The sequence below is a fragment of the Amblyomma americanum genome, chromosome 2, assembly GCF_052857255.1.
Source record: "Amblyomma americanum isolate KBUSLIRL-KWMA chromosome 2, ASM5285725v1, whole genome shotgun sequence".
NCBI classification, from domain to species: Eukaryota; Metazoa; Arthropoda; class Arachnida; order Ixodida; family Ixodidae; genus Amblyomma; species Amblyomma americanum.
In genome coordinates, this window is record NC_135498.1 from 163,403,568 (window position 1) to 163,691,925 (window position 288,358).

Genomic DNA, 288,358 nt, shown 5'->3' on the forward strand with positions numbered 1-288,358 from the left:
ACCTCCGCAGGCCGGCAGCTCAAAGCGTCTAGGCGTCGAATCGCCGGAGAAGAAGAAGAGGTCCCCTGTGCCATCCTCAGTATAGAGAACGCTCCTCTCTTTGGAGCCACTGGCTCTCAAGCCTCCTCTCTCGAAACTCACAACTCTACCCTTGATCATGGCGGGCGCCCCTAGAAATAGGAAGCATCCGCGCAGCAATTCGATCCCTATTCAAATTGTACAGTGGAACTGTCGCGGATTCAAGGCACGCCCAAAGCGAGCCGATCTACGCCTTTTCCTTACAACGTTCCCAGAATTACCTGCGGTGGTGGCCCTTCAGGAGCCAGGAAATGGCGCCACCCTTGCCAGTTACACGGTGTACCAGCAGGATGCGCATAGCTGCCTCTGCGTACATAAAAATTACACGGCCTCCCAGGTTGACCTGGATCTTAGCGCTACTTTCTCCTATGTAATGGTGACGATCCTTCCGCTACGCAAACAGGACCCCCCATTGCACATACTCAACATTTACTGTCCCCCCAAGCTACCAAATGTTACATTCGCAGATATCTTCAGCCGGGCTTTGAAGGTCGCGAATCGGGATCCCCTCATAATCGTTGGGGACTTTAATGCTCCCAGCACCTTATGGGGGTACACACGTGAAGAGAAACGCGGACGCAAGTTGGCGGAGCTTGTTTCCACACTGGGCCTCACTCTTCACACGGATCCCGCGCAACCCACTCGTATAGGTAACTCCGTTACACGCGATACGTGTCCGGACCTCACCTTTACGAAAAATATTCGCTATGCAGATTGGAGGAACACCGAGGAATCCCTCGGTAGTGACCACTGCATAATTACCACTACAATCCATACCAAGCCACTCACAAGACCACAGTCCAATGCAAAACTACCCGACTGGACCAAATTTAGGAACAGTTACACCAATCCTCAATCGATAATGGCCCAAGGATACTCAATGTGGTCCCAACACCTAGTATCCCACTTGAAATCAGTCGAGCAAAATGTTCAACTCTCAGAGGCGAGCCCGGTGGTGGATAACCACCTCCTCCACCTCTGGGAGGCACAACACAGCCTAGTCCGCCGCTGGCGTCGTCAAAAACACAATCGGAAGCTCAAAATTCGAATTGCGGATATCACCCAACAGGCGGCACAATACGCGGCCCAACTCGCCGACTCCAATTGGGTGCACCGATGCAACACTGCAGCTCGGCAAATGTCGAGTCGGAGTACGTGGCGCCTCTTCCGCGCTCTTATTGATCCGGCACAAACCCGTACTGAGACACAAAAACAGCTTCAAAGGGCTATACATAACTTCACTGGAGACACGGCCAAACTGGCCGATGCGCTCCGCGACCAATATTTGAGTATACACCAGGATCCCCGTGGTCAGGCGTACTCGTATGCAGGTTCCGAGAACGCGGATTTGGATCAACCGTTCCAGCTCCATGACCTAAAAGCGGCCCTGGCTAAAATGAAGCGAGGTACAGCACCAGGCCGGGACAAGGTGACGGTAAAGCTTATTGCCAACCTCCCAGATCCCGCCTACGAAACTCTCCTCGATTACTTCAACACTATCTGGATTGGAGGCACACCACTCCCCATAGATTGGAAAACGGCACTAGTAACTTTCATTCCCAAGCCAGGTAAAGCCATTAACACCGACAACCTCCGGCCCATCTCCCTCACTTCGTGTGTGGGGAAGCTGATGGAGACTATGGTCCGCGACAGATTGTCGGCTTTCCTGGAACAACAAAACATTTTCGCAGACACCATGTACGGTTTCCGCCCACACCGGTCCGCACAAGATGTCCTGTTGCAACTTCACAAGGAGATTCTCGACCCCGTCGAGCACCCCAGCAATGATAAAGTAGTCGTCGCACTTGACCTGCGGGGGGTTTTCGACAATGTGACCCACGAGATCATCCTATCCCACTTGTCGCAAACACATTGTGGGCGCAATACTTTCAATTATATCAAACAATTCCTTACAGATCGCCAATCCTATATCCGGCTACAAGACACAGAATATGGCCCATATCAACTTGGTACACGAGGGACCCCACAGGGAGCTGTCCTCTCGCCATTACTATTTAATCTGGCCATGATGAAGCTCCCTACCCAGCTGGCGGAGGTCGCCGGTGTGCAGCACGCTCTGTAGGCGGACGACATCACCCTCTGGGCAACACAACAATCGGTTGGAGACATCGAGACCAACCTGCAACAAGCGGCAGCTATAGTGGACGAATACGCTCGTCGCTCTGGTCTTGAATGCTCCCCGAGCAAATCTGAATTTGTGCACATACGCCCCAACTCAAAGTGCACAACCAAAATTGCCCTTTCCCTACTTAGCGGACCGATACCTGAACACGCGGAGATCCGGGTACTGGGGCTTTTCATTCATCATAGGCGCAAGATAGACACTACCCTAAACAAGTTACGTAAGGTGGGGGACCAGGTGGGTCGGATGCTCCGCCGGGTGTCCAATAAAAGGGGGGGACTACGATGCAAAGATGCCCTGCGGCTGGCCAATGCATTCGTGACCAGCCGGATTTTATATTCGGCTCCCTACCTCCACCTACGCAAATGCGATGAGAATGCCTTAGAGGTAGTTCTCCGCAAGATTTATAAGAGAGCGCTCGACCTCCCCATAACGACGTCCAACAAGCGTCTCCTCGGTCTGGGGATGACCAACACCTTTGGGGAGTTACGAGAAGCTCATCTTAACAATCAATACTTGCGCCTAAGCAAAACACCTACGGGGAGCCGCCTTCTAACCCGCTTACACATTTCCTACGCAACACATACAGAAGAACGGGTCCGCATCCCTGAAGCCTGGCGCTTTGCACTCCAGGTGCGACCCCTTCCGAAGAACATGACTGCAGACACCCATGATGGTCGCCGTCTCGCGCGGGCGGAGGCTATTTCTCAACAATATGGCCACAAGCCAGGTGTCTTCTATGTGGATGCGGCCGGCCCGCACCATGGGGGTTGGTACACGGCGGCCGTCATCCACCAAAACACTACAGTTCAGGGCCTTACTTTCCGTGCCCCAAACATTACATTTGCGGAAGAGATCGCCATTGCACTGGCCGCCGCAGATCCAGAGTCCCGAGTCATTATTACGGACTCCAGGGGCGCCTGCCGCAATATTGAGCAAGGGTACATTCCAGACCGTGCTTTCAAAATTCTCCACGCATGCGATTACACAGGGTTTCCGACCCATCGTACCATCGTGTGGGCTCCGGCTCATGCGGGTCTTGAGGGGAACGAGGCAGCCGACGCTGCCGCCCGCGCGCTTACTCACCGGGCGTCGCCTCATCCGCAGCCTGATCCAGAATTCAATTTCAATCCGGCCATCACCTTTAAAGAGATCACCTCTCTTTATCAAAATTTTCATGGTCTCTATCCCCCTCCCTGTAAAGGCCTCACCAGGGTGGAGGAGCGCTGGCTTCTCCGCCTCTATACCAATACTGTACTGTGCCCGGCAGTACTTAAGCACTTCAATTCTTCTTTCTCGGGCGCGTGCCCACACTGTGAGGAGGCGTTTTCGGACACCTACCACATGGTGTGGGCATGCCCTTCCAATCCTGCCTACCCACCCCACCTCCACCTCACTCGAGAGGCCTGGGAAGCTGCCCTGCGCGGCTGCTCCGAACTCCATGCCCAACAGGCAATGGTAGCTAGAGCCCGAGCCGCTGCGGAAGCTACAGGGATCCCGGACTAGGGCTCCCTCCTAGTGTTTGTAAGGGACGGGCCCTTCCGGCTCGCCCCATCGACCTCTCACTGTAAATAGAAATAAAAGTTTTCCTCCTCCTCCTCCACCGTTCTCTTGCATTTTGCACCAACTCGCCCAACAATATGTTATTGTAATGGCTTAAATGACGACCGCAAAAATGATCATTTACCGGTACTCATTAAGGTATTCTGTTAAACACGCTGCATCTAAATGGTATCATACATCCGGAAGATATTGCTCGCCGATTGGTCGCTGTTTACAGGAAAGGGCAGAATAAATTGTGAATGCTGAGAGGAGCAAGATAAGAGATGTGAAACGAAAGGCTTATAATTTGTATAGTCTCTGCTACAATGCTAGCTATCCCTGGCATGTCAAGTTTCGTACGGTAGGAGCACAAGCTATGATGGACAAAAAAAGTTCTTTGGCGAATAATCAGCGAGCCAAAGCGTGGGGCGTCTTCAGAAGTACCCCAAAGCACACAAGGCGCTGACTTTTAGAAGGGCTATAGCCACGGTACGATATGTGCGCCGAAATGTTGAGGAACTTTCACGGTAAAATTATTTTTAGTGAAATAACTCGACGTCATCAAACAAAATGTGACAAGAGGTACAAAATTTAAATTAATCATTTTCCTTCATTTTTTATTCTAGTCAACACATAGGTACTCAAGCAGCCTTATAATAGCATGACATCTTATCAGGGGGTTATTTCGCTTCAGTTTCGAGTTTCTCCAACTATACATGTTCTCTTGCAACAAAATTAGCTCAGCAGAAACTCAAAACGTCCCTCAGCAGCAGGTGATATTGAAAACAACAGCCAAACTGCACAAGGAGAAATACACAATGTCCTGCCAGCCGGTCTACAGGCAGTAACAAGAGCAGATAAAATGCATTTCGCAATGATTGCGCACCTCGCCGTGGCAGCCGTAAGGGCGCTCCTAAAATTCATTACTAAGATTTGGCTGCAAGGAAAAATATCTGAAGCAGGGACAAAATTCTTAATAGTGCCCTTCCTAAAATTGGAAAACGACCATAAAGTCCTAATTGCTACAGGGCAATATCACATACTACTGCTTTGCAAAATATCTTCAAGTATTCTAAATATCCGCCTAATGTAATTTTCTAAATCTCGCCCACATGAGTATTGTTTTTAAAAAGCATCCTCGGCAACAGGACGTCTACTTGCGTTGAAATTATGGTCCGGAAGGCATACTAAACCGCCTGAAGGTTCGACGTACTATCCCGGCTGGAACTATAAAACGCTTAAATGGCTTTCTGAGCAGGCGTTCAGAGTATGGCTAGTAGCGAAAAAATCCTGTGTTCATTATGTATTTAAATCTCTGTAGATGTCTTCCAAACTGTATTGATATCTTCCAGCGCATAAACATGCGAGAGAGATACAGATGACTATAAATAAACTGGCTAAACGGACACATACTGGCGGATTTTTTTTTTAACAGCTCTAGCTCGGAACAGGATTACGCAGCTTCTTCACACCGCACCTACATAACCCCAGAGCGGCCGCGAAAGCTCAGTGGTTATGGCGCTTGGCTGCTGATCTGAAAGACGTGGGCTTGAATCCGCCCACGGCGGTTGAATTTCGATGGAGGAGAAAAGCTAGAGGCCCACGTGCGGTTCGATCTCAGTGCACGCTGAAAACCCCAGGTGGTCGAGATTTCTGGAGCCCTCCACTACGGCGTCCCCTCATAGCCTGAGTCCCTTTGGCACGCTGAACCCCCATAAACCATAAACTAAGCCTGTAATATGAGTGAAAGGCAAACACAGATTTTTAAGCGTAAGCTTTCACAGGAAACTCGCAATCGTCCGCCACATATACGAGAGCTGCCTGCACTGACCCCGCATTATTGCAGTCATCGTTACTGTTGAGCGAACTGCCCTATTATTGTGAATAAAAGGACTCCTTAAGCGTATGGAAATGGTACTCGCAAGATAAGTTTTGAAAAGCCCGAGCTTGGCAGCGCGATCAATGTTTTCTTTAAAAAGCTTCCTTGAGAACTGCGAACTTAAGTGCCATATGGCTAAGTTATACTACCAATATAATATGTTTAAATCAATAAATAGACATAAAATAGTTGCATAAAATTAGAAGGTATTTGCATGGAAAAACGTTATTAGCAAAAAAATTGTTGAGCTGGAAAGAATCGATCTGCAGATACAAACACTTTTGTATTAGAATGTTACGATACCAGAAAAAGATTGCGTTTATAAACATGGTCCTAATAAAAAATGCGGTTGTACAGATTTTCTGGATAAGAGAAACTCTTCCGGTGATGGTGGCTGAGCGCGCTTTCCATGGCGGTTTAACGGCGCTGCGTGGTGCTTGCGAGTGGGTCTCCTAAAAGCGGCGCCTTCAAAGAATGGCATAAAGAGCGTCCAAGATGTGCACAACTGAGCCCGTCGTGCAAGCCTTAAATTGGAACTATTGCCTTTGTCTTTCCGCTACAAATGGGTCCGTGTTCATCCAACAGGGGTTTTTACTAGGCTTAGCGTTCTATAACAAATACGTCATAAAATATGTCCACAACGTAAGCAGCTGCTGCACTCATCACAAAGCTATGATATTAATTTTGCTCTACAAGCCACTTACAGCACCGAGCGTCAATGATACTGGAGATCTGACACAGAACGGGAGGCCAAGTGTGGAAGGGAGTCAAGTAGAAAAGTGTGCAAGCAGAAAACTAGAAGCATGCACGTGTAAATAAATGCAAAGAAGGATGAACGTGAATTGAAGTTGGACGAAAGAAATGTATGTGAAGTGTTGGGTCATGTAAAGGAGATTAGAACTCTCATGCTGCGCACTTCTGCCGGATCAGCGGATCGATCGCCTGTCAATTTCTTTTTCTACTATAAATGTTTGGCAGGCAAGCTAAACGTCCACAGCTTCACTGATGTTGCAAATAATAGCCATTTTTCATAGCTTATGTTGAAAACGCTCTCATGATTTCGTGGTTTATTCTTAACTTTGCCCGTAAACTTGCCCGTAAATTTGCTCGTAAAAGGTTATTCCCTATAGCTCCTGCACAACGGACGAAATTTTTGGTAACATGCCTAAGCTCTTCGAACAATCTTCCTGCTCATTCACTCCTAGTTATTTTTTTTCCTTTTTTGATTGCTAGTTTGACTTTTATGTATTGGTGTCATTTTTTTTTGCACGCGCGTTTTGCGAGGGCGCGTTTCGTACTAACTGCTGGGACGTGTGCGGCGTTCATTTAGTCACAAGTGTAGCGCCCGCCCTGTCATGGCGTTCATTATATGATGTCTCAACGTTACGTTCTTGGCTCAAAGAGTTTATTAAGAAGCTTTGCTTGTTTTAAACACATAAAAACGGAAGCACCCACAGGTTCATTACATGCTTAGAGTAAAATGGAGTGAAGAGATGAATTTTGTAGAAATCCGCGGTGATTGTTTCTTCCTTACTTTTTGGAGATATGCTCTTGGATAAAGTCTCATTTATGGCGAGTGCTTCTCCGCCCAACTCGCATCTTGAGTGCTCTCCTTTTGTAAAAGAAAAATAAATGTGTGTAATGTATGTAACCTGTACGTGCCCAATGCGAGGGCAGCAAAAAATCTCGGCAGTGAAACATTCTTGAGGCGTACATGACATCTATCCTTCTATGGTGAGCTCGGCAAGGTGCATCTTATAATATCCTACCAAAAATCCACTTAGTGCTTTATACTGATTTCATCTTTTCTTTGACGGGCATTGTCAGCCATATGATTTCCTTACTTCCACCTCCAGCTGCCCGGAAATATGCTCTCTCATTTACACTGATGCCGTCGTGGCTCGGAGCGAAGTAAAATTTTCTTCTTGTGCCCGTGTGTTTTAGCTGTATTTATGTTGTTTTTAATGTCACCGTGTAACTGCGCCGCTATATTTCTAGAGTAAAGTGCAGAGAGTGCATGTATAGAACGTTTTTAAATGACGCTATTTTTGATGCTTCAGTTTATACTTTTCTCTGCAGCTATGCAAAGAGCACATTTTCCAGTATGAATTGACACGCACTGCTGAAATCGCTATATTTTACTTTTTATGCTACACTTCCTACATGTATTTCATTTTCAGTGCCGTTTTTGTTAAGTTAATTGCAACAGCGTGTTTAGTTTAATGAAAAGTATTACAGAAATATCTTCTCGCCCGGAGTGTGTATACTTCTTGTGAACGCGCGTAATATGAGATCACATAAAGAGTGTTACCTGTACCAAGGTGACCGTGGATCTCGTCTGAGGGTGAAATCGGGCGGCGTGTGCAGTGTGCGTAATTGTTGGCATTTCTCATGAAATCGAAGAATAATGGGTGTAATTCTTCCCGGTTTGTTGCTGAAAGGCGTTCTGGATCTCCGTAAGAGAAGGCAGCGGAGTTGTTTCGACGCTGAACAGTGTTTTAAAACGTATGCTCATGTGACCATGATTCTTTCTGCATAGAAAGTTTCGGTCAGTGTACTTAGACGTTATGGACGATGTTCTGCATACCCTTAAAGTTTACACACCGGAGTTGTGAAATGTGTCTGGTCGTTTTAAAAATGACGGTTTTGCTGCAACGTACTTAGTTCATTCTTAATCCAAGCAGGAACATGCTAGAGAGTGCTAAGAAAACAGAAGATTTAACTAACCGAGCCCCACCATTTTCATAAAAACACCTTCAGGACGTTTACCAAACGAGAAGCTTGCTGCCACTTAAGCGACCAATAACAGTTTTCTGTGAAAGACTGCACCTAAAAATTTACGTTCTTGTTTTACTAGAACGACAGTTTCTTTCAAACACACTATTAAAATGCAGTGTGATACTCTACTGAGAGGGACTGCAATACTACTGAGTTGTGCTGAAATGTTGAGTCAGTTTCAATCTGCCCAATTTTCCAGTTTTTTCATGGTACTCGTAGTTGTCACTCGCATGTTAATACACGTGAGGACGCACATAGAATTTAGAGGACATCTACAGAAAAAATGCATAAAAAGCTTGGCAGCTATCTTCGATTCTGGATCCATTTTTTTCTTTCCAGAGCGCTGCCCTTACAATTCCACGTTCAGTGCGCTATTCTTCAAGACGAAATTCGTATGTAGGACCGTACCTAGCCGCACTTGTCCTAAACTCTCAATAAGAATGCCATTTAGGTGGTTCAATAATTCCTGCCGGGAAGACTTAGGCCTCCTAGGCCTCCAAGCATGCCTAACCCACACGTCTTGTTGTGCTCCTTTGCGAGATCGAAGATATCAAGAGAGGGCTATTTATGTATGAACTCCTCTCCTGCCAGACAATACTTTCAAGGCAAAATAGATGACCTATTGTCAAGTGCTCTTGTTAAAATTTCACTGACGTATTTCGAGGAGCTCACAAGACTAAAAATACATTAAGCCTATATTTATAACGCTTTCAAATGATTTCCCTGCATAGTTCGAAATCATTCCGGTCATTTGGCTAATAAGACATTCAGGCGGTTTTTAAAAAGTTTATAAAAGGCACTGATAAGACCTTTCTTGATGCTTCAGGTATTTCTACTGAGACCGCATGTTTTAAAAAGAATTTTAGGTGTGACTCTGCTGTTGCCTCGGAAAGGAGCGCTAACTTGAGTATTGAATATTAGCTGCTCCTGGCGCTGTCTGCGTACTGGCAGACGCAAATTTATGTAGCTTTCGCAGTGCGAGTTGGCCTTTGTATTCTTCATTATCACCTGCTCCTGAGGGAAGTTTTCTGCTTTTGCCATGGTTTTCTTGTGTTGGAAGAAAAAATATAACGCGAAATGGTCGCCTGACAAGATGGTATGCTCTTATAAGGCTGTGCATTCTATTTTCAAGTATAGGTTGGTTTCCCTTAACAAAACATGACGTTTGAGAGGCAGCTGCCATTTCTACAGAGACAATAGAGTTAAAGACCGTTAGATTAATACCTCTCCGTACTAGTTTCAGAATCTTTAACGAATGTGGCAGTTACTCTAAACAGCGACCAATCAGCGAGCTGTATCTCAAATAGGCGCAGTGTCGTTTGGATGAAAGGCACCGGAGATTTTGCCTTGATGCGTACAGGTGCGTGAACAATTCCGGTAAGTTGATTTAAAACGTCGCACTTAAAATATATAAAGGATGTTCGCGATGCGAAAGCTAAATGGAGGCAGCGCATGTTTCTCAAGCTTGAATGCGTGCATTTATTTGCCTGTGTTCAGTAAGCCTGAATGAAAGGTCTGAAGGCAAATCTTCATATTTTCACATCTTTGAAATATTCAAAACGATACCATTTAAAAGAACTCTATAATACGACGGTGTTGCTTATACAAACAACAAAAAACTCGTGGAACAGGCACTTTTCCAACCTTAGGAAATCTTTATACTCTAATTTAAAGCTTCAGCTATTTTGAGGACGAGAGTTTAATGGCTGCCATTGTTTTTGCTATGTCTCCCCTTCTTCTGACTGAATAAAGCAAGAATTGAGGAGATAAGCGCGTGAATAAGAGTGTACGTTCGTTTTTGAGTGTCTCACGACAAACCCGTGGGATCAAAAACAATATGCACCGAACAGTTCTCGCTTAACTAAAAAGCGCTTTCTGAATTTTTGTTCTGACTAAAACTTTGCACACTACGAAAAGCCATGTTCTGAACTCAGAGCATACCGAAGGAGGGGTTTACAGAGATATAAGTAGGCAAAATATAAAAACCAAAGGAAGTAACCTTCATCCCGCAGAGCTAATCGGAGCGGCTGGTGGGCGCTGTCGCAATTCCTTCCATCGGGCAGAAGAGGAGTGCATGACAGAAACCGCTTCCAGAAAACGCTAGTGCAGATGAACCGGAGATGGGATTATGTATCGATCTATTTATACAAAACTGAAGATGGAGACGTAAAGGGTTATCTACAAAATAATTCATGAGTTTGACTCCAGTCGTTTTCCTAAGTTTTCTGCGATTGCGGAACAAACGTAATTTTACATAGTTAGCTAGCATCTCTTGCGCAAACCTAAATTTGTCAAGAAGTTTTAACTTAAGCGCTTCTGCATATTGAAGATTTTGGTCGTTTCATGTTAACTGATAGAAAGAAGTTCATCTTCATAAAATATCAAGTTCCTGCATTTCCAGGCAGTGGTCGTGATGTTCGTAAATAGGTTTCATGTCTTTATCTGCACCACTCTTCTGTCAGTCGGTAATCCAGCTTTAAAGCGCCTGAATACATTAAAAGCAAACTCAAAAGCACCTCATTAGATAGGCCACAGAGGACTCGAGAACTGCTGAGGCAGGCAGCACGTGAATGCCTAATTTCAGTGCACCAAAGAGTATTTATAGAAAGATACTACACCTGAATACGTTTGTGTACGTTTTGACAAACCTGCGCTTAAGAACGCAAAAGAGCTACAACTGGGGCTAGTTGGAAATGCATCCTTGAAGCTATTGGTGAGCGCTACCAAAATACGGGAAGGGACGAACACACAAGACAAGCGTTTGTCTTGTGTGTTCGTCCCTTTCCGTATTTTGGTAGCGCTCACCAATACCTTTAAGAACGCAATTTGCAGCGGATAAATTACGGCACAGGATGAGAGATGTGTATATGGTACAATAAAGAATAGAAGATAAAAAACGCTCACTTTTTTCTTTTGCATAAAATTTTGCCACATGGAGAGAGCGTAGATTCTAGATCTGGCGCGACAAGTAGATCGCGATGCGAATTTTTGAGATTAGGTTAATATATTATTGCACAAAAGCTATTCAATGAACAACTCTATGTAAAACCCTCTGTCTGATATAGGGCTCAAAATTTGCTACTTTATACTGTTTGAAGTTTCGTGTAGGATTTGGGATGAAACGTTTGGCGCAAAGTTTCACAAATAAACAGGACAGGAAGCATAATATACCTCATGGTCAGAGTACACTTCTGTCTTCAGCAAAAAAGGCATTTCATTGTGACACCCTTGGAACAAAGGGCCGCTGCGTCATCTCACAAACAGTCCGCAAAGAAAGTTTCAACCAAAAATCCACATATTAATGCTTTATCCCGTCGAGCGGTGCATTTTTCCTCCAAATAATTTTATCTACTCCTAATGAATACATTGTTCTAGACCGGCACAAAGGGAAAAAAAATTCAAGGAGCTGGTCTTCCTGAGCGAGCGGTCGGCACAGGTTCATCAAATAGTGGACCCACAGGTAAGCAGTGCTTACTAATGCGGCACTTTCATCTAGTCTGTCTTTAAGTATTGTACTTCTTCCTCAACAATCTCAGCGAAAGAAGGAGAACAAGAGATGTTGTTCTATGCACGAAGGACGGTCATGCCTGGGGGAAGGCATTTCAGCGAACTATGTTAATAAATGCTCCTCAGGCGCTTGTGTTCAAATCATGCTCATGTAGAATTTACAATTCAAGGGACAGAAGTCTTCTGCAAACCAGACCTGACGGCATGAATATTTTCCTTGCGTGATCAAGGGTTTTACTAAGCATCGACATCGTGGAGCGACTTACTATCGGAGTAATAAAATAGAAACAATTTCGGCGACAATGCAGACAACTGTGTCCCGCCTTCTGAACACTGTTTTCTGAAAGTTTTCGCGTCGCTATTGAAAACAATAAACTTGCTCCGCTGACATATCCGCACCAATGATGGTATTGTGAGACTGGAAGAAGCGAGCTTTTATTCCCATTCGCAAGTATGGCGGCCACTCCTCCGAAGACGAAGATGCGTGATGATGATTATTTACTGATGAAGAGGAGGGTCGCGCAATGTACTTACACTTGCTCCCGCTACGGACGAAAGCGACCGGCTCATGATAATCTTGCTTATGTCAGTTACCTTACGCTTGTTGATTACCGCCGATAGCTCTCCCATTTCTATTCCATCTGTACGGATAGAGGCCGTCATTCTTTAGCTTTTCTTAATCCTAGCTTTGGTCTCATGAGTGCGCTCTCCGCTACCCTGCCTAAGCATCCTACCGCCTACTTGTACAGCGCACTCCGTGATGATAGCTGTGATTTTTGTGTTCGTTTGTTGAACATAACTGCTTCGTCCTCTAATCAATCAGGATATATTTTCTGCGACGAGCGCCAGAATTCCAGTACTGTGTCCATTATCGCTAATTCGCTGATGGGCTTCCGCATCACGAGTTTCTCCCGTTCCTCTTTATGCCTGAAGTGGAAACTGAGAATTAGATGGAGAACTGGGATTATATAAAAACAGAGCGTAAAACTCCGTTCACTTGATCATGTGGCAGAAATATATGCAAAAGTTCGTGTACCTTGCGCGGCTACAAAATATTTGGTGAAAAATACTGTGTCTGAAAACAGCATCCTATAAATTCTGCCGATGAGCAGAATCATTATGATATGTTTCAGTCGTCCGTAAGGTAATCTGGTTTTAACCAGTTTTGTGCACAAGCTTCCAGCTCGTTCTTTATGTAAAAGTGTGTGTTTTGTGCAGATGTAATGAAAAAAACACAACAACAGTTTGTGTCCTCAATCTAAATATAAAGTTCTGAGCTCCTCGAAAAGATTTCATCACGTTATGAAGATTTTATTAGCACCACATTTTGTTTTCACCTGAAGAAAAGTCGATGGGAAACTGCCAAGTAGCATCAGAGGAGTGACATGGCGACAAGAGAATCTTAATATGTGCACTTACTAAAGCACCGTCAAGTGGCAAGAATACTGCATGCATTGCGATTGTGCTGGGGATTGTGCTGGGGGAAGAGCATATGCACATAGTACTGCCCTGAATACATTGATACAGGCGTAAGCTGGGAACATCCCATCTGAAGGATTTCATGTAGTCTTTAAATACCTATTCAGAGCATAACCATTGAGAAGACTACATTCTTTCTTTAAGGATGCGCAATTGGAAAGTTGAACAAACTGGGGAGTGTGCTGACTCCTGAAATTGATCGCTATGGCTGCTTTCATAATGATGCATCTTCTATATCCAGAACAGTATCGGAAAGCATGATACGGGTCTCTGAGAGCCAACATGAACTTTTGGGCAAGTTGGTCAGAAGTGGTTCTTGTAAACCAGCACAACTGCTCGAAAACAAATAAGGAAGGGACTGTGGTGTGTTTGATCCCTTCAGCGCTGTGTTTTGTCCCTTGCTTGTTTGGCTTCGAGCCACTGCGCTGGTTTACAAGAACCATCTCTGAGAACGCTGTATATTATATATAGAGGCTTCAGTGCAGGATATTTTCAAAAAGACATCTGATTTCATTACCCATGCGAGAAAATATTCTGAAGCATTTTTTGAATTGGCAGAATTCGATGAATGAGTTTTTATCGGCTTAAAAAATGCAACTTTCACACCCCTATTGGAAAGTGCAGAATATGCCACCTGGTCAGAACACATTTCTTTGGCGGCCGATTCGCTTCATTATCCTCTGTGAAAAATTATTTTTCTCTATTACGCATTGATGGAAAGAGCGCTGCTTGATATTTTCAAACAGTTCGAAAAATCAAAAACTGAAATACGTTGATAAAGGTGTTGTGGTCTCGAGCAAGGCATACTTGCTTTTAGTAATTTCATCTCTTTATATTAACTAATTTGTTCTACCGCAGAAGGTATAGGCTAAGCACAAGAGTCTAGTCGGGCTGAGCGATCAATGAGTGGCACTACAGAAATGTGTGTAGGGGTAGGTACTGATATTGGTGCTAGATACTCATCTACAGTTTTTCTTTAAATATTTTATTTTTCTCTAAGCAAGGTTTTTTGCCAGCACCGGAAGTTTAACTACTATTTGATGCACAAAGGACAGAATGCTCCAAGGAAAGACTTCAGCGAGCTTTGTCAAGAAGCGCCGCTTAGTAGCCTGTATACAAATGATATTCAAGTAGAACGGAATTTTAAAGAGGGATCCCCTTCTGCGTGAAACCAGAATTAGACAACATGAACATTTTGCTGCGGATCTGCCTTTCCACAAGCACTGACTTCATAGGGGGTTTCGCATGAGACCAATTAAACGCTAATGGAGATTTTGAAACAAGGACGGGTTGTGTCGCTCTGCAGACTCTAGGTTTTCACGAGGTTACGTAAAAAATATCCAGCTAATATATTAGAGAGTTTGTACGATCTACAGGAAAAACGGTGGACAAGTGGGCCACATATCAGGCTATGTGGGTCATCAGAATACTTTGGTTCAGCGAGACATATGTCACGCAGAAATCTGTGTTACGTGCATTTAGCATCAAGCAAGAAACTATAGCGCAGAGTTGACAGGACACAGAAGAAACGAACAACACCAGCGCTAACTTCCAACAAATTTTATTTCACACATGCAACATATATATACATCAAAGACACGTCATCACCTGTGCTAACAGTACCGTTGCCTCAGAAACAAGAGTTCTTTATCACATAGAAAGATAGAGAGAGTGCTTACGCATGTCTCACTCGAAGAATTTATCCTTTCAGCTTCAATTAATAATCGTGTGGTCATTTCGCTACTTTTTTCTAGCACAGCAGTTTTTTCAAAAATTGGTTTGCATGTTGTAGATTCGCATCAACGAATGTGGTCAACAAGTGATTTCTCTTTCCCGTTCTTGACGTCGCGTGCGTGTTCCATCAATCGCTGATTGAGGCACCTCCCCGTCTGGGCGATGTAATGGCCCCCGCATGATAACGGTATTTTGTATACGACACCTTCAAAGCATGTCAGATACGGCTTCTGATGACGAGTTGTGCATCCACGTGTTCTGTTGTTGCTGGTTTTTCTAATCTTACACAATGAGGCAAGTTTCTTTGGTGCCGAAAATACGACAGTTGTGTTTGCGCGCTGTCAAATTCTTTTCAGATTGTGAGAAATCTGATGCGAATATGGCAAAACAACAAAGCGCTTCCTTTCACCGAGCGTCGAGGTCGGTTGGCATTGATCTTCGTTCAGTTTTCTTAGAAGCTTCTTGGCAATAGACACCTGAACATCGTCGGGGTACCCAGCATCAGTCAGCCTTTTGGTCTGCTCCTTAAAACTTTCATACATTCTGTGAGCACATGATTTTCATTGCGCAAGATTGGAAAAACCAACAACAACAGAACACGAGGATGCACGACTCGTCATCACAAGCCGTATGTGACATGCTTTGAAGGTGTCGTATACAAAATACCGTTATCGTGCGGGGGCCATTACATCGGCCAGACGGGGAGGTGCCTCAATCAGCGATTGATGGAACACGCACGCGACGTCAAGAACGGGAAACAGAAATCACTTGTTGACCACATTCGTTCATGCGCATCTAAAACGTGCAAACCAATTTTTGAAAAAACTGCTGTGCTAGCATAAAGTAGCGACATGTCCACACGATTAATAATTGAAGCTGAAAGGATTAATGCTTCGGGTGAGACATGTGTAAGCACTCCCTCTATATTTCTATGTGATAAAGAACTCTTGTTTCTGAGGCAACGATACTGTTAGCACTGGTGATGACGTGTCTTTGATTTATATATATGCTGCATGTGTGAAATAAAATTTGTTGGAAGTTAGCGCTCGTGTTGTTCGTTTCTTCTGTGTCCTCTCTACTCTGCGCTATAGTCTCTTGCTTGAACATGCACCAACAAGCCCAAAAAGCCGCGCTTTTGAACTGCATTTAGCATGTTTACTAAACAATTCTATCTACACGGTAAACAGATAATGCACAAAAATATAGAACATGCCACGTGGGTCGTGGTCATAGGGGAGATGGTAAGGGACTGTGTTAGAGCATTTTGCGCCACTGCAAGGTGTCCGATAGAACGTAGTTCTTAAAAGCAGGATCATGTAAATTTCGACGATCAGTCCAGCAATTTAATATGTGTTTGAGATGCCCAGCAGTGTATCAAGGTTTGCGTCAGTTTCTCCGTGGATTTTCGTATAGATCAACGAACAAAGTTCCAATGCGATAGCAATAAATGACATAACGGCTGAAAAGTGTGTCACCGGTCTTAAAATTCGCCCACTGGTCCTAGGAATTGATATGATAAGAAAGAATGATTCCCTTTGGGTGGGGGGATGTGGTGTTACCAGACAGGTAGCGGCGTCACTTCTCATAAATGATAATGATGTTTGTGCCTCTTTCTTTGCAGCGGGCGATAGACGACATTTCTCAATATGCCGAAATGTGTAAAAAAACATTAAAATAAACAGCAAAACTCTAGATCGGCCCAATTAGCGGCCCTGAGGCGTGTTGGATTCCACTCGGGTGCGCCACCAGTGTTCCAGCCCTCAATGACTTCTGCCTTCCAGTGGGAGTGCTCATTTTCCCCACGTAAAGACATCGCTATCGCGAGCTCATCACAGGCCGCCATGGCGTCGGTAGCGTCAGTGATGCTTGCATTGCCTCTGCAAGTCGTGTGGGACTTTCGGGGGGGGAGGGGGGCACAGGTGGGGGCAATGCAGCGTGATGTGTCGTACAGACTCCTCGGCCATGTGACAGGATTGACAGGTTGGGTCGAGAGCAGCAGTGAAGTTTGCGCGCACAAGGTTTGTTCGCAGTACACTGCGGGCCTCCCATAGGAGCCCACTGCCCCGGTCGATGTCACATCAACTCCCTTTAGACTGCGGTCTTGTGCGTGCAGCACAGTGCCGGTTTCCCCTGGCTGACCGCGGCCATGTCTGTAGTTCTAGGCCTGCCAACTGGTCTCGGCCGTTTCGTCGCTGGTTAGACCAAGATATCGCTGAGAGACGGACGGCCTCCACATCATATCGGTCCGCGAGCTTCTTAGTGCGCGCGACCCATTTCGTGTTCAAGCACAGGTAGTGGACGTACTTGAACATCCTCTTGGGCCAGCGTCCTTCTGGCACTTGGGAGATGCATCTCGTACACGAGCTTCGCAACCGCTTCCCGTGCCTCGAATGACGAATAGCCAAGCTCTCCCTATATGGCCCCGTTTGGGCTGTGAAGATGTACTCCCAGGACGGTACGTTCAGATTCCCGTTGCCTCGTCTCGAGGACCCGCCTCGTCCCCGCTGACCACATTGGCGTATGTCAGGGCTGGCACGACAACCGTTTTCCACAAACACCGGACGACTTCCAAGCGGCTGAAGGCCTACAGCGCGCTCGAACCCAGGACCGATCGCCGCGCTGTAGGCTTCATTCTGTGCTGCTCGTCGTATCACCGGATGTAGATTGGCTGTACCGCATTTTCTACCACCACATATTGGTAGCTCTCAGCCCATTCAGTGCAACTTCCCTGGACGCAGAGTGGAGAATTCTATGTCATCGCTTCGTTGGGGAAGTGTTGGGCTGCCGCTTTCTTTGCATTAAAACCCAGTCTCAGAGCAGCTGCCTCTTCTGCACATAGGTCCAGCAAGGACTGGAGCTCATCTGGGCCTCTCGCCCGCAGCACAATATCATCTGCATAGAAGAGCACTGGAAGATGGCGCATTACGTTGATGCCTCCCTCTATGTGGCTGAGTTCAAAACCCAGCCAACTGTACTTCGCCGTTCCATCACACACACATATATTATGAAAAGAATTGGGGACATCGGACAGCCTTGGCGCCATTCCCCAAAAACAAATGGATGATGGCTTGCGTGTCCGCATAGAGAGCTTGCAGCCGCCGCAGCAGCTCCCCTGCTATGCCCATAGCCTCGAGGACAGGCCGCCGTCCTGCATTTTCCACGGGGTGGTATGCCTCCGTCATGTTTAAACAAGCAAGAGAGTGATGGCGTTTTTATTTGCCGAAATTTATTTTCACTTCAGTGATCACGAAGAGGTGGTCTTCCAGACAGCGCTTTCGGCGGCTGCTATTCTGGACCTCTCCTAGGATTTATTTACTCTCATCACAGGTGTACAGGCGTGCCTGCAGAACGTGGCTAAACAGCCAGTGCATGGAAGACATCACCGGGATGAGGGGTAACTTTCTGGAAAACGTTTGCCAGTCCTCTTTTTCCAGATGAGCCGGATCCGGGAGCATCACCAGCTGGGAGGTACTTTCTCTGCTTTCACGACATCATTTAGGGCTTCCACCTTATGTGTCGTGTATCATTTCCCACTCGCTTTAACAGTACTGGAGAGATACCATCCAGACCAGCCGCCGTCGTCCCCAACAAGTGTTGGATGGCTCGCTCTAGCTCCCTGATCGTGGCTATTTCACAGGTTGCTGGCGCTACCCGTAAGCATGATGCATGCTCCTCCTGGGCTGTTGGGGTCCGTGAACGCAGTTTACATGCCATAAAATCTTCCAAATACAGAAAGTCAGCGGCCTCTTCATGCTCTTCTCCGGTGGATGCATTTTTTAGCTTGGCAGATTCCGGTGTTGATTTGAGGTGCCAGAATATTTTCCAGCATCTCTCCCTGCAATTTCGTATAATTTATGAACAATTTTGGTACAAGCACGGCTATGTTGTTTTTAGCTTGTTGGTACCCTCCAGAGCCTGCAAACTTCCACTTCACCTGCTCCCTGCAAAGCCTAACCGTGCTCCCTGCGGGCCTGTTTATGTACCGGCAAGGCCTGGGCAAACTCTCTATCCCACCAGGTTTTCCTTGATAGAATAGGGAGGCATCAACGGGTTCCTAGTGTTGTGTCTCCGCCAAGACATAAGATAATTAGATGCCCCTGTGATTTTTTTGCTGATCGGAAAAGGTAGAAGCACCGAAATATTATGTCACCGCGATATCTATCTCAATTTCTGCAATTCTGTGGAAGATGTTTTGGCTAATACGACGATGGCGATGACAATACATACATTTCAAAAACAAAACAAGGCAGAAAATACAGGAGTAACATGAGCGAGAAGCCTTGGCGACGACATCGATTAATATATCGCCTGAATAAAACGGAACCAACTGTCGAATACGCTGAGATTAGGCAAGTACTGGGGGAAAGTGATTAAAAAACATGCGGCAACAAGTTCTTCTTTAAAAAAGCTTTTTTCTTGCAACGCTAAGCTGTAAAAGTGTATCATGCCTAACTCTATATGTGCCTGATATACTCATCTGCCCCGGCGCCATGGTTCAGTGGTTAGGGCTGTCCGCTGCTGATCTGAGAGATCCAGGTCGAGACCCAGGTCTTGCAGCCTCATTTCGATAGAGACGAAACGCAGTGCGCCCGTGTATTGTTCAAAACCAGTGTACGTCATATAAACACAGAAACATTATTCTAAACCCTCTTTTTGGCGTCCCTCACAGCCCGAGTCACTTTGGGACGTCAAACCAAATGAACCAAACCGAACCACAACAATCGAGGCCTTCACGCGGGGAGGGTGTGAATTATCAAGAAAGATAATATCAGGTGGTTCCTAAACAACTGATCTAACATTAAATCTTCAGAACAAGACTCGAAATCTCATTTCGGGGACGAAATTCAAAACCGCAGTGAAATGGAGAAGCCGTATCTCCTGAAACTGTTACTAAGGCTCATTTCTGTGCAATCTTTATTCTATTTCAGGAAGAAAATTGAGGTCCATAATGCAGATGATGTTCGTAGCAATACATTTAGCAAGGTTGTGGCGGAAGGCTTTGTCACAAAAAGAGAGTATTCCACAGGATTCTAGTAGAGATATGAGAGGATGGGTTCCCATTGCGCTGCTCTTTAAATATGGCATTTCAGTTTTGAATGCTACAAAAAATATTGGTTGTTCCTCTGCATAAAAAGGCTTGTAGGAAAAAGACGAAAAGTAAAAAGACTACCTTTACATGTTGCCGTCTTGCGTCGGGCGTATTTGCCTGTGATACATTTGCGTCTGTAATATCAAACCTTTATATTATTGCGAAGTGGCACGGATAACTCTTGGTAAGGATAGGGCTCAGTAATACCTTGGCAGAGATGATTCCCTGGGTGTAGGTAAGTTCTGTGTGAATGGAGCTGGTCTGGTCCACAATTTTGATTTGTATACTATTCGGCTTTTCTCAGATCAGCGATATGCCAAATCAACAAATCTGCGAACAGGCAGGGGTCAATTGTGCCAAAGAAAGGGAGCAGTCAGCTGCTGAGAGAAGAAGGAGCAATCGCTGTTCTGCTTGAAAATTACTTAGAGAAGACGGAATTATTCAGCTGCTTCGGGTAAAGTCTTTTTATGTAAACAGAACGACTCTTGCTGTTAAGTCAAATAAGATGTGTCTTGCCTATAATCAACCAGAAGGCTTACAACATACCAAGATATGCAGTATACTCTTAAAAGTTATAACAGGACGGCGCAGCTCCAGTCGTATTTCGCATATCTTTCCCTTTAGAATATAGATTACGGCTCTAAACGTATATAGTGTCCAGACCTTTCTTAAATAATTTTTTCCAGGAAACCACAATCCTCGACAATAGCCAACCCAGCTGTATCTTCAAGAAGAGTTATGACTGTAAAAGAAGCTGTAAATGCCTTGTTTGTAGTTGGAACATATCGCGAATAAACACTAATAAAGGGAGATTTTTACTGCATCCAGAATGAAGACATGTGGAGCTCCCCATTTATGCAGACTAAAAGTATGTTTCGCACATTTTCTCTAATTAGAGCACTTACTAGCCAAAATCTGTGGTTTACAATGTCAGTATTATTTAGATGCAAAAATTGTCTGATTAAATTACACAGCCGCTAGCGAAGGCTAATGTGCCTTCATTACAATGTTAACGAAATATCAACGCTCGGATATTGGTGCAATTGTTGAAAGACTCTTATTTGCGGTTCCTAACACGTTGAATGAGTAGACTGTCATGACCGCAAAATGCTTTGAAAGAATGTTTGGATAGATTTTTTTGAAACCTGTTGCTTGATTTGATACTGGGCTTGCTTTGAACAGCGTCATGTCGCTCATCAGAAATAGTCGCGAAATTTCCAGACCAGCGCCAGATATACATCCTAAATCAATGAAATTTACTTATGATTAAAATATCAGCACTTTGCTTTCTCTATGATCGGTCCTCTGTCACGCCGGACTAAAAGAGAAGCCTAATTTATTCTGGAAAAACAACGCCGCCATAAATGTTCACTTCGCATGTTAGCACTGTAGCCGGATCATATATACTCTTAAGTGCTAAGAAAATGAGCAAATTCTGAGTAGAAAGAACAGAATCCAAGGAAATGTATAATTTATATAAAAATGCAATCGATAATCAATGTATTAAGAGTTCAAGCGTTCTAACTTTCCTTATATCACTGTGTGAACTCAGTACCTAGTTAACTGCAGGAGTTCGCGAGCAAATTATTCTTGATGTCGACAAGACCAAGCGTACAGTGAAATCAAGAATGCTAACTGGAGAATATGGGAAAAAGTAATCATTGGAAGTCTACTGAGAGTGCAAAGAAGAAAATCGCGAATGAAGTGCTCTATGGTAATTCCAAAGGCAGTGCACATCTGTTTGAGGCTAGATCAGAATGCTCGAGCGCCGGGGAATATAGAAGCAAGTAGCAACGAGGAAAATATATTTTTGTGGTATGGATTAGCAGTGTAGAAAGCATCATACATGTTCTGGTACAGGGTACTGATGTACATCTAGAGAAAAAAGAAGGCACGGTTAGCCTTCCCGAAGTTCTTGGTTTTACGAATGGTGAAATAAAAATAAGCGCATCAGCAGTAGAGACGACGAAAATAAGAAAGGAGTACAGGCCGCATATCAGCCGAATTGAAGGAACTATGCAAAAATAAAAATAGCTTAGACTAGGGGACAAAAATGAACGCAATGGGCTGTAAAAAAAAAATAAAGGGCCAAGCAGAAAATAAATATGTCAGCTGTCGAGAAATCCGCTATAAAAAGACATTCAGTTCTCATTCTAATGCCCAGCTGGAGGTCAATGTACTTTGGATTGCCTAGGCATAATGTGCAAGTCAACATCTTTATCAGCAGCAGCCTGACTATGCCCATTGCAGGACAAAGGTCTCTCACGATATATTCAATAACCCTGTATTGTGTCGCCTGCAGCCGTCTTATCCCTGAAAATCTTGCGCAAGTAGGCGTAAGTAGTACCAACTCCACCATGCACCAAAAATCGTCCACCAAAACTACCTCCACGAAGCTCCACACTATTCCTTGCTCGCGAAGGTGCGGATTTGTACAAGGCACACATTTGTGTGTTTGTAAAACTTTTTACTGAACTAGGTTCCGAAAACTACTGAGCACGGCTTCATCAGTTGTAAAGACGGAGTACCGTACCAGGATGTTCTACCGGGGACCTTGAAGAAGTAGAAAAGTTTCTCTTCTCATCCAGTACGATCTCTTACTGGTCTTCAATTCGATGATGAACCCCAGGGCTTATTGTTTTTACTGCATTCGACAACGCATGGAAAACAATGTGATAGAAAATACTTTAGGGACCCTGAAGTTCCGCCTTTAAGGGTATGAGGCGATAGAATTTGTGGATGCTGCAAGACTCCACTGGTCTCATTACCATATCAGCCGATCACGTTCACTACTAAAGCCAGCAGATCACATGACACGCCAATGTCACGAGACTTAAGCATACAGTCGTTCGGGTGCACTCACCGACAAGGACCTTCTGCGCGCTTAATCACCGCTCCCTTAATTAGTGCCTCTCTAATCACACATATAGTCATTAGTATGCAGTGGTAATCTACCGCATTACGTGAAAAGCCACACGACATGCATATAACGCCCCGCTTTACTCAAGTCGTTCGGACATGCCGCCGTGTTCTAGGGGCAACGTGTCTGAGTCGCAATCGATTTGTCATGGGTTCGATGCCGCATTAGTTACCTCAGTTTTCTTTTAAATGCATTTTATTACTATGTATAGTTATAATGAGTTATATTTAGGTTTGCGTCAAGTTCCGGGCTTGGAATCATGACCTATGTGTTGTTTGATTTACCAATCGATTCTCCCGCTCCGCGTGTGACCTTAATCTTTTCCTACCATTCCGGTGCTACGCAACACAACAACGCCCAAAGCCGACGACATGGCGCCGCATTTTCCGCTGAATTCGAGCTTAAAGCTACCGGTTTGAAACAGGGAGTTATGAATCTGTTGTTTGAGCACAATGATATTTTCCCAAAACATTTGTTTACCAGATGGAAGTGTACGAACAGACACATTTCGAACCAGACTGTCACCCTCTTTTTTGGCCCGCTCAGCACTGATTGATTTGAGTGCTGCGTTGTCTAGATTTGGTTTGCATTAAGATTTTGCATCGATACTACTTACTGGGGACTGTGGAAAGAGTTCATTATCACAGGACATAATTGCACTACATTAATCACCATCAGATTGAAGGGGACGCTCGTGACTTAATCCGCACAAATCACTTCAAGTATCAGAAAGCTCCGGTGCAGTGGCTACAATTTTCACAAGGCTCCGCTTCTTCAATAATTGTTTGCGTTTCGTGCAGTATTTCCATGAGGTACTTAAAAATTTTGACCAGCAGTCATACAACACATTCTTTGTGAAAACGTTTGCGTTCAATGCATGCACGATATCCACGGTAAGGTAGTAGCGAGAAAGGAGGCAGGACTAACTGATGGACGTCTGACTAATTTGTAAGCGCGCAAAACGCGTTTCAAAACTGAGGCAGAAGGGCCTCTCTTTCCTCCTTCTGTGATTGCACCGAGCTACTGTAGACGTCAAGCACGAGTTCTATCTTTATTCAGAAAAGCAGGTGCATCTCGTTTTGTACTGGTTGTTTTTGTAAAGGAGGGCAAAAGGTATATAAGCAGAAAGTGCCGCTCGTGAACACCGCACGGCTCGCACTGTCTACAGCTTCCTGAACGTTTTTTTCAAGATAGGGATGACAGAGAGGGCGAAATGAGGAAATGGGAGAGGGGTGTTTTAGTGAAGAGCTTCTGAGGTACCTCGACCCCTTTAGATTTTCAACGTGCACCGACTTCCAGCCGTGCTGATTTACGCAAGTTCTTAGGAAGATTGCCTCAAAGAGCGGTTTAAACTTTCTCAGTATGCCTTCACAAAACGCGGCTACCGCGGCTGGGATTGAATCCCGCCACTTTTTTATTGCCAGCCGAGCAGCGCTACCACTGCGCCACTGCTATGCGTGTTTTACATGTCACAAACACTCGTGACAATCAGTAATAGCCAAGGTAAGCCTGAGCTCTGAGATCATTGTTTGCAGGGTGCAGAAGCTGTTATGAACCAGCTGTACCGCGCTGGTCGATTCAAATTCCGTGCTTTCAAGCAACGTCCCGAAACATGCCTCCTCGTGGCCAAACGAACTTTCGAATGCTACTTCGTGAGTCCCCAAAAAGGACGGGCGTATAATACCCTTAGACACCGCTTGACGATGATTTTGAAGCTTGTCTTAATTATTACTGAGTCACCAAAATCAGCGAAACTGTTATGCTCCCTCATGCCTGCCAACGCTGTTTCCATGACTTTGAACCGATTCTGGCTCAAAGAAAAGTCGGGATAATGATTTTGTTCTCAAATCCGTCCGGAGTGAGGGAAGGACGTCTTTTTAACCGCCGTCGTCGACTCCGAACGGCTAGTAGCCTGCTTTGCGGGCCCTTACTTAACGGCTCCGCTTTTCCTGTAGGCGGAACACTGACCCGACCGGGCAAACTAAGCAGTCAGCTTTTCACGTCCTCCTCTCCGCCTTCCTTTTCCTATCCTTTTTCTCAAACTTTCTAACCTTCTCAATTTTTGCCTCTTTCGTTATTCATGGCGGCCTATTGTTAGCCTTGTGAAGGTAACTAAATATTCTCAGTTATGCCAAAGAACAGCAGTAGTGCACACTTGACTTGGAAAACACTTATCTTTAATTTCGTGTGCAGGAATAGCCACATATTTCCAAACTATGAGGAGAGCTTTTGTAAATGTCGCGAAAACTTCCCTATACCTGCTGCTTACCGCGGGTGGGACACTTACGTCCCATTCACTGCCTCAATAGCTTCGTTCTTTGCAGCAATGTTCTCGGCAAACTACAGTATCTCGTGGCGAAGCCGCAATTTCCGAGTGCGAACAAACCACTTTGACTCCTTTGTGCCCGAAAACGCAGTTTCCATGACTCTCTGCAGTCTTTGACTCAGCATAAACTCGATGGAAGGGATGCTCTCTTCTATCTTCTTTATATAGTAAAATCTGCAGGTAGTTTCCGCTGAGATCTCTCTATGAAAGAAACTTGTCTTTGCCCTGCTGTTCCAGCGTGACATTGATTTGAAAGGGTTTACAGAACGTTCTTTGTCACCGAAACAGCCTTGTCACCAAAATAGCGCAGGGTGTACTAACGTTAGGGCTGCAAATGACTGGATGGAATGATCACGTAATTTTCAATATATACTAGGTTAATAAAATATTGTCCTGTTAGGAGGCTGTGTCAACGAGAAAAGTGCGTTTGACACTTAGAATGAGGCAATTGTTCCTCAGAGACGCCAAAAGGGTCTAATACTAATAAACTCTGTTAAGTTGACAGATCGAGCTTTTAATGACCTTCAGATTATTTTATTTTAGAGAGAAGGTTCCCCTAACCTCAGAAGTCGCGATGCCAAACTGGGACCGGAACCTTTTACAAACAGCTAATAGCACGTGAACAAGACTCTGCGGTCGCTTCACAACCGTGCTGCCTTTCCTCAATCCGTTCGTCTCCTATTCAGTCGACTGGCATCGCAGGTCAGTTAAGCAGAAAACTTCAAGCAATGAATTTTTAGGTCGCACAGTTGGTTTGCGAACGTTTGGGATTTCATTAGTCACAGCACACTCAGAAAATCAAATCCCGCTCGTTGGTTTCAGAAGTCCTGATTTCGCTGCGCAGTGCGGCGTAGCTAGGGAAAAGGTTAAAATGCTGCATGCTGCTTACTGAACGTTAAAGCAAATCTTCAGTGCGTATATGAAGCCAACAAATTACTCGTAATTCTCACACTCTTCAATTGTCTCAGGTGATACGTGACGTTTGTCTTAAAATGACGCTAAGGTAAAGGTGGTATTATCATATATATACAATCTACAGAGTTTTACTTACGCGGTCAACACGTTTAGCAAAAATGAAGCTCTTACGAGCTAGAGAAGGTGAAAAAATGACTACAGCTCTAGCCATCGTTAGTCATTTTGGGAGGAAACCAACGATGCACCAAGAGTAATACGCGGATCCCGGAGCCATGTCTACAATGTCATAAGCTTCCGATTGGCACTCACGGAGTCCATTCCTCTCGTGACGTTACTAGAGTCAATACACTGTCGGGAAAGTTCTGAAATTCAACTGCCTTCTAAACGTCAGTATTTTGCCGTGGCACAAGCACCAAAGTCACCAGACACAACAAGGGAATCAAATTATACACCAACAAAAGTTGGATGGAGTTAGCCTGAGAGTCCCTTTCAGACGCGGAGTAGCAACAAACTCTCTTGGGAACCTTGTTTATAAAAGCAATGCGGCTTTATTATAACCGGTATGCTACCCGTACGACTGACGTACAAACTAAGTTATTATGCGATCAAGAAAACTTAAATAAAGCGCAGAATGCCAATCTTGTAACACGTGACGACGAGCCAAATTTGTTGGAGTGAGCAATAAAACTGAAGGACTCACTTCAACTCTGCATTAAGGATATGACACGATAGCGTTAATACCGGTATATGCAGTATTGTTCACTCTCCATTTACATTCATCGATTCCTGGGAGTCGGCATAACAATAGTAGAATGGATAGTTGGTCTAGTTGGTATGTGTTCATTTTGGGTAGAAAACAGTGCGAAATTACGAAAGAAAGAGAACAGATATAGAGACCGAGAGCGTCTGTGTGTTCCTTGTTGTCTGTCGTTTGTCATTTCGCTCTGTTTTTACCCATAATGATCCTCATACCAATCGTGGTACATTGTTGCAGCGTTTAATTAAGCGAAACGTCATTGCCCTGCGAAGGCACGTGCTGTCACTGGTAGGGCTAGAGCTACCCAGGTTTTTCTTCCCAAAGCAAACTCACGCGAACAATCATAAATTTACCTGCTACCTGAGTGGCAACAAAGTTATCCCAGGTGGCCAACCTGCGCCGGCCCATTTTTCGCTAACAACGCCGGAAAGTCTTCTATCCACTAGAAGCACCATGCATCAACCACCTCCACACCCCAGCCCACCCACAAAGCTGGGCAAGCAGCCCAGCTTTCTGCCTTAAATGCCTAACCAGCTCTACCCTCTAGTTAGAGCGCTGCCCACCCACTCGCCGCCACCCTCGACCCTCTGGTACAAACCTTCAACCTGCAGATAACCTCGGTTGCTTGTGTGAAGCTTCGGCTTAGAGTATAAGAAAAATGTATAATCGATCGTAAATTCACCGACTTCCTCAAAATTATCGCATTAGGTCTTTGATCACTCCGTACTTTTTTTGTAACTGAGACTCAAGGGGTAGATAGTTTCGGGGGTGCCTCTGAGTGATTTTATTGACCTTAAGTGTACATAGAAAGGACGCGTTTCAAGCTTCATTAGTAATCGAATGCACCCCGACTACTTCGCTGCAATCTATAAGAAATATTGCAGCACGACGTATCTATGGCACTCAATAGTGTAAAAGACGGACGCCGGAATGTTCAAAAACTTTGAATAATGTATCAAGTATCCTCGTGATTTGATTCGATGAAGAAGTGAAATGATGCACTTTCCGAATTTTTTTGAAATAAACCGAATGCAAGTATCCGAATACCTTTTCGAATAATGACACCAAATTCGAAGCGAGAATGCCGTAGTTATCTTCAACTGCTGTTTCAAAAGCAGGGCCTTTCCGACGCTGTGCAGAGTGATGTCCCGACTAGTCTGCTAGTTTAACGCCGCATTGCATTGAGTTCTTCTGGAGCTCGTAGCTATGCTCTCGTACATATGTCTCCAAGATCGGACAACGCGGCACGGTCCAGGCAGGCTTAGCAAGGCGTCTTTGTAAGTAGCAAAAAGTAATTCTCCTATGAAAGTAACATGAAGGTTACGGAATTAATAGGCTGGCTTCGAGCTGTATTCACACGACTAGAGACCAATGTTGAGCCTTTCAGCAGCTACAGCTTTATTTCTCTTATAGCGGCTTGACTTCAGCTTCGTTGTTTTTTTCTTATGAGTATTCGTTTTTTGCTATTATTCGGAGATGGTGCGAATAATCATAGAAAGAAATTACTCGACTTCAATTTAGTCCCTTCACGGTTCGATTCGTATTCGATTAAGTTTTCAACTACACTATTCATGCTACATTCGGTACCAAAGCGAGACGAGTCTTACTCGATTTGGTTTAAAGAAAGCACTTCTTGCTCACCGTTACTTAAAAGGAACAATTCAGCATTACTTCCTGTGCTGAAAACCTGACGAATACTAACAAGCGGCAAAGTCAATTTAGATTGATGAGGGCTGTGATGCCGTATGCGGTAAATAAGATATTACATTGAGTTGAGTACAAAAGTGCAGAAGTTGATCTCTGTCAAACACCAGTCGTGCTTCGTTAATGTGGACAATCTGATTGCCGTGCAAAAGTTTCCATAGAGCGAGTCGTCCGTAACTAAGAATATCCGAGAAAAATTGTTTAAAAAAGCACGCTGTGTTTATGGTCTGCTTGTGTACAGAGTGATTGTCCGTGAAATAGAAATTAGACACAATTTTGGGAGCCTGTCGGCCATTATGCTTGAAAAAATGCATGCGGCTTCATGCGCCTAATGGTCTACTTGTGATACGCTTTATAGCTTATCATGACTAGATGACCTAACTCCTATCAAACTATTCACTTCCCACGAACCGACGACTCAGTCTCCTGGCAACTGCAGAACAAGCTTTTTATGAAGGACAAACTGCCGGGAGTTCTCTTGGCACCCATTTATGCCTTAGGGCAAGATGTAAGGGGCGTCGACTGGGAAACGTTGCACTCTGAAGCTTAAATACCTGTTAAAAAAAGTACCCCAAGCAAAAAATTTAAAATTTTCAACTGTATTTCACTGGTGTCCTGCACTCAAAATGTAAAAACTGAGACATCCCTTTAGGATAGTAGACTGTTTTCTTATTGTTATCCTTATTAACGCGGCACAAATTTATGGGCCCCGATAAGCTATTTGCATATTTTCTCTGTCATTGTCCGGAAACGAGTTTTCATATTAACTAGAGCCCCGCCGCGGTGGCTCAGTGGTTAAGGCGCTCGACTACTGATCCGGAGTTCCCGGGTTCGAACCCGACCGCGGCGGCTGCGTTTTTATGGAGGAAAAACGCTAAGGCACCCGTGTGCTGTGCGATGTCAGCGCACGTTAAAGATCCCCAGGTGGTCGAAATTATTCTGGAGCCCTCCACTACGGCACCTATTCTTCCTTTCTTCTTTCGCTCCCCCCTTTATCCCTTCCCTTACGGCGTGGTTCAGGTGTCCAAAGATATATGAGACAGGTACTGCGCCATTTCCTTTCCCCCCCCAAAAAAACAATTATTATTAACTAGGCTTAAATGCACTGAAAAACACAGAAAAGTTGTCCATAATTCGAGTAGTCCATGTTACCGGCGGCCGTCGTAATAACCAGGCTCGACTGTACATTGATTTTAAAGAGGAAGCAGAATATATTATGCAAAATAATGCAGCAAAACTTGGTTGAGGCAACGGAGGTCACTCTCGAAAAAGTATTTCGCTTACAAAATTCTAAAAGAAAAGCTTAGGTGTTCTGTTTCTAGAACGCAGCACACTAGATGTCTCTAGACAGCTCAGAAAAGAGTCAAGGTCAGCCGTGAATGGGCACTGTGTTTTATTCTGCAGTCAGTGTATGTACACTTTTATCAGTGCCAACTTTACCCGCGACTGCTTTGATTGAGTGCACCTTCCGATGCTGACACATTATTTCAAGGCTGTCAAGCTTGGACGGGAGTAACGACGCGCGACGTTCCTGTAGCGACAAATCTAGCGACCATTGCCTCATTTGCGTGCAGTGACAAAGGGTGCTTTGGTGAACTTTCACGAAGATATCTTTGTTTAATTTTCCTATTTCACGCCTTTATTTTTTTAATCAGTCTATGATATGCAGGTGAAACATGCTTCTCTCCAATGAGATTTATTTCCCCATCTGTGCTGCGCTTTTTGAGCGCGCCAGTCCTGCCGAACGTTCATATTAAACATCCACTGAAAGGCTTCCTTCAGAGAACTATGCGTGAATTGGCAACCGACGCCCATTTTTGGTCATTGAAAAATATACTAATTTATTCCTTTCACTGGCGCACCACATAAGTCTTTACTCCCGCTGAAAAATTGACAAGCGTAATGGACCCTTGGTATCAGCAAACCCCTCATGGCCATGGCGATGCTTTTAGTCCCCTCCATCCACCCAGTTGCGCTGTAGACAACACGCGCAGTAAGGATAAGAAGACAACCAAATTAAACACGTATAGCACATGCTTTGATCGCTTTTTCCTGTATTATTTGCGCCTGTGCGAAAATCTGTTGTGTAAGGCTCGAGTTCTGGACATGACTCAAAAACGCTACGCAGTTTCCGGCGCAGCAAGGCAGCCCTTTGGAGGTTGGCGAAACAGATCGTAAACCTGCAGAGCAGCTGTGTTACGTTACATGGTCGTTCCGCACTGTTCCTGCCCGCCAGCAACTGTTGGCTTTGCCTCGGAGGATCGTAGCAGTCGCTGCTATCGTGTGCTATCAAGCGCGCCTTGCACATCGTACGACGAGTACAAGGGCCGGCTACAGCTGGCGTAAAGATATGTCCAACGAAGTTTTACAGTATGACACCTAGATTTTCACAGGTGACAAGAAAGCAAGCCTTAGGCGAAAAAATGCGCACCTGCGCTTGATATAACAACAGGCTCTGTGTGTACACTTCTTACACAGGACATCACCTTTGCTAGGGGTTTAATCAGTGACGGTGGGAAGGCCATCATTGCAAAAACGGACGCAAAATGGTAAGCTCTGCAAGAATCCTCGTGTCTTGCAATTTTTTCTGCTTTCCATATTTTTATAGGTGAGTAGAGGTAGGCAATCGCTCCAGAGTGACTCGTGACGAACACCTCTAAACCAATTGAATTTCATGTGCAACGGTAGCGCCTGCAGTGCCGGTTTTGTTCTCCATCTGCACGTGTGGGCGCTCCATCGTCATGGCGCCTTCTCATCCAAAGGCAAATGCACCGATGGCGTACCCTCAGGACTGTTGCTGGACCATACCCATTGCAGTGATGTTCGCGTCTTTCCTCTTCTGCATGGCGCAGTCAAGCATGGGCTATTTGTATGTGCTTTTTATGGACAAGTTCAGCATCAACACCGAGATGGCTTCTTGGCCAGAAAGCATCATCATATTAACGCAGAATCTCGGTGGTAAGTTATTTTCTTCTTTTTTCTTCCTCGCAATGCCTCTGTTTTAGTTTTTAGTTGTTTTCAGTGTCGCGGTGAATTTTTCTTGTCGAATGAGTTGGAAACATTCGCAATCTTTGCAGTACCGAGGTGCGTGCTATCGTAGTTGCCTTTTAATTTGAGCATGTGGCGTGTAGCCTTGTCACTGTAACACTAACCTGTTTGCCGGTGTATTCCCGTCCGCTGCTACATGGTTTCGCATTAGGTGCGGATGTGAATGCATCGCAGAAAAATTCCGGTGGTACTGTGACAGGGAGAGATAAGATGCATTAGCAGTGAAAAATATATACGGTAGCCAATGGGCAGTGTATTGTGAAAGATTTAGGTGTTTCCAGCTATTTTTAACCGCTAAATTTGTTTCAACAGCAAAGAGACACCTTCACCGAAAAGCCAAAAAAGTATTTCATATAAGACGATGGACCGGCATGCGTGAGTAAACCGCCCTTGATGGGACGGGTAAAGTTTTTCTTAAGCATTTGCTCAACTTTTGGTCGCATGCCTCGAAACTGTTGAGCGATTCATAAGGTTTTGTCTTTTCTGTTTCCAGCCTTCTAGCAGCTTTTTAGTTTCTTTTGCGTCGTCGGTCATAATTGAGCAAAATTTTACAATAAACTGCAATGGTAACCAGCATGTATTTCCTTGGCATAAATTCAACGTTTATAAGTTCGAAAATTGATTACGAAATGTGAAGCATACTCGCGATGGCCCAAGAATTAAAAGTGTACAATGGTCCTCGAAATTTTTGTCGTTACTCATCACCGCTACCGCTTTTCCAGCTATATCAAAGCCTGCGTCAGTAGGCAATTACTCGTAACAATATTTTGCATCGGGGCGTTAGGGCTGTAGGCGTGTTGGCAACAACATAATTGGCAGCAGTTAGAGAAATGCTTTCGCACAACTGCCCGTGAGCAGACTTAAGTGCACCCCTGGAATTTTAAGCAGTAAATGTTACCCGGTCCAGACGGTCAAGAGTCGCAGTGACAGGTGAAGAGAAAAAAAATTATGAACAGTGCCACATCTACTAACAGGTCTCTTAATGATCGTATGCCTGCTTGCACCACGCGCTTTAATCAACGGAAAGATATTTTAAGCACAGGAACAAAGGTCTGCCATCTACTTGACTTACCTTTGTATTCACCATTTCAAACAATACTCGCACAGCGCACCCGCCTATATTTTTCGCAACAGTGAGCTATCAGAAAAAAAGTATGTGCTTCTAGCATTTTAGTTTAATCTTTGTAAGCCACCCTTCCATTTCACGCAAAGGATGCCCAGGAAAATAGCCTCTTTTGGGCGGCATTTTTTTAACGTTTTTCTCACCGTAAAACGAAAACAAGCTTAACTGGCAGCGCTGCAGGTGTCTTTTTTTTCATACACTAGGCGATTCGCTCTGAGGGTTCACCATGACTTTGCTCCAACTTGACTGGCTTTTCTTCGAGTTGGTCGCCTTAAATATCCCTCATGCGCCAATCGTCCCGGTAATTCTATCCCTGGGAAGAAAAAAGTGTGCTTAGGTGCCAATTTAAAAAATTTCGTTTGGATTTCTATATCTTTAAGATGCACTTTGTACCTGACGCAATCCGGACATGACTTCACTAGAAGTGTTTCGGACTGACAGAGGATATGGCTGATTGTGAAGTTACCGTGTTTGGCTTGTTTCTGTATCAAAAAAGTTGAAGAGATCTGTGAAAACTGCTTCCCTAAATCATACTCACAAATCTCGCTGAATTATAAACCAATACATTCTTTCTTTCTAGTATTATAACAATCCCGTTGGCACTCAGAATTACCCTTTCTTTATTAAGGGTTTCTGAGGACAGTCTGCTGATCAATAGAATTGCTCATTTGCGTCCTGTGTTTGAAGCCATGGCTGTCTCTGGTGGTTATAGCAACGTGGAGAGCAGGGCCCAAAATACAGTGTTATTTCTTGGTCGCAATTCAAGCACAAACATAGAACGCACACGCTTAGGTGCAGGTTGTATCCTCAGCCCAATGCGCACACTTCAGTTTTTTTTTAGCTCGGTGACTAATTCAAAATTTCAGTTGTTTACCACTAGTAGCACGTGTGGTTTCAGCATCCCTTGTGTGCGGTAACATTTTTTGAAGATTACTGGGCAACCGTTCCATCTTAAAAATTCCTGGAATCTCGTACACTTTGTTTGGCTGAAAATAACACAGTATTCAGTGCGAATTCTAGAGCCATGCTTATGAGTAAGGGAATGCTGCCGTACATTTCCCCAAGTTGTGAGGCCGTGACCTTCTCAAGAGACCTATGAAAAAAACTAAAAAATGAATCGGTTTCTTGAGGGACTATACACAAAACACCTGCTTGCTATAACGTAGCCAGAGCGTTGAAAGAGGTCATTTAAATGTACTAACACTCAGATACGTTTTTCGGAAATTTGTGAGTGTGTACGCAGGATTCCTGGTAACCGCTCTTCAAACAAGAATTGTTGTCTACTACGTGGTGGTTCTCTCGGCCTCTCTCTGTGGGATTGGTCTTTCGGGCGCTGCGTTCTCACCAAATATCAAGTGGGTCAGCAGCGCATTTGGTGGAATTTATGGTAAGCACCCTTCTTACAACTAAATCTAAACTGAAATGCATGGAGGAGACTGCTCGAAATCTAATAGCAACCACAGAACATCCCATGAATTATCATTGACATCGGATCAAGAACTATGAGTTTACAAAATCAGATTTCTCAAAGCAAGGAATAAGCCTTCGCATTTTAACTACGCAGAGCTTTGTACACAATCAGGTCAGGTTTCAGGAGGCAACAAAAAAGGCCATTGAATTGAAATATTGAATAGCGAAACGAATGAACAGTAGGGCACACAAAGATCATTTTTATACTTTTGCAATTTACCTGCTTTTGAAGCCTTGAAATTTTGGCATAAGCTTAATGATGAGACAGTATCAGATTTTTTGCACAGAATATACGAATGTTCATGATAACTTTGGGAAAAAATTTTTTGCGCCAAAAATTTATTAAAAGCGCTGTTTTCTGCAATGAGTGAAGGCACCGACAATATATAGACACGAATTCATTTTTTTTACAATAACTGAATCCAATCAGCAGTTCGTACGAGAGCCTTTTGAGTCCATCGCTGCTTGCACTGTCGAGGCACGGAGTACACGAATCTGTCAGTTAAAGTCTAGTCTACGCCTCCCCATCCCAGCCAGGACTCAATTAATTTCTCCTGGGCAGTGCTGGCTTTTTTGTTCTTTGGACGACGCACGAAGTCTATTCAAATGTGTTCAAATAAATTAATGCCAGCAGACCGGCTTCGCCACTTCATAAGGTCCGCTGTCTTCGCCTCACACCACTTTTTCACATGCGCAGTGAGTGCCTCGAATAGTCGTCATGCTCGAACACATATCCGGAGCAAAACCTTTTGCTTGTCTAAAGACACTTAACCTCGTCGAAAATTTCTGATGAACCTGTATGGTAATCGTAACATTAATTCGGAGAAGGAGACCGACTCCACGAGCGTAAAATCAGCCCCGCAGCATTGTGCTCCCGTTTTTATGGCGTAACGCGGGAAGATAACAAGATCGATATCAAGTGTATTTCAGGGAGAGCACATAAAGAATGCTATCATTACCACAGAACAAGAAACTTCATGGACCTAACGAAATAACTCTTTGCATTACTCACTCGTCCATACCAGGATTGTATTACAAATATAGTATGAAAACAGTATTCTCACATACAGAGTAGTACTCGCTGAACTATCAAAGTTGCTCCAGAAGTGAATGGTTACCGGTATAAGGAAGTTCCACATGGAGAGAATCGAGGATGCTCTAGCCAACTGATGTCGCCTTAAAGCGCAGAAGGGGAAACTAGGCGTAGGGAAAGATCAGGTGCATGCGTCAAGGGCCAAAGAGCGCAATGTCATTTGCAGTATGGATAAAGTAGTTAAAGCAAGGGGACAGTTCTACAAAAATCTAAGCAGTAGCGAATGTAATCAGGACGTTAATGAGAGGCAGTAGCGACAGCAATTGGAAATCTTCCCAGTAACTAAAGAGGAAGCAACAAAAGATTTAGGGGCAATCCACAGGATTGAAGCAGTTGTTGGGGATTAGTTAACGGGAGATCTGTTGAATGCCGGTGAGTAGACTGTGCAAGAAAACTAGCCATCCTGTATACGCAGTGCCTTATGACCTCAAGCGTACGAGAAAATTGGAAGAGTGCTGACATCATTCGAAATTATAACGAACGAGAAAACGAGGCCTTGAAGAATTACATACAGATAAGCCTAATGTCTTTGCCTATCAGGTATTTTATGAGGTAATTGCTGATAAATTCAGAACCACCTTCGAATTCAGTGAACGATATGGTAAGGCAGGCTATTGTAGTCGTGTCGCGAATTGGTAGCGCGTCCCTGACTTTCCGAAGGGGAGCTCTATCGCGTGCAGGTTCGAACAAGAGAACCAAGAGATCAAACAAAACAAAACAAAGACGTATTTATAATTTAAAGGAAAATGGGGCCAATAAGAAACGGACACGAAAACAAGAAAACACCCACTCCACACGCGTACAGCACTACAGAATAAAAGGCAAGGGTTCACCAGATACTGAGCATCCCTGGTAAAGCGGGGATGTCTTGTAGACAGGACGGAACGCGGGTTAATGAAATGCGACATGTCGCTGGCGTTGCGTCGACGGAAGCGGCGAAAGAGAGCCAGTTGGTATAAGGAGCGGAGAAAACTGCAGGAAGACGCCGATGGTTTCCAGTCAACAGCCCGCAGAACTGGGCTGTGGCAGGAAACACGTAGCCAAGTCTCGTCGACGGCGTCACGAAACGCCGGAGGCTAAAAGCAGGCTATCTAAGAGTGCCTTTCGGCAGCACGGACCCTCAGTTGATTGGCTGCCACCTCCACGCTTGCAAGGAACGCAGTAGGCTTGCCTCGGTGATCCAAGGCAGGTCACGGCTTCACGGACCCAATCTCCTACGGCTGCCACCTCAACGCTTGAATGTCCCGATCTCCGCTGCCCTGTATTCTTTTACACCTCAGTTTTCTGACACGTCAGCCCCCCGCTCCTCGTGCTCGTCACGCTCTTTGTCGCCGTCCCTTCGCGCACACCCTTCGCACGCGCACACGCACAACGCTGGGCTTGCACGCGCTGCGCTCCGCTGCCCGACGCGCCACTGTCGACGCAGCGCGTTCAAAAATCCTCCGAGGATTTTTTGTGCACTTCACAAGGAGCTACTTGACAATAGATCATGTTCACGCTATCAATAAAGTGATAGAGAAATGCACATAATATAACCAGTCGCTGTAAATAACATTCAAAAGTCATGACAAACCATTTGAGGCTTTCGAAGTTTCAGTAGTCATTAAGGCATAACAGAATCAGCGTGTAGAAGAACTTTATGTAAATATACTGGAAAACATCTGCCTGCGCAGCCAGCATAGTGCTCCATAAAATCCGCTATAAAATTCCAACAAGGAATGGCGTCATGCAGGAAGAGACGATCTCGCGAATAGTATTCACTGCCTGCTTACAGGCGGTATTCCGAGGCCTGAATTGGGGAACAGTTGGGGATAAGAGTAAACGGAGAATACCTAAATAATCGGCGATTCGCTGACGACATTGCCTTGCTGAGTCAATCAGGAGATCAACTGCAAAGCATGATAGCGTTAGAGCAGTACTGAAAATTATCACGAAAAAATCCAGAATAATGTCCAACAGTCTCAGAAGAGAACAGGAGATTACAATTGATAGCGAGGCGTTGGAAGTGGTAAGAGAAATCTTCTACATATGGCAGATAGTGGCTGCTGATCCGGGTCATGAGACGGACGCAACTATAAGAACGACAATGAGGTGGAGCGCACATGGCAGGTTCTCAAAGATCATGAATGGCAGTTTACTAATATACCGCCAAGTGTAAAGAGCACCGAAGCCATATTAAGTGTACTCACCAGTGGGGCAGAATCGTGGAGGTAAACGAAAAAGGTTCTAATTAAGTTAAAGAGAAAGCAGAGAGCTACGGAAAAAAAATGATAAGTGTAAATTAGGAGACACGAAGTGGGCACAGTGGGTCAGGGAACAGACGAAAATTAATGAATGCCTAGCCAAAATGAATAGGAAGAAGTGTGTCTGGGCAGGGGAGACAGTGCGAAGACAAGATAGCCGATTTTCGTTAATGGTAACGAACTGGATTCCAAGAGAAAACAAGGATATCAAGAGGCGGGAGTAAATTAGTTGTGCGGCTGGATAAGAATATAGATTTTGCAGGGATAGTTTTCTTTCGAGTCATCTTAAGGACTGCCGTTAGTTGGCCCGAACATATGGATCATATCCGTGCAAAGTCATTCTCATCTGTTAGACCTATATTAAGGCTGAAATATTTTTGGTGCCGCATGCTAGAAAGCGATTATATTATTATTTTACCATATTTCACCAGATTTTGTGGCATCTAGAGAGGGCACTTGTCGCATCTTAGAATTTGAACGCCTTTCTTAACTGCAAAAAACAGCCATACCGAGGGTATCTTCAAATCGATCCTTATCTAAACACTCCCTGTAAAACACACTATGTAGGAGATAATTTCTAAAGCTCCACAGCGTTTCCTTCGATATTGTCATTGTTCGGGAAGCTAAATATAATGGGGTTTGTCAAGCAAATGTTGAAAATGAAGGTAGAATTAAACCTACGCACTATCCCTCTACTGGGAGCAAGACCAAGATCTGACTACGGCATAGAGCTGCTGACACTCAAATACTTTCCCTTTGTAATGCGCACAAATCCATAGGTAGTCTCGCCAAAAATACAACCATTTCTTGCTTTCAAACAGAAGTAAAACACGATCTCCTGCTTTCTTCAAAACAAAAATAACTTCGAAAAGATGCATAGTCTTTCTAGATTTATTTATTAATTAGTTAGCCATCGGAAGTACTATATTTTGCTTTGCTTGCGCAGTTTTTTAATAATGAATGGTTACATTCTCTTCATGGTCTTCTGTGTTCTTGAATTCTTGTAATCTTCCAATGTTTATATTTATGTCAACCGCTTGTACGTCAATGAGTGCAAATAATATTATACTTGTCTACATGAAATGTCCTAGTTATATCTCTGTGTAAGCCTGTCTGTGTACCTTCGTAAGTTCAAAGGAAGTCCTTCTTTGCAAATATGAATCTCATTTTGCTTCACACCGCAAAGTAAATGATTTATTTTGTAATTGAGCTAGAAAAAATTGAATTCAATTTAACGTGAATTAAAAATGGGAACCCTTGCGAGTAGAGTAGAGAAACAGACACAAGCGATGGAGTGTTGAAAATGCAGGTCGTGCTAAGCTGCAAGAATATTTTGGATCGCAGAAAAAACAAACGACAAATAAGCCAAAAATATCAACGTGAGCCATGCAACGTTTGGTGGTGTCAAGGAAAACACACTTTGACGATGCCCAAAATTACTTTTTGTGATTGATGTCATTGCGGTCTTCACTCCATGTACGCGCTGGAGTGTAATAAGACGGCGGTAGGTCTTGCAATTATAATTTCTTTGTCGTGATAATTTAAACGTGAATATAAATAGTGCGAGGGGCCTGAGAAAATTGTTTGATAATGCGGTGTTTACTATTTCAGATATTTTCAGCGTGTATGCCATTGGTGTTTGCATTGTGCGACGTTGTCGGCAAAGTAGTCTCTGAGTCACTGACTAATTTCTGAGAAAGTTACGAATGTGACGCTTCTGTCGGTGAATAATATGGCGGTAGTTTTGTTTGGAAGTATAGTTCGAAGTTTCTAGCAATAGCACAATTAACTGTGGACAAGCGCTAAAGTATTATTTAAATCCCTAAGCCATATAATTTTCTACACTTTAATAAATTATAACGAACAAAAGTTAATTTCAAACAAACGTAGATGTGTTGTGCTTTCCACTGCATAATTGACTGAAACCAGACGTTGAGATTTTTGCGGTGGGAAACACGAAGCTGGCTCGTGCCTTTCAGTATTAGGGTCAAGTGGCCACAATTAGTGGTCTTTCGTGCTAAACAAAACACGGTGCCCTTCATTTTCCTATATTTACAGAGAGCCGATTATTTTTAGACTAATTATTAATTTGGACTTTCGTTCTTCCAGTGTACCGCCTGTGAAATATAAAGGAGCATCATCAGTGTATACTAGAGTTTACGACTTCATTGCTGACAGCAGGTCATTAATGTACAAAGCAAAAAGAGTGCTCCGAGTACAGAACCATCCGCAACAACTAGTGACTACTGGATGGCAATGAATTAGAATTCCGAGTAAAAAAGCTTTATTTCCGTCGTAAAGAGTTTGCCGTTAAAACCTTAAGCTTCCTTTTTTTTCAGCAGTAATGTGCAATCAACCCTGCCCAAAGCTTTTCAGATGTATAAGCAGGCTGGTGCGGGTAGTAGGTTATGTAACCCGGTAATTGTTAGTTACGTAAAAATCATGACTACAGTAGATATGGACCTTTGCAGATCAAGCACATACTGAGTGGGACAGGTATTGTTCTACTTACTTGAAAAAATTGTTTATTTATTTGTAAGGCATTTTTTTCAATGAGGGTTTTAACACTTGACACCGACATCGGCCTGCAATTAGATATTGCGGATCGCTCAGTGGTTTTAGAAGCGGGCACGGAGGTCAAAACCATGCCTAAAACAACCCAATGGTGGGCTCCGCATCTCACAAAGCCGACTCAACCAGGAAGGCAAAAAAAATTACGATAAAATCCTATGCGCTTAACTGCACGTACGCATATCCAGACCATTTTGAACCAAATGTTATCGCTAAGTATCGCGTGCGCAGCCCGAATACACCCAGAACACGTTCTACACAAGCGTTTTCCCCTCTTTGCGAAATCCCTATTTTGATTTCGTCAGAATACACTCAAGTTTGCAGCGAATATTTGAATTAATGAAGAGATGTGTTCCTATATATTCAGCTACAACAACATGCCAACAATGTTTCTCACTATATTTAAAGTTATTGTATTTATTCCTTCCACTTTCGCAACTAGGGGCTTTACACTACCGTTGTCATGTCTTCCATTTCGATGTTAGGCACTGTAAAAGTATTACTCAAATCCTCCTGTATCTTTAACGAGTCTGCGCGAGTATAAACCTTCGTAGTCATTTGTTATTCCGTAGGAGTGAACTGAGCACTGAATAATACAGGAGTACCTTTTCCAACTGATTCGTGTAACACAGCCGTACTTGACCGCATTTTTATAGATTTATTTACTATGCCCGGAATTTTTGTCGTACTTAAATGCGCTTGCTTGACAAGTGAAGACTAGTATTCCTTTTTTCTTTCTTTTACCAGACAATATTTTTCTGCCAGCAATTAAAGTGACTTATGTAAAATTCATTTTGTAGCAGTTTTCATTTATTGTGAAATTTGTCCTTTCCTTTTAGCTAGTTTAAAATTTTTTGTCATCATTCATTCACTCGTCACCCATGGTCAGGGGCAAGTGACAAAGTGGTTGGCCGATGACCACTTCGCCAGGTCTGGTAGGAAGACTCCCTGGGATCAATGAATAGAGAGAATGACCAATTCGGTATATATGGACGTTAGCCCATTATTGCAATCAAAACAACTGCCATCCATGAAAACTGGACCTAAACACCGGAACTGAAGGAAAAACCGAACTGCTAGCTCACCAAATTCGCCTTTGGCTTAACTACGCAAATCAATCAACATATTTAGGTGTTTATTTATAATTCTATATTCTAGGTACTTACTTTACGCATTTCGCTCTCAGATAATTGCACTTGTAGAGGCAAATTATTTCTAATTAGAGCAAATATCAGCGAATGGTACGCCGTCAACTCAGCACAAGTACTTGCCCGCACAACTCGGCCATTGTTGCTTAGGGCGCGATCCATAAGAGGCTTGATGTGCTCGTGACTTAGGTTAGTTCTGTGATCACGTTATGCAAAAGAAAAAGATTCAAGAGGTAGCATATAATTATTCGGCGGCTTTGGCGCTAAGCCAGCATTACCATCAGTGAAAGTGACAACATTAGTGCAGTGCCCACGAAAGAGTGCTGAAATAGCGTCATCGTAACTTTGGTTCAGTGTATGATGCACCATCAGTCTTTCCAGACTGTCTATATAAAGCGATTCAATAAAATTATTCCAGATTTACGCTACAGACAGCATTTGGTAAGGAACTTTATTTTTGATAAACAGAGCAACGCCTCCCCGTGGACGTTGAACCTCGACGTTGTGTTTGCGACAAAAATTTAGAGCCGAAAAGAAGCCGGTTACATTACGTTTGAGCCACGTTTCGCTCACAAACTCCCTGAGGTCACATTGATGTTTTGAAAGCGGCTCTACAGCTACGGTTGTAGACACATGCACTCATGCTCGTCTCATGTCTAAGCTGCGAAAAGGAAGTGGCGTTTGCTGATAATAAGTCCCTATTAGGAAGCCTTGCACAATCGCCAAGAGTCTATTTCCTCGGCGTGATACGTGGGGACCGTTAGAATATCCAACAGCGCTCTGTATTGTTCTCGCCATGTTAGGCGGCAGCCGCGATCACCAATAACCGTTCATTGCAGTTGCGCGCTTCATAGACGGCGGTGCATCACCTGGCATAATATTTATTACTCGTGCGAGCATATGACGCTTCAGACCTCTTTATATCCCAAGGTCTCTGTGTACCCTTGTTCATGTCTCCGTAGAACTGCGTGTCAGTGAAATATGCGATACTCGCTGAATCGCCCTTGTTCTCAAGGCTGCTGGAGAGCACACCTTCCAATGAACGCGGTGGCTAACTACCGATACTACAAGATGTCGTAAAGGCAACGCTAGGCCTGCCTGAAATTCTTCCCTTCTCGAGGTGTACAGAAGCACGTTGTAGCAGCACGCTAGCACGCACTACGCATAATTCTTCATAGTCTTTGGTATTTGCACTATTGTGCGTATTTTTCTACCCTTTTAGACACATTGAAATACGGCAACCTAGTGTCCGAACAAGGCAATTACTGCTTACAAATTGAAAACAGATTGGAACATCAGGACGATAGGTAGACAGTAAATAATCGCATTATAAAGGCGCCATTCGTTCCGCAGTCTTTTTCCAAAATATTTGGAAACAGCGGAAAAGCTCGAAGGACCATTAGCTCCAGTTCAAAAAATTCTTTGTCAAAACTAAGTCAAAGTACGCATTCGTCTTCCGATCCCACCGTCGCTGGTGCTGGTCTATTCCTGTACTGCCGCAGCACGTTTACCTTCAAGGGCAAGAGAAAAGGATCATAGTGACCATTTTCTACTTCTTTGAAACTTATTATTCCCCTCAGTTGTATAAAAAGACACTTAAAAATTCATGCAATCCACTTTCTTGAGCGCTAGCAACATGGCGAACCTAATTGCAGCCTTCGGAGACTATGCCTCAAGGAGGTAGCACATGCCAACCACTGGTTACCAATGCCTTAGCCCCAAATGCTCCCTTACCCGAGGTATTATTACACGAACAAACAGAGCCATTAGGCAACGTCCCGAAGTAAACAAGAAACATGGCACTTAGAAACGTAATTGATTCTCTAACCACTTATGGCGCTGAATCCGTCTCTCAATAATCCTTCACTGCGTTTCTAAATAAGATTGATGACCGAGCCTCCCACGGAGACTGCACACTGTGCAAAAAATTTCTGACAGTGGTTATAAGAAGCAATGACAGTGGTTTTTCATCTAAACATCTCAACAATGACAAAAAGGGAGTGGCTCTTGCTTCCAGCGTAATGATGCATTCTAGTACGCGCTAGTTAAGAGGCAAGGGGCCGGTATGCAAAATGTCGCGTCCTAGAACCATTTCCCTTGAGTTCCACACCAAAGAGACTAGGAGCAGCCTGGGGAGATTATGCATTGATTAGAAACCGGTAGGTAACCTGCGACTTTGAGGACCGGACAAAGGACCTAAAATGTGCGGAGGATTCTCGACCACGAGGCCTAGGTAGCACCTACAATCCGAGATGATCAGCCGGATGGCCGATGTGTTAGCCTTCTTTTGCCGGTTGGGTACTGGGCAGATAAACCAGAGGTAGGATGTGGGACGACTGGCACGGCTCAAGGTTGCTACTCGTGAAATGGTAGCCGCTTTTGTGTCTGAGAGAATTGCTTGGCTTATGATGGCACTGACTGTTCTCTCATTGGCTGCGACGTCGTTTGTGCAACTCAAGGTTAGAAGTTCAGTCTTGGCAGGCACTAGGCATGCTGCTGTATGTTAGCGCGGAGGACAGGCTCTATGGCGGTACTTGTGAGCTGGCTGCGAATCTCTGTTTCCTATTCGCGGTCAAGGCCCTATGATATGAAAGAAACAAAAACCCTATCAGCGAAGGGGGCAGCTTTCTGCTGGCCGCAGTGTAGAAGCACGTTGCGGTTGTCTTGCGGCACTCTCAGCTTTTTGGCCAGGATCACTTGAGTGACGCCGGCTGAGGAGGGTGTGTTAACATGTGTACCTTCGAAGCTGTGAGGGAATTCCAGGCGATCAAACGCCAACGCCAAATAGACAACACAATTAATTCTTAAAGGTCGTCAGAGGGCAACGTAAAAAGTACGCGCAATTAACAGCGGTCAGAAAAAGAACCCAAACATAGGAGAAAATCGCAGGCAAGAATAATTTTACTTCATGAAGTTTGTGCATTATTCAACGCTTGTTTACAACAGGCATTCAGACAATTAACTTGGATGAGTTCGAGATAAATTTTAAGGATTAATGCCTTATGAGTCTCAGATTTGCTGATTGCATTGCCTCTCTCAGTAAATCAGCGTACTGACAGCAAAGCATGGCCTAAGACCTAGACAGGAAAAACAGAACGGTGGGTATTAAATCTTTATGCAGAAAACTAAATTAGTGGTCAATAGTCATGACAGCGAACTACCGTTTATAATACATAGCGCAAGATTAGAATTGGTAAAAGAATACTGCCACTCAGGACATTCAATGGGTGCATATCCGCACTACATCAGTGAAATCACTAGGAGGATAAGAATAAAATCTATTTGGAATAAATTTCATTCTAGAATGAAATCTATTTGGCAGGTAGTCAGGCAACATACGAAACGGGCGAAATCCAGTTGGCAGGGAGTCTAGGAACATTAAAGGCAGTTTGTCAGAAACTGGCAAGAGGAAAATATATAACAGCCGCCCCTTTCCAGTAGCAAAATCTTGGTCAGAAGCCTTCTTTATATTGACAAAAACAGATGAACTTAGAATGATGAAAAGAGTTGAAAGCAACGTAGCGGGCTAAGGAAAATAAAATGAGAGATGTAATGTTAGTACACAGAAGAGAGCGGAGTAGGCAGTGAAAAAAGCGCATGCAATTCACATAACATCGAAAATGAAGAAGAAATGGGCATAGCCAAGGCATGCAACTCGAATGAATTATGAACGATCGTCGCTAAGGTTAATGTGCTGCATTCCAGGAGAACAAGAGCAAGCGGTGCAGAGTGAGGAAGGGTGTGAAGTGGCTGGCTGAGATGAGGAAGTCTGCGGCGGATTAAGGGTCTGCAGGTGGCTCAGTAGAGGGTTGCTTGGAGGGATACATTGGACAGGCCTTGGTCTTGAAGGGAACGTAGTTAAAGACTCCGATTATGACGATAAATTTATATCTCCAGTAACTACGCTGTGTTCCATATTTTCACTCATGGTTACTCCACTGAACTTTTGCAATTGCTACTGGTTGCGTCTGAAATTATTTCCGTTGAGATGTTCATAGCATACTCTCCTTCTTAGGTGATCTGACGCCGGCTATGCTATAATGGGCCTATATAACGTAGGGTAATGTTATTTCTATGAAGCAAATACCAAATAAAGTACACAGCCAAATAGACTTGTTATTCGGCTTGCATTCTCTCTCATATATTCTTACTTCCATTTTACAGGTACAGGGTGCGGAGCTTCGATTATATCGAACACCGTGTAAACCATGCTGTACTTTGACAAGTACAGGGTCACTGAAAAGCCTTCAAATACATCGACTTGTTAGCTTCGGGACTCGCGGGTCCTCTGATTTTTTCTGCCCTTGAAGAACATTATGGTCTAGGAGGAGCTCTGCTCTTCGGAGCAGGAATCACAATACATAGAGTACCAATCGCACCGAGCTTTAGGTATCCACAGCCACTGAGATTGAAGTTTGCGGATGGCTGTTTTAAGAAACAAGCGGCCGAAGATGTAGAACACCGAGTTGAAAACGACAGCAGCGACATGGAAACTCACACAACTAAGGAAGTATTAGAGGCCACAAAGACGACTGGGCCTTTTACGAGTGAGTCTCGAGCAAAAGCACAAATAAGGACACAGAAATGTTCAGCTGCAGAAACGTACCTGGATGCTAAAAGCCTCAGTTACGCGGAATGCGAGAAGGAAACGTTTTAAGCGCAATTACCACCGCTTGCCGAGAAGAGAAGCACATCCATTTCTATTCCCATTGGAGAAATAAAAGTTATGTGCAGCGGGAATAAGAAAAACATCGATGGTTTCGCTACATCAACTGCACCCCATGTACAGGGAGCATGCAGCCAACCGCAGTCCATTGAAGCGAGTAGGCATACCTTGCGACAGCTTTCCATATTCTGCGAGCTCTCCTTTTACGTGCTACTGGTTGTCTACGCCCTGTGCGACTGCAGCATCTCAATGCAGACGACCACCGTTGTGGACTACTGCACGGACAAGGGATCCGCACTGGACAAGGCGAAACTTGTGCTCACTTATAACGCCGCAGGACAGTTCGCCGGGCGGACAACGTTGCCCACAGTCGGTGTCCTCTGGCTGTCACGTGCTTCGCCTGTGCTAGTGCGTTGTTGCTGGCTGTATGGCCTTGAAATCGTTCCCTGCTGTTGTGGGGTTGAACATTGTCGTAGGAGTGCCGCAGGGGTTTGTGACGCGCATCCGAAGCGTTGTTGTGAATGACTACCTCGGAGTCGATCGGTTTCCCAGGTTCTTTGGAATCCCCGGCTTGGCGCTGGTTTTATTATCGTTTACTAGGCCCACTGTGACAGATGAGAAGAGTTCGCACTTACTTCACACCCTGATGAAGGATACTTAACCATCAAGTACAAATGTGCCGTTTAAAAAACAAGAATACTTTTCATAATATATCAGCTCATGCACACTCCGAAGCCTGCTGCTTAAACGCACGATGAGGACGACAATAAGAAATTATTATTACCAGTAAAATAATTGTTTCTCTACTTCATGCTGTATATCTCAACGTTTGTCCGGCAGAGAAAAAAACCTTGTCAGGAGAACCGGCGGCACCCAGAGTAGATTGCGGAGTATTGGGTTTTAGGCATGTATTCAAACCGAGCACCAAACTCTGTAAGAGCTACATCAAGGAATAACAAGCACCGACAGTTTTAGGTGTCGAATAGACACATTTCAGTCCGCCTCTTGCACTGCCTGCAATAGCACTGACTTCGTTTCCGGCGAGCGCCGACCAAATTTTTGCGCTTGGGGCTTTACAAACGGTTAATTGCTGACTAAATTAAATGAAAAATTGTCCCGCCGCCTAATTTAAACTCATGATGTGCACATCAATAAGGGCTGGCTGCCGATTTGAACTGAATGGCCGTATAGCATAGCCTGCTGTATTCGCACCAAAACTTCGATGTCGACGCCCGCAGTTTCTTTGCTAATTGGCCATTGATAGCGACACATGAATTTCGCTTTTATTCCTTTCTAGATCTTTATATCTTCATTTCGGTGAGAGTGGCGTGTTTGTCGTCAGAATACTGTAATCTGTCGATAGAGGCTGACTTCAATTCGTCCTGTGTCCCTTCGAGCTGCGGCTGTGTAGTAGTGTGCAGTATTGTACTGCATGGCAGTTGGCGTGCTGTCAACCTAAATGAAATAATATGCATTGGATTGTTTCTGGAAATAAACGAAACGCTGGTGTGCTAAAACGAATTAAATGGATACTCAATGGGAACGGAAAATTTTATTACGGAAGCACTACTTCTCGAGGTCGAACCAGCTCAACGGCTTTTGTGAATCGTTATGGTGATCGTTGGCAAATCATATATATATATATATATATATATATATATATATATATATATATATATATATATATATATATATATATATATATATATATATATAAGATTGCCACGACTAAGATTCTACCCCGTGATGGCGCGAACAGCTCAGCTTCGGTGGCCACTGCGCAAAAACACTAGGCGATCGCCGCAGCCGAGCAGACATCGTGTTGTTTTTGTTTTTGTTGCCTGAAAGATGATGGCACATACCCAGAGTGGGGGATTGGCCAGAGTTTGGTGCAGATCAGAACAGGAAGAGTCTAATCCAAGTTTATCTCAAGGGTCTTATCAGTTAAGATTTTTGTGAGTGAAAAAGGAAATAATTAATTTAGATAGAGCTTGAGGAAATTGGATTGGAAATCAACGAGACAAAGCGGTGCGAGTAGAATTACTAAATTTTGAGAATTTATGAGAAAGAAAATAATTTTGAGAGAGAAGAAAAGGTATCGAGAAGTTAACACAAAAATCTCCCGGTTTCAATGATATACTTGTGGAGTAGCTGACACACCTGCCTAATGACATGCCCTTTGGCGGTTGCACCGAATGAGAGGAGGACGGGAAGAGTAAACGGCAGACCTAATTGATCGAGAGGATTCACCAAAAACTGAATTCTCTGTCGTGCAAACCGCCGGCAGTAGAGGATAAAATTATCTATTGATTCAACGTCCCCACATGACGCACATAGATTCGACGGCGTGAACACAGAACGGCATAAATATAGATTAAAGCGAGGAATCCTACAACGCAGCAGCGTCATAGAAACCTCACATTGTCTTGATGCGCAGTAACGTATGTTCCATGGGAAGTTCAAATGTTAGAAATCCGCTGTACCAAGGATGGGCTCATGGCTCAGGTAATGGTGTATTATGTAACGTTCATAACGGGACGTGGTCAGAAGTGTGAGGTTTGGAACGCCCCGGGCAACAGAGCCATTGATGACAGATTTCGCTAAGAAATCGGCCAACGAATTTGAAGCAATGCCACAGTGCCCTGGGATCCACTGAAAGCGCACCTCTAGGACATGACGTGGCACAAAGTACAGTAGGGATCGCTGCAGGAGAGTGGTTTGCGAGCTTTCTAGTGCAGCCAAGACTGAGCGGCAGTCCAGGAGAATGATGACTTGAGAAAATATTGCTGGGAACGTTTTGAAGGGCCAAACCAATAGCGAGAAATTCAGCAGTGAAAATTGGTCTATAATCAGGGACCCAGAGAGAATAATTCTAATCTAGTGTTTGTGAATAAACACCTACTGCTGCCTTTTCGGCTTGTTGAGAGGCATCTGTGAAAATTGCAGCATGGCTCGGATACTGCAATAGATACTCCTCCAGGAGACCGTTTAGCACGTAGGCAGATAAGTGCTTTGCGTAAAGCGGCAGCATATGGTCGAAGCAAAAAGCTGGTGCAGCCTGCAAATCCCTGACGCATTGCACAGACCTAAGCGAGACTGCAGTTCGAAACAAAAGGTGCTCGGTAAACACAAATTGAGGCAGTTTGTAAATCGGCCAATGTTTACATAGAAAGAAAGCTCGGTTTGTAATAAAAATTGGAGGAGCCACTCCAGGCATTGGCTCAAGTCCCCGTAAGGAGGTGCGCACTGTGAGAAGCTGGAAGCGAGATTTCAAGTCCCGTATGCGAGCTTCCAGAAAGAGGACACAATTCGCCACTGATTTTGGTAATCCCGGGCATAGCCGTAGAGCGCGCCTCTCAAAAAGAGCTAGCAGTTGAATTTTATATCTGGGGCAACCGGAGAAAATAACGCAACCGAACTCCAAAATTGGTCTTATGTAAGTCTTATAGAGAAATAAGAGAGTGTCTCTGCGCATACTATATTTCCTATTTCTGATTCGCATAAGGCGACCGAGAGCTCGCTCACCATTTAAGACTATACTTTTGATATGAGGTCGCCAGTCGAGGTGAGGGTCGTAAATTACACCTAGGCACTTTAAGGACTATACTTGCGGGACTTGGGCGCCACAATGCTGTAGACTTATATAAAGAGGGGACGCTGGAGGAAAAATGAGAACTGAAGATTAGTTCACGTTAAGAGTTCAGTGTAACTTGCCAGCCATACATCTAGTGCATTGAGGTAAGTCTGCAAAAGCTGGGAAAGTGAGTGAATGTGTCTAGCAGAAGCGAAGAAGACGATGTCGTCCGCATACACAAACTCTGACGTCACCGTGAATTGGTATATCTCGCACAACTGCAGCACACTCTCGCGGGAAGTACTGCACATTGTCTTCTTCATCTACTAATACTACAATTAGACTGATATTCGCGCTTTGAGCTGTGTGGTGGTAATGACAGAAAGATGTGTGCTGCATGCCTTGGCATAGACAAAGTTTTGGCGGAAACAGGTCACTAGCGCAGTACACGTTCGCGCTGGCAACACTGCTGCAGAATCGCGGCACTCGAGCATAGGCCACCCGCGTACAATTGGTAAAATCACTGTCGATGAAAAATTTAAGGATGCGTATACCTGGCCCCCTGGGTCACTGCACACCTCAATCATGCTTTCAGGTGCATGGCGGTGGGTTCCACCTGCAAAAGACTGCATTTATGCACTATATTCTGTACTTAGCAGTGACCAAAAGCCAGTACGGCTTTGTAGGGGGCCAGTCGGTCCTGCATACTGAGAATGGGGAGCGCTGTATTCAAGACAAAATGTGGTGTTGTCTGTCCCTTTGTCTTGAATATAGCGCTCTCCAGTCTCAGGACGGCAAGGCAATTTTTACTCTGCCGCCACGGTGGCTCAGTTGTTATGGTGCTCGGCTCCTGACCCGAAAACGCCGGTTCGATCCGGGCCGCGGCGGTGCAATTTTGATGGAGGCCAAATTCTAGAGGTCCGTGTACTGTGCGAGGTTAGTGCATGTTAAAGAACCCCAAGTAGTTGAAATTCGGGAGCCCTTCACTACAGTGTTTCTTATAGTCCAATTTGCTCTGGGACATTGAACCGCCATAAACCCAAAAAAATGTTTACTCTTTCGCTGGCATCCTCAGTCTCGTAGTTTTTGGCGAAAGCTGATGTACGCAAAATTAATTATTGTCGACTGTGTGTTCCTTAACATGCGCGTATTGCATGCTCTTAAAGAGTGCAACATTCTTCACGCATGTCGATGCTTCAACTCAGTCTTAAAAGGAAACGCAAAACATTGCTTTCTTGTATTGTTCAGCGGTAGCAGCGTGCCACTTGTATAAGTGCCTCGTGCGAATTTTTTTGTTGTCAGCGTTGCTATCAAAGAAGGCATTTTCTCCAATGATAAATCCTGTTTCTCTTATTTCACATTCATGTACGGCATCCTAAGATTCTTCGTTTTATTTTACAAGCAATCGACCTCTTATCTGAGCCGCACATTTAGTTTCAGTATCTTGTGTGTATATAATAAAAATTAAAATAGTTCATGTGCTACTATCATATAGTAGCACTAACGAATGTGAATGAGCGCGCAGGCGACTCGCAAGGATAAAAATAAATTTTGTAATTCAGCACAGAATATGACCTGTACAACTATCCTGCCCAGCAGATCAATGAAAGGCTGTGGGCGCTGAAAACCGTAAGCAGCTACTTACCATGACTACGCAAGGAACCCAAACATGATTCCGCGCTCTTTTCAGCTGTCGGCGAGGACTGTCAATCATCTCGCTCGAGCACCTCGTGGTGCCTCTTAAAGCATCAGGAAGAGCTACAGGCAGATGCAACCGCGCGCCCAACTTCCTATGGCGTGCTAAAGACGTACATGAATGTTGCCAACTTATCCTCAAAGTTTTACTCGTCATGTCTTTGTCGAAAATGCACGGAAATTGTGAATAGGTGATCACATTTAGTTACAATAATGAAGTGCTGTTATACAGTAAATTATCACTACAACTCTCTTGACAATATTAGGTTAGATTCAGTGTAGTCTTTAGTTTAAATTACACATCCAACTTCCACTGTCATGTACGACACTGTCACAGTGTACAGATATAGCAAGCTCTCTAGATACCCATTGAGCGCTGAAGTTTTGTGCAGCTCTGGGAAAACAAAATGTCGCGGCATTTAATTTTTTTTCATTAGTCCACCTTTCCAATAAGCTCTAGCCTCTCTTCCTGAGACTGAACTTTAAATCAACGTTTTAGAAAAGTGGGTTGCATTAGAAATGGATAAAAAGAAGGCAACAATGCCATATACCGACAATATTCAGTGTTTTTAGACCTTTATAGCAGTGCCAAATATACGCTTTAAAGATGCACACATTAAACGCAGGATTCTTCCGGGACGCGCATGGGTCTACCAGCTGCTTGGCGGCGTCAATTTGTGCATCGCTGCGTTTCTCTTCGTCCTGGTGTGGCGGGACAAAAGAAGACGAAAAGTCTGGACTTTCCTGCTGCAACGGCCACCAGAACCGGTGAAGACCGGTGGCAGCTCAGATGTCTGAGATGTGGATCCCCTGCGTAAAGAATCAAACCCAGATCAATACGGGCGGCCGGGTGCGAAGACAGAAATACTATGACCCCAGTGAAAGCCTGAAGAAGAGCAGTGCAGTGCTGCAGAGGCGAACCCTAGGTCGATATTGAACATAAAAACTTCTTGTCTGTAATTCATTGCTGAAGTCATCGGCTCAAAACCGACAGCATAAATGGGCAACTCTGAGCGCATCAATCCGTGAAATCGTTTTCATTTCGCGACAAAGAAAACGTAAGATACGAAAAATTCTATACAAACACAGCATAACTGAGCCCGCCTTTCCTAAGGCAACAGTGAAGAAGATATATTTTATAACAGTCATAGAGACAACAATATACACGCGCACCTGTATAATTGTAACAGGGGTACTTTGTTACAAACAGAAACAAAATGAGACACGAACAAACCGTTCATGCATTACAATTATGTATAGCGCAACGACTTGGACACATCGAACACTACATATTGTACCTAGGCGTTGCAAAAGGTTTGGAAAAATATTTATTTTTGAGAGGTATTATATATGCGGCCCAGAAAAAGAAATCATTAAGCATAATAGGCAATGTGTGTGAAAGGCTTGATTTTTGACCATATTCCCTGCTCGTATATAGAATCCTCCAGAGCACATGATGGTTATGAGAATGAAAGAGATGTTCTCTGCAAATCCGCGGTATTTATTACGGGATCTTGAGCGTTTCATTAATATACGCACACTTAAGAGTAGCCTTTGTGATTTGCTTGTTATAAAATGGTGGCTCTGTGCGTTCTGCAAAAAAAATGGCTATATATGCTTTCTTCACCAGAACCATGAGCTTAAAAAAGTTATGTTCAGCCGTGTTTTCTCAGACCAGTGTGCAGTATTTGAGGCATGAATCAAATAAGAAATTGTAAAGGAGCGCTTTTATATCGAAGGAAAAGAGATCGTAGAATTTAATATGCTAACGGCTTTTCGCGCTTCTGGACGAACTAATTTATCACGTTCTCTCCAGGACAGGTATGCCGAAAATATTGCCCCCACAGATTTAAATAATTTCAGTCTTGAAATTTGAAAGCGACTTACCGTAACGTTGTCTCCAATCATAAAAACTGTCGCACCAGTAATAAACTGCACATTTTCGTTTAGATTGGTTCAGTAGGAGGCAGTTCTGCAGGGACCATTCATGAATCGCACAGTATGCTGAGCATGCATCATGAAGTATGCGTGTCGTTCCCGCGCCAGAGTTGAATAGAGTACAGTTGTCTGCATAGACAACAAAATCACACGCGCATGTAGTCAGAGGAAAGATATAGGTCAAATATTACTGCAGTTTGGCACACCGGTTTTAATCTGGTGAGAAATTTATGCTTATTAATTTCTAGAACGAATTATTGTCCCCCTATTTAATTGATAGGGGGAAAAGAATTGATAATATAAGCAGATAAGAAGCACTTTAGAAACAGTATGTTTCTGATTTATTCAGTAGCAATTCCTTCGTTACGCAGTGAAATGCTTTGCTGAAATGTGAATAGATTCCTAGGGTGAATAGATTATTTTCCGAAATTTCTACTATCATTCCCTAGTCGGCGAGCACTCCGCATTTTGACGAGAGCTTTTTTTCTTAACGAACTAGCATTGCGTTAAACAGTTGTATTTACGGGAAAAGTTACCTAGCTCTTACGTCAAACATTCTTCAAGGCATTTAGGAGACAAAGGCAGGATTGATATTGGTCGGTAGTTATTTGGGTTCTTATTTCCAGCTCTATCATTCACTTTGACTATTTGCATGCTATGTGGAACGACAATTGTCGATAAGGGGATTTTAAAGATTTCCTACGCCTCCTCGCGGTGGGCGTCTTGGAGACATTATTGGCCCAAAGCACCGTGTCACAGGTGAACGAAAAAATTATTATTCTATGTGCAAGTTATGTTTCCCATAAAACCTGACCCCCTGCTACGACTGTATCAGCGCTAAAAAGTCCCATCTGTTCTATTAACACTCTCTGGCCACGCTTACGTCCCCCAGTAACTACTGCAGTGGTCTGCATTCTGTTAGCCTTTTAGCCCCTTGCAAATAAGCGAGTGCGACGTCATGATTTGGTTATGAACATTTATTCAAAACATTTTACCACGACAGTGTTAAGGCTCCCGTTCTGCCGAATATCCGGCGTTGGCGTCGTTGGTGCCTTTGGCGTAGTCGGTGTAGTCGGCGTTCACAGAGAAGCAACCTACGCTAGCTACCTAGACCCCGTAAACCTCGAAGCCTCATCACGACCTGTCCACCGGATTGTGAGCAGACAAGAGTGGCAGGCGGCAGTTAAATAATGATTAGTCGCTCGGCAAGAGCAGCCTTTGCCACACAGGCCCCACCGGTGGCAGCACATGCCATTGCAAGGGAATGCCAGATTGCCTGACGGCTGCACCACTGCGCCAGGAGTTGTAAGAATCACTCCCTGCGATCTAAGGACGTAAAGTCTTAAATGAACTATTCAAGGTATATTGGGAATAACCAACCCATTATTTAAACAAGGTGACTAACATATAGTTTTTGATTACAGTTGAATAGCTTACACATGCACATGCTGTAAATTACTTGAGCATGTAATTGAAAAGCATATTGCCGTTTTTATAAAAAGTCACTCAGTTTTTTCAGCAGCGCAACACGGTTTCAGACATGGCTTCACCATGACTCAGTTCGTAGGAACAGTGCATGATTTTGTCTCAGCTGAAAAGAAACGCAAAAAAAGAAATTTTTTTGGACTTCGCGAAAACTATCGATAAGATTTCTCACTCCAAACATATGGTTAAATTTCGAATACTGGGAAAAACAAGCAACTCTCTAATTCGAAAGAATCATACGTAAGGTCCCGTGACGAGTGTGTTGTTTGTAATGAAAAAGCCTTCGAATATATCACCTGTCTTTTTTTGTTCCACAAGGTTCTGTTTCGGGCCCCTTTTGTTCCTATTTTCATGAATGATATTGTACATAAACATAATGAAAAAATTAGGCTTAGTGTGACGATTTCATATTGTACCATGTAGTCAATTCCAAAACTCGTCAGCTAAAACCAAATACAGAACTATATCGTCTGATTCAAAGGTGCAAAGCATTGCAGATGACAGTGAGCTACCTGAAACGTGGGCTCTCTGTAGCACACAAGAAGCAATGCCTCATGTTTGACTACACCATGAGTAGAACACTATTGACACGTCCTTTTGAATGTAAGCGTCTTAGTGTGCATATGAATGAAAACGTTCACTGGTACCGCAACGTTTTTACAAGATCCAACAACGTGGTTGTAAAATAATTGCACTACCTCAAGAGGACGCTTCAGAATGGCTCCAGTAGCACGAGCGTACTGGCATTTGAAGCATTTACACAGCCCATCCTTGATTACGCCAATGTCATCTGGGACGCATACAGTGTTAAGATTCAAAGTTGACAGGGGTAGAGAAGAACGCCGTTTGCCTTATTTTAACAATTATGGGAAAGCATCTATTTCTGACATCATTTTAAAAGGAGGATTAAGTCGAATTTCTGAAAAAAACTAGAACTTGTCGCGTAAGCTTTCTGTTTAAAATAATTAAAGGCTAAAATATATTTGACAGTTCAGAGTGCATCACTTTTTCGTCCGGCTAAGCTACAAGAAGCCGGAACGCTTTCACTCTGCTCCCTTTTCATTCCAGAATAAATGCTTTTAAATGCTCTTTCTTTCCTCGCTCAGGAGTTCATTGGAACAGAAAAATTGGTCATACATATTCGAACAAAACGAACATAAAAAATTCTTATCTCTGGTTCCGGTGTAACCCTTTGGTTTTTCGATAGTCTTGGCTTGCATAGCTTCTGCAATACGTTTCTTATCGCTTGGTTTAGAAAATAGTGCATTGTGAATTTTTGCATTTTTCAAATTTTTGTACATTTGTCATTGTCATGGCATTTTACACCCTGCAACAGCCCTTCTGATGGGTTAGCAGTATTCCAAATCATTAGACAAATAAATGAATTAACGCAATCGCGTCATCGTTCTAAGGCGAAGCTTCTCAATTCAATTCAATTTAATTTCACTTATTTCCCAGAAAATTCGGGCTGGCTGCCTGGACTAAAAGCTGAACGTATACAGCTTGACGGGGCCCACGCAGCCGTTACAAAGAAGAGGGGCAGACTCAGTTCAACATTGTTGCATGCACGCAAAAATAGAAGCAAATTCAGTTGAAAATCTTTACATACACAAAATAAAAAAGCGAACACATATTCAGGTTACAGTTTTCACAAAAACAAGAGACAAAAGCACAAAATCATCATTATTTAAAATACGGAAGTGCAAAAAAACAAATTTGCAAAAACAAACAAGGGAGCAGCGGTACTTCGGCGATAAGGAGAAGTCAGAAATTATTTCTGAAGAAAGAAATCACACAATGCTTTCTTAGTAGTGTTATTTATATCTTTGTATATATTTAAAATTATTGAAAGATTGTGCTGCAATGCTTGGAACTGTAGTAAATGCGAAAATGGGGAATTATCCTAGTGTCTGTGTTGCGAGTATGAACTGTGTGGTCGTTCTGTTTCAATAACTCAGTGCCTTCTATCATTGACCTAAAGAATAGCGACCGATGAAATGAAAGCAATACAAGGAATTCATACATACTTTGAATTCTTAACACACTGAACGTTTCAAAAGCCTGCCGTGTGTGGCTTAGGTTTTCAAGATTGGCAATGTAATGTATGGCTTTCATTTGAAGAAGGTAATTTTTTCTAGGTTGGTTTTAGTAGTTGTCAACCAGACTGATGAGCAATAACTTATATGTGATACAAATAGTGCATTATATATTTCAAGTTTTATTTTAGCTGGAAGGAATGCACGGCAACGAGCAATTGCACATGTCACCAACGAGATGTTTTTTGTAAACTTCTCTACATGCGAATTTCATGTAAGATGTGAAGAAAATCTTACTCATAGTATGGTGTGTTCGCGTACAATTTCAATTTCTTCACCACTACAAGTGATGTTTTTTCTAGGCGAAATTTTTTGTTTCTTGCACAAAAGTAACATAACTTTCGTTTTAGCATCAGACCATTTATGCATCAGAAATGAGATGATTCTTCTCAAAGATTCGATTAAAACGATAGTGCAATTAAATATTTGTTATTGTCCTCTCCATTATTTTTTCAGCTTCACTAGAGCTTCAGCGGAACATCTTTAGTTTGGTGCCTGTCGAAGCACACTCTCGGGTGGAGGCCAGGCATCCTCTCATACGTCTAAAAAAATTGTGTCTCCCTTCTGCCGCCTTTTGCCGCTCTGTGATTGCAGCCAGCGCAATAATTTTTGAAGGAGGCATGTAGTTGTCTTCGTCACTAAACTCATCTTCGAGTTCTACTGACTTATTAGACAACTTTGTGGAGAATACGCCGTCCAGAATGAAAGTCATACCGCGGTTTTATTTAGCGCGAATTCATGCTCTCAAATAACATGATTAAAACATAAATATTCATCACCATGCTGCCGTTGTCCCTCGGGACGAAAGCCGAATAGACGACTTGGAGGCTAGAGCTCCAACCAGATGGTGCCATTTTTCCTTCACAAATAGGAGGCAAAAACGTTGTATCGGGGTGCCAAGAACGGCAACTGATTGGACGGACATATTTCCGTTATCTGGTGATGCCCCAGAGATTATCGGAAAGGGCTGAATAATTCCGAACCACTGTATGTTCCATTAGTCCTAAATCCGGCATCCGTCGTTGTCCATTACATGAAATTCGGATGATGTCAGAAAACCAGTGTACGAGTCCACAACAAATGTATGCCAATATATGTAGTCACGAATCAAGAAACGTACCATATGAAAGTCTTGATTCATGACTGATAGTTACTTTTCAAAGAAGGGGGACTCAGAACTTGATAACTAATGTACTGTGCGGTGTATAGATGTCATAACTGCGATGTACGAGGTCAAAACACATGTAAGCGGACAAGTGTAGTGAAAAATGATAAAAGCAATCTATGAAAGTCATGACTCACTATTAATAGTCAATATTTAATGTAGCATGACTCTTTTCCTAATGAGGAATTTAATTATGAGCCCTCCACTAACCCGTGCCTCATAGCGTTAATGCCATTTGGACAGCTTAACCATTTAATTTAGAGTATTTAGTTTGGATACATGCATACCTAGGATTCCATCCTTTCAAAGTTCACGACTTCATGAGGCCAATAAAAACTTGCACATTGGTTTATTCGCGACATTTTCTTTATAACTCGGTGTGCCAAATGTGACGATTCATTTCACCTCTATAATGATCTTTTTACACTTTCTGATATTATTACTCAAATCCATTATCCTTGCAGCATCAGATACAGTTATATTATGAGACCAATGCAAGAAATTTAGGGCCTTGAAGCGAACAAAGTGAGCCAAACAAACAGCATGCTGAATTTTTACTTCCACAGTTCCTGGAGGTGACCTTGCTCCATACGCCATTCTCAGGAACGGTATTTGGGTTTCACGAAGTTGTATGCTTCCCCAATGTGACCTTAAACATCGGTGTCCCATTAGTTTCTCTAAGAGCGTCGGATGTGGCGACTAGTTATGGCGGCTGGATAAAACCGTGGTGATATTTACACATTAGATTTCTAATATAAAGTGTAGAACTTACTCTTTCAGTACAGCGCTTTGTGTCAGTCAAACGGTGCGATATTTAAACGATCCACTACATGAGCACAAATGTTCCCAAAAAAGCGCTGTCAGTAGCTGTCTATCTATGCAGGGCCGCGACCACACAGCTCAGTCATTTCTTCGCTCTTCAGTCATCGTACCCGCGAAATCATCGAAGCCAGCACCATAAACCCCCTACGGAATATTTTTTTCCTAAGAAATCGCGCGAAAGTGGCCGTTTATTTCACATGTGCTGCATGTCGACAAATCAAAATCTTTTTGGACGAGCCCTACTCGACTTAAACAGGATACAGAGTGCCAGAAAACACGTCATAACATGCGCAGCGATGACAGTCTGCTTATAACGAGCTATGCTTGCACAAGTCAGTTGCGGGTTAACCAGAAAAGCAATGCCTGAGTGAGTGGCCCACTTACCGCCATTTGTGACAAAGAAATTCGACAAATCTGCGTATTCTTTACGCTTGTTTGCAAGTTTTCATTTACATTTGAACATTTCTGCTGTCGACATGTATTGTAGCCTTTCTTCATTTTATTGTATAGAACACATACTTTTTCTCGTGATCATCGCTGAGCAGGTTTCTGCAAAAACAGATAATGGTTTTTTGGACCTCAGAGTGATTTCGAAAAAGGCCTCTTCTTGCTCCTATTGCACAAAACAGGAACCGCCGCGGTGGCTTAGTGGTTATAGCACTCGGCTGCTGACCCGATAGACGAGGGTTCCATCCCGGCCGCGGCACTCGAATTTTAATGGAGGCGAAACCCTAGATGCCCGTGTACTGTGCGATGTTACTGAACTGTAAATAACCGCAAGTGGTCGAAATTTCCCCAGGCCTTCACTGCGGCGCCCTCATAGCATGAGACTCTTTGGGACCATAGACCACCCTAAACCATACCAGAACATTGCGCAAAACAAAGATAGTAATTGCTTATATTGGTCTGCTTATTTAAATGCACGTAAAAGAAGCTAAGCTGTGCATGAACAATGCCCTCTCAACAAGTCGCGCATTTATGTCTTCTAAAACGGCATATAACCAAAAACTGAGCTGCCTATCTGATTCTGGTTAGCAGAAGCGTCTGCTTGCGTCGCGAGCTGAGCGTTTCGTTATGAAAATGAAGTGTCGTCACGAAAGAGATATAAAACACTAGAAATTGCTGAACAGCGAAGGAAAGACACTTTCCCACGGCAAGAAGAAAATTGCAGTTCGAGCAAACGTATACATAGCGCTCACACATGAGCTAGTTGGTACCGCATTTTCAAAAACAACAAAACGAACCGACAGAAGCCGAAGGAAGAAATTGCAACCACAATTTTTTCTGCATATTGTGTGCTAGCGCTGTACAGAAAAAGAAAGTCGTAAACTATATTTTAAATAGCTAATATCAATGTATAAAGCACTTTTCTATCCAGCCGCCTTACCTATTCGCCACAACTTACGCTCTAAAAAAAATATTTTGGCATCGATTTTTAGGAGACATTGGGGGAGCATCCATTTGTTTGTAGCCCGAACAGGATTTTTAGACAAGCCGTATGGTGCAAGATCACCTCCAGGAAGTGTGAAGTTAAAATTCAGTATGCTGTATTTTTGGCTCGCTTTGCTCGCTTCAAGGTCCTGCGATTCTTGCATTCGTCTCATAATATAAGCGTATCGAATGCTCCAAGAATATAGAATTTGAATATTAGCGCGAGAAAATTTAGCAAGGTTAATTATAGAGGTCAGATGAATTATCGCAATTGGCACACCGCATTATAAATGAAATGTCGCGAAAAACTTCATGTGCATCTTTTTATTGGTGTCATAAAGTCGTGAACATTGAACGGATGCGGTCCTAGATATGCATGTAACCAAATCAACTAATCTAAATTGCAGGACTAAGCTGTCAAAATGACATTCGCGGTTTGAGGGACGCGTTAGTGGAGGGCTCAGAATTAAATTGCTCATTAAGAGCTGAGTCATGCTATATTGAAGAATGACTATGGATACACAAGTCCACTTACATGTGTTTTGACCTCGTACACCACAGTTCGGACATCTATAGACCTTAAATTACGCTACATATCAAGTGATGAGTCAGGCTTCTTTCCAACATTACTATAACTCATGAGTCAAGACTTTCATACGATACGGTTCTTCATTCTTGACTACATATATTGCCAGACATGAGCTGTGAACTCGTCACCTGCGCTCTGACATCATCCTAATTTCATGCCATGGACGGCCACGGGTGCCGCATTTTTAGCTAATGGGATATATAGTTGTTTGGAATTAATTAACCCTTTCCGATAATCTATGGGGCATACCCAATAGCGGCAATATGTGCGTCCGATCAGTTGCCACTCATGGCCAGTCACAACTTTTTTGCCTCGTATTTGTGAAGAAAAATGGCGCACCATCTGGTTAGACTTGTAGCCTCCAAATCGGCTATTCTTCTCTTCTCCCGAGGGATAACGGCAGTATGATGTCGCATATTTATGTTTTAATCATGTTAATTTGAGAACATGAAGTGGCGCTAAACAAACCGCGGCATGACTTCCATTCTGGCCGGCGTATTCTCTGAAAAGTTGTCTAATAAGTGAGTAGAACTCGAAGATGAGTTCAGTGACAAAGACAACTATATTCGTCCTTCGACAATTATTGCGCTGTCTGCAGTGACAGAGCGAGAAAAGGTGGCCGAATGGAGACACAATTTTTTTACAAACCATGTGAGAGGAAGCCTGGCCTCCACCCAACAGAGTGCTTCGAGAGGTACCGCACTCAAAAGATTTGCCGCTGAAGCCCTAGCGAAGGTGCAAAAAAATTAGAAGGGACAATTAAACTCCGCCTTAAAAACATGAAGTGATTGCGTTTTTTTATTATTATTTGGATACTGGTAACCACTCAGAAGGGCTGTTGCAGGTTGAAAAATGCAATGACAATGAGAAATATACACAAATCTTAAGAATACAAAAATTGACAATACACAAATTTCTAAGACAAGCGACGAGAAACGTAATGCAGAAGCTATGCAAGCCACGACTACAGAAAATTAGATGGGTTACGCCGGAACCAGAGATAAGGATTTTTTAGTTTCGTTTTTTATCGAATATGTATGGTCACCTTGCTTGCTCCAATCAGCTCCTGAGCGAGGAAAGAAAGAGCATTTAAAACCATTGATTCTGGCATGAAATTGGAGCAGAGTGATAGCGTGGCCGCTTCTTGTAGCATAGCGGAAGAAAAAGTGGTGCACTCTGAACTACCAAAATCAATTAGCCTTTAATTACCTTAAACAGGAAGCTTAAGCGTCGAATTGTATCTGTTTCAGATATTCGACTTAATCCTGCTTTTAAAATGAAGTCAGAAGAACATTCTTTCTCAAATTTGTTAAAAATAAGCCTAAAGATGTTCTTATGCACGCTGTCCACTTTGTGAACATTAACAGCTGTGCATGGCTCCCAGATGACATAACGTAATCAAGGATGGGCTGAGTAAATGTTTGAAATGGCAGTATCTTCGTGCTGCTGGAGGCATTCCAATGCGTCCACTTGACGTAGTGTAGTTATTTTACAACCGCGTTGTTGGATCTTGGAAAAACGTGGTTGCCCAATGAAGATTTTCAAAGATATGCAGGCTAATGCACTTACATTCAGAAACACGTGTCAATTGTTTTCCCTTTGCGTTGTAGTCAAACATGATGCATATTTTTGTTGTTTGTTGGAGAGTACACTTCTTGGAATTTGGCAGTCTTCTGCCATATTTTGAACCGCTGCATATGGACTGCCTTGTTCAGTATTTAATTTCAACTTTAGTTTCGGCAAGTGCATTGAAAGTTCATGCATCCCTTAGCCCAAAGTCTTTAGGCCGTATGGATTGAGTTTGGGGCGTGCGTATAGTGCAGTACGTACTTACCTCCGACGATCACGTATTAAAAACTGAGGGATAGCTCTCCTTATCCTACGAAGATTTTGGACTTAGCAATTGCAACACGCCCTTCGTGGCATAGCTAAAAAAGCAAACGAGAGAGCCTGAAAACGTTTCAACCAAGCTGTACATGGCGCGCAAAAGCGCAGCTTCTCCACAAAGAGGAAAGGTGTATATTCTGAAGAATTTTATAACAAAAGGCTAGACACATAAACTAGAAGAATTGATACGTGCAAGGAAGAAACTAGGTCTCTCTAGCACGAGCCCCATGTTGACAGTCTTCTACACAACAAAAAATGGAACAGAGTCCAGGGGAAATGACCCCAAGATTAAACGTAGTTCATATGTTGAATTGAGCACACTCGCTACAAAAGTACTATCACTGCTTTCGCCTGCTTCCTGCAAGAACGCGCTAAAGACTGAGTTGTAGCTCCCTTCCGACGTTCCCTCAAATGCCTTGAGAGCTCCCACACGGCGACCACATGAGGAATGCCCGCTTTGACCACAAGGCCACGCAAGGCGCACATGGTAGACAGGTCCTCTGCCTAATTCCACACAAAGCTAAAGCCATGAGCATGCAGGTAAGCATGAGGCTGTTCGATCGTGACCTGCGTCCCCATCGCCGACGTACACTACCGCGAAAAAACGCCACCGTACTGCTATTACTGAAAGGTGTGGAGCTGTGCGAGGCGTCTGCGACACCAAAAATTCAGTCGTCTTTTATACGGAAGTTTGTTATTGATTAAATAATCAGGCTGCCCCGTGAGAGAAAAGCCAGGCAAAGGAATTGTTTATATTGATATCAGCTCTTTTTGAATAAGGGTGTTTTATTTTGAAGCGAAAGCTGCATCGGCCACGAACTCGCAGTTTCGCGGTGCTCGCAGTACCACCGTGGTCGCACCGTACCACGTAACCAACCACCTGACGAACCACAGGACCAGACAGGGCACCAACTTCTCGCAATCAAAATTAACCAAGGCTAACCAAGCTATGCATTAGCTATCGCTACGTATATTCTGGCATAGCCGTGCTAAGCCGCTGCCATTTTTTTATGATGCGCTCGCCAGTACAAAGCTCAGCCTAAAGTCAAGAATATTGCTCAACGATGAGAACATCAGAATAGACAGAATGAGCTTTGACGAACAAGAGAAATTTATTGTAGGCTTTAAGTATTAGTGTTTTGCACAGTGCGGTCAAGTTTTCGTGCATATTCAATTACCGAACATAGGGTAGCACTTTTGTGTAGGTCTATCGGAGTTTATCAGCAGTGTTTTCGTTTCATTCCCGCCACAGACTAAAGGCGCCAAATTGGTCACAGAACATATAACCTGCCCAGTACACCAGCGTCTCTGTGCCTCTGAAATCATGGAACTATTCGCAGAACCTTCATGCTTTATGACAGCAGATCTGTCTGCCAGATTCGGTAACGTTTCGCTAGACATTTAGACTCAGTGTGCAGCAGTGGTTGCTCAGTTCGCTACAGATCCTTGCTCGGAACTACAGCGTCGAAGGGTCGCTTCCAACCTCCGAAACCCTTCTCCAGTTCCGCGGCCACTGTGAGACATAGTCTGTCCATGTTAGGAGCGGCCATGACTTGCACTCCGAGAGGTCTTCCGTTGGGCGTCATCCCTATGGGAATGGCTGTGCTTGGACAACCGGCGATGTTGGCAAGAGCCGTGAGCGAACTCTGGCCTGGCCTCAGGACATGTTCGTTGTGAAATGGCGCCGGTCCTAAAGCCGCCGGGTAGATTAGCACTGCATCATCACGCAGAGTGGAGAGAAGGTGCTCTTTGAAATTCCCCACCATGGTCATGTAGTAGCGTGTAGAATCGGAGTCAGTCTTGAACATAGAGTGGCGCTCCAATAACGTGACCAGGACAGCAGGAAAGGTGTGCGTGGAGCTAGAAAACGAAAGAAATTTTGTTCAGAAAGCGCCGATATTGAGCAAAGCAATTTATTTTTTTCTTGCTTGAGTGATTTCCCCATTACATTGTGATCGAATGGCCGAGACCACGACTCTGCGGCACTTCTTTGGTCGCTATCTTAAATGGCTCTCACATTGATTATTATTCACCTTAGAGTATAGTGCTGTAAGTTAAAAATTACGGTTAACAAAATAAGATTCAGCGTGATATTTCTCAATGTTCCGGGTCTCCGTTGTGCCTCAAAAGTTTAGATATTTTTACGAGTTAAAACATCTGTGTCTACTGTATAAGTTGTGTTGAGATGTGTGTCCTCAAGATGGCACACTGCAAGTAGTTCTCAGTAGGTTCCCTCACGAAACTACCTACTTCTGTCGTCAATTAAGTCATGGGTTTACGGATTCCAGGCATGTTATCCGAAGAGTCATGTAGATGGTATTTCATGGCAACTTATTTTGCCACCTGCAAAGATCCCTTTGCTGTCAGACACTGCGGCTCATTTCGATGAATTATATCCGTAGTAGTTATACTTTCTTTTCACTTGCGCTTTTGATTTCATTGCGGAAAAATCTCATAATTTTTTTTAAAAAATTGTCTTTACTGCCACAAACCAGTGCCGAATGGCCATTAATTAATCATTACGCGATGATGCTCTTCTCTATTAGGATTGTATCTCTTGTTTTTCTGATGAAGAAAGTGGCCGTTTTTGTTGGTAGTGAATTTTATATGCCATTCCGCTTACTATTTAAAATTTTTGGTCAAATGCATGCTGAAAGTCAACAAATTGAAGTGAAAATTAGCGCTACAGGTTTGGGCACAACTCTGGATAGTCCTATGCACTTCTTTGGGAAAATAAGTTTTTTGGGCCTAGAACAAATATCTTCCAACAAATAATTTAATTTCACTAAAGTAAGTAACTGGCTCACCTCATATTAAATACATTGGCTACTGAACTTTACTTCTCGAAAATTACCGTTTTCTCTAGATTTTAGCTATTTACACGCGAGTGGCTTAATACACTAGGTGAACAACGCACAAGCTGTCCAACCAAACAGTTATACAATTCTAGCCATCTAAGTTTGTCAACCTAAAAACGAGCCAACGGTTACTGTGTTAAAATGCGTGCTGTCGATGCAGGAAAGTGCTTCCAGCCGCGTGATGTATTGAGAAAAGACGACATCGAAAATGAATTAGTGCGGATACCTGCAAAGTTTTGTGATAGTGGCCGGGGCACGTGGACTGGATACGTAAGGTGGCGCTGAGATGAACTCGCGTGCTAAGTAGGATGACGGAAAACATGATTAAAGAAACATAGGTGAATAAGGACTTTTGTCTTGGGCTAATGGGTGCCTAGCATAGCACTCGTCCTTTATTCTGTATTCCCACTTTTACTCGTCCTTTTCGCAGTGTGGTTTCCTTCATTTAAGCATGGGTGAAGTGTTATTTCCCGGAAACCTGGGTTAGGCAAATTTAGGTCCCATTTGACTAATGTTGATCCTCGACTTGGACACATCAAACTGTATGATGGTGTCAGAAGTGAAATGTCGATTTCCACATCCCAAGGCTGCACTTGGAGCAGTGACATGGAGAGCTTTAGTCTAATTTTACTACATGGGGTTCTTTAGGTTACACCTACCTCAGCACATTGGACAGCGTTTAATGCACGTACGTCACAAGGCGCCCGACATGCAAACTGGTCCTCAGGATTAAAAAAAGTCGCACCTGCTAAACGGCTGCGATTGGATTTTGGTTGTCTGATTTCGTCCACGCGACGTGCTTACACCGCCAGCACGACAACGCTTCATATATGGCTCAGAACGGACAGTATTAGCTTTTCTTTCGCGTGACCGCTAGAGACGTAATATGTAAACCTGTATTAAAATTCGCTCAGGGGAGCCCGCATCTTCGTTAATTACCAAAATATGATGACAGGAACGGTTTATTAGGCACCTGAAGGCACGGTTGCCTTTAAACTTTCGACACTTTGTGAAAATTGGAGTAGAAACGGTTGCTCTATGATAGCCGGGTACACTCTAGCTGGGATTTCATCCAAAACTGTGTAGTGTGTCGAACTACAGGCGTGCATAATAAGTGAACCCTATCATTGAGATAAAGTACGAGAGCACTAGAAGTACGCCATGAACTTCTCAGATTAGTTTAATATTAAACAGTTCAAAAGATACACGGTTCAGCTGCAGTCGTCGCGTCGAAATTAGTCTTGCATACTGCGCATCATGACTATATACGGCACACACGGACGCTTAATAGACATCACCATGACTTCTTTTACTTCAAAAGAAAAGATGATTACGGTTAGCAACGTCAAAAACATTTCGTCCTTATGCTCTTCTGTAGATCTGGTCGAACTGTTGATGTCCTCAGCATCCCTTCCGCATACAAACATACACAGATGCGCTCAAATACCTATTTAAAACGTGTTGTGCAAAACTGCCACTTACTTTCCGCACAAAATCTTGATGAACTCTAGCCAAGGGTTGATAGGACGGCCGTCGTCGTCGGTGAAGAAGCGCGAGATGGGCTCGCACTTGCTCGCGGTGAACAGAGCGGCCCACATCTTGCTGGTCAATGAAACCTCCTCGAGCCGGATGCGCTCCACGGGGCTGCCAAACTCTCTCCCCAGATAAGAGCATACCTGGGAGGATTGAGAAAAATTGTTGGCGGTCCTGCCAATTTCGAGCACCAGCTGGTCCATGCCGTTGTTATGCAATCGTTTCGTTTCCTTTCCATGCGGCTGCTATGCATGAGTATATGACGATTGTTTCTGTTTTCAGGGAGTTACAACGACTGCTTGATGTTTTGAGAAATGGGTTGGTATGGACATGAAAATGTATTCCTACAGAGCATTGCAGAGCTGCGTATCGAGAGCATCAATTTTCGCTAGACACACCGCACGCTTGGGGTTCTGCTCTTGTGCACACGCGCAGCGTTCAGAGCAGGACGCCCCGACTCAGCTCCATCGCCAAATCGCTGCTGGAGGCTTCATAACACCTGCGACGCCTGCTTTCTGCTCCAATGCAAAGATATTTTCACAAGAGTCGTTTCAAAGCATTTCACGGCATCTCGATTCCACCCCGCCCGCAGAAGCGGATAGAGCGAGGGGCGGGCAATGCGCAGGAGGAGGTCGAGTCTTCGCACACACTGAGGCCTCACCGAGCCCCCTAAGCATGGAGGCTGGCTAACGTCACTTTGCCAGCAAGAGCTGTAATGAAAGGCCAGCACTGCACCCGTGACCGATGTTCTGGAGGACATTCCACGCATAACTTCACCCCCGCGCTTTAACGCTTATCGGTGCGTAGGCATTTTATTGCGACAGTTGTTTCGTATACTGACAACCTCTTGGTCTAAGTCTTACTCCCGTTTTCGCGCTACGCCCTTTCTAAGCTCGCCGCTCGTATGATCGCATTTAGATTACGGCAGTACTGGAAACATTTTTCTCCTCGCGACAATGTTGGATTTCCTTGGTGTGTGAGTTGCATCGTCATTGCTGACTACGACATGCGTTCAGCGACGATGACGCGCAAGCAGCTCAAGCTTATCGCCGTAGCATTTCGGACAACAACATAGTAGCTTGGAATTACAAATGTATCCTCGAATTTATTTAGTTACAAATGTCATTAGGGCTCAAACATAATTGATGAAGAACTTCTTTAGAGTGCACAAATACTCGCCTGACCTTCAGACAATTGTACCCAAATGAAGTAAACAAGGTTGCCCTTATGTTATTGATTAAACACCTCGCGACAGCGTACGTTTTAGGGTTGCTGCTGCAGAAAAACTCATATTGAGACTAGCTTCGTCTACTGCAGGAATTGTCCTCCAGCTCATCCGCCCACCAGACCCTCTTGCGCCCCTTGCTACGCTTTCCTTCTCTCAGTATCTACTTCATCAGCATAGTGTGACGCGGCTTTCAGCAAAAAACAATTTTTTCTTGATGTATTTACGTCAGGTCTTTTGAGAATATTGCAAATAACTTTATGACTGTAATCACGAAATATCACTGAAGTATGTCCAGACAAGTTTTTAATATGTGCATTTTTCCGAATGTTGTGAAAAAGCTGCAGAGGAAAGGGATTAGGGACAAAGGTTGGTTGTGAACTCATTGCTGTAAGAGTGGCGTGCTCCACGTGAAAACATTGTTAGATTCATCACAAATTTTTGATGTTTTGCAGTGCTGTGTCAGTTTAAAATATCAAGAGTGTGAAGAATGTCGTATAAAGCAAGAGAAAATTCATATATGTGAAAAAAAAATTTTACATGCATTATTGCCCTAACACTTCAACGAAACAAACAGGCATAAAATAGATAAAACAAATAGGCATAAAATAGATAAAACAAAAACAAACAGGCATAAAGTAGATAAAACAGTGCGGAAGAAATCTCTGTCACAAGGTTAGTATCTAAGCAAGAATCAGAATCGAAGCAAAACGCCCATTCTTCGAGAGTTTCCCGGAATGCACAGTTGTCGTGCTTCAGCAAACAATTCTGTATAGTGTTTCCCGGTCGATTTTAGCGATGAAAAATCAGGACAGCACCAAACACGCGGGATACAAGCAGATATGACATATTGAAAATTCATTGTTTTCATGCTTCTCAATATCAGCTACAATAACATTTATTGACATCTTTCCATGGCCCTCTATACTCTCTCCCTATGGACACATCGCTCCTCTCTGAGGTTTTGATCCTCGGCTCTTTGCCAGATAGTTTTAGAACTGTAAAGGCAACGCGAGCGCTTTCACGCTTTTTGAGCGACACGGACCTTGTCTCGCGTTTGTGATGTCAAAATGTGTGCCTTGTTTTTTTAATTTTTTGTCTTTTTTAAAGTAGTTTTTCGTCTGCCTCCTCCCATCATCATCGTCCCCCATCGTGACCTTCTTTTATCTCCTCTTCCCGTCCCCCAGAGCAGAGTAGCAGGCCAGATATATATTTTTCAGGCCAACCTCTCTGCCTCTCTCTCGCTCTCTCTCTCCCTGTCTTATAATGTAGTCTAATTTTCCTTTCCACTGCCTCCTGCTCTATTCGAAATTTAATTTCATGCTTTTTCTTGAGCTTGCTAGTTTCAGCATCATATAACTCCAGATATAAGAATATTTTCTTATTGCTCAGCTACTCGTCCATCCCTGACAGTAGCTGCCAAATGTAGGTCACCTCGTCTTTACACTCTTAGCTCTGTCATTCTCGTGGACAGAATCTCCGGTTAACTGCTCTAAGGAGATCTATTCCTTTATAATTTTAAACTGTCGGTGCTTACCGCAATATGGTACTGCTTTCCGAGACTGTAGAGCACTACTTAAGTTTCCTTCATTGTCTATCTTAGACGCGCCATTCTGCTTTCCTTTTTTAGCTTGCAAAATCATGTTCTGGAGTTAATCCACTCAGTTTCTTCGCGAAGCACTGATATCTGCAAATATATTATAACTGAGGTGTTTTGCACTAGATTTTATCCCGAACAATTCAGAGTCCAAATGTTTAAATGTCTCATGTAAATATAAGACCATAAGACCCAATCTTGTAAACAGAGTACGTGTTTCCCTGCATGACACAATTCCTTACTTAATTTTGTCACCTTCATTCTCGAGAATTATGGTCGATGTGCAGCTGCTATTGATGTATTCCATCATCATTACATACGCCTGTCTACATCCCAGCCACGAGGTGTCTACATGACTACTGATCTTAGCGGTTAATCAAATGCTAACGGCACTTTATGAATTCTGTATAGAGAGGTTTGTTACAGTCTGCACATTTCGTTAGCACTTTTTTATGGTGCAGATATGGTCCTTTGCCGAATACCCGTGGAGTCAGCCTGGTCCTTCATGACTAGAGCACCGAAATATGCAGGATCGCCCACTCATACTGAGAGCACGTGGCCGCATGCTTTAGAGGGCCACTGCGTGCGACACAGTCGCTGACCGCCGCAATGTGTCTTAGGAGAAGAAGGACCTGGGCATTGAGATCAGCCATTTAACTCCCGTGTGTGGCCGTGTTGGACGCAGCGGCCCCCTAAAGAGCACGGCCCTGAGCTAGGAAGTTCGCATTAAGAGTGGACGGCCCTTTGCAATGCAAAGTTCCTCGGGCCAGAACCAGTCTTTCACGACATTCTTCCGGAGCGAGGGTCGCATGTGATAGACATGACCAAAACATCACGCTTCGGCGTCGCCGTGCAGTAGCTCCAGAATTTTTAATCGGCGTGTGCGACATCAGTGCTCCGGAGCACGTTTCTGCTTGTACATCGCGTCGTGTACATCATGCCGTACACAGAGTTGTGCAATACCGGTATCATTTGGTTTTCAGTCGAAGCAGAATTTTCGGTGCAAGTTAGGTCCCCAAAAGTATATAATTGGTTCCAGATAGTATTCGGTTTTCCGAGGTCTGCACCTTGGGTCTTCTGTATAAGGAACAGGACTCTGGTCTGTACCACGCCGAGTAGCGGATAAGGAACTACGCCGTCTTGTGAACAAATGCACGCCTAGGACTCACTAAAGAATCCATGTTTCCCTTAGCTCAGTATGAGGTGGTAGTCTGTACTACGTCATTGTAATTCTCCAGGAAACCTCGAGTCAATTTATTAAGCTGGTCATGTGCTTGCCGAGCTGCCACCGTCCCCAAGAAGCCTTCTAACCAAGCGTCATCGCGTTGTGTCCGAGTTGTCGTTCATGAAGACAAGCCGTGGGAAATATCATATGTATGGGACAGGGCAATGCCAAAAAGGTAAACTCAGAAAAATTATATTAATATCATTAGTCCAAGGTGACCAAATGATCAGTTAAGTTTTCACTAAATCGTGAAGGAACCGATTGGGCAATAAATATAATACGCCAAAAAGACCAATCACATAACATTTAGCTACGAAAACCACAATGCTACGCAAAAGATAAATAAACAGTATTTCGGTACAGTTGTAAGCTTCTTACGAGTACTACTAGCTCGAAACTTCCGACAGCACTGAACTTATTTCGTGCCCTGGTGTTATTAAAAGTAGGGAAGTGAGTTCAGCGGAGCACTCACCTTACGTACAGCTTCTGTGATGTCTGGGTGTATTCGGCTGAAGAATTTGCAGCCTTCGTCGTCCGCGTAGAAGATCCTCAACTTGCTCAGGTCGACCTGAGAATAGATGCATGCTTGGGATCAAAACGAATTTGGCTATCTTAGCTTTTTGGTCGGCAGTCTTAAGTTGCAAAGGGTGCAACTTCTGTTCTTCCACAAATATATTTCAATGCACGGGTATACATTAGACATCAACGTGTGAGCTTCACTTCGTGCTTCATGAAAAAAAAGCTAACAGTCACTGAAACCTGGCTCCGATTAAGTATACGTTTTAATCGGCAGACTAATGTTCTACTAAAGGTAACACTTCTTGTGTCTTTTCAAATGTGCCTTCAGGATGCCAACAACATAATCTGGTACACTACACAACGGATGAGTTAAACATTTGGCCAGAGATGTCGTTGAACCAAAATCTCAGGTGGAGGCGGCGGCGACTTAGCAGAGGTGCTTCCCACACTCGAACTACTACACGGCCTTCTTAACATGAACCTCGTCCGAGACTGTAGTTCAAGGTCCGCCTTATTTGGAGAAGCTGTGGTGCGTGCGTGCGTGCGTGCGTGCGCGTGCGTGTGTGTGTGTGTGTGTGTGTGTGTGTGTGTGTGTGTGTGTGTGTGTGTGTGTGTGTGTGTGTGTGTGTGTGTGTGTGTGTGTGTGTGTGTGTGTGTGTGCGTGTGCGTGTGCGTGTGTGTGTGTGTCCTCTAAATTTTCAGGAACCCTCCCGGCCGTGAATGTACTCTCTCCGGAACATTCTGGTTTATTGCACCTCCGAACACCAGGCAAATTCCATGGACCTGATCGCGATGATGAAAAAAGACGCACGTTTCGCCAGCTCAACTTGGCAAGCATTCGGCACGCGCAGAGTTTTCATGAGTGGAGGCCATGCATCCCACTCTATATTGCAAGGGCTTAAATTAAAAGTATATGCCATTCTCGACGAGAGCTTCTCTGGAAAAGGTGAGAAAACTACAGAGAAGGAGCATCCTAACTCTGCCACTCGGCTAGTAGTTTGGCCGCAGAACTGCCGCCTAGGAAAAAGGTGCTGATGGGTTGCTTCGCTCAGCCGTTGGTATGCTGACGGCGTCTATGGAAGCTTCGTAAACCACACCTATTATCGTGATGAAAGAAATTAGACTAAAATAGATATTAGCAGCTGAGAGCGCGTAGGCGCCGCGGTGTTGAGATATCTTTTCAACACCCATGCACCTTAAAAATTGTAATCAAACACGCATATCGGCTTGACACTGTAACGCTGAAAACGTGCAGTTACGGTAGAACGAAATTCCTCAAGTAACGAGCATTACGAATACGTCACGTTTTCAAAGAAAGAATATTGCAACAGTGGACTGTGTTCCGCTGCCTAGGAACAGAGAGCCTGTATCAGCTCTGCAGTTTTCGCTCCATTATTTTAAGAAACTCGCGCCGTATATCACACTGATGCGAAAGAGAAGCCCAGAATAGTGCAGTGACGAAGGTCACATTGATATCAGTCAGATTATTCAGAAGCAGCAATATGTTCGGAATGTGGATCAGTTGCTGAAGCCTATGTTATGAAATTGCAACCGAGAGCTCCACCACAGAAACTCAAGCATGTAATTTCCACATGCCGTTTGCAAACCCAGAGTCTGTTATGATATTGAGCGTTGTGCTAAAACTGTTGTGCTATATACACAGTATAATTAAAAAAAGGCGAAGAGATATGAAGTGGTAATACTGTTTTTTCCAGCTGCAGGCGCAGCCGGGCCTCTGAGGAAAGCATGACCTTCAGCATGGCCATGAGGTCACCGGCGTAGCGCGTCATTGGACCGGCCGAATGCAGCTTCAGGAACTCATCGTTGTAGACTCCTCGATGGCCCCTGCAAGGCACGGCACCTGCGCGCGTAACATTGTTACCGTCTTTAAGGATAGCACAGAGAGCGGATAACTTCCTCGTTGTAGTTTGTCGCCATGTACGGCTAACATAAACATGCAGAAACAATGTTCACGCTCGAAGCATGCATAAAAATTATTTTTTTAAATAATTTCAAATATTTAATTTTATTATATCCGTAACCCTATTAAATAATCGCTCTCCGAAGACAAACACTAATTACGTAGCTGTAAAAGTACTTTTTTCACTGCATTTGTGTTCAGTTTCTACCTATACAAATGACCCTGGTCTCTCGGCCCCCTCCCTCTCAATCCGCTTTTTTTTCTCTCAAGTTCCGCTCTGTTCAGTAATGCGCCCCAAGTGGGTAACTGCCGTAACTAAATAAATAAAAAATCAAGAAATAAAAGGCAATAGTTACAGCTTACTAATGCACATTAGAATCTTACTTTGTAACGCAGCAGCAAATGATTCACATTCAGCGTGGAATATTTTTGTCAAGTTAGGCTGGCGCGAAAACCAATGCTTTGGCAGCCCAATGAGCAACTCTTCACTTCTTATTAAAGTAATTTCAACAGAATTAATTATTTGCGCTAGGTGATTGCAGCTCGAAAAAAAAATTCATTACATTGCTACATTTGTGAGAATAAACAAATTATTTTATTGCAATTTGACAGAAAAATAAATAGATTAGTGAAATTTTAATATACTGCCTTAATTATTGTCATATCTGGAACAGCTAACAGGACAGGATTGTGTGAAACGCGTTAGGTTAATCAGTAGTACCATCATGAATATACAGTAGTTGCCTGAAAAAGCGTGCGTGGGCCACTAAGTTCTTCAAAAAATATTTAAATAAAAACGCATCGCCTAGCTCCATCGCAGCTCATTCGTCAGCGGCGCCTGCCATCCCATATGCAATCTATAGGCTTTGTTTCTGTTGGCGGCCGGCGCTGGCGATCAGTAGAGCACAGCCTTTTACGCTAGAGCTTAGCTAGAAGAACTGACTGACACGTACGCTCACAGCGCCATCTCAGTGCAGGCGGACCGCACTGCGCCGGAAAAAATATGGCCTTAGCAGGCCTTTGCGGTTTCCTACATCACAAATCCCTTTAATTTTTGCGCCCTTGTACATTGTGACTTTGTTACAAAGGCGCCAGATCTTACGGTAGAAAGTTAGACATCTGTGCCGTTTTCGTCAAAATAAGCTTGATGTGATATTAAGGTGCATATTTCTCTGCTAATATAATAGAAACTGAACGTATTTTATATATAAACGAGCTGGACCCAAGATTCGAAAGCACATCTGATCAGCCATGCACTTAGCATATCCGGCCACAGTAATGTTTACCAAGACTATCTTTAGAAAAATTACATTGCTGTACCAGAGCCATTCAAGACATTTGCGCGGCAAATTGGGTCGTTCAGATTTCAGCGCTTTATTGAGCCCTGCCGTAGCCGTGTGTTCCAAAGTACGAAAACAAAATTACACGATTGCACCTCGACTACGACACCTCTTTCTTGTTTTCTTCTTTCACTCCCTCCTTTATCCCTTCTCTAACGGCGCTGTTCTCGTGTCCGCTGTGATGTGAGACAGATAATCCGCCATTTCCTTTCCTCAACGATCAAAAAATTTCAGTTCACTTTTCTGCTTAGGTGCGGAAATGCGAATGCCTTGCACTGTCCTCTCTCGCCCTCCGTTTTTCTTTTTTTTCTGCCATTTTGTGTTTATTCTTGCTTTTTACGCGACACTCTTTAGAGCATCTTCGGTCGAAAAGCCGTCGACGTCGTAGTAGTAGTAGTTGTACTTGTCGGCACCACGCGTCGAAAATATTCCTTTCCTTACGGCGCGGTTCGAGTGTCCACCGAGATATGTGAGACAAACGTCATTTCCTTTCCTTAAAACCAGTTTTCACTTAATTTTCCTTATCTTACGGCGTGGGACATCCTCAGGCGCCTACACGATCCCGGAAAGTCGAAAACGCAAGGAAACGTAAATCAAAGCTAGACATGATTTCGAAGGGAGGGATAACCAGCTACTCGAAAAATCCAGACATACGTAGGCCAAAGAGAAGCCGAAAGACCACCAAATTACACGAGAAACCCAAACATAGAGCTAGATGCCCCCACCACGGAAACCGAGGCTCGAACAGAGACAATCAGCCTAATACCGAAATCTGCTCCGGGACCCGAGGGGATCACAAACACGATAGTCAGAAACCTTGACGACGCATCAATCTCGGCGTTAACAGAATACATGAACAAGGTATGGGATAGTGGGAGCCTTCCGTAAGCATGGAAGAAGGCAAAGGTAGAACTCATACCTAAACAGGCAAAGCACCCAGATTATAAAAACTAAGACCGATCTCGTTAACCTCGTGCATGGGCAAGCTTATGGAACGCGTAGTACAGACGAGACTAACCGAGCACATGAATTGAGAGGACCTCTGGCCACACGGAATGGTAGGTTTCGGACCAGGCCTCTGCACATGAGATAATGTGCTCCGAATTAAACACGACATCCTCGATCAAAGCACCAAGGGCACAAATTCCATCCTGGGCCAAGGACATAACCAAAACCTTTGGTAACGTAAAATACGACGCAGTACACGGTGGACTTCAAGAAATCGGAGTAGGTGAGAAAAAATACAACTACATCAAACAGTTTCCATCAAACAGAAATAATCATGAATTTCCAGCACATTGAATCTCCCACAACCAAACTAGGGAGCCATGGCGCCCCTCAGGGCTCCATCCTAACCTCGTTTCCGTTCATCATAGCAATGAGAGCACTCCCCTAATATTAAATCGAGTTCAAGACCTAAAGTACAGCATGTATGCTGATGGCATAAATCTTTGGTGGATCAATAAGGGCAGCGACGCGGGCACAGAACAGAAGTCTCAAACTGTCGCAGACGTGATGTTTAAATACGTGGCAGACAGAGGTCTATTCTGCTCCCCGTAAAAATCAGAATTTTTCATCCACCATGGAGAAAAAAGAAAGACGTAGACATAAGAATTGTAGTAGAAAAGACTCTCGCCCCGACAGTAGAGGGAATAAGAATGCTCGGAATGTTCATTGAAGGCAATGAACAAAACACCATTAGAAAATTAGAAAACTACGCGGCACAACTCAGGAGCATATTCAGAACAGTCTCGCTCAGAGGCCATGATCTCTAAGAGCGCAGCCTTCTAAAGTTGGCCCGGGCTTGCATCATTAGTCACATTTGCTACGCCACGCACTGTCTAAACATTAAAAAATGCTGCGCGACAGAATCTACGTCATAATTAGGAAATGCGTAAAGCGAACACTAGGACTACCCATATACACTTCAACGGAAAAGCTATAATGAACTGGAATCTACAAGATATGCAGGAGCTAACTTAGGCGGTAAGAATAGCGCAACTAGAAAGGCTGAGCCAGACAAAAGTGGGGAGAACCATCCTCGTGGATAGGCCTCGAAGCAGACAGAGGTCGATACGAAAAAACAGACATTCCCCTAGAGACGAGGAAGAATTTATTGATCCCACCTCTACGAAAAGCATGCACCCGATACACAACAAAAAACGCAGAGAACACAGAGGAAAAACCATCGCCAAAAATAATTAAAACAAGACAGCCGAGGAAGTAGCCTATGTCGACGCGTCAGGCGGAAAACATGGAGCGGCAGTATCGGCAGTGGCAGATGGAGACGGTACACACAAAATTACGGACTTATCACGCACGCGAGACTTAGTTACGGCTGAAGAAGTTGCAATAGCGCTCGCTTGCATCGGCACACGAGCATACGTAATGATTGGTGTCAATAAAACAGCCCCTTGGAATATTGCAAAAGGTAGAATTTCGGAAGAAGCCAGGCGCATACTCGCAACAAACGCAATTGACAAAAAATATCTATCATATAGGTACCTGCGCACAAATCTCTTCCTGGCAACGACGCTGCACATGCGTTCGCTCGCGATCTCTACTACAGAGCAGGCGTAGAACAGCCCAGATGCAAGGGAATGAAAGATTGCATCATTACATACCATGAATTTACCGAACACTACAATTTACATAGAAGGATATTTCCACCCCATGATCGGTCTCTCTCCAGTTATGAGGCGCGTATTTGGAGGTGGCTACAAGCAAAAAAATACATCAGCCCAGTCTGGGTCTACTAGACACAAACCGGTGAAGAAAAATATTATAAATATAAAAATTACGTTGTAAGGAGCACTCTTCATCACATAATTTTGGAATGTGGCATTTCCCGAGGCTCCTGCTTAAACATCGCCAGCAGAGAAGCCTGGGAAATTTCGCTGCGGAGCGAGGACCCCGCCATCCAGCAGCAAGCCACCCGCCTGGCGGCTGAGGCCGTGAAGAAGCAATGCAAGAGGGGCATCTGACGGGTTTGATAACGCATTCCCATAAAATATGGTCTTGGGTGGCGTGCGTCTAGTCGCCGCAGTGCGGGCATGCAGGGTCATATTCACCGTTTGTGGTTCGACATAATAGGTGAGGGCTAAGAATGGGCTTTGTTTGTAGCCGGCTGAGTCTCGTGGCATGCGCCCTATCCATATAGGTGACGGGCGGTATACGTGCAACTTAACTCGCGATAAAAGTTTGTAATCTCCGCGTACGAGCTAGGTACCTCGGCGGGGGCGTCCGCTCCCGATAGGTCTCCCGGCTCCCGGTTGGTTAAACCTCGGGCTAGACGGTCGACCCCTCGTTTCCGGAGTTACCCGCGTGAGCCGGAACCCACACGAGATTGATGTGATTGATAATTTGGTTGCGCAGAATTCCCAGTGCGAGCGCGCTTACCGAGTTAGAGTCGCTTAAACTCTTAGGGTCGCTTAGAACAGTTATGGTGCAGGGATCCGCGATGGCCACTGTGATAAGTCATTATCTGCCTTGCCTATAGAGCTAGCGTGAAAGGTTGTGGCGTTAACAAGGGCTGACTTTGGAGTGGCCATACATGCCACGTATGTTTGACCTTTTAAGTGTTTAGCTGCATCCACGTACACTGCTCGTGGTTCGTTCTGTTCGTGTTTCTCAGGGGCCTGCGCCCTTGCTTTCTTTACGAGTGTAAATTACTGTTAAAGGCGAAGCTTAACTGTCCTTCAATTTTTTACATGTTTAATTTTAATTTCTTTTATTTTTCAGTTTTCCTTTCTATCCTTCAGTTGGTGTTTGAAATTTGAAGTTTATTCATTGTTAAACAGGTAACAAATGCGTAATAAAGCAAGAGCCAAAGGCGTAGTTTGACAGGGGCTCCTGCCCTATCGAGCAGTAACGGCAGACAAGGCGCAGTTTCAAACAAAACTTGCAAGCATATACCATACATCTTGAACAGACAGCGAACGTTGAAACTGAACAGAACATAAAACTGTAAAAACTTTAAGAAGCATATAATATACATCAAACATACGTAGCGCACGTTTAAACAGAAATTTAAATAGTATTATTTTAACAAAGCAGCGTTAGGAGAAATTTAAAGTTAATTATTTATTATTTCATTCTCCAGCAGGAATCTTCTGAGTGACTTCTTTGAAATGCGTAACCTGAAATCAATCCAGTTTCCTAGGTTATTTAAAAATAGGGGGACTTGGTAGTTTAAATATTGCCTGCCTTAGTTTGTACCTATGCGTGGTGTTCTAAGCGTTTCTTTTAGTAAGCAATATCGACTTGGTGTCTTGGGCTCGACGTTACCATATAGCTTATTTTTTTATGTATTGTGCAAGCTTCTAATAGTATATCTGACTAGGTTTAAGGTTTTCATATTTTAAGGAGAGGGGTTTTGTTGGTAAATCTTGAGGTCTGCCCCTGTAGCTTTCAAACATTCTTAAAATTGTTCTCTGTATTGTGGTTAACCGGGCATAATATTTTTACTCGTAGTGCCACATACTAGGCTACAATATGATAGTCGGGAATAAAATAAAGTGCAGTACAATGTTTTCTTCAACCAGAGAGGTATCAAGTAAGTTAACCTACAAAGGCACCCAACAAACTTACTTAATTCTGCACTTAACTTCTCCACATGTGTGTTCCAAAATAGATCGGTCTCAAACCACACGCCCAAAAATTTCAGCGCCGCTATTTGTTCTGTTTTAATATTATTAAATAATATAGTAGTGGTTGTTTCAACAGCTTTATTAACTGGAGCAAAATTTATTTACTTGGTTTTATTTATATTTAGTTTTACCCTATTTGTGTGCAACCATGCTGAAAGTTTCTTCAAATATTCATCAACTGTACATTTTAGATTTCGAAGCGAAGTAGACGCAAAGAATACATTAGCATCATCTGCGTACATATCAAGACGAGGGGAAGCAGGTATATCAGACAAGTCATTTATATAAACATTAAATAAAATTGGACCTAGTATAGACCCTTGTGAGGCACATCTGATTACTTTTACTTTGGGCAATACATCATTGTTGCATTTTACATAATGATGCCTATTACCGAGATAATTCCGTATCAAATCTAGTGCACCATCACGTATTCCATAATTACTAAGTTTGGTTAATAATATTTCTTGGCTAACGGAATCAAAAGCTTTAGGTAGGTCAAGAAATAGTCCAAGTGTGGACAACTTATTTTCAGTATTGTGGAGTATTTCATGTTTGGCACTTAGTAAAGCTTCCTCGGTACATTTGTTTTTGCGAAAACCGTATTGATTATCATATATAATGTTATACTTCTCAATGAAACTAGCTAGAAGCTTGCTTATAACAATCTCAAACACTTTGGACAAAACTGGGAGAGCAGAAATCGGCCTGTAGTTATTTATAGCGGCCTCACCTGTTCCTTAGCTAACAGGGCACACATGGGCAATCTGAAGCTCCTCAGGAAAGATACGTTTCCAACATGCGGTTAATAATGTAGGTTAAAACGTCGGCTCAAAATGTCAGCTACATGATTCAATGAATGGGCCGTAATATCACCAAAGCCAGCCGCAGTTTGGTTTTTCAGATTTTTAATTATGTGTTCTATTTCTGTTTCTGTCACCAGAGCCATGACTATCGTGTTCGAAAAGCTAGGTTTTTCCAGTCGTAGCACACTGTCTGGCACATGATCCTGTGATGAGGTATATGTTCCAGAACTTATGAAATTCCTATTTAGTTCTGCTGCTGCAAAATATTGTTTCATACTTTTATTAGATGAGGGAATAGTGGTATTACGATTACGAGTAGGTTTATGTCTAAGAGTGTTAACTTCTTGCCAAATTTTTCTAGGGTTATTGCGAATCCGGACAATTTTTCGTAGTTTTCAAACCTCTGCTACTTCAGTTCAAAATTAGGTTGATTTCGAAATTTCTTGAATTCGAAAATTTATTACATTACGTTGCTTAAGAACTATTGTGTAATGAACTTTTGCATTTTTGTTTTATTTACCATACAACTCATGAGTGACAGTTCGCGCGGACAACTTCCATCTACAACTTCCGTCCAAGCCACTCATGAGCCAAGAAACACTTTCCCCTTAAAACCCCATACCTGGCGTTGCCATGTGTCCAAAGGTACCACAGTATGCAGATGGCAAACGAATGCTGCCGCCGATGTCGGTCCCGATTCCCAGTATCGCACCGCCTGCAGAGAGCAGGCTAGCCACGCCACCTGCAGAGAAGTGTAAAGCCAGTAAAGAATCGAGGATACGTATCCGGAGGCGACTTCGTGGCATTCATTGTTGCTTCCACTCGTACCGATTTTGCCCACAAATGCTAGTAAACCGCGACCGAAAGAATATTGTTTATTATGGGACCGCATACACACCTCGTTCAAGCGCAAACGTGCCGCCTGTAGGTGCCGCGACACTTTTGGAAACTTATGAAAACGAAGAAATGCTATTGGAATTAGAATAGAACAAGAAAAGAATTTGAATCTAATTGCTGTTGGGATTCAGGTAGCGTGTCTGGGCCGGAGAAGAGACGAGGACGATCGGAGGAAGAAAACTTGGAAAACTTTATACAAAGACTGTTAACATACTGTACATGTAAGGGCAACTGAGAGTGCCTCTCAGTAAAGGAAGCTTCTTAGCGGTCGGGAGTCTCTCCCAGCAAAGGGTATCTCTCAAGGGGGGGGGGGGGGGGGGGGGGGGCTCTCCTCTGGTACCAAGCCAGCAGCTCGTTAAATACTCTTCGTATTCCCCAGATCCCTAGCTGGGGAATACAGTTCGAAGAATGATGTCCGATCAAACGATGGAACTGATGGTACCACCCACAGCAGGGCGGTCCTGATGTTCTCTCGCAGCTCGATCAATGGAAAGGGAACAGGAACAAGCCGCGTTGTCGTCCAAACGACCTCCAGGCGGGGGCGCACCTGGGTCCGGACTGCGCCCATGTGGAAAAGGAAAGCGCCTGCGTGACACAGTAACGCGGGCTGTCTCCCAGCAGGGGTTGAAAGATCTTGTACTGATGACCGGAACACGCAACCCCTGTCGAAGGCGCAGCTCTCGGGCAATTGTTCAACCCCAGCGTGACTGAAGAGGACAACACATCTTGTACTTCTTCGTCTGATGACCGGAACGTAGAACCTCTGTCGAACCCAAGCAGCACAGGCAATTGGCCGTTTATTGGAAGAGGATATTTTTACACTGGTCCTTTGTAGAACCATTAATTGCCAACACATCTCTAATATTGGGCAGATTACTTGTGCTGCTTGGGAAGGCGAAGCTCTCGGGCAATTGTTCAACCCCAACATGACTGAAGAGGACCACACTGATCTTGTACTTCGTCGTCTGATGACCTGTTCGAACACGTGGGGACGCCCTTCTCGTCGCTGCTTCCGACATTCCTGCAGCCACGTTTCTTCCAGAGGGCTCATTCACCTTCGCGTTGGTTTTCAGGGGATCATCCCCATGTCCAAATTCACCGAACTCAACAGCAGGAAGAGAACGCGAGCCCAACAGAACCCCCGCCGCCATATATCGCGCCCGGAAGATGAACTGCTCGCATGTAGCTAGGCTGACTGGGCGTGCCAGGAGCCACATGCTCACTGGGAGTCTTCGAATGGCCTTCAGTGCCGAATCTCGGCATCGCTTCCCCTCGTCAGATGGCCGTTTTGGGAAATTTTCTGCAATGCTAGCCAAAAGAGATCACAGACGCCAAACCACACCTGACAAAAGCAAGCGCCTTCAGGACCCACTCATCCCGCCAGACCAAAACTGAGGGCCAACGCTGCAATTAGCAAAAACTTCAACTAAAACTTGAAAAGGTCGAATGTTTTGCCTGATTGAACACATGGTGTCTCCCGACGAGGAGTTTAGACATGGCACCTGTCCAAGGCGTGTGCTCCCGCTCGAGGTGCACTTGGAAGGGAAAAAAAATCGCTAAATGAAATCAGGTTGGTGCTTAGAGGGCACGCGGTACAGGAATAGGTGACTTGTTTTGGCCGACGTGGCGTTCAATTTTGCCCGCCCCAATAGCTCAAAGTCAAGGTACGTTACACCACTCGCTCTTACTTATCCTTGGCCGAAATAAGGAAAACGTACTCCTAGGTATGTTACCTGATTATGAACAACATTACTGCAAAGAAAGTGGGAGATATACGCTCTCCAGTAGGAAGAGAATGTGAAATAAATCTCCAAAACTATAAACTTGGGGGACATCCCCTTTTGGTGAAATCTTTACCAGCTAAAATGCTCGGCTTAGCTCGTCGGCATTTGTGTGGAGCTTGCCTTTCTTGTAGCGAACCTTTAAGCTGTGGTGCTGGAGTGCCGGGCTCCACCTCAGTAGACGACCATTTTTGGGCGACATATTGTGCAGCCAAGTCAAACGGCAATGGTCCGTTTCTAATGTGAAACGGGACCCGGAGACGTACCATGCCAGTTTGTTTATAGCCCAAATGAGGCATGCGCATTCTTTTTCAGACGTGTTATACGCCTCTTCCCGCGTGCTGAGCTTGCGGCTCAAGTAAAGGACCGGCCGTGTGTGCCTGCCATCGCTTTCCTGGCAAAGAATAGCGTCTCACCCGCGGTTAGGCATCACATTGTGTGATAAAGGGTTTCGAGAAAGCTGGCGCTGCCAGTATTGGGCGCTCGCTTAGGGCCGTTTTCAGACTCTGAATCGCCTTCTCTTTCTTTTGGTCCCAATAAACAGTGGTAGGCTCACTTTTTCTCAGCGCGTTGGTCAGGGGCTGGCTAAATCAGAGTAGTCTTTTACATAATGCTGATAATAGCCTGCTAGGTCAAGGAAAAGCCTGAGTTCCGATTTGGTGTTTGGGCGACGGTACTCGACCACGGCAGCCACTTTAAGTTCTGCAGGTCTGCGTTGGCCTCGTCCAACCACGTGCCCAAGATAGTTCACTTAGGCGCACCCCAGGTGGCATTTTCCCGCCCTTACCGTTAAACCAGCCTAAAGCAGTCGGCTCAACACAATACGCAGGTGTTCAATGTGCTCCTCCCAGTTTTGTGAAAAAATGGCCCGTCGTCAATCTGCAAGTCCCCGCAGCACTTGGACAATTAACTTTGAAAAACAGTACGGGGCATTTTTCAAGCCGAAGCTCAACATTACAGGGCGAAACGTGCCCGCGGGGGACACGAATGCTGCGTACCTGATGGCGAGCTCAGTGAGTGGCACCTGCCAGTAACCGCGAACTAAATCCAGTGTGGATAAATATTCTGATTTAGCGACTGTTTCAACCCTGTTCTCGATGTTCGGAATGGGGTGGGAATGGTCCACTGTAATTGAATTCAGCCTCCGGTAGTACACGCAAGGTCTGGGATCTTTGCCTGGAACCTCTACAATAATAATTGGTGACGTATAGTCACTTTCGCAGGGCACTATGACGCCAAGTTCGCACATACGGCGGATCCCCGTCTCAATTATTTTCTTTTGTCTTGGAGAGACACGGTACGGTTTGCTCCTGATCGGCTGTTCGCTGAACTGCTGATTGTCGTGTTATATGAGGGTTGTTTTTCCTCGCTTGTTTGAAAACACCGCCTCAAAGGCACGGAAGACGTTTTTCATGCTTCCTCGTTGACTTTCCGTCAAACGTGGCTCTCTGTTGATTGAATTTAGCAGCTCATTCACTGCTTGCTCGTCCTCGTATGTGTGCAATCTCTTCCTCTGGCATGTTCAGCGCCATGTTCACCATGGCCTGACGCTGTACATAAGGCTTCGTCAAATTACTGTGGATTATCCGATTGTGTTTGTCCTTAACTTTTTCCTCATAGTTGGTGTCCAAAAGCATGGACACCGCCTTAGCTGGCCCTTCTTACTGCACCTCAAGCTTGTTCCTTTCTGACGGACGCAGCAACATCACCTGGACGAAAGATTGAAAGGTGCGCTTGCGCGCAGATTTATCGTAGTACACTTTACACAGCGACTGCGCTGCTCTGACATTTGCTTCCTTGAGGTCTCTGGTTTTCGCAAGCCTTTCCAGTAGCTTTAGAGCGTATTCCACTAACAGGGATCCTCTCAGTAACCCTCCCATGACTCCCTTAGCATGCGCAACGGGGTCCTCAAGTAACACCCGTAGGCTAGTTCAGCGGGGCTAAATCCTGTGCTTTCGTGGAGGACGGATCTCATTGGAAAGAGTGCTGCTGTAATGCAGCCTTCCCAATCGCCCTTATGCTCAAAACACAAAGGCCTAAGTATCCGCTTCAGCACTGACTGCATGCGCTCGACTGTATATGACTGAATGTGGTGAATGGAACTGCAGATTATTTTAATCGCACACCGTTCAAAGAACGTTGCTGTTAAGCAGCGTGTGAACACGCTCCCATTCTCGCTTTTTATCTCTGCAGAGAACCCCACGCGAGGGAAAATTGACCAAAGGGCGTCTACAACACATGCGCAACTTAGCTCCTTCAAGGGAATGGCCACGGGAAATTTGGTTGCCACGCACAGTGAGGTCAGAATGTAGCGACAACCAGAGTTGGACGCTGGCAGCAGGCCGACAGTGTCTATTACAAGACGCCGAAAGAGCTCTGTAATGAGGGGAACTAGTGTCCTGGGCGCTTTTTATTTATTCGTCGAATTGCCGACCCGCTGGCAGGTGTCGCAAGATCTAACCAGCTGTTCCACATCATTCCAGCAGTCAGGCCAGTAATATTCGAGGACTAATCTAGCTTTTGTTTTCTTTATGCCCAGGTGGCGCGCCCATGCATTTCCGTGTGCGAGCTCTAGAAGCTGCCGCCGGTACTGCTCAGGCACCAGGAGTTGCTCATATGCGCGTCCCTTTGAGTCGCAGTATTTCCGGTACTGAAGTCCTGATTTCTCATGAAAGCTGATGTTCTTTCTGGCGACTCCCTCGCTCACCTTATTGCTTAGAGCTCTTAAAGATGGGTCGCTTTTCTGCTCTGCAATGAGTGCTTTCCTATCAACCTTAGTCAACTCCTCCCAACAAGTCGAAGCAGGCGTTAATGTCGAACCCTTCGCGTTGGTTCCTGTTGCCCCATTCTCTACGGAATCGGCAGTTCTTTGGATTTCATGAGCTACCGCTGGTTCGCGAATACCTTCTTGGTCATGCTCATGCGGATTAGATGGATCAGTTTTCCTGCAAGGATCCCCCGGCTAGTCGGTAGAGTGGTTCGGTGCCTGCTCATTTATCGGAGCGCAGTCGAGTTTCTTTGCGAGCTTTCGCGCTCGAGAACGTGTTAGCGCCATGCAAGCGAAGCCCGAGGTGAGAGAGACCTTTCTCTTTCAGCAGCTGCTCGGATTTGTTCGAAAACAGGTAGGGCAAGTGTGTCGGCAACTTTGCGCTAACTGCCGCTTCTGTGTCTAGCCTGCCAAAAGTCTCCTCTAGGGTCACCTTCGCTATAGGCAAGCATGCACTCTGTTCTTCGGCGACCTGCTTAATCCAGGCGCATTCGCCGGTGTAGTGCCTGGAGGAAACACAGGACGGGTGAGCAACATCCATGGTAGCCGCTGAATCCCGCAGTGCACTGAATTCCTTTCCATTTATCACCACGTCCCGCGTGTATGGCTCCAGCAATTTAAGGTTTTCCTCCGACTCTCGCATGCACGCGAATGCCATCTTTTGCTGTTTGCAGTTCAATGACATGTGTCCCTCCTTGTTGCAGTTATAGCAGACAATGTGCTTTCGCGCTTCAAACGCGCGAGCTCCAGGTGCCTGCTGTTTTGGCGAATCGGCAGATTTGGGTGGCTCAATCTTTTTTCGCTACCTCTTCCTTTTGATCCCGCACCTTCTGCCCGGTGATCCCGGCGTGCTGGCGGCACCCTTTGGTAGGGGATACTCTATAGAAAGGTTTCTCCCTTTCCTAACCTGTTACCGTACCCTGCCTTGCCTCGGAGGTTTCGGCGAACGTAATACTCGTATGCGAGCTGTGCCGCTTTGTCTAGGTCTATATCTATTACCCTATCTTGCAGCCATATCCTTAGATCTTCTGGAATCGCGCTATAGTACTGATGTAGTGCGATGCACTCTAGTATCTTGTCATGACTTCCGTGCACATCAGCGGCCTTAAGCCACTCGTCTAACGTTACTTTAAGCCGGTACGCGAAGTCAGTATGCGGCTCTCCGCCTTTCTTTGCCTGCCTGAATCGCTGCTTAAAGGCTTTAGCAGAAAGCCGGCACTTTCTAAGCAGTGCGCTCTTTACCATCTCGTAGTCATCACACTCTACCCGTGAAAGGCGAGCCACCACTTCGGCCGCCTCACACGTAAGGAGAGGAAGTAATTTCTCTGACCAAGCGCTCTTGTCGATGTGCACCTTCCCGCATGCACGTTCGAAATTTACCAAAAACAGTACAATATCGCCTCCCACGCATTATGGTGAGACGAGCTCATGCAATCTCTACCTCCCTTGCTCCTCTACCGAAGCTACAGGGCTAAGACGCGCCATATTCCCTCCGTTCGACGCGATTTCGAGCTCCTTCATTTTTTGAGCATGTTCTCTCGCTTTTTCCTCTGCCTCACGGACCTCCCGTCTCTCTTGAGCCAACCGAAGCTGTTCCTTTTCTTTCTGCTCGAACAACTCCCATCTTTTCTGCTCTTCTTTGCATCCAACAATCGTTTCCCAAGCCTCGTCGACCTCCTCAGTAGTCACCTCCTCCTGCCGCATAACCTCGAGAATTTATTTTTTCTTTTCACAGAACGGAGCAAAACCGGCAGCTCCTGGCAAATTTCGAGCAGCTCCTGCACTTTTAACTTCACCATCGTGAGTTCAACCATGCGTTAGCAAGACCAATAAAACAAAAGCCCTAGCTTCAAGTGCACAAAGCAGTTTCCCTAAATCAATTTCCCAGACAACAGGAATCCGCACCTACCATCTGCCTGTGCTAGTACGGTCTGGCGAAATGAACGGAAAACATTGGGCATTCACCCTGCCAAGGTATAGCTGATGCCCGTCAGTCCCGTAGCTGCCGAGGTCCGTTGGAGCCGGTAGCTTCACGTGGACGTCCCACAGCTGCCATTCAGTTGTTTGGATCCAGGTAGCGTGACTGGGCCGGAGAAGAGACGAGGAGGATCGGAGGGAGAAAACTCGAAAAAATTATACAAAGACTATTTACATACTGTACAAGTAAGGGCAACAGAGAGTGCCTCTCAGTAAAGGGAGCTTCTTAGCGGTCGGGAGTCTCTCCCAGCAAAGGGTATCTCTCCAGATGGGGCTCTCTTCTGGTACCAAACCAGCAGCTCGTTAAATACTCCTCGTATTCCCCAGATCCCTAGCTGGGGAGCACAGTTAGAAGAAACCCAAGCAGCACAGGTCATCGGCCCAATATTGCAACAGGATGATCCCATCCTGGTCTTTTGTAGGGCCAACTTTGCCTATGCAGTTCCAATGTTGGCCCAATTACTTGTGCTGCTTGGGAAGATGTCCAATCACACGATGGCACTGATGGTACCACCCACGGCAGGGCGGTCCTGATGTTTTCTCGCAGCTCGGTGGAGGGAAAGGAAACAGGATCCGAACCTGGGTCCGTACTGCGCCCAAGTGGAACAGGAAGGCGCCTGCGTGACACAGGAATGCGGGCTGTCTCCCAGCAGGGGTTGAAAGACCTTGTACTGATGACCGGAACGCGGAACCTCTGTCGAAGGCGCAGCTCTCGGGCAATTGTTCAACCCCAGTGTAACTGAATAGGACAACACTTATCTTGTACTTCGTCGTCTTATGACCTGTTCGAACACGTAGGGACGCCATTGTCGTTGCTGCTTCCGACATTCCTGCCGCCACGTTTCTTCCAGAGGGCTCGTTCACCTTCGCGGTGGTTTTCAGGGAATCCTCCCCATGTCCAAATTCGCCGAGCTCAACAGCAGGAATGGAGCGCGAGCACAACAGTGCAAAGCGGAGTTCCGCTGGTTTGATCAAGAAAAGATCCGATATCAGTTGGCTTCCTCTTTTATATATACCAGGTGTCCTAGCTAAATGTAACCAAGCTGCTAAAAACACTCAGTTTCCTAGCCGTGTGAGACCAACTGACGGTTGTTTAGAGTCGCGTGATCTAGTCTGCTGTATTTTTTCGTTCTTCAAGGTTACTAACTACTTAAGTTTAATTACCTAACTTATTAGTTATTTAATTGAGGAAAAAAGTGTCAATGTAAAAGTTGTAGATCGTCACAAAAAGCACTAGAAGCGCTGTTTCCTTCAAGGTACGATTGACGTAGCCTTACTTATTGGCCTTAAAAGAAAGCAATCACGTGACTAGCTGCTAGGTCACATCTCTTCCTTAATGGGCACGCAAAGGCTCCTCGGGAAAAGCACTTCAGTAAAAATGTATTTCGTTCTATTAGACGCGTCTTGGCATGTTTAAATGGCACCATCGTCACGTAGACGTTTTTGTTTATTGTGCGAGCTAGGGTTTAAGGCCGAAAAAAACAACTTCACGTTAACGGTATCTTGGTGCAAACGTTGCAGTCAACGGTTTTTCAAAGTGATCTACAGTTTTTCCAGTGACACTTTGTTCCCCATGGTAATATTTGAAAAGTTTGCTAATTATGCTCAACAATTCAGTTAACTTTCAAGAACGAAAAAATAAAGCAGGCTAGGCCATGCAACTTTAAATAACCCTAAGTTCGTCTCACGCGGCTAGGACACTCTGTTTTTTTAAAGATTGATTACTTTTAGCTGGGACACCTATATACTGTAAAGCAGAACTGCACATTGTGACAAATAAGGAGTTGAAGGTGCGCTTCAGCAGCATTGTTATCACCACGTATGTCTGTGCTCGACCTAACTGACATTAGACTGCCTTCGCTGCTGCTTCCCGTCGTCCCGGTTCCTTTAAATAAATCCCCGTAAAGCATTTAGTGGACGTGCCGGGTGACAGCTCTGGAACACCGCGGCCAAACTCTTCCGACACGTGCGATGCCTGAGGAATTTCAACATAGAGCCGTGCAAGTGGGTCTTGCTGTTTTCTGTGCCGGCTCCCTTCGCCGACGCAATGCGGTCATCTTCAGCGAGAACGTTGAGCATGCAGTGGTAGCTTGCCTCGCATCTTACTGACCAGTAAACCTTTATGACAAATAGCACGATGAAACCAAACTGATCAACGTTCTTTTTATCTTACCAGTGTTGCTAACCTGTCGTATCGAAACCACGAGGTGGACATCACCACTTGGTCTGACTTCAAGACGATCTTCTCAGAAGGGCTTGGTTGTCCGGCGGTCAGGAAGCTTCGCGCAGAACAACGCTTGCACAAACGATCGCTGCAGGTCGGCGAGAGCTGTACGAGCTACATCGAAGATGCCGACTCATGCAAACATGTAACTCAAGCAAACGTGTAACCATCCACATATCGTAAGCGAACTAAATAAGACGCATCTTGAAGGGTAGAGACGACGACGACTTCCAGATGCTGTTAACGCGCGACTTGCGCACCATTGCTGAAGTTGTCACTCTCTGCCAGAGCTTCGAGGAGCAACGAAAGCTGAGGATACACATTGGTAAGCACCACAGGCAGGTTCAGTTCCTTGCTGCAGTGACGCTTGCTGCTGACGCCTCCTTAAGACTTTGTACGCGAAGGACTAGCGCCTCAGCTCTCACTTCTACCGAGCCCTCCAGGACCACAAGTATAGTAGGCTCCAGCTGTGCGACAATAATTTTAAGCGAATGTTGTTGAGGCTTTCCCGCTCATTCATCCGCCGCTACCTGTCGACGCTCCGCTGACATACGACGACGACCCCGCCAGACCTCGGCAGCCTAGCAATCCTTCACCTCCAGTTCCTGTACGAGCCCCAGTACCTTATCTTCGACCGGCTCTACGAGTCAGCAATCTTTGGCTCACCACCGACAACCGACCTATTTACTAACACTCGCGGATTGCGTGGTCACGGGGCACGTCATTGCCGTCGTCGTCTCTAAGTTTCAGCACCACACCCTGAATCTCCTTATTACTGGCCTTCCACGAGTGACTCCGCACCTGCTGAACCGTCAACAAGTCGTCCTCTTTTCCCTGGCCGTCCGGCCCTGTCTAGCCGCCGTTCACCTTCGCCGCGACGCTGATCCATTTCTCCTATGCGACGTCACCCCAATGCTACACAAAAGGAAAACTAGGCGCGCAGTTGTTTAGGCGAGACCCATGCCCCTCCTGAACTTTCAAAAGCCTCATCTATCACCTGCTAATCTGTTCTTCATCGCTGTATGGTACCCATGTGTAGTATTTTACCAACGTGAAATGCCGATCACTACCCTGCCCGAGACCACACGTGCACATATAAAAGCACGGCCTCTTCGATATCATGCCACTCTAACGAAGTCTAGACCGTGGTCGAAACGTTGGTATTAAAAATGTTCTTTATATATATATATATATATATATATATATATATATATATATATATATATATATATATATATATATATATATATATATATATATATATATATATATATATATATATATATATATATATATATATATATAGTGGGCTTGGCGACACCGGTTACAGAAGGATGCTGATCCCGATTCTTTTTGCCCAGATCGCCTGCAGGCGCACTTCGCCGTGGGATCAACGGACCCTCCGTTCGAAAGGACTCCTGACGAGCATGCGCCGACTGACCTGGTCATCATGCCATCGCCACGGCTCACCCAAGAAATAACGCCCTACGTGCATCAAGCCTGTCAGCGTATCAGCTCGGTGACATCATCGAATAGCGACCACTTCAGGCATAAATACTGGACGCTCTTGCAAGATTCCTTCAGTGGGCTTGGTGACACCGGTTACAGAAGGATGCTGATCTCGATTCTTTTTGCCCAGATCGCCTGCCGGGCGCACTTCGCCGTGGGATCAACGGACCCTCCGTTCGAAATGACTCCTGAAGAGCATGCGCCGACTGACCTGGTCATTATGCCATCGCCACGGCTCACCCAAGAAATAACGACCTACGTGCATCAAGCCTGTCAGCGTATCAGCTCGGTGACATCATCGGATAGCGACCACTTCAGGCATAAATACTGGACGCTCTTGCAGCATTCCTTCAGTGGGCTTGGTGACACCGGTTACTGAAGGATGCTGATCCCGATTCTTTTTGCCCAAGTTGGTGACAAGTATCTATCTTCTTCTATTAGAGATGATACAGTCATATTGACGGTGTTGCCAAGCCCACAGTGTTCGTTAGGTCTATTATGTGACTGTTTACATGTGATCAGGTTATTGCTACTAACATCCGGAGACATAGAGCTAAATCCTGGTCCTACTTCTGATTCAGAGTCTGAGACACAGTTAAACAACCAATTACTTAAGAAAATTTTGAAAGAGCAAACAAAGACTAATAAGACTCTGGCTTCGCTGACTAATAATCTGAAACAGGTAGAATCGACAGTCGAGAATATTCAAACCAGAATTACCAAAATTGAGAAAGAACTATGCCGAATTGAGAATTGTGAGCAAAGGTTGGAGAAAGTGGACGAAGCTTGCAATAACACGAACAAACTAGTTCTTGAGTTAACCAAAAAGGTAGATGGTCTCGAAAACAGAAGTCGTCGCAACAATATCGTAATATATGGAGTAAAGGAAGATCCAGAGGAGGACTCAGAAGAACTAGAGCGGAAAGTTAACGAAGAAATTTTTAAAAAGATTCTAGGCGTTGAAGTAAACTCTATTGAGCGTATTCACCGAATTGGCCTAAAACATGCACAGCGACATCGTCCGATCATTTTGAGATTTTTTAACTACGTAGACAAAACAAAGGTTATGTCATCCTGCTTCGCAATAAAGGACACAAAAATAGCTATATCGGAAGATTTTTCAAAAAAGATTCGGGATATTCGTGCAAAATTATGGCGTTCAGCGGCTGAAGAAAAGAGCAATGATCCTAAGGTTTCCTTTCGTTTCGATAAGCTCAAAGTTGATGACAGGCTATACGTATGGGACGCAACGCGCAATCGCAGAATAGAGTTGTCCAAATCATCTGCGCCTGCCCAGCCCGAAACTTCCTCTCATCGACCCACACGTGCGAACACGCGTAAGCTAGATAAAAAATGACGGGAATCCGTCAAGACGCTACGGCTTGTTTCGTTGAACGCACGCAGTGTACTGAATAAGATCCAGAGACTTGAAGATATAATTCTGATCTATCAACCACACATCCTAGTGGTAACTGAAACCTGGCTGCATTCCGATGTGCAAAATTCAGAAATAATGCCTCCTTCGTACACGCTTATCCGTAAGGACAGAGGATCAAGGGGTGGCGGAGTTGCAATTGCAATAAAGAATAACATTAAATTGACACGCTTAAACGGCATCAATGATCATGGAAGCATATGGTGCAAACTAAAGTTTTTTGGAAAAACTATATTACTAGGAGGGGTCTATCGGCTTCCGAATGCTGCTCAGGAATACTTGGATTCCTTATATGATTATTTGCTGCAAAATATAAAATTCGCGTTGCAACATCCTTATAACAGGAGATTTTAACCTTCCAGGAATTAACTGGTGCAGCCTTTCTCATGACGGCGAAGATTCCAAAAATGCTGTCATTACTACTAACTGCATTTACGTTTTCGTTAACCCAGTTGGTTTTGGATGCTACAAGAATTTCCAGCTCTGCTGTACTTGACCTTTCGTTTGGAAGTAGCTCGCTTCCAGACTGCTCAGTCAGTGTCAAGGACGGTATATCTGATCATCAGTTACGTGTTCTTGAGTGTCCTATTTCGGGCTTGCGATCGTATGTTAAACCTTCTGACACATTTGTAAGAGACTATACGCATGCTGATGATGACGGCATTATTAGTTGTATGGAATCTTTATTCCCTTCCTTTAGTGAGACAAATGACGTTAATGTGCTGTGGTCAAAGTTTAAAGACATAGTCATGCACTGTGAAAGCACCTACGTGCCTTTGAAGAAAAAGCGCATCAACAAGGAGTACCCGTAGATGGATCATAATCTGATACATCGAAAACGCAAAATAAAATGCTCTCGAAAATGTGGTGACAGGAAACAACTTGCAAGTCTAGTACGCACTTTCAAAGATAAAGTGCGCGCTGCAAGAGGTCAGTTCTTTTCTTCCACATTGACTTCTTTCATGTCGGAGCAACCAAGGAAATTTTGGCAATATTTATCTAAAGATAAAAGCGGCATCACAGAGATCACAACATTTGGCACAGGCATTGACGATCCTTTGACTATTGCTAATAAATTTAACGCCTTTTTTCAATCGGTGTTTAACATAAACGCATCGCACGCGCACTTGCAACCTTACACGTTTCGTAATCCGATGCCCGAAGTAGATTTAAGCAAAAACGGCATCCTTAGTCTTTTACGTAATCTAGACATAAAAAAGTCATCAGGTCCGGACAAAATATCTAATGTTTTCCTCAACAGATACGTAATCTGGGTAGCAGAGTACTTATATGTAATATATAAAACATCGTTAGAATCCTGTGTGATACCAGATGACTGGCGCCTTGCAAGGATAGTTACGATTCACAAATCTGGATCCCCTCTAGAACTAAATAATTACAGACCAGTTTCCTTAACATCCACAACTTGGAAACTGCTAGAACATATTTTATTTAAAAGCGATTATAATACATTTATAGAATAACCATTTACATCATGCAAATCAACATGGATTTAGGGCTGGTTTATCCACAATAACACAGTTAGCTGAGATAACGGATGATTTTATGAATGAGCTGAATATGAGGGGTCAAATCGATGCAGTGTTTTTGGACTTTTCCAAAGCGTTCGATGTAGTTCCGCATGCCGATTTAGTAACTAAACTGCTCTCAATGCGCATTTAACGCAATATCATCCGTTGGATAGAATCTTATTTGTCCTCAAGAAAACAATACATTGCTGTTAAAGACTGCGTTTCTGGCACACTGGAAGTGCACTCAGGGGTGCCACAGGGGTCAGTTTTCGGTCCCTTGTTGTTCTTAGTTTATATCAATGACATCTATTTATCTCTTCAATCGCCTGTGAAGATCCGGTTGTTTGCGGACGATTGCGTTATTTATACTAGTGTAAATCATCACTCCGACCAAGTAAGACTTAATGACGCGTTGCACTCAATTAGCGTATGCTGTGAAACATGGGGACTGAAGCTAAACACTTTGAAGACGGCAGCTATTACATTTACCAACAAGAAAGAACCCTTAGATTTTGCTTATATTATTAATAATTCTTATATTCATAAAACCCAGCGAGTGAAGTATTTAGGTGTTACACTCACAAGCAATTTAAGTTGGGAACCCCATATAGAAAACGTTTGCAGCAACGCGCTAAAAAAGCTGGCATTTTTGAAACGGAAATTGCGCCGTACTTCATTGACCGTTAATTTAACAGCATACAAAGCTCTTGTCAGACCAAAATTAGAATATGCGGATTTAATCTGGAGCCCTCATCAAAAATATTTAATCAAGAAAATAGAAAGAGTGCAAAAATTAGCTTTGCGGTTTATATACTCCACATACTCGCGTTTTTCAAGCGTGTCCGTTCTTCGCGACAGGGCGAAATTGAAAAGAACTAGTTCATCGCAGAATTGTATCTCGCATCAAATTTTTAGATCAGCTGTACCATTGTCACTACAAAATAGCGCGTGAATGTTATTTACTAGAGCCCCCCATGCACTCTGCTCGTACAAACCACAACAAAACAATTAAGCAACCATTTAGTAACCTTAACATCCATCAATATTCTCTTTTTCCACATGCAATTTCACTATGGAATAAATTACCCGAAGAAGTAGTTAACGTTAATACAACAGAATCGTTCGTTCAGCTTTCAGATAACCTTTTCTTTGACCTCTAAAATGGCCGCAATGAAAGCAGCTTCTTTTGCGTTACACTTTTTCGTTGTTATTTTTTTTACGTTTTGCACTGTTGTACGTTCATGTTTATTTCTGTTACAATGATGTAAGTACATGTTTTGTTGTGTTCTTATTTGCTAATTGGCAGTGGTAATTTACGTTGTTGTATGTACCCACTCCTGCTTGGGCCCGAATAGGGCCTGCAGTATTTGTAAATAAATTATATATATTTATTTATTTATTTATTTTACAGGTACTGCCAGCCTTATTATCAGGCCTTAGGCAGGAGTGGACAACACAAATCAACAAATTCAGAAACAGCAAAATCAGCAAACAAGATACAGGACGCTGAATGATAAATCAGAACAAAAACAAAAACACAAGATAGTATTTACAACATGAGTGTCATTTTGATGAGGGGGAGCCACATGTCACTCAGGACTTACGCGCAAGTGCGCAGAGGAATGAGGAAACCGTTGGGCAGTCAACTGTGTCGGCGGATAATGCATTCCAATCGCAAATAGTGCGCGGAAAATAGGAATTTTTAAATGCGTCCGTCCTGCACGAAAAATCCAGGACTTTTTTGGTGTGATATGAGCGCGTAGATCGGCGGTTAGCTAGCAGAATGTATGAACTTTTGTCTATTCCCAATTGGTTATGATAGAGTAAATAGAAAAATTTCATCCTATCCCAGTAACGTCTGAATGTGAGACTTTCCAGTTCTGCAGCTTCTAGAAGTAATGATGGGGACGTGCGCCAGCTGTATGAGTTAAAGATGAACCTAGCTGATTTTCTTTGAACTTTCTCAAGTTTGGTAATATTAGACTGTGTATGTGGATCCCATACAATCGCGGCATACTCTAAGACGGGTCGGATAAATGTTTTGTAGGCTAGGATTTTAATTTCAGGTGAAGCGTTCCCTAACGTACGCCTTAAAAAGCCAAGTTTCTTCATTGCTCTATTGTAGGTGTGTGTTACATGTTCATTCCACCTAAGATCTGATGAAATTATTACTCCCAAGTATTTGTAACTGGAAACGACAGATAAGCACTGGTTGTTAATGTTATAAGCAAATGATAACGGGTTCTTTTTGCGTGTAACGGTCATTGCCACAGTCTTTTTAAGATTAATAGTCATTTGCCATTTCGTGCACCAAGTTTGTATTTTAGATAGGGAAGTGTTTAAAACTGCCTGGTCGTTCGCACTACGTATTTCATGATATAGGACGCAGTCGTCTGCGAAAAGTCTGATCTTGACGTGAATGTCACTGACGATATCATTTATGAAGATCAGAAAGAATAGCGGACCTAAAACTGAGCCTTGTGGAATGCCTGAGTTTACGTTTGCGGAAGAAGAAGCTGCATCTTTAACTTGAACACATTGCTTTCGTAAGGACAGGTATCCCCCAATCCAGTTAATTAAGGTGTTGTTCTTTAGTATGGGTCTTAGTTTCAGCAGTAATTTGGAGTGAGAGACGCGGTCAAATGCTTTTTCGAAATCGAGGAAAATTATGTCGACTTGGCTTTGCTTATCTAAAGCTGCTGCTAAATCATGAACTGTTTCTACGAGCTGAGTTGCGGTAGAAAACCCTAGCCTAAACCCATGTTGTCTGGTATCAATTAATGCGTTGTCATTCAGAAAGACGGATATGTGTTTGAATATTATATGTTCGAGCAATTTAGCACAAGTGCAAAGTAAAGAAATTGGCCTGTATGACGTGACGAGGGACGGATTTTCTGTTTTTGGTATGGGAACGATCTTTGCGTGCTTCCATTCGGTTGGGAGTTTCGCGCTTGTTAATGACTTCTTGAATATTAAAGTTAGATATCTTGAACACCACTCGGCGTAACGGAAAAGAAATGCATTCGGAATCCCATCAGGTCCAGGCGATTTTTTGGTGTCTAGATTGAGCAAAAGCGCCAACACCCCTTCCTGAGTAATAGTGACGTCAGCAATTGGCAGAATGTGTTCATAAACAGGAAAGTGTGGGCTGATACCATCGTCATGCGTGAACACCGAGCAGAAGTACTGGTTAAGCGCATCTGCGACATTTGCACTGTCAGAGATAAAAGTATCACCGATGCAGAGTTTGGGTGCAACTTTCGTTTTCGGCGATAAGTGCTGCCAGAACTTCTCCGGGGAAGAGAGCAGAAAGTTTTTGAGCGTTATTTTCTGGAAATGATCTTTTGCGTTTTTTATTTTTTCAGCTAAAGATAAACGTAAGCCAAGCAATCTGTTACAAGTGGAAATAGTGGGGCGTAGTTTGTGTTGTTTTCTTGCCTTTTTTAGCTTACGTTCTAACCGCACGATTTCTTTTGTTACCCAGGGATTCCGTTTCTGCAGCACTTTTCGCTTCACCGGAACAAACTTTTGCACACATTCTAATACAAGGCATTTGAAGGAACACCACAGGTCATCAATTGAATGTTCATTTGATCCACACATAACTTGAAATGTAGAAAACGAGCTCTCCAGTGCATCAAGTACATCAGTATCATTGGCACGCGAGAAAATAGGGACGGTTCTTTCTAGTTTTTCAATATGTGAATCGAAGTTTACTTCCAAAGTTAGGTAAACCATTTTGTGGTCTGATATGCCTTCGAACACCTGAACCTGTGGGTTTCTGCGAATAACAGCGGCATTTGCAAGGTAAAGGTCCAAAATTGACAATGTGTTATTGTGAACACGGGTAGGTTCTTTGACAAGCTGAGTAAGGTTGTGGAGAACAACTATATCAACGAAAGGCTCAGAAGCACTTGAAAGGGGCTCGGGAAAATCATTCCTATTGACAGATGGAACGTTAAAGTCTCCCGTAAGGAGCATAGCACAGCGCTTTTTCCTGCAGGCACACAAGAACTCATTAAGGTTTTCGAAGAAAACGTTCTCGCAGTTGGGTGGACGATAGAACCCTCCTACAATTAAATTACATTCAATGAGAAAAAGTTTTACTACAACACAATCAATTCCTGTAATGTCAGGCAGCCTAGTAGCCTTCAGCGTTTCTTTGAGAAGAATAGCAACGCCACCGCCACGGGAGTCTCTGTCATGTCTGTAAATTTTGTACCCATTGGGTGTTACTTCCGAGTCGGCGACGCCACTATGTAGCCAGGTTTCGGTGATTACTAGGATATGGGGTTTGTGTGCGGTTATAATGCTTTCCAATTCGGCAGTTTTGTTTAGTATGCTTCGGGCGTTAATGTTTAAACACCGAAGTTCAGATTTTTCTTTAACACAGTCATATATATATATATATATATATATATATATATATATATATATATATATATATATATATATATATATATATAAATATATATATATATATATATATATATATATATATATATATTCAAAGTTGAAAACGCTTCATTTAGCCATAGATTTATTTTGAGTCGACGTTTCGGACAGAGCCTGTCCTTTCTCAAGACTGAGGTTACAGGGGTCTTCTTCCTCTTCTTAAGGAGTTGGCACTGGCACACATGTACTACACATGAACAAAAGAAACAAACGGAGGCAAAGAATACTAGAAAAGATACAGATAGAAAGAGAAAAAAGGGGAACAAATAAAAAAGAAAAACGTGTTGTCCCCCGCCGCCCACCCCGCAGCCGCGGGGAGCCGACCCCGAACGAGGAAAAAAAAGGAAAACACGGAGCGGGAGGGGATAATGGCTTCCCATCAAGGCAACAGAGCGGCGGCGTGTAAGGTGCACAGGAGCAGACGGTGGCGGGATCGCCCTACACACAAAAGTTAAAGACGCGTGCACTCGCGTGCCCCGACCGTAAAGAGTAAACAAATAAACAGAATAAAATGCAGACAGGGCCGGAGCTTCCGTCATCTGGAACCACTTCGGCAGCCAGAGCCAAGGCCGAATCAACGGCGCCGTGAGCTTAACTAAACACACGTGCACTGTGCATGAAAGCACCCAGACACACAGCAGTAAAACAACCGAGCTCATGCCAGTGTCGTGTGGCGGCTAAATGACAATGGCGGGAGCATTTAAGCGAGTAAGGTGTACAGAAACAAACGGTGGCAGAATTGTCCAACATATATAAATTATAGATGCTTGCACTCGCGTGACCTGGCCAGAAAAAGTAAACAAATAAACAGAATAAAATCCAGACAGGACAGGAGACTTCCGTCATCTGGAACCATTTCCGCAGCCCGAGTCAAGGTAGAATCAGCGGCGCCGTGAGCTTAACTACACACACGTGCACTGTGCCTGACAACACCCACAAAAGAAAAAAAAAGTGGAAAAATATCCGAGTTCGGCCAAGTGTGGTGTGGGAGGTAAATGTGAATGGCGTGAGCACTTAGGCAAGGGTTCTTCAATTGCACCCCGTCGTCAAGGTAATCGAACAGGGAAGATAGGGGCAGGATGGGGTAGGGAATGAAGGAATGTTTTTCTTTTTTTATGTGTTTAGATTATCAGTGGGATATTATAGTACTTAGATTAATAATTCGCTTAAAGAAGGTTACTTATAAAGCAGCAGAAAAAACAACCATGCCGCCGGTGGAATCCGAACCCACGACCTCCGAATATCGCGTCCGGTGCTCTTACCAACTTAGCTACGGCGACGGCTGTCCAATCTGCTGCTCTCGTGGGTATTTATGTCCATAGGGTGTAAGCGAACCTTGAGAGTGTTCACCAGCGCCATCCTCGACCATTCCCCTAACAAAAAAACATTCCCCTATGCACCTTGGTTTCGGTGACTGTTGGCTCCCTTCATAAGTTTGTCAAACGGGCCCCTCATTTCCTTTAACATATCTGCTAATAGCTTAACGAGGGTCTCGGTTCTGGCAGTCTTGATGCCATAGTTAGCTTAAGAGGGCTCTCGCACAGTTTCCGCCCTCGCCGTTAGATGACGTTCCACGTCACGCTCGCGGTATTACAGGACGTGCTACGTCCGCCGCTATGGTCGAGGGTGGCGCTGGTGAACACTATCAAGGTTCGCTTACACCCAATGAATATAAATACCCACGAGAGCAGCAGATTGGACAGCCGTCGCCCTAGCTCAGTTGGTAAGAGCACCGGACGCGATATTCAGAGGTCGTGGGTTCCGATCCCACCGGCGGCATGGTTGTTTTTTCTGCTGCTTTATAAGTAATATTCTTTAAGCGAATTATTAATCTAACTACTATAACATCCCACTGATAAGCTAAACACATAAAAAAAGAAAAACATTCCCCTATGCACCTTGGTTTCGGTGACTGTTGGCTCCCTTCATGAGTTTGTCAAATGGGCCCCTGATTAGAGTTTTAGCTGAGCGGGTTTGTGCGCCCGCTACGCTCAGCGAGCTAGCGGGAGCGCTACAGCGCATGCGCGAAACGCTCCGGCGGGAGCGCGCGAGCGGAAGGGCTCCTCGGCCCCGCTCCCGCGCGAGCCAAGCGGAGACCGGAGCGACGCGGCGAGCGGGCCTCGCGCAAAGCCTTCTGGGCTCGCGCTAGCTGTACCAAATGTACACATTCAACATGGCGGCCGCCAGCGCGAGTGCTTCAGACTCATGCGTAGCCCCTTCCGCAGAACGCACGGACCCCGTGTCGATTCGAAAACCTCGAAGGAGGTTTAGAATCAGCGAGGATCTGTGCCTCTCGCTGGAGGTGTTGTCACTAAATCCTTTTCAAAACCCGCTTATGTGGCACGGGGGTCAGAAGAACGTAGCGGCCGCCGTGCAACGCAAGGTGACTCTACGCGCCGTGCAGGACAGAGTCGACCTACTCATTGGATATTTCAGGCAGCAAGACCGAGCAAACCTGAGAAAGTAAGTGGTTTTGTTTTAATCTTGATGTGTTTTGAGGTATAGCTTTGTGTTGCGTGGGAGTAATATGTGCGTTACTTGTCTAGGTTTCTCGCAGCCGACTTTGTCGTTTCGGCGCACGAGGCGGCTACGGCGCCCGTGTATTTTGGCTTTTCCTTTAATCTGTGTTTTCCCTCTCTGTTTACTTCTATTCGCATGTGGCAGTGGTAGTGATCCTGTTTATTTTAGTGGACAGGTTCGTGCGCATTGCTGTTCTTACTGCACTTACTACTACTTCTACTATGTGACCTGCGTGAACACATAACCAAGCTGGCGCTTCTCGTATTTCCTTATCAGATCCGACAATGAAGAGGACTACAATGAGTTGGAACAGCTTCTCCAGGAAGCCTCCGATATGGCGCGCGAATTTGCGCATACGCCGAAAATTGTGCCAAGGAAGGGCAACGCATCGGTACCTGTGAAGCGCAAAGCACTCTCAGCAACGATATCGGCCGCTTCTGAGATGCGGTTGGCAAAGGCAGTAAGGGACTCTGCTTTGTCTGTTGCGGAGCACAGCCAGAACGACGACAGTCAGACGAATGGCAAGTGTAGTTTTACTCTCGCATATTTCTACGCGAATCCTCGAGTGCAAGGTTCTGCATGTTGAGATGTTGTTTGGCATACAATAGGTGTTTGCAGGACTGCAATGATTTTTAAGTGCATACAAACACGCGACGAATTTCCATGTGGTCTAAATGTGCAGGCTAAAGGTGTATGTGTACACAATGTACCCCATTTACAAATTGTGAAATAGCTTTATTCCTTACTATCCCAGTTTATTACCCAAGCATCTCTGTTATTTGACGCACAAATCTGCTTTCGGCACTGTGCTTTTTTTACAGTGTGTGGGTTAGCAGCCTCCGAGCTGCTCATGACCTTGTGCGAATCTGAGCAGTGGCCACCACCCTCCCCACAGAGCCCGTTGTCCCCACAAAGTGGTCGGCAGGACAACACAGGTGGTGAAAATGGAGCTGCTGTCTTTATGGACACCAGTGTTGCGTCTGAAACGAGCAATACATGAGAACCACAATAAAAGCAGCTGTGCCGGCGAGGTGGGACAACAGGTAAGACAGCTCTTACACAGTGCTCTCAAGCAGCTTGCGGGCAGTAGGTAGGAATCTCAAGTAATTCTGCATATATTACCCTTGCAGGAGGCGCATTCGACTGTGAGGGAGCTGTGTGTTGTATGCTTGGAAACCTATGTCCTACACCTTAAAACACTGAAACTTTTTCTTGCATGTATAATGATTTTCTATGTAGACGTAATGCAACAAAAAATGCACACTAAACAGCTGCTGCAGATTTGGTCAGGCAAAATTGTAATGTGCACCTTGTCATACTCGTTTTATTTGTCGAAACTTCAACTAGGAAAAGAAGTCAACACACACACACACAAAAGTAGTACACAAAAGCTGAGGCACAGTTACAAGTCATGCCATTTGTGCATTAATTGGTATGAAGTGAATGCCGAGATAGACTACAAGTGAGTTTTAAGCGCACAAGATTGGCACATTAAATCACCGAAAAAAAGTCAGCACTTCATTACTCGAATATATAACATTCGCTGAAGAAAGAAAAGAAAGTTGTCGTCTGAAATAAGCACTGAAAATGTCAGAGTATTTGTCACATAAGAATTGTTGTCCAAACCCTATGCATAAGCATCCACACAGCACTTTGACAAAGGTTGTACACACCCAGTCAAAAGTATACAGGCCAAGGGGTGGTGTGCACATGTATTTATGCAGCTTTTTTTGTTTTTGGTGTGTTTACAGTTCCATGTTGTACATGCATCCTTTAGTTGGAGAAGGTGAGTACATTACAAGTCACAGAGGACTTTGGGCACTAAATTATGGTGTGTGACCTCATGCTGGTGTGTTTTCAAACATTACTAAGATTTTCCTTTTGTTATCCCGACAGGTGTCCGAGGGCTACACGCAATGAGATTGAAGCTCCTGGCCCGCCGTGGAAACTACGAATATTAGCTGAGGAGAGAAGAGGTCGCGCTAGCAAGACAGCGGCTAGCCCTCGACGAGAGGAAAGTGGTTCTTGAAGAAGAGAGGCACCGCCTTGATGTACACCGCCGGGCAGAGGAACACAGTCACCTGCTTGCCCGCCTGGACCGGCTTGAGCAACTTTTGCAAGAAAAGAGTACCTCAGGGGCTTGAATAATAAATAGCAAGAAAGAGTGGGTGGTCATGCCATTTTTCGTGCAACTATCAAGAGCACCTGCAATATGTGCAGGCCATCATTCACAGTAAATCTTGATGGAATATTCATTTACTGCTTGCAAGTGGCAGTGATGTGGTTGTGGTTTGTGGGGTTTAACGTCCCAAAGCAACTGAAGCTATGATGAATGCCGTGGTAGAGAGCTGCAAAAAATTTCTAACACCTGGGGTTCTTTAACTTGCACTGACATCGCACAGTACACAGGCCTCTAGCTTGTAGTCACGTATAAGTACACTGGTGAAAACAATGTGACCTCTTCAGTCCTGTTTTTACAACTACAGTTAGCGACGACTTAAGAACGAAGCGGCTTTTCCCCTTAAAAGACACGCTTCAAGCAATGGCTTCGGCCGATTCTCATGAGTCTGCTAGCACGGCAATACACGAAGAGGGAGTTGAAAGGGGACAGTCCCCTCCTAGCATTGTGATGCTAGCACGTTCATGAGAATCGGCCCACGCCATTGGCTAGAAGGCGGTCCTTTTTCTGGGAAAAGCCACTTCGTCCTTGAGTTGTATCCGACTATAGCTCGAGGGGCCCAGTGCAGCAGCGGGAACCTTGTAAACAAAAGTATAACAGACAAATACCACCCAATTTGTATGCTGAAGTGTGGCATTAGCGAGGGGCTAGGTACACTTCAAGTGATGGGGGGTCGACGCCGAAATACTGTGACACGTGGGCACTGTACAAACATGTGTGGCAGTTGGCAAGGGGGGGCACTACCTTTCAAGATCCTTGGAACATTTTGGCGGTAGATCTTTCGGTGCTTTTTGAAGTCACAAAAGGCAAACAGTCCAACAATTTTCCCGAACCCCCACTCAACTGCCTGTCTCACGGGGCTCATGGCTTTGTTGAAAGCTATCTGTTGTGGTGTAACATGGGCACCGCCATAAGGCTTCATCAGGAGGGGCGTGAGTGGGTACGCCGGGTCTCCATATATGCATTAGCTTTTACCTTTGACCAGGCTCGTCAACTTTGTGTGCACATCGCTCTTCCCGAAGTTACCTGGAAGGGTAAAAAATAAACCATACCTCAAAATTAGCACAGAAAAACCGATCTCCAAGCTGCGGGCTTAGGAGCAGCTTATTGCACACTGTATGCTTAATAGGGCTTTTATCGCCGACGTTTTCACACTCACCGGCGTCATGTTTGCTGCCTGGATACGATCCGTCTAACTGGCAGATGATCCCATTCGGCCACATGATTGCCTGGTATTTGAGAGCATGGACGCGTTTGCGCCCACTGAAATAAATCTTTTGATCTTTCGACGGTCGGCAAATTGGCCGCGCCAAACCGTCGATTAATCCCCAACAATTTCTCAGCGGGGCTTCTTTGGCGTGATTGGCCTGAAAACAGTAGGGGCGATTGTGTCAGGAACTACCATTTGGGCAATTTTGCTGCGTTTTGCTCCTTACCTGCGAGAACCTCTCCAGTGTGTCAGTGTTCAGCAAAGAATGGTTGTTGACATCATCCAGGAGATGGGAGAAGTTCTCTTCGAGGTGCTGAAGAATGGTGTTTGTCACAGGCGATAGAGTCGAACTGTGCCGCCAGAAAACGCCTTCGAGGTCGCGGAGGCGGTTCGGATACGCAAGCCGACGTAAGGTGATGCAAAGGGCCTCATTCCCGGGCACTGTCACCCTTTGCGGAGTGGCCAGCGCATCGGGAATTAGCAATGCCCTCTGCAGCCTGCGTATATCGTCTTTTTCAAATCTAAACGCAGTCCGAAAGACCCCAACCGTATCGATGTTGATGAGCCCGTACACGGAAAGCGGGTCACGGCGATTTTGTCCAAACACTTCTAAACATAACAAGTCCTCTATTTCGGACCACTTCAACTGTGAGAGTAGGAGCGGGTCTTGCAGAATGCTTCTCGGCATCGCGAACAGGTGGTGTCGGATAACCTACTAGCGAGACTCTGGGAAAACTCGAACGCGATGCTCGACGGCGCACCCAACGATCACACACACTCACGACAACGCGCTACGAGGAATGGCTTGCGTGGTCTTGACTTGGCTCTCGCAATGGCAAACTTCTCTAATTTTCGTAATACGAAAACATTGCTGCTAAAACCAATCCACTGCTGTTGCCAAAATCATACAGTAAACGTAATCAACTATTACTATTTTATTCCCTCATAAATGAGGCAGTCTTGCTTATAACCATTTTCTGGTAGGTCCAATTACGATCACTAGGTGGCGCAACAAGACTCCTCGCTTGAGGGGACGGGGACCACGCGGCGCTAAAACACTATTCTTGCGCGACGCTCCGCTGGGGCTCCGCTCGGAACTGCGAGCGGAGGGGACAGTAAACCCGCTCTGCTAAAACTCACTATTTCCTTTAACTTATCTACTAATAGCTTAACGAGGGTCTCGGTTCTGCCAGTCTTGATGCCATAGGTAGCTTAAGAGGGCTCTCGCACGGTTTCCGCCCTCGCCGTTAGATGACGTTCCACGTCACGCTCGCGGTATTACATGACGTGCTACGTCCGCCGCTATGGTCGAGGGTGGCGCTGGTGAACACTCTCAAGGTTCGCTTACACCCAATGAACATAAATACCCACGAGAGCAGCAGATTGGACAGCCGTCGCCGTAGCTCAGTTGGTAAGAGCACCGGATGCGATATTCAGAGATCGTGGGTTCGGATCCCACCGGCGGCATGGTTGTTTTTTCTGCTGCTTCATTAGTTATTTTCTTTAAGCGACTTATTATTTTAAGTACTATAATATCCCACTGATAAGCTAAACACATAGAAAAAAAAGAAAAACATTCCCTATGCACCTTGGTTTCGGTGATTGTTGGCTCCCTTCATAAGTTTGCCAAACGGGGCCCTCGTGTATGTATGTGTGTGTGTATATATATATATATATATATATATATATATATATATATATATATATATATATATATATAATAAGCGGAAATTGAAAGTAGTATAACATTTATACACTCTAGCGAACAGGAATTGTCCCGTTGCATTTCAACAGAAAAGTATACCAACCTTTGAAATCATTTATTCACATTTCGGCCCTGTAACCGCCTCAACAAAATGCTGTTATATATACACATCATCGTCATGTCTTATTACGCCCATCGCAGGACGAAGCCTCGCCCATATCTCTCCAATTGCCACTGCCTTGTTGTTTCTGTTGTCTTCATACTGTCTTTTCCCAGCTCCGGCAACCCAATCTCTGCAAACTTCATCTCAGCCGCCCACCTAACCTTTTCTCGCCCCTGCTACGCTTGCCTTCACTGCGAATCTAGTCCGCTACCCTTAAAGGGACTATGCAATGAACAAAAAGTCGCAGATAAATGTTTTCAATGCTTAGAAATGATGCTAAGAAGCATTCACACCAACTATGAATCTTCGGAACTGAGCCGGCAATTAATTATGAATTTTTAAAAACTGTGTTTTTTAAAATTCGCGGGCCATTTGGTGTGCTGGTAGAGACCGATTTTCAAACTAAAATCCTGAAAAAAGACGTCACTGTACCGATGACGTCGCCAAGCACAAAACACGCTCTCATTCGCTGGAGCCACTGCAGCCACAACGTCACGGGCACACTTCCGGTACCCGTGAAAATCGTCTGCTCGTGCCGCCGCGCGACCCTCTCGGGCAAGCGCGAGCCAGGGCATTGCCTTCGCGCCTATGGTTTCAATTTTCCTCGGCCGGCTCCATCTGTCGGGAGTTCCGGAGCCACTCGCAGTGGCTCGCCGAGTCGCTACTGTCGTCGCTGGCGTTCAGCCGGTACGGCGTGAACGCATAGGGCTCGGTGCCCATCGCGGCCGTAAGAGCGAGCAGTCGCACCTCGAGGTCTGGGTCCATTACTGCTAACTACATCAGACGACAAGCAAAGAAACCCGACGCGCGCTGCAATCACGCCGCCGACGGTGCTGCTGGGGTGCTAAGAGCGACAACCGGAATTTGCAAAAGGAACGTCAAGGAATGACGTATTCATGGGCGGGACCCTGTCCCAGAGCTGTTTTCATTATTTCTGTCTGGTGCCCCGCGAGTACGATTTGAGAGGGGAGAGGAGGAGCGTAATTGTTAATCGTCTATATGTTCTATGTTATCGATGCTAGCTTAAAAATTCTTGCGGTAGGGTGGCGATTGATGAAATGCCTATCTCTCGTCTGCTTTAAGTAATCTCAATTATTTATTGCATAGTCTCTTTAAGGACCGTCAGTCATCTTGTCTTCGCATTACATACCCTCCGCAAATCCATTTCTTCCTCTTGCTTTTGACTAGGAAGACATCAACATGCGTTTCTTCCCTTGACCCACTATGCCTTCTTCCTGTATCTTAGCGTTACACATACCATTTTCCTTTCAATAGCTCACTGTCTTAACTTCAGCTCGACCCTTTGTGCTTTCTCTCACGCTTCAGCCCAGTATGTGAGTGCCGCAAAGGTACCGCGCTTATCTGCATTCTTCTATAGGAATATTGGTGAACTGGCATTCGTGATCTGAGGAAACCTTGCCAGATGCGCTCCGCCCATTCTTGTCGTAGTTACCCCCCCTCGTGATTATGATCTGTGGTCACTACCTCCCTAAGGTGACATATTCCTATATCACTACCAGCACCCCCCTCCCCCCCCCCCCAATTATAAACTGCTCTTCTCTCCCGTGAGTGTTAAAGTTTATTTTAGTTTTCTCCACTTAATTTTTATAAACTCCGCTCTTGTTTACTTGTCAAACTTATTGACCATGCGTTGAAGTTCATCTCCTGAGTGACTTAACAAGGCAATGTCATAAGCGAATGGCAGATTACTAAGGTATTGCCTATTAACTCTTATCCTCAACTGCTCCCTTTCCAGACCTCTGAATACCTCGTGTAAAAAGGCTGTGATTATCATTGGCGAGGTCGTATCTGCTTGCCTGATACCCTTCTGGATTGAAATTTTATTGCTGTATATAACAAGGAATATGGTAGCGATTGCAGCCGTCGCCGGCCGCGGTTTTGTAGCGACTCCTGCATCCCTGGGTGGTTTAGGCTGTGCCGGTTCGTGAGCCCTTAAAACGCGTATTTTTGGTGGCTGCAATGGGATGGCGCTCACCCGCGCCCAGAAACAAGCGGCTGATGCGGCTTGCTTGAGGCGCTCCAGCGAGGCGTACTCCATATAGTGCCGGAGACTTCAATCAAGCTCGTGGACTCCATTCCCACACCCGTCGGGCCAGCCTCGCAGTCTGACTGTGGGGTGCAAGGCACGGGTGCGTCTGTGGTCTGCTCGCTGGTGTTGCCGTAGTTAACAACCTTCGATGGCACAGCTTCTTGAGAGTCTTACAAAATACAGCTGGACGCCATCTCACCGGCGAATAGGTGGAGCGAGAACACGAACACAGCCTTGCTTAACGCCAAGCTGCGGGGCCTAGCGGTGGAGCTGCTGTCAAATATGCCACGCGCAGAACTTGGCCGGTACGATGTCATAGCGAGCCGCCTCGCCGATGGTTCCGGGTCGGGGCAACCCGGCTCCAAACCAGCGCCTGCGAGCTCGCCGGCAGGAGCGCGGGGATAGTTACCAGGGCCATGCCGCAGCTGTCCAGCGGTTGGCGTCGCATTCGCTGCCGGGTGCGCCACTGACCATTGCGGCCCTGGTCGACACAGAAGGCTTTATAGATGCCATGCGGTTCACACAGGGGACCCCATCATCTACAGAGCGCGTCGTTGCGGTGCGGGTCCCTCGGACTCCACTTACGGCACGCATACCATCAAGCATGGGAAGCATTGAAACGCACGAGTATGGAAGTCATCCAGCCCTGGCAGGGTGTTCCCAGGTGTTGCCTGATTTCTCTGCGGACAACGAGGCCACCGCCTTCGAGACTGTCCTGGCACCTCTGTCTCAGTACCAGATCACGAGCGCCTGAAGATTAAAGGTTTCCTCGACGGTTCCCAAGGCGTGGCAGTGCTATTTTTTGCGCTTGTGCCCTCGTCCTGACGGCCGCTCTCGTCTCTTTCACGTCCCCGTGTTGCGCCTTACGTGTTTGTAGACGTTGCTATACACGATCAGCACGTGAATGCCCTAGTTGACTCGGGGGGTGCTGTGAATGTGTTAGACAAGTCGTTCGTAGACAGCGTGCCTCACTTGCTTCCGTCGACCCCTGAAACGCGGCTTGTAACTTTCAAAGGTACCGTGGTCAATCAACTCGGCTTTGTCGTCTTGAATGTGCATGCTTTCGGCACTACCTTCTTAACCGAGTTCGTGGTCGCCGAATGCCCAATTTGGCCGGTGGTCTTCAGGTGCAGCTGGTGCCAGAAAGCGGGGGCAATTGTCAACTTTGCGACCCCGCGACAACGGGCGTACCGACCGCCCTGTAGCCAAGGCCGGATTCGTCGGGTTTTTCACGCCAGTGTGAGCCTATGCCTCATGCTGATGTAGGTGGCCAAGCGTGCCTCCGCCTTTCTGCGTGGTGTAATCCGTAAATTTCGAACGTCTCGTCCCGCCGTCACCGCACAATGTCCACTGCTGGAGCGGCACCTTGGGCACAGGGTAAGCTTTGGCGGCGGGATAAAAGGTGACGTGCTCTTGGAACCTGTCAGATGTGCAGCGCCAGCCCACGAAACAAGCTAACCTTGGAGCCTTCTATCAATGACGAAAGGAAAAGCTTATATGATCGTATTTAACTTTGGTGGTCACCTTCTCGTGTTGCGTCAAGGGTCAGTCCTTGGCAAGATACACGTTCTGGGCTCGATTTGAATGGTTGCCTCTCTGAAGCCTGCGGTTCCGGCGCCATCCCCCTCTCCCCCCACACCAGAAGTCCTACCGTGGGAGTCCTTCCATTTTGGTGTAGCAACACCATGGTTGTCGCGGTCTCCGTGCCTATGAACTCGGTTGTACTTCCTGGAAACACCACTGCATCGAAACTGGCCGTGTCGCACCGGCTGAAGGGCGCGTTATCCATATCCAGCAACACTTGGCTGAGATGCTCGACCAAGGTATTATTTCCAGTTCACGTAGCCCCTGGACTTTCCCGTCGTACTTGTGTGGAAGAAGGACGGGACAATCCACTTCTGCGTGGATTACCACAAACTGAACCCCGTCACCAATCTCGAAGTATGTCCGCGATCTTGCCTTGACGACGCTCTCGACCGATTGACGGGGTCCCAATACTTCACCACCCTGGTGCTCATTTCGGGCTTCTGCAAAGTACCACTCTTTTCCAAAGATGCGGAAAAAATTGGCAGTGGCTTAGCTCGGCTATGCCAGGACATACGTAGCGAAAGCTAAGGCATAGCTTGGTTAGCCTTGGTTATTCTTGATTGCAAATCCATGTTATTCTGGTTGTCTGGCTAGTTGTCACGTGGTTTGTAACGTGGTTGGTCATGTGACCAGTCAGGTGGTTGGTCACGTGGTGCGGTGCGAGCACGGTGGGAATGCGAGCACGGCGAAACTGCGAGCTCGTGGCCAGTGTGGCTTTAGCTACAAAACATTTTTTTGATCTCCGATAGCCTTTACCAGTTTACCCTAATATCCTTCAGCCTCTCCAATGCCCCAGACACGTTCCAGCCGCTTATGGACCGCGTGTTGGACCACATCAAGTGGACCATTTCGCTGGTATACATAGACGGCGTGGATGTCTGCGGGCCAATTTTTCAGATAATCAGCGGGGCCTCAAGCTTGTTCTCGAGGCATTGGACTCTCCTTGGACTTTTCGAGGCGTGAATGTAGCTGCAATCTGTTGCTTTAAACTCGACGAAAAGGAACACGAAGTTGAGGCCAATTTGATCGCACCGGAGGATTGCGGGCGAGGGGTAGTCCACGGGATCTCTAAGAGATTCACGGAAGAACTGTTGTTCAAAGCACTGAGCAGGATTCCGAAGAATCAGAGTGCGTCGGATTGGCAAGACTTCCACTATTATTATCACCTTTCTGGAAGTTGACGTTCCAAGATTTGTCAGGATTGAAGGCATGCTCATGCCCTACCGGTTGTTCAAAAAGAGATATGAAGTCTGCTTCAGGTGTGGGGAACTTGGTAATCACTCCGATGTGTGCGATAGTGAAAACCCAAAGTGTCGTGGCTGTGGGGTGGTGTCGCTGCCCGAAGATCATCAGTGCGCTCCCAAGTGTCGCCTGTGTGGAAAAGACCATCTGACGGGTGATAAGCACTGCAAGGAGCTCATCCGTACGCCATACGTGATAAAGAAGAAACAGTGGGAAGCAAAGTTAGTCGCCGAAGAGGAGGCCAAGAAGCAGCAGCAAGATCCGTTTTAGTCGTAGAGACGGGCACAGTGGGTCCCACGAGTGACCCAGGAGCCACCCGAGGGACCGTTCCGCTTCGTTTCCTCGCCTGCAGCCGCCTCCGTCCAAGACGATGCTCTCGATGCTCTCGATCGAAGCAGCAGCAGCGGCAGCTCCAGCGGCAGCAGCAGCGGCGGCGGCAGCAGCAGAAGAAGAACCAGCAGGCGCCGTCAAAAGTGGATTGTGCAAGTAGTGTCTTTCAGGACTAAGATAAAGTCAAGGCTCTTAAAGACCACAACCGATTATTGCAACTGCAAGTTAAGGCGCTCCAAGAATAGGATAGGGCGACAGGCAGGATTTCGCAGCCGATGAATGCTGAAACGCAGCCGGTGGAGCTGCCGCGAAAAAAACAGAAGAGCTCTCTAGGGAAGGTCCTCCAGCAACAAAAAAGAAAAGAGGTTCCGAGGAGGTTCTTGAAACCCGCATGCAAGGATTAGAAAGACGACTGAATAGAAAGTAAGAGGATGATCATATTTTTAAACAGCAAGCTATGAACGCTTTGGAGCACGTGAGGGCGGCTATGGAACAGATGCGCGCCGATATGGCAAACAAAGACGGGAGAATTCAGTGGGTATATAACGAAATTAATAACCTTCAAAATGACTGCGTCCCCGTAGACATACCATTTGGCAGTGGAGCTGTAGAGGCTTCGGTCACAAACGGGCGGTACTCCAGACTTTTCTGATGAGCTGTGACGAACCCGAAGTAATCGCGTTGCAAGAGGGCGGTAAGCACGTCAAGCTGGCGAGTTACAAATCGTAGGTAGGACGAGGTGACAACACGCGAGTAGTCACTCTCGTCAAAAGGAATATAACGGTGTTGCAGTATGAAACCGGGACAATAAATCTTGACCATATTTTGATTGAGATAATCCCGCAGAAAGGAAAACTCGATAGTCTCTTCATTCTTAATATATATAGCCCGCCACGCCAAAAAAATTCCTTGTGGCTTTGATGAGCTTTTCGCAAAAGCTCCTGTGATCTCGAAGGGAGCGCCTCTTTTGATATTCAGGGGCTTTAACGCGCATCACCCGGCATGGTGGTATAAGTACACGCCAGTAAAAGGGCGCGAACTGTAGACTAGTGTTCAGCACAATGGCCTAATGCTTCTCACGGATCCCCTCAGACCTACACGGCAGGGCAACAGTGTTTCGACAGACACGTCTCCGGACTTAACTCTAACCGGAAGCTGCTCCTCCGCCACGTGGTGCAACACGGACGAAAACTTGGGCAGCGACCATAATATTATCGAAATTGTAGTCGACAACGGGCCAACGGTTATCCGCACCAAGAAGGTGGCGTTGGTGAACTGGGAGGTTTTTTAAAATGGCCGCACGGGGCAGGAGGAAGGCATCAGTGGCATTGATGATTGGAGTAAAAACGTCCTTCAGTCGGTCCGCGAGGCAACAGGCGAGGTAGAGGTTGACAAGGACCTCGAGGGAGTAGATCGTCACATGGTCAGTCTCTGGCGCAAGAAGAAGGATCTTGAAACGCGCATCGCACAGAAGAGGGGGAACAGGTCCTTGCGAAGACAATTGGCCATGCTTAACAAGGAAACTAAAGAGTACGCACTCGTTTTAACAAGGCGAAACTGGAACAACATTTGCGACAAGCTGGAATGGAACATCGGAAAGGCAGGTACATGGCACTTGCTTCGGCATCTTCAAGATCCGGACAAGTCCAAACTCGAGGCCAGGCAACAACTTCAATGGCTACTACATACATTTAACGGGACCACGGATACTCTCATATCCCAAGTCTTGGACCGGTACTTGAGCTGCGCGAACGGTAAAGCTAAACCGCTGCCAGATTGCGTAGATTACGGGGGGAAAGAAAACCCGGACCTAGATAAATCGATAACAGTTGCCGAGGTCTGGACAGAAATAAACAGACCGAGAACCAGGAATGCCGCGGGACCAGACAAAGTCAGGAACCGAATTCTAGGAAATTTCGACGACACATCGATCCGACATCTCGCTGCCTTCATTCAGGAGTGTTAGGAAGCCGGTACTGCTGGCGGCATGGAAACACGCGAACCTTGTGTTCCTCCCGAAGCCGGAAAAACAGCCGAGTTTCGAGCACTTGCGTCCCATTTCGGTCACGTTGTGCGTTGGCAAAGTGATGGAACATATGATTCGGACCCGGATTAACCGATTTTTGAGGAAAAAATTATATATCCAAATACCATTATTGAATTTATATCGCATTTGTCTGCATGCGATGTCATGCTGCAGCTAAATGAACAGATAATATACAATTCAACACTAGACACCAGGGTGACAGTTCGTCTAGACGTGTCGAAAGCTTTCGACAACGTAAAGCACTCGGCCATTCTGGAGAGTCTGGCTGCGTTAGACATGGGTGTTCGCACCTGCAACTACGTACACGATTTTATTACAGACAGAACGGCATCTATAAGCATGGGGGTAACACAATGACGGGTATTCGACTGGGCAACAAGGGCACCTTGCAGGGAGCAGTGTTGTCCCCGACCCCGTTTAATATCGCCATGCTTGGCCTTCCCGCACAACTGGGCGAAATTCCGGGGCTGAATCATACGTTTTACGAAGATGACCTGATTCTGTGGATGTGCAGGCGCAGTCACAGCCAAATTGAACTGAGACTTCAAAGAGCTATAGATGTAACAGAAAAATACTTAGAACCGATCGGGCTCAGGTACTTGGCAGAGAAGTCGGAAGTGCTATTTATTGCGCCCTAGAGGTCGCCACGGCGTCGGCACGTAAAGCAGGATGGACCGTATAACACAGGATCAACCTCAGGGTCGACGGTAACGTAATTCCAGTGGTTGAAAGCATTAGGGTTCTAGGGTTACGAATTCAGGCAAACGGCAGGAACTAGGAAACGGTTCAGAGATTAGAGGATAGCGCCAGTTATACTTGCTGACTCCTAAAACGAATCGCTAACAAACATGCGGGTATGAAAGATGCTAATCTGCTTAGGCTAGTCCAATCTTTTATAATCAGCAGGATAGTCTACGTGGTGCCTTATTTGCGGCTTTACCAGGAGGAAAAGGACAAACTGGACATTCTGGCAGCACGAGTGTTGGCCGACAGTACACCACAGGCAGAACAGGTAGCGCTCATTTGGACACCCACGCACCAAGGGTTGAGGTGTAACGATAAAACGCATGCTCTAGCCCGAGGATTAGCTACCTTCAGAGATCCCAGTGGCGTCTTATGCACAACCACGTCCCCCTCGTGCGATGAGGAGCTCCTACAGTTCGATGGCGATCTTAATACATATCAGGAAATCCTAAACATTACAAATTAGGCCGAGCGGTACTTCCGAAAGCAAGTAAGCAGCTAACCAAAAACGAAGAGGTTGCGTGGCTGAAGCTGCAAACCGGTGTGCTTCCTAACCATCAGCTTTATAGCAAGTGGCACCCAGAGATTTTCACCTCAGGTGCAAACGTTGCGAGGGCATGGCGGACATGATCCATATTATATGGACATATCCGAGCTTTGAACAACTTGATAGAACGAATGAGGCATGGGAGGCAATGCTTCACAACGAGGACAAAACTATACAACGTGAAGTCATCCTTCTCGCCCTTGCCGCTGCTGAGATCCAAGAGATCCCGGTCGACGGCTGAGGGGGAGGACATGGCTGGAACCGAGCGGCGTCTCCAATACCCATCAATCTTTTGGCGGGTGCAAATAAATGTTATTTCTCTCTCTCTCTCTCTCTCGAGGCATTTACCGCCGCGGGGCATCGTTTCAAACCTCAAATTGCTTCTTCAGCCTCCCCGACGTGACATTCGTCTCGGCCCTGACAAGCTGCTGGTGCTCATGGCTTATGAGGCTCTAGTCACTTCCAAGAAACTTAAATTTTCCTTGGATTTGCGTTCTACTTCCGCCTCTTTATTTCGGACTTCGCCAAACGGACCTAGCCGTTAACCGTCCTGCTAAAAAGAACGCATCGTGGAACTGGACCCCGGCCCAACAATGTTCGTTGGTATAAAGCATGTCCTCCGCTCACCCACTACTTTGGGCCACTACGATTAGTGTCCGTCGGCCATCTTACTCACGTTGCGCCAAACAAAATTGACTCGGAGCTGTCCTTTTGCAAGAAGACCAGTCTGGCGACCAGATTGTCCTGGCTTGCGCTGGCCGGCAACTCTCGGATGTTAAGCGGCGCCCGCACTCGTCGGAGCTCGAGTGCCTCGCCGTGGTCTGGGCGGTTGTGAAGTTCCGTCTATACCTATAAGGTCGCCACTTTACAATAGTCAGAGACAACAGCGATCTGACTTTGTTTCAGCCCTCCCCACATTTGAATGCGACGTTCGCGCGCCGGTATCTCCTGCTGCAATACAATTTCACAATTGTGCATCACCGTGGCCCCGAAAATCAGGACGTATTTGACGGACTTGCGGCCTTCGCTGGCCGATCCCGACCTGGCCGCTTTAGTGCACTGCCTCAGCGCCTGTGCTGCGAGGTGCAACTGAAAGCTCCGCTACGCCTAAGGACTCACGGACGGCCTCTTGTACTATGTAGAACGGCTCTTTGGTCGGTCCTCCATGTAGTTGCCGGTAGTCCCGGCCAATCTGCGGCTTCATGGCTTGCGCGGTTTGCATGGCGCTCCCACGTCAGGCCACTTGGGTCACGACAAGACTTTTGGGCGCGCCTCGGAACGCTTGCGTTAGCCTAATATGGGTCGTGACGTCCGAGAACACTTGGCGTCATGCCAGACGTGCCAGTACCGGAAGCCCTTTACCGCAAATCACAAGCCGCCCTTATAGCCTGTCCAGACGCCCACTTCGCCTTTCGAACAGGTCCGGCTAGACCACATGGGCCTGTTTCTCAAGACGCGTGCCAGCAAATTAGCTGCCATCGACCACTTCTCAAAGTGGGTTGAAGCCCTACCCGTGCCGTACATATTATCCTGTGACGCAGTCTTGTATGTGAAGCGGCACCTCGTTTTCTAGCATGGTACGCTGGGACGACTCATCAAGGACCATGCAAGCTGCTTTTATGTAACAGAATTTGCGACAGAAGTCCGCTCTTCTGCCATTCGGCCCTCTACCACGTCTGTCAACCACCTCGCTGCAACGGACTCGTGGAACGTGTCAACCGTACTTTGACCGATATAATAGTGGCCTACACAGGTCCTTCCCACACCAACTGAGAAGAACCGCTTTGTTTCTGCTGCAACTTTTGCCCTCAACACTACACCACGTGACACAACGCGGGTGACGCCGTTCTCGGTCGTCTATTGCAGAACTCGCTCTATTCCCCTCGACCTTCTCCTCCATTCCCCTTTTCTTCGCCCGTGACCAGCTGGAGAGAGGGTTCTACCTCAACACGGCTGCCCTGAAGTATATCCTTGAAGCCTTGTTGTTTAAATTCAGTCTCGTTGTCATGGTAAGTGATTTTGCGTCTTAAATAGCGTCGTACGATAAAGACGTGAGCAGGCTTCTCTAGAGCGCTGGAACATTATGCTGCGGAATAGAGCAAAATATTCGCGCTACTATATTAAGGCCGCGTTGCTAGTATATTGGTCGCTTTATATTACTCTGTGCCAGTGCTTGAACGCCGGCGCATAGACCTGTATTATGTTTAATCATTTTTGACCGGATTTGCAAGGTGAGTGCCTGTTTTTGACTGTCAGTAATTAAGTACTAAAGTTGAAGCCTTATACTTCATGCAAACTTTAGACAGTTAGTAATTTTTTTTATTGCAGCTGATGTGTATATAACTGCCAGGCAGGTAACTAGAGTTCAGCTGCTCGTTTTTATCTAAATTCAGTGTTTTTACTACATAAAAATTTTCAGCTTGCTTGTAAATATTGCTGTGAACCTTCATATGAGCAACAAGGAAGTGGTATTGAGGGAGTGCTAAAATCTTATAATTTCTGGGCCACTGATTTGCTTTCACTCTTCCTTGTCTAATTGTCCTCAATGTGTCTCAGTTTTTGGTTATTTTAAGCCCATTGTATTGACACGGCATAAGGACACCTTTACTGTTTTAGGTACATTTGCGCTTAAAAACGCACTGTTGGAACACGTTCCGTCCTTACAGCTAGTATGGTTTCAAATCTTTGTTAGGGAGGCCATTTATTTTGTTAATCTTTTGGATAGTTGTGGCGGGCCACTTAATGTGATCGTGGCTCTGATGAGTAAATATGTAAAGTCGTGCCTCTGTAATGTGGACAGTTTGGATCCCGAGCATAATTGTTGCTAAATGATTCATCCATAATAACAAATAATGAAGGGAAAAAAAATGATACAAAGCTCGTGGCTAAGCTCTGCTTCTGCACATAGTGGTGGGCAGTGAAGTGGAAGCTAGACAAAGTGTTGGTATCTCAATTTACATTAGCTTGATCGCCGTTATCTTTAAAAATGAGTCATTTATCGACATGTTTCAGCCTTGCATTTCTTTGAATTATTTCAATAAAGAATTGGGTTGAGCATGATTTTTCTATGTAAAATTTCTCGGTTGAGGAAGGAAGACCACCCCCACATGAATTGACGCCTAGGGTAGTGTGGTCATAATGTGCCTGGGAGTGAAATGTGGCAGTATCTTTGCTCTTCTACAAGTGTTAGTAATTTCAATGACCTTTCGTTTTTAATTTCGCAAGAGCACGCACTTATACCACGCCTCCTCTCCTATCAAGGCGCAGTTTTTCTTCATTTGCTAGCACCTTGAAGCGAAATCCTCGTTACTGCTGTGGGGTCTGTTCTATTTCCAGCCTTCTGGGTGCTCCTTGTGGAAACTCTGAGCAAGGTACACTGTCTAAAGAGCTTTCTTGAGCGTGATTTATAATCTTGCTGAAAATAAGCCTTTCTTCGAAGGTCTTGAGCACATTAATTTTTAAAAACCAGCTCATTTTGACTTCACAGCTGCCGCTTCTATCCGCCAGTAGCTGTTGTACATATCTAGTTGTTTGTTATTGTTTGAAACACTGCTAGTGGAACAGAAACTGTGCTGCTATATCTTACCAGTGTTGGCATGTTATATGATACATTTGGCCTGAGGGCAGCAGAAGGAAAACAATATAACAAAAGCCAAATGGCTCGGCTTTTATGCCACCTAATAGGGCCTGTGTAGCACCCATGGACGTCCTAACCATCGCGGTTGTCAGGGCAAGAGTTTCTGCACCTTCAAGAGATCTGGAGTGCTAGCGATGCACAACAAGCCGCAGAAGTAAATTCCTTGGGCTCTAAACTTTTGACAAACGCCGGACTTGCATTATGTGGCAGCTTGGAAAGACAAATGACAAACAGGAACAGCTACATGGCATTGGCCCTAGGAGTCATCGCACCACCGTTTTGCTCTTCCCCACCTGAGCTAGTCATAGTTTTAACTTTTTGCATCTAGCTCGAAAAAAAGTTAAAACTATGACTCAATAAAAAACAGGCCAATTCCAAGGTAAAGCTGCGGCGCATTGCGACCTGCTCTGAAGCGTTGTACACCGTTTCATGGTCAGTTTATTGCAGGCCGCCGTAGCGATCAGCGTTGAATTTGCAATTGGAGCCGGCAATTGGCCCGCCGGACATAAAATGGAAACTTATGTTCCTATCTATAGTGCCCGTACGCAACATGGTGTTACGACGGGGCAATGAGTATAATGAATCTATCAAAGCTCAGCAGAATTAGGAATGGAGTAAATGCTCGTTAGCATCCTACACATTATTACTTTCCACTATTACATTCTGTACAATATTTGTAGCTTTCCTTCGAAGCCGTATAGCAGCGCTTTGGTACCAAATAGTGAGTAATAGCTCCGATATCATACTTCAATACGAGCAACATCAAGCGCTACCAGAATTTTACATCGATTAGAACATATGCCCGTTAGGATCAGGAGACAAAATATGCTCGTCTCTTCAGGTAAGACATGGGGAGTTTTGATCGTATGTTGTGCAAATGACGATGCAATGTCTGTAAACAACGGACCGGGTAGAGCAAATTTGACGATACGACCATACTGCATCCTATAGGTCCTTGCTGCGCTGTTGAAGGTAGAGACCTCCTCATAAAATCAGGAGAGTGCGTTAAGCTTGTTCCTCCACGCATCGTCTTCTTGTGTGCTCGCGGCGTATGCAGATATGATTACAAAAAGGTATAAATGGAAGCTTCCTATGTACTCATGTTTACGAGGGTTAAACTCAAGCATTTTGCGGTGTTACGCAGTTTGTCACACGCGCCATTTAGTTCAGATTATTGGAAAAAAGACGCAAACGTAACTTCAGTCTAGTGGCGCGGGCTCCCTTTAGAACAGAAACCATTTCTGTCAAGAAACTGGCATCCTTCTCTAGCCCTATCAGTGGGAAAATATTCACTCGAACTAAAAAAAAGGTAAATTTATCGCTCATCGATTTTTCTCTAAGTTATATTGACAAAGCGAAAGCAGTATTCCGAGTTAATGATCACTCAATGTACTGGAAAACCGGGTAACAATGAATTCACTCCTAATCGAAGGTTCCTGCTTCAATGCCAGCCGCCATGCTGGAAATGTTATTTCAGTGTAGTCAAGAGTGCAGCAGCAATTGTAGCGAGACCGTACGCTAAGGCTCGATATAAAGTAATGTTTTTGCGCATGCGCGCTATAAAGCGCACTTTACCGTGACCCCGGATGCCCATTTATACTGGCCTTACATTCCGGGACGTCAGAACGCTAGCTCGGCATTCAGCGCAGCTTTGGTGATGCTGCGAGAAACTAATGAGATAGCGCAGCACAGGTGAGAGCGGTCAGCAGAAGAGCGGCCGAGCGTTCGTGGATGCACATACCGGAGCTGCCTCCGGCCGTCCGCCGCGTGTCGTGCGGGTTGTTGGTGCGCCCGTGCAGCTGGTTGAACGACTCGGTCCAGAGGCACAGCTCGGGTGTGTTAGTCGTCGCCACCGGGATGGCGCCTGCTTCACGCATCAATCGCACGCTGTCAGCGTCGTAGTCAGCGCGCTGACCACGCCAGGCTGGAAGTCCTGCGTCCGTCAGCAGCCCTGCACGAGACACGGCCCAAGGTATGAACAGCTTGTTCGCACTTTCCTTTTTCGCATATTTGCCGGTTGCTGCTCAGCGAGTACACCCATAGAGGCAATCAAATATTTTGTGAAAATGACGCACTGAAACATGTGGAACGGTGAATTTTTCATTGTGTCGATTGCTATGTGGAAATATAACAGCGCCAGAACTTGGCATAGATAGAAAACCTGCCACTTTTGCAGCTTCCTACGAAAAGAGGCTTGTGGCGTCGACACCTCACGAAAAAGCTCTAACAACCGTATTTCAAACAATAAAAAGACTTTGCTGTTGATTCACACAAAATGCACAAAGCCCTGCGAATATTCGCGTAGTGATTGCGGACGAAGAGTTAATGAGCGTTTCAGATTGATATGTATTGGCATGAAAGAGGAAAATGACCTGAACGCAGAGCTTAAGTGATCTTATAACACTAGAGTGTTATGGTGCGTAGGAAACTTGGGCCAGAAAATGTGAAGCTTCACCGGGCCTGGGCCATGCCCAAGCTTGTAGCTGTGGGCCGAGCACGGGCTCGGGCTTGTACATAGAGGAGCTGTGAACGCCTTTTGATTATTAATGGCTGTGTTAGTACACTTGGGCCGTTCTTGCAGTGATGAGTATGAAATAGGGTTATATAAAAAAGGGTATGAAATAGAGCAAAAAAATTACTCAGCGGTTGTTTACCTATTTTTGATGTCTGCTGCAGCTGAAATTTTCCTCACGCCAGAAAAATTACATATACAAATTTTTTTCCACATCTTTCTCCAAACGCCTTTTAATTAAACAAATCCAGCCACTGAATTCCTTTTACTTGTTTATACCAATTTTTTTCTAGACACGCAATGAAACAAAGCTTACTTGTGGAAAGCTTAATAGCGTCGCTCACAGTGCTGCACCCAAGTAGTACCGACGCGCATGCCTGGCCACGATGTCGGATGCAGGGAAGGTTACAAAAGAAGAAAAACATAGGGTATTCAAGATTTCTTGCGTACGATGTGAACGAAATCATTAGTGCGTCATCATTAGCGTTACACCTCGACGCAGGTTGTGCAGTGACGAATGAAGCAAAGACGCACCTCCGAACGCAGATTCTAGAAACGCTGAGTCCAGAAAGATCCGAGTCACTTGGTACGAATACCCGTCGCGAGCAACCTCCAACCCGACTGCTACGTATGCTCTATATACAACAAGAAATCGTATGGAACCACTATCAATGATGTAGAACTGTTACCTTATTATTCTAACACCAAATTGGCTCTTGAGGGAGAGAATTGGAGCAGTAAATGTCTAACATCTCGGTTGACACGGTTCTTGAGGGAGAGAATTGGCGCAGTAAATGCCTAACATCTCGGTTGACACCTCAACAGCGCCTACAGACAATTTTTCATTCATTGAGTGAACAACTTTTATTTCCATCAGAAACGACGTTCTTCCCCACCCCTGGCACACAGGCCTTGGAGACGGGGAGTTGCGCGTCTGCGGTTAGAGGCTGGCTGGCAGTCCTTGACTGGTAGAGGTCTGTTCTGCCAGGTGGTGTGTGGTGCTCTGGAGCTCAGGGTACAGGGTTCTTAGCAGAATCTCCCAGGCTTCTCTACTATCAATATTTTTGCCTACTGAGGGAGAATTTGGGGCACATTTAAATTATGTGGCCGACTGGTTCATGAAAATATTAGTTTGTAGACGCTTCCACGCAATGGCTTCTCTATTATTTAATTTTGGGCATGGTGGGCGTACCAGCCTACGTCCCAATTTCCACTGGTCAATAATTTCCTCGTGATTCTGCAGGCGCTCCTCTTCCTCCCCCCCCCCCTTTTCGGGAGGCTGTACCCAGAACTGCTACCGCAACTGCTACTGCTCCCGGAAGTACAGAACTCGGCCTCACTCGTGAGCAACCTCGTTACCGGCGACGGCGGCGTGTCAGAGTACCCAAATTAACTGAATTTTTCAATCCAGTGGTTGTTGGCTAATGATCAAAGCCGCTTCCGGCGAGATCCTGTATCTTGCAAAATTTTATTTTGAATGGCAACCTTACTGTCTCTTGCTACAAATTTCATTGCCATAGGTGCATTACGGTAGCATTTCAAACCTTCAGCGTGGCGGCGCCGCCACGCTGTCACGTGGTTGGTGATGTGGTGCGGAACAGCTGCAGGCTGCGCGGCACCGTGGCTGATCACGTGGATCCTCACGTGATTGGGCACGTGACCAAGTTCCACTCAGCAATCTGTAGCTATCGCGTCACTCCAGGTTTTATCAAATTTAAACCACCGCCATTTTTTGCCTTTTTTCCTACGCACTCAAGCGCTATAGGAACTTCCTCCGCAATCTCGATGCTGCGCCGCCGGATGGATGCAGCGGGGACTGGAGGCCCTCGGCCGTTGACAACCTAAGCTACTGCCGCTCCCATCCTGCCACCCACCGCATCAAGATATGATAAGTCCACTTCCTCCACATTACCGAACCTCACCTCTTGAGCCTCGGCTATTTTGTCCCAGCGTTCTGAGCTAAACTACGGGTGCATATTTTTTGGAAAAGAGGGATCACCAAGGTGTCCCTTCGTTTCCTCCGATTTCAACTTTAATCTTTAGGGATTTATTCCAACTATTGCTAACATTACCATGCCTGTTTGTGTTGTGCTGAGGCTCGAAATTTGAGAGGGGCGCACCGCCTGCACTGGTTCTATCCACGTGTTATTTATCCTAAGCCAAGTGGTCGCTCCGTCCAAGTACCCATGGAGAGCCCTAGTGCCTGTGGAATGCATTTCCGAATGAGGGTATCTATTTTCTCTCTCTGGCTTTTATATCTAAGCAGTTCGTCGTGTAACTAAATATGCTAATTACGTACGCTTCTATTAGCCTAAGCAAGTTCCTCTCCTTCAAACCCCTACCTATCCCGTAATGCTTCAACTTGCTAAGGACCTCCCGGTTGTATCCTTCGGATTAGATGATTGAACCCAAGTTCCTTACTTTATGCATCTTTGGCACCTGCATGTCGGCCAACTTAAATTTAATATGCCCGTGTTCTTTCCGCCCGAGGTACGTCGGGGTATATACAAAAATTTCGTGCTTTTGCATCGAACACACGAGCCCCGTTTCGGCTGCATACTCGACAATGATGTCGGTTGCAGCCTGTCACCGCTCTTCCGTGCGCGGATCACTCCCTCTGTTGACCCAGAGTTTGGTATTGTCCGCGTACATGCTGAAGTATATGCCCTGTAGCTCTGCACGCAGGACGTGATGTTCCACTAAAATACCACATCATAGACTCGCGCTCCTAAGACGCGAGAGAAATTTTGGGCATAGACCTCCCCAAAAAGTTTGGCAATGTAAAACATCAGGCGATCCTCAACGGGCTGAGCGAGCTGGAAGTGGGGAAGAGAACTGACGAATATGTCAAGGACTTCCTATCGTGAAGGAAAGCATGTATTATATTCCAGAGCACAGAGTCACCCGCGATGTAGCTCGGAAGCAGGGGAATGGCGCAAGGCTCGGTCTGTGCGCCGTTTCTCTTCAAGGTGGCAAAGAGAGGCCTCCAGAGCCTGCGAGGCGGAGGTAGATTCTGGGAAGACATACAATTGAAGGAGCGTATGTCGTCGGTTCAATTCCATGCCGCAAGCTAGCCTCCGTTTTGACTAGCACATGTAAGCTATATGCAACGAGAAATCCTAAGACACCACCCGGAACACTCTATGAAAAACTGTTTCTCAGAACTTTGGTGCGAATGTAGTCGGGAAAAGTAATGAGGCTACTGATGCTTTGGAATTTAAAAGATTGGTATGGTTCGACCGGGCTGAACCTATAAGACGAGCGAAAAGCTTGGTTACGCCTGGTGTTTGTCAGACAGCCACTTTTTATGTTGTCCCTCTCCGCTCTGAGCACGTGATTCGGCGAGCGGTGTCACAGGCGTTACTCAAGACGAGCGAGAAAGCGCAGCTGTGGCGCGGCGACGAGCGAGGCACGTGATCTGGCGCTACAGGCACCCCTCCACCCCTCGCCTTGGTTCAAGGTCATTGTCAAGCGGTTTTGACCTTCATCTTTGCATGCGGGGAGCTGAGCTTTTCGCTCTAAAAAGGCCCAGTTCCCAGTAGGGTGGTGGGCGCAGTACAGCGGCCTTCATTGTACAGCGTTCTACCGCCTGACGCACTGCTCTTTCTTCTTTGATCTTTAGAGCTGAGATTCTCATTGCTTGATGTGACATCAAGACAGTGAGCCTGACATTCAACATTTTTTGTGGGTTTGCCCGGCGCTGAAGCCAACCAGACTTCGCCACCTGGAAGCAGCGGGCCTCCAGCCAGACAATTCGTCCTCATGTATTGCTTAGACGCAGGTGCCATATCACCGCTCCCTCCTCGCCTTCATTAGATCGGCCCACCTTTATCCTTTATTTAACACCCATCCACCCACTCTTTTATTTTATTTTTGTTTTCTCTTCTACCCAACTCCCCTAATGCCCAGAGGCAATAGACAACGCTATCAAAAAAAAAATGCAGCCGGCGAGATCGTGTTTATTTAAAAAAGAAAAGAAAGGTAATTTCTCCGGCTTCAAAGAAATTTTAATACTTCCACTTCACAGGACTTACAAAGTTACGAACGGCATTAAGACTATTTACCTGCTTTGATGGCGAGGCATAAATTTTTAATTTATCTTGTTTCCTTCCTTTCTAATGAAATATCTACGCATTAGCATACACGCAACGCATTCCCCGAAAAGCAACGCGGTTTTGTGGCATATGGATTGCGTGCTCGCCTCGCATTCTTAATGGTCTTGGTTAGGTGTCCCGCACATTTCTTCATTGGCGATTTCGTCATTGGGTGTCTTGTGGGCCGCTTTTCTTGGGCGCCGACAACGACACCGGGTTCCGTTGCCAAATGGGCTATATATGTTTTTCTCCTTAAAAATGACTAATTAAGAATCCAGCGATAACTCAAAAGTTTACTGCACGTGTATGCAACTCTTTAATTTGGCTCTTCGAACTTCAGCGCTATTCGCAGACAAAACCACTGATCAAGAATCCGGCCGGGCGAATCTTCCTTCTGCTCCTTTTTAATTCGCCAAAAATTTTGATGCGAAGGCACTAGTCCTGTTATGAGAAAAGCCGGTGGCGCAGGGGTGTGCGTACTTGCACTTGGTACAGAAAATTCATGCGATGGCAAGAAAACAGTATGAGATCTTCAAGCGCCCGTATGACGCACACAGCAAGCCGAGCAGCGCCGCGTCAAGCAATCCTATACATGTTTGTTTCTATACCCGCTGCTGGCTGACCACCATGTGGCGCCAGTTTTCCCGACTTTCGTACCAAAATTGTCACCGAACCGTTTGTCGTCAATCGTTCCAGGTGGTTTCATACAATTTCTCATTGCATATGGCTTGCTCGTGCTAGTCAAGTTAGAGGGTAGCTTGTGACAAGGTCCCGAACCGACGTAATGTCACAGTCAATTTATGCCTTCCGACACATTAGTATCAAAATTGTGATGCACCCGTTCGTCGTACAGCGTTACAAGTGGTGCCATGCGCGCTTATGTAGGTGCACATGGATGCCAGTGTACCCGGGGACAGTAATAATGTTTGCGCATTCACAAAAATAAGCACTATAAAGTGTCCGTGCCGATTTTATTTATGGCGATAGCGTCAAGGTTTCTATTCTGCAGAAAATCCGGCCGCGTCGCCTGCGACGTAGTGATAAAAAAATCTGCCGCAGTAAGGTAGGCATCCACCTAGGGTAGCCACCCTATGGCCCACCTAGGGCCGAGATTCTGCTCGGCCTCGTGAAATGCACCATGTAGAAAAATGAGCTAGTTACGTACCTTTTGGCATAATAACAACTTGCCAACTGAATTGTGAGCGAACTGCCCACTGTGGCAGGAGATAGTCAAATTAATGACTGGTCGCAATAGGCCGCTTGGGAAGAGCAACAGTGCTCTCACAAGCTCCACCGATGGCAGCACCTGACAGCGCAGGGCAGTCGTGCAGCGTTTAACAGCTTCAAGCAATTCAGGCATTGGGTCTGATTAGACGCATTGCTTCTAAAACAGGCGGAGCCCGCTCTCATGTTGCACGATAGTTGGTGCCGGCGGTTGCGCAACCGCGACTCGTTTACCAAGCCCAATTCCAGTATTTGACGGGGCTCAAAAAGGTCGCCTAGGAGCTGTTAACCGAGAGGCAGTGAGGGTCATCACTTGCCTTCCCCGCATTACCCCGATCGTGGCGCTCCAAGAACATGCACAGCTGAATGCAATAGATTAGCTGGCACAGCAACGACGCGATGCTCGCCGCCTAAAGTGAAACCTTACACACGCAACATGCGCACTCAGGGTGTATGCTTCATCGCACTCCATTCCACAGCCGCCCCCACCAGTTCTTCCTCCATGGCGTTTTGTGCAGCTAAGCGAGAACAAACCAACTGTTCTACGTCGGCCATCATCTACCCGCGCGACATCGTCGTTTCGGGACCGAATTACAGAGCAAGACGCCAATCTGCCGCACGGCTCAATCGTTATGTACGTTGACGCAAGCATCCAGGCCTGCGAAACAACAACGGCAGTTTACTGTCCTTGCAATCCTGCCCTGAACAAAACGTCAAAGTTTCGCCTCTCAGAACCACCTTCCTCCTTCTGTGCGGAGATACTTGCGGTTCAACAGGCACTTTGCTCTGTGGCCGCCGTTCCCATGCTACCTACGGCCTGCATTGTCATTCGCAGCGACGCCCTTCACGTCCCAAGCGTACTACGACGCGTCAGTTGCACCCCAGAAATCTTCCAAGACATCCATCGTCTAGCAGCACGCATCCCACAGCAAATCAGAATTGAGTGGGTCCCCCGCCGCGGTGGCTCAGTGGTTAGGGCGCTCGACTACTGATCCGGAGTTCCCGGGTTCGAACCCGACCGCGGCGGCGGCGTTTTTAAGGAGGAAAAACGCTAAGGCGCCCGTGTGCTGTGCGATGTCAGTGCACGTTAAAGATCCCCAGGTGGTCGAAATTATTCCGGAGCCCTCCACTACGGCACCTCTCTCTTCCTTTCGTCTTTCACTCCCTCCTTTATCCCTTCCCTTACGGCGCGGTTCAGGTGTCCAACGATATATGAGACAGATACTGCGCCATTTCCTTTCCCCCAAAAAACCAATTATTATTATTAATTGAGTGGGTCCCGCGTGACCTCCTGAGCGCACAAAGCCGCGCAGATTCTGCGACCTCCCTTTCGACCCCAACCTCGTCTTTGCCTCGAGTCCTCACTCTGGATGACACTACCCTCCTTTAACAAGAAAAGAACACTTCCGGCGCCGCACACGTGCTCTAATACCTCCGTGTGCAGTTAGCCTCCCCCGTGGTCTTACCCGTGCAGAGGAGGTTGCGCTTCGGAGGATACGGGTCGGGGTTGCCCTAACTCCAGCTGTGACACGCAAGCGTCTGCATTTCAAAAGATTTATATCCCCGCCCCTGGTGTCCAGTCTGCAAGATCAGAGACTGTGAGGCGGATATCCACCAAAAGTTCTGGGTTTGGCCGGCGCTGAAGCCGACGAGAATTCGGCACCTGGCGGCGGTGGGTCTCTCACCGGACAATCCGGATTCCTGTATTGCCTGGACGCAGGGTCCATATCATCGTTCACTACTTGATTTCATTAGATCAGCCCATCTTTTTTCATCTATTTAAGCATCTTCCTCATCTCTCATTTCATCACCTTTATGCCCCGAGGCAATAAACATCGCAATAAACATCGTCACACACTTAAGGCGGAGTTTATGTATGTCCTGTAATCTTTTCCTCTTGTGATTTAAGCGCATTTGCTAGCTATATCTTTATTTGTATAGCAGGACGCTATTTCCACACAGTGAGCAATTTACCTACTGAACTCCTGCGGGAACTGGGCGACCTCGGCCTCGCATCGAGCTTGATGGGCCAGGAAAGGCCTCAGTAGAAGAATAATGCAGAGGGCCCGGGCCAGGCGCGTCTTCCGATGAGTGGTAAAGAAAAGGTGTCTTTGCACGTAGATTCAGCAATAAAATCGCTGTCTTCATCATCGATCTCGGGAATAACGAAATTAAATTTTTAAAATTTTCAGTGAGTGTAGTTAGCATGCCTTTTTTGTATTGGAAACTGCAATACCACCGTAGGCCCAGATTAGTACATCTAGGAAAACGTTTGAACACGCCAGTGTTACAGGCAAAGATAATGACAGTTAATATTTCACTGTTCGCTAGCCAAATAAGAAGAATGCTGTACTTCACAGCTGCGACACAAAAGAGATGAGTCCACTTGCATGCTTGACTGCATTGATTGAGTTAGAAACAGCTTAGCACAGTCGGTGGTCGTTTAGGTTAGTGAGAGAGAAAGACGAACGGAAAGGCACGGAGGTGAACAAAGCTGCGTACTTTATGCTACCCTAGACGTGGGAAGGTGAACGGAGGGAGAGATAGAAAGGAGAGAGAAAAAAAGGAGATGATCACTTTTCCACATGTGCGTTGGCCAATACTTGCAGAATACACAGGACACACCCTAAAATTCACAACCTCGCACTCAGTCCTGAGTCCTTTAAGAACTTGATAAGTGCCTTCAAAGCTGCCCTCTGCGATGAAGGCTTACTACAAAGACGAAGAATCTTGGCTTCAATAAGTGTCCGAGGGTCTAAACGGCGGAATGTTGCGGCCAGGTGGGCACGCTCACGCTGAAACCGAGGGCAGTTACAAAGAAGGCATTGTATTATTTCGTCACACCCACATATCTCACAATCAGGAGAGTCTGCATTGCGATTAAGTGGGAGTAGCCATTTGTAAACGCCACTCTTAGCCGTAGGCGACAAAACAGCGTAGCATTGCCCCGGAGGAGGCTGAACGGAGGATTGAGTTGAAGTAAGGGGTCTAGGCGGTGCAGACGGCATGCGGAGTTTCCAGAATAACACCATGGCGCTAAAATCTAATTTCGACCAAGCACTCGCAGATGTCTTGCTGCGTCGGCTCATGTCAATGGTATCTGGACAATGTTGGCACCGCCGTGAACAGATCAAGCTGCAGCGTCAGCTGCGCAGTTTAAGAGAATGCCAAAGCTTATGTTAGAATCCTAATAAACACCATGAGTGGAGTGAAATAGACTTAAGTGGGCGGACGAAATTTGCATGTGTGTGTAATGAAAATACGGCAACAGCTCGCGAAGGACACGGTAAATTACAAGTCCATGGGAGTCTCCGTTTTCCTGTAGATGTTTCGATGCTGATAGGCTGATGGTAACGACGAGGCTGTAGGAAAAGACAATGCGAATGCTTTGAATCAACAGCAATACAAATTTTGGACCACACACTTTTCGTTCATCCTGTGCCATTTAGACTTGGTGCCTACAATACACGCCATCCTTTATAAGCAACTGCACTTTGATTGACTGCTGACAACTAGTACAATATTGGTTTGGTTTATGGCTTATGAGGGTTTAACGTTCCAAACTGACGCAGGGTATGAGGGGCGCCGTAATGAAGGGCTCCGAAAATTTCGATCACCTGGGTTCCTTCAACGGGCCCTTACAATGCACACTGCAAGGGCCTCTAATTTTGCCTCTATCGAAATTCAACTGCCGCTGCAGGGATCGAACCCGCGTGTTTCGGTTCATCAGCCGAGTGCACATAATCACTGATCCACCACGGCGATTAATTGGAGCAGTATTATGAAAGACTTCATTTCGTTTTCGTTTGGTGCCATTCTGTGATATTAGTTGCTGCTTCTGGTGACGTATAAGATGGGAATGACGCCACACTTTTGGTGAAAAAAAAACGTCTGTGATGCCGCTTACTTTCATAATAGCAGCAGACGCCCATGATGCAGTTGCAAGCTTCTGGTGACGCAATTGAAATACAGAGCATGGAAATGCGTTTTACATGCCTGGCGAGCGCACTCGGAGCCACTTCTCTTTCAAGAGGGAAATTTTGCGATGGCTGTGTGATGAACCGGCGAAGCATGGTCGCTGTGACGCGGCCGGTCTTGGGATGCCGCTTGAGTAGAATGGTCCGCAGAAGCGTCGCGTACTGACTAGTCGCAAAGCCTACTGAACGCTTGCTTTGGCCTCTCCTGTTGCTTTCCTCAGAATTGACGTCATGACAAAATGAACGGAAAGCTGTATCGAACGTACAATACATGGCCGCGGTTGTATGACTTATTGGGCGAGAGGCTGGAGAAACTCCGGCTAGTCGCACAGCGCCACGTGGGGAATGCTATTGGATTGGTGACTCTTGGGAGGGCTGCCTCACAATGCTGATGATGCTCTTGGGATGTTAGGTTAGCCTGAGAAAACTAGGATGGCGTAGTTGTGTTGTGCGGTACAGGTGTAATGCATCTTCTTTTGTTTCATTCCTGTTGAGTGATTCCGTAGCTTCACCCCTTGCGAGTGCTATGCACCATAGCTCACCTTGCACCATGACCGAACACTTGGTGACAAAAGGGACGCCCAGCAGCGGCTTGGTGCGCTCCAGTTCCTGCGGTGAACTGCGCTGCACCAGCTCGTCAGCGGCGCGAGCTTCCTTGAGGGCCGCGTCAAAGCGCTCGTCCACGACGGCGTTCACCAGGGGCTCCACATCCCGAACGCGCCGCCAGTAGGCACGGACCACAGCTTCGCTGCTCACCTGCGCCGGTCGAGCAGAGGCACAAGAACTCAACGTTAACACAAAAACCACCCCATGATAGCTGCAGATGTTCTCCACGAGTGCACTTCACATACGGGATACGTGATATTTCTGTGCTATATACGTGATATTTCCAATGTGTGATATTACCTAGATAACGGCAGACTTAAGACATGCGAACTGTATACGGCCAGTGCATACGAATTAATGACATTATTTTTGATTTACTACTCCAGGTTCCAAAGTGGTTTCAGTTTTTTGTACGTCAGGGAACTATTCAGGCTCATTTCGCGTCAAACTACACGGCTTATGCACTGGAGCACCATACATATACGATTGCTTTTCGCTTTTCGCATTGGCGCATTCACTGCGAACGCTGCTCACCGGCCGGCCGCATCAGAAAACACCGCGTCATGGCGCTACTGTTGCTGAAATGGGCGAAATATCTGCTCAGCGATGCGAGATGAGGATTTGCTCGCTTAGATAGCTAATTTTCAGCGTTGTGTTAAGGGTTGGCAAAAAGTTTGTAGGAACCCCTGACCAGGACGATTTTTTCTTTAACTACGAAGTGTCCGAGAAAACTGTACCGCTTTAATTTGTATCCGTATGTCTGCGCTTGGGTGGATACCGATGAGTAATTACTCCTGTTATTACGCAGACAAATGGCATGTTTGAGCGTTTTAACCGCACCCTCGGTGACATGCCGGCTATCTATTTTGCTTGCGGTCACTGTAACTGGGACCGCGTTCTACCTTTCTTCACCTACGCTCATAACTCCGCTGCTCAATCCACCACCGGATTCTCTGCATACTTTATCATCTACGACCGAGAGCCTTCTTGTAGCATGGAAACCATCCTGCCATACCGTGGTGATGCTTCTAAATTTACGACTCTTTACCAAGCCGCAACTTGTGCCGAACAATGCCGCCAGCTTGCACTGTCCGTCACTTCTCACGCCCAACAGCAGCAGCAGAACAGGACCCGTGATCACTAGCATTCCTTCCCGCTTACTTCCCTGACTCTTTGTTCTAGCTACGGCTGCCTCCCTCAGGTCCCGGACTCTCCTCCAAACTTCTTAGCAAGTATCAGGTCCCCTACCGCATTCTTAAGGAGATATCCCCGTCAGTTATCTCATCGAACCCCTTACGCCGTCCACTGACCACCGTCGCCGAGGCCGCGACATTATACAGTTTGCCTCAAACCATACTACGACCCCATCGTCGTCACATCGCCCTAGGCCGCCTGTATGGTGACGTTTCGCTCGGGGAAGCTGTGAGATAAGCCTTCGACTCCGAAACCTTCACTGGGTGGCGCTTAAGGAAGAAGACGACGACAAGCGCTGAACGCTCCGATGCTCGTGCGTGCTCTGGATTCATCGCTGCTGCTGTTCTGACTCTGAACTGTATTGGTTGTTGCTGGCGACGCAGCGCCTTGTCAGACGTCCTTCATTACACTGCCTTATTATGTTCACTGTGATTGTGCAGTAATTATCATCCGGCTTGCTAAAAATATGTCATGGTTAAAAGCACAGCCCACAGATAATTCAGCTTGTTGCCTGTCGTCGTCTAATGTCTCCATCGTGCAGACTTCAACAAGTGTGCAGCTGAGCTTTGGAACAATCTTCTTCTATGGCGTAAACATTTTTTATACAGAGGAGAACGATGAATATGTACAGAATCTGTGTAACATGCTGCCACTACTCGAATATTGCAGTGACACTCCAGCTGACCATTAACAATGGTTAGCACTACAAGGATGACGCCCGCTTAAGGCAGGTATCGCGCTGGAGAAACATTCTAAAGGCGCCTTTGACTGCGAGGAAGGGCGGTATTGGTGTACAGCGGGGTTATAAACGTAGCCGCTATATAGATATCGCACGGGCACTTAAGCCACCCGCTTACAGTCGTAAGCATCAACGCGGCGATGTCCCTTCCGAATTCACTTTTGGCTTGTAGGGAATAAGATGTGACTGGTGTACAGCGGGCGTATAATGTGCCGCCGCTGATAAATATCACACTGACACACAAGCTGGCCGCTAACAATTGTAAGCAGCACAGCTGCGATATAAGCTTGCCTCACTTCTCTCCCCCGCCAACCTTCTGAAGATGGCGTTAGATAAAAGTGCGTGATAGTAAATTTACTTGCTTTTCATTCTCTCCGCCTGTGAAATCGTGCAATCTCGACCTACTGTCTCAAGGTTCGTTTACTTATTCTATTTCAGTAAATGATATCTCTTTCAGCGTGCAGATAGCGAATCTGCACATCCGTTTGCGTGCGCAGGATGTGGAGTACTTCCAGCTGTGCAGGGTCACAGCTGTCGACTGTTTTTTATAGTTGAGAGCATTCCAGGTTAAGAGAAGCGAAGGAAATTAATGCAGATGCAACTCTGTAAAATAGCAGTGTTCTCAAAATACCACATGAACTTGCCGTTCTGCGGCCATCTAGGCAGGTGTAATTGCATACTGAGGGCGACAGAATCAATGTTGTTTGTCATAAAAACCCATTAATGTCTGCTCTGTGGCTATGCTGATGACTACATGAGAAGGACCATCCATTCGCCAAGAGCAACCGGGCTTTCAGGCGTTGTCCAGCCCAAGGAAGCGCCGGATATTACCTTGATGAAAAAGGAGCCTATTCGAGAAGCGGGTGTCCATGCTAGACGCTCCGATTCCAGGAACGACGTGGCGCAACCCTTCCATCCGGAGCAAACACACAAAAAAGCAGCCTTTCTTTATGCCCGCAGTGGCAGCGAACTTTTTGCAGGATAAGCCGAGTACGACGTCCGAGGATCCCACGTTCCTTCTAAGAACGTAAACAATGACCTTATAAGTACGATGAATTCGTTAGAGTAAGCATTCTTGCCTGGCTTTGTCTAAAAAATTTTCCGATAAGACTACGCGGCAGGATATGTAGGCGAAAAATAAGGTTTCAATACATATTTTAGGGAACACCAACAGGACGGTCGTGAAGAACAGAAATGTTGCTTTAGACGCTAAGACAGAGCACCAACAATACAAAGTGCTTAACAATATACCAGTGCTTAAGATTCCGCGTATAGTTCGAAAAGAAAAATCCGAATAAATGCGACGACCGACGCAGTAAACAGGACGCTGTGTAGCCGGCGTTATAGATATACACGTGCCCCGTGCGCCATCTTTTTTCTCCGCAAGCAAAGTCCCAGAAGTTTTCTTCTCATTGTGAACAGGCCACGCCTAGCGATTGCGTCAGTCTAAATGAATTTCTGTGGCTGGACAGGCTTGGCTTGACCTATAGATATGCTGAAATCTGTTCGGCAGCAAAATGTTTTCTTCCTGAGAGCTTTTTTTTAAGAGTGAAGCTCTTGTTTTCGGCCAACGGATTCAAATTTTTGCCACCAGCAACGAAAAGAACTCTATGACAGAAATGAGTCATCAGTAAAATATTTGTGTTCGGTCCAGTAATAGATAAACAATCTGGTCAATAATCGTGGTGCGCGTCATGATATCATGGGACCACGCCTGATTCTGTATAATCAGCGTGGCGCGTTTGCACGACTCCATGCAAAAGGCTACTTCATTCTGTGCGTCCGCCTCGCATACCGTACCTGTGAATTAGACCCAAAGTGCCGATAGGTCATCTTCGATATCAATCTTACTAAGCCCACTGAGGACAGAGGCCTTTATCATACCTCTGCAAGTAACCCTGTCCGGAAGCAGCTGCAGCGACTATATTCCCGCAGAATTGTTAGTATCATCCATCTAGGTAACGTTATGCCGCCCCCTGATACGGTTGCCTTCACTTGGTATTCAGTTCGTTACCCTTGCCCACCATCGTTCATCTAGCCCACGGATTACATGCCCTCCTCAAGCCCATTTCTTCTCCTTGATTTTGAATAGGACGCCATTAACCCGCGTTTGTTCCTTCACTCTTCTGCGTGATTAATATCTCAACATTACACTTACATTTGCCCTTTCCATAGCTCGCTGCTTTGTCCATAATTTAGGTTGATCTCTTTTCGTTAGCTTTAACGTTTCTGATCTACAAAGAAGTGAAGGTAAGACAAAGCTGCTATTTGTAAACTGCCATTTATGACCTGAGAGTGGGCCAGATGCGCTCCACGCCGTTCCGATTCTTTTAGTGATTTCTCTCTCGGGATCCGGATCTGCACACATATTCCCTAACCACTTCCAACGCCTTTCTATCACTTGTAAATTGCTTTTTTCTTCAGACACTGTTGATTTTTTTTTGTTTCCTGAATATTAATTTAATACTAACTGTTATGATCTGCCTAAGTCAATGATCGTGGTTTGCAATTCATTCCTTGAGTGACTTAAAAAGGCAATCTCTTATTTAGTCGCAAATACTTATTATTCCCTATTAAATCTTATCCCAAACGGTTCCTAATTCAGGCATCTGAATACCACCTATAAACAGGCGATGCATATTCTCGGCGGGATGTCGTCGAGAGTGTCCTCCTGCCTGACACCATTCCTTAATGAATTTTTAGTGCTCATCTTTGGAGGACTGTGATGGGTCTGCAGCCGTTTAGATATCTTCCAGTATTTTAGCATAAGGCTCATCTGCAACCAGAATCCACAATGCCTGCATGACTACCTAGGTTTCAACTGAGTGAAATGCTCTCTCATCATCTGTGAAGCCGATACATAGGGTCTTTGCAATTTTCTGCACAATTCTCTATTACCTGATATATAGTGGATGATCTATTGGCCAGGAGCCTCTATGAAAGCCTGCCTGATCATCTGGTTGACTGAAGTCTCAAGTTGTGCGGACTCTATTAACGATTACCTTTCTAAATACCTTATAAGCAACGAACAGTAAGCTATCAGTGTGGTATGTCGAGTCCTCGACGTCTTCTTTCTTAAAAATTAAGATGATGCTAGCGCTCTTCCAAATTTTCGGTTTCCTCAAGGCTATAGGTCTTTGCGTTTACATGGTGGCGAGTTTTTATAGTCAAATCTTCCCACCGTCTATTAACAGATATGCTGTTACCAGATCCTCACTAGCTACTTTCATTCTTTGCAGTGCTGCTAAGGCCTTCTTTACTTCATCCTTGATTAATGGCGGGATGTCCAAGTTCTGTGTCCTGCTGCTGCTCTCATTAACGCCCCGATCATATTAGTCACTGAATAGGTTTGAATAGAACCCTTCGGGTGCTTTAACAACCATATCCATATTACACATGACATTACCCTCTTTGTATCTAAATAAATACACCTTATTTTTGCCTATTCCTAGTTTCTTCTTCACCTCTTTTAGGCTCCCTCTGCTTCATAGAACACGCTTGATTCTCGCCACGTTGAACGCCATGATGTCGGCTACCTTGACCATATTGATTCGCTTAGATCGCTCCGCGAGTTTTGTAGCGACAGCTACATTACGGTAGCATTTCTAGCCTTGACAGTGGCGATGCCGCAGCGGTAGCGGGGCCGCCATCCTGTGACTGTGCCGCCACCCCGTCGCAACGCCGTCACCCCGTGGCTGCGCCGCCACGCTGTCACGTGGTTGGTCACGTGGGGCGGAGCAGCTGCTGGCGGCGCGGTGCCGTGGCTGATCACGTGACGTGCTTCGGCGAAGCCAAGCTGCCACAGCTGCGCGCATGCGCCGTGCCAAGTGCGATGAAGAGGAAGAAGGAACGCCCAGCGAAACGGAGCGGCGAAAGACTTACCTTGCAATTGAACTGAACAAGTTCCACTAGGCGAGCTGTAGCTATCCCGTCACTCCAGGTTTAACCAGAGCTAAACCACCGGCAATTTTTTTCCTGTTTTGATCTGCATCAAAACCTCGCCAATGCCCCACCGTGGGTATGTGCCATCGTTTTTGAGGTAACAACAACAACGACTGGCATTGCATAACGACTGAGCGAGTTCCACTCGGCCAGCTGTAGCTATCGCGTCAATCTCGGTTTAACCAGAGCTAAACCATTGCAAATTTTTATTCTGTCTGAAGCGTTAGAGGCTTTCATGTCTTAGCGTTTTGGTAATCAGATCTTTTGTCTCCTGAGAGAACTTGCCCGTATCCTGTCTCACCAGCCTGCCGCTTACTTCTACTGCGCACTCGGTAATGGTACCCGTGAGATTGTCAGTAACGTCTTAACCATTAAGGCCGTCGTCGTCACTTAAACCAGAATATCTGTTCCGCGACCACATACTGAATTCCCCTTTTTTCCCTCTACCGGTAACTGGTTGATGGGCTTCCGCCTGACTAGTTTCTCGCATTTCCTCTTCATGTATAAGGTAATTGGAGACCATACCATCCTGTGTTCGCCACACCGCACCTTTTTGAGGACCTCCATATTTTGTGCGATGCGAGGCTGAGTGCATAGTATGAAGTTTATTTAATTTTTAATCTCACCATTGAGGCGCTTCGGCGTCCGCTTGATTTTCTCACCTTTGTCGAACAAGGTGTACATAATCCTTAAATTATTTCAGTCTGCGAACTCTAGTCTGCGAAATGCTAGAGGCCCGTGTCTTGTCCAATGTCAGTGCATGCTTAATGACAGCAAGCGGTAGAGATTTCTGGAGCCCCTCCACTACGGCATCTTTAAGCTTTAGGGTTGGGGCGTTAAACCTATAAACTAAACTAATAATCAATAAATGATAATGTACACATACCTGATCAATAAATAAATAAACAGCAATTGTTCTGTGTATGTTGTTTTGTGCCATACCTACTGCGTCTGGTCAGTTATGCTGTAACCATGGGATACAGGTAACAAGTCGCCCAACGAAACATCTTGTGGAGCCTCTAGTAAATCAAGCCCTACCAAAACTATCCGCGAAGTGCCGACATGCACCTGTTAGACAATTAGGTGCTCCTCTGAGAAAAGCCTTAGAACAGGCGACTCACATAAGTGATCTTTCAAATAATCAAACGACGTTGTGGCGACGGTCATCAGAGAAGAATGCCCTTTTTTAACAGGCTAAGTAGAAGTTCGGCTATGATGCTATAATTGGTAGGCACTTGCAGGTGTGCGACGGTACCCAGTAAAAGACGCGACCTTTTACATGTTGTCAGGAACGGGAAGTATCTTTAATGCAACCAGCTTCGATGGGTCAGCAGAGGGTGAGCAGCAATTAGGGGTGTGAATCTACAAATTGCTTCAAAATGTCTGCATGATGGACGGCATGTTCTTCAAACGTTCTAATAGAGGCAGTGCAGTCGTTTATGTAAACGAGGGAATGCTCGAATTTTATTCGGTTAATCAATGATCAGCGGAACACGTCAACAGAACGGTGATCAAAGGACACGTGCAATGTAGCAGTTGTATTGGCCAACCGCTGTTTGGGAGGTGAACCGCGCTTTTAAAATATCAAAACGACCGGTAGAAAGCGTCAAAGAATCGAAGGCGCTACTGAAATATCTCCCCTATATCTTCTGGCCCCATAGAGGTATCGTAAAAAGAATATACTACGTCCATGACCGAATAACTTGCTTCCAGTTAAAGCCTGTAAGGCGTCTTATATGATTGGGAACGGGTAAACGACGTCCTATTAGTGCGTTTAGCCGTCGGTATCAACAAATATCCATCCCGTTCAATATTTATTTGTGAAAAGATATACTAGTGAAGCCATGGAAAGTTCGAATGGGCACAGAATGTTAGCGTCCACGAAGTACATGATCGTACTTTTGTTGAGCTGACGATGTGCTGATGACAATCTTCGGAGATGCTGTCAGACTGACTTCTGTTGGCCCATCATAATGGAATATCCACTGCGTAGGAGCCTACGTCCATGTGTGATTCTCAGAGGAGCTACTATTTTTTTGCAGAAAAATGTACGTGAGACAAGTGGGGCGTTGCATTCATTATAGATTAAGACAACATAAAACTTGCATGAAAAATTATGAGGACCGCAACCAAATGCCTAATTTCTCAGAATGCACACAAAACAGGAAACAAAAGTGCAGACCGTTGTTCGATAAGTCCATTAATTACAGAACAAGCAATGGCAGTATCATGAATGAATTTATCAACCCCAAAAAGTCATCGCATTGGGTGACCTCTGCTTTTGCGCGCCTTTCTTGCATTATCGAATTCAGAACAAGCGTGCATGGAAGGGCATCTGAACTGCAAATAACATCAAATGTCTTTCTTAGTTCCACACTGCACCTTTGTTTCATCTGTAACGCATCAAACAACGTATACTCCTATGCAATAATGAAACTATTAAGCATAGATGAAAACCAGAGCCGTGTGTTTCCATTTGTGCCTGCGCCCTTGTCTTTTTAAAATGAGTAAAACGCATAAAATAAGCCTTCTTGTGCGAGCTATTGAACGTGCCTATAACCAAATGTCGAGTAACTAAGGTCAGCTATCCCACACATGGTTAACACTCAGCGGTCAGAGGAAGTGCTGCGTTTTTCTTGTAGCCGATTGGGGCAATGTTTTGCGTGCCTTGTTGCTCTTGGCAGGTAATGTCGAATCTAACCCAGGCCCCAACACTATCGAGGATGTGCTGGCTGAACTAAAAATATATCCGCCGGTCAAACCACGCTCATTTCCGAAATACAAGACCTCAAAACTCAGGTCAATTCCACTGAAGTTTCTATAGCCGGCTTGACTAAGCGAATGACCGATCTAGAGGCCCACCTCCAAGTTTTTTCTGCTCTTCAAACCGATTTCGAAGCAATAAAATCTGATAGTGCTGGGATTGCTCGACATTTAGACGTTCTAGATGCGTGAATTGAGGATGCAGAAAATCGCTCGCATCGCAATAATCTTATATTCTATGGCATTCCCGGCACTAACCCATCAGAAAATTTTGCATGCTCTGAGGAAACAGTCATCAAACATTGCTGTCAGAACGTGAATATAACAATTCACCCTGAGAACATTAAACATGCCCATCGCCTTGGGCGTTACAAATCTAACCACACTCGACCAATCATCGTCAAGTTTACTTCATCTAAAATTGAAGATGTTCTATTATCGAATGGTCATATGATTAAGGAAACTAACTTCTGCGTCGGCGAGGACTTTTCACTAAAAGTACGAAAAACGCCAAAGCGCCCAGTCGCGTTCGCTAAAGAAAGGGCAACAAAATTTGCACTGAACTTTAAGACACTGCATATTGGTCCCGAGCGCTACGTGTTCGATGAAACCACGAAAACAGTTAAAGAACTAGTAACTCGTCGCTCACAATCAGATTAGCAATTCATGAACCGTCTAAAAGCCGTACGAAGAACGGTTATTTATCTAGCCGCTGGCTCTCCGTTATATACGCTAACATTCGTAGTTTTATTCCTAAGCGTGAACTTATTTCCAGCTTTGATTCGTCATCAAGCAGCAACCTACTTATACTAACTGAGACTTGGCTGAGCAGTGACATAACAGACAATGAAGTACTCACTGATCTACCAAACATTCAAATTTTTCGGAAAGACCGTAAAGATTCACGAGGAAGGGGCGTACTCATTGTTGTCAGCCAAGATTTATCATATTCTCTAATACAAGATTCATCCGACCTCGAAATGTTGTGGCTAATCTTTCACGCAGCATCTAACACAGTTTTACTAGGCGTTTGGTATAGGCCCCCACATAGTATCCAGGATTTTTTCCGTCAGCTTAATAACGTACTAAGTCAACTGTCCACAAAGCATCCTAAATAACATATCTTCCTTTTCGGCGATTTTAATTTTCAGAAGGTTGACTGGCATAACCAGCCCGCACCTATAGCTAACAATGAAGAAACAAGGGAATTCCTAGATTTTTGCAACAACCTCAGCCATACTAAGGTAATACTTCAACCTACCCGCGTAACACAGAACTGTGCAAATATTTTCAATCTCTTATTAACCAATCACCCAGACAGCGTACAGCCCATTAAATACCTACATGAAATAAGCGACCACAAAGTAATACACGCTGACCTTTTCCTTACGCCAATCCGCCGCCGCAAATACCATAAAACCATCCGTCTTTATGACAAAGAGAATTTTAACACCATAAATAAAGAACCTAATGCGTTTTTTTCAGCGCTTCTCGTCACGCTTTCAGTCCCGCAGTGTTCAAGAAAATTGGTTGCTCTTCAAAGACAAACAAGAAAGCCTAATAGATCCATCCCCCAAATTAGTTTTCGTTCTAATTCACAAAATCCATTGTTCACCAAAACACTGAAACGTTTGGAGAACAAAAAGAAGCGCCTTTACCGTTCAGCCAAGTCTCAGGGGACGCACAGCGCATGGGTAAAATATCGTGAAGCTAAAAGATCATATTTCGCCACTATTTCTAATGCCAATCATACCTTTTTCACTCGGACCTGCCGAATATGCTAACTAGTAACCCAAGAAAATTCTGGCAAGTTATCAATCCGCATCACGCACCATAAATAATCCTCACAGATGAGTAAGACACAGTTTTCACTGGTGCTGAGTGCGCTGCTATTTTTAACTCTGCCTTCTCATCTGTATTTACGAAAGAAACTGATATACCGCGATCATTTTCAGCACCACCTTATATGATAAATTATGCTATGCCACCAGTTGTCTTCACGTCATATGGCATTTCGTCCCTAATTGAAAGCCATGAAAATTTCATCTTCATCCGGTATTGACAATATTAACTCAAAGTTTTTGAAAAATAACACGGATATTTGTGCGGAATTTTTATCCTTACTTTTTCACAGTCACTGTTATCAGGTCAACTACCACGCGATTTGAAAAGCAGTAAGGTCGTTCCAGTCTTCGAATCGAGTAAAAAAAAATCACCGCTTAACTACCGCCCCATTTCCCTTATCAGCGTGCCCTTCAAACTCATGGAACACGTCATGTACTCTAATGTCATGAGCTTCCTCGAGTGTCACAAGTTTTTTCATTCTGCGCAACACGGTTTTCGAAAAGGCTTCTCATGCGAAACAGAGCTGGCCATTTTTATTGATGATCTGAATGCTAACCTTGACCCTAACCAACAGACCGATGCTATCTTCTGGACTATGCAAGAGCGTTCGACAAGGTTCCTGACAAATGCTTACTACTAAAACTTCCATATTTGATGCTCGCCTCTAATATCTTTAAATGGATAGAATTCTTGCCTAACCGCTCACAGAACGTCACCGTCAACAACCACAACTCTGATCCTATCCCAGTAAAGTCAGGTGTCCCGCAAGGGTCTGTCCCCGGTCCGCTTCTGTTTCTAATTTATATTAACGATTTACCAACGCATTTATCTAGTAATATTCGCATGCTCGCCGATGATTGTGTAATTTACCGCAAGGTTAATAACGCGTTTGACCAAATATCTCTTCAACACGACCTTAGCCGCATTCAAGAATGGTGTGCCAATTGGTTAATGGAACTTATCCCTCAAAAATGCAAAAACCTTGTACTTCACGCGTCGCCACAACCCACTTTATTTCGCATACGTCATAGCTGACGTCCCTGTACACCCGGTTCTCTCATACAAGTACTTAGGCATTACCTTGTGTAGCGACTTGTCCTGGAGCACACACGCTACGAACATCATTTCATCCGCTAATAAAACACTTAGATTTTTAAGACGTCATCGCCGCCATGCTCCTAAACATGTGAAGTTATTAGCGTACAAATCCCTTGTCAGAAAAAAATTAGAATATGCCTCACCCATTTGGATCCAGCACCAAGCTTACCTTATAAATACACTCGAATGAGTCCAAAACAGAACAGCCAGATTCATTGATACATCATATTCTTACGACATCAGTGTGTCAGCGTTGAAAGCTGAGTGCGACCTAATGCCCGTATCATCTCGTCGCCGCATTGCCAGCCTTTGCTTGTTTCATAAATGTTTCTATAGTTCACTCGGCCGCGCACCCTATATCGTCCCTCTAGCCGGCATATCTCATCGCACTCGTCATCCTTTTCAAGTTTCCCGACCTCGTGCCCGAACTACCACCTTTGCAGGATCATTTTTTCCCGTACTGCAGCAGACTGGAAGTACCTACCGAACGACATCGCAGCCATCACGTGCTCATCCAACTTTGCCAATAATGTTATCAATCATGTTACGTTGTGTTAACACTTTCTTACTAAAATATATGTACCCACCTCTTATGTAATACCCCTCGTGGGTCTTTAATGTAATAAAATGAAATAAAATCAAAAGGGTTAGACAACAGAAAAATAGACAGGAGGAGAGGAAGGTTCCAGTAACGAAAATGAGATATGAGGACTGGAAAACGCGACCGCCTATTTACACCGGTTAGGTAAGCGGGGGGTGCAGCCGAGGGGATGCGGGCCTTAAGTAATATGAATTACTTCCACCCAGGACCCATCAAAAGCCTAAATACTCAGCATCGACTTAGTCAATATGATCCTCTTTCCCCCATACACGGGCAAAGAACGGGCGTGGCTACACGAGCCCGCACATGTGTGGGTGCGTGACACCGTCGCGCACGAAATATCTGCTGCCAACTTATGGCCATACGGGGCTCAATCAAAAACAACACCAAGGCAGAGTATGCGATCTAGCTCTCAGCGAACAACAGCTTGATAAGCGAAATGAAGGAAGATTATCTAGCCTTTCAGTATATTGCCGCGATTATTTGCAGTGCTTGTTCGTTTTTCAAATCTGCCGCCACACCACCTTATCGCTTTCTTTGCGACACAAGACGCGACTACATTTATCTCGATTGATCGCAGCCAGGCAGAGCTGATTCTACGTTGTTCCGGAACGTTCTAGTAACTTTGCATGCTTTTTCTCGAAAGTTCGCTATCAGCTTTAAATTGAGCACGGCCGACAGCGGCGGGCCGACAGCGGCGGGCATTCTGTTCGACGACCGCCGAGCACGCTTATCGCTTCGCCGCCGCCGAGTGATTCAGTCCATTTTGGGGGAGAGTCAGCCCAATAAACAATTTTCTTTTAGAAGACCCTTTCGTCCGTCTTCATCGCTGCTTCGACTGCCGTCACCACTACGTGACTATATGATCGAACGTATGTTTCATGCACTATGTCAGAGGGTTCACCTCCCTCTTGTTCTGAAAACCGTCTTTCGTCTAATATGTTTAGTCGTTCATGGAGGCAATTTGTTTCAAACACCATGTCTGCTAAGTACCCAAGCTAGCGACGGCCGCCGCACCGCAGTCTTTTGTTAAGAATTTCTTCGGTTACACTATTACAGCGGTAGTGCTATACGGCACGTGCATTGCAAGAAATAATATTGCCGGCGCAAGGTCCACGCTCTCTTTTTTCTGATCCCTGCCGCCGCCTTCTCGTATGTCAACGCACGGTGGCGCGTGACGTACGCCTACATAGCCCCCTAACCCACACGCACGCGGCACACCCTAAGTGACGCACTCACCCGTCCGTGTCTTATGGCGTCCGCTATGACCACTGCTGGGGCGAGGAGCAATGGGTCGCTCGTGGGCGGGATGCGCTGGCTACGGCGTCCGAGGTTGGCCACGAACAAGAGAAACTCAAAAAAGCGGTCCACCAGGCGCACCAGGAGTTCTTCGGCGAATGGGCGCACTTTCGCCATAATACCGGCCATGTCGATTCCTAGTGGGTGAGAACGAAGGAATTTTCAGGGGCAGAACACTACACTGCCAGAGTGTCCTGATTCAGGCAGGCATAAAGTTCTGGGCAGTGTACTCCTGATGGGTACGTGAGGAGGAGACTGTGCAGATTATATAGAGTCGCAAGGTTCACGAATTCGAAACTGAGAACTTTCCACTCCCCAGTGAAGTGCTCGATGAAGCTTGACCATCGGGCGCCAGTACTGGGTACGTATTAAAATGGGAGCGGGCGGGTTGGAGCGGGCAGCTGTCTCGGCTGGATGTGTGGCTCCGACGTTCATGTCGTGGCGAGCGATGCGTAGGCATACGTGCAGCAGCCCGGCTATCAGAACATCTGTTGTACGCTGCAAAGCATTTGCTATATTTTAACGCGTCAGCGTTAAGGAGCTCGCGTCGCAGAATGGCCGGTGTTGGAGTTGGCGTTGTCTGCATTGCAACACGGGAACCTCTGAATAAAAAATATTTTTGAGGTAAGGGGAAGCGACCCCAAACCTTTGAGATTTCGAGGCGAACACGCGCAAAATACGCTAAGAAGGCTCTTTAGTTCGAACTGAAAGAAGTAAACCTTGTGTACGTGTTGTGGTCTTACTTCCTCAACTGTCTTTTTTTCAATGCTTTTAGATAAGAACCATTCGAAAAGTTAGGGAAACATTTAAGTCACATTACGTGCGTGAAGGCGAAAGCCTTGCTGTCGCCATAAATAGCCGTCGTGGCGGAGTGGAAGCGTCTCCGTCTCGAACGCCAAAGGGACCGGTTCGATTCCCTGCCTAGATCCCGTGTTTATTTTATATACAGCGTTGATGACGTCATTGGATGGACAGGTGAGGCGGCAGTTTCTGAGGACGCACAAATCCTGCGGCGCCCACTCATTCAAGTCGACGTTTATTTCTCGCTCTTAGTGGTACAGGTATCACTGGGAGAGAGAGGGCGCAGGGAAAAAAGCTGCTTGAATGCAGCTTTAGAGGCACCCTACGCCCACATTGGTGAGGCAAAGTATTGCCTCAGTTGTGCACAAAACAGCTACAGGTGAGGCAGTCGAACAAAACGTAGTCTCAACATGAATGAAATATTCGCAGTAGCACTATTTAGGATTACAATCCCAACAAAAAGCATATAAATACTAGAAACAAAAGCACAACAGTATCGAAGTGTACAGCATAAGCAGAATTCTCCCGCGTTATAGTTTTATTAACAGTTCAGAGAAAGTTCTATTTAAACGTGTAAAAGTTCTAGCTAAGAGAGACAAAGACTGGCAAAGCGCAACGGAACTAGGACGAGTAGAAGAAACACGAAACACAGGACAGGCGCTGTCCTGTGTTTCGTGTTTCTCCTACTCGTCCTAGTTCCGTTGCGCTTTGTCAGTCTGTGTCGTAGCAGTATGAACCAACTAGCCCACACCAAGGTCCTCTAAGAGAGACAAGTAAGGCTCTAGTTGCTGGATGCAACGGACGCTGGACAGATCCAGGCCGCGAGTATAGGCCATTAAAGGCTTTCGCCTTAAAACAACCGCGGCGCGCCACGGAGAGGCACGGACCCACGCGATCGCCGCCTTGGCGGTGGAGCTGCGGTTGCTTTAGAATAGGCGCGTTGTCTGCTACTCTGAGGAGAGCAGCGAACGGTGGGTTGCCTGCATACAAAAACGTATTTAAGGAATACGAACGTATTTTTCGCCTTCATCTCTTTTGTAACAATGAAACAAGACGGTTTAGTAGCATTTCTAACCATAACTTTATCCGGTCACGTTAAACACGCGTTTGAAAACAGTTGCTAGTCTCGTTGTGACTTCCTGGCTGTGCAAACTTTCGGGGAGAGAAGGAATTGTGTGTTCCGACAAGGGAGCTTAAAAGCTCGTTCTTCGGGCTTATTTAGCCAATCTGGATGCATGCTGGGGCAGGTTAGTGTCGTAAGCCTCCTAAAACCCAGTATTGGCGTCTTCTAAACGTCAGATTCCATATTTAACGAGGAGATTTTACGAAGTAAATGAGAAATTGCACACGGGCCGAGCGTCAGAAATTTTGCTGGTGTTTCAATTAGTTCTGAGAATTTCAATCACTCAATCTTTTATTCCTTAACACAGTTGGGACAATAAACAAAGGAAAAATCTAATAAGGTGCTTTTCTGCTGCAGTTGATGCTGCAAGGTCAGCACAAAGGATCCCGCTCTTCGCGAAGTTTAGTGTTGTTACTGCGACTTCAGCCATGACGAAGCGGACCTGCAAACTACACTTCGCAGCCGCACATTACCCACTGAACTATTTTATCGAGCCAAACTATAAGGGCGCAAGCGGCACGTTGTGGTTCGATTTCACTATGTGGAACCACGGCAAGAAGGGCTTCCAGTTTTGGGCGTGGTCTCAAACCAAATGCTCATCCTCGAGCATCCTGCCCTTTCGAACGCCAGGTGTAGAGCGCACGCGAACTTATCATTACAAGGAAATTCAAGCAGTGAACACCCGTACCGGCGCGCGGCTAGGAGACACGCCCGGCGCAGACGATGCGAGCCAGCGTAGACCAGATATGCAGCAAACTGATCCCGTGGCCAGGCACAGCCAATGGGTTTGTTACAATGGACGTGGTACTGACAAAAACATGGGCACAGCCCTTAAGATGGCGCTCGCGTCTCTCTGAGATTCAAGTGCTAACAGGACTGGTTCCGCATCCCAGGAGAGAGTTTTCCAACTGTATTTATTGATAAGCGTTGGTGTTTGTGTACTGGTGCGTGCGTGAGTAATACGCTAGCAGCGCTGAAACACGTTGTCGCGGTGTCCTCGTGCCCTTCAATCCTTTTAGTTCCAACTTGCCATCACAGTCCGGCGACGAGCATGTGTAAGAGCAATTTAATGGCAAAAGGACCTAGAGCCGCACCAGTGCTTTTGATTTTATTGTATTCTGGCAGAACGTTTTGAGATCATCGGCCAGTAGGTAAGCTGAATCAAATTGATCACGCATTTAACTTCACCATTGGAAGAAGGTGATGCACAGACCTTCTCCTGGGTGCAATGAACAGAGCAGTGGCCGAATAACGACCAATCTGAATGCGATATTAAAGCGACAACTTTAGAGTGCAGTTTGACAGAAGAACCGCCATCGTCTCATCGGCGGCGTCAAGCAAAGAAACTCGTGTTACACATGGATCTGTGGGATGCCACTGAATAGAATCATGGCATGCAGCATGAATTCAAGGTCGTCGTATGTCCCAAAACATATCACTTCAAAAAGTAGAAGATGTCCCCTCAAAGAAAATTTCAGTTTTCCAGTGGCGGTGGCCACTGGAGACCCCCCCCCCCCCCCCTCGCGACCTGATGTACACCGGTCCTCCAAGCGATAACGCACGACCAGCATTAAGTGCGCGCCGCCTTAGTTTCATATGTGAGTGCGGAGCCTGCGTCGAAAAGTACAATGTTCATGTCTGCGAACTGACATGCAAACAAGACAGTAGGGCGCTGAAGGCACCCATTAAACCTACCGCGTCATATACTTAATGCTGAGCTTAGGTGTACTCCGAATTTTGCATGCAGCAATACCTTAGATGTAGGGCAGCCGCCTCGCGTGCAATAGGGCCGGGGTTGCATTGCCAATACTGGATTAAGAAAAAAACGCATGTCGACAGACTTGCACAACCATGCATGGAGTGCGGACTGATTTCGATGACAAGAACCGACAACGCAGTCCTCACCAGAAGAGGACTTCGCCACCCTGGTATAGAACTTGGCCACAACCTCCTATATGAATAAGATCTGTTGAAACACGAAGGAGGAATTTTGCTAGAAAAACTAGCCTCCCTGTATGCGCAAGGCCTTTTCACCTCGAGCGCACCAGAAGTGTACCACAATAACAGACCGATCAGCTTAGTGTCGGTAGCATATAAGGTTTTTAATATGAAATCGCTAATAGAATCAGGACCACGTTGACTCCAATCAACCATATAACTAGGCATGCTTTCATAAAGGGTACACTACAATAGACCGTATTCAAACTGTCAATCAGGTGACAGAGAAATGCTCAGAGCATAAGAAACCCTACTCATATCCTATTTATCCTATTAACTGTACCTTACTCGAACACACCAAATGCGCACAAATGTGAAGGCTAACGAAAATGGTTCAGTTTAAGTTAAAGACTGCGCGGCAAGCCGAGCTGTGAGAAGAAACATTATTGGCGTAGCGTTAAGAGTCACTAAGATGACAGAGTGGGCCAATGATCAAACACAGGATAATTACATCTTAGTCGAAATTGACAGAACGAAATTGGCTCAGGCAGGGCATCTAATCCGAAAGCAAGATAACTGCTGGTCTTTAAGGGAACGGACCGAATTCCAAGATAAGGGAATTGTCGCAGGTTGCGTCAGAAATTTAGGCTGGCGGATGAGATTAAGAAGTTTGCGGGGATAGGGTGGCCGCAGCTGGCACATGATAGGGTTAATTGGATAGATAAGGGAGAGGCCTTTGTCCTGCAGTAGGCTTTATGGCGACCGAGTGAGAAAGCTACGGCTACTACCGAAAGCAGAAGTTTCGACAGCCGTCGCCCTAGCTCAGTTTGTAGAGCACCAGACACAAAATTCGGAGGCCGTGTCTTCGGATTCCGTCGGTGGCATGTGTTGGGTTTTTCTTATCTTTTAAATAATTACCCTAGTAATCTTTCATTGATGAACAACACAAATTATTTAAAATATTCCTCAATGGCGTTTGGTTTCGGTCACTGTTGGCTTGCGTCATGTATGTCAGAACAAGCCTCTCCATCCCTTCCCGTGTCTGCTCAATATCTAATGAAGGTCTTGATTTTGTGAGTGTTCATGCCAATGGAAGCATAAAGGGGTTCTCGCACAGCTTCCCCCCTCACGATTCGATCACTTTCCTACGCGACGCTCGCGGTAGTATACGACGTACTACGTCTGCCGCTATGGACGAGAGTGGCGGTGAAGAACACTCACAGGATTCAGTTACATTACGCGAATGCCCCGGAAAGAAGAATGGACAACCGTCGTTGTACCTCAGACGTGAAATTTGGAGGCCCTCGGTTCCGATCCCACCTGCGGCTTACGGTTGTCTTTTCTGCTTTCTAATGAGTTCTCTTTAAATTAATTACCCTATTTATGTCCAATTAATGAAAACCACAAATTAATTTTAACAACTCCTCTAGGCCCGATGCTAGTCGTCAGCGTATTACAACTATGAAACAGGCACCTCGTTTGCGAGTTCATTATGTGTAAAATTACATATGAAATTACATACTAACCTGCTTATGGCCTCAACAGTTGCTGTCTGTAATGCTGTAAGAGCGTCTATGTGTTCCTTTGCAAGGGAAACAAGAACAGTGTCGGTCAGCGCATAGCAACAATGAAACAGGCAACCTATTTGCAAGATCGGTAACAGATATATAAATAACAAAGGGCTCGATATAAAAACTTCTGGGACTGTGGCTTCGATTGCCGCGAAATCTCAATGAAACCTGGAAATCGACACATATCGACGCCCAGTGTAAAGGTTTATTTAGAAACTGAAAAAAGTCGCGAAATCGCAGCGCTGAAAATTTATTTATCAAAAGAGTTAATTATCCAGTGAGTGGAGAACCCTGTTTGTCGCAAGTGCAGAATTTAGAATGTCAGATAATTCTTCAAGGACAGTTGTTCCTTTCCATGGTTGAAGCCATGCTGGCAAGATCATAGTACTCTGTACACATTGTAAGAATTGGTCATGTAAGAAGTAAATGTTTGTCTAAAATTTCGCCAAATCATGGCAAGATTGAGATTGGTCTGAGGTTATACATGATCTTTCTGGAGCCTTCCTTGTAGAGAGGTCTATCTTAAACTATTTTCATTGAAGTCGGTATTACAACCCAGAAGATTATGCTGCTTAAAGGAGAGCTCAAAGGCCACTAATAATTGATTACAAATTCGTGCGCATGTCTCAAACCGTACTGCCGCCATGACCTGCAGATTTTCTACGTTTAAGAAAATTAGAATCAACCTCAGATCACTTTCAGTAACGTTAGAAGAGAAAGTGAGTTGCATCGCACTAGACTACATAGGACAGTTGGTAGGTGGAGTCCGAGCTACTGAAGACACAAGCGAAAACAAGCTGATAAAATCGTTTGCTGTGCTCTGTGCGTATTAACAACTATTCGAGATAAAATAAGTTTAATTATAAACTGCAGCTCCCATTGCTTTCACACTATATACCAATCTTCATCTCTCTATGCTGTTAGAAAGTTCATCGTTAAATTGAGACTAGAAATGATAGCGCTTATTCATTAGGATCATGAGAGTAAAACGGTTTATTTCTTGTACAAATTTCAGTCGCAGTTCAGGGCAGTTATGAGTGCGTTTCAATCGAACCCAGAGGAGGTATTTGTCTTTAATAGCCTGGAATTAGTGCGGGTGGCATCCAATTACTCGTAAAATTTCGTTGCTGAAGTTTCACCATGCGTCACCCTCTTATCCGCGAGACTCACCTGTGTGAGAACCAAAAGCTTCAACAAAGCTATTATACAGATCATCGGGAGCACATTCCACACAAATGAATTCCAATCATGCTTCGCAGTTCGCTCATCAACACGGCGATAATCAAGTACTGGTATCTCCTGCTGGCTGAGCATTGAGGCCAGGTGGCTGCACCAATCCGTTAGCGAGAAGCAGAACAGTGATGGTCAGCCAGCATAGCATCAATCACAGCAGACCGCGTGGTCATTTTTGAGTACTGACTATTGGGTGATCGCCGTAAGACGCGACCAGTTGCCCCGATTAGAAGTACTCACGTTTTGGGTTGCAGATTTTAGTCTCTAGTCTCTATTTCTATCAAGTGTATAGAAAATTTGCGGCCTTGTCATTGCGGGGCGTAAAGTATCGATATTTACATCGTCCATTATTCACTCGTGTTCTTAGCGGAAGCACGATGACATTGCGGAACCAAGCTCAGTAATAAAGATTTATCCGTTACAGCACGCATGGCGGTAAACTGTGCAAATAAAGGCAGCCAAGGTGAACTCAAGTGCAGCGCACCTAATTCGCCTTTGCTAAAAGCAGTAATGAATTCAAAACCGTTTCAAGCATCTTTATCAAAAACAGCGTTTGCTACTCTTCCTCCTTGTGAACCAGTGCAAGGAATCCTTTGGTCACGTGGAATTGAGAAGTGCGATAATAGGTGACGCAGCATTCCCTCACTTGAACACAAAGACGTCAACAGCTGAGTAAAGAGGGAGAGTTAGAGCAGATAAATGATCTCAGTGCTTCCTTATACTGCGGATATTAACAGGAGAACACGACAGTGCAACGAAGCCATCACGGTCCAATAAAAACTCAGGATTTGAATCCAAACCGCAATTTGAAGATTTTGGGGATACTTATTAGGGCATGAGCGAGCTCTAATGTGTCCCTCGAGTGGTTCGTCTTGTACACGTTGACATGGGCATTTCATTCTTTTTTACAATTGCAATCGTTATATGGAAGAACAAACAACACATGACCTTCATGCAGACTGTTCTAAAATATGCTTCCGTGATTCTAGAAAAAATACCAAGAGCTGTACACAAAAGTAATAATAATAATAATTGGCTCTTTGAGGAAAGGAAAAGGCGCAGTATCTGTCTCATATATCAGCGGACACCTGAAGTGCGCCGTAGGGGAATCGATAAAGGAGGGAGTGAAAGAAGAAAGGAAGAAACAGGTGCCGTTGTGGAGGGCTCCGGAATAATATCGACCACCTGGGGATCTTTAAGGTGCACTGACATCGCACAGCACACGGGCGCCTTAGCGTTTTGCCTCCATGAAAACGCAGCCGACGCGAAACGCTAAGGCGCCCGTGTGCTGTGCGATGTCAGTGCACGTTCAAGATCCCCAGGTGGTCGAAATTATTCCGGAGCGCTCCGCTACAAAAAAGTAAATTTTCGAAATGAGTTACACGGCCAGGCGGACGCTAACAGCGAGACAAAGTGTCGCCGTAACCTGAGTAAAGAACTAAAATTTATTAGCCCTCTATTTACTGCATTTAGCGTGCGTGCTATCTAAAACTTAGTCAGTGGCCCTCAAAAGCCATTATATATTGTGGAATTTCTGTTACGCACATGTGTCCTGAGGTAAGCACGCCAAAGATTTCTGCTAAAACCCTGCAGTTAAGCAATTGACAATGCGGTACTTCCTATTCGAATCCTTTCTGGTGAAATATATTTCGGGCGAGTTGGTTACGTACTTCCATATTAACAGCGCAACGACGGCACTAAAGAAGAGGAGTACACGAGAGCGCTGTTGCGTCATTCCCTTCTCTTGTGCCATCTTTGCGCTGTTAATATGGAAATTTGTGGTGTGGCGCAGCTCTTGCAAACGTCACTCCGCCTTCTCAAGAATACGGAGTTGCAGGCGACGGTGATAATGTTTGTTTCTGGCCAGCGAAACCAAAGGTCACTGTGCTGGCGGCGTGGGGCGAGTGCTGTTTGTTTAAGCGATTGCTTCTGGAGTGCGTGATAAGATGTGGTGGTCAGTTCAGACTTGGCATGCGGTCAAGCGCAGCTATAAATTTAGAACAGTCCCTTGTAACTACACATTTTTTTTCAGTCGAAACACCATACACAACAGATAAGTCACATCAGAAAGAATCCTCAAGCCGAGCGCCGTAATTTGCACATTCGTGATTAGACTGATAGGTATGCAAATTGAGACGTCTATATCTCAGGGCACAGGCGCGTGACTAGAATGGAACACAAAGTAGAATAGTCTTTGAATGACCCGACCTCTAAGCCTTCTGTAGAAATGTGCAATTTTTCGCACTGTTAGTGCCCGCCTTGCCGCGTAGCCCATTAACGTGAATGAGTTTTGTGTGCTACTCTTGAAAATTTTTTAAAAGATTAATAAACCCTCATTTCCAACACACAACAACAAGACCATAATATAAACCCGTACGGACGTGCCGGACGAACGGACGTAACGGTGGCCTGTCTGACTCGCAGCACAAGGGCCAAGGTTTGATACCTGCTAATTACCACAATGTCAAGGCGTTTATTTGAAGCACAGGTCGGTTGGTCTTGGTTGTCCGGCGACACGACGGGCACACTCACAGGCGTCGTTCGAAAAACCCAGCTGCACTTCGTCTGCTTCTTCGTTGTCCCGCTTGAACTCGTCCGCTTCTTCGCTGCGCTGCGCCTGTCGGTCCCATTACAATTACTCTCCCTCCGAAAAAGGAGCCATCCTGGCGACTTACGGAGAGGAGAGGATGGGCGGGTCATAGTAAGGCTTGAGGCGCTCAACGTGCACAGTTTCGCGCCCCCGGCGACGGTGGTCCGAAGAGGAAACGAGCGGCTCAACGATATAAGTCACCGGAGAAGTTTGGTGGACAACCCGGTAAGGTCCGTGAAAGCGAGACAGTAGTTTCGTGGCGAGGCCGGGAGTGGAGGAAGGCACCCAGAGCCAAACGAGGGCGCCAGATGGGTATGACGCTGGAGGGTCCGGGGAATCCCGACGGTGCTTCTGATCCCATTGTTGCTGTGTGGTGAAAGAGCGGGCAAGTTGCCGGCATTCTTCGGCATACAGGTGAGCTTCGGAGAGTAAGGTGGTCTCGGAAGGGTCAGGGTGATAAGGAAGGATGGTGTCCATGGTGGATGTAGGCTCCCGGCCATATAAGAGGAAGAAGGGAGAAAACCCCGTTGTTGTCTGAGTAGCTGTGTTATACGCGTACGTGACGAACGGGAGCACTTGATCCCAGTTGGAGTGGGCGGTGTCAACGTACATGGCGAGCATGTCACTCAGAGTGCGGTTGAACCGCTCAGTCATGCCGTTGGTCTGGGGGTGATAGGCGCTGGTGTAGCGATGAACGATTTGGCATTGCTTGAGCAGGGCCTCGACGGCGTCCGAGAGAAAAACACGGCCGCGGTCACTCAGAAGTTCTTTCGGGGCGCCGTGACGAAGAACAAGACTGTGTAGAATGAAGTGGGCGACATCGTTTGCGGTAGCAGATATGAGAGCCGACGTTTCGACGTAACGGGTGAGATGGTCAACGGCAACGATGATCCACCGATTATTAGCCGAAGTAGTTGGAAGCGGGCCATAAAGATCAATGCCGACGCGGTCAAAGGGACGGCCAGGGCAAGGTAACGGCTGCAAAGGAGCGGCGGCGGGGTGGGGAGGTTTCTTGCGACGTTGGCAGGCGATGCATGACCGAATGTACTGACGTATGTAGCGGTACATACCTCGCCAGTAGAATCGCTGACGAAGGCGAGCATATGTTTTCAGTACACCGGCGTGGCCGCAATGTGAAGCGGAGTGAAAAGAGGCACAGATTGTAGCACGGAGGTGTCGAGGGATGACCAACAGCCACTTCCGGCCGTCGGGGAGGTAATTACGGCGGTATAAGAGGCCATCACGAACGGCGAAGTGGTGGGCTTGGCGGCGAAGGGTCCGGGTCGAAGGATGCGGCGAGGGAGTGTTCAGGAAGTTTAGCAGCGAGGTGATCCAAGGATCCTTCAATTGTTCGGAGAGCATATCAGGGATGTTGAACGAAGAGAATTCGTAGGCACAGACGAGGGCAGAGGTTGACTCGCATGGGAGTGGTGAACGAGAAAGGTTGTCGGCGTCCGAGTGCTTGTGGCCGGAGCGATAAATGACGTGTATATCAAACTCCTGGAGACGTAAAGCCCAGCGGGCGAGTCGGCCAGAAGGATCTTTGAGGGAGGATAGCCAGCATAGGGCGTGGTGGTCTGTGACGACATAGAAGGGCCGGCCGTAAATGTAAGGGCGGAACTTGGCAATTGCCCAAAGGATGGCGAGACATTCTTTTTCTGTAACAGAATAGTTTGATTCCGCCTTGGTGAGGGCGCGGCTGGCGTAAGCGACGACGTATTCCGGATACCCAGGCTTTCGCTGGGCAAGAACTGCGCCCAAGCCCACACCGCTCGCGTCAGTGTGAACTTCTGTCGGACAGGCGGGATCAAAATGGCGAAGGATGGGGGGAGAGACCAGCAGGCAACGTAAAGTGCTGAACGCGGTATCGCAGGCGGGGGACCAAGACGAAAGGTTCGGGCTGCCGGCAAGAAGCTGCGTTAAAGGGGCAATGATACTGGCGAAATTTCGGATGAAGCGGCGAAAATATGAGCATAAGCCTATAAAACTGCGAAGTTCTTTTAAGGTGGTTGGTTTGGGGAAGTCAGCGACGGCGCGAAGTTTGGCAGAGTCAGGAAGAACGCCGTCTTTGGAGATGACATGGCCTAATATTGTGAGCTGCGTTGCACCAAAGTAACATTTTTTCAAGTTTAGTTGGAGGCCGGCGTCAGTAAGGCTAGTGAGTACGCGCTGAAGGCGGTGCAGATGGGAAGGAAAATCTTTGGAAAAAACGACAATGTCATCTAAGTAACACAGACAAGTTTCCCATTTGAGGCCACTGAGAATAGAGTCCATCATCCTTTCGAATGTGGCTGGAGCATTGCAGAGGCCGAATGGCATCACATTGAACTCATACAAGCCGTCTGGGGTGACGAAAGCGGTTTTCGGCCTGTCGTTCGCCGCCATCGGGACCTGCCAGTAGCCGGAGCGTAAGTCGAGGGATGAAAAATACTCCGCTCCCTGCAAGCAATCCAGTGCGTCGTCGATTCGGGGTAGAGGATAAACATCCTTGCGTGTGATCTTGTTGAGACGGCGGTAGTCCACACAGAACCTGATGGAGCCATCTTTTTTCGTCACCAAGACAACAGGAGAGGCCCAAGGGCTGTGAGAAGGCTGTATTATGCCGCGCCGAAGCATGTCGTCAACATTGTCACGGATGACGCGGCGCTCGCTCGGCGAGACTCGGTACGGTCGCTGACGCAAGGGAGCGTGGGTACCAGTGTCAATTGTGTGAGAGACGGCCAATGCGCGCCCCAAGGAGGGCTGGGAAAGGTCGAAAGAGTTGCGGAAGCGGCAGAGAAGTTCCAAGAGTTGGTCACGGTAAGCGGACGGAAGGTCGGGAGCGATGTTACGACGAAAGACGTCGATGGAAATCGGATCGGGCGCTGTCGCACAACAGGCTAAGGCAGTAACTGGGGAGCAGGCACGGGTATCGGAGAACTCGGAAGCAAGAGCAGGGTCCAGTTCTTCAATAGAGCCGAGGCATTCGCCGCGAAGAACAAACGACGGGTAAGAAAATGGGTTGGTGACATAGATGGCGCAGTGGCCATCGGAAATCGAGACAACGGCGAATGGAATGAGGAGGCGCTGATGGCGAGTGGGTGCTGCGGTAGGTGTGAAAAGAACAGGGCCGCTGAGGAAAGAGTCGGGGCGGAGCGGAACGAGGGCTGAAGAGGAGGGAGGTATGTCGGTGTCGGCAGCTACAAGAAGCTTAGCGGAGCGCACAGGTAGGTCACACAACGAAACATCACACAGGGGAGAAAGCTCAAGTTCCGCACGGGCACAATCAATCACTGCACGGTGGGTCGAGAGGAAATCGCAGCCGAGGATGACATCGTGAGAGCAGGCGGTCAGCACAACAAACTCGATGGTATAGGCGACGTCGTTGATAGTAACGCGGACCGTGCAGGCTGCGATGGGGTGGATGCGCTGAGAGGTGGCCGTACGTAGTGAAAAGTCAGACAGCGGCGTTGTCACCTTACGAAGTTTGCGGCGAAGAGCACCACTAATTACTGACACTGCAGCACCCGTGTCGACGAGCGCGAGAACGGGGACGCCTTCAACAGACACCTCAATCACGTTAGCAGGAGAACACGGAGGACTTAAAAAGTTGGCAAAACACGCAGTTCTTGCCTCCTGAACTGCGGCAGTCAGTTTTCCTCTGGGAGAGGGTCCGGGCGGCGGAGCATCGGAGAAATGGAACGTCGACGAGGGGAAGGCGAGCGGCGAGTAGGGTACTGGGAGCGATGTGTAGAGGAGGCAGAAGAGACATTAGGCAAGGGCGGCCCGGAATCGTACCGGAAATTGCGCATGAAATCGCCAGAACGAGGAGATCGCTGACGGCAAAAGCGTGCGACATGGCCCGGAAGACCGCAGGAATAGCATATCGGTCGATTGTCCTCGGTACGCCAAGGATTCGTAGGGTTTCGGCGGGGTCGACGAACCGGGACCTGCGGCGGGGGTATAGACGGCGGTGGAGCATAAAAGGCCGGGCTGCTAGGGTAGGCGGCAGAGGTGGGCGAGCGCCGTGTACCGGTGACTGCTTCAGCATAGGTGAGCGGCGCTGCCACAGGAGGAGGTGGGGGACTGGATGGCAGAACTGCAGCGACCTGCTCCTGAATAACACGACGGATTGTGGGCGTGAGAGATGGCGCCAGGTCGTGCGGAGTGCAAACGGGGTCGGGAAGGTGATGCAGCAGAGAAAGCTGGCGAGCGACCTCTTCGCGGATAAAGTCTTTAACCTGCTGCATGAACAGGGACTGCTCAGCAGACGAGCCACCAAGGGCCAAGCCAGCAAGACCCCCCGCAGGCGCGCCGGACTGCCGCGTAGATGCGCGTTGCTTGCGGAGTTCGTCGAAGCTTTGGCACAGCTGGATGAAGGTGGCGACGGAGGTGGGGTTCTTCGCCAGCAGCATCTGGAAAGCGTCATTGGCTATGCCTTTAAGTATGTGGTTGTCTTTATCCCCTTCGGACATGGAGGGGTTGACACGCTTGCACAGGTCAACGATGTCCTCGATGTAGCTGGTGAACGTCTCGGAAGGGAGCTGAGATCGAGCACGAAGACATTGCTCAGCGCGAAGCTTCCGGACGGCGGGGCGGCCGAAAACGTCGGCGAAGCTTGTTTTAAAGGACGACCAGGTGGGTAGATCGGCCTCATGGTTGCGAAACCATAGGTTGGCAACGTCCGTTAGATAGAATAGGACGTTGCTAAGTTTGACGGAATCGTCCCACCAATTGTAAGTGCTGATGCGCTCATAGGAGGCCAGCCAATCGTCGACGTCTTGGTCATCGGTGCCACTAAAAGGAGAAGGGTCACGCTGGCGCTGCACCCCGTGACAGTGTACGGTGGCAGGGAGGGGCTGCGATGGTTCACTCGGACCTTCCGGCATGGTGGCGGAGACGAGGAGCGTTCCACTTCGAAGTTCCAGGATGAGGACCGGGACGGGAACCGAGGCACCTCCACCAAGTGTCAAGGCGTTTATTTGAAGCACAGGTCGGTTGGTCTTGGTTGTCCGGCGACACGACGGGCACATTCACAGGCGTCGTTCGAAAAACCCAGCTGCACTTCGTCTGCTTCTTCGTTGTCCCGCTTGAACTCGTCCGCTTCTTCGCTGCGCTGCGCCTGTCGGTCCCATTACAACAATTTTATTTTACGGTCAACATAGTTTCTTTTGATGAGTACATGTGCTAATTACGTTTGGATAAATTTCCGGCATTGCAATCGCCGTTATGTTATTTTCATCACTTTTTAAATAATCCGCTCCACCAGTCAGTAGCCCCTTCCACGGCCTATCCGTATTTTTCGCTTTCGACCACAACGGCAAGTTTTCTGCACAGCGGGAATCTTACGCTGTCACGTAACACACTCCACGATTTGCTGAAGCAAGCCAACTTGATCCACATCGCCGAGTGGAATACGCCATTGGATGTCGTAGCCAACTCGGCCATCGCCGCAGCTTCCTGCGTCTAAGGTCGTGTGTGGTAGCCTGTTTCGCTACCTGCAATATTCGGATTTATGCCTCGATATATTTTATTTTTTGTTCGCACGGAAAATTAGAAGTCACTCTTTTGATGTGTGCAGCTGGTGCTCTCTAGGCTGGCATGCCAATGTAAACCATACAGAGGTTCTACTGCGATGCCGGTGTAGGTGCATGTAAATTTCTCCACAATTTTATTGCACAAGCGGGGGCTGGGAAATCTTGTCGTCCTAAATAGCGCACGTTTCAGCCTTGGCGTTTTCATTAGCAGCTACGGATGCAAGATAAAAGCGCCTCAAATCACAGCTAGCAGTACGCGCCACTTATTGGGCTTCAGACGTGTCTTTCTTTCTACAAAGCTATAAATACACGTTTCAGCTTCCGCAGCGGCCTGTTCGACAATTGTTGCGCGTACTCTCTTGCTTATTTGAATGCAGTCTGTCCTACCTGTTATTGCACCATACCGATTATGTCGCATAGAGGGTACGGCGCGTCCTGCTACGAAGGAGCATCGCCGCAGTGTGAGGCTCAGTGCGAAAATTTCTTCGGCAAAATGAGTGAAGTACCGAACCAAAGCTGGGGCTCTGGGAAGACGACATTACAGATGATGGATCTCTTCAGGTAGGTTCGTATTTACGGCTAGCCCTTATGATTTATCTTGTTCTCAGATTAAAATAGGTATCTCATCAAAACGTCTTACATATTAAAATTCCCTCATATTTTTGTCTGGAAACCGAGCGCGCACAAATGGCTCACAATTCACTTGCAAAGGCTCGTAGTCGCTTTATTTATTCAGGTGCGCAAACATTCAAGCCACAATTAAGCATCCTTCCTCAGCACTAATGACGCATGCAAAATGTTTTTTTATTTTTCTATTACGAAACAACGGAGACGGTTGAAATTGAGCGGACCGCACAACAGTTGGTGGCCTTGGTTTTAGGTCCCTACGCTGAGCACACCTGCCCTACGTATGAACTTCACGTTCTGACTTTTTCAAGGTCGCCAGATGTAATTATAACTGCGGGAACTGTCGACGTGTGTTTTGCAGTGGAGCCTGTATATAACGAAAGATTGTTCATATCCAACACTCAGGGCATGCGCCTAAATATCCCATGAAAAAAAATGCATTGCTCGCATTTATCCAACTTTCGTTCAGAGAAACATTCGATATATCGATCGGCGCGGCACGCCCCTGCAGTGGCGCTTGTTCAAACAGCGGCCTTGGTCACCTGGCGGCAGCGCTAGCGCTGTGAAACCGCATCAAGGTAATTGCATGAAGCAATGAATGTGGAATGTGCCAGAAGGTGGCCTTCGGTCTCTTGTAGTCGCTTTCCACTCCTCAATTCTCTCTTGAGGCGAAGCCAATCAAACTACCGATCGCTTTCTCCAGGCATGCTTTGCTCGCTTCGCTGTTGAAGGCGTTTGGAAAACAAAGTTTACTTAAATTTTTTGTCTTGCGCTTGCCTTTATCTCTCGAACGCTCTGACACGCTCTTGCGCTGTTGACAAAATAGGGGTTCCCGGTCATATATCACTTATCCTACGTACATTCCCGATAAGCGAAACCTGTTTCGCTGAAGATGCTGAGTATTGAGTTGGATAAGTCGCAAAATCTTCAGCTGGGGAGAGTGTCGAGGGATCTTCTACAAACGACGCATTCGTCTGAATGAGATAATGGCAGTGTTGTTCTACCGCTACGACTCTACCACCTTGCTATGATCGTTGACAATTCCTCGTTCTTAAGCAACTCTGATACATCGGCTTTCATCTGGCAGAAGTAGTCTAATTACGAATGTTTGCTTTTATCTTCCTACCGCTACTTTTTTTCCGTGATCCAATGGTGGCTGCTGACATGTCAGAAAGAAAATGCCTTGCGGCTCACTTTCGTTCTGCAACCTCCCGTATAACATATGCTTGATCAACACAGGCACTTCTCGAGAAAGAAGGGCTAATAACTTCAGTCCCCACGTTCTTTCTCGATGCGACTTTTCAGACAGACGCGCTCTAATCCACCTCGGTACTTCCCCATAACCTAGGCTATGACAAAGGGCCTCCTCCTGTCTCTCGAGTGACGACTGTTAGCATTATGCCATGTAGGTAACGCTTTATTCCCCTCCAAACTCATGTGACGTTTTTCAAGCCGCAGCTCTGCCCGTTCCCTCAAGCGGGCAAAGAACGTTTCTTGCTCTTCGCGCTTGAACTCGCGCTCTTTCCTTACAATGTCTCCACGTTTGCGCTCACGGCATTGAAACCTTCCAGCTTCTGCCTTCATTTTTTCCTGTTGAATATCATCGCAGGCCTAATAAGCCTCCTCAGTCGTTTCGCATTCGGGAGGCATCACTTCAAAATTCGCAATCTTCCTTTTGGGGGGCCAAAAGTAGTGTCCTACCCTTCACAAATTTCGATTAACTCCTCCAACTTGAGTTTCTCCATCGTCCACAAGAGCCTCTTACTGTTAGTCCTTTGTATAATTTATCTGCCGTACATTACTATCCAGCTACTAGCATGACGCGCGCAAGCAATTCGCAACACATTCTTGTTTACGCTATCAGCGTCAGCTTTCGTTTCAAAGCGATCCGACTCCGCCTGAAACAGCGATACGAATAGCGCTTAAGAGAGCGCTTCTCTAGACTACGATAGTTCATGCTAGAGAAATCAGGCGAATTGAGAGGAAAGCATCAGGCAGTCACTGCGCCGACGCAGCTGACGCTGGTCAATCTCGCAGCTGTCACCGACTGTTACGCCTGGGAATGCAGCAATGCGTCTGCGTGTGCCACCGCTGTTGAGTCTGGGCCACTGCCACCACCGCCGTTGTGACATTGTGCGGAAATGCGTTGTGACGTTGTGTGACGGAAATGCGGCCGAGGTTTCTGCCAGCAGACGCAGCTTCTACGCAACACACAGGCCAGCGGAAGAACGTTGACGGCATAGCAAACAAAACAGGCTTTACATACAATAGCTACTTGGCAGCACAAATGATCGACAGAGATTAATGTTATTTACCCCGAAATCTGTTATTGTTAACAATTATTTTTTGTTCCTCGCAGCAAGCAATGCCAGCCGTTCTGCGCCACCATCAAAGTGATGCAAGCGATGAAAGTGCTCAGACTTTCCTGCAACCATGCATGAACAGCACAATAAAAGTGCTGAAATGGTCCAGGAGATTGCTCAAGCTATACTTTTTATAGCCAAAAGACCACGTAAAAGAAAAAAATGCTTGGTTTAAACAACTAACGGCAGGATTAACTGCCTCATTCCTGCAAGTAAAAGAACAGCCTGCAGGTACACTGGTGCCGCCATCAGCGGCATTTCGACATCCAAATACACGCGACCATCCTGAATCGGTATTTGGTCAAGTATCAAAGCCAGATCATCAGCCTGCACCACGAACCAATACTAGAGCAAGCCCAATCCAGCTGCATACCAACCATTTCAGCATCGTGTGCGACAGCTGGGACTGATAACACAGGCTTAAATCCTCAAATCAAAAATAGTTCGACATTCAGTGCAGTGCGACGCACAGATTGAAGCCCACATCTGCAGCAGGATGCTTTGCACCTGTTACCAGTGCGAGATCATCCCGGGATGGTCGTAAATACTGAACTCTTGAGCGACGTACAGGAAAGCAGCCAGAGGTGATTTAAAATAAATAACAAAACACTGTTTGAACGCATATGATGTTGATATGCTGCCGTCGAATGAAAATCTTTTGGAGTGCATGCCTAATTTATACAAAACGTACCTACTATGAATATTCGGCAAGTTGCAGAACGCAGTGGAGAATTTTCGCCTAAGTAATCACACAAAACGTCTCGTACTCCCTTAAAATCAGTTGCTTGGCGAGTTGGTATTTCATGCTTACATTCACTGCGCAAAGACGAACACGGACACGAGGGGAGACACCCCAAAGCGCCGACTTCAACAACGTTTATTGCTGCGCGCAGCGAATACACATAGAGTACAGCGGACATGCACAGCAACGAAAAGGAAAGTCATGTGAGACTGGTAGCAGCACCAAACCGCAAGGGAAACACATCTTCATAGGTACAAAAAAAAACAAAGCTAAAACCTAAAATTCAGGACGCAAAGAAGAACACAAAACATATTACCCTAGTTATAAATTCCTAAGACACGACGCTCCTTATCACTTAACAACACCGATGAGGTGCTGACACAGTAATCTCCTTTTTCTGCAATCTCACCAGCCTCAGCTATCTCCCTGGCTGTTTTGCTGACATGCTTATGAAGGATTGTTGTTCTTTTAAAAAAGGAACCACGTTCCTTACACAGTTGGCAATCACGGCAGTGTATGCCTAGATGACGGGATGCCCCGATGGCACTATTGCTGTGTTCCATGAGCCTCTCTTTGAGACATCTGCCAGTTTGGCCAATGTAGGCTCGGCCACAGGGCAAATGTGTAGAGTAGACTAAGTCTTTCCCGCACTCTACAAAATGGTTGCCAGTGCATAACAGTGCACGAATCGCTCCCAGTAATGGTGAAATTTACCTTCTTTCACAGTTCTGAGAGCTTCTCTGGTGCGGAAAAAGTCTCATACTCTATAAGAACTTGTGCTGGCATGCCTTGTTTAAAGCCGGAGAAATAAATTTTGCTCACAGTCTCTGACATCTGCAATCCAGTCTTCAGTAATAGTTTCGCTCCTCATCTGGCGAAAAGTGTACAGTATACGTGCCGCAGTTATGACGTGAAGCGTACATTTATAGTATATATGTTTGCTTCATAGTTACACTGCATCTCTCCTTCAAGCTTCCAAAGGCAAGTATAACAACATCGCGGCCACTACTGTAGGAAGCATTAAACGATCCTTGTCCTAGAAAACTTGCTGTGCAATGATGAGGTGCATTGTTTGAGTTTCACTGAAGTGCAGTATATGCTCAATTATCCAATGGCTTGAAAGGAATTGCCCGGCTCTGGAACATACTTTGATATTTTCATACATGGGAGCAGTTGATCGCCTCTCAAGTACATATAAGAAATAAAAGTACTGTGGCGTCTGCAGCATTTCTGGGTGATTTGCACGTTACCCTCAGAATTGTGAAAAATAAAGTACTTTAAAAAGGATTGTTGCGATCCCTGTAGTTTCCCTGAGCACGTAAGTCACTGTGTTGACTGACGCTAGCTTTTGTATCAAGTTACATCAAATGATTCTGATTTTCTAGAAAGGAAGACGTGCACATGCAGTCATTACAACGCACGCGTGAGGATTAGCTTTCGCTAGAATGAGTTTAAAAGGTATTGTCAAGGAGAAGACGAAGCTCGCAGTGGCGCGGGGCGGAACGCTTGCGCTGTGCCAGCAGCCATTAAATAATCTCTTAGTTATCGGTCTTCTCGCCTCATTCTTCGGCTGGCCTCCAGGTAACATTCGGTGGAGCTTGCGTGGTGTCAATTAAATCTCATCCTCTTAATCATCGTGCTTCGAAGACCTGTGTCTGCCTCCTACCGCGTCGCCGGGCGGTGCCCCTGACTGCAAGACCCGAACAGACCTCGCTGTTGCTCCCCCGCACCGTGTCTTGCATTGATCACCTGACACGACCAACTGCAGCCGACGCAATGACCCGACCTACCGACCCCACTGACCCAACCCGCCGCCCACATGTGATTAGATCGCCCCACTGCCCATGCCGTTCGACGCGTCCAAAGGCTTCGGCCGTAGGCTACTGGCGACGTGCGCCCGGAAGCTTCGCTGACCAAGGCTCATTCGCACATCTCTTACATCGCGGCGGCCAACAGTTCACCACCTTGTTCACTTCAGTTCTACCGTCTCTCAAACCATCACTATTTCGCGTGTCTCTTTGTCAGTGTCTCATTCATGATCGGGACAATCACTCTGTGGCTCCGGGTATTGTCACGAAGACGAAGCTGGCAGTGCCGCGGTGTGGACCGCTCGTGCTAGGCAAGTAGTAGTGAAACCTTCCCCTTTCCATCGCTCACCTCGCCTCACTCTTCGACTGGCAGCCACGTAAGAATATCAACATTTTTCAGGCACTGCTAAAATTATGCTTACAGGTCGTATGTCACTAACCGTCAGTATTATTTGTTGGCGATAAATGCCGACCCGAATTACTCATTTTTTCCTGTAAGAGAATGCGCCTACTGAGCGGTTTGAGGTGCTCATATGAGACCTTATTTATCCCATTGAAGGAACGTTCATGTGTGGTGCAGACGTAATGTGCCCGACTCCTCACCCAAAGGACAGGGGTTTGATACCGCTTGACAAACTTTTTCTTTTCAAAGAAATTGCATTTGTACATCACTACCCAGTCGGTAAAAAGATTTTTCAGTCACAACAACGTAGACAGACGGCCCAGCTTACGGGAATCAAGTGTTGCACACTAGGTGTACTCCGACAACTGTCGTTTCATTAGTGGTATTTTCATTGTTCCTCCTTTGTAGCCATCATTAGCCTGACTACACCCTGTGCAGAACAAAGATCTCTCACACATTGCTTTAGTTAACTAAGTCCTGCGTCAAATGCAGCCACCTTATTCCCGCAAACTTACTAATCTTTTCCATCAATTAGGACTCAGTTTTTTATCACCCGCTAGCTGCCACGCTTGCCTTGTTTCCTTTACCCTTAATGGCCATCAGGTACATTGCCTTCGTATTGCATGACATGAACTTGTTTTCGACGAGTATGTCATTAACTCGCGTTTGTTCTCTGGCCCAATCAGCCCTTTTTCTGTCCCATAACAATACACATATCGGTTTCCCTTCCAAAGCGCGCTGCATTTTCATCAATTTATGCTGAACCATTTTCATGAAAATCCACGTTTTTGACCGACAGGTGAGTACCGGCAATATGTAGTTGTTTTACACTTTTCGCCTGAGGGCTGTTGAAAAAAAGCCATGCCTGAACGTAATTAGTTTGTTATGGTGCTAAGTGGTTTAAGCAGGTAACCAACAAGGTCCCGTATGCAACACAAATGGTGTCTCCTTAAATTCAACTCGGTACCAACTGCACCCAGATTGCGGCCAAATAGGAAGCATCTGGTTTATGTTAGATGCCAAGTGGTGGGCAACTGGTCCTCGTGTAAAGCGGAATGTGAAGCAAATACCGCATATATTATTGTTTAAGCAGCACTACTTTTAATCAAATATTCTCAGGTGCTGGCTATGCACAAATCAGGCCTATATATACACAATAACACACACAGGTGCGACTGCTGTGTCAGATAATTAAAAACCTGGCGACAGACACGGACATTTTATTTCACCATTTATCGCTTATTTCGTGGTAATCGCCGTCGGACGAGCTCTGCTCATCGGCACTCTAACCGCTGTCGGACAAGCTCGCCTCATAAGCGTGTTTCCAAAGCTGGTCGTCCTCTGAATCGTACACAGCGTTTGACATCCCCGTGGCTGAAACTCTTTGAGATGGTGTCCGCTGACAACGAACGCACGCGTGCGGAATCAAAGCGCACACTTGTTTGAGGGACGCTCGCTTCAGCAGCCCTGCCGGAGTTCTTCCGTGGTTGCCCGCGGCCAGGCACTCGGTGTAGCACCGCCGAAATTCCGCCTTTAATGGCCGGTTAACGCAACCATCGTGTGGTCGCAGCACGCTTGTCCAGCCACATAAATTACGGCCAAGTCCATTCGGCAGTCTGCCAGCCGAGTCTTCACTTGGTCTATTAGATGCCATCTAAAGCTGTCGAGCACAAGAAGGGCTTTGCGGCGTAGTTCGCCTCCTAGTCGGTTTTGCCACGTGGTTTTCAGCCAGTCTATGACCAATTTATTGGAGATCCGATCTTTTTTTTTCATTTGGACTACGATACCCTGGAATATCTCCTCTCTTGGCAGAGTCATTCTCTTAAAGACAAAGTATAGTGGAAGCTTCATGCCATCAGCGGTGATAAATTGTCACGCGTGAATGCGGTGATCACTAAACAAAGAAACGCACGATCCGACGAAAGTGTGCACCACAGCTCAAGATCGCTGACACCTCCGCTTCCTCTTCTTCGAGACGGCGCGTGCTTCAGGTCAGCGCTAAGCGAAAATGCGGAATGCACTGTGTCACTGGCCCCCGGAAAAAAAAAAGAGCATCGTTCCGATGCGTAGCCGGTGTGCTGAAAAAAAAAAGTTCACCAAGGGAAGTTCACGTGTTGTGCGGCCGTAAGTCCAGCTCTAGCGCTACCGCTCGTAGTAAGGCTTCAGGCGGACAACGTGTACCACCTCAGGGTGCTGGGAGCGCCGAGTCTTCAGAAAGTAAGCCGTCAGGAACGACCTCATAGTTCAGGTCTCCAAGTGGCCTGATGACTTTGTAAGGTCCAGAATACCGGCAGAGGAGCTTTTCGCTAAGTCCACGTCGGCGAATGGGAAACCAGACCCACACATGAGTACCGAGCATCACGGCGTCGGAGGTTATAGTGTTGGGCATCTCGGCTTGTTGGTCGAGAATCTTCACCCTGGCCAGCTGACGAGCCTCTTCAGTGAGGTGCAGGAAGGTGTGAAGATCCGCATTCGGGTCGATGTCGTCCACATGCGGTAACATGGCGTCTAGCATCGTGGTCACGTCGCGGCCCTAAACGAGACGGAACGGTGGCATGTTTGTCGTTTCCTGAACGGCCGTATTGTATGCAAAGGTGACGTATGGGAACACTTCGCCCCAAGTTTTGTGCTGAACGTCGACATACATGGAGAGCATGTCACCTAGCGTTTTGTTTAAGCGTTCCGTTAAACCGTTCGCCTGAGGGTGGTAGGATGTCGTCCTTCGGTGGTCTGTATGACTGTGGAGTAAAATCTGCTGTAGGAGGTCAGCCATGAAAGCTGTACCCCTGTCGGTGATTAGGGTCTCCGGGACACCGTGACGCAAAACGATCTGATGGATGAAAAATTTTGCTACGTCAAGGGCTGTGGCACTTGGCAGAGCTGATGTTTCCGCGTATCGGGTCAGATAGTCAGTTGCCACGATGACCCACTTGTTTCTCGAATGAGAAAGAGGGAACGGGCCCAACATGTCGATCCCGATCTGCTGGAAAGGCCGCGATGGTGGTGCTATAGGCTTCAAGAATCCAGCAGGCTTTGTTGAGGGCACTTTGCGACGCTGACAGCCTCGGCACGTTCTGGCGTAGTGTGCAACGTCCGACTGAAGGCGGGGCCAGTAATACTTTTCTTTGATTCTTGCAAGCGTGCGGGCTACACCCAAATATCCAGAAGTCGGTTCATCGTGTGAACCTTGAAGGATTTCGTCCCTTAGGCTCGTCGGTATAACAATAAGGTATTGCTGATTGTTTGCGGCGAAATTGTTCTTTACGAGGGCACCATGGCGAACGCAGAGAGACGCTACTGAGCGCTTGAAAGCCTTCGGGACAGTCGGGCGGGTCCCGTTAAGAAACTCAATGAGGTCCCGAAGTTCTGGGTCGGCATATTGTTTGTCAGCAAGGCTCGTTGCACTGATCGCATTTAAGGTGATGTCGTCGTAGTTGCCGTCCTCCGTTGGGGATTCGACGGGGGCACGTGAGAGGCAATCGGCATCCGAGTGTTTCCGGCCGGACTTCTACGCCACTGTCATGTCGTATTCTTGGAGGCGTAAACTCCATCTGACAAGGTGGGCTGATGGATCTTTGAGGGTTGCAAGCCAACACAAGGCATAAAGGTCCGTTACTACAGTAAAACGTTTTCCATAAAGGTAGGGTCGAAATTTCGACGTCGCCCACAAGATCGCTAGACACTCTTTCTCAGTTGCTCAGTAGTTAGCTTCAGCACGAGACAAAGAGTTCCTGGCGTAAGCGATGACTCGCTCTCGACTGCTGTGGATTTGAACCAGAAAGGCACCCAGGCCTACGTTGCTTGCGTCAGTATGAAGCTCCGTATCTGCGTTTTCGTCGAAGTGAGCCAGAACTGGAGGTCCTTTCAGGTGGCGTTGAAGAGATTCAAATGCTTGTGCTTGAGGAGCATCCCACGTGAAAGGCGTGTCTGTCCTTCTCAAACGCGTCAGGGGCTCGGCGATTTGAGCGAAATCTTTCACAAAGCGACGGTAGTAGGCACATAATCATAGAAAGCGGCGGATTTCCTTTTGGTCCTGCGGTGGAGGGAAATTGGCAATAGCTTTGGTTTTGTCCGGGTCGAACTCCCTCGCCACTGACGACGTGACCCAAGAACTTAAGCTCAGGGTAAGCAAAGCGGCATTTCTCATTTTTTAACGTTAGCCCAGAAGACGTTATGGCTTGCAGCACAACTTCAAGGCGCCGAAGGTGCTCCTCGAACGTTGGGGCGAACACAACAACGTCATCAAGGTAGACGAGGCATGTCTGCCACTTCAGGTCTGCCAGAACTGTGTCCATCAGCCGTTGGAACGTCGCGGGTGCAGAGCACAAACCAAATGGCATTGCCTTAAACTCATAGAGCCCGTCCGGAGTAATAAATCCGGTTTTTTCTTGGTCCCATTCATCCACCTCGATTTGCCAATATCCTGATTTGAGGTCCATGGATGAGACATATTTTGCATAGCAGAGGCGATCGAGAGGATCGTCGATTCGAGGAAGGGGATAAACATCTTTTTAGTTACTTTGTTTACGCGACGGCAGTCCACACAAAACCGCAGTGTACCATCTTTTTTCTTCACGAGGACGACAGGTGCCGGCCAGGGACTACGAGAGGGCTGAATGACGTCGTCTCGAAGCATCTCCTTAACATGACGGCTGATTGCGGCGCGTTCCGTGGAAGACACGCGGTAAGGTGACTGTCTGAGAGGGTGCACGGCGTCATCTGTAATTATCCGATGTTTGGCGAAGTGTGTTCTGCCGACGCGGGAAGAAGTCGAGAAGGTATCGCCGTAGCTCTGGAGGAGATTTTCTACTTGGCCTCTCTGCTGCGGCGAAAGTGCGGGGTTAATGTCGTACTGGAAGTCGGGAACACTGGTGTGAACTTCTGTTGACGACACCATGGCAAGACTGGGCGCTCGTCGAATGTCGGCGATACCATGAACGTGGGCCACAGTTGTCCCAAGGCTAAGATGTTGGTGCTCACTGCCAAAATTCGTATGCAGGACTTCGGTTTCTCCGTTTTAGAGGTAAACGACCCCTCTGACGACAGCAAGGCAGCGGTCGAAAAGCATAATTGGTTTGCTTTCGACGACACCTTCAAGCTTTCGCAGCGTTTTCTTGGCGACAGAGACCAAAACGCTCGAACGGGGTGGAATGGTGACGTCATCAAGGATGGAAAGAGCCGCGGGACGTTCGAAAGCACTGTTGACTGCGTTCTCGGTGCAGAACGTCACTGACTTCGATTTAAGGTCAATGACCGGGCCATTTTCTGTCCAAAAATTCATTTCGAGGATTACGTCCCGGGAACACTGGTCGAGTACGACGCAGGTGGCCAAGTACGTGTCCTCTTCGATGGTTAATCGTGATGTGCACGTGCCAGCTTGGGTGATTAAACGACCCCCGGCAGTACGAAGCTGTGGGCCCATCCAAGGTGTGGTCACCTTTTTCAGAGTCGCGGCAAAAGGTCTACTGATTACCGAGTAGTCGGCGCCGGTGTCCACAAGTGCGGTGACGTCGGTACCGTCGATTTAAATGTTCAGATCAGCAGTTGTAGTCGTAGGTGTACGGGAACGTCGCGGAGTCCGCTCACGGCTGCGGTGCGGCACCAGGCGGTTTCGTTGCGGCGAAGAATTGATGCGGCGAGGCGTGTTATCGGTTTGGTGATCGTCGGTGCGTCGTATAAGCGGTCGGTCATGTTTGTACAGCAGTGGAGGATCTTGGAAATGTCGCAGGTGAGCAACCTTGCCCCCAAAGGTTGCCGCTTCTAGTTTTCCCGACGGGGACTAGGAGACCTTCCACGCGAAATGTCGGCGGAAAAACGTTGCGGAGACGAGAAACGACGTGGAGACGGCGACAGGGCATAGCAGTGTGGTGTTTCGGGTGTCGCGGCCAAGTAATCGCTTATTTCTGGAGGCCATTGACCACGCTGAGGTCGGGGCGCATCGACACGATATCCCTGCAGACCCATACGTCGGTAACGACAGTTGCGGTAGACGTGACCGCGCCCGCCGCAGTGATAGCACAGAGGGCGATAATCGGCGTACGCCAGACGTCGCTCTTCCGAGGGAGAACCTGAGAAGGGTGAGGTGGGTGTGGTTGGCGGTGAATGTGGTCAGGTGTATCCGGGCGACTTGGAGGCGGCGGTGGACGGCGAACGGCTGCGGCATATGTCATCATCAGGGGTGTTGTGTACGGGTGAAGAGGGGCTGGCGGCGTGAGCGCCTGTTGGACCTCTTCACGAATAATGTCCGAAATGAAAGAATCTTGCGGTGACTCCGGGGCTGGAAAGGCTTTTGAAGCTCTTCGCGTACGACTGTCCGAATGGTTTCCCGAAGGATGTCGTGACTAGAAGCATCGACACCGCTGGTAGACATCAGCGACGTCGGGCGCTCGTACTGTCTGGATCTCATGTCGAGCATCTTTTCCATCGTAGTGGCTTCGGAAACAAATTCTGCGACCTTTTTGGGCGGGCTTCGAGCTAACCCAGCGAAGATCTGCTCCTTGATGCCCCTCATAATAAAACGCAGCTTCTTCTCTTCGGGCATGTTGGGATCAGCCCGGCAGAAGAGCTTCGCCATGTCCTCGGAGTAAACGAGGACGGTCTCGTTTGGTAGTTGGACGCGTGTCTGGAGGAGCAGCTCGGAACGTTCTTTCCTGAGGACGGTGGTAAAAGCCTGCAAAAACTGAGTCTTGAAGGAGCCCCATGTAGTTATTGTGGCTTCTCGGTTCTCAAACCATATATGAGCTGCACCCTCCAATGAAAAAAAACACGTGCTGAAGCCTCGAGTCGTCAGCCCACCTGTTGTATTGGGCTATGCGCTCGAACTTTTCGAGCCAGTCCTCCGGGTCCTCACCTGGGAAACCTTGAAAGGTGGGTGGTTCGCTTGGCTGCTGCAGCACGACAGACGGCAAAGGGATGGCATCCGGCATGCTGACGGAGGTGTTTGTGGGCACTGATGGTCGCGCTGGGGTCAGTTTCCTAGCGGTCGGACGAGACTGCAAAGGCCTAAACTCTGGTTGCAGTCCTTGCAGCCGCCGGCTACTTTGATGGATGGGCGTAACTTCGACTGTCAAGGTGTCAAGCGGGCAGTAGTCCCGGCTTCTTGGAGGGGTCTTGAGCATGGGGTGCACTACCCAGCACCTCCACCAAAATGTCACGCGTGAATGCGGTGATCACTAAACACAGGAACGCAGGATCCGACGAACGTCTGCACCACAGCTCAAGATCGCTGACACATCCGCTTCCTCTTCTTCGAGACGGCGCGTGCTTCAGGTCAGCGCTAAGCGAAAATGCGGAATGCACTGTGTCAATATGTTTCCGAAACTGCGTTTAGCGACTTCATACAAGGCTAAGCTCGCGAAGTTTTCTTGTAATTCTGTAGTTATCAGATTTCCTAAAAATATTAGGTACTAGGGAAACTACTGCAACTACCCTGAAATTACTGAGGTCCTATATAGCAATGTCTTTGCAGAGAATCACCACTTTCGCTATTGTCATTCTATCAGCAAAAATTCCAGTAGTTTCTAAAACAGTCGTTTTGTGAGAAAAACACTTCCCATATTAAAATATCAAAATGTATTTGTGCTCTTCTGATGCTATCCTAGCAAGAACCGAAGTTGTTCTTTAGATTGTAAATTATGGTGCAGATTTGTGCAACATCAAGAAGAAATGAGCACGGCCAGGGCATTTCATGTGAAGGCAAGACAGCCGTTGCTCCTAACGGCAGTGGAGTGAGTTCCAAGACAGGGCATTTGTAGCAAAGGACTCAGAGAAGAAGGTGGGCTGATTAGCTTAGGAGCGTCGCGTGGACAGCCGTTGCTGGCATACGACACGATTAATTGGTGGCTTATGCAGAGAAGAGCCCTTTGTTCTGTACTGGGTATAGTGATGGTAATGAAGATAAAAAACAATTTTGTTTCGATTGGCCTAAGAAGGGTGAGCCCAGTGGAGGAAGAAAACAGTCTTGATCGTGTGAGTCGGACATCAGCCGGACAAAGGACAAAGCTGCTTTCGTGGTCATTCAGAAGGTTGCCCCAAAAACCAGCTAGGATGTTGTAGCGGAAGACTACCCACCATCAATCGCGCACGGATCACGAGTATTGTCGTCAACCACGTGTCCCATCTGCTTCCCTCTATCGTACCGCAACTAATACGCAGCGGAGGCGGGAAGCTACCAGGCATTATACCTGCCCTCTGTCGTAGCGCCTCAACAGAGAGCCTTTTGAACTTTGTGTGCTGTGTGTAAACAGCTTCAGCGGTGGGCGAGTCCCGTAAAACAGTCCTGCTCTTATAACCAACACGCACATCACTGTCATTTCATCATCATCATCATCAACGTCCGCCTGACTACACCCAGTGTAGGGAAAAGGCTACTCCCATGTCTTTCCAATTAACCCTGCCCTTTACCAGCTGCGCCAACCCTGTGCCTGCAAACTTCTTAATCTCATCCCTCCACCTAACCTTCTGCTGCCCCCTGCTATGCTTGCCTTCTCTTAAACACCGGCGGTTATCTGGCCTTCGCATTACATGCCATGCCGAAGCCCATTTCTTTCTCTCGATTTCGACTAGAATATCATCAACTCGCGTTTGTTCTCTCACCCTCTCTGCCCGCTTTCGGTCTTTTAGCGTTACAGCTATCAGTTTTCTTTCCATGGCTCACTGAGTTGTCCTTAACTTAAGCTGAACCCTTTTAGTCAGCCTGCACGTTTCTCCTTCGTAGGTTAGTGCCGGTAATATACAGCTGTTGTACACTTTTCTCTTCAGGGATATGGGTTAACTGATATTCAATATCTCAGAGAACCTGCCTTATGCGCTCCGCTTCATTCTCATCCCTCTAGTTATTTGCCTCTCATGGTCTGGAATCGCTGTGACTACCTGCCCTAAGTAGACGTATTCCTTTACCACTTCCAGCACCTCGATGCCAATTGTCAACTGTTGTTTTCTTTCTAGACTGTTGAACATTAGTTGGTTTTCTGCATATTAACTTTTAGACACACCGTTCTTCTCCGCCTCTCTAACCCTTGATCATTTTTTGCAGTTGACCTCCTGAGTGACTCATCAAGGCAATGTAATCAGCGAATTTACTCAAGTTGTGTTTGGACTGATCAAAGCCATGACAGCAAATGAAACCATAGTGGGCGCGTTCCATTCGCGCAACGCATTTGATCTACTCCAATCAAAGGCTCATTTTAGAGCTAAGGCTGCTATGATCAAAAGTCATTAGGCTGTATGGTTGCATGTTGAGGCGCGTAGTGCACCACCCACGGGGACCTTTGACGGCCAGGTCTTAAAAGTTGAGGAAGAGTTGTCTTCACTGGAACAATAATTAGGGCCGAGCAGTTGTCACAAGTCCGTTAAGATTTAGGCTATGAAAACAAACCAGACGCCTGAGAACTTTTCAGCCAGGCTGTAGATGTTGCCCTAATGCGCATCTCCCCAGCGAAGGTGAAAGTAGTCTATTTTGAAACATTTTATTAAGGGAAGGCAAGACGCCATAAGCCCGCAAAATAGAAACCTGCGAGGAGGGTATTTGACCCGTCTCGCACGTTCCTCATGTTGACAGTCTTGCTCGCAACAATACATATAACAAAAAGAGGCCATAAGAAATTAACAGGAGACGAAAGGTAGTTCATATGGTGTATTGGACACAGTCGCTACAAAAACTATCTCTGCTTTCGCCCGTTTTCTGAATCAAAACGCGACAGGTTGAGTTGTAACCCCCCCTCCCCACCACTTGCGACGTTAGCTTCCATTTCTTCAAAGCTCTCACTCGGCGACTACATTTGTATTACCAACAATGATGAAACGGGCACGCAGAGCGCACATGCTCAAAAGCGCCGCCTTCCGGATTCCCCACAATACCAGTGCCATGGACCAGGAGATAAGCACGAGGATTTTCGATCGTCACATGCGCCTCCGCCGATGTGCTGTTCTCCGGAGAAAACCCTCTTATTGCTCCTACTGAAAGCAGGTGTAGAGCTGTGTGAGGCGCCTGCGTCGCCAAAAATGCGGTACTCAGTTGTACGCAAAGGTTCCTGTTGAATAAAAATTCAGTGCGCGTTCGCAAAACAAAAGCCAATCAGCTAAATTTTTCATTGTGCAATCGGCTTTCGTTTCAATACGCATGTTTTATTTTTCTCCAGTGCTTGACGCACAGAGGTCAAATTAAGATCAAGAATACTGCTCAAAGATGAGCACTCAAGAATAGAAAGATTTGACGAAGAATTTAACTGTGCGCTGTAAAGCGACATCTCAAACAACGAGCCGCAGTTTTTGGGAGCTCTACGAGACTTTAATAAGGAGCTTTTTTTCCTTTTCCGCCGCCATAGTTTAAATGTATAAAGTTGGGCATAACACGCATGATCCGCGCAGCACAAAGTAGTCAGAATATAGTCCGTCCTTCGCCCCTTTTGGCCTGGCCACTGCTTCAGTGTTCATGTACCTCTTAAATCATGAAGGTCTGCTCAGAACCTTCACTCTTTGTGCCAGTAGGCCTGTCTGCTAATTTCGGTAAAATTTCTTAGCAAATTTCACACTAGTGTGCAGCAGTGCTTGCTCATTTCGCTACAGGACCGTGCTCGTACCGACCCCATCGAAGGGCCCCTGCCAACCTCCGAAACCCTTCTTTAGTTCCGCAGCCACGGCGAGACATAACCTGTCCATGTATGGAGCGGCGATGACTTGTACTCCCAGGAGTCTTCCATGGAATGTAAGACCTATAGGAATGGCCGTGCTAGGACAACTGTCAATGTTGGCGACAGACGTGAGCGAACTGTGGCCTGGCCTCAAGACATGTTCGTTGTGAAACGGCGCCGGTCCAAAAGCAGCCGGGCAGATTAGCACTGCATTATCGCGCAGAGTAGGCAAAAGGCGATCTTTGAAATCCTACGCCATAGCCAGATAGTAGCGCGTCGATTCGGGGTTGGGCTTGAGCACGGAGCTGCGCTCCAGGAACGTGACCAGGAAAGCAGAAAAGGTGTGCATAGACATAGAAAATGGAAACAGTTTCGTTTAGAAAGCGCAGATATCGAGCAAGGCATTTAAGTTTTCTGTCGTCTTATTCAGTTTCCTAATAAGACTGTGAGCAACTGGCCGAGACCACTACTCTGCTGCGCCTATTTTTTCATCACCTGAAAGGGCCCTTCTAGCACCCATTATCACCTCACGGTGAGTGCAATAAAAATTACGGTTAACAAGATTAGACTTGATTAACCTTGTTCAATGTTTCCGGGTGAGCGTTTTGCCTGAAAATTTTGGACGCTTTATTATGCTCCACCATATTTACATATTCTTATGTCTGTGCACAACATCAGACACTCGAAAAAAATCTCAGTAGATTCCCCGACGAAGTCCTTTACTTCTGGTGTTCCATTAATTTTCTGAACATTCCTTCGTACCAAGTCACTGTTTGATGGATCCTAGGCATGTTATCGGAGGCGTCCTGTAGATGGTAGCGCGTCGTGGCAACTAATTTTTCCTCCTGAAATCAGCCCTGTGCCGACAAAAGGTTTCGAGTCATTTCGAGCAATTTTATCTGTAATAGGACGCTTTCTTTCGACTTTTTCTTTTGTTTCCAAGGCGTCAAAAATTTTTAGATTAAAAAAATTACCTTTAGTGCTGCAACGCAGTGCAGAACTACTATCCATGAATCTCTATGCTGCGATGCTTCTATTCAGCATTGCATTTCTTGTTATTCCCATGGGAAAACTTCGCGTTTACATTCGCAGTGTTTTTCTAGGGCGTTTCGCTGATCATTTTTTAACTACGTGCTGAACAGTTAACAAATTTAGGATAAAAGTAGAGCTACAAGGTTTGGTTGGGTACAAGGCTGCATAGTGGTCATTATCATCAGCTGACTATGACGACGCCCACGGCAAGGCAGAGGCTTCTCCCATATCTCTGCAATTAACGTTGTTCTGAAATGGGACATTGCAGACGCCGACCACAACATAAAAACATACACAAAAATCGCTTCCGCTCCCGTGCAGGAGCCTTGTTCTCAGTAAAAACGAGGACCGGGTGCCCCAGCTTATGTATGCTTGAAAAGGGGGTGCAGGGGGCGTGCGTAAGCAGTTGTCAGATTTCCGCAGTATCGGTTCAAGGTGTGGCAGGTCGTCTGTATCGTTGTCCGGTGCCATCTGTAGTCGCCCTATCCCCGCGAAGTTCCTTATTTCATCCGCCCGCCTAACTTTCTCACGCGCCCTGCTAAGCTTGCCTTCTCTTTGCATTTCCAAAGAAAACCCAAGATTTATTGGCCGGGAGGGAGTGTCTTTCGGCAAATAATTGAATAATCTGACTGCGAGAGGTGACTGCCTGACCTGACCATATTAGATTTGCTAGTCAAGTTTATTTGTCGAAAATTGTCGTTTTGTCTAGTTTTTTTTGCAATTACATATGCAGTCACGCAGAAATATAATACAAGGGAGTGCTTAGTACTTTACATGAACACAAAACATATTCAATCGTACTCAGTACTAGCGATTTCACTTCCGTAAATTAAAACCAACGAAGGTTAACTATGTTAGGAATGCTTGTTGTCGATGCAGGAAAGCAATTCTAGCCGCGTGGTGTCATTGGGGCAAACGACATGGAAAATGAATTAGTGCTCTATACACTTTTATGATGGTGGTCGGGGCATGAGAAAACGTGAGATGGCGAAGTCACGTGCTAAAGTAGACTGATGGAAATTTATAGTACTGATATATAGGCGAAATGATGTTCTTCCGTGGGAACCTGCGTTACGCAAATTTAGTTCACATCTCTAAACTCCTCCTGCACTTGGACTCATGAAGCTGTGCGCATAAATCTCACAAATAAAAAAATCGGAAAAGGGCACTTAAGCTCCGCCTTCAAGGTATAAAGTGAGAGCTTAATGCCCACATATGCAGAAGGTTATACTCTACTTCACATTCGTAGATCCCTGGGAGTCCTCATACTCCGCCTGTCGCAGTAGTACAGGGGTGAACCGAGGCGCCACTGCCCTGCGATGGCAGGTGCTCCCGGCGGCGAGACTTTTCTGACCCAGGTTGCTCTCCCCGAGCGACCAACAATTAACTGCCACCTGCAACGGTTGACACTTTGCTTACTATGCGGCTGGCTGGTTCTGATGACACCGCACGGTCACGTCATCTAGGTGGCCCACCTGCCTCCAAGATTTCTCTCAGGGCACCACCTACCAGAGTCACGCTCATGATTTTTCGCTCACAACTTCGACATCAGATTTTGTTGACAACGCGGCCTTTAAAGCATGTTAATATTGATTTCAACATCCCAAGGTTGCACTGGCAGTGAGTGGAGAGCTTCAGGTTACTTTTGACCACATGAAGTTTTTTACGTTACACTTACGTCAGCACACAAAAGAGCGTTCAATCCACGTACGTCGCAAGGCGCCCAACATGCAAACTGGCCCTCAAGATGAAGAAAGTCGTAGGTGCTAAGCGTCTACGAATGCATGTTCGTTGCAGGTCCCGGTTGCCTGACTTCTTCACAGGTCATGCTTAGACAGCCGGCACAACAGCACGCCAACAGCCACCTAGAACGAAGTCACAGCTTCTCTGCTCTGTAATTTTTAGAGAAATCGGGTGACCGGAGTTGGTAACTTGAATAATAGCTGCCACGTGCACCCGTCTGTCAAAGAAATAGGCACCGAAAGAATGGGAAGCTTTAATAACATCCGCGCAGCGCCTTGACTTGGCGGTCTTGAGTAATTTCCAAACTAACCTGAAAAACACGTTTTAATTTTCACCTAAGCGCAACATTGCGTTCAACTCCGCACATTTGCCTTTAAACTCCATACAAACTGGAGTTCATGCGGTTAGTAAAGAAAGCCGAGTGCACTGTAACTGGGATTCAAAACTAAGCATCTCGCCGACTTTGTACCATGCACAGGCAGTGAATTGTTTTACTGAGAAAAAGTACGACAGCTTTGTTCAGCACGGTTCAGCTGTTCTTGTCACGTAGTATTGGTCGTTGCATACTGCGCATCATAAAGTTACACGGAACCCACGCCGGCTTAAAAGAAACGACTATGATTTCTTTAACTTGCTAAAAAAATGACCATGGCCACAGTTGTCAGCAACGTTTCATCGTTATGCTCTTCTCGAGATCTACTCGGAATATCAGCATTTTGAGCAACCCTTCAACACACAAAATTACACAGTGATTTTAAATCTGCCGTGCAAACTACTACTTACTTTCCGCACAAAATCTTGATCAACTCTAGCCAAGGGTTGATTGGATGGCCGTCGTCGCCGGTGAAGAAGTGTGTGACGGGCTCGCACTTGGTCGCCGTGAACAGAGCGCCCCACATTTTGTTGGACGCAAAAGCCTCCTCGAGTCGGATGCGTACCACGGGGCTGCAAAATTCTCTTCTGAGATAAGAGCATACCTGGGGAGATGGAGGAAAATTGTTGGCGATGCCACTCGCGGTACCTTGAATGGTGAGGGGTAGCTGTTCCATGCCATGGTTATGCGATCATTTCATTTGCTTTCAGTGCTACTGATAAGCATGAGTATAAAACAATTCATTCTCTTTTAAGGAACTGAAAACGAGTGGTTTAAGGCTTCCGAAAAGTGTTGGCATGTGCATGACCAAATATATTTGCGGAGTATTTAAAGCCATGTTGTACACAGAGCATGTAGTGAACTGAGCAATCTACATTTTGTTGGACGCAGAAGCCTCCTCGAGTCGGATGCGTTCCACGAGGCTGCCAAATTCTCTTCCGAGAAAGAAGCATACCTGGAGGGAAGGAAAAAAATTGTTGGGATGCCACTCGCAGTACTGTGGATGGTGAGGTGTAGTTGGTTTATACTACGGTTATGCGATCATTTCATTTGCTTTCAGTGCTGTCGTCCCGCTAAGCGTGAGTGTAAGACGACTCATTCTGTTTTAAGAGAGTTAGAACTAGTGGTTTAAAGTTTGCAATAAGTGTGCATGGACATGACAATATATGATTGTAGAGTATTTACGGCCATCTGTATACAGAGCATGTAGTGAACAGAGCCCCCCACATTTTGTTGGACGCAGGAGCCTCCTCGAGTCGGATGCGTTCCACGAGGCTACCAAAATATCTTCCGAGATAGGAGCATACCTGGTGGGAAGGAAGAAAATTCCTCGGATGCCAATCGCAGTACTTTGGATGGTGCGGGGTAGGTGTTATATGCCATGGTTAAGCGATCATTTCATTTTTTTTTAGTGCTGCCGTGCCACTAAGCGTGAGTAAAAGAGGATCCATTCTCTTTTAGGCGAGTTAGAAGGAGTGGATTAAAGTTTGCGAAGTGTTGGCATGGACATGACCAAATATATTTTCGGAATATTTACGGCCATCTAGTATAAAGAGCTTGTAAGGAACCGAGCACGTCACATTTTGTTGGACGCAGAAGCTTCTTCGAGTCGGATGCGTTCCACGGGGCGGCCAAATTCAATTCCGAGAAAAGGCATAGCTGGGCGAAATAAGACAATTTTTGAGATGCCACTCGCGGTACTGTGTATGGTGAGAAGTAACTTGTTCCTACTATGGTTATGCGATCATTTAATTTGCTTTCATTGCTACCGTGCGGCTAAGCGCGAGTATAAGACGATTCATTCTGTTTTAATGGAGTTATAACGAGTGGTTTAAGGTTTGCGAAAAGTGTTGGCATGGACATGACAATATATATTCGCGGAGTATTTACGGCCGTCTAGTATACAGCGTTGATCCTCGTTGGATATACTGAACATCTTGCGTTCTGCTATCCTGCATACGCACAGCGTTCAGAGCCCGACCCTCCTCAGATCCATCGGTGGCCCTCACGAAACGCGACTTATCAGCCAGGTCTCTACTGGCAGCTTAAAACTGCAGAGGGTGCTTGGGCGCGGATGCACAAGAAGCTGCGCCATTCACAAGTTCCAAGACCTTTTCATAACAGGAGTTTGAAAGCATTTTACGGCATCTTATGACCACTCCACCAGCCATCTTATAACGACGAAGTTAGGACAAGGTGCAGGCAATGCGCACAGGGCGGTCGCGTAACCGCATCGCATACACTGTAGATTTACCGGTGCCGCTAAACACGGAGGTGGGTTGACGTCATTTTGCTAGCAAGAGCTCTAATGAAAGGTGAGCGCTGCAAACATGGCCGCTGCTGTAGCGAAAAGTCTGTGCATGCATTCATCCTCGCCCTTTGACTGTCAACGGCGTAGTGCCGTTTTACAGCTTAAGTTGTTTCGTATACCGACACCCTAGCAGGCCAAGCCTGTCTGCCGTTTCCGCGCACGCGCCTTGCCTTCTCGCCGCTGGCATAATCGCATTACAATCACCGGAGCACTAGCCCAGTGCGTCGTTTCACGACAATGTTTGATGGTGGGCGCAGATGGCAAAGGACAAGGTTAATTGGAGACACATGGGAGAGGCCTTTGGTCTGTACGGGGCGTATTCAGGCAGCTCCTGATGATGAAATAATATATGATTGTCATTCTTATGCGCAGACGGCTCAGGCTTAACGCATCGGCGTCTGAAAAATATTCTAGTTCTGGATAATGAGTAGAACAACAAACATAATTTCTGATTTACAGAAAGCCTGAGTAAAATTATTATAGAAAGAAAATTTCATTAGATTGCACAAATGTTTATCTGATGTTTTATAATTGCTCAATAAATAATTACGCTGGCTAGCGATCTCGTTTTCGGTGAAACACCTCGCGATAACTTATTAAATTTGAGGTGCAGGAAACTCATCTTAAAAATCAGACTGTTTGTCCAGTACATAAAAAAGCATCTCCCATTTACTTCCAATTAGGTCTAACCGACGCCAGCCGCGGCCAGCTGATCCCAGCAAACTAGCTTCCTTATCTTATCTGCCCACCTGACCTTGTGACGCCCCTGCAACGTATTCTTTTCTTGCAATCCACTCCATTCCCATAAGAGACCATTGGTTACCTTTGTCCTCAATAAATTCTCTGCCCTTTTGTTCTTCTCAATATGAGCTGGAATATAATCTTTTTGCGCTTGTTCGCTGGACCAATTTATCCTATTCCTGTTGCTTGCGTTCAGTTCCTAATTTTCGTTTCGAGTTATACCTGCTCCATTCCAAATTTAATATCGGATTTTTCGTTAGCTTATAGGTTTCTGGGCCATATTTGAGTGCTGGCAAGATACAAGTAATATATACATACCTTACAGGGTTGGAGACCCAAAATTTTTGGTTGGCATGTTCTTTGTTTCGAACGGTGCATATTGCCCCAGGACAATATTGATACACGCTGTGCAATTGATATAAGTGCGGTAAATAATTTATTTTTGCGTTCTTTATACTCAATGATTTCTGTTTCAGTCTCTGAGAGAAAAGGTATGCTGCGACGTCAAGATCATATAAGAGCAGCAACCCCGGTCACATGGGCCCCCGACAGTTGTGACGCACGTTTTGCTGGGTCGTCTGCTCTCGTACACTTGCCGTACATAGCAGCGCATTTAGAAATCGTGCGCCGGCAAACGTGGTCGGTATTGCGATATCCCGAGATAAGCCAAACGAGCGAGGAACGACACCGAGTCCTGAAACCAATCGCCTCGCTTCGGCAGATCTGAATTGGCATACCGCGTATGCCAACGCGGTGTCTGCGTTGTATTTCGCCTTGCCACGTCGGCGCCAATGCTCGGCGGACGTCTGTGTCGGTGGCCCGTAGCTGACCCTGCCCACATTACATGACACTATGCCTTACTTTCCTATACCGACCAATACCCGTGTCTGTCTTCACCTCGCTCCACCCGCGCAGCCGCACTTCTGGACTGCTCAGGGTCCCTTTGCTGCTGGTTACGATATCTCCTGCCTGTTTAGAAAACAATCCATGTATTCGCTAAAGAATTGCTTCCAGAAAAATGCACAGGATTCGAATTTTGCAGCACGGGTACGTACCTCTCCCAGGAATGCGCCCAAGACGACTACTGCAGCCCGGCGCTACTTTTGTTTACGCATCTGCATCTGTATACTCGGTTAAAGCAATAGAGGCCCTTTGGAGTGTTTAGGACTGCTATCTTTTTGGCGTCCCTGTCTACGTGTAGTGTATTGTAGGCTTAGAGTAAGTCAAAATCGTGAACTTTTCCACCATTTAGCTTAGAAAATGTTGTCCACTCTAGGCAACAAGTACTATTCCATCACAGTGGCCCCAACCACTGTCATCTCAAAATCCACGCACACTCGACGAGACTGGTCACCGTTTTCAATGGTTGCCTCCGGTCTTGCCCATTAACTGGTTGCCAGTTTTCACCGGCGCCAGGACGTGGACGCTTTGCGCAACCAGCTGATACAGCGCTTCCGACATCTTATTCCTCCAGGCGTAGGGCACCGTACTGGCCTGACTAACTTTGGACATATGTTCTCTTTCAGTTGAAATGTCACCGGTGATTCCTTGCATGGGCTGAGTTAAGAAAAAAATACGTCACCACAATCTTTGAGCGTCTCTTGAAGTTCTGTGCTGGCAGCTTTTAACTAGGGCGGTAGCATACGCGACAACATTGCCACCCCAGCATCGTCGAATGCCTCAATTTTCTCTCTGCCGCAGAAGGATCGGTAGTGGTGATGAATTTTTATGGCGCAAGGGCGTCTGTGGCCAAAGAGCGCCATGCCACAAAGTTTTTATTCTACACAAGGTGGGGTGTAACACACGTTCCCCGAGCGTTTCACACCAAACACGCCGAGCACCAGGCAGGGGAAAGCTTGTACCCAATGTACCACCGGTGGGTACACCGCGGCACCGGGAATCGAGCCCCCCCCCCCCCCCCCTCGCATTAGATGCATATGCTCTAACGACTAGGCCACCGCTGCGGTACCGAAGGTTTGTACTGTCGACCAGTATAACCGTGCCTATGACTGGAGTAGCGCAACAAGAACGAGCGATTTATTTGAGCATCACTTTTTTTAGTCCACCAAAGACTTTTTATTCACCTGGTCGTGATGACGTGGTGTATAAATGATGCATCACAAACGGTGCACATGCCTACCCACATCCTGGACAGGCTGCGAGGAGCTTCGCTAGGTACACTCCGGCGCTCTAGTCGCTAAAGGCCTGGCTAGCTCCCTCGGTACTTGAGAACAGACCGCATTTATATTATCAAAAAGCGATAAAAAATGCACAGAATGTAACATACTTGTGTATATAGTCTGCACAGATTGTGAGATAACATTTGAGTAATTGGAAACCTCACTAGTTATGCAGCCATTCAGTAACCAGTGTGTAGAAGCGGCATATGTAATGGTGTTGAAATATACCAATAAAATACCTTTTGGCATAGTCTGCGCTCCAGCCATATTCCAAAGACGGATGGATGGTATATATTTGGTGATTTTATATTATATTGACCAAATCCAACACGCAGCTTCAACTGCACAAACTCCTTATCCTTCTCGCGCGGGTGCGCGACCCCCCCATGCCAATGCCAACTCCTTAAGAAGAGAAAGAAGATCGCTGTAACTGCAGTCTTGAGAAACGAAAGGCTCTGTCCGAAATGTCGATTCAAAATAACACTATGGCTAAATGAAGCGTTTCACAACATATATATATATATATATATATATATATATATATATATATATATATATATATATATATATATATATATATATATATATATATATATATATAAGAACACCGGACGCGATATTCGGAGGTAGTGGGTTCGGGTCCCACCGGCGGCATGGTTGTTTTTTCTGCTGATTTATAAGTAATTTTCTTTAAAAAAGGAACAATTGATTGACATTAGATATTAAAAAAAAGAAAACCTACCCCTATGCACCTTGGTTTCGGTGACTGTTGCTTCCTTAATATGTTTGTCAAACGAGCCCCTCATTTCATTTGCTTTGTCTGCTAACAGCTTAACGGGGGTCTCGGTTCTGGCAGTCTTGATGCCATAGGTAGCATAAGAGGGCTCTCGCACAGTTTCCGCCCTCGCCGTTAGAAGACGTTCTACGTCACCCTTGCGGTATTACAGGACGTGCTACGTCCACCGCTATGGACGAGGGTAGCGCTGGTGAACACTCTCAAGGTTCGCTTACACGCAAAACATAAATACGGACGAAAGCAGCAGATTGGACAGCCGTCGCCGTAGCTCAGTTGGTAAGAGCCCCGGACGCGATATTCGGAGATCGTGGGTTCGGATCCCACCGGCGGCATGGTTGTTTTTTCTGCTGATTTATAAGTAATTTCCTTTAAGAAAGGTACAATTGATTGACATTAGAAAATAAAAATATAGAAAACCTTCCCCTATGCACCTTGGTTTCAGTGACTGTTGCTTCCTTAATATATATATATATATATATATATATATATATATATATATATATATATATATATATATATATATATATATATATATATATATATATATATATATATATATTGTTACGAGCAATTCGAAGGAGAACCTCTAGAGTCGAGACGCAAAACTGTGGGGGTCCCTAAGTGGTCCGAGCACGCGAGCGGGAGAAAAACACCTTTGTTCTCCACGGATGCAGGCGCTTCTTCTTCTTCCACAGTTGCACGTATCACTGCCTCCTCTTCTGCAGCATCGCCACAATGCGGCTAGGAGAGAAATATCAGCAAAATACAGCTGCAGTGAGCTGCTGTTCAGTCAGGGACTCTGTCGTAGTAAGGCTTCATGCGAACAATGTGCACGACTTCAGCACGGTGCGACCGGTGCGATAAGCAAGCCGCTTGGACGGAAGTAACTGCATAAGTCACATCACTGATGCAGGGCACTACTTCGTAAGGGCCGAAGTATCTGCGCAGCAACTTTTCAGAAAGGCCGCGGTGACGAACAGGTGTCCACACCAACACCAAGTCGCCAGGCGCGTAACTCACGAAGTGCCGCCTGAGGTTGTACCATGCGGCGTAAATCTCCTGTTGGCGGTTAATTCGCATGCGTGCCAATTGCCGCGCTTCCTCAGCACGCTGAACGAAGTTGTCTGCGTCGAGGTCAGCGTCAGAGTCGCAGTAGGGGTCAACGGGCAACATAGCATCCAACCGAGTGGTCACTTGCCGACCGAAGACAAGCTGAAAGGGGGTCAGTCGGGTTGTCTCCTGCAGGGCGGTGTTGTAGGCAAACGTTACGTACGGAAGAATGGTATCCCAAATTCGATGCTCGACGTCAACATACATAGAAAGCATGTCGGCTAGAGTGCGGTTTAGTCGCTCTACCAATCCGTTTGTGGGTAATAGGCCGTAGCACGTCGATGGCTGGTGTGCGTCAGAGTCATCACGGACTGGGTTGAGCGGGCTGTGAAAGCAGTTCCTCGGTCAGCAACAACAAAGCCGGGGCTCTATGACTCAGGACAATGTTGTGTACGAAGAACTGCGCCACATCAGCAGCAGTGCCTTTGACAAGAGACGTGGTCTCAGCGTACCATGTGAGGTATTCGGTGGCAACGACGATCCAACGCTTTCCAGATGAAGACATCGAAGAAGGGCCAAGGAGGTCCATGCCCACTTGTTGAAAAGGGGTCTTCGGTGGTCCGACGGGGTGAAGAAATCCGGCTGGTTTCAACGGAGGAGACCTACGACATTGACAGTCGCGGCATGTCTTTACGTAGGCTCGCACTGATGGGAGTAACCTGGGCCAATAATACTTCTGCTTAATGAGCGCGAGTGTACGACTTACTCCGAGATGGCCGGCGGAGGGTGCATCATGACAGGCACTAAAAATCTCTGGCCGCAGCTGTGATGGTACGACAAGCAGCAACGCTTCTCGGTTGCTGGAAAAGTTGCGGTTTAGAGAACACCAGATTGTAAAGTTAAGGTGTGGAGCCAGCGACGAAAAACAGGCGTGATGCGAGCGTCGACGCCTTCGAGGTAATCGATGAGCGGCGCCAACTCCGAGTCCGCCCGCTGAAGCTGTGCCGTTTGGGTGGTACTAATAGCGCCCAGGAAATGAAAATCATCGGCGGGTTCCTCGGGAACGATTGTGATAGGCGCACGCGACAAGCAATCTGCATCCTGATGCTTATGGCCTGACTTGTAGACGACTGTTAAGTCGTATTCTTGCAAGCGTAAGCTCCATCTAGCCAAGCATCCTGAGGGGTCTTTGAGGCTCGCCAGTCAGCATAAGTAGGGTGGTCGCTTACAGCACGGAAGGTTCGCCCGTAGAGGTACGGCCGGAACTTGCTGATGGCCCATATCACGGCAAGGCACTCTTTCTCCGTCGTAGAATTATTGGTCTCGGCGCGCGTAAGTGTTCGGCTGGCATAACTGGTGACCCGTTCTGCACCGTCTTGCCACTGGATCCGTACCGCACCAAGGCCGACATTGCTGGCATCAGTGTGGATGTCCGTGGCAGCGTGTTCATCGAAATGGGCGAGTATCGGAGTACGTTGTAGGCGGTTGCGAAGCTCGACAAATGCACCCTCTTGGTCGCTTCCCCACATGAAGGGCGTGTCGTCTCGAGTCAGTGAATTTAACGGTTCGGCGATTCACGAGGAATCTTGAACAAAGCGCCGATAATACGACCACAGACCCAAAAACCGGCGAAAAGCCTTCTTGTCACTTGGGCGTGAAAAAGCTTAAACGGCAGCAGTCTTGTCAGGGTCCGGGTGAACACCTTGTGCGCTGACAACGTGACCAAGAAAGCGAAGTTCTTCAAAGCCAAAATTGCATTTCTCGGCTTTGATGGTGAGTTGTGCGAATTTGAGTGCTTGTAGCACAATGCACAACCGCTCCAAGTGTTGGTCAAATGTGGTCGAAAATATAACGACATCGTCCAGGTACACAGGGCAGGACTGCCACTTCAAGCCGGAGAGAACGGTGTCCATCATTGGTTGGAACGTGGCCGGTGCTGAGCACAGACCAAATGGGAGCACCTTAAACTCATACAGTTCGTCGGGCGTCACGAAAGCTGTCTTCTCCCGGTCCCTTTCATACACTTCGATCTGCCAGTACCCACTTTTAAGATCTAAGGACGATGAGTATCGGGCGTCCCGCAATCGGTCGAGCGCGTGGTCTATCCTGGGCAGTGGGTAAACGTCCTTTTTGGTCACGTTATTAAGTTTTCGATAGTCAACACCAAAACGCAGAGTATTGTCCTTTTTTTTACAAGAACCACAGGCGATGCCCATTGGCTAATGGACGGCTGAATGACATCGTCCCCAATCATTTCGGCAACTTGATTTTGAAAGGCTTCTCGCACATCTCGAAACACGGTAGGAGTGCTGGTAGACGGGTCGCGTAGTCGCATCAGTGATGATACGGTGCTTGGCGAGCGGAGTGCGGCCGACCTTCGAACACGTAGCGAAACAGTCCGCAAAGTCTGCCAAGAGGTCCGACAGAAGATCCTTCTGAACAGATGGCAAGGCAGGATTTATTTTGACTTACTGAAGGGCGTAGTGTGGGCCAGCATTCTCTGGAGTGGATCCTCCCGCGGTGCACAAACCTGGAACCTCAGCAATGTAGTGAAGGAAGGCAATAGCCGTGCCTCTGACGAGGTGCTGATATTCGTTGGAAACGTTGGTCAGGAGGACGTTGGTACGGCTGTCACGTAGATGGACGAGACCTCGGGAAACAACAAGGCCCCGCTCAAGCAGCAGTGGAGTATGGCCATCTGCCAGGCCCTCGTAGTCGTGGAATAGGTCGTTCCGCACGAGCACCAGGATACTGCAGCGCGGCGGCACCGTGACGTCATTCTCGACATTGCAAGGATCTCGGGAGTCAAAGCGGGCCACGGCCTGTTTGGTCGAGAACGTGACACGTGCGTCCGTAAAGTCAATCACAGCACCGTTCACCTGCAGAAAGTCGATCCCCAGAATCAAGTGTCTGGAAAACTCAGAGAGCACGACAAATTCACCTACGTACGTGGAGCCACAAATTCCAACCCTAGCCGTGCACTTGCCGACAGGGCAAATTAAGTGGCCACCAGCGGTACGCAAGGGGGTACCGGTCCACGCTGTCAGAACCTTTTTAAGGTCTCCAGCAAAGGCACATCTCATAACGGAATAATCAGCACCGGTATAGAGCAGCGCGGTAACCTCAGTGCCACCAATTGTCACCCGCAAATCGGATGCAGCGTATCGGATACTGTTGCTGCCTCTCTCTATCCAGGTATCGTCCGCTCAATGGTTCCGCGATGCAGGATCTTGACACATCTCGACGTCAGCGGCCTTGCCAGCACAGGTCGCTAGTGTTAGGTTTTCCGACGAGGACTTGGCGAGCGACGGCCAGCGGAACTACTCTGGCGGCCGGGGCTGGACGCACGAGAGCGGAGAGGCGAAGGCGAACGGGACTCGCGCCTTCCAGAGTAAACACGGTTCTGGCGCGCCCAGAGATGCTCCGCAATCTCCGGCGGTCGTTCATCGTTCTGAGGACAAGGTGCGTCAGGACGGAAACCGCGAAGACCCACTTGGTGGCACGGATAGGCTCGGTAGAGATGACCGGGCTCCGCACAGTGGTAGCACAGAGGCCTACGGTCCGGTGTTCGCCATAAATCTGACTCCCGAGGACGTGGCTGAGCTGTAGCAGGGCCAGTTGCATAATATGGGGTGGTGCTACTGACAGCAGACGTCGAGGGAACAGCGGAGCCAGGTGCGGTTGCGTGACATGTGCAAATGCTGCTCATGGCAGGTGTCGGAGTAGCGGGACCGTAGCCAGCCGAGCGACGTACAACGGATGCATATTTGGGTCGGGCATCGAACTGGGGCGGCGCTTCGGGAACAGGAGGCGCGTGCGCAACCTGCCACACTTCGTCCCTGACGACTTCTGTCAGCGCTGCCAGGGGCCCAGGCGCAACCTGGGGCAGACGGAGCCGTTGGAGTTCCTCCCGAACAACTGACCAAATCAGTTCGCGCAATGTGTCTGTACTACTGCCTAGGCACGACGAAAAGTTTTCGGGCTCAATGCTGTTGATGTCCCGATTGTACTGGCGGGCCCGTTGTTGGAGCGTCGTCTTCATGGTGGTCGCCTCGGTGAGAAATTCCGCTTCAGTGCGGGGTGGGCCGCGTACGAGGCCTGAGAAGAGCTCCTGCTTAACCCCTCGCATCAGATGGCGAAGCTTCTTCTCAGTCATGTTGGGATCGGCACAATTTAATAGACGGGCCATGTCCTCGATGTACATGCGCAATTTCATTCGTGCGCTGGTTTCGGGAGTGCAGAGCAGCTACAGCCTTCTCACGGCAATCGGCGTTCGGGAATGTAGCCAGGAGATTCTGGCAAAACGTCTCCCAGACGGGAAGGGTAGTCTCGTGGTTTTCAAACCACGTCCGGGCAGATTCTTCCGGAGCAAAGTATACGTTGTGGACCTTGTGCTCGTCGCTCTAGCCGTTGTAGCGGGCGACCCGCTCGAAGGTCTCCAGCCAATCCTCAGCATCTTCGAAAACGTCACAGTGAACACATGGCGGTGTTCGTGGTAGGTGGCAAAGGATCGGCGCCAGGAGCCGGGGATCAGTGGCCATGGCAGTTGGACTCACTCGGCTAGGCTGGGTCGGCGCCGGGGGCCCGGTGTCAGTAGCCACGTCAGTTAGACTCGGTGGCCGAGGCTGCGTCGTTCTTCTGGGCGGGGGAAGGGGCCTAAATTCAGGCGACTCCGCGGATACGGCGGCTGGGTCGCTGGAGGACAGGTGTGAGGTCCGTTGTGATGCAGAGCGGAGTTGGGCAGTCGGGAAGCGTTACCCAGCACTGCTCCACCAAATGTTACGAGCCATTCGAAGGAGAACCTCCGGAGACTAGACGCAAAACTGTGGCAGTCCCTATGTGGTCTGAGCGCGAGAGCGGGAAACATCTTTCTCCACGGATGCAGGCGCTTTTTCTTCTTCCACAGTGGCACGTAACAATATATATATATATATATATATATATATATATATAGATTGGACAGCCGCCGCCCTAGCTCAGTTGGTAGACCACCGGACACAAAATTCGGAGGTCATGGGTTCGGATTCCACCTGCGACATGGTTGTTTTTATGCGGCTTTATATGTAATTCTCTTCGAGCTACAGAAAAATGGAAATATTATTCTCCTATTCATCAGCACTAAAAGTGAAATAAACAGGAACATTCCCCTACGCACCCTGGTTTCACTGACTGATGGCTTCCTTCATTTGTTTTAAAATGGAGCCCCTACTGCAAGAAAGCAACTGAGAATCAAGTGAAAAGCGCAATGAGTAGAGCAAGGAGAGATTCTTTAAATGCACAAAATAAATATTGCTTACTTAATTTTTTTATGCACATTCGAATCCAGGATTAGACCATGGTTCAGGGTAGAGAGAAGATGAAGCTTTAACTAATGTCGGGTGCCCATTCATAGCAGCATCATCATTATCATCACCATGCCCCGCACATCAGTCTTCTCACGTAACATAAATATGTCGTTGGTCTCAAGCCACATTATGTGCAAGCCACAAACGAGGTCAAGCAGTGATTCCATGAACGAGTGCTTCAAGGATCCCAGTCTCTCTTGTGGGGTTGACATGGGGAGATAAGTACGTTCTCCCCACTCAGTCGCGGCTGACACGGTTCAAAGCCGCCCGGACCCCACCCCGTGATCGCGTACGCTACCGAGCGCACGCCGACCACGGCGGGCCTTGCTCTGAGGGAACAAAGGAACGACACATTGGCTGACACAAACAGGCATTTATTGCTACAGAAACAATAACGCCAGCTAGCAACAAGGTACGCTAATGAATCAAGGACGTCCGACTCACCAGCAAGGTTCCGAGCGAATGTTCGCCCGCGCTAGGGCAAGGGATAGAAACTCCGCAGGCCGGACGGGACGAGTACGGGAGCCTGTCTCCCCGTCGCTTCTTCGCCCCGTCGGCGAAGTGCGGAGCCCCGAGCGACGCGTCCGCCCAGGCTCAATATCCCGGCCCAAGAGAGCCCATCTCCCGCGGGCAGGCTTCAGCAGTCTCCCCCGCAGCGACGCTGGCGCCCTCTCTTGCCAGTTAATGTAACTGGCAAGGGAACGCGCTCATCCTCGGGGTACGACTGCTGCTGCACGGTGCCTCGCGGGAAAGCAAACTCAGGGGGCTGCAGGGCAGGTCCCCACACTCTTCAGAAGGCCTGTAAGCGGTGCGGAGGTACCTTGACAAAACCACAAGCAGGAGCCCCACTCGCAGAGCATGCCAATAAGCACGCTTGCGCGCTGAAGTGGATAAGGCATCAGCCGATTCTGTATCTGCCATCAAAATTAGTACAGGGCTTGTTCAATGGCACTGACACGATGTAGTGATTGTCTTGGGGCTCTAGACTGAATGCTCATCGCTATTGGCGCTGAGAATAAACCTTTGAAAATGGGCTCGAAGGCGCAGAAAAGGCAAACGTGTCTTCATTACTTGCTTTGTGTGATCCGCTTTTCCCGTGTTACCAATGCTAACGGGAGTGTAATGATATGGATAAAAACGATAGCGGGGGTGAGGTCTTTATCTTCCCTTCTTGTGTTTTGCCGAAATGTCTCCCCACTTGTTTTGGACCTTACGACCAAAAATTGCAGAACCTTACCGATTTTCCAGCGGTTACTACAATAAGTAAGATGTCCGGAGCTAATTAAAGACTGTGAAATTGGTATTACTAGCTTTTTAGGTGTTACTAGTTGTGGTTTGCATAACTTGCCAAGCTATGAAAACCGGTCATCAACATTTAATAAAAATACATTGAACCATGAAAACGCATAATGCTATGCTCGCGCTATGGTCCTATTTAGAGGAAGGCTAACATAGTTACTTTTATTTATTCACAATGGACATATAGCGTCGGGCTTTGGTGCACCTTGGTGCACAAACTTGACTGATGAAAACGAGAGGCAAAAAATTTCGGTGAGTGTACTCCACATGCACTTGCTTAGTTTAGGGCTCTCGTTATTTCCAATTAGGTATATCATCTCGTGCATTCAGAGGTTGTCAAGATGAAGGCACAAAGCCAACTGGACATTTTGAATGGAAGCATGGCCTTAAACTTTTTCAAAACGTTTTACGCTCACTGTCAGCAATATGTGCGCTTACATGACAGCCAATCTCTCATGGAATTGACATACTGATTTTACTGTGGATGAAGCATGCGGATTTTTACGGTTGAGCCGCAGAAGCATGAAACGATTTCCTACTGAAATGAAAGCATTATTCCACAAGACTTCTTTTAAGTGTGTACTTGACTGTTGCTGCACAGTGTGGGATCCCTGGACAGTAACTTGTTACCGAAAACGAAAAACGGGTACTGAATATGGCAACACGTTTTGTTTTCAGTAACCACTTGAGGAATTTCAGTGTAATAACTATAAACGACAGTCCTGTAAGCCCTGAGGGTATAAAAAATAATAAATAAACGGAGAAGATGGCTTCGTTTCAAATTTTTTCTGAAAAAATTGGCTTGCGGTTTAGCATTGCTAAGCACGAAATATTGTGCGAAAGCATGATTTATCGCAGACGGAAACCACCGCCACGTACCTGAAAGCGCGATTGAGGTTTCGACTGACACAGGCAGCCAATTATGCGCGTCTTCAATTTTTCATCGTGAATCCCCGGCGACCCATGCTCTAGTGCAGGGTTTGTGCAGCAATCTTGTCAACTGCAACGAGTATTTCTCTAGTGCCTTGTTCCTGCCGCACGTTGGCCTCGCCAAAGCATGCAGCGCACACCTCTATGTCACTACCGCCACATACCTCAAAGCGCGAATATTAGTGATGCATATTAGTGATATTAGCGAATATTAGGTAATAATAGTGAGTATAAGGTGACGATGATAATTATGGATTTCTATGGCCCAAGGGCATCAATGGCTGTAGAGCGCCATGACACAAGGTATTTCTCGATTACTCAAGATAGGGTCAAAGACCTATTTTCCTATCATTAACGCCTTATAAATTGAGCACCAGGCCAAGTGAAAGCTTGTAACCATTGCACCACCGGTGCGTACCCGGCGGCACTGGGGATCGAAATTTGCACCTCCCGCATGCGAGGCGGATGCTCAACCAGTTGGCCACCGCTGCGGTAGTATAATATGATGAAGAAGACGATGTGCAATGCACAGCGTGAGAGTGTGTGGCAGTTTCAAAAGAGGCCTTTCTTCCTTAAAAAGAGGTGTGGTCGGCTACGGCGATAGCCTCTAGAGCTCTCGCGCAGTGGCCAGCGAAGTTGACATGTACATACGTGTGCCACCACGGGATTGATTCCCAGTTGCGAATATTTGTTTGGCATTTATTTATTTAGATATTTCACTTGGCGAGAACCCACAAACATCACGCAAGCGTCGCAAGGTCTTGCTCTTGGTCTATTCATCGGAACAGTGTTTTCGTACTATATATTTCTCATTTTAGAACAGGTACTAAATCAGATCGGTACATGCTGAGCCCCGATGACATTACGTCACGTCTGGAATTCATAAAGAAGGTCAGAGAAACAATCTAAAACCGATCTCTTCAAAATACCGTTTTCCCCAAGAATATTAGGAATTGGAATAAACATGATTGTGTTTTGCAAATGTCGTATCGAATGATTCATTCGCTACTAGGCTGAAATGATTTATATTGGCATATTCCTAGTGTTCTGTAATACACCTCCTCTATGGTTTAGCTTCGTACAATTTCAAGCCCCCTCTCCATTGTAATGCCGTACGACGCTGTGGGTACACTGATAAATAAATAAACATATCTGTACTGTTCAGATTTTCCTCAGTTTGGAAATGTATGAGTGGTTGAAAGGTTTTTTTTTTAATAACGCAGTCGTATAAAAAAAGAGAGCTTATGACAGAACAAACAAAAAATGCTATAGCACATGTACTGAAAGGACAGAACCAAGGCAAGCAAACGAGAAAGTGCATCGTATTTTTAGCTACATGCTTGTGAGTCATGGTTACAGAGGATAAAATGTATTCAACTGCAGCGCCCGCATTGAATCCAAGCTGACATGTCGCAGTGTGTCGCAGTTTACTCTGTAGGTTTCTTGGAAACTTCATAAACAGGTTCCGACAGTTTTACGCCCTATATGCACGCAACCGGTGAGAGATTACTGAGAAGGACGTTATGCCCGTGCGTGGTGGTCAGCACCAAATGTTTCACATGAAGTTGCTTTACGAATGAAGTGTTTTTATTGTTTAAAATAGAAGTTATCGTACACGAACTTGAGAAGATTAGAAGAGAAAATTTGTTTAAGAATTCCTGACAGCAGACATGGAAGTAAGATAGGCAGAGAATAGAGCTAGAACAAAAGCTCGTTGCTAACCTACAAAGTGAACCTGCATTGCCGGCGTCACAGTTAGACGGAACAGAGCAGTTGTTAAGTAACCGCCAAGAGTTCGCAGTATTCGCGGAATACGTATAACGCATCGTGTCGTTGAAAACATAGGTTTTATTAAACCACCACGGGTCGCATGACTGTATACTGTCTATTACAGTATAACTGTTTGTCGTAGCAATTTTTCTAGCTTCCGAATGGGACGTGTGCTCCGTCACTATGAGTAAAACGATGTGAACACTGCGCTGGCCATGTCTACCTGTTGATGTCTACCTGGTCATGTCTACAGATCTGAGCCTGGTAGGAGGAGTTAGAGGCGCATAGAATTGGGGTTTCAACAATCTCTGACTGAAAAGCACGTCAAGAGACAGCCTATCATAAAGAAAAATCTCTGCTGATGATCCGAAATGATACAGCGGCGTCTCTGTAGAAGTGTTTTTCGAAGGGATTGAGAGCGTTTGTGCGGGTGTACAACAATGTGCGGTACCCAGATAATGCTAATTTGTGCCGGCTGTTACATACGTCCTAGAACGAAACCTAGGAGTGGTTATGCACAAAATAATTTGCGGCAGTTTTAAACCCCTATTTGGATTGAGCACGCTCATTAAAACTGCATCATTTTTTGTGCCCCCCCCCCCAACTCGCCTTTTTCATGAAGTTCTCATTTTATCGGGTGTGTTTTGAACAATAGAACGTTTTAAGATACGCCGCTGGTAGAATTCTCTTCCAGCCTTGCGGAGACAACCACGCACTCTTGCCTGCATCACCTGTGATTTCTCGCGGCTCCAGCTTCATATGTGGTTTCATTACATAGCAGAAAAAACTGAAATCAGAAGCAAATATATCAGGGCAGTAAGGCGAACTCAAAACGTCTTTCCTCGCTATTATGTCATTTTGCATCGCTCACAAAATAGCAGTATAAGGCTGATAACTGCTGTTCTGCGACGTGATTTCTTTTCCATGGCGCTTATCGCGCTCAGTAAGACCGAACATGCAATGTGTTTCGACACAGCGCAAAAAATTCTTTTCGACGTTCGCGTAACCTTGACACCCACTGGCAGCATTTCAGCAGCTATGCATCGGGAGTAATCAGTTTTGGCGAAATCATACAGTGATTATTTCATACTGCGCTGTCAAGCAAACACGGTTGAATCCTATGGCCGCGATTGCTCTGCAAACCTCAGGTTTATGTCGTCATTGTACTGGGGTTGTTCGTGATCACTTCATGTAACTCATCCCTGTTTTTGATGAGCTCATGAAGAATCTTCTTGACTTCTGTAGCGTCAGGTCGAACAGCAGCACTACGAGGCTTTCTGTGGGGGCTCGTCGGAGCATTTTCAGCATGTCTCGCGTAGAGTATGGCATTATTTTCGCTCAAGAACGCAACGCCGTACGTGTTATCAGGTAGGCATGAAGCGCGGACATCCTCTGTGAACCAAATAAGACGTTTTACCCGTGTACTTAAAGTTAGAGTAATAAATTAGCGTGAAGAATGCTTCTGTATGAGGGGGCTAGCTAATTATGCATTCGTAAACCACTTGCAAATGAACGTGTCTCTGCATACTAGACAAGAACGACATATTGTCACGACTTGCTTGACGTAGAGGCCGGCGGCGAGCACAGCTGGTGATAGCCGGAGCACAAGAACACACGAACCAGAACACAGGCTCGCCAGCAGCAGCGTCGTCTTCGGCACGCAGCAATCGCACTTCAGCTTTCTCTTCGCTACACTACCTCCCCCTATAAAGAAGCATCGTCCCGATGCTAACCCGAGAGCAAAAATCACGGGGTGGAAAACCACACAGGGGCCCAGAAATCTTGCTGGCCGATGTAGAAGGCAGTGGAAAATGCAGGCAATTATCGCGTGTAATACGGCTTAAGCCGGACAACGTGCACAATTTCAGGGTGGAAGGAACGGCGAGACGATGGTCGCATTCCTTCGGGCAGCACCTCGTAGTTCAGCTCACCGATGCGGCGAAGAACCGTATACGGGCCAAAGTAGCGCTTCATGAGTTTCTCGGAGAGACCTCGACGCCGTACCGGCGTCCACATTCATACCTCGTCACCAGGGTAAAAATCGACATCACGTCGACCGAGATTGTACCGACGAGCGTCTGTATGCTGTTGGTGCTGGAGGCGGAGTCGAGCGAGTTGCCGAGCTTCCTCCGCGCGCTCGCAGACTAGACGGGCATCATCGACAACGTCGACAGACAGCTCGTGTGGCAACATAGCGTCAAGCATTGTGGTGACCTGTCTGCCATGCACCAGCTGGAATGGAGACATACCTGTCGTCTGCTGGACTGCGGTATTATACGCGAAGGGAACGTAGGGTAGTACCTCGTCCGAACTGCGATGGGCGACGTCCACATACATGGCGCTCATGTCAGCCATCATCTTGTTCAGGCTTTCCGTCAGCTCACTAGTTTGTGTGTGCTACGCCGTAGTTCGGCGGTGGCTGGCGCAACTGAGACGGAGGATCTCCTGTGTAAGCTGTGCCAGAAACGCGCCACACCGGTCAGTGATCAAAACGGCAGGGGCACCATGACAAAGCGCAATGCACTCAATAAAAAACTAGACAGTCTCAGCAGCCGTCGCAGAAGGAAGTGCTCGGGACTCGGCGTATCGGGTTAGGTAGTCGGTGCCTATGATAATGTACTTTTTACACGACTTCGATGTTGGAAATTGGCCGAGAAAATCCATTCCGATTGTGTGGAACGGAGCATGCGGTGGTTCTAGCGGCTGCAGAAGACCAGCTAATCGTGTAGAAGGTATTTTTCGTCTTTGACACTCTCGACAAGTTTTGACGTAGTGACGGACGTACTTGGGAAGTTGCGGCCAATAATACTTCTCTAGAATACGTGCAAGTGTTCGTCTGTAGCCAAGGTGACCAGCGGTAGGATCATCGTGACAAGCTTCAGCCACCTCGTCGCGCAAGTCTTCTGGCACAACAAGGAGCCATGACCTCGGGCTGCTGTCGAAGTTCTGCTTGTACAATACGCCGTGCAGAATCCGGAACGTCGGCAGAATACGCAGGAAAACGCGGGGCACCACGTCTTCGTGGCCTTCAAGGTGTGCAATCAGCTGACGAATCTGAGCATCATTGCGCTGCCGAACAGTCATACCTGCGTGTCTAATGCCCTAAGGAAGCTGCCCTTGTCGTCATTATCGCCACCTGGCGCCGGATTCATGGGGGCTTGAGACAAGCAGTCAGCATCATTATGTTTGCGGCCGGATTTGTAGATGATGGTGACGTCGTATTCCTGTAGCCGCAGGCTCCACCAAGCAAGGCGGCCTGCGGGTCCTTGAGATTGGCGAGCCAGCACAGGGAATGGTGGTCGGTAACGACGCGAAAAGTGCGACCGTACAGGTAGGGCCGGAATTTGGCGAACGCCACGATGACATCGAGACACTCTTTTTCAGTTGTCGAGTAATTGCCCTCCGCCTTCGAAAGAGCTCGGCTGGCATAGGCAATAACCCGCTCGGCGCCGTCCTGGATTTGCACAAGCATTGCCCCTAGTCCTTTGTTGCTGGCGTCCGTGTGGAGTTCGTTGTCAGCATCTTGATCCAAATGGTCTAGTATAGGAGGCGCTGCACGGGCGTGCTTTAATTGGTGGAATGCTGATTGCTGCTCCTCGGTCCACCCAAAGGCGACGCTATCCTTTCTAAGACGGTAAAGTGGCGCTGCGATCTGGGCGAAGTTGCGAACGAAACGTCTGAAGTACGCGCAGAGGCCGAGAAAGCTGCGGACAGTCTTCTTGTCGGATGGTGGAGGGAAGGATTCTACTGCAGCTGTTTTCTCTGGATCTGTCTTCACACCCATTTGGCTGACGACATGGCCTAGGAACTACAGCTCACTGTATGTGAAGCGGCACTTCGAAGGCTTGAGCGTGAATCCGGCCGTTAGGGGAGCTTGAAGAACCGCTTCAAGGTGCACAAGATGGTCAGCGAAAGTGCTGGAGAAGATGACAACGTCATCCAAATACACGAGACACGTCTGCCACTTCAGTCCGGCGAGCACAGTACCCATGACTCGTTGAAATGTCGGAGGCGCTGTACACAGGCTAAACGGCATGACCTTAAGCTCGTAGAGCCCATCCGGTGTTATAAATGCGGTCTTCTCGCGGTCGCACTCATCCACTTCAATCTGCCAGTATCCACTCTTCAAGTTGATGGACAAAAAATAGCGGGCGTGACGGAGACAGTTGAGAGTGTCGTCGATGCGAGGTAGTGGATGCACGTCCTTCTTGGTCACCTTATTGAGTCGCCTGTAGTCGACGCAAAATCGAAGGGTCCCGTCTTTTTTCTTGACCAGTACTACAGGGGCGGCCCACGGAGTGTTGGATGGCTGGATGACGTCGTCGTTTATCATTTCGCTTACTTCCGCTTGTATGGTTTCCCTCTCCTTCAAGGAAACGCGGTGTGGCGGTTGGCAAATCGGGGGCGTCGCGGTATCAACAATAATTCTATGCTTGGCGACGGGCGTCTGGCGAACTTGGGATGTCGTCGCGAAACAGTTGTGGTATCGATGCACAAGTGAGAGCAATTCGCGTCTGTGGGAAGGCTCAAGCTTGGGATCGATGTCCAGGGGCAACGTCGTAATGTCACATGACCCGGGCGAGGCCTCCTTCTCAGGCAGCACAGCAGCTTCGCGAACGTCGCTAAGTTCGTCCAGTTGGGCTATAACTACCCCTTTCGTCAAGTGCTGCGGCTTGTTCCTGAAGTTAGTCACTAAAATGTTGGCACGCCCACGTTGAACATTGGCGATCCCTCGCGCTACACTAATGCCCCGCGAAAGTAGCATCTGGACACTTTCTTCGAGAACGCCTTCGCCACATGCGGTGGTATTGGCTCTAACCGGCAGGAAAACGGTCGACAACGGCGGCAAGTGATCATGGTCGGCATCAACTTTCATGGCAGCGCGGGGGGGGGGGGGGGGGGGGGGCTTGAAGAGGTATTGCTGACGAATAACGTGAGCGGAGGGTCAACTTGTTCCGCCATACGTCGGTTACAGCGCCATACTCTCGGAGAAAGTCCATGCCAAGAATAACGTCTTTGGAGCAATTCTCCAGGATCATGGATGTGGCTGGGCACGTCTCACCTTGAATCTCAACGGGGGCAGTGCACTTGCCGACAGGGTTTACGAGGTGACCTCCCGCGGTACGTATGGGCGGGCTGTCCCACTGGGTGGTAAACTTGCAAAGACGCCGAGAAGTTGCCGCTGAAGACCGAGTAATCTGCACCCGTGTCGACAATAGCCGTTACTTCACGACCGTCTATTAGAACGTGTACATTGCTAGAGCCCACAGAACAGTCCTCGCATCCAAGGGTGCCATTCGTCGAGGGGGGACATTCCAACGCAGGCGGAGGTTCTTAACTGCGTGCAACGCCGACAATGCCACCTCCAGGCGTCGCCGTACTTTGTTTTCCCGACGTGGCGAAAGGTTCTCACGGCGAGATCCGCGAGAACGGGGTGATGATCGGCGAGGGGCGGCGACCGGGAGGTGCGATATGAAGCTTACACTGGCGATTGAGAGCGTCGAAGGTAGTCCTGTATATCGCGGGGATGTTCACCGTGGCGGGGGCTTAGATCAGCCCGGTTGAAACCTCGAAGGCCGAGTTTGCGGTACTGGCAGTAGCGGTGTAAGTGGTCAGGCTCACCGCAGTAGAAACAAAGCGTCCTCCGGTCTGCAGTCGTCCAGATGTCGGTTTTCCTGCGGCCCAGCGGTTCCAGGCATGCATCAGACGGGGGCACGAACTCATGGTGTCGAGAGCCGGGATCGGCAGTGGTCTGGTACTGACGATGTACGGGAGGTGGACGACGGATGGCGGCAGCGTAGCTCAGAGATGGCTGGTTGGCTGCAGCTACAATGGGTACGTCTTCGGGCGCAAGCGCGTGTCGCAGTTCCTCCCGAACAGCCGCCGCGATGGAGGAAAATGCAGACTGTTCAGGGGCTGGGAACAGCCTTTTCAGACCCTCTCGGACAACGTCGCGGATAATTTCGCGAACGTCGGCGAGGCCATTACTCAGGCCGGACAAAGCAAGACTTGAGACGACAGGAAGGGCGCTCAGTCTCTGGAAGTGACTGGTTCTTGTCGCCAATGCGTGCTCGATGTTGGTAGCTGCATTGACGAATTCGGCCACTGTGGTAGGAGGATTGCAGATGAGGCCTCCAAAGATGTCACTCCAAACGCCCGCCATCAAGGCCCGCACCTTCTTCTCTTCAGTATCCCGAGGATCAGCGCGGCAACTCAGACGCAGTACGTCTTCGCCGAAACTTCTCACGCTCTCGGTGGGAGCCTGGAAACGAGCGTGGAGCAGATCTTCAGCGTGCTGTCGCCGGTGCTAGTTTGTGAATGTGCATACCAGTTCGCTCTCGCACGTCTCCCATGATGTTAGCGAAGCCTCGAGCCAGCATTTCGCAGTGGCATCTAACGAGAAGTGCAGGTTCTGCAGACATTGATCAGGTGTCCACCCCTTATGTCGAGCTACCCGTTCATAGTGCTGGACCCAGTCTTTAACATCATCAAGTCCATCGCCCCGGAACGGGGCGACAGATATTGGGGTGACATGCACGTAGCCGATCCTCGGCGCAATCGCGCGGTCGGCTTACTAGGACTGGGACGGCATGGTGGCGTTGGTCATAGTTGTCCTCGATCCCTGGGGCAAGTGTCCGAACTCCGGCGCTTGGCCTTGCTGACGTCGGCTAGTTCGAGTCTCTGTTTCTCCCGAGGGCTCCAGGAAAACCCGATGGCCGGGACTTAGTACCGGGCTCGAATTGCGAGGCGGGTAGTGTGGCATGAGATGCGCACCCAGCACCTCCACCAAATGTCACGACTTGCTTGACGTAGAGGCCGGCGGCGAGCACAACTGGTGATAGCCGGAGCACAAGAACACACGAACCAGAACACAGCTCCGCCAGCAGCAGCGTCGTCTTCGGCACGCGGAAATCGCACTTCAACTTTCTCTTCGCTACAATATCCGTGTTCGCGTTTAAGTTAGGCCATTTGGTACGCTGAGGCGCGTAGTGAATTACGCGACAGGAATTTCGCGTTTGAGGAAAATGCTGTTGACTCCGCCGCGAAAGTGGCACAGCATTACGGCAATTTCGTTTCGAATGCGGGTCGATATATTATGAAACTTGTTGACGCCAAGCGACATTTAATGGCTGCGCAGTAGGTTGGCCATGTGAAGTGCCCACGCATCTGCCTAGAACACTTAAAGGACATTTTCCGGTGCGCGTATAGTGCTATCTGTCGCTGTTTGCTGGGGACGAAAAATTTCGGAGGGCACTTAAGGCTGCTTACATATTTGATTGCATAGGCAGTGCGTTATCGTGAGCTCTGTAGCAGGGTTCATTAAGGATTCCTTCCTTTCTATTGACCCGCTCAATAGCATACATCGTAAGGAAACACATACAGTATAGTTGACCTTTATTCGCCAAGACGTACTGCGGTTTTGTGGAAAACTAGAATGATGGCGCGGCACTGCGAATAACTTGTTTTGACGAAAACTCATTTGTGCCAAATGGTTGTTCATCTCAGAAATGTGTACGAACAGACATGCTTTAAACCGGAGTGGTACTCTCTCATGGTGGTGTTCTCAGCTTTAACTCCCGTCTAGCGCTCTGTTGCTCTGCCTGTTTTGTAGATGTCTTCCTTACCGTTTCCTAAACAATCTGTTAAAGAATTCAAGCGGTTTTGTGGCCTACGGTTTGCGTGCCCGCCCAGCAGTAAAAAGTTCCTTGGTTGAAATCCCCGCACCTTCAAAGCTTTCATGCTTCGGAAGAAGTTGATTTTCTTCTTTGCCGTAGACTTTATGCTTTGCTTTACTGCCGCCGTCATGCGGGAGAATAGTGACCTCACTGAGAAATTTCGTGCCATGGTGTTCGACGAACGCCGGCTTTTGTGGTAGTGGGACTCATTGTTCGTTCGCATTAATAATTTTTCAGTCATTCTTATGGCGCGGCCTGTACGGAAGTGTCTGCAAGATACTGTCCGATCCCTAGACCATCTCAAAATGACACCCGCATACTCTGCAATGTGGCTTTCCCTTGCTGTAAACAGCTGCAGAAGGGCACTGTGGAAAAACTCAATCGTGTGCTCTCGCATAGACCAAACTTGCGCATGCAGTGGTCACAACAGGCATGGACAGTACAGATGACACATGCACCTTCGATGCTATATTTCGATACATATTTTGTATCGGTATTAGATGTCGCTTGCTAAATTTGAAGGTATCGATGTGCCGGCTTCGGAAACAGATGTGTCGGCTTCGGAAACTAAAAATTTGACGCACGTTTTTCGCAATTCTGTTGAACCTTCATGCAGGGCTAAAGTTGTTGTTTCGCAATACTTTGTGCATTTCTTATGTATGTTATTTTTATTTATCTGTTGTTTGAGTTGTTTTGTTTTTATCAATGTTTATTCATGTCAACTTTAATGTTAATAAAGGTAAACATTTGTTAAACATCAAACATTTGTTGTTTGATGCTTAGCCGCCTATTTTCTTTCGTTCCTGACAATCCCTTGTATTTCTGTTTGACTGCGCGCACTGCGGTGTTTATTTTCTCGACTGTATACAGTTGTATATTGAGCCTGACTGTTATACTGAAAAATTTCCTTAACACTTATGTTTCTCGACCGTGTCACTGCTGCATGCACGGGAGCTGAGAACTGTGTTCAGCGGAATGCCGCTTTTTTTTCTCCCCTCCTCCATCAAATTGTATTTGAGCTGATGGAAACCAACTTATTATTATTATTATTATACTATTTTGATTGTATTATTTTCAATCTTCGCTCAGCTGAATCCCAAGGTCATTTCTCATACCGAAATGACCTTGAAGAGCGGGAGGAGTAGAGCTTTCGCTCTAAGAAAAATGTGCCGCAGATTCTGAGGCTGCTGTCAGGAAGCCTGAGGCGCTAGCTCAGACATTGGCGCATTGAAAAAAAAGATTGACGGTGCACAATTAGACAGAGACGATGCGAGTGCCATTGGCGCCATCAGTCTTCATTCTTCCTGAGTCCTTTGTCTGGTGGGTAGATGACAGATACCTTGCCGTTCTGCGCCCTTGGCGGGTGACAGAAGGAATGTAGACAAAGTATTGCCGCTGTAGTAGAAGCAACACCCCTTCACACATATTCAAGCTGCGGTGATTACCAGCGATAACGGACGACTTTCGTCGGTTTTCTCAGGTGCGCACACAACAGTTGTCCTATGCTTTGTCAGCCCGATAAAGGGCCCCGACTCTTCCACGCTCGGGTCACGAGTTAAATGCTTCAGCTGACGCAGTCCTTAACTTCGGAGAAGCAATCGCTACAAGCCACAGTTCTTAAGAGTCTTCTTAGCTATACCGCAATGATCCTCGAGTCAACTCGGCTATATGCTTGACTGTTATTCGTTGATAAAAACATTTTCGTGAAAACTTGAGGGGACAAGTAAGCTGCGCCTTAATAGTATGGCGCAGTATCGTTAATGGGTCCCTTCAATGTCTTCAAGTGCACGTTTCGTATCTCTTCGCCGCCGCGCTCATTCTGTACATAGATCACGGGGAGGCCTGATACCACTCCTGGCTCAGTGGTGCAGCGCTCAAGCGAGGCGCCACTGCCGTGGCAGGCGCTGTTTCAAACAGAGCCTCCGGTGGGGCCTGTGAGGCACAGGTTGCTTTTAACAAACTCATGCCCAGCGCCACGGCGGCATGCCTCTGCCTCCCAACACTGATATCGCATAGAAAAGTGTTTAGTATCGCCCTGTTCCATGAGCTGTAATCATCCCGCTCTACGTGATCACCTCATCCCCCAGCCAATTTATGCAACCCGCCGCATTGATCATAATCACAAAGTAGGAATTGTGTCATGCAACACGAAATGCTTCTCGCAGTCTTTCTTGCCGCGAACCTCACGTGACTGGAACCACCCTCCAGCAGAAGTTGCTGGCATTTTAAATTATGTGCAGTTTCGCATGGCCCTAGCTAACGTTGTATATTCAGATGCTTTTTAACATTCTTGTAACCAACAGTATTTTCTCTCTGATTTTTGTATATTTACCACTCCCCCTCTGTAATGCCACTAGTCCTTAGGGTTAATGTAAATAAATAAATAATTAAATAAAAATAAATAAAATAAAATGTTGAACACAGTGCTCGCGAATAAACCGTCCGATTTTCCGAAGCTTACTGAGCTTGCACATTCTAGTGCAAGGCAAATACAGAGGCAACCTGTTAAATGCTGCAGTAACACGCGAGAAGCAACAGAACAGGTTTCAAATTTATTCCTAAGGAGTCAAGTGCTTACCGACGGGTTTAAAGACTGTTAGCCTAAAAAAGAATTTTGCTAAGGACTTATGGAAGTGAACGGCTCAGCTTTACCGTTGCTTCAGTCCAATAAACCGGCTGCGTTGACAGTGGAGCTTATACAGAAATCATTGCGACCTGGTTAGTTTGAACCTATTCAAAAATACTGCGCTATTTCGATTACTGTAAGCATAACTGAAATCACGCATATATTTTTGACTTTGCTAACCATATATTGGCAGTTTTATTATTACTGACGATTTTGGTGATGTATCGAAATATCGACGATACAGTATCGAGTATCTGTACCGATCATCAATTTCATTTCTGTATATCCTAACATATTTCTTTTGAAGTATTGTTTCCAGCCCTGGCTGACAATTGCCATGAACACGGGTGCGCCTGGCTTCGTGTACTACCGGCGCATTACAAATATAGAACGTACTGCTATGGTTCCTCAGGGCTTCGATAGAATGCGCCGTTAGCACGCTAGGCCACACGTTCCTGTGTTCCAGATAACAAAGATTAAGACAGTACTCTCTTATTTTCCGCTGACGTTAGAGATACTCGTGTAGTATATCAAGTTTGCTCATGAATGCAGACGTCGACGTGGTGGCAAAATCACTGCATCATTCGCACATTTCTTACTGAAATTATATTTTTATTGTAGTATATACAGCAGGCAGTTTTCCGCATATTACGGCGATGAGGACAACTTTTTTGTCATTGTAAGTCTTTTGTAGCAGAAAAGACAGTATTGTCACGATTAACCAATGAACGTGGTCTATAGCCTATGGTGTTTAAAATGACGACATTGAGCTGTATGTGTAAGCATAGTCACGTGGTCCGCACGACAACGGGGCCTGGACGGGCGGTGCGGTTCTTCGTAGAGAGAGTGTTGTTGATTAAGTGCGGTCGGTTCTTCCTCCAGGTGGACGAAAAATAATTTGGTTTATTGTTTTTGATGCGCCAATCGAGAATCTCCTATATGGTTGTTTATTCATGACGACAGTTCAAAGGTGGCACAGTTTCCACAAGGTACGGTTCTTAAGCCGTGGCACCAAACTTAAGCTGTGGCACAAAAACTATACACTTTTGTATTCTGAGGAGAGCGCCGCTATATGCGACATTCTCCATGCTTCAATCTGCATCAAGAGCTTTCGGTGCCGAAGGAGTCGAGGAATATTCTCCGTACGCGCCTCATGCTTCAGACGCTGGTGGTGGCTGCTTTTAACGGCCTAGGTTAGATTGAGAAATATAAGTGAGAAGGAATATAAAAGGGTACATATCAGTCCCAAATGGCAGCTCATACGCAACAGTACTAGATCATAATACCTCTTCACGAGAGAAATGATTTCCTGACAACGATGACCATGTAGAAGTCCTCCGCGGGCTTGTATCTTTAGATAAGTAACACTGGTTAATCGAAGCACAAAGAATGTTATAGAATATTTAACCAAGTCTCTGTCTCCATCACACCCAGACAACGCTTAATTCGGTGAGATGATGCCAGAAAAGACGGTAATCGAAACCGAATACCGTGGTGCCTATAATAATGGTTCTAGAATATTAGATTTGGGTTATAACACTTCAGTATCCCTGCGCACCTTCTCATAATGACAAGAGTGCATACGTGGATTTCCTAACAGTAATGAATAAGCTGTTTTAGCCTTATTTATTTATTTGCATATGATCAATGCTGTGAAAATACGGTTACATTAGAACTGCGTTGCGAAGGAGACAGTGGCAAGTACAAAAATACAATTGATTAAAATGTTCTGCAGCGTTTATATTTTCATGAATGGCGGGGGATGTAATTTGTGTTAAACAATAATGTACAGAGCCGAGGAGAATAATGTACACTGTGTTAGCAATTAAAGTTAGGAACTGAATTTACGACAGTAATTCTAACTCTCGAAATATTATGACGACAAGGTTAATGTTGGTGCAGAAAATGTTGCTATTTCGGCGAAGGCAGTTTAGTATTCTGCGAAGAAAAAATTAGTAGTTGAAGGAGCTGCTACTCGGTCAAAAGGAGCAAAAAAGATAATTACAATTAGCCGATGCCTCTACCGAGTAGCGTAAGAAAAAGAAACTTCTGTTATGTCGAACATAAAGTAATCCTTCATATGTTGATTTGAAAAGTCCTGAATAGTGGGCCAACGATAAAAGGTAGGCTGTTTCAAGAAGGTCTTTGCAGTACGACCTTTCTTGAAGAAATACAGAAATCCGACAAGTTTTCATGGAAACTTGTAAGCTCTGTGACACGCTCTTTAAAAGCGCCTTAAGTCAAGACCTCGCTGCCTATGTGTGTGCATTCGCAAAGGGTGTTCTAGCGTAGGCAATTAGAGCGGATGTGACTTTCAGCTTAAATATGGGTAACAGAGCGGCTTGATTGTTTCATAATTTACTAAAGGTTTCCTCTTAGAAAACTGGAATCCCCGACCAGGAGCACTCCCCAAAGCGCAGAGAGCGCTCTATTTGCGTGCGCGATCTTTCGATTACCTTTTCACCGGTTCGACTAGTCAAGACGCACGAGACCCAACTGCCTCAATCTCTATGCGGTAACTTGAAAAATGGCTGAAAACTTCACAGAGAGTCAGTAGCTTGAATCTTTTTCTTTTACGGCGAGAGCTGTAACACGGAGCCCATCCTGAGCTTTTGTGCAACTGTGGTCCGTAGAATTTGACAGGTGGCTGGAGGTGCAGCCATCGTAGGGTACTCCGGTAGGAGTCTCTTCTGGAGCAACCAAAAGTGGATTTCTTTCGTGCCAGAAAATAGCTCTGACCCTCTGCAATACCTTAGGTGCGCTGGGTGTGCTGCACGCGCACTAGCCGCCATTCTCCAAATGACACAACACCCGCTCAACACACCCCCCCCCCCCCTTCTAACCTCGACAAGCTCCGCTTCCCGGATCGGTGCAAAATTCTACACCCCACCCCCGCACACACGCATACTATGGATTCTTTACAGGAGAGGGCCAACTGTCAACTGCCATCGAGGACGAGGCTGGAGCTAGGATATGGCCGTGCAGCCGAGGGAGAGTAGGTAGCGTCAGCGCGAAGCAAGCGCCGCCTCTGCGTTAGATCGCCTACCAATGACAGCTGTAGCCGAATCTTTTAACTAAGCCGCACCATAATTTCTTAAGTACTTTTAGAAATGAAGCGTACTGCTTACGTCCTGAAAATACAGAAAATATATAATGTGTTACTTTTCGGCAAAAGAAAGGGGAACACCGGTTTGCTAACATACAGGCCAATGTTAAGGCATCGCAGCCCTGGATTTGCACTGTTTGTCTTTTTGCCTAGGACCACTACCACTCGTGCCCTAAGCCAACAATACCGAGGCACAGGAAAGCTTCGTTTCAAAAACACTTATAACGCTAGCCCGAATGCTCGGTGTCAAGCATTTGTGTCTCAGGAACTGGTCAGCTTGACCCTGAGGATTTTACCTTAATAGCAGGCCATTGTAACTGGTAGAGGAGGACTGCCCAGATCCAGTCCCACATCCTAATGTCTTCCCATGCTTTTGACTCCATGTGCATTAGGCATAGCTGCACTGTTGCACCACGAAGTCGCTGAAGCGGGAACCCGCGCATCGGAACCGAATGTTCACTTCAGGGCACTCCACCAAATCGAGGCAGCCTTCGATCAACTCCGCTGTGATGTCACTGAGCGGGGAACAGAAATATGACCTTGGGGCCCAAGAAAAAATAAATTGAAAACGGCTACTGACTGTGGCCCTCATTCGTAACGGGTTTCGTCCAGCACACACCAATACTATTTAGGGTGTGCAAGAGAAGATAAATTTATGGTTCCCCTCGTGCCACTAGTCCAGTGAACACAGTGCGTAATGCAGCATTTTTCTTGCGTGTGCTAATATTGCTAATGTATTAATCTTTTGAGTAGAGGAGCCGGGCATCAAAGCTTAGCGGACGTCTCAACAACTGTGTTGCCAGGATGAGCACCTGGCTTTCCACCCTAAATCTTTACGTAGAGCAAAATTGGGACTGCTTGCATTTGACGGAGCAAATAAAGGATCGAAGCACTCCTGTTAAGCCACCTCTTCTGCTCCGTTCAGTGTAGGCGCTGCCTTAAGCCAATGTGTGAAGCTATTTTCACTCCGCGAGAACGCTCACGTGAAAACCGGAACACAATGAGGTTGTAGTATGGGCCGAAGCAGATATTCTGCACTAAATTAAGGAAACTCTAACAGTACATGCATTACTAGTGCGTTAGTTGTAAACGCTTCAAATGGAAGTTAACGTGTCACGCTATCACGGTGAGCATATTGTTGCGTCTTTGCAGCGTCGAGGGAAGTTGAGAAGGGCTGGTCCAGCCAACGTCTCTCATAAGGTCTGACACACAAATCATAGCGCGCAAACGGAAAGGAGCTCTGCAAGAAAGTGCTAAACGAAACTTATCTGAAAATTACGAGGTTCCGTGTAATGAGAAAAGATAGGCGAGTATGGCCAAACATTTTGCAGTCCAAGTATCGTCCTTTTATATTTCTTCTAAGTTAACGAAGCCACTGGCTCTAGAGTGCCACAAATGCAGAGCACTCACTTGTGAAAAATAACGCCGTTTTTAAGAGCTTTCGCCAGAACGAGCGCTACTCTCTCCATGTGCACTTTCGTGCTGTCAATGGCGAACGCCATGGGTTTGCGCCTCCTGCAGGAAAAAAAAAATCAGAAAACCTGTGACAGAACCATCCTACACGACAGCTTGACTTACCGAGCAATTTGCACTTCCTTTAAAACCGTGCCAAAACACCAGTGCACTGCACACACCTTAGGGGTTTTAGTCTCTGAGATATAGCTGAAATTGCTGTCAGTGTGCTGGTCTATTTCGTCTGTTTTTCTGAAGAGGTTTATTTCTGTTGTGAACAGATTGTTCGTATTGTCACGAGCAATCTGGAGTGTGATGCTTTCTTGGGCTCCATCTTCACCCGTGCAACATGCCTTGTAGGTTGGTGACCTGGAAGGCCCCGGTCTGCCCGCTGCTCGAAAACACTCCGGCACTTTTGAGGATGGTCAGAACTCTGTGAATCTGAATTGGCTCAGGCCAAGAAGACTCGGAGGGCTTCGTGCCGCTGTTCTCCGCCCTGCAGGACCAGTACATGCACTGGCGTGGATTAAAGGGACAATCCTTTGTTCAGTGACTGTCGCCACTTCTTCAGCTATTATGACTGCTACCGGAACAGCATGTTTCAATGTCATGTCCCAGGCTAACGCATCAGCTTTTCACTTGAGCATGTGCACTGCCTGAACCAAGCAGCTAGCAGACAGAGTAGAGGAACTAATGCGTGGCCGACATTGCCCGCTACATTACTATGCGGGCCCTTTCGGCTTGTTCATCGCGTGCATAAATAATAATAATAATAATAATAATTGGTTTTTGAGGGAAAAAAATGGCGCAGTATCTATCTCATATATCGTTGGACATCTGAACCGCGCCGTAAGGGAAGAAATAAAGGAGAGAGTGAAAGAACAGAGGAAGAAAGAGATGCCGTATTGGAGGGCTCCGGGATAGTTTGTACTACATAAACGCCGCAGCGGCTCCGACGCCAGAGGACATTGTATGCCAAGAGCGCTCGGGAAGCCGTCTTGTTTAACGAAACGCCGATGAACAAAAGGGACGCCGCCGCACGCTCAGAGGCAGCACCGACATGGTTGGCGCCACTTTCCGGATTTCGGGGGACGCCGGTCGATAGTCGTCACGAAAACGAGTAGTTAGGAACAGGGTTCAACGCTCCTTTTTGTTATTCGCGGCGTTAGCGGCTCGGTTGAGCTCGAGAGTTGCCCTAATAATGGGGGCTGCCAGGGTCACGAGTTTTCAGGAAGACTGCGACAAGTGAGAGTGTTTTTAATGTATTTTCGTGTGTTTCTCTTTTTAATTTGTAAGGGAGAGATTTTCAGAAGTCCTGTGGATGTATGGGGCGTGGTGCGTAACCTAGTAGGCCAACAATTTTGAGGGTCTATTCACTGAACGCCATTTTTTGTAAGTGATTTTGATGCTGTTTTCGTGCTGTGCGTTTTAGGGAGGGGGATTTGAACCTTGCGGAAACTGGAAGGCGTGCCAAGTATAATTTAAAGCAATCATGTGCGGATTCATTGTCATTGGTAGATAGAAGGGATGAGCCAGGCTCCTAGGTCTTTGAAACCAGGCCCCGGAGCCTAGAAATATGTTCTGAGCCAGATTTATATTCCCTGCATCTTCGGCGATGCCAATTAGGGAAGATTTTCCCTTAGTCTGCTGCATTTTATTGTACTCGCAGCTTATCTGTTGTAGATATGTAAATTCGTGTATAAAGCTTCAGGTTACGTTCCCTCAAGGGAAGTGTTTCATGATCTCTTCTGTTATAGCGTCTCGGAGGGTGGGGCAGCTCTGGTGGAGCTCGACTATGCGACCTGCCGAAAGCCTTAACTTAACCGAAAGCCTTAACAGGATCGGAGAATTAGGATGCACCCCAGTGGAAGAGCGAATAGGAAAGACAAGCTACACGCGTGTTCAACACACAAGGGGCGGCTAAAGTTTCAATAAATTTGTGAACTCTGTGAACTTTAGCGTTTCTACATACACCATTCAGGTTCAGCGGGACTTGCTGTGTGCGAGTACCTTCATCACTGTTTATCAGACAGCTGCAGCAATGATTTCAGAACAACATTTTGATTCTTCAGTCTATTTTTTTTCGATGGTATTTTGTAAATTCTCAACGACTAATGTTGTAGTGTCCTATTTGCAGCCCTCGAGATATTTGAGCAGCCGCCATAATGCGCCTTTCGATATGTCTCCGAATCTGGTTTCAGCTCTGCCACCTAAGCCACCTTCGTCCTGGATGCTATTAAAACATGGCCGTGTCGGCGCACAGCGTAATAAGGAGATCTAAGGCTCCCGTTAGACTCTCAGGCTTTCATCACGCTATGTTTACTTAGGGTAACTGTGTTACAAGCATGCTTGCTGACAAAGACAGTGCTTGAACTTTCCATCTGTACGCTCCGAACTGTTCCAGTAACAACAGAAAATACTGGAGCGACCTTGGCCCTGGCAACAATCCTCTGAAGCAAGGATCGACCCTATTCGTGATACCACACACAGGTACACAAAAAAACGAGAACATACTCATGAATGCGCCCGAAGTGGCAATCTCTAGCGTGGCCAGCTGTTGCGCGAACTCTGCCTGAAGCATTTCCAGCGCACCACCAGTTCGCAGTTCAAGACCAAGAGTTGTCACCTCACCCCTGCAAATCGACACAGAGATAATGCCCGAAGCGCATGATTTGGGCTCGCCTCCTTCACTCACAAGAGAAGGAAAGGCGCCATGAAAGACGAAGGAAGAACTAAATTATCAAAGAAAAAAATCGTTTTTCTTTCACAAGCATTAATAATTGCGAAATGTTCGTCAGGAATCTATCGCTGCCACTCTACTTCAGTTTAATGGAACAAAAGCTCTTTCACTGCAACTTCTGCCCAGGCGTCAACTGCCGTCGCCCTGTCGCTGCAGATTTTGTGGTCGTAAGGTCGCCAGAATTCTATTATCCCATCTGTAGGGCTTAAATTACATCGTTATACATTACCCATTGTTTAATTGGAGAGATATGCGAGAGGCCTTTGCCCTACAGTGGGCGTAGTGAGGCTGATGATGACATTATTTGATATGGATGCGCCAACCGCACATTCATATCAAGTATTAGATAAGTTGGTCGCACCTCATTGTTTCTCTTTATTTCAAGCTGAATTCAAAGAAACGCTTTCCAGTTAGGTTAAAGTTACATTTATCATTCTGAACCACTCACTGCACAGTACTCAGTCTCACTTAAAGCAATTTTATTTGCCTCATATGTTTCCGACTAACGAGCAAGTACTGGAAGAATGGCGGCAAAATGAAATGAGGGCATAATGATTGCCGCGTACAGGCTCTGGTTCCAGGTTAAGACTAGGAAGAATCTGTATTTATCTAGAAAGTTTCCGTAAAAGCCTTTATGTTTTCTTCTGCCCTTTGTAGTGGTATTGATGCACCGAGATGGATATTAATGAGTAGTTATACCTGTGTGGGGTAGTAATATGTACGAAAAAGTTGAAGAATTGTTTGTATGAGGCTCCGCAATACATATAAATCTTGAAAACATCCATGCATTGCCGAAATGGTTTTTTGAAACCGTACATATTGATCCGTATAATTCAGATACCTGGAATTTTTCGCGTTAAAGGCTCCGTCACTCAGAAAATCCGGTGTCGGCGTTGTCATAGTTTTGAGCGATAAATAGGGTGGCGTAGGCAGGCTTATGCAGCCACCTCCAAAGAAGCAGCCTAGGTGGTAAAGCTGGGTCACGTGACCTTGTGGAGTCTTAACAAACTACCCACAGGGCTGTGAGCGAACTAACACTCTGGCAGGTGGCAGTTATATTATTTGTTGATCGCGAGACGTTGCTCGCGCACAGAAACTTGGGTAGCACAAGACCCATAGGTGGTGGCACCTGCCATCGTAGGGCCGTGAAGGATTTCGTAACCGATGCACTATTCCGCAAGTAGGGCTATGAGGGTTCTCAGGGACATGGGCCTTTAAAGTTGAGAATTACCAATTCCGCATATATCGGCATTAACTCATTAACTCTATCGCTTCATATCCTTAAGGCAGAGCTTAAGTAGATGAAAATATAATACGTGTGACTTATTTACAAGTGTAAACTTACTCTGTACTTTTTCATAGGTGAGTTAAAAGAAAATCAAAAGCTCTTTCATGAATTATCTAATTTAGAAGCGAACACGCATCCAGGTACAACACGTCACGCGAAACAAGCAAAGGTAGTCGCTCCGCTAGCAAATTATTGTGAGCACAAGTTATCATACTCATTGCTAACTCTAGTATATTCCTTTCATATACCAAGAATTCATTTACCAAAAAACGCCTGTACGACTACTCCGCGAGCATTTTGACAAAAACTGTTTACAAGAAAGAATGAAAATATTGAACGTGTTATCTCGAATGCTCCTTTTTTTCTTGTTTACGCTGAGCGGTTCGCTTACATTTGATCTACAGTGAATATTTGATGCCGTTGTTGCTTGCGCTCTAGAACACTCTGGGGGCTTGAGTGAAGTCGTTTGCTTCTCAAATTGCTTTCGCTCACAGTCTCTGCTATCACTGATTGAAATAAAATATTAGTAGTTTTTGTCGCTAAAAGAATCCACAACAATATTAGACTGCCAGAGCTCGATGTGTCGTGCTGTTGTTCTTTTTTTAGCCGCTATCTGAAAATGTTACTTCCTCTTTTTGGCTGCTGTTGGCCACGCGTTTGTCCTAGAATTCTGTGCGGGGAGAGCGCACGGGAGCGGACTGTTCGTCATTTAATTCATGTGCCTCACAGGTTTTGTAAGCTCTCCATCCAAGTGTCGACGACGCCGGATAGGAGGGCGGCCTTCTCGAATGTGCTGCGCTGCAATTGTCGCGCTGCCATGAAGAATGCCGTTATTCGCTGAACGCCGGTCCCCATGCACCAGCGACACATCTGGTCATAAGCGGGTGAAATAAGAGTAAATTTCATGATATTTAGGAAGGAAAACAGCGCAGCTTGCACAGAGTGACTATTGCACGATATTAGTGTGCGCTAAATGATTAATGCACGTCATGATATTGCTATTGCACCGCCTTCGAGGTATGCCACAATACTACACGCAAGACTCTAACGAGCGAATATATGTCGCCTCGCGTGGCTGCCCCAGATCGCGCCCCGTGGATAGGCTGCATAATGACGATCCGCAGCCTCCATGTTAAGGAAACTGCAGAAAGCGACAGCGGGGCAGCAGCTGAGTATTGGTGAGATTTACATAAACCCATAGCCTGTGGGTTTATGTCAGGAAATCGATCTAATGTTTGCGATTCCTTCAGAAATGACGATCGCTGCCGTCACAGTCCGAGAAAAATCTTGCCAAGCGGGCGGTAATCAAAACAGTCCGGGGCATGGAACAGGCCGTTTCTGTGCGCTTAGTCTCTGACCATCATCATCGTCATCAACGTGACTGCGCCCACTTGAGGACAAAGGCCTCCCTCATATGTCTTTAATTAAGCTTCCTGTGTCAGATGCAGCCACTTTTCTTCCGTGAACTGCCTAATCTCATCCGCCCATCTGAAATCCTTACTATCGTGAAGAAGATGAAGGGCGTTAGACTGGGCGCACTACCATCGCACTGGCATGCAAGCGACCATTGTATGGGCCCTTATCAAATTTCGACCTTATCTCTAAGCCGTCTTTTTGACGTGGTCATCGAGCACCATGCCCTATGTTGGCTTTCTTGCCTAAAAGTTCCCTACTGTCGCCTGGCTCGATGGACTCTCCGTCTACAACAATATAACATACGTGTCGTCTATCGGTTGGGCCGCAAGCCTCAAGACGCTGATGCCGTGTCCCGCTCCCCGCTACCGGCCGCGATCGCCAACCTCTCCCCGCTCGAATCTGTTGCGCCTTCGCTCATTACCTGCGGCATGCCTTGAGAGCAGCGCAATGACCAGTGGATTGTCTCTCTTCTTGATTTTTTCCCTGACCCGTCTTCGACTACAGTGTCCCGCGACCTTCGTCGCCTAGCTTCACATTTTGTAATAAAGTGATAATCTGCTTTATCAGTGCAACTATAAGTCTGAGTGACAGAAATGGCTTCTCGACAATCCCCGACATCTCCGGTCCCAAATCTGCACTTGTTTCGACGCTGACCTGCAATGCGGCCACGCTGGCGTATTCAAGTCGTACACTCTCATACGTCTCCGGTATCACTGGCGCGGCATGTATAACTTCATCATCAAGTAAGTACGCTCCTGCCCGTCCAGACAACGGCGTAAGCAACTGCCTCATCCCGCTGCTGGGGAGTTGCAGACACTACATTGTGCGGCCCGCCCCTTTGACCCTGTGGACATAGATTTGTACAGCCCTCTGCCATACACCACTGTTAGCAACCGCTGGGTCATTGTTGCCATTGATAACTGGTTTCTCCCCCTTTTTTCTTCTCTGCGGCCGGCATCCATCCCCTCCCATCGAGACAGTTCTCCCGTACCGCCCTGCCTCATCTGATTGTACAATTGTTTCTGAAGCTGACCAGCACGTAGAACACTTCCGTCAGATTGCACGGTCACTCACGTCGGACACTCAGGGGCGCCAAAAACACCGCCATGACGAAGGTCAGCTTGACACGGCTTTTCCACCCTGTTCACTCCACCTGCAGGGCTGTGGATCCCTTCCACTGCTCGCGGGCTCTCAAAGAAACTTCGTTCGAAATACCATGGCCCCTACCGCGTCCTGGAGCACATATCCTCAGGCCCCCGACGTGGCTAAGAGTCTGCGCATGTAAACGACTCAGGCCGTACTACGACCCGGTTTTGTTATCGGCACCATGAGTCGCCAGGATAGCTACCATTTCTTTCCGGGGCCATTGTGAAGAAGAAGGGCAATAGCCTAGCCGCATTGTCATCGCTCAGATCGAGAGCCTGCTGACCTGGACACCAGACACAGTTTCGCCGCCGCCTGAGCGCTCACCTAAGCCTCTGTTACACTATCCTCATTTGATTCCCAGCAGTCATCACTCTTTTCACCTTTACACCCCCCATCCTTTCTCCACCGCAGTTTAGTAAATCGCTGCCTCCTTCCGGTTAAGCCCCTACCAGCCTTTCCTTCATCCCGCTTTGTCTCTCTTTCTACATTACCAGACGCTGAAATCGCGTTCTGTGCGCAATGGCACGGAACAGCCGAGTGCGTTGTTTTTTTCAGGCTAGTATATTCTTTTTTCATTTTTTATTTGTTTGCTTCACAAACTAACTATGCATTGGTTTCCGTGCGGGACCCATGTTTTCTGTTTTAATTCATGGCACTGAGATGGCAGTATTGAATATGTTGTTAAATATGCCGAAGACGACTCTTGCCTGCTACTATTCTGTATTTTACAGCCGCCTTGCTTACTCACAACGCCTCGTCAAGACAGCCGCAAAAAGGTGTGGTGCCCCACAAGAATCTGGTTCTACAGATCCAGAATTGCGCGTAGGAGCTGACCATAAGCGGCGCGTTAGAGTGCTTCTTGCATTGCACAGTAGGCGTTGTTTCGTGTTGATAGTCTATGAACCAAATACTTTTAAGTGCAAAATATGCACTATTCCAGAAGGCGTACACATATACACTTTTTCAGAATGTAATACAATGGCCCCTCGTGCTAAAAATAGTGATGAAATTTGAAAGAAAACAGAAAACATCAACAAGAAATGCCACGCCGAAATTATGAACAACTATAGAAGCTCAATAACGGTAACACCGTCGTCTAAGACCGGTGCATGTTTCGGCGATGCAAGTCTGCATTTAGTCCATGCATGTTAGCTGCCCTTGTCGGGGCCTTTGGTGTAATATAAAACGCCCCCGTGTTTGTCTCAAAGCCTTAACAGTCTTTGTACATCGGTGGTTTGTTTTATTCGTTCAGCGTTTCTAAAAATTTAAGCAACTTATTCCGCATGCAGTACAGCACTGGATAAATAGAATTCGCAAACTGCTGTTGAACAGGACCTAGCGACTTGAGCTGCTGAATTAGCGGCTGAAGTGGTAAAACACTGATGCTGTTCCTAAACACAGGTTTCACTAATTCAATTTATCCTGCGGTGTACCGCATGTTGGGATAGTGGCACAAAGTAGTAAAGTTAGGTACAGATATTTTGTCGCCTGCAAAAAAGGTAGTTGGAAACGACCTCGATAAACAACAACGGCACACCTCAATGCTCTCGAGCAGGGTACATGCTTAGGAATACATTTCTCTCAAATTTATGAAATCTGTGCAGCGCTATTACGTTCTGCGTACCCGCTCATACAGTCGAGTCCCGGAGACGTAAGCGCGGTGCAGGTCGGTGCCCGTACGTTTGGCGAAACGCCTACTGCCGTCAGTCATGACGGCAACGTGCTGCTGAATGGAACCCAGCTGCAGGCACCGTAGCACAGCCTGCTGGTACCACGGCAGCTGGCCCTCCGACAGCATTGCGTCGGAGGGCGCTGCAGGACGGAGTAGCGAAACAGCGCCGAGAAAACGTCTCGATCCATTGTGTGTGTCGAGCTTTTAATTTCCAGCTGACGATGGTGCTTCACCTAAGGTGCCACTAACTCCGACTGCCCCAGAAGCTAGCGGCTTGACGTGTGTGTGCTCTTGGCTAAGTTTGGTGCAATAAAATGAGCTTATTTTTGACGCGTGCGAATGCGTGATTTGGACTTGTGGCGTATTTAAAGTTTTGCAAGGAGCTGGATTGCGTTAGCTCTGGTACTGTACTGAAAAGATAGAAATGTTGTTCCATGCGAGAAATGTTATGAGATAAAAGCTGACAACTTTGGAAACTTTAAATCCATTGCTTTATGGGGTGATTTTAATGTAGATTTTAGCTTTTAGCTACCTGTTTGATGCAGGAAAAAAGGTGACGTTTGACAATTATTCCTTGGTGTTCTTGAACCTAGATGTTCAAAATTATTGCATATTGTCTTGTAATTGTTGACAATTCTGTCCAATACATGACATACAAATAATAAACAAGTTTAAGTTAATATATTGTCACTTCAAGCAGTTGCTAAAAATGCCACTCATGGAAATGATGTTTTTTTTTTTCGGGCTAAAAAACCAGATCGTCCAAAATAATAAAAAGCTGTTCTCTTATGCATGCAGTGCGCCTCTCAAAAGGCTTGGTGTTACTTCGGAAAAAAATTTGTCAGGTAACCATCACAGCTGCGAGTGTTTTCTCGCAAACTTTTCTGCACAATTGTCGGATACAACTAAAGAACGAAGTGTCAGATGCCTCTCAACGCCGGCCGTACAGCCAATGGCTTCTACAGATTTCCTTGAGGTCGTGGGTATCCCGATTAAACCGTCGTTGTTCCCGATTCATCTGCCACCCACTGCGATTTCACGCTAGCAATTCTAAGGAGATCTCTCAAGGGGGAGATTCGGGCAAGGAGGAGAATCAGCCGACGCCACTGGCTGGAGGGGTTCCTCAGAACGGTATTTGCCGTTTCGTTCTTGAGTTCTGACTTTGGTGGTGTTGTTACAACGTAATGATCTTTCCTGCCGTTCCTGATTAAATTATGAATTGCTGACTTATATTAATTTGTTTATCAGTCGTGTAGGTTAATTTAACACAACCACTATTCGAAAGCGGTTTCTTCTATAAACAAAAAAGCTCTTCGCGCTACAGCCTTTGTATACATGTCTCACCCTCAGACGCGTTTCACATGAATATATAATACTGAAGTAAATTCCTTGTACCATTCATATTTATGAGAATGGTATTCCGCGGCGAAATAAGTGATTACGCGGTGCTCACCTGTACTCAAAGGCGAAATAGAATTAATGTATTACCGAGAATTCGACGCCACTTAAGGAGGCCCTCCAGTGAATGGTGTCGATCGATCGTCCTGACACCGCAATTAATCACAGCTAACGAAGGTACCTGTCAGACACTTGCGATACTTTGTTACTAGCTTAATCGTGACGTCGTGACAAGCGGTCGACGCGAATGGCTGGGAAACTTTCTTTGAGGTATCTTTTCCGCTTTAATCTTGAATTGTACCCACAACGGTACATCCAATACACTGCTCTGGTATACTCCGCTATATTCATTACATTGTCATGCGAAGTCACTCAGGGATCAACTGCAGAGTATGAAGCAAGTCGTCGGACGAATTGCTTAACGTGACGGAGTATCTTGAAGTGCAGAGTAGATCGGTGGGTCTGAAATTTAAAATAAAGAAAAATAATGCTGAGTAGCGTTGGCATAAACTTTAGATTGCTAGCCAAGCATTCGAAATTGAGAAAGATTACACCTGCTTAGTGCAAGCAGTGGCCGCATGTCGGAACTACAAGCACGAAATAGCTACAGGATAAGAAAGAATAGGGTGGAGCACATTTGGCTGGCACTCGTACTTCATGAACAGCACGTTGCAAATACCTTAAGAGGAAAGTTTGAGACGGTTTGATCTTGGCAGCAGTCACTAATGAAACAAAAATGTGGAGGCTAACGAATGGTTTTGAAGTGAAAATGAGGACGGAGCAGCGAGCTATGGAAAGAAAAATGATAGATGTAACGTTTGAAGGAGCAGGAGAGAAGAATAGGTCAGGCAAATAACGCGAGGTAATGATCTCCTAGTCAAAGGCAAGAAGAGAGAACGGCCGTGGGCAAGGCACGTAATGCGAAGGCAACATAACTGGATAACCGATGTTTCCTTAGTTATAAGCCCTGGATTTCAAGTGAAGGCAAAAGTAGCAGAGTGTCAGGCGGTAGAAATCTTCAGACATCAAGCAACAGAACCGATGAACCTGAGGTGGTCAAGAAAACTTGCAATCATACACACGTCGTAGTCCGCAGTGTTTCTCCAGCACGTAAATAATAGTTCCAAAAGAATATCAGCCGTTTTCTGGGCATGGTATCCTGCAGCAGCCCTAGATGTGGGAAACAATGTGCCTGCGGCGACGTCGGCGCAGTTCGATGAGTGTAGTTCGTCGGGGGGATTACTTAGTTTAGCCACCAAAAAAACAACAAATGGCGTTAGCCCACTGGCTGTTGGCACTACTAGGAAACAACTGCTCGAACTAGCGAGCGTTCCGATGTTAGCTTGAGATCAATCATCGCTTCTCTATTTTCCACACCAGCGTCAGCAGCCAGCTATCCGTGGATGACGAGTACTGTAAGACTCAAGGCTTACCATTTCCATCTTGTGCTTTTTTAGCGCCCATGCAATGTGGTCGGTGGTTTTCTTCCCTGCACGCCCGTTCGGTTCCGCCCGGTCACTGTTTCTGTAATCGTTGGCACGGATGAGCACCGGAAAAACAATGTGTGCAGATAGAGCTGCAGTCAAATCCGGCCAGTGACCTGCTGGCGCTGCTCGCTGAATGAAACAGGTTGCGGAGTGACAGAGCATTTACGCAGAAACCCCCCTGGTTTCCACGCCTCCTTCTCGTACAATTCACTCACAGCGCTATGTAATTACAAGAACAGTGGCCAATGAGCGCTAGCGCCTGGTAACTAAGTTGGAACTAGAATGTGCCGCTGCAGCTGCTGGAAATATGACGCCGGTGCAAGCGAAGATAGGAGCCCACGGCCATCTCGTTGGAAGATAATGAGTGCGCTGTCGTATAAAATATGCACCTTGAAATGTGCGCCGCTAAGCTCACTGGCACAGGGGAAGAGAATGAAGCGAAAAAATATGCAGCACTTTCGAGACCGGCGTTTACCACAAGAGTGGCCTCCTTATAATTGAAATTTAGTAGAGTACGGCGATCAAATCCCACCAACTCTACCGAGAGATATTATCAGCAGCCAACTAGTTCCATAAGAAACAAAACGGAGAGAACGCTACTCAGAAGAGTGCAGATGTGGAGAGCTTTACAGCAGCTGCGAAGTTTTACTTTGAAACACACGACCAAAGGATAACTTGTGCTTGGGCGCAGGTCATGACAGCCACGGGGAAAAAGTAGCGAAAAAAAGGGCGGGCAAGTTTAGAAATTAAGTCGTTAATGAAACAGTGATCTGACAAACCGCGCACCAATGAGAGCCCAGAACAAGACCGGAAGCACTCATATGAAACTTCTGGTAACCCTTCCATCAAGTGGTCCTCACAATAACAGCACTTTTTGTTGGGCGAGTTAGTTATGCTTGATGGGAAAAGAGCGCAACAGCACACGCACAAAAAATGAGGTGAAAGAACACAATGTAGCGATCACTAAGAACAGTATAGTTTCTTGGCACGGCACAAGTATAAATGCAGGCGAGAAAAACACGATATTTCCTCGCGTGTATATTATACGTACGGATGCCTAATAAACGACACTTCCCAGTAAGCGCTCAGCTGCGCGCTTCCTTCTGGTTTGTGTGCTTGTGCCGTTGCTATCTTTCACCATTACTCACAATGACAGCCGATGCTTGGAAGTGTTACAGAGACCACGCTTATGCCCTTCAGTCATGCAGGCGGTTTCTAACAGGTGTGGTTTCGAGATTTCATTCGTTAGTTTTTTTGATAAATCGAAAATTGGGTTTGAGGAAAGGAAGTGACGCAGTAACTGTCCCACATATCTTGGTGGACACCCGAACCACGTCGTAAAGGAGGAGGAGGAATAAACTTTATTAGGCTTTTCTGTCGTCGTTAGCACACTTTTGCACCAGGTGGCCAGGGCCCAATCTGCGATGTTGGTTTTTACCTAAACGTTTGTCTTCAATGCCTATTGTCTTTTCCCAGCTGTCAGATGGGGGATATTGCAGGAGCTTTCTGGCGGAGGATCTCCCTCGCATACCCACAGAATATGGTCATGATCTGCGTTAAGGTTTTTGTCACAAATTTTGCAAATAGGATTAACTTCTCGTTTTGTAATTAAAGCCAATCAATATAGGCTCATAAGATTTTTGTCTGAGCTCTTCGAAGAGCCGTGGCTTGTGCCCTGGTAAGCTCTGTGTGTGGGCGTGGGTAAAGGTGTTTTTGTTTTCGCTATTTATGTCTGTAATATCGTTGCATGTGATGGATGGCTCTGCCGGCGGCTCATTTATGGAGACGGCCCTGTTGATTAGCCCTCGGGCATCTTCGTCCGCCTTCTCGTTAACTGAACAGCCGGAGTGGGCTAGCACCCATACGCCGCTGCTGGTGGATGGAGGTGCGTAATTTTTTAGTTGGGACGCGGTGAACTTACCCATTCTACTCCTCTGATAGCCGGTGATCGCGTATTTTGAGTCACTAATGACTGTCCTCGTGCGGTGATTCCTAATGGTCAGTACTATGGCTGCCTCTTCTGCGTCTTTGATGGAGTGGGCAATAATTGTCGCTACGTTGATAATTTTAATTTGGTTTGGTGAATGGAGGTTTAACGTCCCCAAGCGACTCAGGCTATGAGAGACGCCGTAGTGAAGGGCTCCGGAGATTTCGACCACCTCGGGTTCTTTAACGTGCACTGACATCGCACTGCACACGGGCCTCTAGAATTACGCCTCCGTCGAAATTCGACCACCGCGGCCGGGATCGAACCCGCGTCTTTCGGGCCAGCAGCCGAGCGCTATAACCACTCAGCCACCGCGGCGGGTGTTGATAATTTTGAAATTAGGCGTAATCACACAGACCGTTCACCTGCCAGGCTCTTGCATGGCCGCGTACACATCCACATACTGTTTGTCGATGGCCTCCGAACGTGCAATTCGTCTGTCATCATGTCGTACCGGTGGCGTGCTTTTGGCTAAAGGTTTGACCTTGAGCTTCACGCTTCTGTTTTCGGGAACGACTGTAAGCTCAGTTGCCGTGTCAAGGGCCGAAGGCCAAGATCGCCTAGGATGTATCGCCCAGCGTCCGTTCTCGACAGGCGCTCTCTTTGAGCGGTTTTATTTGCCTCAGTTAGCTCCTCGAGGGTATTATGCACCCCAAGTTGTAGTAGCTTGTTGCTGGCAAAGCTTTGTATACTAAGCGCGACCTTGTACGCACAACGAATGACGTTTTCAATTGCCTCCCTGTCCTTTTGTCCTTCAATTGCCTCCCTGTCCTAAGATAATACAGAAATGAGCATGCGATTTTGCTTGAGAGAAATGCTTGTGTGAGCCTACAGAAGTCAAGCTCCTTCATGCCCCGTGTAGCGATGCTCTTCATCAGCCCCCCAATCTGGCTAGATGTTGTTTTCAGCCGCTGAATAGCCTCCGTATTGTTTTGAACCAGCATGCCAAGCACCCTGATGGTCTTGACTTTCTATACTGTTGCCGTTGAGAGTGAGGTTTACAGCGTCGGCTGATCCGTCCTCTCTTGGCTCCTTGTGTTCGTTCCGAAAGATGAGCAGTTGGGATTTGTTCGGTGAGCATGTTAGAAGTTTTGTTTGGATGTATTCCTGGACTGTGTCAACTGCCTCCTGCATATCCCCCTGTATGAGGTCGACCAAGCCATGATGAGTACAGATGGTGATGTCATCCGCATATATCGAGTGCTTGATGCCATATATGCCATTTCATTTGGCGGGTAGGTGCTTCATGGCCACATTAAACAGGAAAGAAGAGAGAACCACTCCTTGCGGGGCGCCTCTCATTTCAAGTGTAATTTTATTCCTTTTAAAGCTGCCGACTTGCAGAGTGGCTGTTCTCTAGCATAGAAAGCTTTTGACATAGTCGTACGTACGCGCGCCGACATTCATGTGGGCTAAACCGTTCAAAATGGCTCTGCGCGCTACATTGTCGAAGGCTTTGCTGACATGTAACCCAAGTAAGGTACGCGTTGCTTTTACTGGGGTCTGGTGTGCTCGAAGAGTACGGCAGTCTACACAAGCGTTGGCCCAAATCACCGGCTCAGCGAGAGGATGGAACAGTACGCGCAAAAATTGAGCAGAGAGCATTGGGATCAAACGTGTGGCACGCCGTAAATGAAGGGATAAAGGACGGAGTAAAAGAAAGAAAGGAAGAAATAGGCACCTTTGTGGAGGGCTCCGGAATATCTTCGACCACCTGGCGGTGTTTAACGTGCACTAACATCGTACAGCACACGGGTGTCTTTTGCGTTTCACTGCCATCGAAACGCGGCTGCCGCTGCCGGGTTCAGACCTGTGTACACCGGCTCAGTAGGCAAGCGCCTTAACCACTGAGCCACCGCGGTGGGTCTTTTTTGTTTTCTTTGTCCTGTGAAAAGAATTTTGGTGTTTCTTGAGTAAGGGTAGCAAGAACATTTAACTAAATGATAACTATGATTTACGTCATCGTCAATTGAAAAGATACTTAACTCGGCCGAAGCGAGTGTTTAGCGCACTGTGCCGACTCTATCACGTTAAAGCGGACACTGTAGACAGGAATCTTGTATGCCGCTGTCGGGATGCGGCAGATATAGCACGCTAGGGTCCCCATACCACGTACTGATTTGTACGGTTCCCTCCTTAAATTGTAGTCTACGAGTTTGTGAAATGCGGTGATAGCTTGGAAGGAGATGAAAACACGAGTCGGGTGCCAACTTCCACAAGACTTTCATTCGGTGCGGGCTGACTACCACGAATAGGGTAGTACTTTAAACCGAGGTCGTTCCCCGGCTATATCACGCACTTTTACGCATAATTTGTAGCCACCGCGCGGCGACGGTTATTAGGTGATTAAATGAGAAGCGTGCCCGCTAAATTCTTATTCATCACGTTCCTCGATTTCTTGGGGTCTGCTACCACCTCCCTTCGGCGCGAGATTTTCTAAGTCCGAGGAATTAAAGATGGCGGCCCCATAATATATCGACATAGCAACCCAATTGGGGATTTATTGGTGACGTCATTAGTGATTGATTGGTGAAGTCACTGATTGTGTTAGGTCATAATTAACTAGCCACTTGACTGTTCAATCGCTTATAACTCAGTAATTAATGAGGTCATCATGAAACAATTGAGATATTTAGAAACGTATTAGATATTGTGACCAGCATCACCAAATTCGGCAATATCAGCGTCCACCCTCTCGTCCTCCAAGACCTGCGGCACTACGACTGGTGTATTTTGAAACGTCGACATCGTCATCTGTGACGCCGATCTGCTCACGTTAATCAAGCCGGTGGCCAACAGCATTTCAATAACTCAAATGTAGTGCCGCGGAAGGTCTAAATGCAATATGCTGAACCGCAGAGGTGAATGCACATCGTCATGAGCGAAGGTTGGCCACTTTCGACACCCAGTTCAGCCTTTCGTCCCTAGGCTGCTACAGTGCTGAAAGTGCATGAGGACCGGCCCCGTGAGCGGCCTCAGCAACAACAACGTCGTGTGCCCGAGGCGCTCTAAACCACACAGCGGTGACGTTTGCCGCGCAACTTTATTGAAGTGCGCCAACTGCCGTAGCCCTCACGACTCTCCCTTTGAAGTTTGCCCCCGTCTAACGACTGAACGAGTGGTGCTGAAACAAACGGCATCATACCATACTATGCACAAAGAGGCCGCTGTACAGGTGAGACAACGTCGTTCGCGCCACCGAAGATCCTCAAAGGCCGTCACATTGGAAGGGGGTGCGAAGAGCCACTGAGTTGAAGAATTAAAGAAAGTTTATTTCCAGACCTACAGGAAATGGGCCTCGCGCGAACAGCTACAGGGCTAGTTTTGAAAAAGACAGCGCATGAAGACAGGACAGCACAGAGACCACACAGGACGAGCGCTTCACATATTTGATTAACACATTGATTCACACATTGATTCATTTGATTCACACATTGATTCACGCATTGAATTCACACATAGCTCTCGTCCTGTGTTGTCTTTGCACTGTCCTGTCTTCATGCGCTGTCTTTTTCAAAATTGATGCACCAACAAGCCCAAAGTTCCACCCTATTAAGGGGTAGTTTGATTGAGAGATTCTCGAGGCCCGGCGAAGGCACAGCAGCAGAACATTTGCCCATTCAAGGCAAACATGCACATAGAGAATGAAATTATGCATTATAGAAAACATCAAAAACAGAACAAATAATTGCGCTCATGAAACAAACAAATTAGAATGAAGACAATAATTAACGGTCAACGATTGTCAAACGGTATGCAAGCAACGTAGCTGACCCTAAAAATAGTGAGTACTCATGACAAAGCTTGCAGCTTGTCCGCCTCCCCCAACCACCGCATAAAACCAAACGTACCCGGCCTCTAGTGACGCCCTACTAACTGCCTCAGATATTTCTCGGCCACCACTACCAAAGCCTTGTGCGCCCACTGAGTCAGGGACGTTGCACACTCCCAACGTTCAAAACCTACGGCTGACCCAGACAAAACCACAATGTGGACTGTGGCAAGATCTGCAAGTCATTGCAATGCTCACATACTTGACGAATGTCAGGCGTGCTCTGTTCTCTATCCTGTGCACGCGAACAGCACCCAACGCACTGGAAGTGACCGACGCGTGCGCTGAAAAGTGCGCATCTCGACGACTGGGCAACGCTCGTCATGTTCGATGTGTCCTTCCGTTGTGTGTCCTATTTTTAGCGCAAATTTACTGAGGATTCTACAGCGCTCCTTTTCCTCGCCATAGGGTCGACAGAAGCCTCCGGAGCCTTGGACTGAGGGCCCACCCACATGCGCTGCAGCCACCATCATCATCATCAATAAACGTTCACTCAGTCGCTCAACTGCAGCCCGAAGGTCATTGCAAGGCACAGTTTCGATTCCTGATAGCAGCAGCGTAGCGAGACAAATTGCGACTGCGCTTCTCGCCTCTTTTCTCTTTCCAATTATAATCCCCCCTTCCTAAGGCAGGGTAGCCAACCGGAGCCAACTTTCGGTTAGCATCCCTGCCTTCACTCTACCTCTTTATATCTCAGTCTAGGACGAAGGCCCCCACTCGCCGATTTCACCGCCGTCTGTCTGGCGAGCGGAGTTCCTCGGGAACGAGCCTACTAAATTCGACCGCAGCGGCCGGTTGTCACATATATTAAGGAGCCTAAATTAAACTTTAAAGGAAAGAGGTGTGAAGAAGACGACGGGGACTAACCGAAGAATAAAGAAGAGGAAGAAGAAGCATTCGGTGAGGTGGAGAGAGATGATTGGTGGAGAAGAGAAGACGACGACGACAAGGCTTACGTGAACTAACACCGAGGCTATAAAAGGGCGAGTGAGAACGAGGCACGGGGGGGGGGGGGAACAGCAGAGAAGCGGAAGCTCCGGCGTGTCAGGGACACTTTGGCTGGAAGAGAGCGACGCCGGCTACTGCTCCGGTCAGCTCGCATTCTACGGCTTCGCATCGTGGACTTTCTGCCGGGCCTGAGCCCGTTCCTGGGAGTCAACGGAGGATGCTACCACCTGCTACGGCCAAGGATATCTCCATCGCTGTTGCCACCCATCCCGGTGGTGCCCCCAACGCCAACACCGGCATCACCTCCACGGGCGCTTGGACCAGGAGTTTATACGACGCAGCCAGCGACGCCGCCAGCAACGCCAGTCCAAGCACGTCGAACGCCGCCTCGACGCCGGATACTGGATCCATACAACGCCGCAGCCGCACCGAACCAACCGTGAGCAGGAACGCCGACCACGAATAGTAGAACGCTAGTAGTAGACGCTGGTAGGAGTGTGCCCGGGTCGTGTGTATTTATAGCCTTTGTGTGTTGTGTTAGTTTTGTGTTCTGGTGTGTATGTCGCGTAGGGTGTATTAAATGTGCGTTTGTGTGGATACACCCGTCGCTTAGTCCATTCTTTCGGCCGTAGTAGGTAGTAGCGTCCTCCGTTGACTCCCCGGAACGGGCTCAGGCGCGGCAGGAAGTCCACGATGCGAAGCCGTTGAATGCGAGCCGACCGGAGCAGCAGCCGGCGTCGCTCTCTTCCAGCCAAAGGGTCCCTGACCCGCCGGAGCCTCCGCTTCTCTGCTGTCCCCCCCCCCCCCCCGTGCCTCGCCCTTTTATAGCCTCGGTGTTATTCCACGTAAGCCTTGTCGTCGTCTTCTCTTCTCCACCAATCATCTCTCTCCACCTCACCGAATGCTTCTCCACCAATCATCTCTCTCCACCTCAACGAATGCTTCTTCTTCCTCTTCTTTTTCTTCCGTTAATCCCCGTCGTCTTCTTCACACCTCTTTCCTTTAAAATTTAATTTAGGCTCCTTAATATATGTGACACCGGGAAATAGTAAGAAAGAAAAAGTGCGAATATGCAAGGAGTTACATGTAACAAGTGCCACAGTTTTAATGCGAAAGCACCTCTGGCCTCATGAGCGGCGTGTACAGGACCGGTCGGCAGTGTGTGTCGACAGAGCATGTGGACAGAGCCTTTCGGCAGGAAATGTCAGTTATCCATTATAGGCGTAATGAATAGAATATTTGATTAAATATTTACGTTATTAACATGAATATAAATCTCACTAAACTATTAATGAAATGGGTATAAATTAGACGAAGTAAATATTTTTTTTGAATTAGTCAATTAACTCGGAAATTAATCGGTAATTTAATAGAATTTAGGAAGTTATTTGCTGAATTAAATATATGTACGTCCAATTCCATTCAGATAAGCTACCAAATGATTAACTGGGTAATTGACCGAATTACTTCAGTGAGTGAATTCACGCATTGATAAGCAATTTAAACGAAAAGATGAATGAATTACTGAAGCAGATAATTTTAATTAGTTAATTAGTACTTGGGTGTGCTTAGTAGGTGCTTTAGAAACGTTATCCACATCTTCTGATGGGGCAAATCCGAAGTTTCAGCAAAAACACGACTTTGAAACGGCAAATTTAAAGAAAAAGAAACGAACATGCATCGAATGTAATGTTTTCGCATTACTGCCTCTAAGCAGACTTGAGTGCCCCTGGAATTTTGAAAATAGCAACGTCATGCACGAAGATTTTAATGATGCAGGGTTGCACGCAGTCGCCTTAGCGACGCCTGTGTATCAACGCCATAGCGCTAAAGGCCCAGTTGTCAAGAAAATAAGGTGTCGGCGTTGTCGGCATCCGCGTTGGCGTTGTCTGCATCGAAGTGGTGAGCGAAAAATCATGGGCATGTCTCTGGTAGGTGGTCTACACAGAGCAAACTAGAAGACAGGTGGGCCAACTAGGTCACATGACCTTGAGGCGTCATCACAACCTGCCTACAGGGTAATGAGCAAGCTTCCCACCATTGCAGGTGGCAGTTTTACTAATGATTGGTCGCTGGGGAAGAGCAACCTGGGCCGCACAAGGCCCAGCGCTAGGAGCACCTGCCATTGCAGGGCAGTGCTACATGGCTAAAGCACTGCGCCAGGAGGGGCATGAGGACTCCCAGAAATTTATGAATTGTGGGGTTTGACTTGGGGAGATAAGTACGTTCTCCCCACTCAATCACGGCTGACACTGTTCAAAGCTGCCCGGACCCCACCCCGTGATCGCGTACGCTACTGAGCGCTCGCCGACCACGGCGGGCCTTGCTCTGGGGGAACAAAGGAACGACACATTGGCTGACACAAACAGGCATTTATTGCTACAGAAACAATAGCGCCAGCTAGCAACAAGGTACGCTAATGAATCAAGGTCGTCCGACTCACCAGCAAGGTTCCGAGCGAATGTTCGCCCGCGCTAGGGCAAGGGATATAAACTCCGCAGGCCGGACGGGACGAGTACGGGAGCCTGTCTCCCCATCGCTTCCTCGCCCCGCCGGCGAAGAGCGGAGCCGCGAGCGACACGTCCGCCCGCGCCGACGATCCTGCGCCGAAGCCCCCATGCCCCCTCTCCAGCGCGCGGGCTTTGGCAGTCTCCCGCGCAGCGATGCTGGCGCCCTCTCTTGCCAGTTAATGTAACTGACAAGGCAATGCGCTCAGCCTCGAGGTGAGACTGCCGCTGCACGGTGCCTCGCGGGAAAGCAAACTCCGGGGCTGCAGGGCAGGTCCCCACAGAATGTAAACTAGAAAATAACTCTTTCTGCATATATGGGAATTACGCTATCGCATGATACCAGTAAGGTGGAGCTTAAGTGTCCTCTCCAATGTTTTTGTTTTTAACTTCGATGATATATTGCAAAGAACAATGTCATTTTTTCCTTGAAGAGCACACGATCACTAAGTTTTCTTTTCCAATCGAGGAAACGTGGACATCATAAAACAGCGTTTACAGTGGTGGCGATAAGACAAGGCCGACTATCCGCGCTGGAGCCATCGCGGCTGAGCCGTCGCGGATGGCAGATTCTGTGCCTCAGCCGAGCCTGTGCTGGTTTCCGTGGCCTGGGCGGCCGAGGCGAGCCTGACAAGTCAGGGCACCAGTCCGGACAAGTTCTGCGCTAGGTCGGTGCCTAGCGGCTCGCTTTCCAGCCTCCATGCGACCGGGGCTAGCAGCGCAGACACAAGGCAAAGCACGGTGACCGCCACCAGGAAGCAGCGCGCAAGCCTTGACAGCCGTGGCGGCAAAGGCTCAGCCGAGATGAGATGGGCACCGGTGAGATCATACAGCTCGGCGGAGGCCTGCGTTGCGGAGCGGTGGCGCTTCATTTAGGGCCCCACTGCGCTGGAGCTATTTGCTCAATTATTTCTTAATCCTGTTGACATTCTTGTGGGCCGCCTACAATACCAGAGGCGGCGACTGATGTCTCTTGCTTGATGACAGCACTTCAGTCGCAGGCAACTCCCGTCTACGATAGAGGGGCATTGGAAAACTAATTCGCGTGCATGTGAAAAGAAAGTAAATTGTTGCGCCTTCGGAGACGATTACAAAGAAAAATAATGCGGTAAATTATATAAACCGAGAAAAGTTTATTACTTAAAGGTGTGAGTAAAATTTCTTTCACCAGATATAAAAGGATAAAAAGAAGCGACACATTCAGTAAGCAGGTGCAGGTACTGCACGACGTGTTAGGAACCTGCTCGGTTTCCTTGATCGTAACGAGGCGGAGAAGACAATTGGTTAGAAGTTAACCATATGTCACCACTATATGGGGCTATCAGGTGACAATTTGTCATTTAAATTTCAAGCACGTATTCACAACTTCATTAAGATCAAGGAAGTCGGACAGATTCCGAACACGTCAATGCTCAGTGACTGCGTCGCTTCTTTGTCAGCAAAGTTTTTCTGAAAGTCGAAATTGAAGTGAAAATGATTTATTTATGCCATAAGACTGGTTGACAACCGGACTGATTGACCATAAAGAGTGTTACACCTGCAAAACGATAGAACCTGGAAAGGCACGGTGAATGCAATGTAGTGCGCTCTAACTCAGATATCCATATAGAGGATGTTACACCTAAGATTTTACACAATTTTTAAAAATCGGCTTTTTGAAATTGAACAGCGCTTTTTTGGCATAGTATTGTGAGCGGTAGAGTAAATCACAATATGGTTAAAAAGTTCTATCTATCAGAATGACTAAATAACATCGAAGGGTTCACTTCTTAACAATTACCTTTGGCTCCTTATATATTGAAAGTCGTGTAGCCCAGGGTAAGTAATATGCAAACCAGGTTTTTAGAATTTCAAAACGCAGTTACCCTCGGCGCTGTGGCCCAACAAATACTGGCGACATTTCGCCAAAATACATGCGCTTTCGAGAATTTTGCAGGCACAGCAATCTCTCCAGTGCGCGTAACTCGTCGAAATAGGCAAAATGTTGTTTGGCCACAGCGTCAGGACAAAAGCATTTTAGAAATAAAAACTGATATTGTTATTGCTTAAGGTGGGCTATTAAATATCAGTTAACCAGCCTGCTAGTTAGCATATTGCCACGCTGCTGACTTTCTGCCGGCGCCACCTGGTGGTCGAACTGTGTTCCCGAGCGCGTGGCCGAACGTCTTCTTTGTCCAGAACGAGCGCGGCGGTGTTGGCAAACCTCGCCCGAGTGAACAGCTTTGTTCTCTGTATTTTCGCCGGTGACATTTTTAGTGGAGCCGTGCTGGGTATCATCCCATGTACGCTGACCGGGACGATAGCCCTGACGCTTCTCCCCGACGAGCAGACGCCACACCTGTCCACAAAGCGAGCCGTCGCCTGCGAGGCCTGCAACCCGAATTTGAGCCACTCACGATTCCTGCTCGGGCCATGACTTCCGCCACTGGCAGCCAGACAGGTCAGTCCTTCGGCAGTGCCCCGCCGTTCGTCTTTCTTGCACCTCGGTCGCCACCTTCCTTCCACGGCGACCGGTTCGAGGATGTAGAAGATTGGTTGGCCGGTTTTGACCGTGTGGCCGCGTTGAACCAATGGGACGACGAGCGAAAGCTGCTGAACGTGTACTTCGCACTGCAAGACTCGGCGAAAACGTGGTTCGAGAACCACGAGGCGTCCTTCTCTAACTGGGCAGCTTTTCGCCGCGAGGTGCTCGCCACGTTCAGTTCGAGCGAGCGAAAGGAGAATGCCGAACTTGCCCTTCGCTCCAGGTCACAGCAGTCCAACGAGAGCGTGGCCATGTTTATTGAGGACATGACCCGCCACTTCAATCGGGCCGACCCAGCCATGCCCGAAGCTACAAAGGTGAGGCACCTTATGCGTGGGGTAAAGGAGCAGCTGTTAGCTGGCCTCATGCGCGACCCTCCGAGAACTGTCGCCGCCTTTGCCAAGGAAGCGACGACCATAGAACGTTCCTTGCAGGAACGGAGTGCCCAATACGGCCGTCAGGCAAATGTAGCGGCCGCTCAGTACTGCACGTCCTTGCCAGGCCCCGGGGATGAGGCGCTGCGAGCGCTTGTGCGGAGCATTGTCCGCGAAGAACTGCGACACCTCCACTTGAGTGCTCCGTCAGAAAGCGTACCTTCGACAGGCGATGTTCTCCGTGACGAAATCCGGCGAGCGGTGCAGCCACCCCCAGCACCCCTTTCGGAGCCGCACGTAATGTCCTACAGCGATGCCCTGCGCCGACCTGCCTCGGCGCCGCAAGCGTTTCGCCCCGTTGCCGAACAACCACCACCCCATCGTTACGTGCGTCCCATCGAGCAGCAGCAGGACCCGTGCCCTCCATTCCGCAAAGCGTACGTGTGGCGAACGTCCAACGATCGTCCGCTCTGCTACCACTGCGGGGAGCCCGGCCATGTTCTGCGGAATTGCCCGTACTGGCGGATGGGTCTGAGAGGATTCCCACCGGACGCGCCTCGACCGCGCTATGGTGAAAGACCGCGGGACATAGAGGAGTACCTGAACTCTCAAGTGCCGCCCCCGACCTCACAGCGGCGACAGTCGCGATCGCCATCCCCGAGGCGCTTTGCTACGCCCAGTCGGCCCTCAACCTCCGGTCAGTTCGGAGGCACGTCCCCTCGGCGGAAAAACTGAAGACGGCGTCCTCCGGGGGTAGGGCCGCCGCCGCTGCACGAAGTCAACAGCCTCCACCCGACGATTGGACGCGACGGCCCGAGCGTCAACGACCCGATCCGACGACCTCACCGACGTGCTGCGAACGATTAGTTTCCGCTGAAATTTTAGTAACCGTCGACAGTTATGAACTGACCGCACTCGTCGATACCGGCGCTGATTTTTCTGTGATGAGCAGGGAGCTAGCCATGACACTCCGTAAGGTTCTGACGCCTTGGTGTGGACCCGTGATCCGCACTGCCGGTGGCCATGTCGTGACACCAGTCGGCGTCTGCACTTGCCGCATCCAAATCCGTGGTCTTACTTTCACCGGCTCCTTTGCCGTGTTAGCTGACTGTTCAAAGGACCTCATACTGGGCATGGATTTCCTTCACGAGTATGGTGCGATCATAAACCTTCAGGAACTCATGGTATCTTTTTCCGCCCAGCGAGCCGTTAACACAACCACCGAGCCCTGTAAAGTAATGTTGCGCATATGTGACGACCACATAACAATCCCTCCGCGAGCCAGCAAGTTCGTCACAGTCGAGTGTACTGACAGCACCGGCGCTCTTGGCATTGCTGAAGCGAACATGTCCCTGCTACTCGCTCGGCAAGTTTGTGTCACCCGAGGCCTAGTAGACCTTGCCAATGGTCGTACCGAAATCTTAGTCACGAACTTTACTCGTGAACCGCAACATTTGACGAAGTCAGAAGTCGTCGCTTATTTTGACGAGCTTGGAGAGTGTACGAGGCAGTGCTCTTTATCCACCACGTCAGACCTCGCCGACGCGACGGCTACAGCCATTCCGACTCACGTGAACCCGCACCTCTCGGCCAGTCCGAAAAACTGCGTGCAAAGCCTAATCTATTCCTTCCGCGACTGTTTTGCGGAAACTTCCAAGGTCCGACAGACGCCGCTTACCAAGCATCGAATTGTCGTTGCTGACGACCAAAGACCAATTTACCAGCGCCCTTATTGCGTGTCTTCCAAAGAACGCGATGCCATCCGCCGCCAAGTTACACAGATGCTCCAGGACGACGTCATCCAACCTTCCACGAGCCCCTGGGCATCGCCTGTTGTTCTCGTCACGAAGAAAGATGGCACCCTCAGGTTCTGCGTCGATTACAGGCGTCTGAATACCGTCACGAAAAAAGATGTGTACCCTCTGCCCCGCATTGATGATTCCCTAGACCGCCTGCGCCATGCCACCTTCTTTTCATCCCTTGACCTCCGCAGTGGGTATTGGCAAATAGAGGTCGACGAACGCGACCGAGAGAAGACCGCCTTTATTACGCCTGACGGTTTATACGAGTTTAAGGTACTCCCTTTTGGCTTGTGCTCGGCCCCTGCCACGTTCCAACGAATTATGGACACCGTGCTGTCCGGTCTGAAGTGGCAGACATGCCTCGTATATCTTGACGATGTCGTGATCTTCTCTGACACGTTTGATGAGCACCTGAAACGCTTGCGTGCTGTTTTCGAGGCCATACGTTCCGCTGGTCTCTCTCTCAAGCCAGAGAAATGTCACTTTGCATTTCAAGAGCTGAAGTTTCTTGGTCACATTGTCAGCGCACGAGGTGTTAGTCCAGATCCCTAAAAGACGGCCGCCGTAGCTGCCTTCCCTAAGCCAACAGACAAACGGAGCCTGCGTCGTTTCTTGGGCCTCTGCGCGTACTATCGCCGGTTTGTTCCCAATTTCTCCCGGCTAGCAGAGCCTTTGACCCGCCTGACGAAGGATTCTGAACCCTTCATCTGGGGCCAAGACCAGGACAGCGCCTTCACAGAACTCAAGTCCCGTCTGCAGTGTACGCCTGTGCTTGGCCACTTCGACGAAGAGGCCGACACTGAACTGCACACTGATGCTAGTAACGTTGGCCTCGGCGCGGTCCTTGTTCAGCGGCAGGATGGTCTAGAACGCGTGATTGCTTACGCCATTCGCACTTTGTCCCGTTCAGAAGTCAATTACTCCACAACGGAAAAGGAATGTCTAGCTGTGCTGTGGGCCGTTACGAAATTTCGTCCGTACTTGTATGGCCGCCCGTTTCGGGTCGTGAGCGACCACCATTCACTCTGTTGGTTGGCGAACCTGAAGGATCCCTCGGGGCGGCTTGCTCGATGGAGTCTTCGGTTAAAAGAATTTGATGTCACCATCGTGCACAAGTCTGGGCAGAAACACAGCGATGCTGACTGTCTATCCCGCGCCCCAATCCTGTGCCCCGCTGACGAGTCCGACGACGATTCCGCTTTTCTTGGTGCTCTCACCACGTCCACCCTTGCCCAACAACAAAGGGCCGATTCTGACCTGCTGCCCCTCATAGAATACCTTGAAGGAATCGCCCCATCTCCACCTCGGCTCTTCAAGCGCGGACTGTCATCGTTTTGCTTGCGCGATGGGGTACTCTACAAAAAGAACTACGGCCCAACGGAAACTGTCTATCTGCTTGCAGTGCCAGCTGCGCTTCGTGACGAAGTTCTGCGCGCGTGCCACGACGACCTTTCTTCGGGCCATCTCGGGTTTTCCCGCACGTTGGCGCGCATACGCACCAAGTACTACTGGCCCAAGCTTGCTGCGGTTGTCCGCCGTTACGTCCGAACCTGCCGAGAATGTCAGCGCCGGAAGACGCCACCGACTAAACCAGCCGGGCTCCTGCAGCCTATCGATCCCCCGCGCCTCCCATTTCAACAGGTCGGCATGGACTTACTCGGTCCGTTTCCGGCGACTTCCATGGGTAACCGGTACATTGCTGTTGCCACTGACTATCTCAGCCGCTACTGTGAGACCAAGGCTCTTCCCCGTGGTACCGCCGCCGAAGTCGCAAGTTTTTTCATTCATAACATTGTGCTTCGTCACGGAGCTCCAACGGTCGTATTAACTGACAGGGGAACCCCGTTTACGTCGGCACTTACGAACGAGGTACTTCGACTCAGTGGCACCAGCCATCGAAAGACAACGGCTTACCATCCGCAAACCAACGGACTCACTGAGCGGCTTAACAAAACAATTGCCGATATGCTTTCTATGTATGTCGACGATGACCACGCGAACTGGGACCGGATACTTCCTTACATAACGTTCGCGTACAACACTGCGCTTCACGAAACGACGCGCTTCACTCCTTTCCATTTGGTGCACGGTCGCGAAGCCTTGACCATGCTGGACGCCATGCTTCTTCCGGATCCTACTCCCTCTTCTGTCGTGGATGCCGACCAATTTGTCCGTGACGCCGAAGTTGCTCGCCAAGTTGCTCGACAGCGAATCCGGTGCCAACAACAACGCGACGCCGAGCGTTACAACCTCCGCCGCAGGGAGGTGATTTACACACCCGGTGACCAAGTCTGGGTGTGGAGCCCAATCCGTTTGCGAGGGCGCTCCGAGAAGCTTCTTCGTCGTTACTTTGGTCCGTACCAGGTGTTACGCCGCCTCAGCGCGGTGACCTACGAGGTCACCGGTGCTGGGGCTATAAGCCTCGTGCCTTCAAGGAAATAATGCCGTTTGACTCAGCCCAGTCCAAGACAGTAAAAAGAGCCGTTGCAACCATGTGCATTCAAGAAGCCATCAACAAGTCTTGTATTCATGCTGTCCAGGAAAGTTTTGATGACCAAGTTTCTAGGCTGCTTTCGGCAGGCTTTCCTTTGTCCCTGTTGGTTATGGTCGCAGAAACATTGTTGCAAAAAAACAAGAAAGTTAGAAGAGAAAAGGTGAATAACGTAAGGCCACAGGTGATTCCGTATTTGCATCGCGTGGCCCACAACATGAAAAAAGTGGCGAATAAATACAAAATTCCTGTGTTTTTTTCAGCGCCCTGCAAGCTCAAAAGCCTTTGTCCTAAGGTGAATGAGGAAAAAGCAAAAAAGGATTGCGAAACGAGGCATAAACACCGATATGTTGATTGCAAGGTGGGAATTGTCTATCAGATTCCACTTTCATGTGGCAAAGTGTATATTGGCCAGTCCGGACGATGCCTGAACAAGCGCCTGCGCGAACATGAAAAATGCCTCGAAAATGGGAGCGGAACAAATATGGTAGTTCACTGCAAGTCATGCAAATGCTCACCATTTTTAAACAGAACAGAGGTCATTGGCAGAAGCAAAGATGCGCTGACGCGTGAACTAATTGAGGCGTTCCATATCAAAAAGAAAGGGTCGGAATGTGTCAGCAGCCCTTCGGTGACGATGTTTTCTAACGAGTACAGGTTTTTAGATAAACTGATTTGATTCAAGCGTGATATTTGCGTGTCATTCGCATGTGGGATCGGTTGATTATGTTCTTGAAGAAGAAGGGGAAATGTATAAATGTTGCGATCATTTTTTTGAATAAAACCAGTTGAGAGTGGCGCTTGTCCTGTTCGTCTCTGTCCCTTGTGTTTTTTGTCGCGCTACAAGCATCCCCTCGAGCGGTGAAACCTTCTTTCACGTACGCACAGACTCCAGCGTTCTTATTTGGTGCAAGCAAACTGCCAGGCGATAACCTCAGCATCGAAAGAGTTAGTCTTCTCTTGTCTATGCCGCCGTTTGGCTGCGGCTAGACTCTCCTTCTGTGCATGTATGTCAAATGTTTGAATCAGACGCCCACTTTATCTCCGCCTTTTATACGCAATCTTGCGCATGGGACGCGGACTTCGGGTGATAGAGCGGCGTGCGGTGAGGCGGTGACGAAGAACGCGGCGCAGCCGTGGGGTCTTTCTAGTATTCATGATATCGGCACATGCGCAAAACTGTTAATCCGCGTGACATCCCGCATTGATTTGACGGTGGAGCGGGCGGGCGGCCGCGGCGACGGCGAAGCGCACCACGCACTTCGGTCCTCTTCGGTTGCCATGGCAACGGCCCATGCGCACAACTTTCCTCTCCCATGCACCGCGAAATGCTCGACTGGTAGCCCAATGTAGCTCTCGCTACAAAAGGCAGTAGGAATTCAACGTAGTTAAACCAAGTAATCGAGCGAAAGAATGTGTTTTAGACTGGTTGGGTCGTGGTTTCATTTTGCTGGATCGGCGGAACGCCTGGAGACAATATTGATCCGACACTTGCATTAGTCGAAGACGATGGCCTGCATTGCAAAAACCTTGGGCGTAGGTATATGAGCCGATAGTAATATTAGTTGGAGAAAATGATGATATTCAATGCACAGCTGACATAGAGGGAGATAAAGAGGAAGTAAGGCAGGGATGCTCACCAGAAGGGTATTCTGGTCGGCTACCCTGCGCAGGGGAAGAGGATGTGGGGAATTGGAACAGGAAATGTAGAAGGGAAGAGGTGCACCGCCACAATTTGTCACTCTGTCCGGTAGCTCTTAGGTAGCAAAATAGTCCATTGTAGGCCTTGAGGTTAGTGTACTGCTGTGGCCGCGATTCGCGTGGTGGCTTCCTTTGATACCGCAGCTGTCATTTCATGTGGGTGTTCTTGCCTGATTAGCTGAACATCAGCCTGATGGTCTGCAGGTGAGTTTCGTCGAAAGAACTGGATGTAGTGTATCCAGTACTTGCAGCTCGTTTTTCGCTGCTGGCATGCCGAGGTTGGAAAGAAGAGCACGCATGACATTCATCAAAGACGTTTGCGTTGCAATCCTTTGCAGATCTTGGCCACAGCCCGGATCGTTGGTCATGTCTGGGTCAGTCGTAGGCGTTGGGCATTGGGAGCGCGGCAACGTCCCTGACCTAATGGGCGTGTAAGGCTTCGATAGTGGTGGCCAAGTAATATCTGGGGCAGTACGTCTGGCGTCACCAGACTCTTGGTTTAGTATGGTTAGTGGAGGAGACGGATACGCTGCAGTGGTGCTTGGGGCCTCCCCTTCCAAGGTGACTGCCTTCTCGTATGACCTTCGGTGGCACGGAGGACGTAGTAGCACCGTTCTAGCGGCCTCTGTGTGCGTAGAACAGTCTCTAATTATTTGCTTCAGGACCGCCTGCTCACCATTTGGAGGTGGCAGTCATTCGAGGAACACTCGTGAGGGCAACTCTAGTTGGCTCTCTTCAAGGAAGTCGCGCGGCAAATGTCGCCGCTTTGAGCGTCGGAGCATCTCGGGCAGACGATGGAGTTGCTGCAGCAGCTGCTCATGTAACCGATCGTCGCGAACTTCACGCACTGCAGGAGCTTAGGTACAAAAGCTTGAAACTGGGTGTGGAAAGTGCCCAACCTCCAACATGACAGCACGTACATAAATGCTCTCACGTGGTTCGAACAAGAGCATATAGCAATAGAATGGTCAGGAGTATAAATTTGTGATTTGGTTAGTATTCAACGACTATGCGGGGGGAGGTTTTGTTAGTTATATTGTACCTCATTTTCGCCTAAAAGCTTATACGCTGCAAAATTGCCAAATGAGCCGAGTTCGCTTGTAATGGTTCCCTTTAAACGTCGTGCTCCGTGTGATTTTCCACGGGGCGTCGGAAACAGAGCAGTCTTATTTAGCGTACGCTGTCTGCTCAGTGTTCCATAACGTTTACGAGAGATTTTCAATTAATATTTGCTCTTGGGTTATTACGTACTTATAAACAGATGGACATCGTAGGTATATTTAAATCAGATCTCTGTCCTAATCTCTAGCAAAGAACCACGCATGTTTACGCATAGGTGACTAGGGAAATAAATATTTTTATTATGCAGTGGTAGTTTTGAGGTATTACCATGCTTCTTACTATGGTAAACATGATTTGATGGCTTCAGAGAAATAACGCTCATAACCAAATGCGTGAAAGCGAGCCAGACGCAGACCCCCCATACCTTTGTGAAAGAAACAAGGCGAACTTTTGTTTTGTAATCCTGTGCTCATATCCACGACGATAGTGAATATCTCTACGTCTCACAGGAACTCACATTTCTCATGCAGCCGGGGAGAGTGATGTGAGACCAGTAGTGGATCAAGGCACAGATAAAGTACGGCGCACTCATCGATATTCTGAATGCAGAAGTTGTTCACTGTGTCAATGTTCGCTCTAGAATAAGCGTACCTAACACTAAGGCAGGCGCTGAACCTAAATAGTACGGTCAGGAAGTTGCGTGTACTGTGCATACTCACAGGCCAGTCACGTCCAAGCCTGCAAGAAAGAGAGAGCATTAAACTGGCTTTAAATCCGTGCTTGCGCTATGTTTATTATTATTCACATAACGCAGGTGGGGATCGCAGACTCTCCTGGCACAATTTACATAAAAAACGAGAAATTCGGTTAAAAGTGGGAGTGTATCGCACATATCCCTTGTCAGAAGACAAAGTAAAGCAGATTGGGCAGATGCTAGCAATATAACACAGGTTACAAGGCGCTGGAAGATGCTTTTTTTAGTCGTATACACACCAGAAGTGGGCAATGGTCTAATTGTAACAGAGCAGGTACAATAAAATAGAGAGAGGAGTGATAGCATGCGGTCTCCTCTAGTGCCAGGAAATTCAAGATAGGACAATCAGATGGCGAGTAGATGGAAAAAAATGCGGAGTTCTGTTAGCTTCGACTATGGAACGCGCCGTGAATATAAACTAAGCGCATGGAATGCGACTCACTAGAAAAAATTGATGCAATTTATTTACGAGGCCGTCCACTAAAAGATGCTGTAAGTGAACACAACAATAAAGCGACCGCAGTTCGAAGATATTTTGACAAATTCACCAAGCATTACCAAAAAGTGCCCAGAATCCTTCGAGCTTACCTCTTTAATTTTCTTTAACCAGCAGCCTGAGAAATCCTCTTTGCCCCACTGTTTTTAACTAAACGGAAACTTGAACGAATCTCTGGAACCGTTTCGAACCATTTGGGTGCGAGCTTCAAATCAGTTTTCACCCGGAATGGGGAATATATTTTTGAGAGAATGTGAGTTTTTCGGGGCTGGTTCTTTTTAGCCTTAGCCACGAAACTTGATGCAGTTAAGGCGAGGACAAACCAGCCTCGACTGCGTTGGGTTTGATACCAAACACCTCAAGAAACGACTCAAGGGAGACGAGGCCTTCGTCTGGCGACAGCTACATACAAATGCATATATTCATTTTAGGTTTCTACCCCCCACCCCTATCGAAGATGTGCCGATACTGTAATGAATACTCTTTCCTATACCATATGGCCGTGCCAACTCAACCCGGCAGTCCTCCTCATCACCAACCCCTGCCCCACCCGATGGGAGGCCATGCTCACCGGTATCAGACCTGGATAACCAGCGCCAGCTGGTAGATTGGGTAGATTGGGCAAGGCTGACGACAGTCCCTGCAGGAGCATTGAACTGAGGGCTCCTGCTGGGCGGAACAAACTTCTAGTAGACAAAATGTTTCATATCGCAATCATTATCGTCATCTACAATTAAATACTTAAGTTGTCCTGATGCTTGCGAGACGCACAACTGACCGTACTGGATGCCTTGAGGTTAACACGACCGGTAATAAGCATGAAATTATATTATTGAAGAGTCCACAAGGAAACTTTATAAATAACATATTTAGTCATCCTGCGTGGCGGAAAAGTGACACACAGGAGGAGCGAAGTCGTTCAATGTCTACTCTTAAACTCCTGTTTATGCGGAGGGCAGACACCATGGAACACACTAACTTTTATCCGTTCAGCGACTGACTCCTTGAAACATTCACCGATTGGCTGAGTTAGCGTATGTGCACGCACACTTCAGCTGCACAGAAAAGTGCTCTTGGTGCCGCCACTATTGTAGTGCGGTCCGCGTCGCTGGACAACTGTGTTTTTTATGTCCACTGCATTTCTTGCTCCATGGCCGCTGACACTGAAGACAGGGTCGATGGTCCCCGAGGCACAACACTTGCGGAACAACGTGGTTTGGCTTAGACGCAGATATTAGCGCAGTTGTTCAACAACTTTGTAAAAAGAAAGGTTGGGAATATGGTTTTTTTGTGAATAAGTCAAGGTACGTTCCCAGAAACAATTAATCGCGCTGACCATTTTATTTCCCCAGAAATGTTTGTTTCTGACTAGGTTACGCTTTTAGTTCGAAAAAAAAATGGCAACTGCGGCTCTTCTCAAGATTTTTTCACAAAGCACACCAAGGACGCAGAATATACGACTGCGCCATTGCACTTTTCGTCGCAGAGAAGAGCCACAACCACTCATTTAGTGCTTTGAGCTCCACGAAGCATCCAAGTTGGAATGCAGGCATAGGATGCGACAGCAAGAGAACGGGCGCAGCCACTGCTTGCATTGTTTATTGGAAGCTCGCAGCCACGTGCACGGCACCCGCATGTCTTCTAGATGAAGTTTATCGAAAAAAGCGCGAAGGGAAGTAATATGCGCTATGCCTAACAGTCGAAATGAGGCCAATGAAGCAACACTCGTGTTTCTTCTTAACAATGCTTCCAAAAGCTCGCGACATGTACTGCGCGGAAATAAAATTTGCTTGACTGTTTTTAGGCCCCGCTACCCAGAACATAACTGGATGCTCGGTAAAAAGGATCATGTGCAGGCATATCTGTACTAATCGCGTATGTAAATCCTTCCTTTGAAAAGTTTGGAGTAACATTGTCGCAGTGTCGTGCTTGTCTTCCTTGAAATATACATAACGCAGTAAATTTAGCAATGACAGAGGCCGCTGTTTCCGACCACACACGAAGGCAAGCCAAGGAATCTCTGTCAACTATTGTCCATTGCGTCAACTATTGTCAACTATTGCGTCAACATATTGTCAACTATTGCACATAAAGAGATGTAATTAACGAAAAAAAATGCACTGGATGATTACGACATCACGTAATGCGATTGTTCATCGTATCTTTAAATATATATATATATATATATATATATATATATATAAACATTGCCCTAAGTACCTTGGTTTCGGTGACCGTTGGCTTCCTTCATATGTTTGTCAAACGAGCCCCTCATTGCCAATCAATTGGTTTAATGAAAGTTACTTATAAAGCAGCCGAAAAAACAACCATCCCACCGGCTGAATGGTTATATATATCTATATATATATATATATATATATATATATATATATATATATATATATATATATATATATATATAGATAGATAGATAGATAGATAAACATATTTGGTTGCTAGAGGCAAAAATTCAAAGTTGAAAACGCTTCTTTAGCCATAGATTTATTTTGAGTCGACGTTTCGGACAGAGCCTGTCCTTTCTCAAGAAAGGACAGGCTCTGTCCGAAACGTCGACTCAAAATAAATCTATGGCTAAATGAAGCGTTTACAACTTTGAATTATATATATATATATATATATATATATATATATATATATATATATATATATATAAGATATTTTTGTGACATTGACAAAGCTCAAATTTCTTCATCCCCCACCACATCCCACCCCTATCTTCTCAGTTCGATTACCTTGCCGAGCGGGGTGCAGTTGAAGAACCCTTGCCTAGGTGCTCACGCCATTCACATTTACCTCCCACACGACACTTGCCCGAATTCGGATGTTTTGCCACTTTTTGTGTGTGTGTGCGTCTTGGTGTTTTCAGGCACAGTGCATGTGTGTCCAGTTAAGCTCACGGCGCCGCTGATTGGGCCTTGAGTCTGGCTGCCGAAGAGGTTCCAGATGACGGAAGTCTCCTGCCCTGTCTGCATTTGATTCTGTTTATTTGTTTACTCTTATAGCTGGGACACGCGAGTGCACGCATATCTAATTTTTATCTGTTGGAAGATTCCGCCACCGTCTGTTTCTGTGCACTTTACTCGCTTGAATGCTCCCGCCATTGTCATTTACCCCCCCCATAACACTTGCCCTAACTCCGATGTTTTTCCTTTTTTCTTTTTTCTTTTGTGTGTTTGGGTATTTTCACGCACAGTGCACGTTATTCTAGTTAAGCTCACAGCGCCACTGATTCAGCCTTGACTCTGGCTGCCAAAGCGGTTCCATATGGCGGAAGTCTCCTGCCTTGTCTGCATTTTATTCTGTTTATTTGTTTACTCTGTATGGGCGAGGCACGCGAGTGCACGCATATCTAATTTTTATCTGTTGAAAGATTCCGCCACCGTCTGTTTCTGTGCACTTTACTCGCTTGAATGCTCCCGCCATTGTCATTTACCCCCCCCCCCCCCATAACACTTGCCCTAACTCCGATGTTTTTCCATTTTTCTTTTTTCTTTTGTGTGTTTGGGTATTTTCACGCACAGTGCACGTTATTGTAGTTAAGCTCACAGCGCCACTGATTCAGCCTTGACTCTGGCTGCCAAAGCGGTTCCATATGGCGGAAGTCTCCTGCCTTGTCTGCATTTTATTCTGTTTATTTGTTTACTCTGTATGGGCGAGGCACGCGAGTGCACGCATATCTAATTTTTATCTGTTGAAAGATTCCGCCACCGTCTGTTTCTGTGCACCTAACTCGTTTGAATGCTCCGCCATTGTCATTTACCCCCCCCCATAACACTTGCCCTAACTCCGATGTTTTTCCTTTTTTCTTTTTTCTTTTGTGTGTTTGGGTATTTTCACGCACAGTGCACGTTATTCTAGTTAAGCTCACAGCGCCACTGATTCAGCCTTGACTCTGGCTGCCAAAGCGGTTCCATATGGCGGAAGTCTCCTGCCTTGTCTGCATTTTATTCTGTTTATTTGTTTACTCTGTATGGGCGAGGCACGCGAGTGCACGCATATCTAATTTTTATCTGTAGAAAGATTCCGCCACCGTCTGTTTCTGTGCACTTTACTCGCTTGAATGCTCCCGCCATTGTCATTTACCCCCCCCATAACACTTGCCCTAACTCCGATGTTTTTCCTTTTTTCTTTTTTCTTTTGTGTGTTTGGGTATTTTCACGCACAGTGCACGTTATTCTAGTTAAGCTCACAGCGCCACTGATTCAGCCTTGACTCTGGCTGCCAAAGCGGTTCCATATGGCGGAAGTCTCCTGCCTTGTCTGCATTTTATTCTGTTTATTTGTTTACTCTGTATGGGCGAGGCACGCGAGTGCACGCATATCTAATTTTTATCTGTTGAAAGATTCCGCCACCGTCTGTTTCTGTGCACCTAACTCGTTTGAATGCTCCGCCATTGTCATTTACCCCCCACATAACACTTGCCCTAACTCCGATGTTTTTCCTTTTTTCTTTTTTCTTTTGTGTGTTTGGGTATTTTCACGCACAGTGCACGTTATTCTAGTTAAGCTCACAGCGCCACTGATTCAGCCTTGACTCTGGCTGCCAAAGCGGTTCCATATGGCGGAAGTCTCCTGCCCTGTCTGCATTTTATTCTGTTTTTTTTTGTTTACTTTTTATGGCCGGGGCACGCGAGTGCACGCTTCTCTAATTTTTATCTGTTGGGCGATTCCGCCGCCGTCTGTTTCTGTGCACCTAACTCGTTTGAATGCTCCGCCATTGTCATTTACTCCCCACACGACACTTGCCCAAACTACGATGTTTTGCCATTCTTTTCTTTTTTTTCTTTTGTGTGTCTGGGTGCTTTCATTCACAGTGCACGTGGGTCTAGTTAAGCTCATGGCGCCACTGATTCGGCGTTGACTCTGGCTGCCGAAGAGGTTCCAGATGACAGAAGTCTCCTGCCCTGTCTGCATTTTATTCTGTTTTTTGTTTACTTTTTATGGCCGGGGCACGCGAGTGCACGCTTCTCTAATTTTTATCTGTTGGGCGATTCCGCCGCCGTCTGTTTCTGTGCACCTTAATCGCCGCCGCTCTGTTGCCTTGAGGGGTGGCCATTGATGTTGTTGTTTCCTTCACAAAATGGCACATACCCACATAGGGGATGAAAAAGGGGGGTGCTCTTCTTGAGATTTGGAGCGCTGGCGATGCACAACGATCCGTACCGCATGGCCCAGAAGAAATGCTATTGTTGTAAACTTGGAAGCGCAAAATACCGGACGACGGACATAGTAAGGGAACACAAAAAACAGGTTCACGCTAATCTCGTGCGTCACCTTGCTTCGTGCACGTGTAGGGCAAGGCTGGAGAAAACCACGGTTCTAGGCAAGAGCGTCAATGATAAGGCTAGGCTCGTTCTAGAGGCTTATTATATCCGAAAGCTGTCGGATCGTTGTGTCAGTGACACGTCTGTACACGTTTATTCATCAGAATGTGCCTTTTTAGATTCTTTTTTTGATTAACTTGTGCGCATGTCTGATATGCGGTTTGTGCGCCTTTTCCACACGCATGCTCGACATCTGTCCGTCGTCCGGTATTTTGCGCTTCCAAGTTTACAGCATGCATCACCAACTAGCCCGGCAGCTTGCTCTCCTGAAATGCTATTGGGATGTATATTTTTGGTGGCATTTTTCCCTCCCGCTCCTCGTTTTTCTTTCTTTTTTTCATTTCCCGCGACGGCTCCCAGCGGCTGCGGGGTGGGCGGTGAGGGACAGTGCGTTTTTGTTTTTTTTTCTTTTTTTTTCTTTCTCTCTCTCTTCTAGTATTCTTTCCTTTGTGCCTATCTTCTTTCCAGCATCCGTTTGCTTCTAGTTTTATTCATGTGTCGTATATGTGTGCCAATGCCAACGCCTTAAGAAGAGGAAGAAGATCGCTGTAACTGCAGTCTTGAGAAAGGACAGGCTCTGTCCGAAACGTCGACACAAAATAAATTTATGACTAAATGAAGCGTTTGACAACTTTGCATCTTCCTCTAGCAACCAAATACGTTTATCTTTCTATATATATATATATATATATATATATATATATATATATATATATATATATATATATATATATATATATATATAAGTAAAGAGTTTCAGAGAGATATCCATATATGTACAGTCTTCGTCGCAAAATATAAACTCCAAGGGGCCGACTTCTAAGCCGTGTAGCGGGTTCCCTAGCAGCGCTGGACGTCAAAAGGTTCACAATAAGCAAGGACGAGAGTGCTATGCTCTTGAGATTTGGATCGCTGGCGATGTACAACGATCCCTACAGCATGGCCGAGAAGAAAAGCCATTGTGTGTATATTTTTGGCAATGAGTTAGTCACCGTTCCTCACTAGTCCGCCGCTGAGTCCATCCTCGGACGGCATGTTTTGAAGCTACCACCGTAGACAGAGCGTTATCCATTCCTCAGCTCTCGCCATAGCCACCATCGAAGCCACCCTCCGCCCTCTCTCCTTCGTAATCACAACCACGGCTACCTTCCCTTGGCACTCCAGGTGGGTAACATGGTAGCCAGTATCCTGTGCTGATCTGCTCCTTATGGTGGCAACACCGGCACTCAGCGCAAGGAACGGGTTTTTAACAGCTGCACTGTAAAACGATAGAGCGAGAAGCAAAAAGGGAGGGGGGGGGGGGGCCTCAGTGCATCAACTAAGGAAGATGCAGTCATCTTCAGAGTTCTCGGCATGAACTCCGAGACCTGCAGGAGCATATTACCATTGGGGGCTAGATTGGTAATGGTAAGATAAAGAACGGTAATATTATAGGAAGGTTGCGATTAAGGACCAAATTGTTATCTGCGTAAAATAAATGTGCACAAGGAAATATTCACTGTCCTCTCAAAACACCTACAATGGTTCTATTCGTACATTAAAAACTGCTGCCATCAGCCGCTTCGGCCGTTACACACGTGAGAGCACATTCTGAACGATTTGAGGCGCGCGTTTGGCTGATAGCATTCATTGCCTAGGTTTTCTTGCGTAGCCCAGATACCTGACGCTCGGCTAGTGTGGTTTCGATAGAGTGCGGAACCTCCTGGTAATAGGCGCAAGAAGGTGGCGTGGTAATGCGATACGAGTGCCCCAAAGACTGCTTGCTTCTATCGCTATGCTGTGCTTTACACTGCTACAAACCCCTCCGCTTTGCCTCCTTTTGCGGGAGCTGGCACCATGTATCCTAAAGCACATGTGCAACAAGAAAGTACCGCAATATCCTTCATTACTTGAATGCAAGGTGGCTGATGGCGCGTACCTGAGTCTGTTTCGCAATCGATTTAGGCGGTGACATCTCCGGATAAAAGAATTACGACTTCCGGCTCCACTATAAAATTATTGAAGGCATCTATTTCTAACTCCGTGCCCACTGTCTGAATTATTAAGACTTTATGGCATAAAAAGACCTTCATGGGACACCTCTGATAATGAGTGTCGGGCAAATTAAATATCTTAACCACAACTTCAGCACATTTCAAGCTCCTTTGGTATCGCTTCTCTTCTAGGGGATGAGGTGCTTCTTTCAGTTAAGGTAATTTGCCAATGGAATACTGTTGAACAATAGAATATTATACTAGACATGGTTCTACGGTGAGTTCGGGCACTACATGTTTTGTTTTCGAGATTTCGGGCTTTGTGTCTGTGCTACCTATATATATTGTTTTGATTAGTTCTTTCGTTTGGGTCTCTGTTATCGGGCATGTTTCTGTATAACTGCAGCCGTCGGTGCTAAAAGCACGCTACACAGACAAATGTCAGGATGATGATGATGTCCTCAGGTTTAATCGTGTATACCCACGGCGGGGGAGGAGGAGGAGAAGGAAAACTTTATTAAAGAATTGGCTAGGGTGCATTGCTGATACAAGCGCACTCATGGGCAAGTAGTAAAGCAATTCTATAAAGTTGGGACCTTGACTGGAACTTGGATTAAAAATGTAGATAAAACGGAAATGAAAAAGCACGAATGCTCATTGCAGCATAGGGATATACCTGACGCAGTTACATATTCGTGAATAGAATCGCACACTGGTTTCAAGGCATATCCCTCGGCGCTTGCCCCGAATAAGAGAATCGGAATAGAAAGAAGAAGCCCCCAGTCGAGCGAGATGATCTCCAAGTAAGTTCGACAGAGAGAAGCGAACCGCCGGCAAAAAAGGAAAATTTTTGTATGGACTCAATAACGCCACAAGATTCACAGAGGTTGGTCAGAGATAACCTTGATCGATATAAATAGTGATTTAGTCGCAGTATTCGGCAGCGTAAGAGGGTCATGGACACCTGACATTGCCTTGAACTGCACATCCGCACACTCCAAGGAAATGCCAAGCGTTGAAAATCTGCTGCAGCAAAGAGAGGCTCATGGCTTAAGTAGTGGGGACGCAGGAATCGTTGAAAGTGTGCTACAGTCAAGTAGACAGTATTAGCGACGAACGGGACAATAGGTCCACTAAGGGCGGACTTTGCTAAAAAATCAACCCTCTCATTAGAAGCAATGCCGCACTGCCCAGGAACCCAGTGAAAGCGTACTTCTCTAATATGTAGTGGAAAAAAATTGAAGAGAACGGCTCTTATATTCCTCAATTTTTCAACCGCTTTCAAGACAACACAAGCAGGGGTTCAAGTTTTTACCTTGGGCACCCAGAAAAGAAAACAGAGCCTAATTCAAGTATTCGCCGTAGATAGGTCTTTAAAAGAAAGAACAGAGTGTCCCGCCGCATACCAAATTTTTTGTTGCTGAACTTAACCTTTAAGAAAAATGCTGCTGAAAGTACAATAACCTTACATATACTGTAGAGAATCTTTATTAAGTCCAGCTCAATGGCCAGAAACTCGTCGACAAAAATAGGGGTCTAGTCAGCGGCCCTAATTGAATGACTCCAATCAAGAGTCTTTGAGTAAATGCGGCGGCGGTTAACTGGTACTACAGAATTTGTTGATACAGAAATACTTGATAGCAGGGAATTAGTGAACACAACCGGAGGAAACTTATACTTAGGCCAACAAGTACCAAAGAACACAGACGGGTTCGTTGTAAACATGGGGTTAGCCAATCCAAGGACCGGTTCAAGAGACCCCAAAATCTGCGCAAGGTAAGAAGCTGAAACCGCAAATTTAGATCAGGTATCCGCGCCTCCAAGTACAGCACAGCATTTGCCAATGATTTAGGCAGGCCTAAGCAAAGGCTCAGAGCGCATGGCTCCATAATAAACAGGGTTTCAAGCTTGTTCCTAGGGCACCCAGAAAATAGAACAGAGCCAAATTCAAGTATCGGCCGTACATAGGTCTTAGAAAGAAAGAGCAGAGTGTCCCGACGCATACCATAATTTTTGTTGCTGATCTTCACCAACCGGCCAAGGGCGCGCTCGACTTTAAGCACAGTACTTCTAATTTGGTGCCGCCAGTCTAATTACGGTTCATATATTATGCCCAAGTATATAATAGAATCAACTTGCGGGATTAGGACATAGTGATACGACAAAGAAATGTAAAGAGGGGATGACTGTGGGAAAACAAGGACAGCAGACTTGCTGTCATTTAAAGTTAACATCAGGCTGTCGAGCCCAATTTCCAGAGCGTTTAAATACTCTTAAAACAATTGATACGGGATATGAATATTTTTGCAGAAGCGAAGAAAGCAATATCATCCGCATACGCATAAGCTTTGACGACCGAGTGCGTGGGCATATCACACACCCTGGTATATTACACAACAGCGGCGAAAGAACAGAGCCTTTGGGAAGCTTCTAAACTGGGTATATTCGTTTGAATTTAACGTATTAGTAGTGAAAAAGAATGATCTATTACGTAAGAACTCCCTTATGCAAGCGAAGAGGTACCATGGTGGTTGTACAACAGTTATCTTTTTAAGCAGAATGCTGTGTTCGGCGCTGTCAGTCTACGTTGAAATATACAAAGTAATTAGAGCTGACACCTCTTTTTGCTTCATAGCAGCGCTATTACGGCTCTCCAAGTCTATGTGCGCGGTTTGAATAAAACACCCACAGCGGAAACAAATCTGAGCCTCGCTGAAGTCTTGAAGAGACAGAACATGATTCGTGATCGGCAGAAGGCTACACGTTCTACTAGCTTAACCAAATTTCAAGTGAGAGCAATCGGTCGAATATTGTGGAGATCAAAACCCTTCCTCTGCTCTTTTAGCAGTAAAAGTTATTTCGCTGTTTTTCAATTTTATAGAATCCAGGCTCTTTCCAAAGATCAACTGACAATCTGCAAGAGGTCCGGGGCAAAGTCTTGCATTACTTATTGGAGCATGCTCACTGTTACTCTATCAAACCCAGGTGCAGCCGACTGCAGAAAATTTACTACAGACGCTGAATCAGATAAAGAGTCCTCAGTGAAGTGTGCACCAAAATGAAGTGGGGTTGATGGAAAGGCAGTGCGATCATGAAAATGCGCAGCAAGGCCTTGAGCTTTGGACTCCAGTTGGTCTTTCTTTTCCCGAGGGGGCAACAGTGTGGAAAGAATGATATAAGAAGAGGGAACGGCGTTAGTACGTTACCTGTATCTATCGAGAGACTTCCGGTTGACTGGCGTTAGACAAATAGGTGTGCAGATTTGCACTGTGATCATCCTTAGCCTTAGATATTGTTTTTTTTTAAAGATGCTGCATAGAATTTGTAATTTATCCAGTTCTTAGGGCACTGGTTATGCGCTAGGCCAGCTAGGCTCTTCCATGCCCCAGTGCTTTTACTTCTTCTATCAGTGCGCGAGAAGAGAGACTGCTCAGTTCACGAGGAAGAAGAAAGCTGTGTGCCCTGCAGCGGAGCCCAGCAGCCCAGGAATGAACTTTGCTCGCCAGTGGTTTCGCAATGACCGCAAGCGGCCGAGAAGCGAAAGGTAGGCACTGCTCGAGGTCTTGTTCCTTGTTGTCTTTTGCACACGGGGAGCAAAATGGGAAATCGCGTGCAAATGAAGAGAATGCCTTAGATGGATATATCTTGCTTTTGGTGTCGAGGAAGCGGCGCTTATCACCTTTTGCCATGAATACTTAGTTTTGAAATAGTGAATAATTTTAATAATAAAGAAGTTATAAGAAAACGAAGGCAGAGTACTTATCTTGCCGATGGTGGAAAGCTATTTGCGCCACAACGGAAGGGATGTACAGTCATTGCGATGAATATACAGCACAAGGAGTTCATGTGTGAGCCCTACAGCAAGGCTGGTTTTGCACCATCACTGGAGGGAACTGGCGTAATCGGCCCTCCCGAATCTATGACTGCCAGATGTGCTTGAGAGACTCACTACATGGCTTGGAAGAAAACCACTTGGGCTATATATTTTTGACAGAAGGCTGTACTGCATTAGTGTATGTTGCTAGGCTAGTTGGTTCTGCCTGTGAACTGTTAAAAAATCGCTACATGGCGCTTGTGCTTGTCGTCTTCTCTTTTTTGTGTGTTCATGCAGCATCTTGTTGAAGAGTTCACAGAGAACTGACGAGGGAGAGAGGGGGAGAACGACGATACACAGAGGCGTCGCAGTGCAGTGCTCGGGAATCAATTTTACCACCTGGGGCTGTTCAACGTTGCAGGGACACCGCACTGGCCAAGGGCGTCTTTTGAACTTTGCCGCCCTCGATACGCGGCCGTCGTGGCCGAACTGTTGCAGCATCACCAAACCTGCGATTATCCATTCTTGTGCAGGTGTTAATTGGAATATCGTCACAGGCAGCCTACGATAAACATGCGAGGGTTGCTGCGGACATTCCCACCGCTGGTGTTTGATTTTCAAGCAGTTATTTTGCACTACTTGCAGCGTAGGGAGGGGCTGGATTTTGAAAAGCATCGGGCATTAGCCAAGTATCTGCAGTTCTGAGAGTGCTGTATGTGCCATGTGGCAAAGGTACACTTAACAATCGCCAAGCGTGCGATGGTTTATGGAAAAATTGTGTACTTTTTTTGTGTGAAACCGAAACGAGGAACTAATAGCGGTCGAATGCACCCCATAAAGAATCAGTTGCGTTCGCCCTCTCGCAGCCCTGTGTACGTGCTGAGATTCGATCGTCCGCCAAGACGCTCTGAAGAAGACGACTACCAAGACGTCCACTTCGCTCTCTGGAAGCAGCGTTTCGAGGGCAAAAACGCCATCGCATTCTCCATCGTGCTCGCACTGCTCTTAGGAGCCGCCGCGTGCTTCGCCTTTGGAACGAACTCCGTAAGTTGTTTGATGTCAATTTCTTGCGTGTTAGGACCGGGGTCTCTTCCAGCAGTGCAAATTCTCCATTTTAGGCTACGTTCGCGAGAGTATTTCGTGCGTTTTTCTTGTTCAAAGCGCACACTGTAGGCATCATTCGGAAGCTTAATGTCTACTCTGTCAATCGAAGCACACCGCTATAGCGTACATAAATTACCAACTGCACAAGAGGGGCTAATGCAGATGATGAAGTCAATAGTGTCGTTATTTTGACACAAATCTGAGAACAGTTGTGAAGAAACTACTTCAGTTAGGAAAGTTTCACGTGACCTACATATAGTTATATATTTATCTTCCATTATTTGGCCTGAATATGGAAGTTCGTTGAATTGTGTTCGATCAGCAGCTTTTTAAATAAACGAGATTTTGGTTACTATGGGCATGAGTATCTGTTTAGTATTAGGATGCACAGCATCAATGTTTGTACCACTTGAAACTGACATCATACAATTGCATTGTGCGAAGTTTAATCAATTTATTTACATTCGTTCATGTTAAGCCGCTAAGCCTTACTAGCCCTATTACAAGAAAACCAGTCGTCGTGTTTAGTGTGTGTACTCTCATATAGTAGAGAAAATCCAAACGATGGGCAAGAAAATAGGGCGATGTCATCAAGCGGTGCTATGATGCACACAGCAAGAAAAGCAGTGCAAATTAAGACAATAATTTGCATGTTCGTCTATCTTATATATTTACTACCGACTGATCCTCACGACGAATCGCATTTCCCAAGTACATTCGCACCACATTTGAGCAACCGCTTGACGTACGGTATTTTGGTGGTGTCAAACAATTTCTCTTTGTATATCGCGCAAATGTGTAAGTCATGCTGCAGTCTAGCTAGTGAGAGGAATTAAAACCGACGACATATGCACCTTCATCTGTATGCCTTCCCAGACTCTACCTCTTCTTCTAAGGCACGTTTTAGATGTCCATCGAGATGTCAGACAGTTACTGCACCAATTTGTTTCCTCAAAAACCAATTTTCGTATTAAAATTAGACGCAGCCGTTCATGGTACACCCTTCCGGTTGGTGCTACGTGATTTCTCAGGTTCAAGGCTAGCTCACGAAAGTTATTCGAAGCGAGTGTTCGAGTGTTTCACTCGGGCCTTTGTGCATTCAGCGTTTCCAGAAACGCTAAGGCGCCCGTGTGCTGTGCGATGTCAGCGCACGTTAAAGATCCCCAGGTGGTCGAAATTATTCCGGAGCCCTCCACTACGGCACTTCTTCTTCCTTTTTTCTTTCACTCCCTCCTTTATCCCTTCCCTTACGGCGCGGTTCAGGTGTCCAACGATGTATGAGACAGATACTGCGCCATTTCCTTTTCCCCCAAAAACCAATTATTAATTATTCGTCCTCGTTTCACTTTTCAGTGCGAAAACTCAGACATGATCGAACGCAGACACACTGATGATTTAGCCTTGATTGCACGTAAGCAGTCTTACGTGCCCTCTCAAGTTTTTGATTGCCTTTCAAATTTGCAGATCGTGAGGCAGTAATACAGAACTCTTCAAATTGAAACGGCAGTTAAAACGAGTCAATGATTTAAACTTGACTAACCTTCATACACTGCTCTAGTATATTGTCCGCTCCAAGTGGCAAAAACATTGATGCTACGCACCCCGATACTCAGATGCTCAAGCCCAAAGTAGCCACATTTTGCTACAGTTAAAAGGCGGACTTCAAACAGGAATTCACTTACGCACATTTAGATATATACGTTACTAGATAAACATTCATTTGATGTGTAGGCCACAAAAAACTGTCTTCCTCAAAGTAGTTTGTTCAGAATTCTTCTGTGAGCTTTGTCATATCAAAAAAACCTGTGCCTCCATCACCTGAGTTACCCCCTTTTGTGCAGTTGATCATGCAGCTACACTACAGCGGTGTGCATTGATTGACAGGCTGTGCATTAAGCTTGCGAATGAGGCCTACATTGTCCTGTGCACATTGCAGGCATCACACGATCCCATAAAAGCGCGGGACGGAGGCTAAGAAACTTGCCCAGCGCTAACCTGCCTCTGCATGTAGCCGAAGAATTAAAAAGAACAGTGCACATTTGTATAACGGGATTTGATTAAAATCATACTGGTGACGGAAGTACTGTTTGTAAGGCCTCGTACAATTTTGGCACACCTATATTAGTTCACAACACACACACACAGATTCTGCAGTCACGGTGGTCCAGTAGTTATGGCGCTAGGCTGCTGACCCAAAAGATATGGGTTTGATACCGGCCGCGGCGATTGAATTTCAATGGAGGCAAAATTATAGAGGCCCATGTACTGCGCAATGTCAATGCACGTTAAAGAACCCCAGGTGGTCGATAGTTCCGGAGCCCTTCACCACGGCGTCCCTCATAGCCTGAGTCAGTTTGAGACTTAAACCCCCATAAACCATAAACCAAGCATAATTTTATCTGTAGTGACCGCAACCTCTGTCACACACACATACAGGGTTTTTAATGCATGCAACAATCAGCAACCTGGTAGACAGAAAGTGGTTTGTAAAGTTAGCTGCTGGATAGGCGGTTTTTTAACACTCAGTAATGTACGAGTATGTGTCCCTAGCGGTTGTTTCCGCGAAGCCTGCTCTCTTTATGGTTGAGATATACTTGATCCGTGCTTTCACTTGCACCAACTAATGGCGATACCGCGGTCTTTGACACCTTCTTTCTACACAAATTTATTTCAATGAGGGATCTCGGTGACCAACATACCTGGCGTTGAGCTTCTGTCTGCCTTCTTTAACAAAACACCTCGGCCACGTTGTCTTTTCCGGGTGTCACGCCCAATCGAGCCCCGGTGTGGCTCACCAAGGGTAGTCTTCAAAAATCAGAAGAGAAGCCGGTAATAAAAATGGCTGGGGGTGTGGCACTGATAAACCTTAAATATTTTGTGAAGCACAGTTCTTTTTAGGTGCACACCACTGCGATGTACCTGAAAACGCGATTGAGGTCCACACTGACCCAGGGAGCCAGTTCTGCGCATCTTGAATTTTTTCATCGTCAGTGTACGCTGGCAGCCCATGCTCCACTGCCGCATTTCTGCAGACATGTTGTCAACGCGGACGGGTATTGCTCTAATGCTTTGTTTCTGTCGCAGCGTTGTTCACAGCAACGCATGGAGTACAAATCTCGTTGTCACTACCACCACATATTCAAAGCGTGAATATTAGTTTTGTAGTAGTACTAGTTAAAGAACATGATGATATGAAATGCAGAGAGCAAGGGTGTGTTGCAGCATAACACGAGGCGTAATTGGCTGCTGCCATAGCATAGTTCTCTCAAGCAGTAGCCAGTGAAGCTGTCTATTCGCGACGCAGCGGGTTGGAATTTCAGTCGAAGATTTGTTTTACTTATTTTACTTAGCGCGAACCCACAAATATCACAAGTTCTTGCTCGGGGTCTACCCACCAGAATAGTGCTTATCGTTTCACTCACTCTCTCTGCCGCGCTATTTTTATATGGGGGGCAGGACGTTCCAAGCAACCCATGCGCATAATAGGCTGTGTTCCGCGCTCACGTTCAACTTTCAAGGGCAAGGCTGTCGGTTAGAGTGATATATGCTTTCAAATGATAAGTGTGCGCAGTGGCTGTTGACGTCAAGAGGGAGTCATATTCACCGCCAGCGAAGTGTTCTCTCAATCGTATATGATGGCACCTGCGCCACCGCCGCGACCGGAAGTTCCGAAAAAACGTAGCTTAAAAAAATGGCGCTTTTCTATGCTTTTTGATTGAAAAAAGCTGTCATTATTTTCATGGCACAAAATTGTAGCGGATGTTCCGCAAATTCTTGCAGTAGCTATTGCCTCAGGGAATTTTTTTTCGGGCAGCAGAAATCGTCCTCTGGCAGATAGTCGTTGCCGTCGGGTTTCCCATGGTAAAATGAACCAAACCAGCGGATTTTGATCTCTGCTGGATCAGAAGGCGTAACAATGAATTTAGAAACACTTTGTGCACGCCCAAACAACAAATATTACGACAATTCTTCGGCTATAATTATGCCCGAAAGGATTACAAGATAGTCATCATAATGAGTCTTTGCGGTAACGATTTTAATTAGTTCGAAGGATTACGTCAGCGTAAATCCGCGTCAATAATTGCAAACTGTAATTGTGCTGACGTAATCTATGGAAACTTAGTAGAAAGGAAGATGAAGCTTGGCTGCAGGAATTGAATGCGGCTTTTCGAAACTGACGGGCAGAGATGAGGTGTCCCTTGGTGTAAGCACTTCGCAAGACAGATCAGGAATGGCAAACAGATGGTGAATGCAAACGCAGGGGGAAAAGAATGGCTTAGTCATTATCGAAGCAGTGGAAACATTTGTTACGCGCACGGGTGTGCATGTGTACCTCCCTGCTAAAAAACCAGCTGCATTCATTTAATTGAAATTCTCGGCTTGCCACAAATTCTCGGTTAAGATGTTCAGTTCAGTCGTGTTCTGTAGATGCATACATTAACTATATTGTCACGTTTTATTTCTTGCATCAGCTGAAGTCACCAGGTATTGTTTCGACTTATGCAGCTGCTACCTGGATGGCTGCAACTACTTTTATTACATGGAAAAAAATTGCCGCTGGTTTAGCTTTGGTTAAACCTGGAGTGACGCGATAGCTAACGCTCGCCGAGTGGAACTTGGTCACGTGACCAACCACGTGACGAACCACATGGTCAGCCACGGTGCCGCGCTGCCGGCAGCTGCTCCGCACCACGTGACCAACCACGTGAGAGCGTGGCGGGGCAGCCAGAGGGTGTTGCGCAGCCATAGGGTGGTGGCGCCATTACAAGGTTGCGCGCCGCCAAAGGGCGGCGCACCGCTAAAAGGTTGCGCGCCACGCTGAAGGCTCGGAATGTTAGTGTAATATAGCTATTGCTACAAAAATAAATCTTCCTGCGTCATTCCATACTGTCCCAGGAGTCACGGGCTTGTGCTTCACATAAAGCCCGATCCACCAGCCATTTCTTGCCGACGGGCTGAGCGGTGCGTAAAGCATCCTCCCAGGAAGAATGGGTTCGATTGGGGAGGGGGGTATTGTCTGTGGGAAGGACATTCCGAAAAATAGTGGAAAAGTATTGATGTTGGCCTGGCACAGGTGTTACAGTGAGGAGGGAAGCATGAGACACGATAGGGTGAAATAAAGCAGCCCGTCTATAATTTTCGCCATGTCGCGCTGGATAAGGGCTACAAAGTACTGTGGGGTGGTGATAGTGTCATGTGGGTGATTTTGTAGAATGTGGTGATTTGATTATATGTAGGAGGGACCGAGATGGCCTCTTGCGCAGGGTTGGGTGCCTGATCGCATGGGGTCCGAGAGGAGAGTTCTCTCTCCAGCGCATGAACACGCTCATTACCGGGGATCGAGGCATGCCCAGGTATCCACGACAGATTAACCGTTTGGCAGAAATAGTATGCTGTGGAAAGATAATGATGTGTGGCCGGCGTCGCCATACCCTTTAGGTAGTGGCGGTATGCGGCCTGGTAATCTGTGCAAATTTCGGTTGTTTTTGTCAACGGTGGAGTGGGCAAGCAAAAGTGCGATGGCGGCTCCTACCGCCTGTGCAGGCGATAGTTCGGATAATGGCGGCGGCCCCCACTGTGCCGTCTTCATAGGCTGCGACTGCCGTGAAAAATCCTACTTTAGTATTTTCTGTCGCGTCGACATAAAGGATATCGGAGCGGCCGCTGTAAGTTTTGGAGTAACAGCTCGCTCGAGCCTGCCGCCTACTCTAATGGAGGCTAGGGATCATATTGCGTGATAGGGGCTTCTGGCATATGTGATCCTGCGTGCGCAGAGAAATCATTTAAGGTGTAGGGCAATGGGTAGGAATTGCTGTTGAGACAGAGATTTCACAGTAGGCTTTGTCCTCTTTCCGTGCGAATCAGGCGGACCAATTGGTTGGGACGTTAAGCCTCTATTAATTGGATCACGATATTGTGGGTACCAGTGGACATGTGACGCTTCATCCTAACCTTCCGCGGAAGACGTTGGGTGGAAGTGACAGCTGTGCGTATTATGTCTGCCTGTTGTGTTTAGCGCTGAGTGAGCATGTGGTATTGGAGGTGGTATATAATGCGGCTAATGATTAATGAATTGGTCATATTGAGGGTCTCGCGTTCAGACAGCCCATGATTGTGTGCTGCCACGCGCCTGATTAGTGACGCGACCAGTTTGGTCTGTCTTTGGAAGAGCTGAAGTGTTCAACGTTCAATTTGGCTTCCGTGCAAACATCTCAGCGCAAGACGTACTTCTCACCCTTAGAGTCTCTCTTTTACACTAAGCGCAATATTGTCGCTACGCGAGCCATACTGGCCCTCGATAATCATAAGGCTTTCGACACAATAAGCCATGATCATATACTGACGACTATAGCCACCACTGGCTGTGGCACCCGCACGTGGTAAAATGTTCCGGCCTTCCTTCAGAGACGCACGGCAGTACTCCACCTTGGGGATATCACCTACCAGCCTCTCCCCCTGCCTAAATGGGGAATCTTACAGGGGCGGTCCTATCACCGTAAATTGTTCACATTTTCCTAGCGCCACTGCCAATGGCTCTTGCTGCTGTGCTATTCCAGGGCTCCACACACCCGTATACGCGGGCGATATTTCTCTATGGACAACGTGAGGAGCCCTTGGAACAGCCGAGGATATCCTTCAATTTGCTATATACATCAACACCACCGGTTTAGCAATCAGAGGCCTCATTTTCTCTCCAACTAAATCAAAACTCTTGCAGTTTAAACCCCTCCCCAGTGATCCCCTATTGAACTGCACATGTACGGGAATACAGTGCCCATTGTGTCTCAGGTGAAGATTCTCAGCCTTCTCATTAACAACACATTCGATGCAACCGCCACCCTTCTGCTGCTGCAACTCGCGTAAAATATTTACATGGTACAGAAAGAAAATGAAAACTGAAAATTGGTTTTTGAGGAAACGAAATGGCGCAGTAATTGTCTCACATATCTCTGTGGACACCCGAACCACGCTGCAAGGGAAAGGATGAAGGATGGAGTGGTAGATAAAAAGAAGAAAGAGGTGCCGTAGTGGAGGTCTCCGGACACCTGTTGATCTTTAAGGTGCATTGGCATCGCACAGCACGCTGGCGTATTTTGCGTTTCGCCTTCTTTGAAACGCGGCCGCCGCGGTACAGAACAGACCAAGCGAGTACATTTTTGTTTCCTGGCATGTGTGCAGAAGGCCAAGGAATCCGCGCTGCACCACCATCCCTTGACGGATTTAGCTGAATCTACAACAGTACTGATGGCGACAAAGCAGGTAAGTATCCACAATTTGTAGCATAAATGTTGATTGTGTTTACGAGCCCCGGAAGAAAACTGGCATGATTGAAGCCGTGAGGACAAGGATGATGCTGAATTGATTCCTCTGTTCGCTGGCTAGGGGAAACAAATATTGCGTGTAAACGACATCATCAGCTATCGAGGAAAAGCGAACGTGGTCTCAGTAGTGTTGAATTTATTACAGATATGAACGCATGACGAACCTTGCCATAAAATTGACATAATATTACCACTAAGGCGTTCTGAGATAAATAATGTTCATGCTCGCAAGCTATACACTTGTGATTTATGCTTAAGGGTGGACACACGTGAGGGGGCCCTTTTTGCTAGGTAATTCTTGGTAGAGAGAAAGCAGTAAAATAACCCATAGCTTCTAAGGAAAGAGAGACGCTATGCCTGACGTATTTTAAGATGTGTGCACATTCTTACCTGTACCTAATTCAAGAATCACTGCGCGTGTGGTTTTGGTATAAATAGTTGTAATTTACGCAGTGCTGTCTCCCTATTGGCCCCATTTGGCGGAAAAGCCGATGTTCCTCTTATGCTGAAATTTTAGCATGATATTATGGAAAAGAAGAGTAGCTACTTATCGGTTTCGTTGAGCTTCCGTTTCTGGTAAGAACACTTTTGTGATCGCCACGCTTGTTGGCTTCACTGGAGAAAAAGCCATTTCCCAGTGATCTCCAATCAGGCATAATTCCCAGATCAGTAGAGACAGGTCATAACACCTTGTGACTTCGTCACAACCTGTACACCATGGCACGTGGAACCTGCTCACCGGCATGTGAGATAACTGCCCTCCGTGCAAGTGGCAGTGAAATAAAATAAAGTAAATTCAATGAAGCTGCCACCTCCCAAGCGTGGCGCTGCATGTGACCTTAGCAGCAGGTGTCGATGAGCAACCTGGGTCTAAGAAGCCCAACTGGTGGCTCTGTTTGCAACATCCACCAGCCGGGGTAGTGGCGCATCCCTTATACGCTGCACCACTGCGCCAGTAGCGGTATTAGAACTTCCCGTGATCTAATAATTTTACTTAGAGGGTCGCGACGTCACAAGCACTTTGTGAACACCAACGGAGCTATTATAAAGCACCACCAATTTCGAAAATCTGAATACCTCAGAACTTTGGAGGTTAGCCTATCCCGAAAATTGCAGACATCCAAAATTATGGAAGTTGGCCCAACCCAGACAGTGCATTAAAATGGATTAGTGCGTTTTTGCGTGTGCACTAAGATGAACAGTGGGTCGAATAGTATAACCAGATATGATAATCCAACGGAAGGTACTTGAATCTTCCAGAAGACGATGACTCATGTGTACTGAATGGAGGCAATGTAATCAGCTTCAACCAGAGGTTTTGCGTAAAAATCGCAAAAAGACATTAAAATCACTGTAGACACCATAAGCAGCCTAAACTCTATCATGTTTTCTTTTTTAGAACCATGGTTAAGAAAACTACCATGTTTTTCGTCAAACCACTTTGTTCTCATTTCAAACAGGATTGTCATCGCGGCTGGATGTGGGTTTATCTGTCTGTAGCAGCTTAATTTTGTATATTTTGCTAACACTGGTGACTATGGGGAACTTGCGCTGAGGTTTGCAGTGCCGATTGCAGCGCCATAACACACTGCCTAGCGAGAAGAGCAAGCAGTTTTTGGTATTACTGTCAGTTCTTTTCCGCGCCTCCTTCAGGCGCTTATTGGCGTGAGCCTCCGCGCTCTGTCGATGGCGCACGTGCCATGCGTCAGCTATCTGGGCTACGCCGAGAGAAGCTAGGCCATGAATGCTGTCGGCCAAACACGGATATCTAATCGCGCAGAAAGTGTTCTCGCGTTTGCAGCGGCCCAAGCAGCTGACAAAAGCAGTTTTGAGTCACCGAATGAAACAATTGCAGTACCACCTTCGCAGCGCAGGTTCCCCATGAAAATTAGGCACTTCCTTAATGTTGATAAAACTGTAAACTTTTTAAATATTTGCCAAAAGACGTTCAGAGTAATCAGCCTACTTGGGCAAGATTAGTCTACGGCAATATCTAATGTAGAACTTCTTGCTGGGCGAGCTGGTGCATAGCTTTCTTGGGATGGCGGTGCGCACACGACAGGACGAACACAAAAAAAAAATAGAAGATGGCAGATGGAGCGCAATCTGTCATCTGTCAGCTGTCTCTATCTCTGATCTTCTACATTTTCCTGTGTTCGTCCTTTGTGTGCGCACCGCCATCACAAGAAAGGCAATATCTAAACCGCCGTCTTAAGACGCCCTCTGCCAGGCTTGTATGAACGGCGCGATTGGTCAGGGTGCATTACGGAGAAAATCAAATTGCTGGTTCATAATAATAGCATATCCGTTGTCCACCTGACTTAAGCCGGGTAATCGGTCAGCGCCAGACTGCTCGGCAAATGCTGCCTGTGCTGCTGTGGCTGCAAAATATGAAAGGAGAAACATGTGAAGAGTGGCTGGCACCAGCAGGGTCAAAGCACTAGCGGTCCTTGGATCGGCAGGAAGCGCGACTACTTTTAACAAGAAGGTTGCATTAAAGGCGCATGAAGAAGGCTGCCGAAATACTGTATCTTAGTTACTGCCACCCTTCCAATGGTGCAGGAGTCGCAAACGAGTGGAAAGGACACGGTTACGGCCGGCGCACGTTCCACGCCTGTATCGGAAGCTGGGAGCCATCATGGCCGCAACCAGGCACGACGGACAGAATTAGAAGCTGACGAAACCACAAGCCGACCTCACGGTGGATCCGTGGTCGTCTCGTCTCCAGAGCAGAACACCCCCGCTACTCAGCGAGGGCTGGGCTGACAACGATTTCGAATTACAGTCCTCGCTTGAGCTTTTGAAGCGAAGTACAGAGGTTTTATTTTTTGTCTTTTCACTGGTTGCAGAGGCGCTGGGTGGAGGGAAAAGACTACGGAGAATGTTGCTGGTGAGAATATTTGAGGACCGACAGCAACACTACTGTGGCGGATTTCTTAAAGTGGAATACGTATGCTAGAGAAGCAGCGGGGAGGTGTGATGTTCAGGAAGTAAGCATCGTTTGGAGCCTTGGAAGTACGTTTAAAGTCTCATATCGTTCTCTCTCGAAAAGTGACAGTAGTCTTAATTTATTGCACAACATGAGTACGTTGAATTTGTGAGCCGATCAACTATTATCTAAATATCAATAAATATAAAAACAGGCTCCGTTTGTAAAAGAGGTGCCTGCTTCGTATCCGGCTTAGAAACGATGCTGGCAATGTATTCGACGATGGTGTACAATTGCGAATGCATAGAATTCTCGACTGTGCGCTGCGAGGAGGTTCTAATGTCTACACAGAGGTTTCCTTCTAGATTTATGATTGCGTTTTTAAATGTGCTAATATAGAATTGGTTCAGATTGTTTCAAAGTTCCCCTTACAGTCTTTATGGAAAAAATGTACAGCACTCCGGCGGAAACGTTTATTCAAACGACTTGCTGATGGCTGAAATATAGCCGCCGAAGTCAAGCAGTTTTGGGCTTATCTCTGCAGCCCGCTCTTTGAAATGTGTCCTTCCCTAGTGCTTGGCGACTAGCCTCAATAAACGAAAATTTCCTTTCTCTACCGCTTTTAGCTGGAGCTGAGGAGTACGTCGGATGCTTATTTTGTAACTTAATTGTATCCTTTGTTGCTTTTTGTACCTGGCACATTTAGAGGGGTATTTCTGTGCTCTTCCTGGCACGAACCTGTCGTTTGCAGAGAGCGAATGTCTGTGCGCCGTGCTTTGCGTGAAATGCGATTATAAAAATTAGAGGATTTGGGCATGGTATTACGAGAGCAGCTTCTGCGTAGACGGTGCGCCAGCCACCGCGCTATGATAAGGATCAGGCAAAGGACAACCGACGCAGAGTTTGGGCCACGCCAGAGCATAAGAGGACAAGGACAAGAAACTAAAACCTGACTATTCTTCGTACAAACGGCTACAAAAAGGAGCGGCTGAACACAAAAGAACGAGCGCAAAGAGCAGATGACGACGTCGTGGAGCATTCCCTCGCCAGTCAGAATGGTGGGCCAACGAATTGTTCACTGCCTGTATATCGCCGTAGGCGTGCATGTGATGTCTGTGGAATTGATGAGGAGATTGACTTGTGCGCAGGAAAAGCTGCTGCGTTCGCTGACCGCTTATTTTTGATGACCCGAAAGACGTGGATTTCATCCCGGCCGTGCTGGTCGCATTTCAGTGGAGACGAAATGCTACAGTCTCCTGCAATGAGTGATGCCAGTGGACGTTAAATAGCCCCAGGTAGTCGAAATTATTTGGAGACCTTCACTGGGGCGTCCCTCGCAACCTGAGTTCGTTTGGTACGCTAAACCCTATAAACAAAACCAACTTGTGTGCAGAAAGGCTGTCAACAGGCTGTACTGTGCATAATGTATGAAATGCATTTAGTGTAAGTTCTCGGCCACTTGAAGCCCACAGTGTCTAGAAACCACAGCGAACCTGAAGCTCACGAAGGCGAACTTATCAGAAACTTTCAGAAACTGTCCGTGCAAATGATATCCAGGAAACAACAAAGCTCAGTCCCGAGGTGAATTAGAACCAGCGCGGATGGCAACACAGCAGCTCCAGCTCCCGGTTGCTTAGACCCGACGGCTGCCGTCAGATTTTTCAACTGAGCATCTAATATAGTGAAACAATGTTCTATGCATTGTAATCATTCAGAAATGCTGCAGAGGCTGGCATCAAAGACGTATGCAGATAAAAAAACACCAAGAAAAACAAACAGCGCTACAGGGAAGGCGAGGCTGAGTACTCCTCCTATGAGGGTCGTGCAATCCGATTTGCAGTTTCTCTGGTCACACACGTCCCGTCCCTGATATAAGCAATAATTTGTCTAAAATTGAATTTTGCCCTAACAACAGATGCAGAGTGCCGGTGCATATCAGTTATAAGCTGCGCAGTACAACCAGAAAATTTATGAAGCGCTCATCAATCTATTGTGCACAAGTTTGGTATCATACAGAATGAGGAGTAAAATTACCGCGCTTTTTCTAAGTCCGCTGCAAAACATCCCACAAGAGGATGGAGCCTTTGCAAGTACCATTCGATGTTAAAGCAGGTTAGAGACTGGTCGAATCTTTCTATCAGGTTTCTTTACCTCCTGCTTATCGATGGCAGCATTGACGTTTTTGGCGCTCCACCATGACCCTGTGATATTGTCTTGAGGCAGATAAAGCAGATGCATGCTTTAGAGTATGAGCTCTTCATAGCTCGTTGCTTAGTTTTGTGCCCTCGTTGTTAACGCCGGCCAGAGCATTGGCCGAAAGACGCACGGTCTCTCGCCGTATGCGCGCGGAACGCTGCCTTCGAGGTCAGCAAAAACGAGTGCCGTGCATGTGTGTGTGCGTGTGTGTGCCGTGTGTGTGTGTGCGTGTGTGCGCGTCTGTGTGCGTGTGTGTGTGTGTGTGTGTGTGTGTGTGTGTGTGTGTGTGTGTGTGTGCGTGTGTGTGTGTGTGCGTGTGTGTGTGCGTGTGTGTGTGTGTGTGTGTGTGTGTGTGTGTGTGTGTGTGTGTGTGTGTGTGTGTGTGTGTGTGTGTGTGTGTGTGTGTGTGTGTGTGTGTGTGTGTGTGTGTGTGTGTGTGTGTGTGTGTGTGTGTGTGTGTGTGTGTGTGTGTGTGTGTGTGTGTGTGTGTGTGTGTGTGTGTGTGTGTGTGTGTGTGTGTGTGTGTGTGTGTGTGTGTGTGTGTGTGTGTGTGTGTGTGTGTGTGTGTGTGTGTGTGTGTGTGTGTGTGTGTGTGTGTGTGTGTGTGTGTGTGTGTGTGTGTGTGTGTGTGTGTGTGTGTGTGTGTGTGTGTGTGTGTGTGTGTGTGTGTGTGTGTGTGTGTGTGTGTGTGTGTGTGTGTGAACAGCTCAGCCAGCAGCGGACGCTACATGCCTGGCGAGGGTGTCGGTGAGCAGGTCCCGGACAGTCGGCCGGAATATTACGCGAGGCAGCAGAGAATGCGAAGCGTGGTAGGCCTCGGAAGGGCACTTGATACCACCGCCGCCATGAACAAAGTGGGTGGAAAAACACCCGCCCGATTCCAGGAACTCACAGGGCCAGTCTCATTACCTGTGAGAAATAAGCATATGCGGCAGAGGCGACAATGAATGCGGTCCGGATCAGGAAATCTTCAGGAAAGAGTCAGCGAGCAGTCGCGTTTAAAAATTATATTTTTAAAAATTACTTGCTTTCACACCGTGCTAACACTAACACATTCGCGTAACGGAATCGTAAAGTCCTGTGACTTTTTCAAGGTAAAACACTATTCTCATGGCCAGGGCGTAGTTTTCGTCGGCTTGAACAGGCTGCGGGCAGCTCGCGGTTCAATCACGTCGAGGTGCGAACCCTCTTCAGCTTTCATCTCAGCAGACTGTACGGGCTTAGTTGGCTGACCTATAGCTAGGCATTAGCCCTTAACTGGAATGAGCCGGACTTAACGACAGCGACATGATTAGCCTTTCCCCGGCTACGGTACGGAATAGAACTACGGCGACTGCAGTGCGCCCATGTCTCTATAGGAAAGTGTTCCTGTCCTATGCGCAGGACTCCTTCACAGAGCACAAGGTGGATTTCTTTCTCGACCAGTTCACTTTATCCTACGATTCCGCATACAGGCAGCGAGAGGCCTCTACCGGTAGCAAATGTTTGTGCCAGCTATGCTTTCCAAGAATGGCAGGTATAATCTTGTACCACCAAGCAGTATTTAAAATATTAGGCGCAAATAACCCTAGATTCGGGTTTCTATCCTCGCGGGCAACAGCATCGGTGCTGTTCTCCTTTCTTTAACGCACTTTGGATAACAATGCTCAACTTCGAGCTCATATCAACACAGAAACCCCCAGCTGGTGCTCCCAAAGGCAGATTCGTCAAGGGACCTGGCATCGCAGGAGCTTCTACGCACCTTCTCTCGACGTCCCTGCCGAAAGAGGCTCAATTCAGGTTCCCGCCTTTTTAAAGACAGCCTAGCCTTCTGAGCTGTAGATGGATTTGAGGCTGAACTCTTCGCTTAGCAGAAACCTCAGACGCAACTTGCCCTAGTGCTCTGGAAACTTAGCAGCTTGACAACTTAGCGATGGGCTTGCACCGACGCCTGGTGTTTTGTGGCCTAAACATACTTAGATTTTGTTTTTGGGAAATATTTTCACGCAATAAAGAAAAAAACAAGCGGTGGCCTTGTGGCAGAGCTGCCACCTCGTATTAGCGAGGCGCTGGGTTATATCGCTAGTGACGCCGGGTACACACCGGTTTTATAATGGTACAAGATTTTCCCCGACCTGGTACTCACGTTTGCTGGGCTGAAATGGTTGGGAAAAAGGTCTTCGACTAAACATGTGTGCTGCTAATGCTTGAGATTTATTTAGGGTTGTTTGACGGCGGAAAGAATCACCGGCCCTTCAACGCAACGGTTTGGTCGAAGACCCTTTTTCCAAGCTTTTCACCACAGAAAAGCCGAGCACCAGGCGTAGAGAAACTTTGTACCCATTAGAAGACTGGCGGGTACCCGGCGGCACCGGGGATGGAACCCAGCAGCTATAAATGCAATGCGTATGCTCTACCACAAGGCCATCATTTAGGTAGCGGGGCTGACTTTCGCTATGTTCACATCTCACTGCGCATTTCTAACTGAGCTTCGTTCATAACTGTTTTCCGATCCGTTCAAAGGGAGCGTGAGAACCCGTTTCACTTACTCTGCTTGCTTTCATGGACGCATTGTACTGGGGGCGCACAATAGCGGACCATCTGCTTATTGCCGTTTTTCCTTAGCCGCACCTTATAGAATTTCACTAAGTTTTCGAGACTCCGAACAGGACCAACCTGCTAACCGAACCCCTCAGGCTGGTGAGGAATTGTGTGAGCAAGTGCCAGTTGAACGTGTTTGTTTGAAGAATCCCCGTCCAGAGTATTTTCTAGGGAGACTGCTTGAAGCGACCACAGACCACATGTAAAAGCACGTTCGGCTTTACCAGGCCATTGCTTGGTGTTCAGCAATTTTTCTGGTGTAAGGTGCTCACTTAAAAGATTAGATTGCTAGCTGCAAATGAGCTTGCAAGGCGGGCCTCCGGTGATTATTGCAGATGGATGTTCATGAAGACAACGGCATCCAAAGCACTACGCAAGACTGGCAGTTAAACACGCAGGATATTCGGCTGCGGTGATGGTGTAGTGGTCTAATGTAGTGGCCAGTGGAGCTGATCTGCTCATGCCGCTGCGGGTTCGAAACCCGCTCGCCTACATAGTGTTTGACAGTAAATTGTTTTGCATAGTTGGCAATGAAGCGTGCTTGCAGCTTGACCACAATGGCAAGGTGCCCCACCATGGCAGACGTGGGCCACCTTGCAGAGGCTTCGGACATAGAAAGATCGGCGAAGTATAAAATTGGGGCTCTTAATGCGACCGCACTAAAACACTGTTCCTTTACAGCATATGTCCAGCAGAGAGGCTCGAGCTGCGGCCAATGGAACATCAACCATGCACGTGCGGGTTCAGCGTCCTCGCTGCCCGGCTTATTTAGTGAGCCCCTTCTGATGCCAACTCTCATCCGTTACAGCGGGAAGACAGCAGCTAAATTCCCACGAGCTGGAGTGCAGCCATTTTGTGTCGCTGCCATTTTCAAAATCAGCGTGGATGAGAACAATGGTAATCCTGTTTCAGATGAAAGCGTATCGAGTGCACTTGCTGCTGTCGCCGCTTGTTTGAGTTCGCCGCCTACCTTGTTGTCGAAATTGCCAGTTTCAGTAGTGGCAGTCAAGGAGCAAAACTATCTCCATCTGTTTAACTTGCCGGATGGTGTCCTATGTGTAATAGGAAGAAGTTTCGTTTTCACTCGGAAATGTTTTTCTTTATTACCACTACATTTACTCGACTTGCAAGTTCGCAGACCTTCTGTTCAGCCACAAAGCGATTACGTAGAGCCTATGCACTGGTCACACTCTTAGAGTCGCGAATTTTGTAAGGCCTCAGTCTCATCGCTGCGAGGTGAAGGTCTGTCGGATCGGCGGACCACCATGTCGGTCCATTTCACCACCGACGACTCCAGCCAGGCGCCAGAGAATGGTTAGGTAATAAAGTTTTCTTCACAGTCAATTATTTTGTAACAGATTTGGTTGTACCTTTCCAATTTTCAACAGGAACGAATAATTCCTTGCTATCAAGGCAAGCTTACTAAGCAATATGGCACGATAAAGATAAAAACGACCGCCTGTTACGTGTGCCAGAAATATATACAACATATATATATCCGTTTAATAATGTAGGAGCAGGTATAAGGTAAAACAGAAGGTTATGCCTTTTTTCCCTTCTCTCTTCCTCCTTTTAGTCTCCTAATCCCTCTTCCTTAGTGCAGGGTAGCCAACCGGAACCCCTTTCTGGTTAACATGCCTGCCTTTCCCTCCTCTTCTTTTTCTATCTATCTATCTATCTATCTATCTATCTATCTATCTATCTATCTATCTATCTATCTATCTATCTATCTATCTATCTATCTATCTATCTATCTATCTATCTATCTATCTATCTATATCTATCTATCTATCTATCTATCTAAAATAGAAGGGCTGATTATAAATAGTTTTTGCAAAATACCAAAATTTTCACGTAGGCTACATTCTGTCGTTACGCACGACGGAGCTTCGAAATCAAACTGTGCTGGGACATGTTCTTGCTAACCCAGCAAATTGAGCATTTAGCAACTGTGTAGTGTTTTTCGCGAAGCCATCAGTGAAAGGGTTATTGTCAGAATATCTTACATATTTCAGAAATTGAAATGTGCTCTAGTGCACACAACACCCTTAGTAATTACTAGACCGCGCGTTGGGTTTTTCTCTTTTTGGAAACTTGGTGTAATTCTAGATGTTTATTTCAATTAAAGTTTCAAAGTTTTGGTCGGATTTTTCAGATAGACGAACAACCAGCCTTATCAATGATGCGCCCAGTTTCTCTATGCTGTCTGAATTCACGCTCACTTTAATTTGTTTGTCTTGTTAGCACTACCCGTTCTTTTAGAAAAAGTTAACGCGAATTGAACCGTACTGAAACAACTGCTCGCAAAATGAAATCCTACCGCTATACGAAAGAGCAGCAGGGCGGCCGGCAAGTGAATCAAAAGCGGACGTTCGTACAATTCAGAGTTCTCCATTTTCTTGACAGGCGTTCTCGATGCTGATCCATTGTCTGACCTGCTGTCGTCCAGTTTATCACTGTCGCCACTTGCTGTCTTAGTTACCCTTTCCCGTAGCTGCTTGTTGTGAATTTGGCCTCATGAACTCCTCGGGCCATTACACTATAGGACTCCTGCATGCTTTGTACCAGCACGTGCGCCAGTGCAGCTCCACTCGCAGACTCGGAGAATTTCTTTAACGTTACCTCTGACCTCTACTTCAGGAATCGATTTTTTTCCTTTTCCCTTCTCATATCTGCCCCTCCTTGCAAGCAAAAATGTAATTTGAATGACTGCATTGTTTCCTAAAAACAGGTCCTAGTTTCGCTTTCATTCACACCTGTGCCGCCACGGTGGCTGAATGGTTATGGCCCTTGGCAGCTGACCCGAAAGAAGCGGGCTCGATCACGGCCGCGGTGGTCAAATTTCGATGGAGGTAGGTAAAAATCTAGAGGCCCGTGTACTGTCCGATGTCATTGCAAGTTAATGAACTCCAGGCGTTCGAAATATTCGGTGTCCCTCATAGCCCGGATCGCTTTAGGACGTTAACCCCCCACAACCAAAACTATTTACACCTGTTTTTACACAAACTTAAGGTTCCGAGGGCGCGGCACTAGCGGAAATGGGTACTTCTCAGCAGCGCAATAGGTATATCTTAGTTTACGGTAATTGTTTTTCCACCCCAAAAGGAATAACAAGATAAAAAGTAAGCATGATGTCACCAATTTGTTTCACTCGAATGGTATTGAAACTATGGGACAGAGAGCAGCTCTAACTAATGAAAGAAAAAGTAAATGAATGGCGCCTAATGAAGGCCTAGGTCGTGGCAGTACAAGCGACTATTCGTGTTTAGCAGAGTCCAGCCCATTTATTAGATATTTACAGGCCGGGCAAACGCTATTCTCGACGTGCTTGCAATCTAGAACCTTTCTAAATTTTGCGATTGTGTTTTATTCTGGGCTCTCAATGATAAGAAATTATCGAAATCATCTATACTACAACCGCAAAAGTGACGTAACGGGCATTTTACACTCATTGTAATTAGCATTCTCACTCCAGCCTAATGAATGAGGTTCCTCTCGTTTCACCGTTCGTCGGTACCACATGTAAGAGGAAAATAACTTAGCGATGAATAATTTTTTTATTTTAAGGGCAGCTCCGGGACTCTTCTGCGGTTATTATGTGATAATGTAACTAATACTGAACGTGTATCTTTCGTCTTTGTTTACTTTCACAAAGATTGCCAGCAATCAGAGATTTGATTACCGCAAAAATCGACACAAGAAAAGTTATATACAACTACGGTGCCTACGGCAGCCAAACTCCCACCACTATCCTTCAGGGTGGCCTGCGTCACGGTGAGATGGAAGAAAAAAGGGCAGTAGGCGGAGCTGATGGTGTCCAGTCTTTTCAAATGACCCGATTAAAGACGTTGTCGTAACTCATTATCGTAATTTATTGTCGTTGACATCTTTGCAGAGAAATGAAGTTTTCTTTCTAACCTGAATCATTGAATGCAGAGGACAATGTAATTTGTCCTTGAACAGCCACGTCATCAATAACATTTTCTCTTCTAATCGAGAACGGGTGGACATAATAAAACAGCGTTTACAGTGGTGGCGATAAGAGAAGGCCGACTATCCGCGCTGCAGCCACCGCGGCTGACCCGTCGCGGATGGCAGATTTTGGGCCTCAGCCGAGTCTTTTGCCTTGGCGGTCGAGGCGAGCCTGTCCAGTCAGGGCACCAGACCGGACACGTTCTGCACTAGGTCGGTGCCTAGTGGATCGCTGTCCAGCCTCCATGCGACCAGGGCTAGCAGCGCAGACCCGATGCACAGCACGGCGACCGTCACCAGTAAGCAGCGCGCAAGCCTTGGCAGCCGTGGCGGCAAAGGCTCAGCCGAGGTCCGATGGGCACCGGTGAGATCATACAGCTCGGCGGAGGCCTGCGTTGCAGAGCGGTACCGCTTCATTTAGGCCCCCATTGCGCTGGAGCTAATTGCTCCATTGTTTCTTAACCCTGTCGACATTCTTTTGCGGGACCTACGATACCAGAGGCGGCGACTGAAGCCTCTTCCTTCAAGACAGCACTTAAGTCGCAGGCAACGGCTTTCTAGGATAGAGGGGCACGGGAAAAGAAATGTTTCGGAGCGAATACTTTGTTTAAACAAGATAAAATTCGGCACAGCTATCGTTAGCATAAGATAAAATTCGGCACAGCTATCGTTAGCATCCAACTATCAACGCATTCATATTTGTGCCTTGGCTGTCGCAGAATTATTCGCGTTCATGTGTAAGCAAGTAAATTCGTACGGCTGAAGAGGCGATTATAAACAAATAATGCGCTAAATTATATAAAGCGAGAAAATTTTAATACTGAAAGGTTCGCGTAAAATTTCTTGGACCAGAGATAAAAGGATAAAAATAAGCGACACATTCACTAACCAGGTGCAGGTACTGCACGGCCTGTTCGGAACCTGCTCGGTTTCCTTGATCGTAAGAAGGCGGACAAGACAAATGGTTAGAATTTAACCGTGTCACTCATCTATACGCCGCCGTAACGTGAAAAGTTCTCAGTTACATTTCAAGCAAAGTCGTAGGGGTTTCGAACTCGTCATGCAATACCAGTGACTGCATCGCTTCTTTGCTGGCAATGCGTTACGCTAACAGTCGAAATTGCAGTTTTAATGTTTTATTCCTGCCACAGGACTGTTTGGAAGGAGGAGTTAAAATCACCTGAAGAGCATTGCGCCTCTCAAAATATCGAACGAGGAATTGCACAGCGAATGCAATGCACTGTGCTCCAACTGAGATTTGCACATGCAGATGATGTGCTGCAAAGTAATGATTTGAACCTTAGATTTTCGTTCGTATGATTCATCTCTCTCTTTGGTTTCAGAGGGTTAGCATTTACAAGGGATCTGTCTGGTGCAGGTAATACCCCCGGATTGCCCTCCTCTCTTTTCCTCAACGAGGATAGCATGCTAAGCAAACGGCAGCCATATGCCCTGTGCCGGGGTCCACAATTCTTTCGTGGGGCTGATTTTTGGGACTGGGACCGTGCTTCGTTTCAGATGGTTCGGCGCACGGGTGCAGGAAAATCAAAGTGCGGTCTTATAAAAAAATTGTTTTACCGAATTTACGTGCGGCGATAACACGTGAATAGCGACGCCATAGTTCATAACATGCGCACGAAATGTTTTGCAATAATACAGCCTGTTCAAAGAACGCAATTGGAGAGCGTGACGTTCGGTCGAATTCGTTTAACATGAAGGAAAGACTGCTATTGAGTTAGGAAAATAAATGTGGTTCTCACGACAGTTTGGTGCAGTAACCATAGAGAATTTAACATGTATGGTTTATGGTTTGGTTTATGGGGATTTAACGTCCCAAAGCGACACCATTTAACATGGTTGACACCGCGAAACACCGGGTGGAGCAGAGGATAATCCCAGCAGAGGATAATCGAAAGGCTACCTAACACTTTTGTTATATTTCAGGACGGCTTCTGCTGGCCGGTTGCAGAATATGCTGCGGAATTAAGAATAAGCGGCTCGAATCAGCTGACGTCGCCGGTTTACACAAAGCGCAACATAAAGGGTTAAACAAAGAGGATAGGCTGCAGTATCGCGCATGCCCATTCGAGAAGCGAATAAGAGAATAACCTTACTCACTAGTATGCCACATGCTAGCAACTGTGAAGGTATCGTCAAAGGGAGCTGGTCGTGGGCGTTTGGCAGACGAGTGCGCGCGGAAAGGCTGCAACACCTTGATCCACAACACAGAAAAAGTCGTCCACCTTTCTCGTGTATGGGGAGCACAACTGTGTGTGTATAAGGGGGGGGGGGGGGGCAGTGCACTTGTTTTCGAGTTAGCCCTCCGAACGACTTTGAAGCCCAGCGGCAGACGAAGTGCGCGCACTGGTTATATGGTGTCCATTTATTTTCTGAGGTGTACTTACTGTCTCGTGTCGTATTGTGCGGGTATACAGGCAGAAGACTTAGTGCTTGGATGTCTGAAATAAGTAGCGAGCCCAGAATTCATTCTTCCGTCGTGTACTTGAAGAGGCTGCCTGTGATTTCTTACCTCACCTTCGAGGGTTCGGCTTTCTGCTAGTAATATTTCGATTTGACCTTCCCGCACACTCGTCCCACGCCTGCTCATGGTCCTCTTTTATTGCTCACTGTAATGAAAAGGTTGCGTCCTTCGTGGAAATGCCAGAGCCATCATACTACCACGCTACATCCTTTGTGAAATCAATGCAGACCCTCTCCGCCAGAGCGTTCCGCTAGCGCACAGAAAGGGCCGTACCTGGCGCGAAGGGATCCCTGTCTTGGCGCGACTGCTTTCCGCCTCATCGAGCGGAGGCAGCATCCGCTGCTTGTCGTCGGAAGGCGGCGACAGCCGACCGGGAGACGGCAGAGACCGCGTCAACGCCAGCAGCGAGGGGGCCGCCGAGATGATCCGGGGAGTCTTCCTCGCCGAGAGGGGCGGAGCAGAGACGGACTTGGGCTCATTGGAGCTACTCCAGCCTGCCGGCTCTCCAAAGGTCTCCGTGGAAGGGTGTGCATACAAAAAAAGGAAGGAAAACTTCAGAGTTAACACCCTGCCATTTATTCTGATGCAATGTATTCTGCAGTACATTGTTTAAAGCACATTTATGTATAGAGAAAGTGCATTCGCGTCATGTTTAGGAGAAACTAGATTCGAAAACCGGTGCCGGCTCAAATATCCAGCGATTAAAGAAAGTCGAGCGTCAATGTTGAGAAGTGAAAGAAAGAGTGGAATGCTGTAAGCTGGTAGAAGTCTCGGAAACTTCTTTTCCATTTTGGCGTCGGAGACTCAAAAGCACCACCCTCAAGGCCGCTTGACCCGACATCCTGTACCCTTGTCTTCAGTACCTCGCTTAACCAAACAGTGGCTTCATTCACAGCACCCGCATAGTCCTCCGCGCTGGTGGCCAGATCACTGTTACTAGAGACCGGGCTCCCTTCCAGCTGTGCGGCGTTGATTACGGTTTCCATCGAGCCAGCTCGTCGATGCGTAGCGAGAGACAGCCTGGAGGCACTGCTGTTTTCTTCTTCTAATTAACCCGACTTGAAAAAGCCACTAGCGTCAAATGAAAAAAACTGCCTTTACTACAAGAAATCACCTGCGCATCAAATAAAAGGCGCAATAATTATAACACGCTGAACAGGTTCTCAAAAAAGCGGACAGGAAATCTTTTCCGCACGTAATAATTCACGTGTGGGTAGTGGTTCAGCGAGGAGGGGTACGAAAATTATTCGAAATGTCACTGCTGGCGGTTCGCTTCTCTCTGTGGAATTTACTTAAGCTCCGCCTTACTCGACTAGGGCACCGTCTATCTGCTCCGATTCTCCCCTCCTTCGGGGCAAGCGCCAAGTGATATGCTCTGAATCCAGGGTGCGAATATATTCACTATATAATTTCATCAGGCAAATTCCTCTGCTGGAATGACAATTCACTGCTGTTTTTTTTTAGTTCCTTTTCATTTCTTGTACAAATTCCAGTCAAAGACATGAAACTATCTAAATACTCCGCTCATTGTTCATGAGTACGTTTGTATCCACAATGCACCTAGGCGAATGCACCCTGGCCGCCGTGGGTATGTACCATTAAGCCGAAGGACATCATCATCATCATAATCATCATCATTATTATCGCCACTGCTTGCTTATGGGCAATGCCCCTTACGGGTATGTGCCATTTTATGCGGCAAACAGCAACAACTTGAATATTGCGGAAAGCCGCCACCATTTCCACGATTCTGACCATCTCTGATGGGTTGCGGCTAAGTACCTGGCGGTGCTGCGCTTTCTCTTGAATTTTAGCTTGATTTCCTGCGTTCTTTTTCTGTTTTTCAGGGTGACTGAACACGGGAATATAGACTGATGTCCACAAGCTCCCCAGGCCAGAGTAGCTCTCCCTGGTCAGCCTGTTTCTCCCGGGATGAGTTGTCACTTGATTGCGTCTTCCATGGCGGAGGAAGCAGCATCGCAATTTCGCTTCTTCCCGTGAATTGGCGCTCAGTCAGACTTAATAACATCTGGGCTGTACAGGTACTCTCGCCAATCACCTGGTGAGCGCGTTTATACTTCCTCATCTGGCATGCTCTAAATGTTTATTCCGCGGTGTGGACCCAGAGCTGAGCGCGTCTGAAACGATAGAGAAACTAACTTCGGCTGGCGTGAGCGCCATTCACCGATGCAACGGAATAGTGGGCGGGACGAAGGTACCAACCGAGAAATTATAGCTACGTTTGCGGGCTGACTTGCCCATCTGAAGTCTAGGTTTGGCCATTGGTTTTTTTTGTGCCGATCAGTTTACATTGCTCTACAGTGCTGCGATTGCTGGAGGTTTAGCCATAGTGCCAACGCCTGTGAATCGAGTTTTCATTGTTGTTCGTGCGGAGAGAGCCATGAACTTGCTGGGTGCTTTGAGCACGAGAAGTGCTGTTTGTGATATGGGGGCCACTCAGCAAGCCATACTAACGGTACAGCGTGGGCTGAAGAAGTTGAAGTGCCGGAGTTAATTGACGAGCGCGGGTGCACAAGACGAGAGGCATTTGCAGCTATAAAGGTTAGAGCATCGGGCTATTCCAGTGCGGCAGCGCGGCATGCTGCTGTTGTGGATTCACGTTGTCTCGAGAGATAGCTGCTGCAGTAGAGAAAGCATTGACGAGTGCCATAGATTGTATAGTAGACAATCTATCTTCGGGAATTTCACAGGTCATTGACTCACAGATGTCCACTTTGTTTCAAGCCTCCACCGCTCCTCTTTGTGGCACAATCTCTTTAGCCTTGGTTGTTCCTCCCCAAACTTCTGTGCCCGTCACTACTCAGTCAGAGCCTTTGTCTATTCCTAAAATCAGATATACAAATCACACTGTGGCAAAAGTATCATCTGTAGAGTGCGTTCATATCTAAGCTCAGATGCGAGCTCAAAAGCGCAGTGGGTATCCGGTAGGTTTTGCTGATCTGTCTTGCCCCCTGGCAACGACGAAATGAATCACCCCAAGTTTCCACTCAAAGGCAGTCTTTTGTAACAGGCGGTAGCCTCTGCAACTCTTTCGGTAGAATTGGGGGTGCTGAAAGTATAGGAGTAGAACTTCCGGTCAATTCTTTCCGCTTGAACAGATTTAGGTTGTTTAACCCATTAACTAACTCTAGACCAAATTGATCTTCAGGAAACGTGGTTGAAACTAAAAACTTATCGCTCTTTGAGGATAGATGGGTCGACAAGAGGTGGTGGCCTGCTGTTGTTCGTATGCTGAGTTTCGCCTCATGGCAAATGTATCATTTAAACATGAGGACACATAGCGCGAAATTCAGGCTGTTATCTGAATCTTCCTTTATACCAACCATTCATTATAGCTAATGTATAGTTTCTCACATGTGTGCATCACATTCGGCCTCTTGACACGTTTCTATCTCGTTGCAGGACACAAGTTCTTTAACGTGCACAGACATCGCAAAGTACGCCGGCCTCTAGAATATCGCACTGAGAAAAGAGTATGGGTGGTCAGCATGCTGCGGCATGAGAAGGCACTCGCTTTTGGTGATTTATAGAATGTATGTCCGTCCAGCTTTAGAGTTCGTCTGTTTTAGAGTTCGTCTGTGTCTTGTTCTCCGGATCAAGTGTATATAAACTTCGCCCCCTTTTCTCTTGGAGTGTGAGGCGTTGCGCCTCTGTCTGGTCCTATCAAAATTTTGGGATAATTCCGTTTTGCACCTAGTGGCACGGATTCCGCCATTACCTTCAATATTTCGGCTCTTAAAAGTCCAAACGTTTGTAAAAAAGTGCAATTCTTCACTTCATGCCTCAAATTTGATCTCTCCTTGACCCTTTAAACGTGTGCATTTCGAACACTCTTCCGATATGCGCCAATTCTACATCTACTGTGATTGCCTTTGAAGACATCTTTGAAAACCATGCAAAATTTATGCCTTTCCATTTGCTCAACAATTTATTACAAGATTACTTGATGTACTTTCACTCTCATGTTCTCAATTCCTGCGATGCGTCACAGTGTGATGAAAACGCTGGTGTGTGTATTTTCTTTCTCTCTGGACTGGTAATTTTCACTCCGCCAAACCGATTTCACCACTATTTATTTTTCTGAATTTTAACCACTAGTCCTGGCTTTCAGCAAGTAAAACAGGCTATTGTCTTCTGTCCTAATTATCACGGATTCACTATCCCTGTGCTCCTTTCTCACCGCTTCTACGGGATATGCGGGACACAGGCACTCCGCTTACTCAAATGCTTGGTACCATCCCGCACGTGTTCATTATGGTTCGTTTGGGTACCTGGGTTAAGAGTAATTCATTTAAATGAGGGTGCTAATAACCTGGCGAAGTCATCTCTTTAAGGCCCCGTCACATCTCTCCTTACGCCCTGCCCTTATATTACTGTGGCCATGTTTCGCAGGTATCTGCTATTGAAAGAATCTACAGCAGCAGCACTTACCTCCTCTCCCAACTTCCAGCGGCTTCTCTACTCGTGGTGCGGTAAAGGATGGCGATCGCAACAGCTTGATGTTTCTTTCACGTGTCTACGTTGTCGCTTACTTAAGGTAAACTTCTACCAGCATAGGTTTGGTCTGGTGGTCTCCCCAGTGTGCCGCTCTACGCGGAACCCGAGACGATAGACCACTTCTTGCGACCTGCTCTCGTTTCTCCTTTTTACGGAGGCGCCTGCTATAGCACCCTTTACGATAGCTCGGTCTAAGTCTCTCTGCTGGCGTTGTTCTGTCTCTTGGTGCTTGCACCCTTGGGACCAGCAACAGGAATGTGCTCTCCGCTATTCAAACCTTCCTCTCAGACACGAAATGGCTGCAGTTGAGTTTCCTCTCTTTAGACTGCGCCAGTTGCAACCCCCTTCATTCCCGAATCCTCGGCAACCCCTTGACAACGCACACATGTCAACAGCTGTATCTGGTTAGGGCTCTTGCCGGCAGGTTATGCCCGTGACGGCGCGGAGTAGATACAGACGTCCGCCGCAAGCAGGGGAGGCCGGGATGGGACGGGGCCCTTTGTTGGCGACTTCCTAGTGACCTTCCTTGCAAACACAAGACCAACGAGTTCGCGAAAAGCTCAGCAAACTCCGCACCTCCCAAGCAAGAAATGTGACGAAACACCTTGTTGATGATGAAATCGAGTTTTCTTGGTGACCTGGTGGTTCTAACTCGCAACCATTCACGTTATACGAAGAGAAGAAACCGTTAACTGTATATTTACAACATAAATAAAGCAAGAAGAAACAAACAAGTAGAAAACTATTTCCAACATGACTAAACCGTTCATCAGAAGAATTCAGCCTCTTCCCGCTCAACGCGTCGCATCATGACCTCCCGAACATACCGTACGGCAGCCATCTCCGTTTTCCGTGCTATCGTTTCTGGCACTAGGCACTACACCGACATGGTGAATTCAGAGAAAGAAAGGTCTCCTACCTTACTGGTTGCTCTCTGCCCCGGTGATCTCGTCGTCCTAAGTGATTACGACAGGCTCCTTGATGCGGACGACTTGAGCCCTGCATCTCTCAGCAGCTCGCTGACTTCTGCCTCGTTTGACTGGCTTGGCTGGGTGACCTGGTTCTTTTCAGAACCTTTCCGATGTGGGCGCCTGGTCCTTTTGCAGCAGATTGCTGACTCGAACCTACGATGGCTTGTCGTTGCCCGGCTCCTTCAGCTCCTCGCTGACTTGAGTCTCCGACGTCCACTCGACCACGACCAGTGATCCTGTGGCTCTAAACGTCGTCTTTCGACGCAGCTTCACGTTTTCTCCTTAAGGATAAACAGCTTGTCCACCGACTTACTCTTCTCACCCTCCGTCTAATGCCTCGAGTAGAAAGAAGTTGTGATCCTGCCGATCGCGCCAGTTGAGTTTCCCCTCTTCAGACTGAGCCAGTTGCAATCCCCTTCTTTCCCGAAGCCTCGGCAACCCCTTGGCAACGCACGCATGTCAACAGCTGTATATGATTAGGGCGCTTCCCGGAGGGTTATGCCCGTGACAGCGCGGAGTAGATAAAGACGTTCGCCGTAAGCAGGGGAGGCAGGGACGGGATGTGTCCCTTTGTTGGCGACTTCCGAGCGGCCTTCCTTGCAAACACAAGACAAACAAGTTCGCGGAAAGGTTAGCGAACTCCACAGCTGCCAGCCTAAAATATTTCTGAACTGTATCTTCTGGCTACTCCTGCTCAAATTCTATCTAAAATTTCACGAAAGCTTCCTAAACACGGCACGATTAACCCCGTTCGCATTTTCAGTCGCCAATCTCAAATTGTTTTATTGTTAATTTGATTAATTAAATCTGCACTTTTATTTCTATTGTATTTTAATATTATTATCATTAAATACTTTGAGCACCTGTTAGTCGCCGTCTGTGCCTTGGCCAATCACCCGCAGTGGCTGCGCACCATTATTTTCTTGAGGAGAACAGCAACAATCGACTGCCATGGTGTGAGACTCAGAAATCGTTAAGTCCTTCGAGGTGTCTGGCAGAGGTGCAGAGTGTTGCTTTACAACTGTTATTCCTTCCCCTCACAGAATGGTACTAACGCGGATGTAGCTTAGCAAGGACGACTCAGCAGCGCAGTCTTCAGTCGCCTACTCCTGGTGCTGGATAGTGTCGGCCAAAAGCGATAACAACCGAGGAGCACATGTTTACGGTAATCAAAGATCTGGTTTGCGCTCTCTTCGCATGTTTTCATGTAGTATGTATGCCTGTTGCCAGGCCAGCTATGCTCCTGCTAACCATGGTTGCAGCCGTTCTTGTTACTCTTACGCAGCGACCGCATGTTATGACATTGACACTACTGTCTATACAAGAGGTCGCGTCCCGTGTGCAGCTTATTATATCACCTCTCACCTTCACCTTCTTCCTATTTCTGTCTTTTCATCTTCCCCTCTCCCCCAGCGTTGAGTAGAAGGCAAGAGACTGTTACTGTTACCGCCTCTCGAGCATTCCGCACATTAAAGATGTTGCTCTATGGATGGGTTCGAAGATGGCTTTGTTTCTTAGCTCTTGCAAATTGTACTCTGCTCCCCTCATGCTGCTGCAAGCGCTGACTGTGTCATTTAAATATGACTAAACTTTTCTTAGGAGTCTTCTGTGGGCTCCATAGCAGGTTTCATTACTCTATTAAAGGCTCTTGGATCCTGAATAGTCGTCGCTTTGTAAAAAAATATGCACATAATCCTTAAAAGCCAGGGTGAGTGTTATTTTAGGCAACATAAACCTAATCGGTAAAATTTGTCGAAAGGGCTTTTCCTGGCCGAAGTACTCCTAATTTCATTTCTGAGGACGTGTTGTTCCCACCCAGCCTAATTGGTTTCACGCCGCGGTACTCTCTACGTTGCGCACAACCTACCCTGACAGCAATATAAAAGTCTCTCAACCACGAAAAGAGTACGCCGCGCTTGCCGCACTAGATGTTTCAAAGCCTACAACAGCATCGAACACTGCAAACTATTGGAAACATCGCAGGCGGACGCATTTCCAAGTTACGTTATGGAATTACGTCTGCATTTACAGTTGAGAGCTTGTTTTATTGCTATCAAAGCCGGGTTACTTCTAGCAGATTTCCACAGGCTAAATGCTTTCCTCAGGGGGGTGTTCTCTCGCTTGCTCTTCCCAACATCTTGCTCACTTCTATTCCATGCAGTTCTGTGGAAATCTATGCATACGCTGTAGCCGTAGCATTTTTTTTCTTTCGTGGCATACACTTTTTCATTGGTCTTTACTGTTGTGCGTAAAATCTTCTCGAGCAATGGTCAAACGACTTTCACTTCAGTCTCAATGCAATAGATAAGCGCTGATAGTTTCCCACCATCGCATTCAGCAAAACCCTCTTGTTGTCTATCGACCGCATCTAATTGTCCAACTCCAGACCAGGTAGTGTCTCTAGGTTAAGTATCACACCTTTGTTGCCTGGGGTTCCCCCATAGACCATGCCACTGCGAAAGGCATTCTGCTAGTTGGCATGCTGCGCAAAGAAATATTCGTTCCGGCAAGAGAACGCAGTCTCTTAGATTTATCGCATATACTTTCTGCTTCATCCTAAAGTTCGCCTGTGTTTTTTTTTCCGGAACGCCTGCGCTTAAACTACCCTCCTTCTTTATTAGAGCGTGGACCTTGTACATGTATCTGGGCCTTCGAACATTCATCGGAAGTCATCTTTTGTACCTAGAGACATGGACGTTATCCCTGATATCAAGATTTCGCATTTCAAGAATGAAAACTTTTTAACAGTGGGTGAATATGCATTAACTGCCACTATTTGGCCTCTCATTTTATGCCGGGGGCAATTTTTTTAGTGATAACTTGTATTGTGTTTACACTCGTGAAATTATATGTGCGCAATTCGCCCTTGAACTCTTCAATGCTCGAATTTCGGAAATCCTCACCAACCTCACGAACCTTTCACGTATTAAAATTGTTGTTGATGGCATCTTTCCCAGCACCGCAAAACTGCTGCCCTTCCGCAAGCTAAACATTTTACTTCAAGATTACCAGATGACCTTGCTTCCTGATGCTCTAATTTCGGCAGGCGCCTCAGTATGCTGTTTTTTTTTCATCCTTTTTCTTAACTGTTCACTCTCAACCGCATGTTCGACCACCACTAATTCGTTTAGTATGGTTAGCATGTGTGGCTGGGCTCAGAGGACTTCATTTAAAGGAAGTATCACAGTCTATGGTTGCCTTAACGGACTAGTCTTGTCCGCTCCTACCAACAGGCGCTGATATTACGGCTTCCATGCTACACAGTGCAATGCTATTGGCAATATTCCCAACACCACTGACTTTCGTTGCTGACTATCAGCATTCACTACTTCCCTGCAGCAGTAAACATTGGAGATATCGCAATCTCTAACTTTATAGAAAATATGAAATGAGGACCTCACTCTGGTGTGGACTGCAACAGGGCCTAAGATCTACCCCAAAACGAAAACACTTCGGCATACTTCTGTCGATGGGTACTTAAGAATTATTTTCAGTGATACTATGCGTCTGCTACGGTATTATTTACAGTATTTTTTCAAAAATGGGGGAACGTTTTTAAGAACGCGAGATAAGAAACGCTAACGCACGTTTATATTTCAGGATTTCTTCGTTTCATTGATTAAATACAACAGCGCATAAAAAGCAAAAGAAGTAGCAAACAGGTGGCGCCCCCGCACAACACAAACAGAATGTGGCACTGTAGTCGTTATATTATCCGTAGCCGATGCAGGTAAAAGTACTCACGATAATTGGCTGCCTATCTGACAACGTTTGACAGCGTGTGGTAGCATGCACATGTTCGTCTGCAGTGCAAGTTTTTCACACGTTATTTTTCCCATGTGGTTTTCACCGACATCATGGCACCATGTAAACGGTGTCAATATAGCGACGACTTCAATCGAAAAGTTTTGCTCGCTGCAGAGCAGTCTTCAACCCTGCAATCTGGTCGGCACTGTGGCCTGGACGAAAAGAATGTTCGCCGTTAGAGGGGGCAGCTTGGTGATTTTTTTTTTTGCATATACCGCAAAGAGGATAACCGCCTGTGTCTTGGCCACTCCCCCGTAGTGGGTATGTGCCAGCAACGTTTGAGGCCTTCCTTCCTTCTTTCCTTCCAGGAGGGCCATCATGGGCCCGCAGAACGGCCCCCATCCTGGAGTGGAATGAGCACTGGGAGAGCTCGTGAGATTAAGGAAGTAAGCGGCAATTCCAGTGGCCACAGAAGCGATAGAGGCCAAAGCGACAGAGCTGGCAAGAGAGCGAGGCATTTCACGGGGCCAGTGAATCTTGTGAGCGATCTCCAGCACGGCGTACCATGTGCGCGTCCTTTGGAATTCTAGCTAGCTATATCGGTGCAGCCTGGAGAGACATCTCCGCAAAGCTTGGTTGCGCGTTCGCTCCAAATGCACTTTATGGCACAAAAGAGTGTGCACTCTACGAAGAGAACGGTGATAAAAAGGTAAGCGATGACGAGGACGAATCAGCGGGAGTAGTTCTTTTAAATAAAAGCTGTTTGACCGCTGCCGCTGCTGTCGTTCTCGGTTGTTTTTTTCGGCCGGCTTACATTCATAGAAAGTGTTTTTTCATTAGGCATTTAACCTTCTCATTTCGGATGAGAATCGAGGCCAGCCTGGATACGAGTAAATACTACAGAAGTTAAGCTAACGAAATCTCTTTCCTGTTTTTACAATGTATGCGTTAGCTGGCTGCGTTGGTGCTCCATGAATAATCTTGATAATTATTTTTACGCTTATTAGTACGCAGCTGATAGGAAGGTTCCTTATTTTACCTTTGTATGAATTACTTATTTGTAGAAAACAGTACCAGACAAACTTGAGCGATTTAGATGATTGGAAGAAGTTATGGCAAATGTATTCCAGATCCGTTTGCTTTGCTTAGGACTTCAATAATTTTAACATTTATATACGTTGTGGTCGTAATTCGGAAGTCTTTTGTACAAGATAGAACTTCCGAAGCAGCGTTATTCAAATGATAGCATAACAAATGGCAGTTCATGTATGGAGAAATAAAATTTTATTTCTATGAAAATTTTTCATTTTATTTTTAACTTTTTGCGCTTCAGAGAGCGTGCATCACGATCGAATCGTTGAATGGCTCCACACGAATCTCTTGACGATAATGCAATGAATATCTATAATGTTCGCTGTCGCTCAAAGCTACCGTCACGCAGCTTGATCATTTTGTTTGTGACGCGAGGCACGACCACACTCACCAAATGTCGTCGTGACGACGCGCAGCTGCTTCCACATTTTTCCAGATTGTTGTAGTTGCTTTTGGTTGCTGATGTCGAAGGTTCCTTGCCAGCTCAATTTATGCTCAGTTTGCCAGGTCAATATGGCCGCGCTCAATTTATGAGCACGGCCAAGAACGGCAGGCATTCTATTCAACGACCACCGAGCGCGTTTGTGCTCGCTGAGCGGAAACAAGAGCGGAATCTTACGGCCGCTCCTTTTTTTGATCACACTTGCTTTCAACCATCACCGAAGTGTGTTGTGCACAATTTAAGGCATTGTCGCTGTTTCATTCTATGTAACGCGTTTGCTTTTCTCGCACATACTGTCCGAGGAGAGCCGCTCAGAAGCTTATCTTTAGTGCGTGTCGGAACGTCTTGAACATGTCGCTCTTACGTTCTTGCAGCTACTGGTAATAATGGATGCATCTCGCTTGCGTATGCGTTGAAGACTCTGGCGAATTACGCGGTTTAAACTTTCCATTGGAGTATAGATTTTGCTACCGCGCTAAGTAGGCGCAGATATCATTGATGACCATTTCGTTTCATGTCCTTATGGATAGAAGATACGATCTCTTCACACCAAGCGACATTTAATCTTTGCACAAGAACACACTAAGTACAGTTACCAACGCACCTGCTTCGAGGCCTGGAATTGCGCTGTCTACTGTGCATAAATCGTGCTTGTTGCTAATGCCAGCCGTAGGTACAATTTTTTTCACACATTACGCGCAAGCCATGGTCGTACTGATGTGACTGCACGATCAGATGCTGCTTACAATCAGTGCAACTCGCATATGATGCCAGCAGGCACAGTACTGCCCCATTCGCCCGCTCTACACAACTGCCGACGAATTATCAGAGAACGCCTGAGGACGCGGAAGTTTCCACCTCTCGTAGCTTCGCGCTACTCCAGTTCTCTTGCTGGCTGTTCATGGAGTGAACTACAGTGTGGAGGAACATCAGTGAATTTAATCTATGCCGAAGTCATGTGTGCTGAAATAAGAAAATAGCGACCAAAAAAGAGACAACAACCAAGAATCAAGTGTAAAGCACTTGTAGCTCACGGAAAAACAGCTGCACATAATTAAATTGCTAGAATAAAAGTTTGCATCACCGAAACTAATTGGTCTTTCTTTAGCGAAGGAAGCGGCCGAAGGAAGGAAGCCCCATTTTGCGCACGCAGTCCTGACGACAATTACGTGACACCGTGATTCGCACCTCAGGATGCCGGAAGGCGTGTCACGTTTGCTGAATATGACAGAGTTGATGGCTTCGCGGAACTGAATGAGCCTTTAAGGCAAGTGCTTGTGTGGGATCTGCTGCAGCTTTCTCCAGCTATTCTCCTCAGCAATTGCAGCAGCGTCCCTGAAATTTCTCCACTAAATTTAAAAGGTATACTTGTCATAACATCTTTCCTAACAAGCTTTGCAAATGTAGATAATAGCCATACGGCTCTCTCAAATACTCATTGTGGGCGGTACAGCGCCAAATAGATGACGGA

The 288,358-nt window shown here is 46.7% G+C and overlaps 1 protein-coding gene, 1 long non-coding RNA gene and 1 pseudogene across 2 annotated transcripts; 2 read left to right on the top strand and 1 right to left on the bottom strand.

The window, feature by feature from the left end:
• Positions 1-31,625: 31,625 nt before the first annotated feature.
• On the top strand, positions 31,626-52,280 carry LOC144120194 (monocarboxylate transporter 9-like; annotated as a pseudogene).
• Positions 52,281-64,049: 11,769 nt separating this feature from the next.
• Positions 64,050-145,129, bottom strand: LOC144119227 (fatty-acid amide hydrolase 2-A-like). The gene is made up of 8 exons (XM_077651899.1): positions 144,941-145,129; positions 131,456-131,669; positions 120,848-121,057; positions 81,191-81,310; positions 73,556-73,713; positions 71,806-71,901; positions 67,236-67,429; positions 64,050-64,755 (listed from the first exon to the last, which is right to left on the bottom strand). The coding sequence occupies exons 1-8, from the start codon at positions 145,127-145,129 to the stop codon at positions 64,332-64,334; spliced, it is 1,605 nt and encodes a 534-aa protein (XP_077508025.1). The 3' UTR covers positions 64,050-64,331.
• Positions 145,130-254,501: 109,372 nt separating this feature from the next.
• LOC144119230 (uncharacterized) lies at positions 254,502-264,761 on the top strand. Its single transcript, XR_013312305.1, has 3 exons — positions 254,502-254,576; positions 261,816-261,896; positions 264,521-264,761. It is a non-coding gene; the product is annotated as an uncharacterized LOC144119230 (long non-coding RNA).
• Positions 264,762-288,358: the final 23,597 nt, after the last annotated feature.

Excerpts from the sequence above, each read along its gene's own strand:
- LOC144119227 (XM_077651899.1), bottom strand. The coding sequence starts at position 145,129 with ATGGCCGGTATTATGGCGAAAGTGCGCCCATTCGCCGAAGAACTCCTG. Across the intron at positions 81,311-120,847 it reads GACGGCCGGAGGCAGCTCCG|GTGGCGTGGCTAGCCTGCTC; the intron begins GTATGTGCATCC and ends ACTTCTCTGCAG. Across the intron at positions 73,714-81,190 it reads TGGACACATGGCAACGCCAG|GTGCCGTGCCTTGCAGGGGC; the intron begins GTATGGGGTTTT and ends TTACGCGCGCAG.